At 42.6% G+C, this 279064-nt stretch overlaps 15 protein-coding genes across 34 annotated transcripts; 5 read left to right on the top strand and 10 right to left on the bottom strand.

The window, feature by feature from the left end:
* Nucleotides 1-2124: 2124 nt before the first annotated feature.
* SOD2 (superoxide dismutase 2) lies at nucleotides 2125-11616 on the bottom strand. 2 transcript variants are annotated; one of them, XM_082216865.1, is made up of 5 exons: nucleotides 11457-11616; nucleotides 9510-9712; nucleotides 5008-5124; nucleotides 3474-3653; nucleotides 2125-3254 (listed from the first exon to the last, which is right to left on the bottom strand). In XM_082216865.1, exons 1-5 carry the CDS (start codon nucleotides 11495-11497, stop codon nucleotides 3109-3111), a joined length of 687 nt encoding a protein of 228 aa, XP_082072991.1. In that variant the 5' UTR covers nucleotides 11498-11616; the 3' UTR covers nucleotides 2125-3108. The 2 variants fall into 2 exon arrangements, with proteins under 2 accessions (XP_082072991.1, XP_082072992.1); XM_082216866.1 differs by having other exon boundaries at nucleotides 9510-9703; nucleotides 11451-11591.
* A 4385-nt stretch (nucleotides 11617-16001) lies between these two features.
* On the bottom strand, nucleotides 16002-34727 carry WTAP (WT1 associated protein). The gene is made up of 8 exons (XM_082215307.1): nucleotides 34597-34727; nucleotides 29808-29845; nucleotides 29668-29723; nucleotides 29022-29080; nucleotides 26221-26348; nucleotides 24318-24496; nucleotides 19010-19164; nucleotides 16002-17192 (listed from the first exon to the last, which is right to left on the bottom strand). Exons 2-8 carry the CDS (start codon nucleotides 29835-29837, stop codon nucleotides 16606-16608), a joined length of 1194 nt encoding a protein of 397 aa, XP_082071433.1. The 5' UTR covers nucleotides 29838-29845; nucleotides 34597-34727; the 3' UTR covers nucleotides 16002-16605.
* Nucleotides 34728-43154: 8427 nt separating this feature from the next.
* ACAT2 (acetyl-CoA acetyltransferase 2) lies at nucleotides 43155-54492 on the top strand. Its single transcript, XM_082215308.1, has 9 exons — nucleotides 43155-43300; nucleotides 45817-45951; nucleotides 47710-47891; nucleotides 48603-48720; nucleotides 49064-49207; nucleotides 50186-50308; nucleotides 52075-52229; nucleotides 53301-53411; nucleotides 54261-54492. The coding sequence occupies exons 1-9, from the start codon at nucleotides 43246-43248 to the stop codon at nucleotides 54426-54428; spliced, it is 1191 nt and encodes a 396-aa protein (XP_082071434.1). The 5' UTR covers nucleotides 43155-43245; the 3' UTR covers nucleotides 54429-54492.
* A 358-nt stretch (nucleotides 54493-54850) lies between these two features.
* Nucleotides 54851-66974, bottom strand: TCP1 (t-complex 1). Its single transcript, XM_082215262.1, has 12 exons — nucleotides 66815-66974; nucleotides 64586-64671; nucleotides 63364-63492; nucleotides 60505-60602; nucleotides 59703-59813; nucleotides 59234-59415; nucleotides 58592-58718; nucleotides 57363-57538; nucleotides 57039-57162; nucleotides 56527-56719; nucleotides 56064-56227; nucleotides 54851-55236 (listed from the first exon to the last, which is right to left on the bottom strand). The coding sequence occupies exons 1-12, from the start codon at nucleotides 66882-66884 to the stop codon at nucleotides 55020-55022; spliced, it is 1677 nt and encodes a 558-aa protein (XP_082071388.1). The 5' UTR covers nucleotides 66885-66974; the 3' UTR covers nucleotides 54851-55019.
* A 1390-nt stretch (nucleotides 66975-68364) lies between these two features.
* On the top strand, nucleotides 68365-71230 carry MRPL18 (mitochondrial ribosomal protein L18). Its single transcript, XM_082215364.1, has 4 exons — nucleotides 68365-68570; nucleotides 69119-69305; nucleotides 69747-69981; nucleotides 71012-71230. Exons 1-4 carry the CDS (start codon nucleotides 68501-68503, stop codon nucleotides 71081-71083), a joined length of 564 nt encoding a protein of 187 aa, XP_082071490.1. The 5' UTR covers nucleotides 68365-68500; the 3' UTR covers nucleotides 71084-71230.
* A 1054-nt stretch (nucleotides 71231-72284) lies between these two features.
* On the top strand, nucleotides 72285-129058 carry PNLDC1 (PARN like ribonuclease domain containing exonuclease 1). Of its 5 annotated transcripts, XR_014217488.1 has the most exons (21): nucleotides 73860-74137; nucleotides 76045-76102; nucleotides 76210-76283; nucleotides 77136-77169; nucleotides 77287-77410; nucleotides 78044-78132; nucleotides 78222-78322; nucleotides 79386-79465; nucleotides 80578-80715; nucleotides 81085-81154; nucleotides 81344-81429; nucleotides 83208-83263; nucleotides 84383-84450; nucleotides 84989-85042; nucleotides 86416-86458; nucleotides 89567-89666; nucleotides 93184-93359; nucleotides 96830-96928; nucleotides 97443-97575; nucleotides 123294-123359; nucleotides 128955-129058. XR_014217488.1 is itself a non-coding variant. In XM_082215268.1 (19 exons), exons 2-19 carry the CDS (start codon nucleotides 76053-76055, stop codon nucleotides 97513-97515), a joined length of 1515 nt encoding a protein of 504 aa, XP_082071394.1. In that variant the 5' UTR covers nucleotides 72285-72539; nucleotides 76045-76052; the 3' UTR covers nucleotides 97516-97575. The 5 variants fall into 5 exon arrangements, 2 of the variants coding, with proteins under 2 accessions (XP_082071394.1, XP_082071393.1); XR_014217489.1 differs by lacking the exon at nucleotides 128955-129058 and having other exon boundaries at nucleotides 123294-124203; XR_014217490.1 differs by lacking the exons at nucleotides 123294-123359; nucleotides 128955-129058 and adding an exon at nucleotides 101259-101586.
* Nucleotides 97688-100139, bottom strand: LOC309528078 (mas-related G-protein coupled receptor member H-like). Its single transcript, XM_082215305.1, has one exon. The coding sequence runs from the start codon at nucleotides 99498-99500 to the stop codon at nucleotides 98286-98288; it is 1215 nt and encodes a 404-aa protein (XP_082071431.1). The 5' UTR covers nucleotides 99501-100139; the 3' UTR covers nucleotides 97688-98285.
* Nucleotides 106742-111320, bottom strand: LOC309528096 (mas-related G-protein coupled receptor member A8-like). Of its 4 annotated transcripts, none has more exons than XM_082215345.1 (3): nucleotides 111147-111318; nucleotides 109361-109583; nucleotides 106742-107825 (listed from the first exon to the last, which is right to left on the bottom strand). In XM_082215345.1, the coding sequence occupies exon 3, from the start codon at nucleotides 107810-107812 to the stop codon at nucleotides 106847-106849; it is 966 nt and encodes a 321-aa protein (XP_082071471.1). In that variant the 5' UTR covers nucleotides 107813-107825; nucleotides 109361-109583; nucleotides 111147-111318; the 3' UTR covers nucleotides 106742-106846. The 4 variants fall into 4 exon arrangements, with proteins under 4 accessions (XP_082071471.1, XP_082071470.1, XP_082071469.1 ...); XM_082215344.1 differs by having other exon boundaries at nucleotides 111178-111318; XM_082215343.1 differs by lacking the exon at nucleotides 109361-109583 and having other exon boundaries at nucleotides 111178-111320.
* LOC309528093 (proto-oncogene Mas-like) lies at nucleotides 112801-125086 on the bottom strand. Of its 2 annotated transcripts, XM_082215334.1 has the most exons (4): nucleotides 125019-125086; nucleotides 121140-121252; nucleotides 119313-119417; nucleotides 112801-113899 (listed from the first exon to the last, which is right to left on the bottom strand). In XM_082215334.1, the coding sequence occupies exon 4, from the start codon at nucleotides 113884-113886 to the stop codon at nucleotides 112915-112917; it is 972 nt and encodes a 323-aa protein (XP_082071460.1). In that variant the 5' UTR covers nucleotides 113887-113899; nucleotides 119313-119417; nucleotides 121140-121252; nucleotides 125019-125086; the 3' UTR covers nucleotides 112801-112914. The 2 variants fall into 2 exon arrangements, with proteins under 2 accessions (XP_082071460.1, XP_082071459.1); XM_082215333.1 differs by lacking the exons at nucleotides 121140-121252; nucleotides 125019-125086 and having other exon boundaries at nucleotides 119313-119452.
* On the bottom strand, nucleotides 128472-132649 carry LOC309528095 (proto-oncogene Mas-like). Of its 6 annotated transcripts, none has more exons than XM_082215338.1 (4): nucleotides 132537-132649; nucleotides 130829-130911; nucleotides 130085-130141; nucleotides 128472-129541 (listed from the first exon to the last, which is right to left on the bottom strand). In XM_082215338.1, exon 4 carries the CDS (start codon nucleotides 129508-129510, stop codon nucleotides 128545-128547), a length of 966 nt encoding a protein of 321 aa, XP_082071464.1. In that variant the 5' UTR covers nucleotides 129511-129541; nucleotides 130085-130141; nucleotides 130829-130911; nucleotides 132537-132649; the 3' UTR covers nucleotides 128472-128544. The 6 variants fall into 6 exon arrangements, with proteins under 6 accessions (XP_082071464.1, XP_082071467.1, XP_082071463.1 ...); XM_082215341.1 differs by having other exon boundaries at nucleotides 128472-129538; XM_082215337.1 differs by lacking the exon at nucleotides 130085-130141.
* A 3655-nt stretch (nucleotides 132650-136304) lies between these two features.
* On the bottom strand, nucleotides 136305-139510 carry LOC309528094 (proto-oncogene Mas-like). Of its 2 annotated transcripts, none has more exons than XM_082215335.1 (2): nucleotides 139383-139510; nucleotides 136305-137393 (listed from the first exon to the last, which is right to left on the bottom strand). In XM_082215335.1, exon 2 carries the CDS (start codon nucleotides 137354-137356, stop codon nucleotides 136385-136387), a length of 972 nt encoding a protein of 323 aa, XP_082071461.1. In that variant the 5' UTR covers nucleotides 137357-137393; nucleotides 139383-139510; the 3' UTR covers nucleotides 136305-136384. The 2 variants fall into 2 exon arrangements, with proteins under 2 accessions (XP_082071461.1, XP_082071462.1); XM_082215336.1 differs by lacking the exon at nucleotides 139383-139510 and adding an exon at nucleotides 139201-139342.
* Nucleotides 139511-142245: 2735 nt separating this feature from the next.
* Nucleotides 142246-201691, bottom strand: LOC309528087 (proto-oncogene Mas-like). 5 transcript variants are annotated; one of them, XM_082215320.1, is made up of 2 exons: nucleotides 148888-149861; nucleotides 142246-143663 (listed from the first exon to the last, which is right to left on the bottom strand). In XM_082215320.1, the coding sequence occupies exons 1-2, from the start codon at nucleotides 148902-148904 to the stop codon at nucleotides 142592-142594; spliced, it is 1089 nt and encodes a 362-aa protein (XP_082071446.1). In that variant the 5' UTR covers nucleotides 148905-149861; the 3' UTR covers nucleotides 142246-142591. The 5 variants fall into 5 exon arrangements, 3 of the variants coding, with proteins under 3 accessions (XP_082071446.1, XP_082071448.1, XP_082071447.1); XM_082215322.1 differs by lacking the exon at nucleotides 148888-149861 and adding an exon at nucleotides 200969-201691 and having other exon boundaries at nucleotides 142249-143663; XM_082215321.1 differs by lacking the exon at nucleotides 148888-149861 and adding an exon at nucleotides 152596-152968 and having other exon boundaries at nucleotides 142249-143663.
* Nucleotides 159802-225030, top strand: IGF2R (insulin like growth factor 2 receptor). The gene is made up of 48 exons (XM_082215154.1): nucleotides 159802-160130; nucleotides 166498-166628; nucleotides 170684-170808; nucleotides 171646-171744; nucleotides 172394-172526; nucleotides 174365-174485; nucleotides 176028-176145; nucleotides 176915-177077; nucleotides 178962-179136; nucleotides 179654-179757; nucleotides 180762-180923; nucleotides 181921-182061; nucleotides 182232-182378; nucleotides 183031-183168; nucleotides 184014-184155; nucleotides 185148-185325; nucleotides 185901-186016; nucleotides 186467-186620; nucleotides 187266-187442; nucleotides 188004-188105; nucleotides 189484-189585; nucleotides 189756-189921; nucleotides 191986-192156; nucleotides 193233-193376; nucleotides 194445-194623; nucleotides 196349-196436; nucleotides 196860-197078; nucleotides 198559-198692; nucleotides 199917-200014; nucleotides 200475-200611; nucleotides 202779-202969; nucleotides 203503-203629; nucleotides 204773-204898; nucleotides 205664-205935; nucleotides 207063-207281; nucleotides 209147-209296; nucleotides 210866-211027; nucleotides 212009-212216; nucleotides 213403-213549; nucleotides 214974-215208; nucleotides 216068-216204; nucleotides 216522-216639; nucleotides 219220-219366; nucleotides 219763-219947; nucleotides 220227-220413; nucleotides 220999-221151; nucleotides 222103-222172; nucleotides 223179-225030. The coding sequence occupies exons 1-48, from the start codon at nucleotides 159817-159819 to the stop codon at nucleotides 223575-223577; spliced, it is 7611 nt and encodes a 2536-aa protein (XP_082071280.1). The 5' UTR covers nucleotides 159802-159816; the 3' UTR covers nucleotides 223578-225030.
* A 3453-nt stretch (nucleotides 225031-228483) lies between these two features.
* On the top strand, nucleotides 228484-252103 carry LOC309528062 (solute carrier family 22 member 2-like). Its single transcript, XM_082215266.1, has 10 exons — nucleotides 228484-229257; nucleotides 231097-231200; nucleotides 233471-233625; nucleotides 234229-234397; nucleotides 240064-240178; nucleotides 240715-240836; nucleotides 241695-241909; nucleotides 249764-249872; nucleotides 250433-250545; nucleotides 251814-252103. The coding sequence occupies exons 1-10, from the start codon at nucleotides 228862-228864 to the stop codon at nucleotides 251936-251938; spliced, it is 1623 nt and encodes a 540-aa protein (XP_082071392.1). The 5' UTR covers nucleotides 228484-228861; the 3' UTR covers nucleotides 251939-252103.
* Nucleotides 252104-253308: 1205 nt separating this feature from the next.
* Nucleotides 253309-266680, bottom strand: LOC309528060 (solute carrier family 22 member 2-like). Its single transcript, XM_082215264.1, has 11 exons — nucleotides 266238-266680; nucleotides 265146-265249; nucleotides 264105-264259; nucleotides 261932-262100; nucleotides 261259-261373; nucleotides 260172-260278; nucleotides 259211-259425; nucleotides 257930-258038; nucleotides 257347-257459; nucleotides 256059-256158; nucleotides 253309-253984 (listed from the first exon to the last, which is right to left on the bottom strand). Exons 1-11 carry the CDS (start codon nucleotides 266652-266654, stop codon nucleotides 253918-253920), a joined length of 1671 nt encoding a protein of 556 aa, XP_082071390.1. The 5' UTR covers nucleotides 266655-266680; the 3' UTR covers nucleotides 253309-253917.
* Between the last annotated feature and the right edge of the window lie 12384 nt (nucleotides 266681-279064).

Genomic DNA, 279064 nt, shown 5'->3' with positions numbered 1-279064 from the left:
GTCCGGCTACAATCTTATTAGATTCTGTAAGCCAAACCCATTTTCTAAGTATGGTACTGCAGCAGCACCTGCTGGTAAAGTTAGAGAGTTACAGTTTGACATTTAATACTAGAAAGCTATGTTCTGGAGGTGGGGACTCTCTTCCAGGGAATATTCAGCATAGGGTGGGATGTTCCATTTGCCACCTCTGCCTCCTAGCAGATGGTGGCAGCAGAGACATCACCTTGCCAACAAAGGTCCGTATAGTTAAAAGTTACGGTTTTCGCAGTAGTGATGTATGGAAGTGAAAGCTGGACCATAAAGAAGGCTGATCGCTGAACAATTGATGCTTTTGAATTATGGTACTGGAGGAGACTCTTGAGAGTCCCATGGACTGCAAGATCAAACCTCTCCATTCTGAAGGAAATCAGCCCTGAGTGCTCCCTGGAAGGACAGATCCTGAAGCTGAGGCTCCAATACTTTGGCCACCTCATGAGAAGAGAAGACTCCCTGGAAAGGACCCTGATGTTGGGAAAGATTGAGGGCACAAGGAGAAGGGGACGACAGAGGATGATATATGTCAGGAGTGCTCTGATGGTGTTTCCTGCTTGGCAGGGGGTTGGACTCGATGGCCCTTGTGGTCTCTTCCAACTCTATGATTCTATGATTGGACAGTGTTCTCGAAGCTCCTAACATGAGTCTGACCAAACTGCGGGAGGCAGTGGAAGACAGGAGTGCCTGGCGTGCTCTGGTCCATGGGGTCACGAAGAGTTGGACGCGACTAAACAACAAGAAGACGACAAGATTGCCACTCAGTTACATGAACACCCTGATTAACTACTTGGGTAAAGGGCTACTTTTTTGTATTCACCCAGAATTGCAGCTTTATAGGCATAACAGCACAACATGGAAACCTCACATTTGATCTCCAGTCAACAGAACCCCCCTCCCTATTAAAGCCATACTTCTCTTGGGATCGCATGCAATGACATAAAATGAGGCCTGAATTTATATGCCAGGTATAATCACAGCACCAGTCAACTCCCTCCACTGCAAAGCCCTCGTAAAGCTGCAATCCCATTAAGTTACCTGTGAGTGAATATGCAGAGGACCGACTGCACAATAACATTAGAAATAAGGTGATTTTCTTTTCATGCTCAAGCTTTTGCAAGACAAATGGTTTTATGGAGAATCCATTGGGATTCAAAAATTCAGTCAATCCGAGTTAGATGTTGCAAATGGAGTTCTTCCAGTTATATCACATTTATTATGGGGAAAGAAAAGGCAGAGACTAGTATGAAGATGCACGCAGAGGGGAACCAGTGGCTGTGGCTTTCAGGGATGATTGCAGGACTAGCATAGGCTGCAGGTATACTGAAGAATTGGCTTCCTTGCTACTGTTGGGGAGGTAAGGAAAGGTCTGAGTCCACAGAAGTGGGAATTGTTAGTGTTCTTGTGGCCCAATATGACTTTGTAGGTGCTGCTCCCAAAGCATATCACAGCTAGACTGTCTTTAGTTGCAATAGGATGCAAGAGGCACAAGGGTCTCATGTGTTTCCATTTGGAGATTTGTTCATCTGTATCATCACTTCCATTGTAAGATGAAGATTTGGCCGTTGGCTCGAATTCTGTTTGACAGCTCATATATGCACTTGCCATAATTTGCTTAAATTAAACTCTAGTGTTTTCTTTATGCGAGGGTAGAATAATGCAGCTTCTAGGTAACCCATTCATAGAGCTCAATGTGTGTGGAAGAATGCATAAAGGCCCATGCAGCAGTCTCCTTTACAGGAACGAGTGAGGAAAAAATTGAGGCTTAGATGTAGAAGCTTAGATTAATAGGTGTGCTATTTTACAAGATCAACATTGAAGAGTAGAACTGGTGAAAACAAATCTGGTAAAATTTTAACACTACTAATTCCATTAAATTATAAACATTTAGCTTCTGATCTATCTTCAACCATCTACTTCTTCCTTCTCTAACCCCACATATTATCAGGAGGGGCATAAAGCAGGGGTGTAGTGTGGGGGTGCTGCTGGGAAGGAATAAAGATGTTTTTGTGGGTATTGTGGTATAATGAACACCTCAGACACATATTTAAGGCCCTTGTGGGGCCTTTAAACATATTAAATCATGTAGCAGAGTAACTTCATAGATTTTATTTTGAGAGCAAAGTTCAGATTTCCAATCAAATGCTGCAGTACAAAAAAGGAAAGCCAGTTACAGCAATATTAGAAAATAATTTCATTATCCGTTATTAATACATCCTACAGAAGTAGCAAACAATTGGATACTTTCCATTTGAAGACAAACACACATATATTAAACACACTTAACCACAAACCTGATATCCTATACATTTGGTGCAATGCATCTTTCCAGGGTATTTTTTTGTTTTCCCTTTTTCCACTTTCAGCAGGACAAAAATCATGAAAGCTAACCCACTGTTCTTAGCAGCTGACATGCATTAGGAGTCCTCACGTTGTAACAAACAAACATTTGCAAAATCGGCTGTTAGGAAGACTAAAACGAATTGCCTTTTACTCAAGGTTTTGGTAGGCTACAATATATGCAACAGCATTTAATCAATCACAGGGCAATATTCAATGGTGCCCATCCTCAAGACAAACAGATTTGCACTCCACATCAGGACTCCCCCTTTTGCACACCAACCTGATATTCTGTAGAGTGGCAACACCCCAGATGAGATTTGCAAGGGCTGCAAGTGGGAGAAGAGGAAGAGGAAGAGGAATTCTGCTCATAGTCTATAAAATGCTCTGAGAATGCTGTTATTTTGGACTTTCCCTCTGAATTACGTACACCTTGAAACTCACTCGAAAGAGTAAGCAGCAAATCACATGTTATCAAAAGGAACCAGTTGTAATCCCATACTGATGTTTTGTAAGGGATTGTATTCTTTCAGAACACTGGATAAAGGATTCCTGTTTTTGAAGAACAAGTGAGCAGTTTCACCAAATTAAGCAAACATTGAGCTAAGAACTTTCTTTTGATGAGCTTGAATATTTTAAGTGGTGGAGCAATTAGCAAACAAACTGCTAGAAGTTACTACAAAAATGATCAAGGAATAACAGTGTTCTTTCTTTAATGATCTTGTACAAGATTTTGCTCTACTTTTTGCAAGCTGCATATCTCGAAGATACGTTTTCCCAGTTTATCACGTTCCAAATAGCTTTGAGATAGTCAGGTCTAACATTTTTATACTGGAGATAATATGCATGCTCCCATACATCAATTCCTAGAAGGGGAACAAGACCTAGAAAAGAAGAGAAATATTTATTGTTATTTCCTGCACACAAGTAGGTTTTGATAAGAGGAAACAAGTAGATTTCTTATCCAATCAGCTATGCAAGGGAAAGCAGGGAGTCCTTCTTCCTTTGCTCTGGTGAGCAGAACTGCTAGTGTCTGCTTTCATCTACCACATAGCAAAAATTGTACTTTCAATTGTAGACAAGCTCCAGCTAGAGAAACTCACCTGTAGTCCCTTGAAGAGGATCCTGATTGGAACAGGCAGTCACCTGCAGACGACCCTGTTCTTTATTAAAACCGAGCCATCCCCATCCTGAGCCTTGGACTCCAACTGAAAGAGTTGTTAACTTCTCCTTGAAGTTTGCAAAGGAGCCAAAATCACGCTTAATAGCTTCCATTAGCTCCCCTTAATAAATGAAAATAATAATAACAATTCACACACAGAGCACATTTCATTAGCTTTCCATTTGATGTTCCAAAAAATCATTCATATTAATTCAGAAGTAAGGATAGGTACAGATGTAAATCTTACAATCAATAGAATGGAAGTCGGTTGCAGGATCACCAGTCCTTCATTTGCCAGTCTCAACCATAGGTAAGCAGTACCTCAGCACCAGCATTAACAGTTAACCCTAACTTGCTTCCCTCTTTACCAATCTCTGATAAACATTCTGAAGCTGTTTAACAGGGAACTCCAGTTAGTGATAACCAGTTAACATGGATGATGCTAGAATACTTCCTGTGGCTACAGGAAGGGTGGGAGGAAAGCAAGGGCTGACTGGTGGGAGTGTGTGATCCTACAGCCTGCTGATAACCTCTACCTAACATCACTACCCAGTATTACATCTAGATAGCTGTCTAGAGAACCAAGGGAACAGCAGATAACAGTGTGAAGCTCATGTGGGCAACAGCCTGTCCACAAGCTAAAGTGCAAACACCCATGCCATTTGGAAGAGGCTTAAGAGAGGACATGCCTACCATTACACTTTTCGAAGTGTTCTGCTTCCAAATGTCACATTTAGTGCCATAAGTAACACACAGCCATTCATGCATTACGTTCATTGTTTTACAGACTGTGGTTCATCTGGAGGAGACAAACTGCAAGCCTAGTTTGGATGACACACTAAAACAAACCATAATGTAGCTCACAGCAGCAGCCACAAACTGTTCTCTGGGAAGCTGCATGTTCTCACTAAGCCATGGTTTGCCTTAACGTTACATGCAAACTGAGCACTGTGTGCTTCAAACTTTTAAAAAAGCTTTTGATAAAGTGCCTTGTTGGCATTATATGCTGCTTGGAGGCTTCCCATAGTTATTAGGCTAACCACTGCTAAGACAGAATGCTGGACAATAAAAAAAAATAAAAATGTGAGGCAGCAGTATGGGAGAAGGCCTTTTCTGTGGTGACTCCCAATTTTTGAAATACCTTTTCATCTGAGGTGTGCCTGACCCCATCTCTGTATTCTTTTTCAAAGGGAGGAGGGTTATCAAGATGCAAGCTCTCTGCCCAGGTCTTTAGTGGAAGAGAATGCAATCTGATGTTCCCTACTGCTGTTGTTGACCTTGAATGCTATTTAAGATGTTTTCATTGTTGGCTTCATGATAAGCATTACACATTTTATTTGCTGTCTTACGCTGTCTATCACCTACACTGGAACACAGACTAAAGATGCTATAATAAATGAAACGTTAGCATTTGGTCTGATCGAGTGGGGCTTTTCAAATGTCCTGTGTAACATTAAAATGCTTTGATTACAAACCTTTTGGTTCTCCTCCACCATTAGGAGAAAGGTTTGTCCAGAAGATAGTGTGATTAATGTGACCTCCACCATTGAACTTCAGAGCTGGCTGAAGAGACACCTGAGCAGTCACATCACCTGCAAAGAACAGAGAATTAAGTGCAACATCTCCAGTAAGCCTTAGCAGAGAACATATTATTCCTTACCCCAGGAGGAGTCCACTTAGTTAAGAGTGTTAATTTGAATCAATGAATTGCAGCTTAGAAAAGAAAGTAAAAATACAAATAATGGATTAGGATCAAGACTGGCTGTTCCAGCAAAAGCTCCCAGATGGAGGAAAGAAGTGTATGAAGGAAATTTTCACTGATTCTTCTACTGTCTTCCCCCCTCTCAATTATCTTTCATGCTGTTTCAGAAAATTTCCACTTCTCCTGAGCAGTTGTTCAGGGGGTCACAGGGAGAAAGAGGAATTGACCAAACTTCCTCTGACATGAACAGAATTCTGCCTACCATAACTCTGGATATTTTAAAAGTTGTGCCTTAACATATACACTAGTCTATATAAATCCACAACCTTTATACATATTTTGTGAGTGTGAATGTGTGTGTACACACACACACACACACACACACACACACACACACCGTAAGCCAGGGTCCCAAAATTTTGGCTTGGTTGCATAGTCTGCCACTATTCAGTTGCCACCAGCCATTCCTCAAAGTCTCTTGGAACACATAGACCATGGGTAGGCAAACTAAGGCCCGGGGCCCAGATCCGGCCCAATCGCCTTCTAAATCTGGCCCGCAGATGGTCCGGGAATCAGCATGTTTTTACATGAGTAGAATGTGTCCTTTTATTTAAAATGCATCTCTGGGTTATTTGTGGGGCATAGGAATTATTTCATCCCCCCCCCCCAAAAAAAATATAGTCCCCCCCCCAAGGGCTGAGGGACAGTGGACCAGCCCCCTGCTGAAAAAGTTTGCTGACCCCTGACAGACAAATCAAGAGAGCAGGTCCATCTCCATTCATTTGCCTGGGGACTCTCAGGTAGTTTCTCCCTTTTTAAAGGAGGATATGGCAATACTAAAAATGCTTCTTCCTCCAGCCCAATTTATTTCCTTCTTTAGCATGTCCCCTTAAATGAGTTCATATTACAATAAAGATGTGAGGAATGGCAGCACTGACCCTTGAATTCCTTACATAAAACTGCTGAGTCCAAATTTCTACACCTACTCCCATAGCTGGGGAACAACACTTAAAAATACTCCTTAATTCAGGCAAACTGTGACATGTGCTTCCCAACAGAATGAATATGCTGTAGGCGATCCTCAAGTCCAACTATGCGGCATCATTATGCTCCCTTCCAAACGAGTTGAGAAATTTGTACTTTCTGTGCTCTGGAGCTTCTGCAAAAGCTACAACTCCTGTTCCCAAGTCTTGCTTGGATCCCTCCAGTGCTGCTGAGCCAGGGACATCAGACTAGCTCCAAGGGGCTACAGCTACCACTTCCCTGTCCCAGCTGTGAGAAAGGGGCAGAAGAGTTTAAAATGAGAATGAGTACTTCTAGGCAGTATGAAAGCAGACACAAGGGACGCCCTCTTTCATCTGCCTACCCCTCAAGCACAGTCCTAACAAAGAACTCTACAATTCCATAATTCCTGGCAACTGCTGCTGGTAGAGTCCCTTCTGTGCCATGAAGCCAGGATAGAGGAGAAGTCATGCAGGAGTGTTGAACAAGGGGGGGGGGGGGGAATAAGCCTCAGAAATTTCCCAAGCCAGGGGAACAAGCAAGGATGCAGCTAAACTAGTGCTTGACATTCCCAGTCCTTTTCTTGAATGTTAGATTAAGTAAAGTGTGCATGCAGAGAATAGTGACGGAGGGCAAAAAGCTCACTGAAGAAGACTGGATCTTCAGGGGAAGTTGTGCTGGCTTTACTGCACTGAGAAGCATAGATAAAAAGCCTACAGACAGGCTCACTACAATTAGCCAGGCCACATTTAGGCTCACTAGAGCTAGGGCAGCTAACATACAGGCATGTGTCTGATTAATATATAATCCATAAGTAAATCTGAACTGCTAAAGTTACAAATACTTGTTTAAAATACTTATACTCCATCCTAGCAGCTAATTTAAAATCTAAAGTAATAAACTTTAAAGCACTTTTAAATTACCAAGAAATCCCAATCAAATCATGTTAACAGCAGCCAGGAAAAAAAGTTTTCAGCTTCTTTAAAAAATACACACCCCAAAGGCACCCTGAGTAAGGTCCTATTCCTTGTTGTCACCTGTCTTATATTGGAAGATGGGGGCACTTCAGAGATGGTTTTAATACTGCTTTTTGCACTGAAGTATATTGGACATGTTTTTGAACTAATATTTACACAACAAAAATGTGTATGTACTTTATCAAGTGTAGGTTTCCTCTTTTTTAAAATTCAGAGTTTAAGATTCTGGAAACTGACAACTGTTTCATTTGATTTTTCAAAAGAGCCTTCCTGCATTACATTGCAACAGAATGCTCCTCTGATGGGAGAGCTGTTGTGCAACTCAACACAAACTGAGATTCAGTGTAACTTTAAATAACATCAGCTTTGCACCCACTGAGTGTAGATTTTCTGCTTCATGTAGTTTGAGTAGAATATTATTGTATGTTGGACTAGGTATCTATTGACAGCACTCAGAAAGTGCTCTTGGATACAGCCTAAAAAGAAAGGGAGTAAACGGCCCATTTGCTTATTTTGAAGCCACCAGCCAAAAGGCATCCCTGTCTCTGCTCAATCATTAACTCTCATAGCAACAGTTATTTTCCTCCGTTCTTTCTCTGTAAAGCTTGCGAGGAAAATTACAGAGAAAAACTGTGTAGAGCCCTGAAGTCGTATATATACACTGTAGAAAAAAATAAAAACTTGAATTGCCTTCTTGAATACTCCACAATGTTGTTTTGAAAATGTATTGAACAGTGCAATCCTATATATAATTCCACAGAAGTAAATCCCAGTGATTTCAATCAGCTTTACTCTCAAGTAAATAGGTACAGGATTGCAACCAATGTAACTTGACATCCAATAGTTTACAGCTCTATTGAAACCACATGGGCATTGCAGAGGGACAAGTGGTAACTCTGGATATGTACACCTCTGGTTGCGTATCCTTCGGGTTACGCATGCGGCAAACCCGGAGGTATTTTTCCAGGTTTTTCCTCGTGCACACACCCAGAAGTGCTCTACTGCGCCACACGCATGCGCAGAACAGGCACCTCCAGTTGTGAATTCCTCGGAATCCGACTGGAGCTCCAGAACGGATCCTGTGAGCAACCGGAGGTACCACTGTATTCAAATCTGAACACAACAAATAATCTCAAATGTCCAGCCCAAGATGGGCAATCCTACAGCTCCATTCTACTGCCTTTCAAAGCAACCTATTACATTGCTGAACTCATTCAGACAGCCACATATACAGCAAGTCAACATGTGTTGCAATTCTTCAGCGTTTGCCTCTCAGCAGCTTCCCCTTGTATCATAGGTGTTTTAGTGTGAGAATGTGACACTACAGCAGTTTGGAAGAAAAACCATTATTTATAACCTTATATATTTCTTGATCATTTCCCAGCCTTATGCCTCCTTATAAGGCTCTGAAATACTAACTGGACCCAGCAGAAATGCACCACATTTTAAAACAGCCTATAGCTCTTGAGTTTAAAATTAGTATCACAAAGTTCCATGGACTTCCCATTTAATCACATTAGTATTAATGCAAAACTCTGGAGATTTCATTAAAATCTCAACCTTTGATAAGAAATTACATTTTAAATGTAACTACAAGGTATAAACGTTGCTTTAGATACACCATAGTTTCAGCCACAAAGAACAATGCAATTCAGCCTTAACTCTAAAATTCAACAGAAAATAGATGGGAGGTACAAATTCTGAGCCTCATCTGCCTTTCTTGTGGCAACTACTAGTTGGACAAGATGACAGCTGTGATATAATGGTACTCCTAATGTACCAATAAAGATGACTAATAAGTTTTAGTACAGACATTTTTCTAGTTACAAGGCTTCAAATCTCATAACTATTAATTCTGAGATCCTACGCCAGGCGTCTAAAATGCTTTCTGGAGCTTAAGGTGTAAACTATGCCCCCCCCCCCCCCTGCACTGCAGCTGGCCACTTTATGAAAACATGGCCTGTGTCTCAAATAAGTAAAGTGGTACCTCGGGTTAAGAACTTAATTCATTCTGGAGGTCCGTTCTTAACCTGAAACTGTTCTTAACCTGAGGTACCACTTTAGCTAATGGGGCCTCCTGCTGCTGCCGCACTGCCGGAGCACGATTTCTGTTCTCATCCTGAGATAAAGTTCTTAAACTGAAGTACTATTTCTGGGTTAGTGGAGTCTGTAACCTGAAGCGTCTGTAACCTGAAGCATCTGTAACCCGAGGTACCACCGTACTAACTTTAGCACAAGAGCCAACATGTGGGCGCACACTGACAGACATGTAACACAGATATACAGTTACCCATACCTTTTGCCAAGGCCTCTTTGTATTTTTCTTCAGCAACATTCAGATTATTTACATACGCAGCATGGTGTTTACTGTGGTGAAGTTGCATAATTTCTGCACTTATATGGGGTTGCAGGGCCCCATAATCATAAGGCAGGTCAGGAAGAGTATGCTTTTGTCTAGATGCCAGACACCCAAGTGGTGCAATCAGTTTACTGCTATTTCTGGAAGAGAAGGAAACAAAAAAAAAAATATTGTAGGACTCTTATGTGGTTATATTATTTGACCAGCCAAATGCTTTATAATTAACTTATCCTCACAGCTATCTTCATCACCGCTAGCCCCACTTAACAGAACCGAGGCTGAAAGGGCCTTGAACTTAAGTATCCCACACGCAGACATCACAATATTACAATATCCTTGAACGCACTGGCTCTCAGTTACAACTTCTGTTATTCTAACATTGAGGAACACCAAATAGAAGCACCAATGGCAAATTGCTGAAATACATTTGGTGGGGTGGAGACTGAAGCAGAGAGAACATTTCATCAGCAACACCGCTGTGTTGACAAGAGAATCTGGCTAACTAGGTCACATAGTTCTTCTAGAGAGAACACAAGAATTTCTACTAAACAGCTTACCCCTTCAACATAAAGTATCACTGGGATCATATTTAAAACTCACTTCACTTGTTTGTCTTGTGGTGCAACTCTTTTTAACCTCTTCAGTACAGTATCTCTAACTGGAGATAACTGCATTGCCCTTTCACCAGATAAGGCTGCGTTTATACATAAATTAATTATAGAAGAACAAGAGTATGTAAACTCCCCACACAAAAAAAAGATTGGCAAATTAAGTTAATGGAATATGCAGAGTGGCCAAATTAACAGGCAGACCCAAAAATGAGGACAGTAACAAATTTTAAAATGAATGGGAAATCTTTATTGTATATATGTCAAAGCACTGTATACAAGTTGATACATCAGCAAGATTCTAAAGAACATCCGCAATATTATAATAATAGATAAAAAAAGATACGAATGGAGGGAAATATGACTAGGACATGCATGAATTAACAACGAAATAATGGAACCACAGAGAGGGGAGAGGGAAGTCAAGGGATTGTAGAAATCCCACATTTCACTATTGTATTGATTCTATAAACAGTATGTAAAATGATAGTTGATTTTAATTATTCTTTTTTCTTAATGATTGCTGTTGTAAGATGTTTTATATAATAAAAACTAATAAAACATATATATTTTTAAGAGTATGTAAACTCACCCTGCAAGTTATACAAAACCCCGAATAACAGGGAATCAGCTTCTTGGTCACACAGTCACTCCTAGAGCAGCTACGGGCTCTCATTTCACATCCCCAAAAGATGGGGGAAACGTTTTAATATTCTTTAACAAATCTAAATTACAAGCTGCCGCTGACAAACAGAACGGGCTTAAACGCTTAGCCCTTAATACGAAAGGTGTAAGACTTCAAACTTACCGGGAAACTATTTTTCCTAATCCCAGCTTCACTCCCCCAAAAAGTTTATGAGCATTCTGCAGTTCCCCACTCAATGTTAGCTTCACAACAACCCCGTGAGGTAGACCGAGAGTGTGCAACTTGCCCAAAGCAAGCAGCCCAGTGAGCTCCACGGCTGCAAAGGGAGCTTTGCCCGAGTCCTCGTGCAATAATAGCACCACATTAAGCGCATATTATGGGGAAGCCACTTTAATCCATTTGGCGGGCGAACTCCTGCATGAGCCGCAGATTCCTGGCTCGAAATGGGGTCCGCTTCCCCCTCGTTCCCCTGACTCCAGGGCGCCAAGTCTCGCCCTTCCCTTGTTCACCTCCCTCTTCTGTCCCGCCCGCTGCTCCGCCTCTCCTTTGCCCCGAGAGGGCCCACCACGCCGTGTCCTTGGCCAGAGGCAGCTCAAGGGCTTCCGGGCGACCCCGCCGCCGGACTCTCACCTGCAGCCGCCCGGGGAAACCAGCCGGCAGAGCAGCATCATGGAGACGCCGCTTGGAGCAGCAGCAGCAGGAGAAGCGCCAAAGGACACGGCCGCGCTCTGCGCCCCAGTAGCCCCGCTCGCCTCGCCGTCTGGCGGCCTCGTTCCGCGAAACGCCTGCGCGGCTCCTCCTCTCCCGGCTGCCGCTGCCTGGGGCGGGGAGACGCCTCTCCGCCCGCCAATAACGAAGAAGCGGCGGGCCGAGGCGCTGACGCGGGCGAGGCAAGGGCAACTTGGCCTCGGCGCGCTATGAAATAAAGCGGCCTTCGCGACAAGGCTGCGTCTGCTAGGCAGCTCTGGCCTTGACTCCTAAGGGGGCCGCCGGGAGAGCCTGCCTTCTTCGGACAGGCTTGCGAGCGGCGGGCCTCTTCCATGAGGAGCAGCGCGGGAATTTCCATAAAAGCGCCTTTGGATGTTGCGAAACCAAAGCAGAATGCATCTCCATGCAAAATTTGAATTCTCTTACTGCACATTTAAAACCACTACTTGGGCCGTGGAGAGGTGGTCTGCTCACGATTGACATGTCTCCACAGTCTCTTGTCAAATAGCTGACAAGAGCTGACTCGGTTAATGTCAGAAACCAAGGTGGTGGTAGTATTTCTATCCCCAATTCGCCTCTGTACTGGAACTCTTGCCTGTCCCATAGTGGCCTCCAGGGCTGCTTCTCCCTAAGGACACCTCTCCCCCCCTCCCCCTTTAGGGGCTCCTACTCCTTGCACAGCACCCTGCGGCTAATAATATCGTTTATAAGAATACAAACTACATAAGGACACGCCATGAATAACACCTCTAATACTTGTTGCAGTCAATTCTTCATCGCTGGCTGACAGAAAATGCAATGGTTTACCTTTTGTAACTTATTAATGGCTGGTTTTTTAAATGCAGAATTTGAACTAAATGTACTAATGCAGAGTGACAAACAGGATTACTGATCTATTTTAAATAGTAGGCAGGTGTCCCAACTACAAGATATAGACTGAGAGAGGGTCCCTTATCCTCCAGAAAAAGGACTGGTGGGAACATCCATACATGGACCTAGCCAAGGGGCGGCAGCTGCCCCATCAATAAAAATCATAAAATATATAGCTGAGGCTCTGCCCCACTAACAAAAATCCTGGCTACACCCATGCATCCATATAGAATTTACAACCTCAAGATTTTAGGGGAGAAATTCTAGTGAGTCATTCTAGAGTTCTTTGGGAAATACTATCCAAGGAAAAGAGAATAACCTCCAGAAAAATAACTTGGAGGAACCCAATTTCACCCTGATACTGTAGAGCTTTTACACTGACCTCTGGGGAGAAAGACAGCAAGAGACCATCCACTTTGGAATTAATGAGTTTTAAAATATACTTGATAGCCCATGCACTGACAGGGCAAAACAAGGCAGATTGTAGAACATAATAGCTGAAGAGCCATAGGGGAAAATGCATGTGCCGGACAGATGCCTTCTACAGGTATGCCAATATGAGAAGCCAAGATGGCGGAGAGTATAGAATGGTAAATTAGAACATAGTGTGCAATGTGCGTAAAAGAAACAGGAAGGATAGGAGACAAACCAGTGGGATACGATTATCTGAATACAAATTTAGCAAGGAAGAGCGTACTGAATGGTGTCACTGTATGTCAAGGTGGCCATAGGGTCACAACAAATTATAAATCTCAGACAAGGCAGACTCTCCTCACAAAATCACTTTAGGTGAGAATATCAAGTATTATTGCCATCCTGACCAAATTGTCTTGGATGATTATGGTGGAGTGTAAAATCAAGCAGGCACCCAACGTTGGCAGTGTGCTAATGGGCAACAACTCTCACATAAATCTAGTATGTTGTTCTGGTCACAACGAGGTAGATTCTAGATACCCTAAGGACTGTGACCTAGAACAGTTGGTCATGGAACCAAACAGGTGAAGTGACTCTGGACTTAAAGTGTCACCCAAGGCCTGGTACAAGGTATGTTCTTAAATCATTTGGAAACTGACCAGTGCTCTCAATTTCTACGTATAAAAATGGACAACTGCCAAGCAAGTCCAATGCAATCCCATTTGATTTCAAGAGGAAACTTTCCACAAAGATTGGTAAAAAGGAAGTTGAAAGTCACAAGAAGGTCAAATCTCTCCAGGCAGCTTGGGAGCTGTTCAAAAGCACACTAAGCCTAGCTGGTATAGCAGACATCAGGAAAGGCACCACCAAAGCCAAGAGGATCCCAGCATGGTTAACCAAGTCAAGAAGCTTTTAGAAGGCGGCTTCCTTCAGAAAATAAAAGCGTTGCCCATCTGAGAACACAGAGCTTTGATAAAGAAATGGAAGCAGACAATGGGGGATGCAGAAGAGAGATATGAGCAACACCTCCCTTTAAAGACTTAAGTCCAACAATAAGCACATTTTAAAATATACCAGAAGCTAGGCAGGCAATGGGACTGAGACTTATCAGGACTGGGGGGGGGGGGTTCCTCTACTGGCAGACCCCCTTTAATAGTTTCTCAGAAAGGAATCTGGATAGGCCAACAGGCCAATCCTACCTTGGGGGGGGGAGAAACTAGGCTGTCTAGATACCTTTTTATTAGCTTGTTAGGTCGTACTTGCTTGAGGAGGCTTTGATTTCAAGAGCACGTGCAGAGTGCCTTGCAGGGAAGAGACTTTGAGAAAGGGCAAAGCTTTACATTGTATCTGGTTGGATGGCTCCACGGAGACAAATTTATAGCCAGGAAAAGCCAACCCCCTTCCTTAGAATATATGTGAGCAACTGGAGAAAGAATATCCATTTCTGATCACGCAAGTGATCAGAAGTAGTCAGTCAGATTCATACTGAAGAGGCTGGTTCCACCTTAATGATTCTGGACTTCTATAACAAAAGAACTAGCTAGTTTAGAGGAAATATATATAAAAAATGTCCAGTAGCACCTTAAGACCAACTAAGTTTGTTCTTGGTATAAGCTTTCGTCCGCAGATCTGAAGAAGTGTGCATGCAGACGAAAGCTTATAGTGGTACCTCTGGATACGAATGGGATCCATTCCAGAGCCGAACGCAACCTGCGTCTGTGCGTGTCACGATTTGCCGGTTCTGTGCATGATATCATTTTGACTGTCTGCGCATGCGCGAGCGGCAAAACCTGGAAGTAATGCGTTCCGTTACTTCCAGGTCGCCTCGAGCGCAACCCGAAAACACTCAACCTGAAGCAACTTCAACCCAAGATATGACTGTACCAAGAACAAACTTAGTTGGTCTCTAAGGTGCTACTGGAAGACAGAAGTGCCTGGCGTGCTCTGGTCCATGGGGTCACGAAGAGTCGGACACGACTAAACAACTAAACAACAACAAGGTGCTACTGGACAATTTTTTTAGTTTAGAGGAGTTAGCCTACTACTAAAATAATACAAAAGATTTAAACTTGAGACGAAATTCAAGATACTTCTTCGCTTCCTCAAAGGTTCTGAATGCCAGGCACTCTAGGGGTTACTGTTGGTAGTTACCAAATTGACTGAAATAACCATTGCCAAGTATCAGTGACTGTATACAAACCTATTGTGCAACCACACTTTGAATACTGTGTACTTTTCATCACTCCATTTCAAAAAGCTTACGGTAGGGTTGTAAAATATGCATTAATTGGCAAATGAAATAAGAGGATTGAAGCAACATAGGAAGGAAAGTTTCATTTGGAGCTTTTTAGCTTAGCAAAAAGGGCATGGGGTGGGTGGAATTAACATGTATAGAGATAATAAATGGTGTGCACTAAGTGGATAGGGTGTTTTCTTTTTCATAATATCAGAATCCAGTGTCATCCACTGAAGGTGGATTTTGAAAGGGTTTAAGTTAAATGCTTCTGCAACACACAAATCATGAACGAGGTCTGGAAAAGCCATATGTAATTGCATGCCAATGTGTGGAAGATTGCACTAGGGTTTCAGAGTTTTTGCATTGGTACTGTGTCACATTGAAGCATAAAGGAGTTTGACATGTAGATGTGAGGCACCTTGGAAACAAAATCCTACCTCTCCCAATCATTTTCACAAAGCATAGCAAAAATTGTACTATGGCAGTGTTTGACATATCCATTCTAGTTAAATGCACTTAAAGAGGATGGTTGATGTTTAAACCAGCAATTCAGAATTCCAATTCTCCCACAGAAAATGTGTGCTTAGATGTCCTCCGTATCCCATGATAAGCACACCTATGGATTTCCACTATGGAAAATTTTCAGTCACTTCATTTAAGCACATTCCTGAGGCAACTATATTTTTTGTCAATACTTCATGACCACAGCAAAATGTACCACTTGCATTTTTTTAAAAAAGTTTCAGTGGCAAGAGCTGTACATTCACTATGAGAAAGGGGCCACATGCTGTATACTGATAAGAGCCATAAAGCTTAAATGAATTTCAAGTACATGCTTTTACCTATTACAATGAAGACTGCATATTATAATGAAGGGTTCTATATAAACTGAAGTAAAGAAAAGCCCAACAAGTCTGCACAAGACAAACACAGAAGGACTAAATAAATTACATTATTAAAAATCTTTATTTAGGTTTGGTCAGTACAGTTAAGATAATATTGGAGTCACAGAGCAATATGCATTAACAGGATACAACAGTTCTTAAACCGAGTAACTATGCACACAAAATTCTTAAACATTCGGTCACCTAAAGAGAACGCACAGATGCATGGTGGCAAAACTGGAACACAGACTACTACAGGACTCCTTCACCAAGTTCATTTTAGTTATAAAACTACTGTACTGGGCAAACTTGGCAGTCATTACCTCACAACTATTATGACAATTTGAGTGTTATAACAGTATGAGTAAAGAATGCCCTTACGCAGCACAAGTTCTAGATATACACAGATTTGTACAGACATCATTGTGTTATACCTGGAAATAAAACTCGTTTCAACTTCACATTAACTCAAAAATATCTTGAGCCTACACAAACATCCTTTTAGCAACATTCAATGTAATTGTTAAAATTTCAGAAGTGGCAGAGGTATCGAAGCAAAAAACCCACAAAGGCAGAATTGTGACATATATGCACTAATCTGAACAGTTCTGGACAGTTTCTTCTCCCAATTTAAACGACACTATATAAAAATGTTGCAGAAAAAAGGTTACAAAACTGAACCCTGTACATTGACATTTGAGTCCAAACCATTCTGAACATGACGAGACCCCGCAGTTCTGTTACCTTTCACACTGACTGTTTTCTCCTCTTGAGAATCGTGATTGGAGTCTGTGTCATTTGAATGGTGAGTTAGAGAATTCTCACTACCAGTGGGAGAGTCTACACTTTCGTACCCAGTACTGAGTTGATTTATATAGCTACCAGATCCTCTGCCAGTTCTATCTTCAGAATGGTTGGAAAGCTTATTACCATTGCTTGGTGAGGGTGGAAAGTCATCCTCTGTTCCACTGCCCTCTCTATAAAAACCAGGCCCAGCTGTCCTCTGATGAGACGAGCTGCCATTGCTTGGTCCATTTGCCATACGACTGCAGTCTTTGCTCATGGCTTCTCCCTGGTCTGCAGTTTCTGAAGTTGGAGTCCGGCTGCTACCTGGGGCTGAGGTTTGTGACTGCTGCTGCTGCTGATACTGAACCAACTGCTGGCGAGTCTCTTTCAGTTGTTGCTGCAGGACTAGAATGGTACTCTGCATACCTTCTACTTCCTCATCAAGTTGGATGATGAAATCATTCAGTTCTACATGAAGAAAAACACATTTGGAGCATACACTTAAAATAGCTCATTTATGTATCTTAAAACTGTCTCAAGCCACCTCAACTTAGTTAATAAAATATTCATATGTTGATGGCTTTGTGTACATATTTTTCCTAATCTATATAGCCAATACAGAGCTCCAAAAAAATAACTTCCACATCCATGCTAGGACAGCACAACCCAATGGGTAGCACACACTCATGGGCATATACAAAGAAAAAGAACTAGAGAAAAATACAGAGCAGAAGACATTTCATAGAATGTTTGTTTTAATCTCAATATGCCTACCAAAATGATTATAAACGAAGCAGCAAGTTCCTGCAAATCCAAATGCAAAGAATTTTGCACTAGGGCCCAAATGCATTATCAGGCAAAGATTCAAGGGGGAAAAACTATTGATTTGTTAAGATATCTGCAAAAGCTCCAAGGTTAAGGGATGGCAATCCCAACCTGCATGGTTACATGCGTCTTCCTTATAACTTCTGGGCATTTTGCCTTAAAACATTTACTCTTAGCATACATCACCACATTTATACATATTAATTTGCATGATCTTCTATGCTATCTTTGGAAGTGGGGAAAACTGGGGTTCCATGGCAAATAATGTTCTGTTTTTGCACCAGTAATGTTTCTGTACCATGATCCCTCATATAAAAACCTATGTAGTATATAATCACTAACTGTACATTTAAAAAACTTCACTCACAGTGTTCATACCATAGCTGTCAACTTTTCCCTTTTATAAAAGGCAATTCCCTTATTCCGAATAGGATTCCTCGCAAGAAAAGGGAAAAGTTGACAGCTATGGTTCATACATATTTGGCAATATGAATAAATGTAATATCAATATTCTCTTTGGAAGTTTCTGCTCATCACCAGCCTGATAGAATGATACTAACAAGTATGCCAACACAGGCAAACATTAGCAATAACAACTTCATTCCACAAACATACAATCGTGATTTTTTCGGTATTTTCTACTATTAGAAAATTTCAATACCCAGTCAAGTGCAATTTAATTTCTCTAGTGGCTACAATCCTACAACTTGCCCCCAAAACTATTTCCAATGAAGGGTTAAATCCGTGTAATCCCTACAGCAAAAGTTTCCGCTAGTTGTGATACAAAGTGCTAGCATTATACCAAAGCACCCCCATGTCTCTAACTCAATACATCTATCTACAACTGAAGGTAAAATTCGTAACAATAAATGAGATACTAATTTTAACTTTGTATGAACTTCTTCTGGAAATGTGCTGGTCAGAACTGGGCCAAAGCAAAATTTACAAAGCAAACTCTGTGATCCTGATAACTACTTTAGGTACCCATGTGCCTGTCTGCCACCCAAAGGGGCTTGGGTTGCTTTACTATGAAAAGCAGACCACCATGTTTTATCACATAATGCTGTTGTACTTTCCTCAATTTCAAATTAGTCTTCTGCTGTGCAGCAAAGAAGGCTTCTGTTTTAGAATAAAGTCCACAGCACCCTAGGAGGGCAAAGTATCAAACACACACATATGCAAGTAGTCACACATTACTATTTCCTAGTGGAATTCCTTCATATTCTAGTCAATCTGTTATTTCACATGTCACACTACATTTACCTTCATGAAAAACTAGCTTGATGTTTAATTTTTTGTGCTTCCATGGAATTTGATTAAATGAGCTTGAAATTATCCCTTTATTCATAATGTTTAAACATGCTCCACAGTGGAAACATAATACCCACATCATAACATTAACTGGTGAAGCCTACAGATAAAAGGCATTTTTTCTATTTTCTTTATAAAAAAACCCTTACCATCCTGACTGCTTTTAAGCTCCTCACTATATTTCTTCTGTAAAGCCAACTCTGCCTCAAGTTGTGCAATACGTCCTTGGGACAGCTGCCTTCCAAGCTCTTGATTCTCCTGGATAAGCATTCGACACTTCGCCATTAACTTTTTGCCTGTTTGGCTGTAAAGGAAAGAGCCATCTATCACAAAATGAAGACAATATTCTCTCATCTCCCTTTTTAAAAGTAGTTACTGAAGTGGTATTCCTGTATGTGTCACGCTACAGTATCTTACTGCCAGTTGTCATTGTACAAAGTCTCCCTATAGATACCAGAGGCTGATCCATCATCGTCTGCTGATCTTCTGGCCCTGTTCCGAGAAACTGAAAGGCAAGTTCTACAGTTGAACAATTTAAATGATCAAATGACTTTTGTTGTTCTTATACTCCAACTACAGCATGAAGCAATTTTCAAAAGAAAATGAACTTAGTTGTGCCTCTAAGGAAGGGGAGGTGGGAGAAGTAAAGCAGTGTTGGACATAATGGGTTGCATCCAACTAAGTCCTAATCAGAGTAGACCCACTGAAATTAAAGGGTTTAAGTTAATCATGGCCATTAATTTCAATGGGTCTACTTTGAGCAGGACTAGCACTGGCTAGAACCCAGTATAGTCAATGATCTGGCTTGCAAGCAATGAACAATCTCATTTTACCAATATACTGGAGGCTCTAGTCACGACTATATGCAAAATTGCATGACTCTAACATTATGTTGCATACTAATGCTTTACAAAAGGCAAACTTGCCATACCAAGAACGCAAATGAGCAGAAAAGAATCCAAAACCTTAGGAAAAAATGAAACAACCGCAGAGTACCAATAAAGGGGGGAGAGGTTTTAGTCATCCTTAGAGATCGAGTAAAATCAATGGGACTTAATAATACCCAACCTGTCCCATTTAAATGGGCTTGGATCCAATCCAAAGGACTGAGATATGATTCAGAAGGGGCTCATTGTGCTAGGTATGCTGCTCCTGTGATGAGCAATGCAACACATTGCAATGCAGTCTTACCATTTCTGGTAAGGCATCGTAGTGTGTAGGCTACTCTGCCAGAGCAGCACCATAGCCACGAGTCCACAGAGCTGTGGCCACTATGTGTAAGTGATCTGCAGGAGTTAAGCAGCACACTGCAGGGTGTTTAGCAAAATAAGTTACAATATACTTTCCACAAACAGAAGCAGCTAGATCATGCCACTGTCTTACATATTTTAGCATATAACTGATTAATGTGCATGATCTAATTTATAGAACTGTGACAGCTAGTTGCTTTCTTTCTGTGTGACTTCACACAAAAATTCACAAATAATATGCTATATATACACTTTTGTTTACATGTCCAGGATTTATGCAATCTTGTTTCAGTTCAGGAAAACCACTCAACATATACTAAAAGGCATTTCCATGTTTTGTCGAACTAAAACATGCAGCTCTATTTTACATGAAACACTGCAGTTTCAGACATCATGTGATAGCATATAGCAAAAGGATACACTGCTCAATGATATGAAGATGCTTTGCATGCAGAAGAGCCCATTCTGATAGAAGGGCTGGGGGGAAACTTCTACCTAAGATATTATAGACCTTAGTAATGCAAGGAAGATTCCAAAACTAAAGGAAACAAATACAGCTTCAAAATTTATATGAAACAAAATCATGGGGGCTTAAAAATTGCAGTTAATAGTTTCATGAACAAGGTAAGTTATGAAAATGTGACATATGATGCAAGAACAGTATTAGAACAAAATTTAGAACCTGACTGTGTCTGCACAATTTATTATCCTTTTAAAATATGTTGTTCTCCATAAAGGTTCCTGTCACTTACATTACCTATTTTTCTCTGGCTGGGACACATATTCTTGAAGCTTACCTATATGGATCTACTATAATCCCAGCAAGTTTACGTTAACATTTCATTTTCCTTAATATGTATTCCTTGCAAATCTGTATGCACCTACCCAAAAACTTTAAGCAGATATGTAACTGTTTCACCACCCAATTCTCAGTTTTTTTGCCTGTTCATACCGCAATCGTGGCTAAATAAAAGTTCAACGTTTGCAAGTGTTCTCTGCTATAATTCAAGACATAGAAGGGTACTTCACACAAGGCATTTTCCTACATAAACCTGTTCCACATAGGAAAACTAACCTTACAGCATAATGTGACATGTGCATGTGTTCTGAATACATGGAACCCACTGCTAATCACGCACGCTAAGTGTGCATGTGCTGAAGTGCATATCAGTATGCATCACATGTTATGGCATATACCTATTTTTTCTACATGGAAACAATGATCAATACAGAAAACAATTTGCATGAAGTGACCCTTGGTTATCACACAAAGCTGATGGCCAGGATCCAAAGAGCTGCTTTAAGTATACAAGAGGGGATTGAACAGGTCCTGATTTTTTAAAATTTTCTTTAATAACAGCCCTCATTAATTTCTGAAACTCTTCTCAGTTTCAAAATCATCCCTTGCATTATATGAGGCTTTAGTTCAAGAAAAAAAAGTCAAAACCCTCAAACTCTTTGAAGGATGGTTCTTTGGATCTTGGCCTGTGCCTTCAAGAATTTCAGCCATTTCAGAATATCCATGATGCATTCTTCATGTCCACCTCCAGCACAACATAATCTCTTTAAGAACCTACATAGGAATTTAAGTTGTTGCTTATGTTTTCATGTACACCAAACTACTGTCTCATATAAAAAATCAAGAAACTATTTCTGTCAAGAAAGAGATTATAAATGGGTGAGAATGGCAACAACAGTAACAAGCTAACAGAATTGCAGGATGCTGCTGCAGTGAAAACTACCACCTATTTAACAAATCAAATATTCTGGTAAAGTTTTAATTTTTAAGCATTTTCCTGTTAACTAGGAAGCCTCAATGATGCCACCCCCATAATTAGCATCACTATTGGATACTATGTGTGGTATCAGTGACAGTTAAAATATAGTATTCAGTGATTTCCCCTACTGTATCTGGAATCCTATGAACAAGGACAATGCAATACAATACTTAAAACACTGTTGAAACAGTCAGCTCTTGAGCACAGACAATGATCCACAAAAAGTGATGTGCAAATACAAGAACTGTTCCTTTGACCCTTCAGAACCACATTAATATGTAGAAGAGTGAACTAGTACTTTCAAGTATCAAGTCAAAAAGAAATTTTGGCAAAACATATGGAAGACAAATGATGAAAATATTTCTTGAAAGGGATAAATTAAGATCCCACCCCTTAGACCTTTAAAATGTGTAGCAAAGTCAATTGTAAGGCATATCAAATAAAACTTAAATGTTTAAAGGGACGTGGTTTCACAGTAAGTGGAAATATGTATATATCAAAGACCTGTTCAAGACTAAGATACTCATTTTTCTAAAAATCAAGCAAAAATTAGTTTTTCCAGATGTCTATTTGAAATGAAAACGAAGTAAGTTCATACTTAGGTTCATGTCACCTTAAGAACCCAAAAACATTTGAAGTCACCATCCTCTATCCAAACATGAATTGATTAAGCTGAAGTTCACAAATAATCTGTATGGCATCCCACAATTAAAACATACCTATGAGAAATGATTTTTGATTATACATTTAACAAGTTTTACAAAGTCAGTTGCAACATATTAAGACAGTTTTTGCTGTTTTCTCTGTTGGTCTTACCTCTGTTTTGATGCTAGACCTTTAAAAGATTTTCCATAGCATCACCCCAAGATGTCTGAAAGATGCAATTTGTTTTTGCTTCAAGGTTTTCTTTCGATGTAGACTCAATAATGGACAAAGGTTCATATACTACATTTCATATGCTGCAATAATTATCTAAAGCAGAGCTAAAAAGTACTTCTTAGAAGTATCTTTCATTTAACTCAACCAATACAGCATTGGGAATGCTGGAAGTGGAACATTAAAATATTTGTTCTTATATTTTACCTACTATGAAACAGTCCTTAATTTTCTTTCCGTTATTATATATTGACTATTATGGTTCAAATATATTCGGCAGTCTTTCCACTGTGACCTCAAGAATGCACACTAAACTGTCCCAGACTACCATTCCTGGAAATCACTTGGGACATGACGAGGCATCAAAAAGTATCAACTCTTCTGAACTGATGCCAACCAGTGGGATGCATGCAATTTGCTTCAACATCATCTCTCTTCCAGAGAACAGGACAAAATCAAGTAGCAGCCTGTTCTACATATTTATATTCATACTACATGAAAGCTTCCCATACAGTAGTACGAACACTAGTGTCCCCTGAACTATGCAGTACAACTATTTCAAGGCACATTTTATAGAAGGCTGCAGTACAAAAACTAGTTATACAGTGGAATGCAAATGCCCCAAACAAACTCTGAAAGTAACTACTACTGCAGCACCTTGTATAGCCTGCACATAGGGTCTCAGGATAAAAATTATGAATGGCACTTCTGCATGGATAAGGGCAGTAAAAGAATCACAACTAGTTTGGGGTTAGATATACTAGCTGAGATCCAGGACGTACACAACTGCTTCAACAAGGTTAGGAAGATGTAATTAAATTGCAACTATACGTACAGTACTAGATTTAGGAGTTCACATATTGCCAGCCATCCACAGAACAATTTGTTATTCAAAGCCATGAAAAGGTTCACTGAAGTCCTATGGAACCCAAATGCTAGGAAAAATCAACACTGACTGTGTGCGTGTTCTCACAGCTATTCAAAGCCGATTACCAAATGTGATTTAAACAAAATTCACCTCATTGAGTTTTGACCCAGCAGTTCAGTGAACAAGGAGGAAGTCCACAGTCTTATTGGCAAAACTGACTTAATCAGTCTCTAAGTCACTAGGTTTAGGGTTAAGAGCGAAGCATATTCCATTTTAATGTTTTACTCGAATTTGACATGATCAATTCATGATTTAAAATCTCTAGGTTCTCCAAACTGTCTGTAGACATAGTGTGCCACAGACTTTAGACTTCTGCTTCTCCCTCTATTTTCTTCAAACAGAACCACTTCGCAAATGTCTACATGTTCTAGAAAGGGCACTTTTCTGAGGTGGCCACTTCTTCAGAATAGTCCGACGCTGTCAGGCCTCTGAAGCAAAAGGGGGGAAAAGCTGAAACACAAGGTTCATCTGATAAGTTTTACATTAAGCATTACAAGCTGGACAGTATAAGAATGTGGCTTTTGGCTCAAAACGTCTGAGTCTTGGTGTGGAAACGAGTACGTGGTTGTCCCACCAAAGCATTCTCTGTCAGGGAAGTCTTGACTGGGGAGTATGTTTTGTTTACCTATCAGGTGTAAATTTCCAGGCACTCAGTTCATTTTGGGCTTGTTCCAGTTTGTCTTTAGTCTGTTCCAGTTCAGCTTTCATTTTTAGGAAAAACAAGTTGATGGCTGGGTCCACCATTGTTGATCTCAGTTGAGCAACACTTGGCTGCTGGACTTGCTTGAGGTACTGGATCTGAGTCTGCATAAAAGGAGGCAAAATGATTACATTGGCATTTATAAGCTTTCATGAGCCAACTTAACCCATTTCAGTCTGATACCCCCATACAATAAGGATCTCATAATTTAACATTTTCTTGAATACAACTGAACACCGAAACTGACAGGAATGCACAGAATTTGGATGCTTAGAATGGATGCAAAGAACAGGGCAATTTTGTGTTTGTTCCACCAGCATACTGGGTTCCTAGGATTTTTTTTTTTTTACCACCACTGTATCAACCTCCAGGAACTACTCCCAAAATTTAACCCATAGCACCTTCAGATCATCCACCGCAATCAAGCAGTATACACATTTTATAAAATAAATGAATCTACATATGCCTTTTATTTGTAATTTTACACTTTAAGCTCCTCTGCCAGAGCTATAAGTTGTTCTCAACTCAATTTTAAGTTGTACTAGTAGTAACTAGTAGGCTTACATCAAGTTCTCTCTTTAACATTGGCAGTAGTTTTCATCTTTGCATGCACTTCTGTAAAAAGGCAGGTAACATCAAAGAGACATTTGACTGGCCAATAAATATGTGGCTTTAATCCTTTTGGGGGGGTTGAATTTTTAAAACCATTCCCCCCCCCATCTTAGAGGAAATATGAACTTGCAGGACATATCTCTTCAAAATTCATTGTTATTTGAATGAATACTACATTAGAGAAAATTCTACTTAACACATTTTCTTCTGCCAATATTTATTACTCAATGAACACTGGTACTGTGATATCAGTTGGGAAGTTCTAAATCAGAGTAACTTTTGTCTTCTTCTAGAATCCCCATCTCAAAGTGCTTTAAAGGAGCTACATCAGTGCTAAGAACTACATAGCTTGGCAAAAAGTATGAAATACAGCTTGCAGAAAAGATGGCCAAAGCAACTGCTAGCCAATCTCTGATCTGAAAATATTTATGCAGTAAACTGCACAAAAAATAATGAACATAAATGTATCAACTCCCAAGCTATGGACTGATAAGTTTGAGATTCTGCAGCATAAATATGCATATAGCTAGAAATACCTCCCTAACCAGTGATATTTCCCTAAGCCAACCAATATCCTAGTCTTGTCTGCTAGAACTATTCACAAACTGGGAAGCCAAGCTATGCTTCTACATTTATACAGGTACAACTAAATTAAGTGAATTAAGTAAAATGACAAATGACTTGAAGGAAGTCATTCACAAGGAAAAATGCTGTTCCTCTTACTGTAGGTACAGAAGACAATAGTGAATACTGGGCCTGCTTCCTAAAATATCTTTGGGACTCCATTAACTCATTTTGGAAGTAGAGAGGACATATATAGATCAGAACAGCTGGGTCATCTTCGCCATACACCACCACAATTTGGCTACACAGAAGTTGTTTCAGCTACCCTATGCATCACAGCAGAATTAAATGTGCACAGCATTTTATTGTTGTTATTTTAAAAGTAGCTATGTTTTGCTTAGGTCTGCTATTGATCTAGGGTAGTTCTCAGTCACTTATAAAGATGAAGGCATCATGATTCATTAAAGTTTTCATTCTGCCAGGAATGTGGCCTTTTGACCAAAAAGACTCTGAAAAAACCACTCATGCAACAGGATAGTTGAAGCAAACACCACAGGATGTTAATAGTATTCCACATACAGGATGTTAAGCTAAAAATAAATATATCAACACAGACACCTTCATCTGCAACAAGTTGAAAAGCTTCACTTACAGTACACTCTTGCATCTCTTGTTCCTTAGTTGCCAGCCGCATCACTAGGATATTTTCTCTTCGAGCAGATTCTTGCTGTTGCTGCTTCAGCTTTTCTTCTGACTCTCTCAATCCAGTTACATCATTAGCTATTGTTGAATTGCAAAGCAAACAGCAAAGTTTTAGTGGGAGCCTATAAAGACCTTAAACCAAATTTTTGTCTAAGCAAAACAACTTGACCATCAAATTTGTTTGCTTCTGCTCCCCCATTGAATCAACTAAACCCACATACAAGAATTTAACGGGGAAAGGAATAGCTCCTCTACAGCAAGCAAAGCTGCACAAACACAGCAAAGATCAATTAGGAGATTCCTACCCTTTTTCTACCTTCCTTTTTCCTGTCAGCTGTCAACAAGAGGTAGGACCAGTAGTCTATAATAAGGGAACTCCCCCTCCCTTTCCTCTTCCCCTAATTCCTCCTCAAATTTGCTTCAGAGGGTTGCTGAAACTCCCTGAACAGATTTTGTGAGTGTATGAGGAGAGAAAGGGGAGGGTAAGTTCCAAAGCACAGCCAGAAGTCCCTTCACTAATGAAACTACTTCACGGAATGCCACCCTTCATTTCTATTTCTGGGGGCTACTTGTGAGAAGCAATGATTTATTTTTTAGGTGCCCAAGTTAGCCTACTCCTGCAACAAAATATTGTGCCATCTTAAAAAAATAACTCTCTCTCTCTATATATATAGGCAAAAGCTTTTATAGAGTTAAATTCATGAGACACCAACATAGCATGTTTTAACTATTAACCAAGGATATTAAGTTCATAGATTACATAACCTCCATAACAACTAGAAAGCTGAAAAGCAGTTGCCATGTTTAAAGGACTTAGAGGCACTTAAAGGGGATTAGACCATTACTGTGATTGCAGTGTCCCACAAAGAAAATTCATGCTGCGGATCTATTAACATCCACAGATGACAGAGACAGCACATTGAGGATAACAGAACTATAGTCTGATATTTAGCTTTGTCCTAAAACTGGTAAAAACTTTCTGCTGCCAGTACAAACACACCAATAATAACGGCTTGCAGTTTCCCAAGACCCCAACTGGGAGAAAAGAACTGAACTTTTCTACAAACTGCATTTTGTTTGAGATCAGTTAACAGGTTTATGTTAATTAAACTCATACTTGAGATAGCGCTCTCTTGGGTGTGTTTAGAAAAAAGCTTGCTTGTCACTCTAGAGGTATCGCATGGTAACCTGTACAACTATCCTTTGGTGCCTAATTGTTGTTCCCAGTATTAATCCCTAGGTGGACATGTAAAGGCAAGCTTCTCTTTCCAGAGGGACAATTTTGAGATTCAAATAGCTTAAAATAACCTGAACTCAAATCCCAAGGATACAGAGGAGTTCAACAACACTTAAATACCACTTTACACTGATGTTTTCTGACTGAATGGGTTTGTGTTAACAAATGAAACAAATCTGATTGCAAAGTAAAGATTAAAAAAAACCTATTGAGTAATTTTATCTGTATTTGTATAATGGGCTTAAGCAGGTACTGACAAAGAAACTGTGGCTCGCCAAGATTTTGTTGGACCCCAGTTCTCCTCAGCCTCAGGCAGCAGAACCAACAACCCTATGACGGGAAGCATACGACCATATCTGGAGTGGCACAGGTTTCCCATACCTGACATTACAGCAAGAACCCATTGTTTTGGCTTAAAGAATTCCACAAATGATCAGAAGGTGCATATACACAAAATATGATACACTGTATCGTTCATTCTATATTAATGCTTTTCAAGAACAGCATACCCCAACCTTGTGCCCTCCATGTTTTAAACTACTCCACCGCAACCAGCAGTCAATAACCAGGAATGATAGGATTGGAAGCCAAAAATATATGGACAGCACCAGCTGGGGAAGGCTGGTCTAAAACCATAGTTCTCAAACTGGTCTTTAGCTGTGACTGCAGAGGAGACCACAAAACATACATGATGGCTACAGGCAAGGTCACTGCACTGTGATTTTATGATAGCATTTCAGAAATCCTGCTTAAGCCTCCTGAAACAAAAGTAAGTATTTAATTATCAGATGCACCCACAGCACTTACAACAGTATCAGTTTGAGCAAGGGTTTCCATTTACTGCAGTTAACCAAACTACTGCAGACAGTAAGTGCCGGCTTAACGAAGATACCCAATGGGAAACCCAACACCAGTCCCACTCATAGATCTGCTGAATTCATTTAACTTTAGTTGAGGCACTTCTAACACACCAACAACTTCTGAAAAGACCACCAAAAACCTTTAACATTAATTTGAGCCAGCCACTTTCTCACCTCCTCCTATGGGTTACCTGGAATACTTTTGTACAAAAGGGATGGCAGGATAGGAGGATAGATTAGGAAGCTTACACCAGCTGCTGCTAGTTATGTGTATATTTTATTTACGTCTGGGTTTTGTTTCTTTGTTGGGTTTTTTTTAAAAACATAAACCACATTTAAGCTTAGTAAACACGGTTTACCAATGACTTAAAATGTGGCCTGTGACACACCAATTTGAACAATGTACATCAGAGATCGGTTACTAAAGCCTGAGTGACTGAACTGGTAATGCCATTAATATGTCTGAACTCTAGACAGATAAAAGTGAACCTTTGAAGGGAACTACAGTTCTAAATGGTTTGTGGATCAGCCTGACCAAGCTTAAAGGGCTGTTCAGATACTTTTTCTGAGCTGTACAGAAAATCCAACTGCTGCCTCTTAAAACAACTATTTTCTTTATTATCATTTCTATTTTGCAATTGAGTTTCCACTTACAGTTAAGGTCTGTATATTTGCCCTCCAGAGCTTGCACATATGCTTCATACTGCTTCCACCTAATGAGGAAGGAAAATGGTTTTTGAATCTTAAATGATTAAATTATGGCATGCTTGGTGCAAAGTGGGAGTACAGACAAGATCACACTTAAACACACAATAGGGTATTCATTAAATATTTTAAGCTCTTTCCAACCAAAAACAATGAGCTATAGACAATCTCACATCTAGCACCACCCTAAGCACCTTTCCATCCTTCATTTCTGCAGTTTTAAAACAAGTTTCTAGCCTCATATATGAAAGACATGGAGAGTTTATTTCTGTAACAAACCCAAGACTGCCAAGGTGCAGGCTCTTGGTCATACTCTTACATTCTTTCCTCTGGAATTCTCTATACAGTCTGAAAGTATATCGAATGACCTTTTTCCTTTTTGCATTCTAAGTGCAGAATTTCCAGCTACTTGCCTTTGGATAAACAATGTACTTTTTCTCCACAGCCAGTAGGAAAAGGTTTAGTGTTAATCTTTCTACCTCATTAAACTTAAAATTGCTTTTTAGTTCCCTGTTACCATAAAAATGGAAGTTATTCAAAATGAAGCAGTTAAGAGATGCATAGTTTTTAAGTATAAGGTAGCCTATCACTTTACCTTAAGATCAACTCCTCTCTAGGTAGAACCTTGAAGTCTGTATCACTGAGGCGAACCTGCAGAACAAAAATAATCAAGTTCAACTATTTCTTCATGCGATATTGAAAAATAAATACAAATGCTACAGCTTTCAAGCTTACCTTCTTCGGAAGTGGTTCTTCATTAGTCATTGTGAATTCTGCATAAAAGAAACAAGCACTATCATTATTTGGTCCTCTTACTACCATAGCCAGCATTTTTATGCCATCTGAAAATAATGATGCACTCCAACTGAAATGAGTCCACTGAACACAGCATTATGTACTTTCCAGAATTATGAAGAATTGGGCTCTAAGTATTAGATCCAGACTACCCCTGGGCAGACCACCACCCAAGAGATTCTCCCATTGGAGGAGGTGGGGAGCCAACTTCTCCAGTCCCTCCTGAAAAACTGGGTCAGAGGGTCCTTGGGAGATGGTGATGGCAGCTACAGGAATTCCTCTGCTGAAACTGTCTCCTCCTGCTTTTTCCAGCAAGAGTCTCTGCTGGATCTTGGGTTCTTTCTGTCCATGAAAGCAAATATATGGATCCAACCTACTATGTTGAGTGTAACTGTAACTACAGCTAGCAGAAAGCTCATTTCACAGCACAGAAAGGGTTTACATGCAAGTTACTGGTTTAAACATTTTTACAGCAGTACTAGGTACGTATCTGCTTATACATATCTGCTGCAAAGTTTGAGAAAATGATCTGAATTAAATCCTACTGAAATCCATGACTTTTTAATTTTTTAAAACGTGTACTCTACCTTATGACCCTGCTGGGTTTCTGAGTTTTGTCCAATTAACAAAACTATTATTTTGTATTCAAATACTTTTTCTGACATTTATAAGCTTTCCATATCTAATGCATGTTACTATGTCTCTATTGCCCAAAATCTTTGGAAATAATACTGATACCAATTATCTAGTCATCAGTTATTGTCTCATATCTTCACTGACACCCTGTTTCCAGCTATACCATGTCCTTGTTCCAAAGTTTTTCTGGCAAGACCTTTCCAGGAAAAGGCATGCAAAGGTATGGGAATTCAAATAAATGTAGGTACAAAAGCTTTAGCTAAATATTGGTTCATCACTTTTGAATTTATTCCTGCAATTAACTGGCACTATGCGTACCTCGGAGACAGTCAGGGAACCACTATGTTGTGCTGAATTTAAAATCTGAACTTCTTACTTGATGCTTAGCTTATTTTTTTAGTTGTTTTGTTAATAGTGTTTCATAGATGGTAATTATTTTACTGATGATTTGTAACTGTTTCATTGATTTGTTAAGTATTCTATAAGATTTATTCTGTATTTGTAATGTTCTATTATGTTATTTTTATGTATTGTTCGTATGCTGCTTTGGGATTCATTTGAATGAAAAGCAGCATAGAAATATAATCAATCAATATTTTGCAACTTTATTTGGGAATTATTCAATCATGAATGAGTCTTGCAACACCCAGATTAAAATGTTGATAATCCATATAGGATAAAATATTTTCCTTAAATTATTAGCAAAGAGCAGGTACTTCTAAAAGCAATCAATATGTTTTAAAATCCCCAAGTCTCCCTCAGCTAGACTCATCACAGTATTTATTTTAAAGTCTTAAGGGGCCATATCTCTGGGCAACCTTCTGAGGGCTACATGCCAATGGTGGCCAGGGCCTGAAGCAAAAGTGAGAGAAGGAATAAATATACATTTTGCCTTTGTACACTGGGCTAGCATCTGCACACTCACATACCTCTTGTTCTTTATTCAGGTAAGCAACAGGCATTATCAGACTTCAAGAATACATTCATGACAGTCAAAAACACTTGAGGAGAGTGCAAAGAAGGATACCTGAAGGAGCGTCTCCACCCCCATCGTTCTACCCGGACACTGAGGTCCAGGACCGAGGGCCTTCTGGTGGTTCCCTCACTGCGAGAAGCCAAGTTACAGGGAACCAGGCAGAGGGCCTTCTCGGTAGTGGCGCCTTCCCTGTGGAACACCCTCCCACCAGATGTCAAAGAGAACAACAACTACCAGGCTTTTAGAAGACATTTGAAGGCAGCCCTATTTCGGGAAGCTTTTAATGTTTGATGTATTATAGTATTTTAATATTCTTTTGGAAGCCACCCAGGGTTGGAAGCCCAGCCAGATGGGCGGGGTGTAAATAATAAATTATTATTATTATTATTATTATTATTATTATTATGTGGCCTATGGAGAGCTCTGATGGCCAAATAGAGGCCTAGAGAGCCACATTCATCTCCACACACACACACACACACACACACACGAGTGTCTCTATCCCTTCTACATAGGTAACTCACAAAACCAGTCTTTATTCATGGCTTCATATTATTGTGTAAAACTGATCAATTTAAGAACAAATTGTTGTTTCAGGATTTGTGAACTCAGACTTTGTATTAACACATCTGTGTTCAAGATGGCTATAAAAAGAAGTCATACCTATAACTCATATTAGCCAATGACTTTAGTGAAGTTGTACACCACCCTGTGATCCTCGATAAGTTCCATTTTTTTCTGTTGCAAGTAAGCATCAATCCCTCTTAAGTCATTGTAGTTGCAGTGTTCAGTGCACATACTCCACATTCGGAACATGATCAGATCTGTACTAGATACCCTTCCAAAAGTAACAAACCCCATATTCATACCCAAACAACCTCATGAATGCAAGGACATGTGAGCACAGTGGTGCCCCACAAGACGAATGCCTTGCAAGACGGAAAACTCGCTAGACGAAAGAGTTTTCCGTTTTGGAGGTGCTTCGCAAAACGAATCTCCTATGGGCTTGCTTTGCAAGACGAAAATGTCTTGCGAGTTCCTGCGGGTTTTTTCCCTCCCCCCCCCCTTTCTAAGCCGCTTATCAGCTGATCCGATCAGCAGATAAGCCACTAAAAGCCGCTAATAGCGCTAATCCATCAATGGGCTTGCTTCGCAAGACGAAAAAACCGCTAGACGAAGAGAATCACAGAACGGATTCTTTTCATCTTGCGAGGCACCACTGTATTATTATTTCCCCTGCTTTGCATACATTTTATTAACTATATTTGGTTAAATAACCAAATTAAACTGTTTCAACATCAAAATGTAAGTTAAATATAAAGGTATTTAATTGAAACACGTAAGTATGTCATCTTAACTTTTATGATTCTGTCAAGCCACACATGTAAAATCTTTTGTCAGTTTTCATAGTATTTAAGAAAATAGACAACTGTGCTGTCATGTAACTAGATTTTATTTTCAGTGTATTATGAAGAAACTCTCTCATCCCTGACCCACTTCTGATCTAAGCTAAGCATCCATCTCCAAGCAACAGAGCAATCCAGGCTGAAACAAATATGGTGGCACTTCTGAGGAAAGTGCTTGTCTGTGTAAGTGTTTCATGCACATCCTATTATGTATAAATGAATGCATTTACTTCCAGAGTCAACTCATTCACGTTTTAACTTTGTATACCAGTGAACTGTAGCCTGAGCAACTATAGCCTGTCATTAGTATGGTGCCTCTAAATGTGAATAGATCACTTTGCATGGTGGTTTTTACATGAGTGAACATCAAAAAACAGTTGCATAAGGAAACTCTTTACCCATGGGCAACACATATTTATTGGCTCTCAAATGAAAACCTCACTCTTGGTGAGTTGTGACAGGTATCAAATTTTTGGTTATGACAATCAATCCAGACATTGTAAGCTGCACCTGAAAATTACCTTGGGAAGGGGGCACCCAGTAGACTCCTTAGAATCTGACACATTGTGTAAAAGTCTCTTGTTCTCAAAGGTTATAAATTGGCTTGAACAGAAATATTTCCAGTAGTCAGCCTACAAAGTCTACATTGGAAATGCATTTGAGATGTTACAGCATATACTGTACTTGTTTTGTTCCCCAAAGAGCAACCAAACTCTCAATAAATTGATATCACTGAGCAAGTTTGCACCTTAGTCTTACAATTTGGCAAAGTATACTGCCAAACCCATATTTATTTTCAAACAGACTTTTGATTAGAAAGCAAGTGTAACCTACATTTGCTTGGAAAAGTTAACAAACAGGGTTGTTTTGTTTTTTAAAAATCGAATTATTGACTTTAAATTATTTATAAAATCGCTGTTTTAAGCAGCGGCAGTTCAAACCTGCTTTCTCTCTTGCACCAAGTAGTGATGCCTGCAATCTGAGGAACCCATTACTTTCTAGCGAGCCAAATAGAGCCTAAATAACCCATCCATGTGACTTGCAGTCCAATCCCATCCTTATTTACTTCGAAGCCCCATTTATTACAGTGGCGCGGACTCCAATGCAGAGGAGGAGTGCAGTCTAAAGCTTTATAACCTTTCATAGTCTGCGTGGGGAATGTCTCTCTGTGTGCATCTACATCTACGGCTGGCTTCCGATTCCCCCTCTATCCAAATGGCGCAGAAATAAAAAACCTGTCGCCAAGTCCTTTCAGGTCTTACGGATAAAAGGCCTCCTCGTAATTAAGAAATCATCTAAGGAGTATTTTAGAATCCCAGGGTATCCACGCTCCTGTCTACGAAGGACGATGCCTTTAGGAAGGCCGGTCCATAGTAAACAAGACAGGCGAGCAGAGGATGCCCGTCCCAAACAAGCTATCTGAAAAACGCTGGGGGGGGGGTGTGTGGAGGTTTTTTTGAGGGGGGTGACGACAGCCATGAGGAAATGCCCGTAACGGGTGCCCGTAACGCAGAAAAAGGCGCCGAGTTTAAGGCCCCCCCGCTTGAGTTACGTTAGTCCGGGAAGGCGCTCCCCGCCCCGCCCGTGGGATGGATGCCTCTTCTCGCTCAGGGCCGGCGAGCCTCGGGTCTCTCCGGGAGCCGTAGTAGCGGGGACTGCGGCGGGCGGATGCGGCCCGCGCGCGAGGAAGCGGAGAGAGGCCGCCACTCACCTCCCGCCCGTGGCGGCCCCGAGGCGTCGTCGCCGTCGTCGTCGTCTCCCGGTTGCAGCGGGTGCCTCCACGCCGGGGCTCGTGTCGCATCAATCAAGCGGGCCCAGCAGCACCTCTGCTTGGAGAAGGCCGCCGCCGCCAACACCGCCGTCGCCGCCGCGCCAGCAACACCACGCTCGCTTCCCGCCCCGCTCTTTATTTGCTGCTTCGCTGCGCTACAAAATGGCGCCGGACAGGGAAATGAGAGGAGCCGCCGCCTCGCCCCTTCCTTGCCTCCCGCCTGGTCCTAGCGAGAAGGCAGAGCCGCCCGCAGCGCCGAGCCAACCGCTGCCACTCACCCACGGCTCCTCCCCCTCCCTCGGCCGCGCGCTCCCTCGCGCCGCCTTATTCACACTTACCGGCCCAGCGAGCGAGCAACTGCCCCTGCAGCAGCGCTTTGCCTGGCGCCGGGACTACTTCCATCGCACGGCGCTACTGCCCCCCCCGCCTCCTTCCTTGGTTCGGTCTGCTTTTCTGTTCTCTCTGCGGAAAGAAGCCGCTGTTTGCGCGGAGAAGGGGGGGGGTGGGGTGAGACGTAAGTATTCGGCCAAAGTTAGCGGGGGACGACGACTGAATGCCCCGCTCCAGTCCCGCGTCTCTACGCAGTTGCAAAGCATGATGGGAGGAAGCAGGGTGGTAGTAGCGTCGGCGGAAGGATTCGGAATCGTATCGTCTCTAACCACCTGCAGGAGTGAGGCCGAGCGAGGCGGAAGGAGACTTGATGGTGCTTGATAAAGATAGTTGCATCGGACGCGGTGAAATTCCTACGCAGGGATTTCTTTTGAGTCCACAGGCTTATTTTCGGAAGGAGTGAAAATGGAGCAGTCGAGTCCGTTCCTATGCAGAATTTGGAAATCGGTGGCATTGAAGGGTCGTCTAACCGTGCACGCGATCGGCCTGTAATATTGGGTTAGAGTTACGAAGTGCACGTAACTCCCACTGAAATAAGTGGAATTGCAGAATTATGTTTGCATCCAGGATCTTGACAAGTTGTATCTTTTTAGCTGTACCCATGAGGTTAACTGGAAGGGAACCAGTAAAGTTGATTGGCATTAACTTTAGGACTGACAAATTTACAGTATTCAGAGGATTTGCGATTAATTTATGGAATTCACGGGCACAGGATATAGAATATCTTTTAAAGGGATTCTTCTCAAGTTAGCCACCATAGCTAAACAGTCCATAGCTGTCAACTTTCAAATTTGAAAATAATTGATCAGCAGCCTCAAAAATAAGGGACCAGCAGCCTCACCTGTCCCAGGGACAGTCTACGGGATATCGAACAATCTGGGATAGCAGTGGGAAACGGCACTGGAATAAGGGAATTTCTCGTAAAAAGGGGGAAGGTTGACAGCTATGAAACAGTCTTTGTGGTCAGAGGCAAAACTTGAGTGTTGAAACAAAAACAACAGGTGAAAGTTGTCACTTTTTCTAAAAAAAAACCAAAACATTTTAAACAAAGATAAACCAACTACATATAGAGAATCATCTATGAATACCCTACAGCACTTTGTCAAAGAGTATAACAAACACAAATTAATACATATTAGCCACCATCACTTGAATGGTTGTCCACAGCTAAAAAGTTATTGTATCAGCATCAGTGGTCTGCAGGGTTTATACAAAAGCAGGAAGGGAGGAGAAAAAATAATTAAAATATGTGCTTCATGCAAGCCAAACTCTGCTGTAGGCCATAGGCACCGTTCTGCTATATGCCTCATTCTTTGTATAATCTGCAAAGTCACCCCAGACTGCATAAAAATTACTATATTTCCCCATGCCTCTTGCTATCTTCAATTTTCATGTCAATTTCCCCAATAATGCTACCTGCCAGATCACCCTATACCACCAGTCCTGACAATGGTTGTCCTTGCCACGGTTAACAAATTGGTTCTAAGTTCTTTGTTTCTAATTTGTGGTATGTCCTGTACAGGTTAAGCAGAGCCAGTCCTGGGGTCATGGGTATTGTCTGCCTTGTGATCAAAGATATCTCTGCAAAAAAAATTGGTGGGGATCAAATTGGGATTTAGAAATTGAAGAAGAGGCATAATGCCAAGATTATGCACATTCTTATATTGCAGGGAGTTAGACTAGATAATCCTCAGGGTCCCTTATAAATCTATGATTATAGCAGCTGCTATAAGGGATGTCATCGTGTACTTTTGTTTCAGGTAGCAAAATGTCTTGGTCTAGCCTTGAGTTAGGGTTGGAAGGAAAAGTAAGTATTGCATATAATTCAGTTCCCTCCCAACCTTTCAGTTCTCTCTTATCTATCTCTTTTTTTAAGAACCTTAGCCTCAAAATTTTGAGAAATAAATTGTATTATTCTGGTGACATTTAAAGTGGGACAAATGTAACTTGTGAACAATGGCAATGGGCATTATGCAAAGAAATGTGAGAAGGAATTTATTAAAGTGTTTTATTGTAGTTTCAACCTTTGTAAAACAACAACAACCCTTTCTGTGTTTTCTTAGCAGTGTTGCCTCCAGCACGTTGGCAGGAGTAAAATAAATAAATAAAGTACACTCATCACTAGAGGGCAGATCTGCTATATTATGAACAGAAAAAGAACTCTGGAATTAACTAACTCCACAAACACATTTTTTTAAGGGGAAAAGTGTGCCTGTTCCCTATAGGGCTGGTAGAATTACCAGGGTTTACTTACCAGTAGCAATCCATGTTGTAATTCCGTGGAAATGTCTTGTTTTCCATGTGTAAATATTAGTACGTTGACATGGAAGCCCTCATCTAACACTAATAGTATTTCAAAGTATCTGGAATATACCTATGCATCATTCCTACAGTTTTTAAAATTTCATCATGGGGTTTCCATACTTGTATCTGCTAAGGATGGTGATGCAACAGGAAGAGCATCTTCACGTGTGTCTGTGGTGCTATTATTTAGTTAAACGACAAAGTGTAAACATCATCCTTATTTACTCAGAAGTGACCCTAAATCAATACGTTCAATGAGATTTACTCCCAGGTAAGGTACTTAGCATTGACACCTTAAACTGTTATGGATGATGCTAAGGTCCTCTGGAGATTGTAGCTCTACAGAAATATGAGGGAATTGTGTCTCGGGGGTCCTGGCACTACTCTGGCATTACAACTCCCAGGTTTTATTACAGGGATGAAGGAGGAGAGAATAGTTAAATTTACACTTTAAGCTGTAGGAGTACTCACAGAAACTATTACTTCACTATTCTCTTTTTTTAAAAAAAATCAGAAGGAAGGCTATATGTGGCAGTCGAAGAAAAGTGAAGATTGAAAACAGAGGAGACAAATTGAAATTGCAGAGTTTTGAGAAATTAAAAAACAAAGTGAGAGATTGGCTTCATTATTATCAGATAATGGAGGCATATAATTCGGACAAGAAAATTGGTTTCCAGGTGGAAAAATCAAAACTAGAAACAGAACTGTATGGAACTAGCAGAAATGACTGGCAGAATCCGAGACCAGGGAGAAGAGTCGGTGGAAGAAGATTGGAAGAAATTTAAAGATTACCTACAGAAATATTGTAAAATTAATGAATGTTAGAATGATGTTGGATAGAAATTAAGTGGTTTTCAGCTGTAATGCTTTAAGGGAATATGAAAAAAGGTTTATAAATAGGTAAAAATTTAATGCTATTATTTTTAAGATCAAGATTAGGATAATTAAAGAGGGTAAGGATTTGCTGATCCAACAGATGGAAGTGGAATACAAAAAAGGGAGGTATGAGGAGGTCCGGGAAACAAGCTAAAGGAAAATAAGTAATGGAAAATCTGTGTGATTTTTTAATTATTTTTATTTTGGTTTTTTTGTTATTTTGTTGTTGTTATACTTTAAAAAATCTTAATATCTTATTTAAAAAAATGAAAACAGTATCAAGGTGAGTCATGGTATGAACAACCTTTAACAGAACTAGGGCCAATAAGATGAGCTTGTTCAGAAATTTACTGACAAGCAGAGTTGCCTAAAGAGGTCACAAGTGGTCAACAATTGCAAAGGGAGAGACTCATAGGAGGTCCAGGGTCCAGGCAGTGGGCGACTGTTCATGAAGGCAGCCTCAAAACAAGGAATATTAATCCTGGAGGATATGTATCAAATTATATTAGATAATAGGTGGTCATAACTCATAAGATCAGGACACAAGAAAGGTGAAGCAGATGTCACAGCTGGAATTCATAGCTTTTAAAGCATTGGAGACTGGAGTAGTCTTAACATAGTGGCTGGGAACTCACAAGAAACAATGCCCCAGTGTAAATACGTAGTTACAGGAGTAACTACTGTGAAGGGGATTATAATTCAATCCAATCATATTGGATAATGTTTATGTCAGAGGTTCTCGGATAGTATTCTGTGAGCCACTGGTAGTCTATGAGCTCCATTCAGGTGGTCTGTGAAATTCAGCTTTATCATTGGTGGTGGGACCACAACTACCACACTGGAAAGCTGCTGCAGTAGTAGTAGTCCCACCAAATATAGTAAGTACACACTGTTTAATAGTGAAATCAAATGGGGAAATACCCCAATCTAGAACCATATTTTATTCACTAATTGTTTTAAGTTGATGCAAAATTTGTAGTCAGAACTGTTCTAATAAGTTGATGTATTTCAGTTTTCTAAACTGTTGCAGAATTGTTTGTGATACATAAGAACCATTAACACTTCTGACTTCTTAATAAATCTTCAAGTTCTTAAAAAGGCATGTGATGTGGAAAATGCAGCCACACATTATGTAACTATATTGTTTGTTCTGCATTTGGAAACCTCGTAAGATATCGTAACCAAATTTTACATGACGGTTCCTGAGATCAATAAGCAGGTTTGTGTCTATGTATGCATGTCATTTTAAATCAGTATGATGGACTGAAACTTCTAAAACTGCACTGATTTTTAGTGCATTAGTATTCCCAAGCAACACTGGGTTCAAGGTGCTAGTAATGTTTATATTGGTGGTAGTGGGGTGTTTTTAAAAAGTTGGAGGAGCAAAATAAAATCTCATTGTGACTACTATCCTGAATACACTTTTGAGTATCCCCTCAGACGTCAGCAGTTTTTATTGAAATAACACAGGATCGTTTTGACAAAAAGGCATTACGAAATGAACTACTGATATCCACACATACACCCCTGCAACTATTTGTTAATGTTTACTTAGTGCACCAAGAGTGGTAGATTCTTGGCTTCAAATTTTTGCTGGCATTCACCTTCAGAAGGACCTCTTGACTTTCATAGTTGCTGATTTACCAACTTTTCTAAACTCTCTATTATTTGATTACACTAGCTGTTCACCTTAATGTGACATTTGACCATCATTTGCAGTGATGACATAGGATGGTATCCAGCAAACTTGTTCCAGTCATGTAAGGACTTCCTCTTGTGCCCTTGTACCTCCCTCTCCTACCATCCAGCCCCCAATCTGTTTTAGGGGTTTCCCTAACCCTACAGAGCAGATTTGAGGGAGTGCACAAGGAGATGAGAGGGAGGGGAAGAGAACAACTTAAACAACCCATATTATATCTCTTTATTTTATACAGTACTTTAGAATATTCAGAGTACTTCACATAGAATATCAGTAATTTTACACTATCGCTGTAGGATCAATTATTATTATTCCCATATTGCACATAGGGGACTCAGGTGGAGAAACAGAAGTTTGCCTTGCGCCTACTTACTTAACAAACTGAATTTCACAAAGGAAAGGGAAGGTGGTATGGCTGCTATAAGCCTGCACTGCTTTACTGCTGTTTATCAGCATCTGTAACGTGAATACTCAAGAATAAGAAGTCTCCTTTGAAAAACAGAAGAGAAAGTGACAGAGCACCATTTGTCACCTACATCTGCTAGCTAGAACATATCATCAATGAACTATAGCCCATTTGGGACAAGGATGCTCTCCTGTCAGAGGCTTTGGGTAGCAGGCCTTTCCTTGCTTTCCTGGTCTAGGACCCTTGAAATATATATTTTCAGGACCATCTACTTACAGCAGCAGGCCAAATGGTAGTACCACCAGATCTGCTAGTGCATTAGCACACACATTTACGCAAACATCTCTTGCACACATGTTCACTGAAGGGCTAATTTAGCAGAATAAAAAAGTAGTATTCATGGATTCTTTACTGGAAATTATTATGTCCACATATGCACTTGTATTGGCTTTGATAACCTTACGCCATTTGGGAATTTAACACAGACCAATATTGGTATGCTTGCTGCTGCTTGTTATAATTGTAATATTTATTTTAAAATGACTAAAAGTTTAGAGCTGGCTTCATGCCAATACAAAATGATTCGCAAGTAATAATACAGTTTTGAAGCTTGAAACACCACTATAGAATAATGCTGTACACAAGCAAGGCCTGGACAATATACAGTGCCTGGAAAATATACTTAATTATACTTAATTACCATTGCAGAGATTGGGGTGAATAAGTGGAGAGTTATCAAATAGGAATTATGAGGCAGAGTCTTAAAGGCCCAACTTTGCAGAAATGGAAAAACCAGAAAAGGTTCCATGTCATGAAATAGAAAATTTTGGGAGATAAGAGGAAAGTTGGGATGCAGTATTTACCCATCTGGTAACAAGAAAAAGGGGAAAGGCAGGGTTCTTCACTGTAACTTAGAGGTTTACTACCACAAATGGACTAGTAGTTCACAATGGAGCTCAATGCGATTTGTCATGCATGTGATTGATCAGATCTTTTATAAGACAGAATTTAATATAGTTTTATTACATACTATGTAGTAATTCATGGTATTTATCTGGTTGGATACTCTTTAGTATTGCATCATATGTTCCAGGGTTGAATCCTGGCACTGAAAACAGGTTCCAGAGCCAAACTCTGTTTATGTGCTGAGTTTAAGGCACACTAGTTTGCATGCTCTTATGGGAACTTCTATTGGCAAATCAGATCAACAAGGAAGAAATTAATGGGAATATCATTATCTTGCACAATGACTTTCAGCAAAGCAGAAAAACAAATCTTCAGTGTACAATGTTTTTGGTGAATCCTGAAGATGCAGGTCTTTACCCTGGTCTAGGACCCTTGAAATATATATTTTCAGGACCAACACTGGTTTTTTTGCTATTGCATTTTTTAATTGTAAGCTTTTTAAGTGTTGTAAACTGTATTTTTAATTGTTGTAACCTGTCATAGGACCTTAGGGTGAAGGCTGGGTAATAAATTTAATAATTATTATAATTATAATGTTAAGAATGAGTCTGCATTTTAAAGCAAATTGGCTGATGATTTAGGTATTAAGAAATATGAAAGGAAAAGTTAAGAGTAGGCATGGCTCTTCTAGGTCTTGGTTGAGACTTTACTTTCTAGAGTTCTAGAGTTCATGTCTGATTTAATGTTAAGGTGTCTAGAACTTAAGGATTCTCCCTGGAAAAAGAAGCAGCTGGCTGTTTGACTTGTGCTGATAACATTGTTATAGTTGTTATGTTGTAAACAAGTAACAACAAATAATTACAACAAATATTCTTTAGATTAACAGCTTCCTTTTTATCCATGCAAGGGCACCTGAACTTTAGTTGCTGCAAATCTCTTTTGACCCTAACCCAATCTGAAATTACCATGCCTGTTGGGTTAGGGTTGCCAGCTGATGATAAATTTATGAGCCACGGTGATAACTGGTTTACAACTCTTAAAACTGGGGTCCTATGCATGGTTTTGGATCAGCACTGGGGGAGAGCAGTGCTCTTGTCCCCTTACAGAGGCAGAAATGCATCCTGTTGTGCCTTTTATAGTACAGAAATAAAATTACAGAGAAAGCTTCGCCTGTTGACACCCTGCCAGGTGCTTGCTTGTGGCCTGTTCTGTTTTAGCCCCTCCACCCCATCTGCAAAACAGAATACAAATGTGCACATTACACAAATCATATAGAGTTTTCCATGTGAATATGTGAAGCTGTGCTTTTCTAGGGAAGCGCTCCGAAAGCAAGCACGCACAAGCTGGGGACCCTATTGTGAGGACAAAATGTTCGTCTGATCTCCTTAAGGGGTGGGGGCAGGGAATAGGAACGATAATAAATCGATCATTTCGAATCGCTTCAGCGGGGAAACCCTGTGTTAACCTCCCATGGGCTCCTGGGAGGAAAGCTGAGGGAGTGATAACTGCAAGTCCTCAGATTCAGGTAGGTAGCCGTGTTGATCTGACGCAGTCGAAATATATATAATTTTTTTTTTTAAGTCCAGTAACAGCTTAGAGACCAACTAAGTTTGTTCTGGGCATAAGCTGTCGTGTGCATCTGAAGAAGTGTGCATGCACACGAAAGCTTATACACAGAACAAACTTAGTTGGTCTCTAAGGTGCTACTGGACAATTTTGCAAGTCCTCGGTGAAGCTTCCTGCACACTTGCATCCTCCATCTTTTCGGCACGGAGACGGCGTCACCTTCAAAGCCTCTCGCGAAGCGAAAACGCAACCTCCCGCCTCCCGCCTGTCACGTGACAGTACGCTCAGCCGAGCCCTCCGTGACTGAGGCGCTTGAGGGGGTGGGAGTAGCCCCGCGCAGCCAATGAGAACGCGCGTGGGATTTTAGGGCGGCGCGAGGCGGCTTAAGGGCCAGGCGTAAGGTGCAGCAGGACCAGCCGCCGAAGCAGGACCTGGAGGAGGCATGGATGCAAGCGGGGAAGGTGTTGTGCTCGTGGCTGCTGTCAGGACCCCGGTCGGTGAGTGGGAGGGCGCGCAAGGCCGGCTGCGGCGGATTTGGGCCTGGAAGGAATATTTTACCCATTGGAGAAGCTCCGCTTCCTTTCTGATCTTGATCATTGATGTAAACCTCCAAAATGTATTTTGCCTAGTTAAGTTTTTACCTCTATCTTCAGCCCATTTTATTTTATTTTATTTTATTTTATTTTATTTTATTTTATTTTATTATGGCTGATGCAAATAAAGATTCTTCTGATCTGATCTTTCTGATCGCGGCTGGAAAGCGAAGCAATCGCTCGGGCGTTGCTACTTCGCAGTGCCTCTCCAGTATCATTTTAGTGCCCCTTCAGTTGAGCTGTAGCCCATTTCTCGTGGAAGGGGAACTGCAGACTCGAAGGAAGGGTGTGGGCAGTTTCGATTGGCCAGCCCTTCGTGTGTTTTTTAAGAGAGGACGAAGAGTGCGAGAATCTGAAGATGAGCTGTCCTTTTAGATCCATTAGACGTCATCCCAAATCAACGTGCTTGTTGGCCCTAATCCAAAATTAAATAACATTTTTGTGATTGCAACTACATGAAAGGTGGGCGACTTGCAAATTTTGACTAAACTCTCCTCTGTTTTCATGAGGACTGCAAGCTTTTACAGTAATTTTCCCCAGATCGCCCAAACCTAACCGTGCAAACATGTCAACTTGGAAGCCAGCCAGCCGCGCTGAGTTCAATAGAACAGACAACCTAATCTTCATTTCGGAGTTTCTAATTTTCGTGCAGTACTTGTGGCGTAGAGCCGGTGGTAAATATTAACGTGGTCACTCCAGGCTCCGCCTCGCCCAGTGATTGGGTAGGAACTGTAGAGCCACCGGGCGGAGCAGCCCTGTGATTGCTTCGTGAGAGGCGCTGACGAATCGCGCTCTTCCTCCGGTTGGCCTGCGCCGGGTAGAACCATGAAAGCTCGGCTCGCTTCTGTTCTCTCATTAGATTAACAGAACCTAATGCTGCTCTTTAGCCAGTCCTCTGCAAAGAGATGGCTGCAACGTAGAAGCAGGGCCGGATTTACGGATAAACTAAACAAGCTCTAGCTTAGGGCCCCACTCTCTTGGGGGCCCCTAAACAATTTAAAGAAAAAAACCACCTGGATGTACATTTCCAAAATATAAGATAAAAAACAAAATAAAACCTACATACAGCAACAGTGTTTTGTGTTGTGTAGGTTCCTATGGTGTAAGTCATGGGCCCTGCCTGCTAGCCTGCTCCCTAAAATATCACTGGTTTACTCATTTCTTTACATAGGGTGCCTATGATATGAGTTAATTTGACAAAATACATATTTTGTTATGTGCAAATGGCTTTAGATACCTATTAGATCCATAAATTACTATATCGCATATGTTCAACACAAAAAACTGCGACAATTTGTTGTTGACAAAGGACAGCTGGACATATAAAGGGCCCCATTACCTTCAGTAGCTTAGGGTGCCATCAAACGTAAATCTGGCCTTGGGTAAAAGGATTTGGCTCTTGGGTCATGTGACAATGTCCTTGGAGGGGAGATCCAGGGTCGGCAACTCGCTTTGGGAGAAAGCTGCAATGCCAACTCCTGATCTCAAAAATGCAGCTCAAGTACCTCTGAACATGTGCAGAGTTGTTTTCAGCATTGATTACATGTGGCATGCCTTTATGAGGGGTGTGTTTCCTCTGTGTGTTACCGCAGGACAAAATAGATTATTGCCTCTACTTTAATGCAGCCTCTTATCTGCTTCGACAAGTTTACTCTTTTGTCTTCTATTTAAAAATCATCTTTCCCCACTCTTGATAGTCTATTTTTTATTCTCTATACTAACTCTTAATATTCACACTGGTTATTGCACAACTTAGCTTTAATACATCATCTTCTCTTTTTTTATTTGGCTTTTTTAACCCATTTTGCACAAAGCAAGTGTGAAGAGCGGCACAGGCAGTGTGTGTGTGCGTTATGGGGTATGTTGCATTGAGGAGAGAGTGCTTTCCTACCCCAAATTTAGATGATTTTGAGCATGAATGACTGAAACTGAAAGACAGCAAAATAGAAAACAAACCAAAGGAAGCCTTTATTTGCATAATGCTCAATCATGGGCATAACCAAGGGGTGGGTGGGAGGTCAGCTGCTGCCCCCCCCCCCCATGATCAACTAAAACAATAAAAATACTTAGCTGAAGTTCTGCCCCCCCCCCACAACATAAAGCCTGCCCCCAACAATAAGTCTGCTCCCACCAACATAAATCCTTCTTTATTGGGAGTAAGTCTCATTTAAATTAGTGAGACCAATTTTAAAGTCAGCATGGACAAGATTATGTTTCACTTATGCACAAAGATTTACTAGGAAACATAATTTGAGTCATATGTACAATTCCAGTTATGCAACACCCCACCCCATATTACCAGTACTTCATTTACATATGCCTTACTGGACCTGGATTCACAAACCTTTTTGTAAAGTACTTATTTTGTGGTTGAAAAAGGCCTGTCTGTAGTAAAACAACTTAACTTGCTTTTTATCTAGGCTCCTTCAATGGTGCCTTGTCTACTTTGCACGCCCATGAGCTGGCTTCTGTAGCCATAAAGGAAACCTTGAAGAGGGCAAAAATTGAACCTAAAGAAGTATCTGAGGTTATATTTGGACAAGTCTTGGCTGCAGGTATGTCTTAAGTGAACCAGTTTTCTCAGGTGCTGGTCTGGAATCTGTTTTGCCCTCTTCGCTAGGGCTTTTGTAATACGTAGACAAGATATGCATTTATACTATGAGTCATATTTTTTAATCTTCCTCTACTGTACAGCTCACCTTCTCTTCTCCTGTGTAAGTAGGGTTGCCAGCTTACAGCAAGTTGTCTTGTAACCTTTCATTGCCCCTGGCGGCCAGAGATGAAGCAACTGTGACTGCTCCTTCTCTGGTCCTGTCATCTGCCCTCTCTGTCACAACATATAGGACTCCCTATGTGCCACATCAGTCAGAACATGTGGTGGGCCATACGGCCAGAGAAGAGGCTTCATTGATAAGCCACAGCTCTCTCACCTCCGGCCCCACCGAGGGTATTCAAGCTACAACAGTTTGCTGGATTGCAACCCTACTTACCATTTTTATTCATCTCAGTGCTGGTATATCAAATTTCCTGAGAGCAAATACTTGGATTTTATTTGTGAGCAAATGGTAGCGAACATCCTCATTTACTCTAATTCATATAATTTAAATCTCAGAAGGGAATTCCGAAATAACCTTACCTCAGGTTGCATCATAACTCATGGGAAGTTGGTTTATAAGGGAGCAGTTGTCCTCTAAGGAATAATTGCTTAGTAGGAAGAGTTTCCCTTACCTTGAAAGGTCAACATCTGGAGTTTAAAAGCCTGTCACAGCACATCCCTACATGCTAACCAAGGGGTGGGGAGCCTTCTTCAGACTGAGGGCAGCAGTCCCTTCTGGGCAACCTTCCAGGGGACGCATGTCAGTGGAGAGGAGGAAAGAGCAGAGGGAAAAGTCGATGGAGCTGTTGAGGTGAATTTGCACAGTAGGCTACTTTCTCCACACTCGCACATCCCTCTCTATCCTCCACCCCATGAGCCAGATAAAGAGCTCTGAAAGGTTGTATTTTGCCCTTTGGCCTGAAGTTCCCTACCCTCCCTCATTATGCGAATGAATCTTATAAAAATGTTCCTTGCCCACTCCTGAGTTTCCGGTCCACAATAATCCTATTCACTCCCCCTGATACCTTGTCAATCCCTAATCCCGGTTCATACTTTCTTCCTAATCCCTCGCTTGCTGAGCCCCCCACAGTCTTCCCCCATCCAAGCTAACCTGAGATGGTCTTCCATGGTTAAGCGTCCTCTAGTAGACAGTTGGGAGGGGCTGAGGTGACATAGGGTGCCCTCATAACAATTCTAATTGGCAGAACTGTTGTGCAGGGTTGAAAAGTGGTCAGGAAGCAAGGAGGTTGCCCAAAAAGGTGCCCCAAAAAAAGAACATGGAAGACGGAGGGAAGGTGCAAAAGTTGTGTCAGTGGAATGTGGGAGTTCAAAACTAAATGAAGCGCATCTCATAGGAATGTTGTAATTTATCCTGAAGGCACAGAAGCCCCAAATCAGGTGTCAGGGAAGAGCAGAAAACACTCTTGACACCAGAAAATCCAGAACAGAGGTGACTTGAGCAACCCAAAGGCAGGTGTTGAAATGCAGAGTTAAGTGTAGGTTTTGGAAAGCAGTGTCTGGTTCTGCAAGCAAGAGCCAGCTATCCACTTAAGAACAAAACAGGATGCTTGAGAATATTGTAGCCAAATGGTGTTTCTGTGTCTTTTTTGCCTTTTCATATGGAAAGGAATGAGGGCCGAAAGTTGGTCAGGGGGAAGGAATGAGAGCAGTTGAGCCTGGTTGTCTGCATGCTGATGAATTCTTTCTATTTCTGCAGGTGCTGGTCAGAATCCTGCCCGACAAGCCAGTGTCGCTGCTGGGATTCCATATGAGATACCTGCTTGGAGCTGCCAGATGATATGCGGTTCAGGCCTGAAAGCCGTGTGCTTAGGCGCTCAGTCCATCATGATAGGAGATTCCAGTATTGTAGTGGCTGGAGGCATGGAAAGCATGAGCAAGGTGAGGCTTCTGCCCTCAGACTTAGTTGGTTTTTGCAGATTAGTGGTTTGGAACAATTCTCAGGGCAGAAAGATTTGGACTAGTTTAGAAAAGCCATTATTTGCATGGTGGAATCATTGTGACTGAAACAAGGCTGGGTCTAACAACATGCCCAAGCTGTAGAAATGGGGCGGCAGAGTGTGTGTGTAATTCAATGGTTCAGTTAAGTAAAGTTAGACTCTGGATTTAATTGACTTAATGGGAGCTCCCCTCTTTAGATGGCAAGCGTTTCACTTCAAATCACAGTCCTGCTGTGTTAGGAGCCTTCCTGCTCATTCCTCTCTCTTTGCCCTAAAGTCCTGACATCACCAGTGGTCCAACCCCATCCAGAACAGGTAGGATCCTTTTCTAGTCAACTACTTTGCCAACTGAGCATACCTTGGATGTCTCTGGATTGACCATTTGCCCATGTATGGCCTACTCAGATCATCAGTCCTCCAAGGGCTCTGGAAGAGGTATACCATGTTACCTCCTATGCGATTCTTTCAACTGGGGTTGCATCTTCCATAAGCAAACCTTGTACCGCGGCCCCTTCTGTAGACCTCATTTGTTTACAGAAATCGGAATAGCTGTGACATGGCGAGGGACTGGCCAGAAGAGACTTGATTTCCACCCACCTCCAAACAACGTCATTCTTAGAATTCTAAATGTGTCAAAATGATTTACTTGCAGGCGCCTCATGTCATTCATATGCGCAATGGGTTGAAGATGGGGGAAGCCTCCTTGCAGGACACTCTGATCTTGGATGGTTTGACAGATGCCTTCTACCACTACCACATGGGTATAACTGGTAAGCCATATGATTCTTCCAAATGGCATTGTCAAGTGGGTGGGGGAAGAGTCTAGTTCAATATTGGATATTATTTTTATTTATTAAATATTAGATGGACCATTTCAGCTTTCGCATTTCCTTCAGCAATAGCTTTAAACATTTATTTAAGCAACAGGCATACCTTTCCAACAAAATAGATTTGATCGTGTCATGAGTGAGTAAGCACTGAACGTTGGAGGCAGCAGATTCCCATAGTTCATTACTGAACTTTTGATGCAATTAAAGCTGTGCTGTGCATAAGGCAATGTGACTCTTGCTGCGTCATGATAATGAATATATACTCCCCAACTCCTGGTTTCAGCTGAAAATGTTGCCAAGCAGTGGCAGGTTAGTCGAGAGGAGCAAGATCAACTGGCTGTACAGTCACAGAACAAGGCTGAAAATGCCCAGAAGGCTGGCTATTTTGATAAAGAGATTGTTCCTGTTCCTGTGCCTTCTAGGAAAGGTGAGTATGCATTCGTAGCAACACCTGTTCTGGGTACAGGGCGTATGACTGGTTATCACGGTCTGTATCTGTTTCTGTGCTTCAGTTCTTTGTTATCAGGGATAATGATCTAACTCAGAGGTGGGTGGAGTCTGGCCCATAAGATTAGTAATTTACATTGTCACTGTGAGAAGTAAAGCTGAAATGATGGATGGTAACCATTTCACTGCTGTCAGGCTGCAAAGCAATTTTTCAGAGGTCTCCTGTTTGAAACGGTTCTGAGCCAACGTTTCCTGACCTTCTGAAACTTTGTCTTAAAGTCTAATTCATTTAACAGTAAGTAAAGAGTGAGAGACTAGGGCCCTGCGGGACTTGACATCTTTCCGCAGGGTCTCCAAGACAGAGCTGTTCCACCAGGCCTTTGGTTTGGGCTCAGTCTGACCCTTATGTTTCCCTCCCATTATGGTTTTGATTTATGGGCTACTTTTAAAATGAGGCTGCATTTTAAGTTGCATTTTAACTTGTATTTTAAATTGGGTCCCCCCCCCATTGTTTTATTGTAATTTTACTGGTGTTAGCTGCCCTGAGCCCAGCTCTGGCTGGGGAGGGCGGGGTATAAATAAAAAATTATTATTATTATTATTAAAAAGAGAGGTGGAACCTCAGAAGCCGAATGTTCCATGGGTTAACTCTAAGCAGTACTGTTGTTGTGTACCTTTGTACGTATTGGAAGTAGACCGGAGCCCTAGGCATTCTTCTGTGGGAACACAGAGTTGCTATGAGTTGTTGTGTGAGTGTGTCTCCCCATTGTACTGCAGTGGAGGGCTGGCTCTGCAAGCACAGAGCGGCTGCTTCCATAGAAGTGAATGGGAGAGGACAGGATGGGGGATGGGTTGGGGGCAGGGAGATGAATTTCCATTTGGATAGGTTACAGAGATCTTAGGTTCCATTTTAAATTCTACGTAGACAGTTCTTTCTGAAATACTTGCTGCCTTGCAGGTCCGGTTGAAGTGAGAGCAGATGAGCATCCTCGCCCTGGTACCAAGTTGGAAACGATGGCAAAGCTCAAGCCTTTTTTTATAACTGATGGAACAGGAACCGTGACCGCAGCAAATGCCTCAGGTTTGTTTAAGATGTTATAAACCATTTTTAATAGTGCATTTTAATTTTGTAACCCATCCCAGGACCCAAGGGTGAAGGGTGGGTAATTAAGGATCATAATGGATACCACTTAAATATAATTCTTAAAATGCATCTGCTTCAAGCAAGTTTTATTTAACTTCAGACAGATACAATTGGGAATACTTGGGGTAGGGGAAGGGAATGTATTTTCTCCAACCACAGCTTGGGGCATTGCAGTGGGGTGGGGGAGGGGGAGGTGGTTGTTAGGCCTTTCCTCAGTAGAGACTTAGGACTCTACTAGACTGGTAAAGAAAAAACAATTTATATGCATTGTATGTGTGAGAACATTGTGCCACCAGATGGTGACATGGAGTCCCGTTTTTCTCTACCTGTTTTCCCTGTTTAAATTTACAATGCTATAAACTGAAACGCTTCTTTGATGTGTCTAGATCCAGCCTTAAAGACCAGTACAAAGTACTGTTTGTAAAATACAGTTTGCCATGCAGAATCCCAAAAGCCTCTTTTAAAGTGTTGTGTTGTCCTTCAAAGTTGAAAGGCATGTTTCTGTCCCTAATGAACCCTCAAAGGGGAAAACTCAGTATGGACTGAGCACGCTCAGTGGGCATGAAATGCTGATGACAGATGACAGGAGAAATGGAAGCCCTGTAGGAATGAGATGGAAGTGTCTGGAATTCTGTGACATTTTCTTGCAGGTCCTACTTGTATATATTTAACCGGATCTCAAAGTGCTGTTGTGTATGTAGCCAATGCAGCAGCACCAAGCTGGGAACCCCCACCTTTGCGGAAGTACAAAGAAATGTATAAATCTTTAGGGGAAATCTGCAAGGGGAGAACCCTCAAAACTTCCCAGTGAGGAATAAGCATGCTCAGTGGCCGCAGGATGCTGATGGACTGGGGCTGGGGGGGGGGGTGAGAATGGAAAACTGGGATGGAGGGATAAGCTGGAATGTTTTGAATCCTGAACAGGGGAACTGAGCCATACCGCAACATTTTGTGGCAGGTTACACTTTTCAATATTCCATCCTTAAACAATTTGGTTCGCCTAGGGCTTGCCAATCGGAAGGTCAGCGGTTTGAATCCCTGCGATGGGGTGAGCTCCCGTTGTTCAATCCCAGCTCTTGCCAACCTAGCAGTTTGAAAGCACGTCAAAGTGCAAGTAGATAAATAGGTACCGCTCCGGCGGGAAGGTAAACGGCGTTTCCGTGCGCTGCTCTGGTTTCGCCAGAAGCGGCTTAGTCATGCTGGCCACATGACCCGGAAAAACTGTCTGCGAACAAACGTCGGCTCCCTCGGCCTGTAAAGCGAGATGAGCGCCATAACCCCAGAGTCGTTCGCGACTGGACTTAACTGTCAGGGGTCCTTTACCTTTACCTAATACTGGTAACTACAATTTTGAAGAAGATAAGTGTTCCTATCAACCACTTTGAAGTTATATTTGTATACAAGTCTCATTTGCCATTGCTTTCCAGTTGTGACATTTGGGGGGGAGATCTAGTAATGTTTGCGGGGAAATCTATCTGTTAAATTTGGCACACTAGGGTCATGGGGATAAGGATTTGGCCCACTGGCTAGAAATAGTTAATTCACACTCCTGTGCTAATAGGCAGCTGAAGGGCAGAGGGCAAAAGATTTCTACTGTGTAGTTCTATCTACTTTCAGGTTTCACTCTACCTGGAGAACGCTTTCAATGGCATGTTTTGAGTCTCAAGCCGTGTCCCCTCTCCCCCCCCCCCACTCCACCCCAGGTCTAAATGATGGTGCTGCAGCTGTAATTCTCATGAAGAAAGCTGAAGCCCTTAAACGAGGTCTTGCCCCTTTGGCACGGATTGTATCCTGGGCCCAAGCTGGTGTAGATCCTTCTGTCATGGGGATTGGGCCTGTCCCAGCCATAAAGAAAGCTGTAAGTAATAGATTGGGAACAGGGCGAACCTTTTCAGAATACAGTGGTACCTCGGGTTAAGTACTTAATTTGTTCCGGAGGTCCGTTCTTAACCTGAAGCACCACTTTAGCTAATGGGGCCTCCCGCTGCCGCCGGAGCACAATTTCTGTTCTCATCCTGAAGCAAAGTTCTTAATGAAATGATTTTTAGAATGTTTTATCATTATACTGTTGTTAGCCGCTCTGTGCCCGGCTTCGGCTGGGGAGGCCGGGATATAAATAGAATTGTATTATATTCTTATTATTAACCCGAGGTACTATTTCTGGGTTAGCCGAGTCTGTAACCTGAAGCGTATGTAACCTGAGGTACCACTGTAGCTGCTTAGTCCCGAGTAACAAATCTTGTATTAAACATACACTCTGCTGCCTCCCGAACCATATACTGTATTTTTCCGTATAAGACGCCCCATATATAAGATGCCTGCTGTTTTTGGGGACTCAGATTTAAGAAAATGGGGGAGGGGAGATGTATCTTTGCATAGAACGCCCTTTATTTTTTGACATTATTTTTTAGGGAAAAAACCTAGTCTTATATACAGAAAAAATATGGTAGTTTTTAAAATGTTTTGGACAGTGCCATTTTTCTAGAAAAAGTGCTGGAACTCACCATGAATGCCTCCCTTGTTCTCCTATAATGGCAATAGTGCCCACCTGAGAGGTGCCGGAACAGACTTCTGGCTGGAAAAAAAGCCTTGATTTTGGGAAATCTTCAGTTGATGCTAAATTTCTGTTTTCCAAGCAATGCACTCCTTTAGTTTCTATGAATAAATCTGAGACATTGGCACACAGTTTCTGTGAGACTCATGCAATTAATGAGCCTATGCGTAAAATTTTACATCTTCCATGTTAATGGGAAGGCTTCAAACAGTATTTTTAGAGTCAATAACCAACTGCCCATAGCATTACCCTATTTTCCTAATGTCTGGAATCTAGTTGGTTATATTCCGCTTCTAAAACCTGAAGGCACACAGACCAGCTTTGCTGCTAATTGCTTGAAGCCTCGATGTTAATTACTTGTTTGCCCTTCTGCAGCTGGAAAAAGCAGGTTGGACAGTGGATCAAGTGGACTTGTATGAAATCAATGAAGCCTTTGCTGCTCTAGGTTGTGCAGTAACAAAAGAGCTAAAACTGAACCCGGAAAAGGTACGTCCTGAAAGCTCAATACTGGAATCATCTAACCTTATCTGACAAAGGGAGAGATAATTAGGTGCAGCCTCTCTCAGATAAGGTGGAAGGCATTCAGAATAAATTTGCATATATTGGGGGGGTTGGTGAATATAGAAGGGCTCGTTTCATTTGCAGAAGGGGAGGATTTGGAGGGTGGAGAGCCTCCCACTGGAAGAAAAGTGTACACAGGTTTGGTGGGTGTTAAACTGTTGAGGGACGGGAGAGGGAAGGAGGAATTTACAAAAGCTTCCTTCCTCCAGTGCAGGAATGGGGAAACGCAGGCCCAGGGGCCAGATGCCCCTCTCCAGGCCTTTATCTGGTCCTTGAGACTGACCTTGCCAGGCCATACCACTCTCTCTGAAGAGTGATTTTGCCTGCCAGGAATGCATCCTTTACTACAATGATGCAACTCAATTGCATCAGAACTTTGTCACACCTCCATGCCCCCTCCTGGTAGCTCCACCAAATCTGTTGGCTACCAGCCATCGCTGTGTTGCTTTGAAGAAACTGGGGGTCACTCCCCTTGCAAATACAGTTTACCTCCCTCAACTCCCAGGGTTACAGCCATTTTTTTCTGGAATAAATGTTGCTTATCAACACAGCTTTTAAAGAGAATTCACACAGTATTGCTGCCGAACTATCACATTAGTGACTTTCTTCACCCTCACTGGTCCTCTGACTTTATTTTTTTAAAAAAACCATTACAGATAATCTCTCCAGTGAAGGCTGGTTAGAATGTCATTGAGGCATCTCCCTTCCTGCCCCTTTGTCTGCCTTGTTCTATGGTATACTTGAATTAACAGGAACACTTAATTTTTGTGGCAGGTGAACATTGAAGGTGGGGCTGTCGCCCTTGGCCATCCTCTTGGAGCATCTGGTTGTCGGATCCTTGTTACGCTTGTGCATGCACTGGAACGAACAGGTGGAAAACGGGGGGTTGCTGCTTTGTGTATAGGAGGAGGGATGGGCATAGCCATGTGTGTAGAAAGATAATGGAAGTGTTTCGGTAATTCTGTATTTTTTGCATGGCTTCTAATTAAAACTGAAACTGTCTTAACTGCCGCCTCTTCCTTCAATTACTGTGACCACGTCACTATCTCAGTTCCATCACTGCAAATGCTGTACCAACTTTGAATTACTAGTACTGTGTTGTATATAAACAAGTCATATATACTGAGATCCATATAGTCACAGGATAAATATGGCTTAAAATGGCCAATCCCTCTGCTGGCTGCTGCAGAGAGCACCTTAGTGGGCAGAATCAGTCTCTTGACTTCAGGAAAAGTTAAGCTGTTGCTTGCCCCACCCCAGCACAGAGCAGAAACCTTGGGTACTGCTACTTTGGCTGCACAGCATTCCTTGGTGTAGAGAACCAAAAGCATTGGATAGTGACTTCAGTTTAAGCCCTCAAAAGCTCTTAGCCACCTTGCATTTTATTGTGTGCTTAAATATCAGAACAAATATGAGGACACAGCCATTTTTTTAATTTTAAGTAATTAAGCAGAAGTGCAACAGCTTCATTAACACACTTGTACATACAAGACTACAAAGACTTTTACAGGAACAGTTGGAATAAAAATGCATTTAGTCTTCAATTGCTCCAGAATGAACTGCATCTTCATAGCATCCGCCTTTATCACCTTTACTTTCAGGGTGCAGCTTAATAACATCATCGATTCGAAGAATAGTAATTGCAGCTTCTGTTGCAAACTTCAGACTCTTTGTTTTAACCACAGTAGGCTCAAATACACCAGCCTGCTTGTTGTCACGTGGCTTTCCATTGATTAAGTCAAGACCAATCCTTTAAAAACAAAGTTAATTGTTTTAGACTGGTTTAATATTCCCAAATGAAGAGCTACGGTATTTTTCGCTCTATAGGATGCACTTTTTCCCCTTCAAAAATGAAGGGGAAATGTGTGTGCGTCCTATGGAGCGAAGACGCCATAGCCCCGCGACCCTCTCCTGGCTGGAGAGGTGATGCGTGGCTATGGCAGGAGCCTCTCCGCTGCTCCCTGACCTGCTCTTTGGGGCTGGTGGTGGGCTTCCCCCCGCCAGCCCCAAAGAGCAGGTCGAAAGGAACCTGAAGCCTGGAGAGCGGGAGGGGTCAGTGCACACCGACCCCTCTCGCTCTCCAGGCTTCCAAGGTAGCCGCCTGAACGTACCTTAAACAGCACCATGTTTTAGAGCGGGAAAACAAGAGGGGGATAGTTCTCCCCCTCTCTGTGCAGCGCCTCCTGCCGCTTCACTGAAGGGGCGCTGGGCAGAGAGGGGGAGATTTTTTTTTCTTGTTCTCCCCCCTCTAAAACAAAGTGCGTCCTATTGTCCGAAAAATACGGTAACTTTTAATCCCAATTTTGTAACATTTTTGATACAGCAAGAGCAAGTCAACATTTAGCTCCTGTGCTCTTCCTCAAACTTTTATCCATTTTTGTCAACCTTGTACCTGAAGTACACCACCAGAAAAACCTACCTTGGCAAAGCTGCCGTTACAGACACAGGGTTTAAGTCATTTTTTAAAGATGATTTGTATTGAGTGCTGGCATATTGAGACTAGAATTGAATGTTTGATAGCTATAGGTCATTGGGCTTGTGACAAATAATTCCACTTCTTTCTGCACTGACACTTACCATTTCAAGTTTTTGCGTTCTGGATTCACTTGAGCTTCATTGTGAAATGCCCTGAGTTTTGCGACAAGATCTATAGCATCTTGAGCAGCATTGACTGCTAAAGTGTTTGGAATAACCAGAAGTGATCTTGCAAATTCTGCAATAGCAAGCTGTTCACGTGATCCCTAATTAAAAAAGAATTATATATTAGCATTTCAGAACTGTAATGCAAGATAACAATGCCTTATTAGCAATAAATAGCCTATTGTGCTGAAAGTTAGTTGAAGTGATCCCATATAGGTATTCAGAATAAACCTATCCATTTTTAAAATCAATCTTACATTTTAAAATTCCCAATGCATCTTTCAACAATTATTAAGTGAATTATGGCTGCTCTCAACTGAAAAAAAAAAACTCCAAAGCTACAATAAAACAAAGTTCACAGGCAGAAGTGTTTCCAAACATTTATTAACTAGAAACTTACCATGCTGGTTGCATAATTTTCTAGGTAAATTGAAAGCGCTGCTTCAACTGCACCACCTCCTGGAACCACAGACTTTGACTCTAATACTCTTTTGACAACACAAAGAGCATCATGCAAGGATCGCTCCATTTCATCACACATGAAGTCATTTGCCCCTCGTAATATAATGGCGGCTGTAGTCCGTGCCTTAGTACTGTTTCAGAAAGACAAAGTGAAAGGTCCTTATTCCCGAGTTAGTTATAAAAAAAATTAATAGCTAATCTAACCAACCCTATTTAGGTATTTTTGAGTTACTCATTTTTCATTATGTAGTTAACAACTGAATTGTATCCAGGTTTATCAAGAAAATTCATGGTCTCAAACTAATTACAGAGGAGTGAAAATAATCTATCCCAAACATATAACTGCTCACACAATTTAAAAGGCATCATGGCAACTATCAAACAGGAAATTTCTAAAGATGTAGCAAAATATGCTGGTGCCAATACTTTATGCAAGAGAATAATTCTTACTTCTTGATTAAGATTAATTCATCATCACAAATTCTTTCTTGAACCACTTCTTCTGCTTGTCCCAACATTGATGCCTCAAAAGTTTCTTCACCTTCCAGATTTGCCAGGGTTGAACACAGAGTGGCTTATAAAAAACAACACACAAGCAAGGCCTTTAGTATGCTTCACAAAAGCCACTTTCATTATGCCAAACAACCTCACTCATATTTGGGTTTTTAAGGTCCAACAAGTGGCAGTAAGCAACGTGTTTCTATATATTTAACTTCACTAACAAGACTAGCAAGCTGTGGTATTAAGATTTAATGCTGAGATGTCTGTAGTTACCTCCAGAAGCCTTAGCGATGCGTTTAAGATCTCTTTTTAGAACTCTGCGTACTCCCATGGCACCAGCATCCGCAAAGTATTTCAGACACATATCATCAATTCCACCAGTAGTCAAAACGACATTTGCGCCTGTGGCCAAGATCTTATGAATTTTCTCTTTAGTGATGTCAGCCTCTCTGCATGAGAGAGTAGGCATGCATTAGTTAAACAGAAACAAACTCAAATATGAAATTAGTGGTCGAAAAGATAAAATGCTCCATAAAACTAGCTGTGACTTAATGTGTGATCTATCTTCCCAATTATATTAATATCCATTTCATATAAAATGCTTTCCAGACACGCATACAGGGCCTCTGCTAAAGATCTTTAAAGATCAAAAGTAGCATTTTGAAATGAGTTGGATGCCTGTGCAATTGACATGTAATCATAATGCCCGGTCCCATATAAAATCTTTGCAGATATATCTCAGATTAACTGTAGTTTCCAAACCATCTTCAAAGGCAGCTCTACATGCTATACAATTGCCCCATTTGAAGGTTACCAGAACATGCATCACAACTATCAGAGACTGGTAAATTAATAAAGTATACAACTTTTCCATCCAAACCCAGCTGTCTAGCAATAGACAGAAGCATAAGCCTGTGAGATAGATGAGTTAGTAAAGCTAACTCCTATGCTCTCAGGATTATCGGTTTAAGCCCCATATGAGACAAAAATATTCCTACATTGCAGGGGGTTGGACTAGATGACCGTTGTGGTCCTTCCCAACTCTACCATTCTATGATGCAAAGGTTGCTAGACCCCACAAAAAGATGGAGCTCCATCAGATGTAGCCCTACTGCAGCCTTTCTTTATAAGGTGCCCGCCAAGGTATTACTGGCACTAAATCTTCCATGCCTGAGCACTGGTCAGATAATAAAAGCTGTAGTCGAAACATCTGGAAGGCACTAGGTTGGAGAAGGCAGCTCTACTGCTTTCAGTTATGGCACACAATTACAAAGATTATGGAGCTCCTTATTCAGGTAGATAAGGAGGCAAACTTGTGGGAAGGTAAACTGATTTAATTGATTTCAAATTAGCCATGAACTTAGATTCACACACCAATACTTAATTAAAAGATTCCGTGTTTGCCCCTGGTTCTTTTTAAACATGTTTCACTATCTAAGACAAGCCTGAAACCTATATATACACACTATCATTTTAGTTCCAAGTGTCCCCCCACAGCATACCTCTGCCTAATCTGGTCCAGTTTTTCAGGATCTGTGACTACGACCTGAACACCAAGCTTCATTTTAGTCTTCTGTAAGCTGAAGTCAAGACATGCAATCTTTGCATTTACTATTCTCTTGGGCATACCTTTAAAAAGGAGAAAAAACATACCACACCCCCTAGGTTGTTTATTAAAATACAGTATTTCAAATTTATTTTTAAAAATCAAGTTAGGAATATTCTTTACAATGTGCTATTAGTAATTCTTGTAGCAAAGTTATTCACCAAAGACTCATTTTCTTGAAACCCACTCTGTTCATAAACCCTCTAGGCTAAATCAGTGTCTATCCATTCAAATCATGCATTATTGGTTGATACACTTTTACACCACAAATCTTCAGACATCTACTTAAAAGTGAGTCCCATTAAATTCAGAGGGCTTACTACCAGGTATGAGGGTGCAGAATTGCAGCCCGAGACAGAAGAGGACCAAATGTCTCCTACAGTTTATTTAGTATCATACTTTCATGTTAAACGGAAGTGTTAACTATATTTTATGCCATCTACTAATACTTTAGGATTCCTCAAAAAAAGAAAGTGCATGTGTGTCTTTGCTACTAACACAAAACTCTATTGCTTTGTTAATAAGAATGTGACCTTACTTTGGGAGCCCACAACACAGTTCAACGCATAGCCATTTACAAGAATGCTCTCTTTCTGACTGCGACCATGTGCCTTCAAAACATTAATGGAGTTGATGGGATAGTGTGCTTGCCCTTTTGAATCTGTGTATTTTACTGCAAGTGCAGCATCCACTACCATGTTGGCAAAGAAGTCACTGTCACTATAAGAGAACTGTTAAGGAGAATAGGAGCAGTTGAGCATCTGTTAAATTTACTGCACATCTCACATTAAAAAGACATTATAAATATTCAAGAGGGTTTCATAGCAGTGAAGACTAATGTCATTATACAGATGCAAGTTCTCTGGAAAGACATTCTTAAAGGAATGCCAATGATTTCAGGATTAGACCATGCCTTTATACCTCCCCCACCACATATCTAAGAAAAATTGCTATTTTTCTCTTAAAGGTAGCACTCAATACTTTGCTTCCACAAACTGAAAGGATACATTCCAATGATTTTGGAGGACATTGATGTTTTAGCTGCATTAATAAGGCAGTCCCTGCCCAGCTCATCTGAGTTAATAACAAGGTTCTCATTGATGTATCGAACTGCCTCCCTGTTGAATAAAAGCACATTTTTTACAAGGTAGTTATGATTTAATTTTAATACTCTCAATGCTTTGGCTACTTACAGAAATTGTAACATTATCAGTAATTTCATCTGTTTGAAAATGGAATAAAGGCTGAAAATGAGTTATTTCCTTCAATGGCCAGCCATCCTTCCAAGGATAGCTTATGAAAGAGTTTTAAAATACTATGCAACATATAAAACAACCAAGCTGAACCCAGCAAAGAATAAAACACAACCTGGATCAATGAGCTTAATCACAGCAACTTAGGACTGCCATCCTATGGTGGCTTAGAGGGTGTGTGAGGGTCATAGACAGAATGGATCTCCTACACCTGCAGAAGGAGGCTGATTATCTCAAATCTCCTTCTGTGGGTGCAACAACCTCTACCATACTTGCTGCTCCGACAGTGGTTAAAGACAAAAATGTGGTCCTGCAGGCTTGTGAAATGAAGAGGACATTTGAATCAGTCCTGGGTACACACATGCAGCTTAACACCAGTGCTCTTTCCCTACTTGCCACCCACCTTTCGTATGATGGCTGGGGCCGTTAAATGTGCTGTCAACTGAGGCACAATAACACACTGCCCTAAACTAAAAATCTTAAGATTCAATAAAACTTTAACAGGGAAGGTTGAAATTGCTCAGCAGTAGATTTCACCACTGAACAGTTTTCTTACTTGCAAGCGAGACGATATCCACTAATGACAGAAGTGGGATGAATTTTCTGTTTAACCAACTCATCTGCATTTTTCAAAAGTTCTGCAGCAATGATCACCTGTTAGACATAACAGAGACATGATTTAACAATATGCAAGCTATTCTGTGAAAAAATTACAGCATAGTCAAGGCATAAGCTTAATGAAAAAAGAATGACGGTCTTAATGTGATAAGTTCAGTGAAAAAATTACAGCATAGTCAAGGCATAAGCTTAATGAAAAAAGAATGACGGTCTTAATGTGATAAGTTCATTCTCTTTAGCAGATAGAAGGTATCATTTGCAGGTCACACTTCTTGCTGGCCCTGGAGGGACCATTAAATTAAATTTCACATCCTTTCTACTTTTTCCAGGATTCCACAGCTTAAGAGGATTTGGCGCTGGGCTGGCACAGTTGCCCTAGCTTATCCTGTCCACCATTGCAAACAGCAGCAGCTTTTGCTGTATGGGGCCCACTTCCTCTCATAGCCTGGGAGCTTAGTTCTCACCCAAGGTCCATGGCTGCAATGTCCTCTTCAAAAGATAAGCACTTGAGAATACCTAGTGTCTGTGTAAGGGACACATATCCTATCAGATGTCTGCTCCTTAAGAACCACATGTACGTGTCCAAAAACCTGACCCCCAACCAGCCCTGGCTAGGTGGAAGTGACACGGTAGAGAAGTTAGAAAGAAAAAGAAAAGCCTGTAGATTATGATGCAAGGATAAACATAGCTCAGTATATGCCTGTTGTCTTGTGGCAAGAAGGACCAGAAACTGGGTGAAGAAACAGAAGGCTCTTAATGCACAACAGCATCATTATTCATTTGCTTCCCCTCCGATTTTGACACAGTTCTAACACCCTATCAGTAAGAACCAATGAAGTCAGAAGTGGAACACGGGTTGTCCCAAAGGCATTTAAAGAGACTGACCTGGCTACAGAAATGGAATCCAAATATGGTCTAAGAATTGTATTTGTTGGTTCTGTTGCTGGGGCACACTTTAACAACTGCAGTGCTTTCCCAGGCAAATCTTCCAAAAAGGAAGTTGCTACTTTTGCTTGCTGGGAGATGGAGAAATGATGGCCCCATTTTGTTTCCTCGTAGGTGGTTACTTCTGGCTACTGCCAAAGCAGGCAGATAAAAACTAAGGTTTGTTCTCATGTTAATGTGAGAAGTTACTGAGTTCTTTGTATAATCACTGTGTGCACGAGGATGAAGAAAAAACGAATAAGCATCTTTCAGAGTACAGAAATGCCGGTCTGTCATTCAGAATAGCCAATGCAGTCCCAAAAACTTTATTCTTCTGCCTCAAGCTACTCCATCTTTTAATTGCACCACCCCCTTACATGAACTTGCAAGAAAGAATAATACTTCTGACAGTAAAGTGTAACAGGTGTGTTTTCTTTAAATCCAAACTATAAGCATGCCCAAAATTATTAATTAAGAGTATGTACTGCCATTTCATATAGGATGAATACATTGTCAATATTCTCCTTCAGACCTTTGGCAGTCATTTATTTATCCCATAAGCATAGCCACTTATTTTGCAATGCAAATAAGTGGTAGTCAAATGGGAAGACTTTCCCTCCAGCTGTAACAGTAAACACAAGTAGCCTTGTAAGTGGGTTCAGGAGCATAACCTGTTTAAAGATAATTCATGGGAGAAAGGGCCATATCTAATGCTGCAGCTCCTCTGGCACTAGGGTTGTCTGTGTGCGCAACTGGTCTTCCTCTTGTATCACTCTAGCCGGCTGTGTGCCCTCAAAATCAACTCTAGAGGATTGGAGGACCTTCCAGAATAGATGCCAGAGGCGCAAGAGGGGAGGAAGAAAGGAAACCCAAGTGTTACTGCACCAGTGGAACCTTGCTAGTGCAACATTAGATACAACCCAAGATCTTTTAGAGGAGCGTCTCCACCCCCATCGTTCAGCACCACTGACGTCCAGCTCCGAGGGTCTTCTGGCAGTTCCCTCACTGCAAAAAGTGAGGTTACAGGGAACCAGACAGAGGGCCTTCTCAGTAGTGGCACCTGCCCTGTGGAACACCCTCCCATCAGATGTCAAGGCAATAAACAACTATCTGACTTTTAGAAGACATCTGCAGGCAACCCTGTTTAGGGAAGTTTTTAATATTTGATGCTTTAGCACAGGGGTCAGCAACCTTTTTCAGCCATGGGCTTGTCCACCATCCCTCAGACCATGTGGTGGGCTGGACTATATTTTGAAAAAAATAAATGAACGAATTCCTATGCCCCACAAATAACCCAGAGATGCATTTTAAATAAAAGCACACATTCTACTCATGTAAAAACAAGCTGATTCCCGGACCATCTGTGGACCGGACTGAGAAGGCGATTGGGCCGCATCCAGCCCCCGGGCCTTAGGTTGCCTACCCCTGTTTTAGCATGTTTTTAATTTTCTGTTGGGAGCCGCCTAGAGTGGCTGGGGAAACCCAGAGTATAAATAATAAATTATTACGGTTCTGATTCAAACAAATTAAGCTGGAGTATGTAATTTTTAAACTGTTTGTCAAGTCTGTGTTAATTATGGTATTTTGGCTTGGCAGGTTGATTGAACATACTTCGTTTCAACAACAATAAATGAATAATCCTTTATGTGAAACAGGCTTTTATAAAATAGGCTAAGGAATATAGACATAGCAAGCCTAACATTAAGCGGTTGCAATATTTTTAAAACATCAATACAGCAGGTTTATTATGTATCTAAAATAAATCATATATATGCTGCTTAGATTTCAAAGCAGACCTGAGTGGGATAGCACAGAACAGTACTGTGCTCCCAGCCTTTTTCCAGTGCGCATGAATCTACAAACATACACATACCACAGAGGTGGTCCCATCTCCAACTTCTTTGTCTTGTAGCTCTGCCAGTTCACACAGAACTTTTGCCGCAGGATGCTCTACCTCCAGCAATTTCAGAATAGTTGCACCATCATTCGTAATGGTCACATCCTAACATTCCAGACACACAAATAAATAAATAAATGATTGTTACTTAACATTAATCATAATTATGAAATATAATAGGAAACATTATGCAAACAATCATAAAGAACTGCTTAAGGATCGCTAGGGATTTGCTCAGGGGTCCCTAGTTTTGGACTAACATTTCTAGCTGTCAGAAAATGTCAAGTTCCTCTGCCCAACATCAGCCAAGGAAGCCCCCCCCCCCCGATTTTCCTGAGGTAAGGACAGGCTGGGAGCACGTCACCTTTGGCTGACCCTCAACATACAGTATCAGCACTGAGCAGTCTGTTTTTTGCTGCAGCTTTTACCAAGCAGCAACCAAGCAAGACCCCACCTCATTTTTCTGCTTCAAAGAAGGAACAGTTGGTGAGCTTACTGGTTTGGTCCTGCACACTCTGGTCATACAGCTACCAAATAACCTCCAGCTTTCCTTTCAGTGTTGGAGCTGAGAAGAGGACAGGGATAACTATGAAGCTGTTGGGAAAATCACCACCCACCCCTTTCAGCTTCAAAGTGAGGATGGAGACTGGTTGCTTTTTACTCTCACTACGGTGAGCCAAAGTCCCACAAGTCTTAATTAATTGCCCATTAAAGGGACATTTTGCCCATATTTTGCAAGGCTGCTGAGAATGGATAACTGAATTAGCATGTATATTTACCCAATTCTGTTTTAAGCCAAACCCTTGTGACCAACAAGTTATGGAAATTATTTGAGTACAGTAATGACCATTCATAACATAAGAATATTTTTTCACAACTGAGAGCAGGGCAGTGGGGTGGGGGAAGTGAAGACAAGCTACAACAATTAACCATGATGTTGTTCACTGCTACTGCTCAAGCTGCACAGAAAAAGCACTTTGGTTCCTGAAATTAATTCTGATTGTGCAGATAAAATATAACTGATAGAATTCTACAGAATGGGGTATTAAGTGTGTGAAAATGGTCCAGATGCAATTTTTAACACTTTAAAAAACACGTTTAATTCAGGATAATTTTATAGACTTACTGAAAGACGTATCTTGGTTACACAGTGCACTTTTCTCTTAAAATTTACTCATAGAAAATAGTGTCTACTTACACCAATGTCATCCACCAGCATTTTATCCAAACCAACTGGGCCAAGAGAACTCTTCACAATATTGGCAATGGAAGCAGCAGCCATAACTGTTCAAAAAAAACCAGATACATTTTCCTCTCAAACAGTGCCAAGTGTTTTTCTTAAAACAATAGGTTATGTGATACAGATGCTGCCATATATACACTTATTTAAATCAAATCCTTTTAGAAAAGTAGTTAATTCTGGTTAAGAAAACCAAACTTACCACTTTGTTTAGTATTTAACTATAGTAATACTGTACCTCAATGTTATTTGTACATGGTTTGAATGGGGGAACAAGTGTTTTGCAGAGAACCTCTAAGATGAATCTGAGCCTCCACAAGTAGGCTCTGTTCACACAATCCATCCAGTTTTTCACAAGGAATGGACCACACAAGCAGTTTGTAATAGGCATTTTCTAGTTTAAGCCCAGATCCAGTATAACAGTTCCATGCACAGTGTGTCTAAATGTTCTCAGGTTCATGTGCACAGCTGAACCAGCCCAAAAGCAATGAAGTACATTCACTGTCATTGTAATGACATTGTAATGAGAGAGCCAGTGTGGTGTAGTGGTTAAGAGCAGTAGTCTCGTAATCTGGGGAACCGGGTTCGCGTCTCCGCTCCTCCACCTGCAGCTGCTGGGTGACCTTGGGCCAGTCACACTTCTCTGAAGTCTCTCAGCCCCACTCACCTCACAGAGTGTTTGTTGTGGGGGAGGAAGGGAAAGGAGAATGTTAGCCGCTTTGAGACTCCTTAAAGGGAGTGAAAGGCGGGATATCAAACCCAAACTCTTCTTCTTCTTCTTAATACTGTACTATGTTCTGCCATTTAATATAGGAGGAAGACAGTGTTCATTCTTCTCCTTCAGACTATGGCAGCATTTTCTTTATCCCATAAGCATAACCTCTTATTTGGTAATGCAAATAAGTGGCAGTAGAATGGGAAGGGTCCAACTCCTATCCGAGCAGATTCTAAATAAACTTGTACCTGAGCTTGGGGGAATAGCTATATATTTTAATTCAATAAATTAAATGCAGTTTATAATGTTACAAATATGCACAATAAGGCTCAAACATGTTTTTAAAAGCAATAGAACTTGTATGAAAGATTAAAATACAACCTCTCACCACAGATAAAACCAAATGCCAGCATAAACATATCTATGCAAGATCTCAATGGGGAAGGGGAAAGACAATGCTAATCAGGATTTTTAAGTTCCCCTCTACTTGTTACATCATCTACCACTACTTGGGATTTCATGTAAAATGAGAAAAACACAGCTAACCTTTAGCTTAAAACAAATCTATATTCACTATAGTCACCAGTGATTTTTAAAATAATAACCTATTCAGCAGTTTATGATCATAGCACTTCTTAAAAGAAAATGTAGTTTCAATGTTATTGTGCAAGATAACACTAGTACAGATTTTAAATGGCATTATTTTGAACTAATGGAATTAGGTCAACTGATCACAAGTTAAGCATTATACTCTGACAGAACTTTTAACCCATGGCGCCATGTGAAATTGAAAATTACATCCCAATTTAATGTTTTAATTGCAAATTAACATCATTAAAATTATTCTTTTTGTGGTTCTGCTTTGAAATTCCTGAAACATATTTTTTTTCAATCGGTTACATTTCCTACCAGAATAGGAGTGGGCTGCCGATATCATGGCATGGTTTCTCATAAATCCTCAATGCATCCAAATCGGGCTTAGCAATGTGGCCAACCAAAGAGACACGCTTCGGAAGCGAGCCCTGCCATATAAGGAAGCGAGCTGCGCCACCCCCCACCCCCACCCCCAGTCACTGAGCCGCCAATTCTTACGGAGGCTGACGGAAAAGGAGCGGCTCCATCGCACATGGAAAAAGCGAAATATTTCACGAACGCGGGACTCGAGGCGTGGCGAGAGGAAAAAAGACTTGAACAAGTGGCTCTCAGTTTGATCCTCCCGATAGATCCCTTCCCCTCTCTAAAGGCTCAGGAAAGTGACGCCTGTGGGGCAGCTCAACGTTCGCTGCCTTGGCCAAAGGCCGCCCGTTCTCTGCGCGCCCGTTAAGCGCAGGGAAGCCGGTTCCGCCTCACACGCGCGCCCGCCCCATCAGCCCCCGGCGCTAGCGGAGGCGAAGCTACCGTTGGCCTCCTGAGAGGGTTTCGGAAGACCCCGAGGAAATTAATGACCATTCCTTCTTTCGGTTTTATTTTACCGTTCTGCGTGCGGACATGCTCGCCGGTGCCCCGCTCTCCGAAAACCGCCAAAGGCCCGTCGAACGCCATCTTGACGAACAAAGAGAGCGAGGCGGCAACGCGCGTGCAGCACTGCAGACCTCGCGGCGCAAGGCTTCCTGGGTAAGCCCGCCCCTCAAGGCGGTGGTCGTTGGGAGGCTTGTAGCGTCGTCTTCGCCGGAAGGGCGTAAGAGATGAACCAATCAAAACGCGGGGCACCAGTTTGCTCAGGGCCTGTCTTTTGAGTTTTGGATCGTGATTGGACCTTGCGCCGCAAACGAGCGTTTCCTTCCTGTTGCGTAGCAACAAGTGAGGCGGTTATATGTGTTCTAGAAGATTCTAGAAAGTGGCCGGGATCCGGGGAGGCTCGCGTTAGGAGAATTGCCCAGGTTGACTAAGCGCCTTTGGAAAAGTCTCATCAGCTCCTTTCCCAACCATTTTGAAGCTACTTTAGCCAGAGACTCCCCGCAGCTTGTCATGTTGGGGGAAGCTAGTGATATCCCAATGAATTATTATATATATTTATTATTGTACAGTTCAGAAATTAATCTGATGAATTCATTCCGGCAAGCGCCCGCCCCCCCCCCCCCGCGGCATCCTTTCACAAACGACAGAAAAATCAGAGCCGTAGTGCGCAAGCGCACTTTGCATTGACAAAATCAAGCTACAGGGGGTTGGTGTCAAAATCGAAGACGTAAGAAAAAGCGCCGGACCGCTCCTCCTACGTAATAAAGGCTGCGCCGGATATAAGCGCACTGTTCTCTCTGTGAGCCTCGATCGACTCTACGGAAAAGATATACGAAAATGTAGAGGGAAATCCCATTGAAGAGGCGAATTCTGGGTTTTCAGTGGAAAAGCCGGTTTTAGCTGTGAAAGGGAGGAGGGGAGGTTTTCTGTGGCTCCTATACGGAACCCAAGTCCCCAAAAGACGTTCCTACTCTTTTACAGATCTTATTTCGTGTATTCCTCGCTCCGTTTCTAAGCATTTAAGGCATGCAAAGTCCAATGCCAGTATAGTCCATTCTTGTAGCTTGAGGGAACCAAGATTGAAATATCGCAGGTTAGAGATGAGTTTGCGAGACTGATTTAGATTCCCTTCCAAATCCTCCGTGCAAAACGCCGCTGGGTGTATAGCAGAGGTAAAACTGCATAAACTGCCCTCCTGCAAACTCCTCTTCCAACCCAAATTCTGCGTCAGTTGATTGCAGATGCCTTGCATTCCTTTTACATGCTGAAAGCGCTGCGCAGTTGCATGTCCAACAATAGATACAGTATAGGGAATATTTTATTTTTGCTGGCGGATCTCAGTTCCAATCCGGAAGAAGGAAGTATCTGAATATATCAAGTCTCTCATTTCGAAAACTACGGTCCCATCTACACTCTCGGAAAGCTGTGGGTCTGTGGACCCAACATCAATCCATTAACTCAAAACGCTGTTCGTTTATAGGACCTTTCTATGGAGGAAAGCGGGTGGATTTCCTTGAATTGACCAATCAGAAGTAGGGTTACAAACTTGTGGCAGTTCCTTGCCCCCGCCCCCGGGGCGGAAACGGATTTTCTCTCCTATGGTTTGCATATAGAGATAAGGGGTAGAGCTGAAGCTCCGAGCTTCCCTTTGTAAAAATGGTGCTGCCCTGTGCCCTATAGCGTGTTCTTCTCCCGGCGTGATGGCACTGAGGAGGTGGCGGCCTTTGCAGCTGAGGATCGTGGCTAGGGCATTCCCGGCAGCTGCTCAAGGTGCTGAGATTTGGATTTGAGTGGTAATATAGAATTCAGATGGAACCTGGGGAAGGAGCCCATTTAAGTGAACGGGAGCCTTTTCTAGTCTGATCTTTCATATATTTTCTGGGAAGCTAACTCTACTGACTTCGGTTGAAATTTATTTCAATCATATACAGTACTTACTAGGTTTGTGTTCGATGATCCGATCCTAATCATATATTCTCAGGAGTAAATCTCACTGAGAATCTGCTAACTTTTAGAACACCTGGGGTGTTCCGGGGAAAACTCAAGCACATCTTACTCTGAGGATCGATGCCCAACTTCCTGTTAGTAGAAACTTAATATGTACTTGTTGTAGTACTTGTTCCTTAACAAAGCTGCATGGCTTTCCCTCTCCCCCTTTTCTTTCAAAGGAGGAGCTACTGTGCAGTAAGCTTCTGCCTGGTTTTACAAATACCTTTGCTGAGGTCACATAATGCAAAGGTTTTGTTGACCTTGTACGCTGGAAATATTTCTGTGCACTGGGTTGTGTTAAACATTAGTTTTTCTTTATTCATCTGCAGGTATCAGATGTAGTTCTTCTATTCCCAGTTCCAGACCTTCTGCCAAAGATGAAGAGAATACAAGAGAAAATGAGATTGTTGCCCCTGACTTCGTTAACCGTAATCCACGTAACTTGGAACAGTTATCTCTAGCGCGGAAAGAGCGAGGCTGGAAAACCACATGGCCAAAACAAGAGTATTGGAATAGGTAGGTTATAAAAATGTAAAGCCTAGGAGAATTCTACAAACATCTGAAGAATATTTTGCTAAGAAACAATATTTTCTTGTTCAAAGCTTGTCTTTTGTCTCCTGATACATTTCTTCTAACCTGCAGAGAGCAATTGTGTTATCGTGTTTTCAGGCTCATGCTCAATGTTCTGAATCTCAGCCCTCTTCACAGTCATTCCTGTGAGCAGAGGATCTAAGCCTTGCTTCATATATGCTTTGTTGCAGTTTTTGAGTTTTGATTTGAGACTTAGAGAGAGGAAGAGGTGGTATTGTGTCAAAGTTGGCAGGGGGGAGTTCCAGGTATAAAGCATAAGGTTCTCTACTATAAATAGAATTCTTGGGAAACTTGCCATTGATACTATATCAGAATAATTGTTGAAGTAAAATGATGAAATGCTGTTTTTCGTGCCTTGCAATTCAGGTTACGACTTGAGCGAACACAGCATCATGTGGAGGCCTATGTTGTGCACTGCAGTGGTCGCATTGTGGTCTCTGCCTCCACTAGAGAGTGGGCCATAAAGAAGCACCTTTATAGTACTTCAGATGTCACAGCCTGTGAGAATGTGGGGCGTGTGCTAGCACAACGCTGTCTTGAAGCAGGAATCAACTTTGTGGACATTAGAGCTACAACTCCATGGGAAAGAAGTGGTGAGGCGGTAAGTAGATTACTTTGGAGTTTTAGGCGTCTGTTAACCTAGAAACTCCTCTTACATTTTAAGCCTTGTTTACAGAGCAATTAATTTCTAGCAATGGAGTGCTAAGTGGTTCAACTGATGGCAAGCAATCTCCCTTGGTGTACCGTTTCACAACGTGAAACATGTCTGTATAGTGTTGCTAAATGTCACTAACACTAAAATGAGAAATTAGCATTGTTCATGAGAGAATCTCTTGAAGGATTGGGATAATCAATGGGAAGGAAGAATGTGTGCCAGAAAGATCTTAATTTCACGTATAGGCTAATAGGGTCTGAACTGGGGGTGGTTGACCATGAAGCAGATCTTGGCGTCATAGGCGATAGCTCAATGAAAATGTCAACTCGGTATGTGGCAGATGTGAAAAAGGCATGAAAATTTCGTGCCAGGGATCCTTAGGAAAGAAAACAAAACAGCAAAGTCATAATTCTGTTCTTCAAATCTGTGGTTCAACGGCAGTTACAATACTGTGTAAAGTTCTTGTTGCTTCACCTCATAAAGGATATTATAGAGCTGCCAAAGGATAGGAAAAGGGCAGCTCCCCTATGATGAAAGGTTACAGCTTTGGGGGGGGGTTGTGCGAAGGGGGGAGGTTAAAGAAAAGTAAGGGGATACATGATTATGCATGGGGTGGAGAAAGCAGTTAGAGAGGGTCTTTTCCATCTCTCATTGTATTAGAACTTGGGGCTATCCAATAAATGTTGGAAGATTGAGGACAGTGAAGAGGAAGTACTTCACACAGTGAATACTGAACCTATGGCATTTGCCAATACAGGATGTAGTAATAGCCGCTGGCTTGGGTGGCTTTCAGAGCAGAATGGGGAAGTCAATGCTTTCAACAGGTATTAGCCATGATACCCTCAGAGGCACCTGGTTGGTCACTTTGATCTATCCAGTGGGATCTAAGAATTGCAACATTCTGTATGTTGAATATAATAACACAAATTATATACTAAAGGTTGTGATTTAATTGTTTTCTCTTTTTTAAAAAAAGGTCCAGAGATTCCAAAATGCTATGGCAGAGGGCGGTGTTGTACTGAAAGAACTGCAAAGAATTTATGAATAAGTTGAAATAAGAAGATGCTGTTAAATACTTTAGAAAAGCCTGCAATTCTGTATTTTTAGGGGAAACAAATACATTTTCTTCCTATGTTAGAGTGCTATTGAAACATTTTATGTTAAATAAAGATCTAATAAAATGATGTTGGTGGCAGTTGTTGGTGATTTTTTTTTAAAAAAAGTTTTATACAAATTGGGCTGCAGCTGAAACCTCTTAGAAATAATTTCAGAGCAGTATATTCCTGCTGCCTTTAACAGCTTCTTGGTCATTGGTCCTGATCTATGAAAACTGAAGCTTGATTAGGGCACTCTTGCTGCTTTTGTATCAAAACTACCCCCATATAAAAAAGATCAGAGAGAGATTAAACAAAACAGAAATTAATTACTGTGGTAACAGTGAAAAAAGTTATTGTTTGCTACTACTGCGTGTACAGTTTAGTATTTTGCAGCTATTCTTGCCACAAAACTATTCAGCAAGATGAATAGACTGGCCAATTTGGACTGTTTCAGCACAGGAATACGTAGTTGTGTTCAAGTAGTGCAAGTAGATAAATAGGTACCGCTACGGTGGGAAGGAAAACAGTGTTTCTGTGCGTTCTGGCACTCGTCACAGTGTCTTGTTGTGCCAGAAGTGGTCAATCATGTTAGCCACATGATGCGAAAAGTTGTGTGCAGACAAATGCCGGCTTTCTCGGCCTGAAGCAAGATAAGCGCTGCACCTCATAGTCTAGTTTGTCCAGGGGTCCTTTACCTAAACTAGTTATGTTGTGTTTGCTGTGATAAGCTTCATACGCGCTTTGACAAAATCTAATGGCTGCAATTTGTCTCTGGGACTACAATTTAAATATACCATGAGGGCCTGTGACAGCAGCGGTTCAGATTTGCCCTATTCATTTGCACTGGTTTCAGTCACCCTACTGCAAGGGTGCCCAAACTTTTTTCAAAGAGGGCCAGTGAACATGCGTGAGGGCCGACCAAAGTTGTTGAGATTTTTTTAGGATTTTAGACTTGGAACATGCCTGCCCTACTGTGACAGTAGCTTCTATATCACAATCAGGTAGGCCCCATGGTCACCCTTACAGCTGAAAGTTAATTGGGAGGCGTTAGGCTAACAATAGGTTTATGGTCAATCTCAGTTGCATTTAAACATGCCATTTGCCCTAATGAGCCTTGATCTTTGAATTATTAGCTTAATTTATTCTGCTCCTCAGTTTGTTAAGGTCAGAAAATCAAACTAGAATGGTTGATTTAACATCTAATTCTGTAACCAGGCCCATAGTCAGAAATGCTGTATTTAATTAAAGTTCGCACTGTTTATCTGTTATCCCAGATTCTGAACAACTGTGTCAGTTAACCAATACATCAGGCAACCTTTCTCACAGTATATTGGTGAGGTGTATTACCCAAACCAAAGTGTTTTGAGTCTGGAGATTAATGGTTACATTGCAATTTAATCTTTCAAAGTGAGTATTTGAAAGTTTACATGTGCTATGGTTTATTCCAGAGTACCACATACACAGGATTTTCCTGTTTTATTGGCAGTTCTGTTTACATAGGGGTAAGGCCCAATTTTTAAACAGTCCTGATTATATTTAGGATCAGGGCTTAAATACTTTCACAGTTTATTTATAAACACTTAAATAAACTTTTAAAAGCCCCCCCAAAACCCTTCACTTTTTAATATAGTATTGCTGCTGTCCATTTCCGCGAAGGATGACTCCTGTACATTTAGCCACCGTGTGACACAAGTCAGATGCCATTTCCCATATCAAGAGGTATGAGGGAAAGTTTCAGTTGCTTGATTTTCCAGATGACTATGCTGGTGTTAAACGTCACTGCAGCCCTAGTTGGGAAGAAAGTGGGTGTTCAAGGAAAAAGGGGTTTCATGGGAAATGATGAGTTAGGCACCCCATGGATTTTTGTTGGGTGGGACAGCTTTTTTAAGGAGATCCATTGTTCTCTGAAGAAACGTCTCCACCCCAATTGTTCAGCCTGGACACCAAGGTCTTCCTCCGAGAGTCTTTTGGCGGTTCCCTCACTGCGAGAAGTGAAGCTACAGAGGACTAGGCAGAGGGCCTTCTTGGTAGTGGCACCTGCCCTGTGAAATGCCCTCCTATCAAATGTCATGGAAATAAACAACTATTTGACTTTTAGAAGACATCTGAAGGCAGATTTACGGAAGTTTTAAATGTCTGATGCTTTACTGTATTTTAAATATTTTGTTGGAAGCCGCCCAGAGTGGCTGAGGAAACCCAGCCAGATGGGCAGGGTATAAATTATTTATTTATTTATTAAAAAATAGCAGGCAGGCATCAGGTTGAGGAAGGCTGTTATTGATTATTCTTTCCTGTTTAAAATATAGCATAGCTAATTTTCTCACTGCAGATGGCATCTGCTAATGTGAAGTAAATTGTTGCATGGACAACTATAAAAAACAGAAAACAGTCACAACACCAGCACATTTTGCCTATATAGCCCTACTGCATGGAAATATTTGATACCAAATGTTGGAAAACAATGAAATAGGCATAATTATCTTAGCCTAAGGTGTTGACGAGATAAAGAACTACTAAACGTTTAGAAGATATCTGAAGGCAGCCGATTAGGGAAGTTTTTAACGTTTGACGTTTTACTATGCTTTTATATGTGCTGTAAGCCGCCCAGAGTGGCTGGGAATAATAATAATAATAGTTGTTGAGCCTTTTGGGGGAAATCATGGGTAAAAACACCCCCAATGCAAGGAGCAAGCCTTCGGAGGGGGGGGGATCTGCTAGGGGCATAGTTTCTGTGGATACGGAGAGGGGGCAGCCCCTGAGTCGACCGCCTTTAAAAGCTCAAGGGAGGCGGAAGCCAAGGCTCGCATCCAATTAGCCTCGGCCATTCGAGTCGCTCCTCACCGTTTCCAGGCGGTGGGCGTGGCTTCCTCCCGGCTCTTCTTGCGGGGCGGGAGTAGCCTCGATTCGCACGTGTGTGCCTGGAAGCGGGATGGACGTGGGAGCCGGGGAGTTTGAGGAGAAGTTGCCGAAGCTGCAGGAGCTCATCCTCGGCTGCGACTTCGTCGGTGAGGGAGATGCTGGGGGTGGGGGGAAGCTATCCCTGCGAAGGCGGGGGGGGGGCATCTCCCAATGGCCCTCGGCTGGCCTTGGGCTTAGTTGATCGAGCTGCGGTAACGGCGAGGTCCAGGAGAAGGGAAGGGTCCCCTGGGTAGATCTGCCTCAGTCCAAGCCTCGACGTGCTTGCAGGGAAGCAAACCCCTCTGAACTCAATGGGAACCCGCTCACCCTCTCCAGGATTAGTATTTTAAAACTAATATAACGGCAATCGTTGCAAGCATACTGGGAATTTTAGTTCTGGAGGGAGAGCCAGTGGATCCCTCAGCAGAATGCTCACGGCTTGTGCCATGTTAAGTCCCCAGAATTCATTGGGGAAGGGGAAACCAAGGTCAGTGTTTTCAGATCTCTTCAACGCTGCCGGCTGCTTCAGAGTAGCAGGAGTGACTGGGGTGAGCTCTCAACTGTTCCTGATGGAGAGTTGAGAGGATAGGTGGCTTTAAAAACAAATACTGTAAATAAGCAAGCCCGCTCCTAGATCCCAAGTGAGGTGGATCACTCTGATCATTATGAACCTGGCAGCTTTGGAGGCGCCCTGGCACCTTGTCAGTCACTTTTCTTTCAGCTGCATGGGGTCATCTTGTTCAGAGTGTAAAATCTTTTATTTTTCTTAGTACTGTATTGAGGAGCTGAGGAGGTGCCGACTCTCTCCTTAAAGGTAAAGCTACCCTGGTCCAGTCGCGGATGACTCTGGGGTTGCGGCGCTCATCTCGCTTTATTGGCCGATGGAGCCGGCGTACAGCTTCTGGGTCATGTGGCCAGCATGACTAAGCCGCTTCTGGCGAACCAGAGTAGCACTCCCTCCCTGCTCTGGTCTAAATAACAAAACACACACACCAATATTTATGTACGGCTTCATCAAAAAGGTCTCAAAACGGTTTACATGAAGCAAAACAGAATACCTAATAAAATCAAACTTAAAAAACAACAAGTAGATGTACTGAAATTTATCAAAATATGAGTAAATCAACAGTTAAAAAACAAATATACATAATAAAACCACACAAATGCACATAAAAAAATTGCATGTCTGAATAGGATTTCATAAACAAAACGTTTTTAGTAGGAATCACAAACAGTACAAAAATGGCACCTACATAAATAAAAGGGCAGGGAATGCAGAGTGTAGGTTTGACTACTTTAAAAGAGTGGTCCCTATTTTAAAGAGGTATTATGTGGCGTTTGTTAAAGTCCCAGTTCTGCAGGTTGAAGAGGTTGGAGTAAGGTGATCCTTCAACAGTTCTCAAGCTGATGAGGGTTTTATATTTTAATAACACCTTGGACCATGTAACAAATCAGCAGCCAGTGTAGAGCTTTGAGGAGAGCTATAATATACTGACAAAATCTCACTCTTGTTGGCAGTCACAATGTAGAATTTTGCATTCACTGTAGTTTCTGAAGCAAGCACAAGGGAAGACCCACAGAAAGGGCATTGCAGTAAACTAGTCTTGAAAGGACCAGTAGCTTGTCCACAATAGTTCAGGTATCTGATTCCAGGACTGGCAAGAGGTTTTGTACCAGTCAAAGCTGAAAAAGGTGCTCCTGGCTACCTGGACCTCCAGTGACAAAACTGGGTCAGGAAAAGTAAATATTTGCAGCTGGTCCTTAGTGTTGTGCCATGACTAACAATCAAGGTAAATCTAAATTCCAAAGGTTTTATTGCTATAATAGCTACAGTTCTGATGAAACTTCTTAAAATCAACCAAATATAGGGACTGGTGTCTCATGCAAAGGATTTCAGAGCACTGATGGAACCGGCAGAATATAAAATTATTACAAAAAATGCTCACAGTGGGGAAGGCAAATAGTTTAGTTTGGTGCCCTTTGCTGTGTTCAATTTGTTCTTTGTATTTTGCAGGCCTTGACATGGAGTTCACAGGTTTGCATTCTACCTTTCCACCCAGTAATCAGCACAGGTAAGTTTGTCTAACCATACATATTTTCAGATGATGTGTACAGGAGTACTATAAAGGTGCATACACAACACGGAAGTATTTCATGATTTCCCCCCCTCCCCTCCCAGCCTCTTTGATTCACCTGCTGAGCGCTATCAAAAAGCCAGACAGAGCGTCCAGCAATTTACAGTGAGTCAGCTTGGTGAGTTCTTTTTGAGTTGTTAAAACTCAAATGTAAATCCTGTACATGCAGTATGAGTGAGAGACTGAGGGACATTAAGGATCCGGGTGGGAATGCTTGTGGTGGCTGTATTTTGGGTTCTAGTGGGAGACTGAAAGGGACTTAAGTCCAGATTACCTCTTCTCCCTCCTTGAGCAAGGCATGAAGCTGTTTCCAAAGGGCTTTTAAACAGACCAGCACTGTGCTTTGAAGTCATGATAATTGGGGCTGCAAAGCACAGCATCAATTAATGTTACCATGAAGTCATTCGACTGACAGGCAGAAAGCTCTGCCAAGTTTGGCCCACCAAGGGGTGAAGAGATAATAATGTAGCTTCTTGGCCAGAAAAGGTTCCCCAACTCTGTTTTAGAGGAACGCTCTGTTTCCTGCATTGTTTGTTCAGAGTTACCAGAACAGAGGTGTTTCTTTCTCTAGGTATTTTGGGAGGTTGTGGCTCTTCTAGGAAGTAGTCAAGATGGAATTATCTGATATCTGCTGTGCAAACATGATTCTTGCGGTAGTATGGGGGAGTGTAATAAATCTATGAACAATATAGCTACAAGTCCCTCATAAATAGCCTCTCTACAAACACCTAAGGTTCCTTGCAATGTCTGCCAGTATTTGGTGCTAAAATTAAGACGAATTTAGCTTTCCACCTGAAAGGTTGCTATTGTCATTTTCAGTAAATGACTAGATGGGTGGTATCCTTACTAATAGGCAAATGGTTCTAGCATAGCTTTAGCCGAGGAATAGAGAAGAACACACATTTGTGATCAAAATGTCACTGTGTGCAGGTGCCTGTTTTGTGTGATAACATTTTACATTTTCTTTCAGGTTTGTCAATATTTTCCAATGAAAAATCCAACAAGTACGTATAGTGTTTTCTTGTCAATGGTTATATTTACCTGGTGATCACGGGATAAAAATGCTGCCTTTTAGCCCTTCCCCAGCAGAAATCTTGTTAGTCATTCTGCTTTCTTTGCAGGTACGTGGCTCATTCCTATAACTTTTTTCTCCTTCCCATGACATTTGGCCAAATGGATTCTGAGGTCTGTTTCCAAACATCTAGCATTCAGTTCTTGTCTCACTATGGTTTTGACTACAACAAGGTATGTTTTCTGTTACAAATAGACTAAGCAAACAAAATGTGAATTTTTGGACTTGTTTTGCCATTTAAGCACTGTTACGTCTTCTACTTGCACAACAAGGTTTCCCTCTTCTCCCCATATACACTTCCCATTCCTCCTGAAATTAGGTCAGGCTGGGTGGGTTGGAAGACCCCCCCAGAACAGCATGTGTGGGAGGAGGGAGGGGTCATTCCATCTGGCAACTGGAGCTTTGTTGCACTTGAGAATTTTAAAATAAAAAAATTCCTTCCAGTAGCACCTTAAAGACCAACTAAGTTAGTTCTTGGTATGAGCTTTCGTGGGCATGCACACTTCTTCAGATACACTGAAACAGAAGTTGCCAGATCCTTCTATATAGTGAGAAGGTGGGGAGGAGTACTACTCAGAAGGGTGGTGGGAATGGGAGATTGGCAGATAGCTGAGATGAGCCTGTTGACTATCTGTAACTTGAGAATTTTAAAGCACTTGAATTTTTAAATTAATACTGGAGTACAGCCACTTACAGGATTGGTGTGGTCAAATGAGCAAAAGGGATAGTTCTGGCATCCATATTCCTTTAACACGGAAACTTTCTGAGGTGTAACTTTTATCCTCCCTCCTCTCCCACCCCCCAAGTTTCTTAAAGATGGAATCCCATACATGAATGAAGCACAAGAGAAGAAACTTCAGCAACAACTTTTGCCCGGGAGCTTGATGGTCCACAGGTAAAATTGATCTTGCGGAGTGTTCTGGTAAGTCCAGGTTCAAACTGGCTCACAAGTTTCAAACAGCTGCCTTGCTCTTCTATCTCCAGTGCCTTTGAAAAGGACAAGCTGAAAAAAGTGATTGATGAAGTAACTTCCTGGGTGTCATCAGCAGAAGTGAAAGATTCTATGGTTCTGCGTGATATATATGGTAGGGGGCCTAAGCTTAGGCACTTTTGATTACGTGTCCCACAGCCCTTGACTAAATTTGTTACTTGCTCTTTGCCCCACACCTTGAATTTTTGTATCTTTCCCTCTCACCCATTGGAGAAATAGAACATTTGTTTTGTTATTACTGTACCTGTTATTTGTGAATCTGAACATAAGGCTATGTACCATTTTTTAATTCTGGGGTGGTGGGGAAGCACTACTGCAAGACCTGGCACCGTCACTGATGCAGCTGAAAGAAAGAAAGAAAGAAAGAGAAAGTATAGGACACTTAACAGAAAATGGATATGAAAATAAATTGGACTTGATAGTATCCCTTGCAGGGGCAGTATCCTTTTCCTCTATACCCTCAACTCTCCTGAAGATAAAAGACCCTGATGTTGGGAAAGATGGAGGGCACAAGGAGAAGGGGACGACAGAGAATGAGATGGTTGGATGGTGTTCTTGAAGCTACTAGCATGAGTTTGATCAAACTGCGGGAGGCAGTGGAGGACAGAAGTGCCTGGCGTGCTCTGGATCATGGGGTCACGAAGAGTCGGACACGACTAAACAACAACAACAATACTACTCTCAACATGTTCCAGAAAAACATGGGATTGTAGGAGAACCACTGCAAAATGCAGGTGATGTGACTGCATACATTAGAGAACATCCAAAACCTTCTTTGCTTGCCATGGAAAACTAGCCTTGAGATGGAAGTTTAAGCAGGATTAGAACACTGCTCTCTGGAATGCTATCTTTCAACAGGTAAGGAGGGTTTAAAACATATGTGTTGAGAGTGGAATCTCACAATTCATCCTCTCCCTGCAAACTGCATTTTGAAATAGGACAGTGGTGAATTGAGAGATAAAAGCCGTCTGAATGCCTAATCCTGTGTGTGAGTGTGTCTTGCTGCTTGTAACACCTTAATTGGATATAGACTTGGACAGTAGTGAAATCAGTGCAGTCTTAAAATGCTGTACCAGTTTTCTAATTCAGTCATCTAAGTGTTAGTGAAGTACGATGAAGCTATATCATGCTATTCATGTTTTTGCTTCTTCTCATAGGCTTCCAAGTGTTTGAAATACAGCTGATTCTAAGACGAGCTATTCAAGATATTTGGACGATTCCTTTAGGAGGTCAAGAAGTGAGTTTCATATTGTTGTGTTTAAATTGGAACTGGTGCATTCATGGCATCCAAGTCCTAGGAATACTGACATCTTGTCTCTACCGTTGTGCAGGTTTCCATATATAGATCTTTGAGAATTCTTCTAAACTTTTGGCAGGAGTGTATAAAAACAATTTGGCTAGTATTTTTCCTGAGGTTATATCTTTCTAAATAAAGGTCTTTAGGTCACTGGAGGCAGAACGCAAAATTGGCTCTGTTATACTTTACTAGGCTGCCTCCCTGTTAGCCATTTATGGTGCATCTGTTCATTATTTGGACTCATTCCAATCTGGGTTCAGCCCTAGCAACAGAACTGAGTTGGCCTTGATCGCCCTAATGGATTACCTTTGCAGAGAGCGGGAGAGGGGGAGTGAGAACTTGATAGCTTGATCTGCTCTGAGGAATGAGAATTGGGGACAGTGTATTTCAGTGGTTCCAATCCTATCTTCAGGACCGAGTCCAAAGAGCAGCCTTGGGAAGAGTGCCTTTCATCCCCCTGATGACTATGCTATGGGGTGCCATAGGGAGTATTTTCTATCCAGTGCTATTTAATAACTATATGAAGGCATTGGGAGTAGACAAGAAGAGGTTTCCAACAGGGTGCTATCAGTTTACTGATGACACTCAGTTCAATTTCTCCATAACATCTGAATCAAGAGGGGCTGTGCAATCCCTGGGCCATTGCCTGGATGCAGTGGTGAAATAGATGAGGAATAACAAGCTAAGCTTGAATCCTGGCAAGACAGAGGCACTCTGAGTGAGTTGTACCTGCGTCTGAGAAATTGGTTAGTTGCCTGCTGTGGGATGGGTTTGCACTTGATCTGAAGCAGCAAGTTTGTGGTTTTGGGGTGCTTCTCAATCCAGCGTTGTCACTGAAAGCACAGGAAGCCTCAGTTGACCTACTGTGGCTGGTTTGACTGTTATGGCCATTCCTGGACCAAAGTACATTTATACAACAGTTATAATTGGCAGTCAGAGGCCAGGGTGGTGTGATGAAATCTCAGCAGTTTATACATGTGGGCTGATCCATAGGTGGTGCACAAAGCGCACATTTGCCGCCAACGTACGGTTTCTGTCCTGTCTTGCTTCAGGTGATGGTGAAGAAGATGAGTCCGCAGCATCGCTGGCAGCTGGAAAATACCTCTTACGATTCTTGTCGGAGAGAGCAAATTCTGTTCTCTGCAAGGGGTTTCACCAACCTTTTCCAGACATTAGTTAAAGCAAAGAAGGTAGATCCCACTTTCTTTAGGGTTTTTTTAAAATAAAAGAATAACAATTCAGATGTAAAGGCACAGTGGTAGAAAATTCAAAATAACTTTTGGAAAGCTTAACAGAATATGTATATCTATGTAAAGTTATACAGGTGATATCAATTAAAAGTGTACTGGCCTAGTAATAGTTGAATTTTTATATGTGAAATGACCAGAGCCATTGAAATTCAGCTGGTGATCTGTGATAAGCTCAATAAACTGATTCTCAATAGGCCTTTATTTTGTAAATTGCAATTGCTTTCTTAAAGGGCCTAGTATAAAACATGCTCCCATTAACCACTGTTCAGCAGTGCTGTGTTTTTGACAATCTTACCTTTCTCTCTGCAGCCGCTGGTGGGACACAATATGCTGATGGATCTTCTGCACCTGCATGAGAATTTTTACAAGCCCCTCCCTGGTAATGTCACTTCCAGCTTCAATCACAAAGAGACGTTTGTATCCTTCCCCCAGTAGGATCCTTGCTCCTGATCCTTACCTTTGCTTTAGGAACTGATCTATTTCTGGTTATTGGTCAAGCTATTGTCAGCAGCTTAGTTGTTCATTACCAAGCAAACATCGCCATCTTCTCTCTCATTTTTTTTTAAAGAAAACTACGATGAATTTAAAAAGAACATACATGCCCTGTTTCCTGTTGTCATGGACACAAAGTACATAGCAAAGGCCACCTGGAAGGTAATTCTCATTGCCTGCTGATGCTCAGGATTGCCTCTCCTCTTGCCCCTCTCTCACTGTGTCAATGCAAGGGTCCATGGCTCCGCAAATAAGCACATAGTTTGTATGCAGAATGTCCCAGGTTCAGTCCTCAGCAAAGGATCTTGGCTACAGCTAAGAAATGCCTTTTGCTTAAAACATTGGTGGGCCACTGCCGGTCAGAGTAGACAAGACTGGCCTAGAATAATTTAAAGCCTGGCAGTTCCATATGTTCAGAAAAGAGCAAGGAAACTCCAATTTTGTCTCCTTCATAAAGAGCAGTGACAACTTCTGTCTGTCGTCCACTATTTCTTCCCAGAAGCGGAGCAGTGATCTGCATTAGTGATACAGTGGTACCTTGGGTTACATATGCTTCAGGTGACAGACTCTGCTAACCCAGAAATAATACCTCAGGTTAAGAACTTTGCTTCAGGATGAGAACAGAAATCACGCAGCGGTGACACAGCAGCAGTGGGAGGCCCCATTAGCTAAAGTGGTGTCTCAGGTTAAGAACAGTTCCAGGTTAAGAATGGACCTCCGGAACGAATTAAGTACATAACAAGAGGTACCACTGTATTTGAGGGTTCTTAGTGCCATCCTGTTGTTGGGATTGTGACTCTTGTCTCTTGTAATGCCAGTGTTTTTCCCGCATGAAGGCAAAATGTGCGCTGCAGACAGGACAATTCAAAGTGTTGGTGTTGACCTGTAAAGCCCTAAACGGCCTAGGTCCTGTATACCTGAAGGAGCGTCTCCACCCCCATCGTTCAGCCCGGTCACTGAGGTCCAGCTCCAAGGGCCTTCTGGCAGTTCCCTCATTATGAGAAGTGAGGTTACAGGGAACCAGGCAGAGGGCCTTTTCGGTGGTGGCACCCGCCCTGTGGAGCACCCTCCCATCAGATGTCAAGGAAATAAACAACTATTTGACTTTTAGAAGACATCTGCAGGCAGCCCTGTTTAGGGAAGTTTTTAATGTTTGGTGTTTTATTGTGTTTTTAATATTCTGTTGGGAGCCGCCCAGAGTTGCTGGGGAAACCCAGCCAGATAGGCAGGAAATAAATTATTATTATTATTATTACTATTATTATTAGAGTTAAATTCCTGGCTGTGGTTGTAATTGTCACATTCAGCAGGGCTTTAGGGGAAGGGTGCATTATGGGACTTGGCAGGTTTTCTTTGATGTGGTTGGCATTCCCAAGCTTGTATACTTGGATGCCTTGGGGACAACATGATAAACTTAATGATTGGAGGTGGGAGGATGTGCTGAAACTGTATGTCCAAACAAGTGGAAACCTTGCCTTTTGAGTCAGTGTGTGAATGAGAAGGTGATAGGACAGCAGTTTCTAGTCTCGGGTTACGGCTTTAATGTTCTATTCCTAAGGGCATGTTGTATGTTACAATCCTGTTATGGCTGCTGCTAAGATTTCTACCTGTGCACATCCCAGTTACATGAAATAGCATACAGAACATTTCAAAGTAGCTGATTACTGATGAGACGCAGGTACCTCCAACTGACTGACCCACAGTGAACCTCTAGTTTCAGTTGTTCAGTAAATGTGCAGTAATCCTGTATCTTTATGAGGATAATGATGTTGGAGGGGTCAGGGCCTTAGAAGACAAACAATGGTATAGGAAGCTTCAAGAACAGACATGTTGCACTAGAGTGGTTGATGTCCTATGCACTGTCATCCATTGTTACTTTGTGAACCTCCAGCTCTTTCCATGTCACCAAAAAGCTTTTAAAAATTCTTCCTTTTAAACAGGAGTTCCAGTTTCCTCGAGCTGAAAATCTTTTGGAGCTTTATAAAGTTCTGAACGGGTGAGCCATTTTATTTGTGTGTGCGTGTGTCGCCATTGGATTTATCACTAAGTTAGCCTGCCTGAAAAAGAACTATAACAAATTGTTCCATAATTCACTCAGGATTTTTTTGGGGGGAGGGGTCATGCCCTGCAGATGTTGACCCCGTGATCAGTTTAGATTAGGGCATATGGTACTTTGTTCTTCTGTCAAATGTCTCTGAAGAAATTACACATTGTTTGCCCAGTAGTCCTATATCTTCTGAGTGAAGTGGCCCTCTTAGACTGCAGATCTCAGGGTAACATTAAGAGGCAGTGAATGGACAACTGGTCTGTAGAATTTAAGACCATGGGGAGCATAATTACAGATTGGGGAAGGGGCTTAACACCTGATAGAAAAATAAAATTGTTGCCTTCTTCCAGTTTTGAAAATATTTTGCATTGCACACCTAAGGTAAAGGGACCCCTGACCATTAGGTCCAGTTGTGACTGACTCTGGGGTTGCTGCGCTCATCTCGCTTTATTGGCCGAGGGAGCCGGCGTACAGCTTCCGGGTCATGTGGCCAACATGACTAATCAGCTTCTGGCGAACCGGAGTAGCGCACGGAAAAGCCGTTTACCTTCCCGCCGGAGCGGTACCTATTTATCTACTTGCACTTTGACATGCTTTCGAACTGCTAGGTTGGCCAGAGCAGGGACCGAGCAACAGGAGCTCACCCCGTCGCGGGGATTTGAACCACAACCTTCTGATCGGCAAGCCCTAGGCTCTGTGGTTTTAACCCACAGCGCCACCCACGTCCCTCGATTAACACCTATCTGTCCAAAATTGGTTTTTTAAAGAATTCGAACAACCCTTGCCTCTTCTAAAAGAAAAAGACAGCCCAGTGTTTCTATTTCACTGGAAAGGCAAGACAAGGAGGACATACAATAACTTTTATATAAATAGGCACAATGGCTATATTCTACTTCCACCGTTGGAAGTAATATACCTTTGAATACCAGTTGCTATTCCATTCAGGTTGTATTTGCGGGCTTCCCATGGGCATCTGGTTGGCCACTGATAGAAGGGGATGCTGGACTTGGGTCTGATCCAGCAGGGCTCTTCTTAAGAACTGAAAGCTTGACAATTGATACCTTTCAGCAGTGACATGAATCCCACAAACCAGCCTTGTCCAGAGATCTTTCATGCAAGCGACTGCCTCAGATACGGTATGTCTGGCTATGGAAACAAATTCTTGGCGTGTAGTCATTAACCTGAATAAGTACTACGACTGATACATTTTCAGTTGCTTTCATCACAGAGCAAAGTCACAAGGAGCTTTGAACAGGATTGTGATGCACATAGCTTTGCATTTCTACCCCTTGAAGCACACATGCACCAAACTGTTTGTTCTGCTCTTGTTCCCTACCTACTACTGCAGTCCACAACACTGGGAAAATAGATGCTTAAGGCATTCTGCAAGGCCAAAATCAGCAGTGAACCTCCGACAGGCTTTGCATGATACCACTTCTACTGCCAGACCAAACTCAAGTGGGATGTGATTGCAACTTAATGATGGGATCTGATGATATTGCTTCAGAATCCTTGTAGAGACTGCCATGCTCTAGATTCTTAGAGGTGGGAGGAAAACAGCAACATAAAACAAAGAGAAGCACGATAGGTTGTCTGTGGAAGTTGTTTTGGGTCAGATCATTATAGACTGTCTGGGGAGATGTTACCTTTTCTGTTTTGTTGGAAACCTTTCAGCTACAAAGGAGACTCCTCACGAGGCAGCCTATGATGCATTTCTCTGCGGATCAGGTATGGGTGTAATTTTTCGCGTCTAAAATACCCCTTTCTATCAGCATTGTGCTAGTTCAACATATGGGGCAGTCTGTCTACTTTGTTAATAAAGAAACTGTACAGCTGGATGGGTGGGGTAGAAATTATAAATTATTATTATTACTATAACCTCTTTTGGATATGAACATTTGTGACAGAGGGTTTCAGAGCAAAACTTCATGTTCTTCCTGAATGACCTAATTATTTGAATTTTAAAGTTTCTAACAATTTAGGCACTGTGCAGAGGTTTTTTTAAATAAATAAGCAGCCACTGCCTGCAAGCTTACAATCAAATGGATATGACACAAAAGAAATGGAGAAGGAAGAGAAAAGTAAGACAAAAAACTACCACGTATACATACATATCTAATATTGACCAGCTAGAATGGCCACTGGGGAGAAGTGGTCATTTCACTGAGAGAGGTTGTTTACCTCTCTCAATGGAATAGTAGTTTGTCCCAGCTGCCCCTGTGGAGTGTGCTTTGCAGCCTGTCCTCTCCCTCAGGTGCAGCCAAATATAATTGTGATCATAACTCCTATCCTGCTATTTCTCTTTTCATAGCAAAGGGTGGGTGGGGGGAATCAGCATGAGCAGAGCTGGAAAAGCTCTTTATGTGCAGTTTTTCCTTTTTGAAAGTTAGTAAAGGAATTTCTTGTAGATCCTATACCTCACTCAGCACATGAATGTTACGGAATATTTGAAGACTTCTATTTCCTTTTAGTAGTGATAAGTACTTAGAGTATAATATACAGTGATTTGTCCCCTTTATGGGGCCAAATCTAGCCAATGTGCTTTTCTCTTTGAAGCTCTACAAGGCAGTTTTCTTTGTTTCTGCTTTATTGGTTTTAAGCAGGCTTAGGTAGCTAGCAGTTATTCTTCCAGGAGGCGGTCACCTCAGTCCTTTATAGAGGCAAGTAGAAGCTGTAGGGATGCTGTTTACATAACCAGCCAGGAGTTATTGCTGCTTTTCCTTTCATGAAACTAAAGAGGTACCGTGCAAGGATTTCCACTTGCGCAATGGGACTCCCCCCCCCCCCATGTGTGCCCCTGCATCCCTCAAAATTGGTTAAGGAGAACCCTCAGAACAGTGCAAGGAGGAGGCATTATGGAGTGCTTGTGGAAACAGACTGGCTGGAAGAGTGGGACTCTGAATCCCCTCCTAAGTCTTTTTTTAGTAAAGTTTTGAAGGCCTGAAATATTGGTGTCTTATTTAATCAATTCTCAGAACAATCTAATTCCTATTTTTGAGCATCAAAAAACTTTTCTAGGAGTCTCCCCTCTCCACCCCAATTTTGCAGTCTTATCATTTATAAGTTGTTAGATGTAACAATGGAATTGTTTATTTTTCCAGTTCTTCTGAAAATAGCCCATTTGCATCTTGACAGAATTTCTTGGTAAGTAAATAGCTTGAATGTTTTCCACTTCTGAATAATCTTCCTCACTGTAGAATGACGGACTTAAAATTGGTTGAAGGTGGCCTAGAACCCTTCCTAGTTTCATGGGCAGCAGCACTTGCTTCCCTAAGAGCATTGTGTCGTCTTTCCTCCTTGGCATTGTGTTAAAACACACCTGAATGCCCCAGACCAGCAAACTGCGGAAACTTCTGCTTTTATAGAGCTGGGCACACTTGCTGATGATCAATTAAGCAAGGACATTTGATTAGCAGCCCCTGTCTGCTACTTAGCCTATTAATTCCTATGGAAGCAGTAAGGGTGTACTTAGTTTTTCTCCATTTTGGCTTTATTTTTGTTAAATAACTAATGACACAGTGTAATATGTTGTGTTGTTGTTCATCTGGGTTTGTATTTACCGAATTTGGGGTTGTATTTACCCAATAATGATTGCTACTATGTCCTGATATGTAAAACCACAGAATTCAATGAGGGTGCACTTTTTTTTTCTTATGACTGTATTTAGCAGTAGCTGCTTGGTGACAGGTTCTGAAAGGTGATTTTGATATTTATAGACAGGGCCTGTCAGCGACAGACCTTAGAAACTGTCATCAAGCACCCTTAAGAACCCCAAAGTAAATATCAGTATTCTCTTAATGTATAAAATATCCCTTCAATAGAAAAAAAAAACCATTTATCATACCAAGCTCCTTTAAAGACATTCTAAGGCAGGCCTCCTCAGTTTTGGCCCTCCAGATGTTTTTGTTAGCAGGACCAATGGTCAGAGATGGTGGGAATTGTAGTCTCAAAACATCTGGAGGGCCGAGGTTGAGGAAGCCTGGTCTAAGGGACCAGGTAGCAGTGGAAAGGGGTCAAATTGAGGAACTCTTTACTTTGGCATGGACTTCCATGAAATATAAAAATTAAAGAATTTATTGTATTTTATAACATTGGAATGTGTTGTGTGATGGTACTCTAGTTTCAATTTGCATTATTGGGCGGAGGGAATTGCTCTGAGGCAGGTAGTAGAAGAGACCTTACCCTTTTCTAAGAAAAAAAGCTATATATATATATATATATATATATTTGCTTTCGTAGATTTTCACGGGTACAGGAATGCAGGTTTTGGTGTCTTCGGGTGTCTTCCCGTGTAAGAGTCGGGGTGTCTGTGCGACGTTTCGACGAGGTCTCACTCGTCATCTTCAGGCTGGTGCTTTCGGCTTCTTGTTACTGGAACAGAGCAGAATCTGGTGTTTGAGTTCCTATAAATACTGTTGAGGGGTGTGGTGTATAGCCTCCAACGTTCTGGGCAGAGAGGAAGTTCCTAGATTAGTGTGCCTTTTCTTCTTTTGTTCCTTAATTACTTGAGGGATATCTTGGGTGATTTCATGAGTGATATTCTGAATACCACTGGGTGGGTCATTAAGTGTAGATTAGTTGCTAAAGCTTTCGTGTCGTGTTGACGACACCTTTGTAATTTGGCCACACGGGAAAGAAAAACTAGATAGCTTCCTCACACATCTCAACAGCCTACACCCCAAAATACAATTCACTATGGAAATAGAAGACAACAACCAACTCCCCTTTCTTGACGTCCTAATCTACAAAAAACCTGATGGCTCCCTAGGACACACTATCTACCGGAAAAAAACACACACCAACCGCTACTTACATGCACAATCACACCACCACCCTGCACAAATAAACTCCGTAGCCAAGACTCTCATCTCCAGAACCAAACGCCTGGCTGACAAAGACCACTTGACAACTGAGTTACAGAATCTCTCAAATGTGTTAATCGCCAATGGATACCAGAAAAACAGGGTTACGAAGCTAATCCAAAAAGAAACACCCCCCAAAAACCAAGACACAGAAGAAAACAATGGCATGGCCCTCCTTCCTTATATCAAGGGCACTACAGACAAAATCAGCAAAATCCTCCATAAACACAATATCAAAACAGCCTTCTGCACCAACCAAAAAATAGCCAATATCCTCAGAAACCCAAAAGACAAAATCCAGCTGGAAAACCAAGGGGTCTATGAAATACCCTGCAAAGTCTGCCCAGCCACGTACATTGGACAAACAAACAGACGAATAAATGCACGTATCGCAGAACACAAGAATGCCGTCAAAAAAGAAGAAAAAACTTCCTCTCTTTTCCAACACATGAAAGAAACAGGACACGAAATTAATTTTGCAGATTCCAAATTGCTCTTTAACATGGAACATCACCACAAGAGAATAATCATGGAAGCCATCGAGATAGAGAAACACCCTCACAACATGAACAAGCGTGACGACACGTCCCGCCTGCCAGACATCTGGAAATTAGCCCTCCCCACAAAAACCGACACCAGAACCAGAGGCACACAGAACGCCGTCACCAATCAACCACACCAGACCCAAACCCAGACCCTCTCCACAGACATATTACAGACTCCATCCAGTAGCCAAACTATAGTGGCACCTCCGGATGCTGCACCCCCCTGCAATCCCTACACAGATCTGGCTGGCACAAGGCACAAAACCACAGCTCGCCCCTATACACGAAGCCAAGCCAGAGCACAACTAAATGCAGCACAGCCATCTTCTCAGAAAAACTCTTCACAAGCTCAAGAGGTCAAGACACGAAAGCTTTAGCAACTAATCTACACTTAATGACCCACCCAGTGGTATTCAGAATATCACTCATGAAATCACCCAAGATATCCCTCAAGTAATTAAGGAACAAAAGAAGAAAAGGCACACTAATCTAGGAACTTCCTCTCTGCCCAGAACGTTGGAGGCTATACACCACACCCCTCAACAGTATTTATAGGAACTCAAACACCAGATTCTGCTCTGTTCCAGTAACAAGAAGCCGAAAGCACCAGCCTGAAGATGACGAGTGAGACCTCGTCGAAACGTCGCACAGACACCCCGACTCTTACACGGGAAGACACCCGAAGACACCAAAACCTGCATTCCTGTACCCGTGAAAATCTACGAAAGCATATATATATATATATGCAAGCAATCTTGGCATTCCTAAGTTCTTCTAGTATATCATTCCCCACAAAACTTTTTTTCTTTCTTTTTTTTACAATCCGCTGCTTTTCCTTATTTTAGTGATCCAACAAGGACTGTTCCCTCGTTTTCTCAGTACCTTGATGTATTGGCTGCATGTGTGAATCAAGTGAACATTATCCGAGCTGGTGTTCGGAAAATAGTGAGTATGAAATGTGAAAAGATTCCAGTTAGCCAGTTGCCAAGAGAAACTACTTGTGTAACATCCCCACAAGCTCAGATGGAATAGGACCAGGGAGCAGGAGCTCTTGTGAGCTCTGTCGTTTTGGAGATAGTTTTGTAGTTTGCATGGCTGAAGCCTGGAATGTTAGAGAATGGAAGATGAGGCAAAGAGTGATGCTGAAAGGTAGACCCTCCAGATGTGTTGCCTCCAGATGTACCTGACCAGTGGTGAGGAATAATGGGAGTCATCATCATCATCATCAAACCTTTTATTGGCATCACATACAAACATTCATAGTAAAACAATACAGAGTTACCACCTCCCCAATGTCACAGAACATTTGTCAAATGAAGAGAGGCAAAACAGTCTAACGTTACATCTCTAGGTCTCCAGGAAGATCAGATGTCTGCAATGTGTTTCTGCGACAAAAAAACAAAGATATTTAGCCACTAACTTGGTGAGCTGACCATTCCCCAGTAATAGAAAATGTATGACCTCCAACTCTGGTTTCCATTTGGGGATGCAGAGTTGATCTAGAAACTGCTGGCGGAGATCAGCATATAGTTTACATTTAAGAACCACATGAGTAAGAGTTTCCAGCAGGTGGTCTTCACATAATTTTTATATTTCATAATATAGTAGAACCATGCAGTTGCGTAAAGTGGATTTTCCCGGACTAAACCCTGCCTACTCTGGACCTAGGATGTTATTTTCATCAAGCCAAGTAGTTAGTTTATTTAGCAGATGTTTAGCGTACAATTTCCCGATGTTAGACAATAGACTTATTGGCCAATAGTTGCATGGCAGCTTTTTGTCACCCTTTTAAAAGATTGGAATAATTATAGATTGCTGCCATGAGTTAGGCATGATACCAGATCTATCTATCAAAGTGAATAGATCCGCTAGTATTGGAGCCTATCACACTGACTTGGCTTTGATCAATTCAGATGGAATAGCATCAAGGCTGGCATACTTTCCTGCTTTCATCTGATCAATAAAACCTGTAACTTTGGTAATGGAGACAGGGGGCCACTCATCCGCAAAAGTAAAAATGGCATGGTCCTGACTGTCAGGTGGAATACAGTCATCGAAGAAAACCGCCTTGAAATGCTCTGCCCATGACAAAGATGGAATCAATGTCAGTGAATCATCCTGTGTCTGTGGGGAGTCTGCTACAGCCTTCCAAAATGTCTTACGGTCTTTCATTAGGATGGCTGAGAGTAGCATATCCCAACATGCCTGATTATATCTTATCTGGCTAAGGTGGATAGTTGTCGGGATCTGGATGTGAGGGCGATCTGGCTGCGACATCTTTCACCCAATTGATCGCCAGGGTTCATTCGGCTGATCTGGCTGGCTAGGTGGGTGTCCCCTTCCTCCCTCACCGCTCCATGTGCGTCCCTCCCGAAACTGCGCACTCAGTGGAAGAGGATGACCATCCCAGATAGGAGTGTACTATTCTTCGGTCAAGGGTATACAATAGCTGCGCTCCCCTGCTGGAACCTCCAATAATGGGAGTCATAGTCAACATCTGGAGCGTACCATGCTAGCTACCCCTGTTGTATTGAATTTGATTCACTGAGAAAAGCAATTAGGAAATAAAGGATTTTACATGTATGTTACATGTGGGCACATGCAAGGACACAAAGTAAGCTCATTTTATTAAAGTGCCCCAAACTTTCCAGAAGCTGGACAGAACAGTATTTCTTCATAATGAGGAAAGAAAACACATGCCCATGTCATCTGACAGACAATACAAATATTCATAATTTTCACAACGATACACTGTTTATCCTGTTCATAATTCTTGATCTTAGAGCTGGGGTGAAAATTGTGTGACTGCATTGTTGTACATGGTGATGCAGACTTTGGTTCAAATATTCCTGGTGGATGCAGTTTTAGCATACTGAATATGTTTATGCACATTTTTATATAGGATTATAACAATATAGTTATTATTGCAGTTAATTTATTAATCACCTTCTAAACTAGTGTCTCAAGGCAACACACAAAAAGGAAGCTAAAGGCTAAAAAACAACAACAGGAATGTTTTTGCCTGGTACTTTCATTACATATTTTTAGGCGCCAGGACAAAAACCTTCCTCCTCTCTCAGGCCTTTTGCTAATTAAGCAATCTGTGGCTTTTTAAACAGTGGTGGGCCATGTATTGTTGTTTGTTGTTGTTGTTGTTGTTACAGATAGGTAGCCGTGTTGGTCTGCCATAGTCAAAATAAAAAAATTCCTTCCAGTAGCACCTTAAAGACCAACTAAGTTAGTTCTTGGTATGAGCTTTCGTGTGCATGCACACTTCTTCAGATACACTGAAACAGAAGTTGCCAGATCCTTCTATATAGTGAGAAGGTGGGGAGGGGTATTACTCAGAAGGGTGGTGGGAATGGGAGATTGGCAGATAGCTGAGATGAGCCTGTTGACGACTCTTAACGACTGCAATAGGTCTTACAGGAAAAGGCAAGGGGTGAGAAGGTGAAAAATGGCTTAGTCATGTATAATGAGATAAGAATCCAATGTCTTTGTTCAGACCAGGTCTCTCCATGGTTTTAAGTTTGGTAATGAGTTGCAATTCAGCAGCTTCTCTTTCCAGTCTATTTCTGAAATTCCTTTGTAGTAAAACATCTACTTTGATTTCTTGTATAGAATGTCCTGGGAGATTGAAGTGTTCTCCTACTGGTTTCTCTGTTTTGTGATTCTTGATGTCAGATTTATGTCCGTTTATTCTTTGGCGTAAGGTTTGGCCTGTTTGGCCAATATAGAGAGCTGCATACACAATGTTAGACGATGAGCAATTAAATAGTCCCGAGATGGTATGTGTGATGTTGTTGGGGCCAGTAATGGTGTTGTCTGGGTATATGTGGCAGCAAAGTTGGCATCTGGGTTTATTGCAGGCTCTGGTGCCAGTGTCCGTGTTAAGTCTGGTTGTAGTATTATTGTGGGTTAGGAGTTGTTTAAGGTTGGGTGGCTGTCTGTAGGCAATGAAAGGTCTTCCTCCCAGAGCTTCCTCCCAGAAGGAGGATGAAAGGTCTTCCTCCCAGATGCCAACTTTGCTGCCACATATACCCGGACAACACCATTACTGGCCCCAACAACATCACACATACCATCTCGGGACTATTCAATTGCTCATCGTCTAACATTGTGTATGCCATCAAATGCCAACAGTGTCCTTCAGCTCTCTATATTGGACAAACAGGGTGAGTGGACTTGCCCCTTCCACCCTCCCAGAGCCGTAACCCCAAACCACAAACAAATAACAAGAACTATTTTGGGGGTGTTCAATGTGACTGATTTTTTTAAAAAATAACCACCAAAACCTGATGTTAAGCATTAATGTTAAACCACCAATTCTTACCTACCACGGTGTTTGTGTGTGTTGTGTTTGGCATAGTTTATTGAAATGTTTTATAATACTTAGACCCTTTTGTGAATCTTCCTCTTGGTGCCTTCAGTAGCTGAAGGATTAACTTAATTCTTTCCTTAGAATTTTTCCGGTATGGATGACCCTATAAAGCTTCCACCACTCCTTATCATTAATGTGCGAGGATGGCCTGGGGTTGATGAAGTGCAGATCTATCGGGAGTTTAAAATCTTCTGCAGATTTGATGTGCGGCGGCTAAAGAGGAACCAGTTTCTCTTACTCTCCAATAATTTTAAAAAGTATGTGATCCAAAACCACCTTCTCCCTACCTTAGCAGTTGTTTTTCTGCCAGTTTTTTCTGATATATGTTGGACCAGACAGAGTCTCATTCCAAAACATCTGGATTCAGTTTTACTTTAGTGATCCTCATGCAGCTGGGGAAGTATATGCTTATACTCTGCTCAATAGCCACACCCATGTATGCTGCTGGGTATTTGAAATGCTTGCAAATCTAAGGGTGCAAGAAGGGGAAATCCAGTGTGCACGTATTTTCAAATTTAATGTAATTTCATGTGTGTGTGTGTGTGTGTGTGTGTGTGTGTATATATACCAGAAAAACAGGGTTACGAAGCTAATCCAAAAAGAAACACCCCCCAAAAACCAAGACACAGAAGAAAACAATGGCATGGCCCTCCTTCCTTATATCAAGGGCACTACAGACAAAATCAGCAAAATCCTCCATAAACACAATATCAAAACAGCCTTCTGCACCAACCAAAAAATAGCCAATATCCTCAGAAACCCAAAAGACAAAATCCAGCTGGAAAACCAAGGGGTCTATGAAATACCCTGCAAAGTCTGCCCAGCCACGTACATTGGACAAACAAACAGACGAATAAATGCACGTATCGCAGAACACAAGAATGCCGTCAAAAAAGAAGAAAAAACTTCCTCTCTTTTCCAACACATGAAAGAAACAGGACACGAAATTAATTTTGCAGATTCCAAATTGCTCTTTAACATGGAACATCACCACAAGAGAATAATCATGGAAGCCATCGAGATAGAGAAACACCCTCACAACATGAACAAGCGTGACGACACGTCCCGCCTGCCAGACATCTGGAAATTAGCCCTCCCCACAAAACCGACACCAGAACCAGAGGCACACAGAACGCCGTCACCAATCAACCACACCAGACCCAAACCCAGACCCTCTCCACAGACATATTACAGACTCCATCCAGTAGCCAAACTATAGTGGCACCTCCGGATGCTGCACCCCCCTGCAATCCCTACACAGATCTGGCTGGCACAAGGCACAAAACCACAGCTCGCCCCTATACACGAAGCCAAGCCAGAGCACAACTAAATGCAGCACAGCCATCTTCTCAGAAAAACTCTTCACAAGCTCAAGAGGTCAAGACACGAAAGCTTTAGCAACTAATCTACACTTAATGACCCACCCAGTGGTATTCAGAATATCACTCATGAAATCACCCAAGATATCCCTCAAGTAATTAAGGAACAAAAGAAGAAAAGGCACACTAATCTAGGAACTTCCTCTCTGCCCAGAACGTTGGAGGCTATACACCACACCCCTCAACAGTATTTATAGGAACTCAAACACCAGATTCTGCTCTGTTCCAGTAACAAGAAGCCGAAAGCACCAGCCTGAAGATGACGAGTGAGACCTCGTCGAAACGTCGCACAGACACCCCGACTCTTACACGGGAAGACACCCGAAGACACCAAAACCTGCATTCCTGTACCCGTGAAAATCTACGAAAGCATATATATATATATATATATATATTGCAGTTTTCAAGAATTTACAGATACAAATCTTACAATGTCATACTTCCAATACAAATACAAATCAAGCTTCCCTCTCTCCTTTTGTGGTTTCTTCTTTTATTGACATTTTTAAGACCACATTTTCCACTTTACTCCATTTCTTAATTATTCTATAATTAATACTTTTAACTGCTTGATTTAAGCTAACCCTACCAATGCACTTAGTTGCATACCACGATTTTTCAAATATTCCGTACTCCTTAATCATTCCCACCCCCCTGGTTTCTTAACACACCCGTTAATTTTGCCATTTTGGCATAATCCATCAAAATAATCAGCCACTCTTATTTGGTTGGAACAACATCCTCTTTCCACCTCTGGGCAAAGACCATTCTGGCTGTGGTTGTAGCATACATAAATAAGTTTCTACAGTCCTTTGGAATTTCTGTATTCACTATCCCTAAAAGAAAAGCTGCTGGTTTGTTTTTGTTTTACTAAAAGTTATTTTGAACATTGTCTTCAGTTCATTATACGTAGATCATTTCCCAGAAGGCTTTTGTTCGCTTACAGGACTACCACGTCTGATAAAAATTATTTTCCTTTTCTTTACATTTCCAACACAAATATCAGGAGATAAACACAATCTATACATCATTTTCATATATTTTTATTTCAAGTGTACATAACATGCTGTGAATTTTCAATCAACATTCCACAACGTATCCCATGCAGCCATTTCAATATTGTGACCAGTGTCTCTTGCCCATTGAATCATCACAGATTTCACCTGCTCTTCTTTTGTTTCCCGTTCTAACAACATTTTATACATTATCAGTATTTCCTAGTAGTGCTCTCTCAAATTGCTTAATGCAGTTTCTAGGACATCTTGGAGAGATTGCTAGTAAAGCAGAGAAAATAGAAACTTTTCTGCAGATTCTTTATTTTTTTTTACAAGATCAAAACATATATGTATTAGACTTTAAAAAGTATTTTTGTATTTGCACTCATGGGTTTTTGTAGGGCCATAGGTTGCCCGCCCTTCCTGTATTATTAAATGGCAGCAGACAGAGGAGTATTTGGTTGCTTCAAATTCAAGCAGCGCCTGAAGGAGGATATTCTCAGGGCTTGCTTGCTCTCAAGTGGGGGGGGGGCAGGATGGCACAGGAAAGGCGGACATTGCAAATTGCCCTAACCTGGGTTTGTACAGGGGTTGCTCTTGGGAGTGGCTGGGAGGTATTCTCTTTATTTTTTTTATTTAATTTCCCCCCCAAGTTGTAGAAGTGTATAAACAAAACCATCACATACCTCCTCTTTGGTTGTGGGCTCAAAAGTGGGAAGTGAAGGGCACTTTTTGTTTTTTTCTTTTCTTAATAATAATAATAAAATTTTATTTATATCCTGCCCTCCCCAGCCGAAGCTGGGCTCAGAGCGGCTAACAACAGTAAAAGTAACACAGTTTACATAAAATCACAATCAATTAATAGAAAGACATTCTAAAATCAATTCAGAATCAAATCAATTCAGAATCAAACTAATGGCAACCATTGGGCTAGAGTTCTGTGAGGATTACCAAAGGAGGGGGTCAGACTGTGCCTCGGCCAAAGGCCTGGTGGAACAGCTCTGTCTTGCAGGCCCTACGGAAAGATGTCAAGTCCCGCTGTAAATAGGGGGAGAAAGAGGGTGTGTAGGTAGATGGAGCCTGCCCTCCCTCATGGCAGACAGTCAACCTATGGCCTTGAGAGTTGCAAGAATAGGGATGAGTGACAGTGTGTTTAGGGTGTATTGTCCATAAATAAATGGCAGGTAGGTAGTCTCTCTTTTGGGAGGGAATTGTCCGGTGAAAACAGCAGTTGGGTCGACAGATTTACAGCTTCAAACAGCACCAGTTTGGGTCCAGAAGCTATTTTTTGGCTATCAGATCATTCTTCTTCTTTGTAGGTCAAAGTTGTACTTTTCTTAATTATTCTTACAGTGTCAGAATGGTTTTGAGAGAATATAAAAATCATCCCAACGTGCAGATTTCCCTATACCACCACTGGAGGCATTCTCCACAGGTGAATTTCATCCTTCAGTAAGTAAAGTTAACTTTATACATAATCTCATTTTTTATTATTATTAATAGAGGCCTTGATGAAACTTAGCTTTTTAAAGTCATATCTCCCCCCACCCACCCAAAAGTGAGGGAAGAGAGACTGAAAGAAATCCCTTCCTATTCTTGACAGTTTGCTGCAAAGCATGGATCTGGGTATAGTATAATACATGTAGCAACTCTATATCTGTACTCAGTTTTATTTTCAGTACTTTAGGAGGTGGGAGACCAAAGCTGAGGTGGTGATTAGGGGTGTCTGGAAATGGTATATTTTTTGGACTTTTTTTAAAAAAAGAACTGTTTTTATTGATGGTTTTGATATCTCTTGTGAAGCGCTTAAAGGTTTTACTACAATCAAACAGTATATAAATTTTGGTATAAAAATAGACATTAGAAGTCATGCTTGTGAAAGTGAATATAAAAACAGAGTCGGGGAGGGCTCGAAATGTTGATTGTCGTAGCTGATGTTCTCCTGGATATTCTTCTCTCTTTTTAGAATTTGTGGCGTTGTGACCTCTTGGTCTCTGCTGGCATTCTTCCTTGGAGGATCTGCAAATTATGCTTCGTAAGCAATCGTCTACTGGAAGCATTTTTATCTGCTGTGTGTCCTTTTCTTCCTCATCATCACTGTAAGCGATACTTACAATATATTAAAATCCATTGCATTTCTCTAGTAGTCCCAAACCTATGTGTGGTTCCTAATGTGGGAAGTGCGATGGAAGAGCAGGCCATTGTAAAGTAGCGGATAGGGAGGGGTATATTTCTGTATTAAGATTTTGCTAGAAGACAGTCCATCATTCTCTGTTCCCAGCTGCATCTCAATCTGAATAATTGTGGTCTTTCAGACAGTAGATACCTGCCCTTAAATTTTCTCCCTTCCCAGGTGCCTTTGATTCCATACTTTTCCTCCTTTCCTCTCCTCCACTCTGATTCTTTCTGGTTTTTGTATATATTGGCTACTCTCTGATCCTTCTTTTCTGTGGCTTTTGTTGAAGTTTATGTCGTGATTTGAGATTTCCGTCTCATTCTGTAGTCGCCCAATCACTGCAACACACTGCAAAGTTTTTTTTTGGTAAGGTTAACATTTTTTAACCTTCCACAGGTCTACCTCTGCTTCAACGTCCTTGTTCTTGACCCCTGACATATCGGAAATGGACAAGTAGCCTCTGGCTCAAATAAAAGATGCAGTTGACTCTGCTGTAGATCTTGGGTGGGTTAGACAGAAGTGACGAACAGCAAGATAAATCATCTGTAATTCATTTATTCTGGAGATTGGAATGCAAGTCAGCACTCCTCTTTATATGAGGAATGTTGTTTGGTTTCTGAGGTCAGGCTATTCTCAAGTCTCCTCTTGGTCTGCTTGTGTTGTTTGTTCTATGTTTGTTTCATAATTCAAAGCTCTCTCTACATAAATCTCTAAGGTTTCCCAGTCGTTTGGCCTGCTCCAGCATCCAATAGCAAAATATAAAAAAGGGTTGATGCTGCTGGTTATGGAATCAAATAACACAGAGAATGTAAACACTGGTATTTCTACTATATCATCATGCCAGTAGTCTATATATTCCAAAAGTCTAGCTGACGCATCAAAAATTAGAAACAGAATAACTGTCGCTGCAATCGTCTTGTCGAGCATTGTTTGTGTTTTCTCCTGCTTTTTGATAAAAATGGCCACAGTACAAAAGACCATGATGGGCACAAAAATCAGGAAGTCGGTGATAGCTTCAATTGTTTTTGCAATATCACAAGGGAAAGTGTCTTCATACATAAGTGCATAGAATCTTGGATAGCATGTAAATTCTTCTACAAAAGATATTATGCACGAGAAGGCCCACAGAATGGCAGACACAATAGCTGAGAAGTTCTCTGGTCTGTGATGTTGACACCAGACAGGGGAAAAAAGTGACAGATACCTTTCAGCACAGAGAGCTGTTAATATATAGAAACTAGAGTTGCGTCCAAGAATATATGTTATCTCTAGAAAACGTGAAGTGTGTTCATTGATAGGAGCTGGTTCTACAAATAATGCAAAATAACTCAATAGATAGAGAAGAACAACAAAATCAGCCATAGCCATATTCATGACATACACATTGAACTTATTCTTCTTGATCATACAGCGAAGAAACAAAATGACCATTCCATTTCCAACTAATCCCAAAATGCAGATTGGAATGCATATGATTATCATTGTTTCCTTCGTGTTGCCTTCATTGCTGACGTTCTCGTTCTCTGCATCAGCAGCATGGGCAGATAGATGGTTTTTCTGTTCCAGCATGAGATGATCAGTATGTTCAGTAACTCTTCTCAACTCTTGCCAACGTGAAACACATTTTGTGTGATTATTAGGTGCTGAAATACTGTAAAAGAGGAGGCAAAGTTTCAAGAGGATCTCCTGTCTGACAAAGACATTTGTGTTATAATATTCACTAGTATTTGCAGGGAATGATCTCCCTTCTCTGCTGCTTAATACTCGATTGTTCAGGGGCCTATAAACCTTCAATTTAGGGGACATGGGATATCGTTGAAGTCTACAAAATGTGATGTAGCCTTTCATTGCCTTCTATTGCTACAATAAGCCTTGGCTCTTTAGACACGTCTGATATCTCATAACTCTTGTTCCTGTCATCCAATGCAAGAGAGGCAGTGGATGTGGTAAACCAGTGTTTGGAGCCAGTTCAGGAACAAAACCAGGGACTCAGCTACATTAATAAAGAAACAACAATTTGAATGTGCTATAAACATGCAACACGAGATGGTGCGAGAGAGCAGGAAATTTATATATGTGTTTTTCCATTGTTGTTGTTATAAGGGTCTAATTTCTGACTTATTTATAGCATTTCCCCCCTCTGTGTAGATCCACCCCAGGTTGACAAACTGAAACTTAACATTGTAACTAACATTGTATTATTTCAGCAAGAGGGGTTTCAGATTCATGCAGCATTTTAAAATACCTCACAAATTATTTTAACTGCTCTGATGCATTTGTTAAGGAGAATGTAAGCTGAGTAGTTAATGCACATAACAATCAGGCTTCATGGAGAATGTACACATGATTTGCCCATGAAGAAGGAATTGTGCACATTTCCTAGTTGATATACATAATCTCCGCTAGGCCTTGGAAAAATCTGCCTATCACAATAGTGATATGCTTCACTTCCTTTGTCAAGCTCTGGATGTCATGCAGGGTTTTTCCACTAGACAACTATAAAATATGAATAATAATAATAATTAATAATAATAATAATAATAATAATAATAATAATAATAATAATAATAAAATATTATTTATACCCCACCCATCTGTCTGGGCTTCCCCAGTCATTCTGGGAGGCTTCCAAAAAAATCTTAAAATACTATAATACATCAAACAACAAAAGCTTCCCTAAACAAAAGCTTCCCTAAACGGGGAACTCCTTGGAACTCAAACTTCCATTTGTGGATCTTAGCAACATATACTGGTGTAGCTAATTCATCAGGGCAAACAAAACAGTTTCTGAGTCAAACTCAGGCAAGAAAGCCAATTAAAATGGATCCGTGTAATAGGTGTTTTCCTACAGAGGCTGGAACTGCGCAATGACAAGGCATTGCGACTTGGTGGTGGTGGTGGTTGCGGCCAGTCTCAGAGTCCGGGAAGAATTTCTTTAGTAGTGGTCTCAGAACCATTTATTTTAAGATTGTTGGAGCCACAGTCCCCCTGCTAGATGTAAGAAGAGAAGAGAGGCAGGAACTGAGCAGCCCTGTGGTAGGCTGGATCCATTCAGACACCTTGTTCACAGCTCAGGCTGGAACAGCTGGAACTGTACAGTGGCACACAACAGGACTTGACAGCACACTCAATACCTCTGTGAAGCGGTCTGCACAGGTTTTGTTATACAGACCACTGCTAAACATTTTGAGAGTGTGCAGAGTACACTTGATGAGAAGCTCTGCCTGTGTTTTGTCAAGTTCACATTGAGACTCCCCCCTCTCCCTTGCAAACCAACCATTTCATCGCCCTTGGCTCCCTAGCAAACTAGATGACCGATTGTGCCCTACAAGAATAGAAAGCCACTTGGAAGCTATCATACGGACACCCTTTTAACAGAGAGACCAGGGCACCTTCCTAACCTAGTGCCCTTCAGATGTTTTGGACTACAACTGCCATCTCTATTGCGCATGCTGGCTGGTGCTGATGGAAGCTGTAGTCCAAAATATTGGGAGAGCACCATGTTGTGGAAGCCTGAGCCACAGTATTTTAATGCATCTTTTTATATTATTTTAATACTATTGGTATTTATAATTCCATTTTAATGATTGCCTTTTCTGTTTGTAGCTTGTTCTGTTTTACCTGTGTATGCCGCCTTGAGTCCTGGACTGAGAAAAAAGTGGGACATAAATAAATATTATAATGGTGATGATAATGATGATAAGACAGGTGATTGAGGCATATTATTTGTGCTGGCTGCTTGTTCACAGGAAAAACAGATCAGTTCAGATATAGCCAGAATTATGAAACAGGCAAGTTCCCAGAATTCCTGCTAAATGAAGAGCTAATGAAAATCTAAAAAATCAAACTGAAGTGAATGACTGCAAGAAATAAAAATAAATGCTAGTATGATTCCAAGGTTCTTTTCAACTTTCTTTGGTTACATTTCCGCTCACTGTAGGAGTTGTGAAAGCATGACCCACCTCACTATGATGATGCGTTATGTATGTAACAAAGAGAATATGAGAATCCCATGACCTCATAGCAACTGTTAGCCATAGTCTGGTGATGTGCGCCATGGCATCATTCTGGATCCATTTCAACCTCACATCTGCTTTGGGTTTGACAGAGAACCTGACTTGATTGTCCAGGTAGATGACTGGTAGAAGACTAGTAGGCAATAACAGCACAGATGTCTCAAAATAGATGTGATACAACATTCCCTACTTATTAATAAATAAGTATCAGCATTCCGCAGTAGCTGAAGTTTTTGAACCATCTTGGGGGTCAGCCTCATGTAGAATGTGTTACATGCTTTACAATCTGAAAGTCATGAGGGCTGCAGCCCTAAACATATTTACTGGGGAGCAAACCCAGTTGAGCAGAACGAGACTTGCTTCCATATAAACATGACCAGGATTATATTGCAAATATGGATGGAAAGGTTTCTCTATTCCAGTAGTAGGTACAGTCAGTGTATCAGCCAAAGCTGATAGAGGTACCTCTGTTCCATAGCTATTACTTGGTGTTGCAGGACCCATGTTGTGATAGTGATCACTTTCCCCTATCTTCCATCCCAGACACCATGTCCCGGACTGATGACTGCCATAGTGTGCTGCTTCAGGGTCTAGGGCAGTGGCTCCCAACCTTTTTTTGGCCATGCCCACCTAAGCACCTCTAATATCCCAATGACATATAATTCTTATTATTCAAAAAGTGAACTCCTATTCACATGGAGGAAGCCTAAAAGGCCATTCACTGTTCATAACTCATTCTTGAATTGCCCCCCCCCCTTAAAAACCAAATTGCCCCCCTGTGGGGCGGGTGTGTGCCCCACGTTCGGAACCATGGGTCTAGGGACTTCGCCTCAATGTGTCTGATCACCATTTTATAAAGATGTGCACCCACCAAACAGCATGAATACAGGAGTATGAGAGAAACTAGTTGTGAGTTAATTAAATTTAAAAATTTAAAATTTAAAAAATTAATTTTAGGATCAATGAGGGAACTGATAGATCTAGCAGCACAAAGGATCAACTGTTGAATTAATTTGGACACAAGCAACTGAGCAAGCGGGGGAGGGGAAAACAACTAGCAATCAAATTTCCATTTCATTCAAGGGAGAGAACCAAGTACTGCGCCAAACGAACTACAATGCATTGGGGAAAACAGGATGACCACAAAAATCCTTTGCATCAAACACCAATCAACATCTGCAATTCTTGTACTCCACCCAATCCCAATCCCTGCTCAAGATAGAGGAAATTACAGTAGCCCGATGAATCAATTATAACTCTTCAGAATTTTTGTCGTTTGCAAAACATGTTGCTTAAACACTGTGCTGCTCAAAATTCAATGGCAACAGACTAAATTTGCTTAGAATGATTAAACACCCCCATAGCAACTGAGCAAGAATCCAACAAGCACCATAAATTCCTGAGATCTGTATTCACCAATGCAAACTGAAGCAGTCCTGACATCAGAACAGTCATGGCAAGCCTATGAGGTGAAAACCCTTTGATTATCCCCCATAAACATTCTTTTTCTTAGTTTTGCTTCGGGGCAGCCAGTGATGGTAGCCCGCGTTATGCTGCGAACAAACCAATCACCCTGCTATTCAGTCTCTGCCGAAACAGAAAAGGTGGTAGTAGGGTTATAAGCCAAGGCTGCCGGATGGCTACTTGCTCAACACAGAAAAAATAATAAGCTCAGGAAAAAAGGGGGGAGCTATAAACCCAGGCTCCTAGATGGCTAGTTGAGCAATGCTGAAAAAACCTAACCAAGCTCGTTCCAGGAAAATGCATCACATGACCACTCAGTTCACCTGAAGCACAATAGTGCTTGCAGTAGAGCTCCTCACCAAACCACATGGTGATGGATGGCACACGTGGACCAACACAAAATGGTCCCACTCGGATTCCTTCACAAGCCAACGCAAATCCACATGCAAACCTCAACTGGCATCCGGGAAGCACTCTGAAATCTGGGTGTGAATTTGACTTTGTGGCAATTTAGCTTGGAGCTGCTGGTTGCTGCCACTTGCTCTCCCCACTCCTCGGATGTTTCTCGCTGATCTTCAGCCTCTTCTGGCACTGTTGTCTTTGGCCTCTTACAGTGGCCCACACAGCTCCATTTGCAGCAAGATCTGACAAGGAACTATGTGCAAAGGAAGAGGCGGGCCTCATGTGAGGAGCAGACCCAAGTGAAGCTTGCTGTTCAGTTGGGTCCCGTCCACCACTGCATGAGCACCTGTCCCCAAACCGGCTCCCCATTGGCCAATTTGTCGGTAGGCTTGGATTCAAACTTCTTCCTGGTGAGTAGGTCCTTTTGGCCTCCCACCTGCCAGGAGCCCTCCACTACAGCAAGTCTGAATCAATCTCTTGTCAGATCTAAAGAAGGAGACAGATGGCCCACAACACTGCTGCACCTATTACAAGGTAAGTGGACTTACTGAATGACTACGTTGAGAAAGGTCACGCTCAGTTTTTGGTGGCTCAGCCACTTCTGCCCCCACTAATCTGTGGTGATGGACAGGCTAGATGCAGAGGAACAGTGGGAGGCACCAACTGAGGAACCCAAAGGGAAGAAGACTCTGATCCAGGGGATTCATTGTGGGATGAGGAAGAGTGGTCAGAGGGAGAAGACTGAGTGGAGGAGTTGTCAGAAACTGAAGAGATAACATGGTGTAGTGAGCAGGAAGGGTCTTATGTCAGAGAGCAATCCAGAATCAGAGGCAGAAGCAAAGGCTGGAGAGGAAGGGAGGGCGAGAGGCAGAGATGAGGCTGATTGCTGAAGAAGCCAGGTCTCCCCCTCCTTCTGTGACCAGCTTGCCTCCCCCTGGGTCACTAAGAACCAGAAGACGTATGAAGAGGGTGGAACAAAGACAAAGCATTGGAGTCTCAGATTGCTTGGGAAGGACCTGGGGAAGCTGGAGACGTTAATTAGACTTACTGGGAAGAGTTGCTATGGTCACTAGGCTTGGCCTCCTGAGCTTTTTTGTTTCTTGGAAGAGAGTTAACCATGTGACTTCCGGGTTGGTGCGATCAGCTAATGGCGGATTCCCTCCGAGCTCCGGAGGGAATCGGCTCGGTGGAAGAGGGGTCCTGCCGCGGCGGCGACACGGGGACCCTTAGAAACCACAGGTGCGGGTGCCTGTGGACTTGGTGACTCGGCGGGCACCATTTGCGTCCCCTCCGACCCGCAAAGAAGCCTTTTTAAAGGCTTCGGAGCGGGTGGCGGAGAGTGGCGTGGTGCTGTGAGTAGACCGCTTCTTCCACGGAGTGAAGCTGCAAGCCATGGCTGGAGAGCGCTGACTTCTTTCCTTGATCATTTGGACTCAAAATGTAACAACCCATGAGTAATACGGAATTTGGAATTAAAAATTCTTTTCAAGCGAATTCGGTACGACCGGGGGAGGTGCCAAAAGGAAGTCCGCCTCCCCCCCCCCCTTGCAGGCAATTTAAAGCAAGAATTAAACAACTAAGATCGAGAGACTGTCTTTCTCCCTTTGAGATAAAATTCTTAATTTCACGATTTGGACTTATAAATTTATCGCTGGAGGATTAGAACTGATCTTTAGAGCTGAAGTGTAAACCCCCCCCCGGACCTGGGAGTGACCCGTGAGGGAGCCTGTGAAGATATCTACAGAGTTTGACAGCTGTCAACTGAGCTGTCAAAGTCAGGAAATTCTGTTTTTGCTACTTGTGTCGGTTACTTTTGTTACATTGGACTGTAAGCTTTTAAAAATAGAGTGGTAATAACAACAAAATAACCTGATTGTTGGAGAAAGAACACTTAGTAACCAAAATCCCTCTAGAGGGGATTTGGGACATTACAATGGCTGCAGATGGAAAATTACAAGCAGAGTTGGATAGGGTGTTTGAGCTCCTGGGAAAGCTGCAAGAGCAGAGTCATGTTATGGCTACGAATCTCACAACTTTGAATTCTAAAATAAACAATTCTGCTGAAGTGGTGGACTTGACTCAAGAAGAATCTACAGCTGGAAAGCAAGATATATGTGCCGTTTTGGAGGAATGTGAAGGAGGAGCAGAAATGATGCAAGTAAAAAAGGACAACCAGAGGTCTGTTAGGTCAGAATACAAGGAAGGTAAAGTTCGGATGTCGAAAATTTGGTTTGAAATGGAGAATGAAGATTGGGGATTCTTCCCTACGGGGAGTCCGGAAGACTCATGGATTACAAATTTGACCAAGGTGAAAATTGGAAAGTTTGGGACATTTGGGATACTTGGACTTAGAAAGAATAAGAAGCAGGATCCGGACTCTTCCTTTGAATATGGAGGACTGGTTGGAAAAAACATAGACCCTACTGGGTCAAAGATGCTCCGAGATCGGATGTTCAACATAAAGGACAGTCAACAAAACCGGCTGAAAGGGACTGAGAGAGATTTAAAGGCCTCGGATGTGATAGATCCAGGCTGAGAACTGATAGATTGAAGGACAATTTTTTAGGGATCAAAACCGGGGGGGGGGGGGAGAGAACTTTAGAATCCAAAGGGTTATAATTATATGTTCTTATTTGTTAAGATTTTTTGTAAGTATTTTAATAATTGGGAATTTCGTGAAAGGGAATGTGGATCGATCTTAGAAAAAGGGGTTGATGTTGGGTATTAAAATGAAATTCAGAAGTTTGAAATTGGTTAACCTAAGATGAATTAAGTAAAATATTAATAAGGGATTAATTTGGGTACAAAGAACTTGCTGGGCTAAACTTTGAATGGGGATGCAAGAAGGGGAGGTGGGGGAAGTCCGGGAAAGTGGTTAAGAAAATAAGGTTTTAAAACTATATGTGTTATTTGTGTGTAATGTTGATATGTATGTTTATGTTTTTGTGTGTTTGTCTTAAAAAAAATAATGAGAAAATCCTAATAAAAATTTTATAAAAAAAGAGAGAGTTAACCATGTGAGTTATTGCTGTCCTGCTCCTGGCACCTGCCCTGACATCTGTCACCTCTGCTGTCTAGTTTTGACTATAGTCCTCTACTTTCAGCCCACCCGCTGCCTCTGCCTAGGTAGCCACCCAAAGGAGAGAGAGGCCCTAGTGCCATGCCTAGGTGGGTGTGTTAGAATCAATGTAAAGAACATCCTTAAAGTATTTGAAATAAATTTATTCTGAAACTTGGAAGGAACGTCGTTTTTCTCTCCATAAAACATACTTTTTTAAAAAAAAGAAATTACTTCTGAGGCCAAGGATATTGTCATGCCTGCTCCTGGTTCGCTGCTGTTGGCTCTGATGTGTCTTCAGTATCCTTTAAAGCCCTCTCAAGAAACATATAGAAGGGTTCAAAGCCTTTCTGCCTCTTCCAGTTTCCAACAATGAGGAATACAAAAGGAATGGTGCTGCAGGTACAAGAATCCAGTAACAGACTAATGCTAGTGAACATATAATAATCTATTGCACTTACCCAAAGTGAAATAATATTAACAAGTCTAACTGGGACAGTAAGCGAAAGAATAAGAATTGCTATGGCCACAATGGTTATGTCAAGTCTTACTCGATGCTTTTGCGGTGATCTTTGCATTCTGATCCAAATGGCAAAAGAGAAACAGAAAATGCAGGAGGAAAAAATAATGACCTCTATGATGAGTGCCAGCACGCTTGCAGTTCTACAGGTGTTATAAGCCCAAGTACTGACTGTTGCATAGCAGGAAAAATATTCCACCAGTGACTCTAGGCCAGAAACGAACCACAAAATCACACACATCATTACCGTGAAATGCTTGGTCCGGCGATGTTGCCACCAGACTGGGAAATAGACAATGAGGAATCTGTCAGCAGTGAGAAATGTTACGGTGTATATATTGGTGTCATATGCAAATATATGAAGTATCTCCATTAGATGTTGAATCACTAAAGATGTTTCCACTCCTGCGAGAAGAAAAGCAGCCACTTCAAGGTTGGAGAAGATTACAATAAGGTTTGCAAAGGTCACGCTCAAAAAATATGGGCCTAACTTCGGCTTGTTGATCTTGAAGCAGTAAAGGTACAAGACAATTGCATTAGCTGTTAATCCAACGATGCAGATGGGAATAGATACAGCCAGCACGTTTAATCTGTAGAAGTATGAAGTTTGCATGTATTTGACAGTATTCTTGCATGCATCAGTAGTGTGGGAAGACAAGGTGCTTGCCTTTGCCATCATGACATTATTGATCTTTTCCATTTTCCTTCTCAACCTGTGGAAATCAAATACAACTTGTAATTATTAAGGTGCTGATATTTATGTAACAGAGGTAGGAAATTTTGAAAAGGACCACCTGCCTGTCAATATTCTAGTTGCCTATGTTTCAGCTGAGAACAGCCCAGTTCTAATTTGTGATCTCGCTTGTCTGGCTGCTTTGTACTGGATTGTAAAAGAGGGGTATGAGCCTCCATTTGGAGGTACTGGTCTATGCTGGTCTATGACCGTAATAAAGATTTGGATTTGGATTTGGTACAGTGGTACCTTGGTTTAAGAACAGCCGTTTACGAACTATTCAGTTTACGAACTCCGCAAAATTGGAAGTAGTGTCCCAGTTTGCGAACGTTACCTTGGTTTACGAACAGAAGCTGAACGGTGGAAGGGCACCAGCGGCAGGAGGCCTCATTAGGAAAAGTGCACCTCGGTTTAAGAACGGCTTCCGTTTAAGAACGGACTTCTGGAATGGATTAAGTTCGTAAACAGAGGTACCACTGTAATGAGAATGTCTGGCTACAACAAAATCTGTTGTGGACTTCCACCCACTCTTTCTACAGAAAGGTCTAGCACAGGGGTCTGCAACCCGTGGCTCCGGAGCCGCATGTGGCTCTTTTACACCTTTGCCACGGCTCCAGGGCGGATACTAGCGAGGGGAGGAGGTGCATTGTGCGCCCCGACACTCCCCACTGTGGCGGGCGCTGTACTGGCTGTGATGTCGCATGGGGGCGGTGCAGGCGTTAGTCACACACCATCCCGACGTCACCTTCCCGCCTGCTGTCAGATCGTGGCTCCGGAGACATATTTGTTTTAAATGTCGCAATGGTTTTGCAGCTCCCAGTTTTTTTTTCCTTCGGAAATGGGTCCAAGTGGCTCTTTTTGTCTTAAAGGTTGCAGACCCCTGGTCTAGCACATATCATCCCCATGGATATTCCCTAGAACAGGGAGGGAGAGCACATGGCCTTCCAGATCTTGCTGAATTTCAACTCAAATCACCCCTAATCATTGGCCATGTTTGCTGGGGCTGATGGAAGCTGTGGTCAAACAAAATGCGAAGGCTTAAACATTCCCCATCCCTGTCTGGGAAGACCATGTCCTTCAGGTTTGTCTGTTGAAAGCACTAGTAGGCCAGCTAACAGGTGCTGATAGTGAGCCACTCCTTGCCAAAGAATTGTTGAGAGCACATTAAGGGCTCATTTCCACTTGCCCACACTTGATGTCACATATGACTTCAGGCATGGAGACGGTGGGCATGGTTGAGGGGAAATGACCTTGTGGGCCAAATTGGGAACTGTGACAGGGATAATAAGGCCCATGCGTCAGAGACCCCCCTGCTGCCTGGTATAAAGAATGCATTCTCATGGCACATAGTAATCGCTGTTGTGTATTATCCCCATCCCCAAAGGTAATGTAAAAAGATTAACACAAAGTGCTCAGAAGCTCAGCTCATTAATGCAGTGCAGCACTATTTCATGAGTAGTCTTGATTAAGAAGGAGAAATTAGACAGAAAAAGCTTGGATTTGTTTGATATTTACCTGTGTATGATATTACTGTGATTACTGCCTCAGATCTGGCCTTTACAAAATTTCAAGTGACTCATTTAACATAATTTTGAAGAGGATAGCCAGTTGTTCAACAAAGACTTTAGAAATTTAGAGGGGAATTTGGACTAGGTGCTTTGTTTTTCCTGAGATTCTTAATTCTTTTTTACTTCTTTCTTTGTAAATGGTTAATTCCAAGGCGGCTGAGTATATAGAACTGGAAAGAAATTCAAAAGTTGTGTTATTTCATAGCAATCTAGATTGCTGTTTGTATCCTGACTGCTGTAGGACTCTATAATCTAACATATTATAACAGTAGTTTTGATACTGACTTTTTTAGAATTCTTCAGAGTTTCAAATTGTGTTTGTGTTTCAAATGATAAATGCTGGATAGTGTACCATGGATGTTTTTTTATAACCTGTTTTGCTCTGGATATTCTGTTGGGAGGGGACTGATGTGTGCAATCATAGGTAGCAACTAACAGAGATATGGTTTCTGCACTATTGTAATCAAATTGAGAGAGAAAGAATACCATGATTTTGTTATTCTCGTAATGGTTCAAGAAACATTGGACTTCCTGCTTCAGTTCTCTGGACGTTAATCCATCCACAGATTCCAGCAGCTTCTGACATTCTGCATACCCATTGGATAGCAGATATTTTTCAAGAATCTAGTGTACAAATTTGGCCTCTGCTGGTCAATTGATCCCATATCCCAAGATAATCACAAAATATTGCTCAGACAAATCTTGTTCGGGCACAAGGTGGCACAATTGGATGGAATCTCAAAGTGAGGACACCACTTGTAGAATCCATCAGAGATGGTACTAAGGTCTAGTAACCCCACTGGACCAGGACATTTTCCAATTTCTGGAGTAGTTGCCTTCATGTAGCAGTTGGATGCATAGTCATTATTGTTGCTGCAGTAGAGGCCTGTTATGTGTCCATGTGACTACTATTCCTTTTCTGTTGTTAAGCTGTTGGGATCGGCAGGAACAACTGGCATTGAGGCCATGGAAGATTTGGTCGCATGGGATGATGGCTAGCACAGATACTTTTACATGAAACTTCCTCAACCTGGTGTCCCCAGATGTTGGTCTCCAACTTCAGATTGGCCCAGGAAACATGGCCAAAGGTTAGTGAAGGTGGGAGTTATGGTGAAACAACATTGGGAAGTCACCAAGGAAGGCTTCTCTAAAGGACATCTGAGTGATCCTGGCTTTACCTTCTCTCAGAACTGACTTACATCGTGGATTGGAATCAAAGTGGACTGAGGGAGCTCCACCCCACTAAACAATCTTAGCAAAGCACATAGCTATGATGGGTTTTTGCTTCAAGAGACTTATGACTTTCCCATTGTAATTTCAGAGAGAAGTGCTGATAGGCAAATGACTAACAGATATCAGTTTTTCTGCCTTTTTAAATCTTCCTCTCTTTGCCCCTCTGCCACTTCCACCAACAAAAAAGGGCAAAGTTGGAGGCATATTATTTGTGCAGTGATCTGCTTAACCAGGCATAGGCAAACTCGGCCCTCCTGAAGTTTTGGGACTATAACTCCCACCATCCCTAGCTTAACAGGACCAGTGGTCAGGGATGATGGGAATTGTAGTCTCAAAACATCTGGAGGGCCGAGTTTGCCTATGCCTGTGCTTAACTATCTGGTCAGTGACAGGATACTCAGGATAAATAGGCCACATAGAATCAGAATTAAGTCTGGCAAGTTAATTAGTTAGGTAATGATGGCAGTAACAAAAATGTAATGGTTACGAATCAAGCTCACAAAAGCAGCTGCAAGACAGAAAAGACAATACCGGTAGATGCACTCCAATGTTCATTTCAACCTTCTTTGATCATACTTCTGCTCTGTACAGAAAACATTCCTACAAAGTTGTGACTTGCTTCACTATTGTGAAGTGTAACAAACTGAATGTTGGAATGGATACAGAATGATATCACAGATGAGCTAATGCTCACCTTGGCTAACAATTGCTGTGAGGTCATGAGATTCCAACATTCAGTTTGTTACACAAGTGGCATTTCAAGCCAAAGAGCTGCTTGTGTTGCTTCTAAATCAATTTATATCAGCATGATACTACTTAAAAAACTTATACAAATCTATAGCAGGATTGCCACAGGTCCAGAATCTTCCGGACATAGCCATGCTGGTAGTGTAGATTTTGATGAATTTTATTAAAATAAGCTCAACAACTTTTGTGTCTGGATTTTCACTTTTTGAAACATGGCAATCCTAATCTATAGTGTGACTGCATTTGCAATACTGTGTACAATTCAGTCAGTTCACTTCAAAAAGGTTATTGTGGAATTGGTCACAGTTCAGGAACAGTTCAGAAAAGGGCAATGGAAGTGACCAAGGAGGTGGTGTGAGTTAATCTGTGAGTTAAAGCTGCAGCTGGATAAGGCTATTAATGGAGGATAAGGCTATTCATGGCTCCTAGCTACCTGCCTGTGTTCTCCCTTCACTGTTAAGAGACACTATGCCTCTGGCTACTAGCTGGAAACGAGTAGGGGAGAATGCTGTTGCGCTTATGCCTTAACTTGAAGGCTTCTCCCAGGCACCTGGCTGGCTTCCATGAGAAGGGGCCGAGATGGGGCGTGGGCCTGATTCAGAAGGCTCAATTTATGTCCTTACGTTTTTAACAGTCTCAAATATCTGAAGAGTAGTATTGCTAATTCTCCAAAATGAGCCTTTTCGTGAATATGGATGGACAACACACATTTACAGTGGAACTTCAGTTTTCGAACATCTCCGTTGTCAAACGTTTCGGCTTTTGAACGCCGAAAACCCAGAAGTAACTGCTTCGGTTTTTGAATGATTTTCAGAAGCCGAACATGCCACGTGGCTTCCATTTTGAGTTTCCCTGTTGTACTGAGGATTCCGTATTCAGTTTTCGAGTTTTGAATGTTTTGGAAGTCGAACGGTCTTCCAGAATGGATTACTTTCAAAAACCAAGGTTCCACTATACATGCAAATGTGTGTATAGATACAGGAGCAGAACTGATCATAGCATGGCAATGGAAGTGTTACGGTGAGCACTTGTACTTAAGATCTTATCCCTGCAGCAGTGATAACACCAAGAGGTCTCTTTCTTTCCTCTGGGCTTCCAGACTCCTCACTTTCAGCCTCTGTTGCCACTCCTAACATCTTTTTTGTATTGATTGCTTGCCCTTCTCAACTGTCTGATCGTCTTGTCCACACTTTTGCTCTCCCTTGAGGACCTTTACTAAATGACCACATTGAGAAATGGTGATCACTGTCAGTCTTTGGTGTCTCAGTCACCTTTGCCCTCTAGTTTTGACTATAGTCCTCTATTTTCAGGTCACCTGCTGCCTCTGCCTAGTTGGCCATCCAAAGGAGAAAGTAGCCCTAGTGCCACACCTAGGTGGGTGTATTAGAATCAATGTAAAGAACAACCTTAAAGTATTTGAAATAAATTTATTCTGAAACTTGGAAGGAATGTCATTTTTTCTCCATAAAACATGTACATTTTATTTTTTAAAAAAAATTACTTCTGAGGCCAAGGATATTGTCATGCCTGCTCCTGGTCCGCTGCTGTTGGCTCTGATGTGTCTTCAGTATCCTTTAAAGCCCTATCAAGAAACATACAGAAGGGTTCAAAGCCTTTCTGCCCCTTCCAGCTTCCAACAATGAGGAATACAAAAGGAATGCTGCTGCAGGTACAAGTATCCAGTAACAGAGCAGTGGTCGTCAACACATACCAGTTCATTGATTCCACCCAATATGAAATAGCATGAAGTACTCTAGTTGGGACACTGAGAATCAGAATCAGAATAGCTATGACTACAATGGTGATGTCAAGTCTTGCTAGAGGCTTTTGCTGTGGTCTTCGACTTCTGATCCAAATGGCCAAAGTGAAGAAGAACAAGCTGGGGGAAAAAACGATGGCTTCCATGATGACTTCCACTATATTTGCAGTTGTACAGATGGCAGTGTTAACATTAATGGTTTCATATCTTGGATAGCAGGAAAAATATGCCATAAGTGACTCCAGGCCAGAAACCATCCACAAAATCGCACACATTGAGACAGAGAAATCTTTGAACCGGTGATGTTGCCACCAGACTGGGAAATAGACAGTGAGAAACCTTTCAGCGGTGAGAGCTGTGAAGATATATAAGGTGGTATCATATGCAAAAATATGAAGCATCTCCATTACACGTTGGACTACTGTAGGGGTTTTCATGTCTCCGAGAAAAAAAGCAGCCACTTCAAGGTTGCACAAGATTATAATAAGATTTGCAAAGGTCACATTTAAAAAATATGGGCCTAACTTTGGCTTGTTGATCTTGCAGCAGTAAAGGTACAAGACAATTGCATTAGCTATTAATCCACCAATGCAGATGGGAACAGATATAATCAGCATATTTAAGCTGAAATAGTATGAAGCCTCCATGTATTTGACCATTTTCTTGGGTGCACCAGCAGTGTGGGAAGACAAGGTGTTTGCTTTTGCCATCATGACATTATCAATGTATTCCATTTTTCTTCTCAACCTATAGAAATCACATATAATTTGTAATTATTAAGGTATTGAGTTTTTCAGTATTCCACTTCCCAAAATCTGGCAGAGAATTGCCAGTTTTGAATTTATTTATGCTCTTCCTTGTTTGGCTGCTTGTAATAGGCAGATATCAGAATTCATCCCCCCCCCCCCAATGAGGAATGGTTGCAGCGTTCAGGACTTTTTAGTTTAGCAAAAATATGAGTAAGGAGTGACTTAAGTGACTCAGTTAATATAATTGGGGGGGGCAATTTTTTCAAGCAAAATCTTAGAAAATTCAGAGATGAATTCATATGAATGCTTAGTTTAAGTGGGACAAAGCACTATCCTATGGTAGAATACTCAAAGTAAGAATTTGAAAATAGCTGTTGCTGTTGCTGATTCCGCCTTCCCTTGTCAGAGACATGGCTCCTTCTTGCCTCCCTCCGTCCCCGGCAGCCGCCCCCTTCCCCGATCGGGAGAGCCATGCTAAGTCCGCCTCCTCTCTTTCATTAGCATCATGCAGACCTCTCCCCTGATGATCTCTCCCAGCAGCTCCATATAGATGTTAAAAAGCATGGGGAAGAGGATGGAACCCTGAGGGACCCCACAAGTGAGAGCCCAGGGGTCTGAACACTCATCCCCCATCACCACTTTCTGGATACAGCCCAGGAGAAAGGAGCAGAACCACTGTATAACAGTGCTCCCAGCTTCTCTAGATGGTCAGAAGGATGTTATGGTTGATGGTATCAAAGGCTGCTGAGAGATCCAGCAGAACTAGGAAACAGCTTTCACCTTTGTCCCTAGCCCACCGGAGATCATCAACCAGCGTGACCAAGGCAGTTTCAGTCCCATGATGAGGTCTGAATCCCGATTGGAAGGGATCCAAATGGTCTGCATCCTTCAGGCTTGCTTGGAGTTGTTCAGCAACCACCCGCCCAATCACCTTGCCCAAAAATGGAAGATTTGAGACTGGGCAATAGTTGGCCATATTAGCCGGGTCTAAAGATGTTTTTTTAAGAAGCGGTTTAATAACCGCCTCTTTTAGCATGGCTGGGAAGGCTCCCTCACAGAGGGAAGCTTTCACCACCCCACAGAGCCCATTGCCCAGCCCTTCCCAGCTCGCTTTTATTAGCCACGATGGGCAAGGATCATGGAGACAGGTGGTCGGTTTCACTTGTTGGGATACTGCCAGGGAGACAAAGTCCATCATGGCCCCCAAGCCGGCTGCCAGACGGTCCATCTATCTCCCATTGTCACGCAGTATCAGCAATTAGTGACATGAGTTTCCAGAAATAGCTTGCCACATTCCAGAGCTCATGCACACTCTATCAGCAGATAATTCACAGCAGAAGTTGCTCGCAGGAGAGCATTATTTACAAGTTTTATTCAGCGTTGATCAGAACAAAGAAAAACATGACTGCCTGCATCAGTGTCTCCAGACACAGAGAGAAAACAAAAGCAATAGAAAACATAAACATCCTGTGAACAGGAAATACGCAGACTCTGTGACTCTCAAAGCCTGCTCCCTTTTAAGGTGGAACAGAAATATCCTAACATCACTTGCCTAAGCAGCATGTTCACATCCTCAGAGGTAACAGATTGGAACTGATTCCATGCAACTTGACTAGACAGGACTCTAGCACTTCCCCACTCCGGCCCTGCTCCCATGGTGGAGTCTACCTCTTTCCGAAACTGAGAGACTTTATCTGCAAGAAACTTTGCAAAATCATTGCAGGAGACATTGGGGTCTTTTCTAGGCCCCGATGGCAAAGGTGGTTCTGTTAAATTGCGAGCCACCTGAAAGAGTCTCCTGCTGCTACTTTGCTACTTTCTGCATATGCAATAGAGGTGGTAAAGAAAGTCCTCTACGCCATCGTTATTGCCACTTGGTAGGCTCAACATTGAGCTCTAACCTGTTTCCAGTCCAATTCAGAATGAAGGGGGGGGGGATTTTAGACCGCGTAAGCCTGCAGGAGAGAGTGAAGAAAGTCAAATTACCACCGCTCTGAACCTGGAAACGGGCTGCTAGTAAGATGGAAGTTTTGGATATGCTCATTGAATAGATCGTTTGTTGACAGTAAGTTAAAGAAGAGAAATACATTGTTTCCATTGTCTCCTTCTGCGTTTAAAAAGGAGTAAAAGTAATTGAAAATTGAAGCTAACTTTATTGCTTGAACTGTGCTTAAAAGGATTGATACAAATAGAAATTGTTTCCCCCTAGAGGAAGCCTTTGAAATTGTTACATGAGCTGAGCTGGGGGAATTTCCAGCTGCAAGATAAGACTGTGAGAATCTGGGATTGACCTTGGACCGTTAAGAATGTTGACAGAAGAAGCCTTTGTGGTTGCATTATGTAAGATTAATGACTCACTGGAACAGCTCCATAAGAAGACGGATCTGATGATTATAAAAATTGATAACTTGGAACAAAAAGGGACTAATTTGGAACAAAAAGTGAATATTAATACAGAAACTATTCAGGAATCGATACAGGGATCTACTTTGACATGGCAAATTGAGGAGAAGGCGGGGGAGAAAGTTGTTGTTGTGGAACCTAAAGTAGCACAAGTGGAGAGGGAGAGAGCCCCAGCCTCACACATGCAATTTGATGACTATAAGTTGATGCCTTTTATGACTGAATTTAGAGAAAGTCAGACTTTGAGGATTGGAGCCCCGCTTGGACTGGAGAAGGAAAGTTGGATAGATCCCTTCACGCAGGGATTTATTGACCTTTGGGACCTGGACTTGGGTCAGGAGGAGACTGGAGTTGTGGGGACCGCCAGACTTGGAGGAACTTTGAAATATGACTGGAAATATGTTTTGAATTTTAGTTTTAACTATGGAGATTTGGCTGACTTGTCGAGAAGGAATAAAAACATTGCTAGGTGGGAATTTCCCTGAGATCTACTTTTCAGCATCAAAGGAAGGAAAATAAGAACAAGATCAGGAGAAGACAAAGCAAAGTGCATGTATAAATATGAAGAAGACCTGCAGAAGGGACTTGGAAAAGAGTTAAGAGCCTTGGACAGAAGATCACCAGGTTGATGGACTATATGGAATTGACGGAAATGACTGGCAGAATCCGAGACCAGGGAGAAGAGACGGTGGAAGAATATTGGAAAAAGTTTAAAATCTATATATGGAAATAATGTAAAATTAATGAGTGTTAGAAAAATGTTGGAAGGGCTTTAGTAGAAATACGGCTTTAGTAGAAATGTTTTAAGGAATTAAGCATAAATAAGTATTATAGTATTAATGGAAAATAAGGTTAAAATATGTTAAGATAATCATATGACAGAAAATAGAGAAAGATGGAAAGGATTTGCTGAAATAATAGAAATGGAATACAAAAAGGGAGGTGAGAGGAGGTCGATGAAACAAGGGAATGAAAGAGAGGATATTGAGATGGTATGATGTGTGTTTTTTGAATTGTTTTTGCTTTCGTTTTGTTTAATGTGCTAATATTGTGTTGTGTATTGTTTATATATTGTACTGTATTGTTTTTTTCTTTTTCTTCTTTTTTCTTCTTTCTTTTCTTTTCTCCTTTTTGTAAGGTTTAAAAAAACAAAACAGAATGAGTTTTCCGCCACCGGTGCTCTAGCCGTCTCAGCAATTGTTTCATCACCCTCAGCTCCAGGGAAAACCACGGGGCTGTCCGGGCTCCATGTAATCGGAGAGGGCGCTTCGGAGCCAAACAGTCAATAGCCCTGGTTAACTCCGCATTCCAGCGGACCACCAGGGAATCAGCTGAAAGGCCATCAACATGGGATAAAACATACCCTACATGCTCTGGAAACCATTTGAGTCCATTAAGTGGCGGGGGCGGACCATCTGAATCGGTCACACCTCCCTGCAGAGGGGAAGGGTCGTGGAGAAGTCCAGATGCACCAGGAAGTGATCTGACCATGGCACTTCTTTAGTTTTGCTTTTACTTAGTGTCAGATCACTAACATCCATAGAGGTGAACACCAGGTCCAAGGCATGTCCGCGGTTATGAGTTGGGCCAGACTTATTCAGGGACAGCCCCATGGAAGCCATGCTTTCCATGAAGTCCCGAGCGGCCCCTTGTAAGGTTGTGTCAGCATGGGTGTTAAAATCCCCTAGGACAACCAAACTAGGTGTCTCCAGGAGAACATCCGCCACAACCTGAAGCAAGTGTGGGCCCCGCTCCCTAATGCTAGGCCTTTTCCCATCCGGCCTAGGGATGGGACAGTTGCTTCCTCCACACTCACAGCAGCCGCAGTAAGGCATTTTAAGGTACAGTGCTACCTCGGGTTACATACGCTTCAGGTTACATACCCTTCAGGTTACAGACTCCGCTAACCCAGTAATATTACCTCAGGTTAAGAACTTTGCTTCAGGATGAGAACAGAAATTGTGCTCCGGTGGCGCAGTGGCAGCAGGAGGCCCCATTAGCTAAAGTGGTGCTTCAGGTTAAGAACAGTTTCAGGTTAAGTACGGACCTCCGGAATGAATTAAGTAGTTAACATGAGGTACCACTGTATATGACGGGACGCGGGTGGCGCTGTGGGTTAAAGCCTCAGCACCTAGGGCTTGCCGATCGAAAGGTCGGCAGTTCGAATCCCCGCGGCGGGGTGCGCTCCCGCTGCTCGGTCCCAGCGCCTGCCCACCTAGCAGTTCGAAAGCACCCCCGGGTGCAAGTAGATAAATAGGTACCGCTTACCAGCGGGAAGGTAAACGGCGTTCCGTGTGCTGCGCTGGCTCGCCAGATGCAGCTTTGTCACGCTGGCCACGTGACCCGGAAGTGTCTCCGGACAGCGCTGGCCCCCGGCCTATAGATGTGAGATGGGCGCACAAACCCCAGAGTCTGTCAAGACTGGCCCGTTCGGGCAGGGGTACCTTTACCTTTACCACTGTATATGTATTTTAAAATTAGCAACTGCTGACTTCAACGAAATGCTGAGCGGTTGCAAAAACAAGCTAACTCCACTTGGAGGCCTTTCATATATTGCCTGAGCAAAATGGATTCCAACAAAAATGCAGTTTAATAGGTCAATAATAAAAGTTTCGCCTTCACCCCTTCTCCCTCGTTAGCAGCAACTAGAATTTTAATTTTAATATTTTTGTTATGGGGAAAATAAAGTTTCAGTAGCATAACAGAACATAATCTCGTAACTTTTCCTTCAGGATTTTTTTTTTTTTTTGGCGATAACAGATATAAGATTTTCTGCCTTTTCTCATTGCCCCTCTGCCATTCCTACCCATCACAAAAGTACAAAGTCTAGGTATATATTATTTATGCAGTAAACTGCTTAAAGATCTGATCACTATTTCTCTTTGGAGAAATAGACCACATACAGTCAGAATTAATTCTGCAGGTTCCTACAAGGCCTGCTAAACAGCTAAACAGATAGATGATGAGGGGAACTAGCAGCAATGTGGGTGTTTAAAAATCAAACTCACGTAAGCAGTAGCAAGACAGAAGAGTCAGTACTAATGTGATTGTACTCCAATTTTCATTTCAAACTTCTTTGACCACGCTTCTGCATAATATGACCAGTTCCACTCCTATGAAGTGTGACTTATGTAACAAACTGAATACTAGAATCTCATGACCTCACAACTACTGTCAGGTGCGATATCACCTTGTACCTATATACATATAGCTTCAAATGAAGGGAAGGAGACTGCTTTGATTTCCCTGGTAGATGACGTGTACCTGGAGAGAGAGTATTTATTTATTTATTTATTTATATTTATTTATTTATCGAATTTATATACCGCCCTATACCTGGAGGTCTCAGGGCAGTTTACAGAACAGTTACCCCTTTTCATAGGCACCAATTCCTAGGAGCCAAGGCAGTTTGAGCCCCCCAAATGTGTATTTTGAGGGGGCCGGGGTGTTTGGCCCCACCCCGGCTCCTCACCACATTTCATAATGTCACACCAGCCACACACCCCCATCCACTGGAGAAGCCAGCGCCTCTGCCTCATTTGTTATCTCAGTCCTCTGGAGATCTTTTCATATCATCAGTCATCGTAAGCTCTTCAGCAGTCTGGACTGGTTCCGTTCCTGAATGGTGGAGAGATACCGGAAAGTGGGTCTGGAGCCACTCCTTGCATGGTTTCTAAAAAAGTTTTGAAGGCTTCCATTTCCACCAAGGGAAAGGAAACAACTTTCTTACGGTCCACATATTGCACATGGAAATTCTCTAACTGCTCAGCCACAGCTGAAGGCAGGCGAACGATGCATCGTGGAGCATTTGTCCTTAGCCCTAGCTCAGAGACCTAGTCAGGGTTACAAGCCCTGCCCAACTAAAAAGGCCACAATATTCTTTAAATTAAGGTCCAAAAGCCTGGGAGTGGGGGAGAAAGTCTTTGCCTGGAACCTAGAACTAGATAAGAATGGTTTCAGGTGTGCTTTCCCAGGCAGAGCATTTCCCATGCAGGGACCATCACTGAAAAAGGCCTGATATCTTCTTGCCACCTTCCAAACCTCCCATGGAAGGGGCATATGAGGAAGGGCTGCGTATAATGAGCTCTGGGAGCCTCTGGCAAGATCTTGGACAGCTTTGTGAAATCTTGTGAGAACTTCCAGGGCCTGCAAGAGAGTCTCCCAGAGCATGGTAAGCAAGGTTGAGAGCTTAAAAGCTCTCTCTGCGCCTGGTTTTCCCACCACAGAAGGAGCTTTTAAGTTCTCCACCTTGCTAACCAGATTCTGGGAAGCCTTCCTACAGGCTCTGGGGAGTGTGTGTGTGTGTGTGTGTGTGTACATTTTTATTTTCAATTACAATTCAATAATAGCCTCATTATAAGAATACCAATTTATAATACAATTATTATTACCAATTGTTCAAATACTGATAATTTAGATAATTTGGCTTGATAATTTGCTTTAATTCTGCATTCAAAATCTTATTAATGTCCATTACATTCTGCTCATAATAACAATCCCTTATACAACAACTGCAGTATTAATAACTTCTATTCATGTTGACACATTAAATGATTTATAAAACTGCAAGCGAGGAACTCAAACTATATCCTTGTTCTTCCTGTGTGTGGCAATTGTTCTGTCCATTGTGTTTCTTCCTGTCCTTGTAAGATGTTATGTCTCTCTTCTCCCCACCCACCCCCGTTTGTTGCTGTTATCTGTCATGCCTTGGACGGAGCTGATATCCCATTGTTGTTCCAGAAATTTCTCCATCGCTCCGTCCCGTGCTTCGTTGGTTTGCAACTTTAACAACAGCTGCAAAAGTCACTCTGTCCCAATAAATAACCTGTTCTCACCATTTTTCCTCTCAGCCTGGGAAGAAGAGTGGTCTGTCGAACTGCAGATGACTCAATAATGAACCTTATCAATTCCTTGGCAGTTTGCAGACTCCTTTCATCCTTCTGTCCAACTGAGGATATATGAGCAATTATACTTCCAATTAAATTAAATTCCAAGTCCTCTTATAAATAAATTCCAAGTCACTCCATAAATAATAAAGGGTGAGGAAGAGTCAGCTCTAAGTTTCCATTGTAAACCTTTTGCAAAATAGAACCTCCCTCCCTTTTTCCTTTTTTTAAATACACACAGTTCCATTTAATGTTATATTCCATATGTATAATCCAGTTTCTTCCATCCTTGCTTCTACAAATATAATGTGAACTAACATTCAGAGGAGGTTGTCAAATCATAAATGTAGAGAACGTTAAATAAATAAACTATAGGCTCCCCTCCCCACATCTTTTACACCTAATGAAGTCTTATCTCGAGTTCAAACCTTAAAGTCCTTGCAGTTGGTTTTGTTCCACAGTTTGTGATCTCTTCTAGCATGTTCCTGTACTTTAGTCCAATTAAGTTCTAATGAACAGGAGAACCTCTGCTTCTTAATGGCAGCATTGGAGGGTTTTCACCAGGCAAAGTGATTTTGCACTCAGCGCCTCCCTGCTCCCCGCATTTCATGTCAGAGCAAGAGCCAGGTACTGAGACAAACTGCGAGTGAAGCCCATTCCCCCCATCCCCGGGGGGGGGGGGATTTGCAAGGAGAATTACCCTCAATCATCCTTGTTTTTCCTTTGCCAATGATCTCCTGCTGTCATGGGGTCTGGTTCCATTAAGGCAGAGCGGAACTGGAAGCTGGCTCTGGGGAGATCTTGTGAGATCTCACAAGATCTTGAACGGCTCCATGAGATCTCACCAGAACCTTCGTGGGGAAGGCAAAGCCTGCTCGGCCCTCCAGCTTCAGAAAGGTTGGGGGTGCTCATGCAGGGATAATTCTGGGGTAGTTTCAACTATATACAATTTTAGTTTTATGTGCAACCCCCAGAACGCAACCCCCCCCCAATGTTGTGGGTCAACTGTACTGCCTAATATTTTGAAAATCTCTAAGTGGTGTCATGTCTGTCTGTCTGTCTGTCTGTCTGTCTATCTATCTATCTATCTATCTATCTATCTATCTATCTATCTAATATTAAAACAAAAACACAAACCTATAGCCAGTAAAGCAACAGTAAAAACACAAAAGTCATATAAAAGCAAGCATACAGAAATCCAGAAGTTTCAGGCACATAAAACAAATTGCATGAGTTGGGGAAAATATGTACATGCAGATGTTTATATGAACAGATCTGGCGGCAGCATGGTTAGCCTATGGGAGATACCATAGTGAGCTCTTGCACTTCAAAATGTTCCGTTCAGCAGTTGACAACACCAGGCTACTTCTCTAGCATTTGCTTCAAAGGTTTTTCTCAGAGATGTATGTACTGGATGCTGTTCTCAGTTATTCCAGATATACTTATATATCCACCAACACACTTCTTTTCTCTGGGCTTCCTGGCTTCTCGCTTTCCTCTTCTATTGCCCATCCACCTCATGAAGCTGTGATAGCTCAGTTGGTAGAGCATGAGACTCTTAATCTCATGGTTATGGGTTCAAGCCCCACGTTGAACAAAAGATTCTTGCATTGCAGGGGGTGGACTGTATGATCCTCGTGGTCCCTTCCAACTCTACAGTTCTCTGATTCTATCTGACCTCCTTTTCATAGTGGTTGTCTGCTTGCCTTTTTCCGCTGTTCAGTTACCTTGACTGCACTTTTGCTTCCTTTGTAGGATCCCTGCTTATTGACCACACTGAGAAATGTCAAACTCGGTGTTTGTTGGCTCAGTCACCTCCGCCCTCTGATTTTGACTCTCAGCCCACCAACTGGCTCTGCATAAGAAGCCATCTGGACTGGAGATTGCCCTAGTATAGGGCCTAGATGGGTGCATTAGAAATAATGAACACAACATCAAAACATTCATAATAAATTTATTCTGGAACTTGTGAAAGAATGTCCATGTTTTTCTATAATCATCTGATGCGGGGGTTGGGGGGGTTGGCTTCCGATGCCAGAGATATTTTCAGGCTTGCACCTCATCTGTTTTGGTTGACTCTGGCATGTTTTCTGTATCCTCCAGTGCTCCCTCAAGTAACATATGGAAGGACTTTAAGGCTTCCCACCTCTTCCAGCATCCAACAATAAGGTACACAATAGCAATGGCACTGCAGCAGATTGAATCCAGTAACACAGTAATGATTTTCAGTGTAGCCATATCTACTGAGAGTTTCCAAAATGAAAAAGTAAATGTAGCTCTGGTTGGGACATTGAAGATAAGAATCACTGTTGCTATGGCCACAATGGTAATGTCAAGTCTTTCTCGAGGCTTTTGCTGTAATCTTAGGGTTCTGATCCAAATGGCCAAAGAGAAAAACAACACGCTGGATGGGACAAGAACCACCTCAGTTATTAAGGATATTATAGTTGAAGTTCCACATTGAAATTCAAATTCCTTAGTGGTTATGAAGAATTTTGGGAAGCAGAAAAAAAAGTACAGAAGTGACAGATTGCAAGACAGCATCCATAAAATCACACACAGTATGACTGAGAAATACTCAGACCGGTGATGTTGCCACCAGACTGGGAAATAGACAGTGATGTACCTTTCAGCAGTGAGAGCTGTAAAGATGTATAAATTGGTATCATAGGCACATATATAGAGCATCTGGATTAGACGTTGAATTGGAGAAAATAGACGTACATTTATAGAATATAAAAAAGCAACTTCAGCACTGCAGAAGCTTGTCAGAATATTTGCAATAGTAAGATTTAGAAAATAGGGGGTTAAGTTAGTGTGTTTGATCTTGTAGCAGAAAAGCCAAAAGACAATTACATTCGCTATGAATGCAAAGATGCTGACTGGAGTAGTTGCAATAAAAATTGTTCCAAGCTCCTTGGGAAGTCTGAAGGGTTTCTTGGTTACACCAGCAGAGCTGGAAGACGATGTGCTTTCTTCTGGTGTCACATTATCAATATAAGCCATTACTTCTTTCAACCTGTCAAAATCAAACATAACTTACAGTTACTATTAAGGTACCTAGATTTTGTAATAGCCATAGGAAAACTTCAAATGATCACCTGTCAGGCAAGGATGTTCTTGTTATTAGATTCTACTCCCACAATTTTTGGCAACTGGAGGGAATTAAGTGAATGGGATAAGGATCTTACCAGTAACTGGCTGATGGGCATAGATGTCTAGGGACCTGTAGGTCAAGAGAGGCTTTCCCTCTGAATTTCTTTGCTCCCTTTGCCAGACTTGGACTGAGTAATACTCAAGCAAATGAGAATAAGAAGTCAATGCTTTTAGAGAGAGTAAAACAAAGAGTCTTGTTGCGCCTTAAAGATTTATATTGTGGCATAATTTAGATTTGATGAAGTCAACTCTAGACCATGAGAGTTTCTGCTATGATAAACCTGTTAGTTTTTAAGGCAGCACAAGACTCTTTATTATTTTTCCTGCAACAGCCTCTTATGACTAACCCTTTGCCATATTGGGGGAGGGGGAGAAAAATATTCACAGGCAAGTGGCTGTCTGAATTTCTGCCTTTTCTCTCCTCTTCCCCTTTTCATTCCTTTGCAACCATCACAAAATATGAAGGGTGGCCATATACTTTTATGCAGTGATCTGCTTCACAATTTTATCACTGAATGGATGTTGTTGGGAGAAGTAAGTAGAGGTACCCCAAATTATCTCTGGCAAGTTCCTATAAAGCCTGTTAAGCAGACTTGATGAGACTAACATGGATATAGATGTTGAGAATCACACTGACGTAAGCAGCTGCAAAGCAGAAAAGTCAATACTAACATAGTTGCACTCCAATTTTCGTTTCAACCTTCTTTTCTCATACATCTTCCTCTCACAGTAATAGAATTCTGCAAAGATGTGACCAAGTGCCACTATTATGAAGTGTTGCTTGTGTAACAACTGAATACAAGAATTTCATGACCTCATAGTGACTGTCAGCCACAATAGGATTAAACTCACATACTTCTCTGTACTTATTTAAATCTGGCTTCAGATCAAGGAAAGAGACTGCTTTGATTACCTTGGTATATGACCTGTACCTGGAGAGATAGGGTAGTGTGACTTGATTTATTATTTCAGTTCTCTTTCTGCCCTGCCATGCTAAATGACCAAGTTCGTTCCAATGCACGAAGGGTATTATGTGGCCCCTGTAGTGGTGCCAATTCCACCAATCAAAGCTGTCAAGTGGCACATGTAAGAAAAAGCGATCTTGTAGGTAAACTGATCCCAAATGATTAAATTATTAAGGGCTATGTATATGTATATATGGGACATAGGTGGCGCTGTGGGTTAAACCACAGAGCCTAGGGCTTGCCAATCAGAAGGTCGGCGGTTCGAATCCCCGCGACGGGGTGAGCTCCCGTTGCTTGGTCCCAGCTCCTGCCCACCTAGCAGTTCGAAAGCACGTCAAAGTGCAAGTAGATCATAGAATCATAGAATCATAGAGTTGGAAGAGACCACAAGGGCCATCGAGTCCAACCCCCTGCCAAGCAGGAAACACCATCAGAGCACTCCTGACATGGTTGTCAAGCCTCTGCTTAAAGACCTCCAAAGTAGGAGACTCCACCACACTCCTTGGCAGCAAATGCCACTGTCGAACAGCTCTTACTGTCAGGAAGTTCTTCCTAATGTTTAGGTGGAATCTTCTTTCTTGTAGTTTGGATCCATTGCTCCGTGTACGCTTGTCTGGAGCAGCAGAAAACAACCTTCCTCCTCTATGTGACATCCTTTTATATATTTGAACATGGCTATCATATCACCCCTTAACCTCCTCTTCTCCAGGCTAAACATGCCCAGCTCCCTTAGCCGTTCCTCATAAGGCATCGTTTCCAGGCCTTTGACCATTTTGGTTGCCCTCCTCTGGACACGTTCCAGTTTGTCAGTGTCCTTCTAAATAGATAAATAGGTACCACTCCGGTGGGAAGGTAAACGGTGTTTCCGTGTGCTGCTTTGGTTCGCCAGAAGCGGCTTAGTATGCTGGCCACATGACCTGGAAGCTGTATGCCGACTCCCTTGGCCAGTAAAGCGAGATGAGCGCTGCAACCCCAGAGTTATCCACGACTGGACCTAATGGTAAGGGGTCCCTTTACCAACGTATACCAACAGTAACCTGGACTGGTAGCAAATCGGCAAACAGTGCAGATCTCTGAGCACAGGTGTTATATGCTGACAAGGCCCTTTCCTGTCAGCAATCGTGCTGCAGCATTCTGCACTAGCTGCAGGTTCCAAATCAAGCACACGGGAAGACCCACATACAGAACATTGCAGTAATCCAGCCTTGAAGTAACCAATTCAAGAACTACTGTGACAAGGCTTTCCTGGTCCAGTAATAGCTGTCAAACCAGTCACAACTGGTCAAAGGTACTTCTAGCCACAGAGACTACCTGAGCCTCCAGTGACAGCTGGATCCAGAAGCAGCTCCTTCATGAGGAGTGCAACCCCATCCAGGGTAGGCAGCTGACCAGTTTTTGAGACACACCCACAGTGTCTCCATCTTGCCAGGATGCAAGCTCCGCTTGTTTTTCTCATCCATTTCACCAGTGTGCCCAGCCAAGTGGCTCAGGGATTGCACGGCCCCTCCTGATTCAGATGTTATGGAGAAATAGATCTGAGTGTCATCAGCAGACTGATGGCACCTTGCCCTAAAACTCCTCATGACCACCCCCAACAGCTTCATATAGATATTATATAGCACTGAAGAGAAAATAGTCCCCTGCAGCAGCCCATAACATAGCTGCCAGAGGGTCGAAAGGCCCTCTCTCAATGCTTCCCAATTTCTTTGACCAGCCATGCAGGATGACATATGTTCACTTGCTCCAGATCCAACGCATGCCTGAGACTTTCTACTGTAAATATAAGTAGTTTACCTGCATAGTTTTTACTGCTGCTGTAGCTGAGAACCAATTCAAGACTACCAATAAGTAAATCCTATTTTAAGCTTGCTTCCACCATCTGTTGTCTGATTTCTTTGTTAAGTGAGGTAAATGAAAAGGGGGAGCCAGCTTCAATTTTGCTGCTAAGAATGGGACTTTGTTCAGCCCACACATGTGGGCGCCTGGAGGGGTAAATTACAATTAATATATTCGTTCCTATCTATTAAAATCCATTCCACAATATACTGCTGAGGGATTGGGCTACAGAATAGTAAGCTGAGACCCAGTGCCATACATATCCCACACTGTCGGAAGTAGGTGATAAATCCCTCAGCTACTCTCCTCCCTCTGCCTCTTCACTGAGGGGGAACTCCACCAAACCAAACTTCCCCTCAACCTAGGTAGGGTAATATATTCACTATTTTAACCTTCATTTTTGTCTGGTCCTTATATTCCCTTGCAATGATATACCCCCGCTTGTGGTCTGGTGGTTCATCCTAGTATTCTTGGAAAGAAGGGTTCCTGAATTGCATACAGGGCCGGATTTAGGTTAGATGAGGCCCTAAGCTACTGAAGGGAACGGGGCCCTTTATAGGTCCAGCTGTCTTTTGTCAACAACAAATTGTCACTGTTTTTTTGTGTTGAATATATGCTATATGGTAATTTATAGACCTAATAGGCATCTAAAGCTATTTGCACATAACAAAATATGTATTTTATTAAAGTAACTTACATCATAGGAGCCTACACAACACAAAACACTGTTGTTGTATGTAGGTTTTATTTTATTTGTGATATATGAGAATGAAATGTACATCCAGTTTTTTCCCCCTTTAATTTTTTTGGGGGGACCTCAAGAGAGTGGGGCCCTAAGCTATAACTTGTTTAGCTTATATGTAAATCCGGCACTGACTGCATATCTTAAGCCTGGTCAACTTGGCACACAGAGCAAAGTTGTTGTTCAAGGCTCACTATTTAACTCCATTCCCTAACTGGGCTGTGGCATTTCGATACCTTTTAGATAGACACAATGCCTATCTAAAAGGCATGGTTACTGCTCAGTCCCAACTGTGTCTATTCAGAAGTCAGTCCTATTGAATTCAATGGGGCTTCCAGGTATGTCGAGTGAGGATTACAGGCCTAGTATTTATTTAGCAAAACAAAGTTGTCTGTATCACCAGGGTTACTCTCCAGTTTTCTTTTCCACCTTGTTTGATCATACTTCTGCATTTCGTAGAAGCTTAATCCTGCAAAGATACACCTCTTTGGTGATTTGAGGGCCCTGTTACCCCATCTGCATATGACTTTTCCATGGTCCCTAGGTGAGTATTGTAGCCTACAAGTAACAAACAGTAAAATGAACAAGTCATAATGTATTTATTCAGGAACCAGAAATGCCAGTCTATATTCTTTGACTTAGAAGCCTTTTCAGTTCACATTTGAGGCTCTGGATGCTTCTCAGTCTCCTCTTGGTCTTCTTGAGTTCTCTCTGCTTTGCCACTCAAAGCTCTCTCAAGAAACATATGGATGGGCTTCGCTCTCTTCCAACATCCAACAGCAAGATATATGAAAGGGTTGATGCTGCTCTTGATGGAATCAAACAACAGAGAAAGTAGAAATGGGACTGGTGCATCTAGTGTTTGGTACCAATATGCGATGGCATCAACAGTTCTAATTGTAAAAGAAAAGATAAGAAATACAACAGCTAAGATGGTGATGGTGATATCAAGTCTTGCTGGAGCGCTTTGCTTGGCTTCTCTTTGCATTTTGACACAAAGAGCTGCGGTAGAAAAAAGCATGATGGGTTGGAAAACCAGAAGAGTTATTGTAATTTCAAATATAGTTGCAGCTGTACAATCTGCGCTCTCTCCGTTGTGAGATGAAAGGAACCTTGGATAGCAGGAAATATAGGCCACTAGTGACACCAGGCAGGACAAGAGCCACAACACGGCACACACAATGATGGAGAGGTACTTTAGCCTGTGACGTTGATACCAGACTGGGAAGAAGACAGTGAGGTACCTTTCAGCAGTGAGAGCTGTTACCAAGTAGATGCTGGTATTGTATCCAAATAAATATATAAACTCCATTACATGTGAAAAGTAGAGATTGACATAAATTTGTGCCAAAAATGTGATAAAAACCATAATGTAGTAGATGTTTACAATAAGATCAGCAGCTGTCAAATTGAGAATATAAACTGAGAACCTAGTCCTCTTGATCCTGAAGCAAAGAAGCCAGAAGTCAACTCCATTCCCAATTAATCCCCAGATGCAAGTTGGAACAGATAAAATGATAATTGTTTCCAAGAAATATTGCTTCTTTGCCCAGTTCTCCAGTTGTGCATAAATTGTATTGATTGTAGCAGTATGGGAAGACAAAGCAATGGCATCTGTCATGGCCTTAATGTGTCCACCAATTCTTCACCTGCTATAAATCAAACACAATTTGCCATTAGTAAGATGTAGTGATAGAGGTAGAAAACATCCAAGAACACTTGACAGACAATATTCCAGTCCCATAAGCTTTGGTTCGTCGTTCAGTCGTCTTAGTTGTGCTCAACTCTCCGTGACCCCATGAACCAGAGCAGGCCTTGGAATTTCTTCTCAAAGCTTCTCCTTTTGTGCATGGAGTGTTCATGGCAAAATACTGGAGTGGGTTGCAAGTTCCTTCTCCAAAGCTTTGGTTAATAAAGGCTAAACTGGAATTTATTTTCCTCCCTAGGCTGCTTCCTGCTTCCTGCTGCTGTAGCTGAGAACCAATTCAAGACTACCAATAAGTAAATCCTACAGGGGCTTTCTGCATTCATTTAGATGACACGGGGGTGCTTTATCATTACACAATTTTCTGTTGCCTTTCGCTGCTTCTATGGTAAGCCCTAGCAGGTATTAACCATCCAGATACTCCCCCTAAAATATCACAACCTCCAGAAGATAATGCACCCCAGATCTACATGTTTGAAGGATTCTGTACCTGTTTTCTCAGTACAGACAGAAATTACAGTCAGTACTGGATTTTTCCAGAAGTCATCTGCAAAAGATGAATAGGAAACAGTCAAATTTGAGTTACAGGTAGGTAGCCGTGTTGGTCTGCCGTAGTTGAAACAAAATAAAAAAATTCCTTCCAGTAGCACCTTAGAGACCAACTAAGTTTGTTATTGGTATGAACTTTTGTGTGCATGCACACGAAAGCTCATACCAATAACAAACTTAGTTGGTTTCTAAGGTGCTACTGGAAGGAATTTTTTTATTTTGAGTCAAATTTGAATATGTTTCAGCTATACAACCCTTCTGCAAGGAAATGTTTTGTACCAAATATACTCATATGCAGAAAAGCATTCAAATAGTCAATATTGCTTTACATAGCAATGAGGCTTTATGGTGGTTCAGTTTCTATCAAGTACCAGTGCTCTGTCATCTAGCTGTTGCGGGTAAGAAAATACAGCCTACCTTGCACTGGAAACATATTGAGCAACTCGCAAGAACGAACTCATTTTAGAACAATCACACCCTCAGGTTTTTTTTAATGAAGTGAGTGACAGGGTATGCAATTTCCTCATAATTACACACACACACACACATACGTACATGATGCCATTTGGCTAACTCCCATGATCCAAACTTCAGTTTCATGCAGTTAATTCAGGATATCTAAATGTGCAAAATATCCCAGTTCAGACCATCATTCCTCTCTTAATAAGCTTAGGTGTGCACACACCTTTTGCTCATGCAGCTCTCCTCTCTTCAATGTGCAGCAGTCCAACCCAGGCATTTCCAGTTCAGCACAGCTTTCTGTTTCATCTGAAATGAGAGTTACCAGGTTTCAAAGAAGCCAGTCCTGAAAGTGCCTTAAGAGCCTTGGGCTCTGACACGCCTTTCAATTTGTGCAGCCAAGATGGGTTTACTAGTGACAGCAATTGGTTATAGGCTTTTCCTGCTAAGGGCCCCATATCTTGACTTCTGCCACCTCCGCAGCAATCTTTTGTGGCGCAGTCGGTTGTCTCAGGACTTTATCATCTCACAGTGCTGCATGTATAGACCAGGCCTTGTCCTCTGAACTACCTGCAAGGCCTGTATCAAGCAAACTCCGTCCCAGGGAGTCACTTGGCAAAGTGCATGCCTATTATGAAGAAGCCAGTTGAATGTGGTGAAAGCCCCACTAGTAGGATACAAGGCATTATCTGGTTCCTAGGCAAAGTTCTCAAACAGGACTAGCAGGTGTGGCGTTTGCCTCCTAGGTGGGTCATAAGGAAAGAGTTAAATGAGTGTGATGTGATTGGCCAGAGAGAAACTGATAGGAGGAGTTAGAGTCTGTCTTGTGTGGAAGTCAGTTGAGAGTTGGGAGTTGGTGAAGGAAGAGGGAGGATAAGTCTGTGGGTTGGTCGAGCTGTGTTGTGAGGGAGTGAGAGGAACTGTTAGGTGGAGTCAGATAGTTGGGATAATCAGTTTGAAGTTGTTAGGAACGTATAGGACAGTTAAGGAACTAAGATTAAGAAACTGACAAGAAAAATTAACTGAAACCTTAAACTTGTTCATGCTAAACAATAAACTTGATTATTTGTTAATGTTAACATTAACGGGTTGGTGGCAGCGAAGAGGCAATCACAGTGGTGGCACAGGGATCAATAGACCGTCAAACGTCCGGGGACCCTGTGTGATCGCCACAAAAGGCAAGAAAGAAGGCAACATTTTCAACTAGACGCAGTCATCCAAATAGAGTAGGCTGATCTGTTGATCCAGCAAAGATCTGGAACTCACTGAAGGTTTATAAAAGTGGCTGCCCAGACAGAGTGCTTAGCTCCTTGCCTGGGTAATTTTTCACATGTTGGCTCTGGAAATTTTAGGAGTACCTTGACTCTGTCACAAGTTCTGAAACGGAGTTGTTGGAATCTGAGGAATATGGTTGCAAGGGTTGTCCAGCAGCTCTTGTGGCACAAGGACTTCTGGTTGGAGGGGATCCTTCTTTGGGGTTTGAGCAGAAGCGAATTTTCTTTTCATCTGTGGAGTTCCCACTATGTTTCCAGATTGTGGGAGTTTGACTCCAAGGTAATGTAACACAATTGCATCTTCTGGAGAGAAGATGTCAGGGGCAGGTGTTGGATGGAAATGTAATTCCATCTGTACAATTGCTTTCTCCTCTGATGCTGCCACAACTGTACCCAGGCCTCACCACAGTACAAAAGGTGCATGTACAAAAGGTGTACAGTGATCTACTCAACACCATGGTTATGACTGAAGGTTCTTAGGAAGGAAAAAAAAATATCAAATTCAGTCTAGCAAATTCCCAGGACATTTGTTAAAGACATGTAATGATGTGACTAATGAAAATGATAAATAAAATATAAGCATAGTTAAAGCATTAAAAACATTTTAAAACACCAACAAGCATAACATAATGAGCTTCAAGATAAACAAATAAATGCTACCATTATAGTTAACCTCCAGTTGTCTTTTCAACTTTAGGGGTCCACTCTTTTACTCTTCTCAGGAGCTTACTACTGCAAAAGTATGAACCACAGCACTGTGGTGATGTGTTCCTATGTAATAAATGGAATGTAAGAATCTTATGACCTCACATCAACTGTTTTCTGGAGTGTGGAAACATCCACAATTTTATCACCCTCAGACATGGCTTTTTTGAGACTTGCAGAGGCCCAGGAGCAGAATTTCATTTGTGGGGCCCATGCTCTTCACTGTATTCTATGTCAGTGTAATTTCTCTTCCTCAACAGTTTAAAAATAATTTTATGATTTTTTAAAAAGCTGTAGTTTATTTCAGAAGAGGTAAGTTAGGGGGAAAACACACAAACAAAATTCAAACACACACATGGCTCTCTGCAGGGGGATAAACAGTTCCTACCAGATTTCCGGATTTCATTTTTTACTTATACCCCACCTATCTGACTGGGTTTCCCCAACCACTCTGGGCAGCTTCCATTATATATAAAAAGGTAATAAATGCAGGTAGGTAATAATGAAGACGGAGTCCAAAGAGAAAAGAAACTGATAACACTTTACTGAGGGAAACTTGACGAAAACAGTATATAATACAAGGAGAAATAAACAGAGACATCATCTTCTTCTGAATTCAAACTTTGTTCATAACAGGAAGACATATAAGTTCAAATACAGGGGGGAAACTATATCAGAAATGCACAATCAATTAGAGCATGGCAGTACATCAGTAAGCATCATGCCACCCAACCTGGTTGCTAAGCAGCACCTCCAAACACCTCCCTCTTGCCTAGTTGGCTTACTGAAAACAGAATTAATCCTTAGATTACAAACTGAATGACCCCTGTTGTTACATTTCTAACATGGAGAAGGTTAAAGCAGCCAGGGAAAGTACTGAGGGTTTCAGCAGTGAGTGGAAAGATGCTGTCTGTGCACCAGAGGCTTCACTGATAGGTTTTTAAAATAGTTCTGCTGTAATTATATTAGAATAGAAGTTGTTTCAAATCCAGTTCTATTGTTTCCTGGTTACTCTTTGATCCAAATCTCATGCCCATTGTCTCATATATGTATCCTGGTTCTGATCCAAGTTTAAACAAAGGCTATAGACTCTTGCAATTATGCCTTTATGCAAGATAAACAGAACTTCCCACTTGCTCTCCAATTTTGTATTAGTACCACTCCAGCCCAGTGGCGTAGCGTGGGTTGTCAGCGCCCGGGGCAAGGCAAGTAATTTGCGCCCCCTAACCCGTGGATTTGCGCACCCTAACCCTAACCCCCCAGATGTTGCGCCCGGTGCGGCCGGCCCCCCCTGCACCCCCCACGCTACGCCCCTGCTCCAGCCCATTCCCACAAAGTGGTTTAAAGGGACATAACTTATAGACAGTCTTGCAGGAATATGGGATATTATATACTGAGAAAACAGGGAAGCAACATTTGCTTCTTTGAAAAGTCAGACCACTTTCTCCACTCTTCATTCCTTACTGATTAAAGCAAGTACTTTCAAAGGGCAACACTTCAAAAATCAGCTCATTGCAAAAGGAATTGTCTTTTTTAGACTAAATACATTTCAAAGGAAGTAGAAAATAGGTTTAACTTGGTAATAATTGTAATGATAAAGTAAGAATGGGGTAAATATGCTTTCTTAATACATATATTTTAGAGTAGGAGTGTGGCACCTATGGCCCTCCAGATGTTGGGTAACAACTCCTATAATCCCTGATCATTGGCTGTGCTGACTGGGGCTGATGGGAGTTGGGAGTCCCACAACTTCTAGAATGCTACAGGCTACTCATTCTTGCCCTAGAGCAGTGGTTCTCAGAGGGTGTGGCAGGAGAAGATAGCAAGTGAGGCAGGAAAATTAAGGATGAGCAAAGAAGCATTTATGGTAAACATTCCAGTGTAGTATAGTATAGCATCCACATCTCTCTTCAAGAGCATTGGCTGTTCTTATACAGTTCTCCACAACATACTGTTGTGAACAGGGTTTTTTCAACTCTGACAAATATGAAAGATCACAAAAGAGAAAGGCTTATTTGTGTTAATGAGAGTTTGTTTCAAACTAGACCTAATATAAATCAGATTACCTAGAAAAAGCAAACCCACACCTTTCATTGAGTCTGTATACATGCTTAACGTACATATGTAAGGGGCTTGTTTAAAATTACATTTTGGCAATGAGTGATTCATGTTCTTATATAGCTGCATTGTTTTAAACTTTCTGGATGACCCACGGTCATATTATAAAGTAGTTGTGTTCTACAGTATGTTATAAATCGTATTACTGCTGGGAGTTGTTTCTTTTTGTTTTCCAAAGTATTTATTATTGATAAAACATCATTGCAGATGATACCCAGCTCTACCTCTCTTTCAAATCAGAACCAGTGAAGGCGGTGAAGGCCCTGTGTGAGTGCCTGGAGGCGGTTGGAGGATGGATGGCGGCTAATGGATTGAGGTTGAATCCTGACAAGACAGAAGTACTGTTCTTGGGTGACAGGGGGCGGGCTGGTGTGGAGGACTCCCTGGTCCTGAATGGGGTAACTGTGCCCCTGAAGGACCAGGTGCGTAGCCTGGGAGTCATTTTGGACTCACAGCTGTCCATGGAGGCGCAGGTCAATTCTGTATCCAGGGCAGCTGTCTACCAACTCCACCTGGTACGCAGGCTAAGACCCTACCTGCCCGCGGACTGTCTCGCCAGAGTGGTGCATGCTCTAGTTATCTCCCGCTTGGACTACTGCAATGCGCTCTACGTGGGGCTACCTTTGAAGGTGACTCGGAAACTACAGCTAATCCAGAATGCGGCAGCTAGACTGGTGACTGGGGGCGGCCGCCGAGACCACATAACACCGGTCTTGAAAGACCTACATTGGCTCCCAGTACGTTTCCGAGCACAATTCAAAGTGCTGGTGTTGACCTTTAAAGCCCTAAATGGCCTTGGCCCAGTATACCTGAAGGAGCGTCTCCACCCCCATCATTCTGCCCGGGCGCTGAGGTCCAGCGCTGAGGGCCTTCTGGCGGTTCCCTCATTGCGAGAAGCAAAGCTACAGGGAACCAGGCAGAGGGCCTTTTCGGTAGTGGCGCCCGCCCTGTGGAACGCCCTCCCATCAGATGTCAAAACGATAAACAACTACCTGACATTCAGAAGACATCTTAAGGCAGCCCTGTTCAGGGAAGTTTTTAATGTATGATATTTTAGTGTTTTTTTGGTTTTTGTGGAAGCCGCCCAGAGTGGCTGGGGAAGCCCAGCCAGATGGGCGGGGTACAAATAATAAATTATTATTATTATTATTATTATTATTATTATTATTATTATGTGCTGAAAGCAATTTTTTTTTTTTTTTTGAAAGAGGAAAAAGTTTGAGAACCACTGCCCCAGCAACAGTCCTTACTAGCTGGAGCTTATTTTCAATTTATATTTTATTGACCTTTAAGCTGCACTTTTACATTAACTCCTCTGTACAGATCTCTTATCTGGATCATCTGCAGACCGTCTGCCTCTGTATTCAAGATTCACTTCCTTTCTTCCAGACGCTTGTTGATGAACCACCTTGAGATGCAACCAGCTCACTTATGCCCCAGCAAGGCTCATGTACTCTTACACCTCTACTTTCCTCTGTCCTTTCCTCGCTTTCCTTATTCTCTATCACATGACAAGGCACAAATGGCTAAGGACCAGGAAGACTCCTAGGTGAGGAATCGGAATAGGAGCCTAGAGAATTATTAGAATTAAGGAAGAATCTAAAGTATCTGTAATACATTTATTCTGGAGCTAGTATTCCCACGTGTAGAATATTTTTGCAATATACCTCTACATATAATCCTTTCTATCTTAAGTCTGAGGCCCAGGTCACAGCCTTTCCTGTATTCATTGGAGCACTCTCAGTTCCTTCATCCAAGAAAGCTCTCTCAAGATATGTCTGGATGGGCTTGTCGCCAACCTCTCCTTTTGTTGTATATCCAACAAAAAGATACACAAAAGGGTTTCCACTGCTGTCTATGGAATCAAGAAAATGTAAGATTAAAAAGAGCACTGGTACATGTATGGTTGGAACCCAACGTGCCATGATATCAATGATCCTCACGGAAGCAGCAAACAGAATAAAGAGGAGAACTGTGGCCACAATGGTGATGTCCAGCTTTGCCGGAGGCGTTTGCTCTGTCCTCAGCATTCTGATCAGAAGGATCAAAGTGGAAAAGACCATGATGGGAAGACAAACCAGGAGGTTGAATATCACTCTGAACATTTTTGAAGGCTCACAACTTGTGTTCTTTTCGTTGACCGTGGACTCAAATTGTAGATAGCAGGCACAATACAACACCAGTGACATCAGGCCGGACAGACCCCATAAAACGGTGCACATAATTTCAGAGAGATACTTTGGCCGTCTAGCTTGATACCAAACTGGGAAAAAGACCATAAGGTATCTTTCAGCTGCGATAGCTGTAAGCAGATAGGTGCTGGCATTGAATCCAAATGAATGCACCAACTCTACTATGTGTAAATGGTATATGCTGATTGGAACAGATTTCAAAAATAAAAAGAAAGCTGTTACATAGTAGGAGAGTACAGTAAGATCAGCAACTGCCATATTCAGGAAATACACAGTGAAGTTAGTTTTCTGAATCTTGTTCCAAAGAAGCCAGAAGACAATTCCATTGCCAAGTAATCCTAAAGCACAAATTGGAATAGTTATTATCATAATTGTTCTTTGCATGGCGTAGCCAGTATCCAGTTGTCCTGCGGGGTTTTTGACTCCACCAATAGTGTGGAAAGACAAGGAGTATGACTCTGCCATCTTGGGACTGTTAATGTATGAAGCAATTCTCTTCAACCTGCCAAAAATCAAACACAAATTGTCATTATTATGGTGTTGTGAAGTAGTGATAGAGGTAGGAAACCGTCAAGGCAAGAATGTTTGTATTTCAATATTCCACTTGCCACTTTGGAATTTTCTCCCATGGCTTTCTTCTACATACTGGACTTTGTGTCTTTCTTTAGAGAGCACAGGCCTACAAAAACTGGTATGGCCTTTCATCAGTTTCTGCTGTAAAACCTTAGTATGCATAACTCATCCAAATGAAACAGCCTTGCACAACATGGTGACCTCCAAACATTTTGACTGCAATTTCCATCATCCCTGTCCACTGGCATGCTGGATGGGGCTCATGGAAGTTGTAATAAGGTGCACAGTCTGGGAGTCATTTTGGACTCACAGCAGTCCATAGAGGTGCAGGTTAATTCTGTGTCCAGGGCGGCTGTCTACCAGCACCATCTGGTTCGCAGGCTGAGACCCTACCTGCCCATGGACTATCTTGCCAGAGTGGTGCATGCTCTAGTTATCTCCCACTAGGACTACTGCAATGCACTCTACATGGGCCTGCCTTTGAAGGTGACCCGGAAACTATAACTAATCCAGAATGCGGCAGCCAGACTGGTGACGTGGAGCAGCTGTCTAGACCACATAACACCGGTCTTGAAAGACCTACATTGGCTCCCAGTACGTTTCCAAGCACAATTAAAAGTGTTGGTGTTGACCTGTAAAGCCCTAAACGGCCAAAAGTCTGGGCAAAGTCTCTAGCTATTGTGAAGTAATAGATGATTGAACTGAGGGGCCCGCTCATATTTGACTGTTAAGACTGGTGGTCTAGAAATCTGTGCGCCAGACTAGAAATGTGCCTTCTAAAGTATTTATCTCCCTATGCCAGTGAACTGGAATGACCGCTCCCCGCTTAAAATGGGGGGCGCCCTTTGCGTGGACGTGCGCAGCCCCTGGATCTGGAGCGGCTCCATCAGCATAGGCTTGGCTTTGCCTTCCCTCAGGTGGGATACCTGGAGGTCTCCGCCTACCTCAGTCAGTTGTCCAATCCCACCTGGGGGAAGTGTTGCCAAGGAGACCAGGCCAGGTAGGGGAGGGATTACCTGCCCACACAATAGAGGGAGGATCTTACCTGGGAATCCTCACTTGGCTCCAGAGCGTCTCCCACCCTACCCACCCCTCAGTTAATGTCTTATTTTGCAAGTTAACTTTTCTTCATAGGTTTTGCAGGTTAACTTTTCTTCACAGGTATGCGGGTGCTGCTACGTTAAGGTCGCTGTTAAAGGGCCAGAAAGGAATTTCCCTGCATTGGCAGGTTTTGCCTTTCCCGTAGCAAAACGTCACAACTTTGGCGGTATCAGGCCTTGGGCGGAATCCTTTAGTCCATCTTCCTCTTTGCGGTGGCAATACCAGGGTTCCCCGTTAAAGGGGTTTCTGAAGGGAGGCTTTGACCGTACGCCGAAAGGTCGTCATTGCTCTCCCCTGCAGCGGCGGCGTAACGGGGGCGGCTATCTCTGCTTGAACATATGTTCTCCAGAGTCGGCCCATCCCCCCACCCTGATGTTCCCTAGGTCCCCGGCTGGGGACTGGGGAGGGAGAACGCCCAATGCCTGAGCCAAGGTCTACCCACATTTGAAATTTAATAAAGTTGTGGCCAATTTAATCCCATAGCACGTTGTCTTGAGTCGTTATTCCACATGACGGGGGGGGACCACTCGGGATCTGTGGACTTCGCCTGTCCACGCAAATAAATTTTAACCTTATTTCTGCAGAGAAGGCTTTAGAGGCAAGTGACTGATGGAAATAAGACATCGTCACTTTACCTTTGTTTCCCTCATCCGTCCATTTCCACTCAAGGTACAGCAGTGATCTGTTTGACACTGTGCTCCTTAAAAATGCTCCTCTATGATGCCTTTTAAACAGACGCATGTGAGTAATGAAACTCTTGGCCTTTCTTTTAATAAAATTAGTAAGAGCAGTCGCAAGACAGAAATCTGAATACTACCGTGATCGTTCTCCAGTTTTCTTTTCAACTTCCTGTGTTCATGCTTCTGTCCTTCATAAAACTGTACTGCTGCAATTGTATGGCCCACCTCAGTATGATGATGGGCGCCCTATGTAACAAACAACATGAGATTTTCATGACCTCACAAAAACTGTTAGCTGCAGTATTGTGAAGATCACAATATCATTACACTGGATCCAGCTTCCTACTCCCGTTTCAGATGGAGACTTTCTTGATCAGCCTGGTAGATTATGATTATGATAATTATAGATAACCTGCTCTTGGGCAAAGATGGAGATACATCCCCCCTGGTCCTCTCAGCAACTTTGATCCCATCAGCATAGTTTCTTCTAGCAATCTCATTGTGGTTCTGCTGGCGGGAAGATACTTGAAAGTGGTGATAATAATTTTAATAATAAGTGGTTTCCAAAGCCACTCTGGGCGGCTTCCAACAAAATATTAAAAATATGGTACTATGCTACTGCTTTCCATGCTAGAACTCTCGTATGTGGCTTTATAAAGTTACAACCAGGGCTTTTTCTCAGTCAAAAGTCACTGGAACTCATTTCAGGCACCTCTCAGGTGGGTACCATTGCCATTATAAGAGAACAAGGGAGGCATTCATGGTGAGTCCTGGAACCTCTTTTTCTAGAAAAATAGCACTGGTTACAACTCTTAATATCTTCAACTGTTAATGCTTCTTAATATCTCTTTGATAATAATAAATAATGATAATATGAAGCCACAGGGTGATGCCATCCAGTGATTTCTAGCACCACATAATCAGCGGTGCCCCTTTCTAAAGACAAAGGAACTGGGTCACTGTTTTGTATGCTTTGGAAATCTCTTGAAATGACTACGAGGACAGTATTCAATTAAGAAAAATGCATTGAGTGGACACCTTCAGCTTGCACACAGGGACTTTCCTCTATATTTTCTACCATCCGTGTTCTGCAGTGTTCACAAATCTGATCCTGAAAGTTGGGGGGCGGGGACACCAGAACAAACTCAAGGTTTATAGGGGGAAAATGTTCAATTGTGCAGAGAGAGAGAAAACTTGCACTGGCAGAATGTTTGCCTTAGCACTAGGTTGAATACAACCTCTAGAACGCACCCTGTGTGTAATTGCCTTTTAGGACAGCTCAGAAATGTCAATTTGTTCTGAATGTAGCAGCCTGGCTTTACTATTTATTGTACTAGCTGTAAAATATCCTCTTTACACTGATTTTGTATTTACCTTGTTGGTCACCAATGTATTTCTAGGCCAAATACAATTCATTTTAACTTCCAGCGCCCCAGATGATCTCATACTAGATATAGAATAGAATACAATCTCTTCCCTGAACTCTTTGAGTTAGGATCTGCTTGAGAGCTGTTATTTCAACTACCGCTTCCACCTGGTGCATGATTAACAACTACCTGAAATACAGCTGTGGGTGTATTTTTTGGGGGTGGCACCTGTATACAGTGGTACCTCGGGTTAAGAACTTAATTCATTCTTGAGTTCTGTTCTTAACCTGAAACTGTTCCTAACCTGAGGTACCACTTTAGCTAATGGGGCCTCCGCTGCTGCCACATGATTTCTGTTCTCATCCTGAAGCAAAGTTCTTAACCTGAGGCATAGCTGTCAACTTACAGATTTGAAAATAAGGGGCCAGCAGCCAAAATAAGGGACCTGCAGCCTCACCTGTTCCAGGCACTCCAGTCTTCCTGTCCTCCTGCAGTCTGGTCAAACTCATGCTGGGTAGCTTCGAGAACACTGTCCAACCAACTTTGTAACCAGAGGTTCAACTGAATAGAATCTGAATCACATGCACCACAAGGCCTATGCAGCCTCAACTTAAGATGACTCCCCGGACTGATTTTGCACTGCAAAGTTTGCAGCAGCACGTGCAACAAAATGGCATCCAGCATTCAAAAACCCACTCAGCTTGCATTAACTAGCCACACACAAGGCATGCAAGCTCAACCCCCCAGCCAAGCAACACAGTTGGAGCCTCCCTCCTCCCTGGCTGGCAGGGAGGGAGGGAGAGGAGCTGCTTCCTTTGAAATTTAAGGGACATCATTTAAGGGACATTTAAGGGACATCCATCAATAAGGGACAGCAGCGGGACATGGCACTGGAATAAGGGACTGTCCCTTCAAATAAGGGACACTTGACAGCTATGACCTGAGGTACTATTTCTGGGTTAGCGGAAGCATCTGTAACCTGAAGCATCTGTAACCCGAGGTACCGCTGTAGCACTGTAGAATTTGCTCCCTAAGAAAATTTGTCGGTCGTGCTCTACTGTGAGGAAACAGGTTCAGAATGTTAAGAGGTCTGCGCTCTGCCAAGTGTTCTTATTGCTTTTGTTCAATATAGATTGACTCTAGACTTAGTCATGCTTCAAGAAGATGCAATGAAAACAATCGGACCAGTTACTCATGACAAACTTAAGTCTCATTGATTTCTTTGGGCAAGATTCAAAAAATACTTGCCTTAGTGCGAGTCAGCACAACTGGTCCTCTCCTCATGCCCCTCTGGTCTCTCTGAATCAGCTCTTTTGGGGGGGAAGGGTCAGGAGAACCCCTAGAATAGCACACAGGCAGAGGAAATGGTAGATGGTTCCACTGGAAAGCAGAAATGCTTGTGCTGTTGTAACGATCATATTAATGCAACATTAAATTTCATATGACTCTAAGCTTGATGGAGTATGTTTCCAGTCATGTGAAAACAGCATGCTGCTGAGATATTGGTTTGTATTTATATTCCATAACTTGTTTTTAATCAACTGTTTTATTTGAAGCTTTGATTGATGGAGGAATTTAGGACTGAGGAGAGCCTACCATCTCCAGAGCAGAAGGAGGGCTCTGGCATGAAATTTAAAGCCAGGTCCTGGTCATACTGTCATATGTAAATTGCCAAATTAAGTCAGAGTGAAGTCAGAAATGGAACAGATCTCTGTTGGGTTGGAAATCCTTTATTGAACACTGGCACAATAAGGTGCATTCATCAACAGACTGTTGTAAATATGCTCATATGTAACACAATACATTTGTAATAAGATTGGTTTAGATGTATGTTTAATGTATATAATGAAATACAAATTTTAAAAATAACTTCAGTCACATTACTCTAACAGCTTCTAGAGCAGAGATGGGGAACCTGGGGCCTCCCAAAGGCTGTTGGATTCCAACACTCATCAGCCCCCAGCCCACATGGGCAGTGTTCAGTGAACGTGTGTTTGTTGTGTCACCACCACTTCTGTCTCATCCTTCCAGGATCGATGAAACACAGCAGAGAATGTCTCCCGAGACCTTTGCTGTTTTCGTCTTCCAACAAGGAAGTACACAAAAGGATTAATACTGCCGTTGATTACACTGAGAATGCAAGAAATATTAAAGAAAGCCCAGTTTAGTTTTTTTCCTGGATGCCAGTATACGACAAAGGCTGAGATCCTGAGTGGCAATGCAAAGATGAGGAAGAGGACAACTGTGATAACAATGGTAAGGGAAAGCCGTGCTGAAGATCTTCGCCATACTTTGACCAACAGGCTCAGACTGCACAGGACTATTATTGGAATAAAAATCACAAAAATTGTGAGAAGGAATAGATTTGCTATGGCATGCTTTCTGTAACATGGTTCTTCACATGAAAAATAAGCTCCCCAGCAGGTGAAATATTCTACACCAGTCACCACACAGGAGAAGATCCATAGAAGAGCACATAATATGGCCGAGAGATGTTCTGGCCGATTACTATGGTACCAGAATGGGAAAAAAGCACCAAGACACCTCTCGATGCTAATGACTGTTAATAGGAAAAAACTGGTGTTGTAGCCAAAAAGAGCCAAGATATCAATTACAGGATATAGGTAGTTCTCAGAAGTGAGTTCCCCCCATATAATCACACTGAAAACAATGTATATCGTGTAAGAGATGAGTACTGTGAAATCTGCAATGGCCAGGTTCAGTATATATACGGTGTATGTATTCCGTTTGATTCCACAACAGAGAAACCGGAAAATGGCTCCGTTGCCGATTAGCCCCAAAATGAGGACAGGCATGGAAGCAAAGGTCACAATGGTGATGATGACTTCATCTCTGGCAGTGTCACTTCGTGTCTCATTAGCAGTATGATTAGAAAAGGACCTTGTCTCTGTAATCAGAGTGCTGTTGCACCCAGGTCCTGCTTGTGTTGGCATCTGGCTGGGCACTGTGAGAACACAATACCAAATTAAATGAGCCTTTGGGTTGGTTCTTGTCAGGACACTTCCCAAATGTTCAAGAATGCTGTCTTCCCTGTGGAAAAAATAATAACTCCATTATTAGGTTGCTCAGTATTAGATCTGCAGATGGGCATTTCCAAGTGTTCATATTAAGCAAAGAAAAGGCAAATGGGGATAGTATAAAGGTAAAGGTAAAGGTACCCCTGCCCGAACGGGCCAGTCTTGACAGACTGTGGGGTTTGTGCGCCCATCTCACATTTATTGGCCGGGGGCCAGCGCTGTCCGGGGACACTTCCGGGTCACGTGGCCAGCGTGACATCGCTGCTCTGGCGAGCCAGAGCCGCACACGGAACGCCGTTTACCTTCCCGCTGGTAAGCGGTACCTATTTATCTACTTGCACCCGGAGGTGCTTTCGAACTGCTAGGTGGGCAGGCGCTGGGACCGAACAGCGGGAGCGCACCCCGCCGCGGGGATTCGAACCGCCGACCTTTCGATCGGCAAGCCCTAGGCGTTGAGGCTTTAGCCCACAGCGCCACCCGCGTCCCAACCGGGGGGTTAGTATACAGAGTCCCTAAAGGTACGGAAGACAAAATTCCTCATCGATATAAGGCCAATTTAAGAGGCTTCACAAATGCTGCTTTGAAAGGAAGAGCCCATGACTCTGAGGAAGTGGTAGAACATATGTTTTACCTACAAAACGTCTCAGGTTCAGTTATTGGCACCTCCAGGCAGAGCTGGGGAAAGGAGTATGGCAACCCTCACAATATTTTACTTTAGTTCACTATGCAGAAGATAAATCAGGTGTATTTTTGGAATACAAAGGAAATGTCTGGCTTATCAACAATGAGTGATGTGGGGACAATATATTGAGAAAATTAAAAAATGAACCAGTGCCAGCCCGTGTCATTTGCTTGGTACAGAACACAAATGGTCCCAATCCACTCTCTGCCAGGACCAACACTTTAGCAAGCATTGTTGCACCATTCAGACTGGAATGCCTGACTCCATCTGCTTACTTTTATGGTGCCCTGAAACAGCTTGCTTCACCCTGCTGTATGGCAAGTCCAGCCCTGGAAACAGGTCTATTTAAGGTGAAGTGGGAGAGTTATCAATCAGGAATGAGGCAACATTTTACAAAGAACATTTTACAAAGAAGGCCTTCCAGATGTTGCAGGACTACAACTCCCATCATCATAACCACTGGTCACTCTAGCTCGGGCCATAAGTTGGCCAACCCTGGACTTTAAAAGAATGAAACCTTGTAAACAAAGATAAGATTGCTTGCACTTAATATGGATTTCACCGCTGCTGCCCTTCATGTTGGTTTCACGAGTATGAAAATCTATGATATCTTTTTGGGAAGTGGTTTGTCTGTCTTCCAGTTCCGTCATGGTTCAGCCTCCTTTTGCAATATCATTGTCAAACTTGGCACAAGGGTTCCTAAGGTGGGGGCAGTAGTCTTTGTTGACGTTTGGAGATTGAGTGCCATTTTGAATCAAGATGGGGGGTTGAAACGTGACTTTGGTGTGACCTCACCCATTTTTTTAGCAAAGGTTGGGCCACCTCTCAAGATTACCATCAACTATCTTGGCATGCGGTTTCCTGTGGTGAGTACTGCAGTATTTGTTGATGTTTGGATGCCGGAAGCCATTTTAAATCATCATCATAGAGTTTATTGCATTAGCCGTGTGGCCATAGCATAATATACATTAAGATAACAACATAAAATAGGGGTGGGGAGGTAAAGGTAGATATCGTCCTGGGCGATTACTTAAACAAAGGGGGGAAAAAAGAAAAAAAACTGCTGAGGCTGGAGGAGGACCGTTAAAGGGTCCTTCAGCTCCTCAGATATGTCCTAGCTCGATTGTCCTTGTACAATAAGGCTACTTGAAACTTCGTTCGGTTGTGCGGCGTATCGACTGCAGCTGTGGTGTTAAAGAAGAAGTTGGTGCCATTTTCCTCTTCATCACACTAAGCAGGAAGTTTGCTGTCATCTCGGTAATCCAACAATCAGAATCCTGCAGAAAGAGGGACACTATCCAAGGCTGGATTGGGAGATGAAGCTTATTCACGAGGGGAGTTAAAAACCGAGATCTTTCATCTGTCCAGTTGGGACAGAAGAGCATTACATGGTCCATAGTCTCCAGAGCCGTGTCATTACAAGAGCATGTTCTATTTGCAATGGGAACTCTGGAATAACGACCCGACAGAACTGCTGTAGGAAAACAGTTGAGACGGGCACAGGTAAAGGCCCTACGCTTAGCCTCCGAAGAAATTGTGAAGCAGTATAGAGGGATCCCTTCAGGGGGTGGAATAGCTAAATCAAGATGGTGGACCACAATGTGACTTTGGCATGACGTCATCCAATTTTTGGCATGACGGGTCCAAGCTCATACTCACAATCTGGGCAAACCCAGGGAAATCCTGATCTGGCTCCAACTAAATTTGGGGGCAGGGCTAATGTTTGATTGGGGTTTTGAAACCCTAATTGTGAGGAGGACAGGGGGGGAAGGAGACAATGCATTCCCCCTCCCTACTGACAGTTGCACTGTAGAGACCAGGAACTCAACAGCTGCTGAGTGCAATTCAGTGAAGAGTTCAACCCTCTTGGGGAACACCTTTGTGAAGTAGCACCCAGTTTGTTCCCTGCAGCATCTGGCTGGCAACTCTCAGAACAGGAAGCTGGCCCAGTTTGATTCAGCAGGGCTCTTCTTATGTTCTTACTTTCTAGAAATACAAAATACGTTATGTGCCACACGAAGTGATTCGTCTCTCCTCCCCCTGTAGTGGCCTTCTCCTCCCAATGGAAAACATATGTGTAGCTGGTATTTAAACCAAAGAAGGAAACAATTTTTTCAGCTGCTAATTCCGTGACTGATTACAAAACCTTATCTGAGAAATACTGCTCTATTCAATGTGAGAAATCTGTGACCCTGATCTGAACTCCAGAACTCCATGATTCCATGGGGATTCTCCCAGTCTCCTCTGTCTGCAAGGCACTTCTAGCACAAGACTGATCTCTAAATTTGGGAATTCAACAGAGGCAGCTAGGATTTTGCAGTGAGAGAGAGCGAGAGCGAAAGCGTGAGCGCTAGTATGAACCCTTTAGGGAGCATACCCAATATGGTCCTGAAACAGACAGACAGACAGACAGACAGACAGACAGACACACACACACAGCGCTGACCTTATTTCTTTGTGTGGAAAGAACAATATTCATAAGGGTCTCCTTCGTGTTTCCAAATTGAGGCTGCAAGGAATGCTACCCCTAACAGTACATTATCCATTATATCCACCCAACTTTCCTGAGAAGTTCCAGGAGTGCAGTCCTTACCAGGTTTGGATCGCCTTTGGAAGAAGGTCACTGGAAGCTAACTGATGTTTTGGAGTAACTACCTTTCTTTACAGATATACAAGTTAAGCAAAGGTGGAGGCCTAAGGGACATTACTCCAAGATGTTTACAGAGCCCAACCTCAGATCTTATTGTCTTCCTCAGATTATTATGAATTTGAAAAACTTTTCTGAAAATTATTTTCTGATGGGGTGTATGTGTCATAGCTCCACCTGCTGATCCCAATTCTAAATTAAGCTAAAGGCAGCTCCTCCAGCCTCCAGGACAACCAGCCTCATATAACCAACATGCTTAAGTCTAAGTAATGCTTGAAGGGGTTGAGACCATAGAATCAGCTGTCCTGCAAAGCTTAGCTCACCTTGAAAGGAATGAGATAACCAATCCTTTGTTCCCCTTCAGTCTACATAAGAAGGTCAGCATGTGAAGAGGCTAAGCTGGTCGCTCCTGCTTTGCCATATTGATCTCACAAACAATTTTTCAGTTCCTTTGCTAATCATTTAGGAACTTTCACCACTTTGGAACTAAATGGAGTTTTATTACCTCTCTGACTGATGTATGGAAAAACACATGAACCTGACCTTTGGAGAGTTTCTAAGTAAACCATTTTTAACTTACTAAACATGCGGTCTTTTCCTATGCTAGGGGAAGAGGGGACTATTTTGGAACTCGCTTGGGAAGATATATTTAAAGGTCTAACAGTCTATATTTCCATGCTTTGCTCTGCTCTGTTTTCTATCTCTACCTGAGGTTCTCTCACCAGAGTACTTGCTTCAAACTTGGTTCTTGGCATCCAGGGAATTCTCCCTTTATATATATTTCTTTTTCCTTGCACCAACACACATATACTTTCTTTTTTCCTTTGTTTAATGATATGCTCTTGTGCCAATTCTCTCTCCCCCCCCCACCATTGTGCGCAAGGGCGAAAGTAGAACTGGCTGGATCAGGCCAGTGGCCCATGTAGTCCAGCATCCTGTTCTCTCAGTGGCTCGGGAAAGCAGGATTTGAACACAAGAGCACTCTCCCCTCCTGTGGTTTGAAGCAGCTATGATTCTTGCACCAACAGCTATATCCATTGAGGGCCTCCCAATCCCTGTGCAACATCCTTTTCTCCCTTCCCTTCCTTTCTTGACTGCATTTTCTACTTTGTTCTGCTGCTAGTTTTTTATTGGATTCTATAACACGACAGAACACACAAATTCTGAAGCATCTTAATGGTGTTATGAATGTGTGGGTGCCAGACGCCCAAAGTACCTAGGTCCAGTAGGTGTTAGAATTTAATTAGGGCTCGGGATGTTAAAACTGGAATATAGCCAGTATTAGGCAGTGTGCTATTGACACGTCTAATCCTTTAAGTAAGTCAAATGTCAAATGCTAAGCCAGGCTAACTTCCTTATGAGGTGATAACTGGGGGGGGGGGGATGAGCCATTAAGAGGAAAAAGAATCAAAAGGTCTTGCCGTGAGGGGGTAAATTGTTGAGCTCCCTCTCTCTATTCAGAGTTAAACGATAAAGCCAAAGTTTGGCAAGGTTAGGGTTAGAAGCAATATGGTTTAGAGAAGGGAGTTGGGAGTTATAGGACAACATAAAATCCTATTTTAGGTCGCGCCTATGGAAGGAATACTCTCTTGGAGTGCTGATGCTGTGAACCTCTCCATTGTAGACTCAGGTTGTATATATGTGTGAGTAAACCATCTATCCTAAAGACACCACAGTCTCCGCTGTGGCTCATTCCTGAAAGGAAACATGAACTTTGGGTAAAGCACCAGGAACCCCCTGGAATCTTGTACCACTTGGAGATTGGGGGTGGCGTGAAGAGAAGCTGCCTCCTCACAAAGCAAGGCTTCACGATGGCCAGAAACCTCACACTTCTGCTGTGCCGATTGCTATGCATACCCACCAAATACTTAGTCACTGAATTCGAGCCATGGCCCCAAGCACACTTACCTGGGAGTAAGCCCCATTGGACTTAGTTATTTCTGAGTATACGTATATGGACTTAGGCTGCCAGTGTAGTCTGTTGGAATTTATCTGATGAACAGCAAAACAAATTGAGTACTGTAGAAGAAAGGGGGGGGGGGAGCCAGAGAGCCTCACCAGTTGTTTTACTTCACTGTACATCTTAGCAATACCAAAAAAGGAAGAGCATGTCAGTTCAGTTTTCTTCTATGCCCCTGGAGGACAAGGTTCTGCCAATCTGAAAGCAGTCACATTTCTCTTGTTCAAGTGGGCACATTATTTGGCAAACATGATCGATATCAGGGCCAACCTGCCCATGAGACCAGGTGAGGCAACTGCCGTGGGTGGCAGGATCCATGGGGCGGCAGATCTGACCTCTGCAGGCCCCATGACCACCTCTGCCACTTTCTCAGACGCAGCAGCACTTTGTCACCACTGTTAGGAAGCCTGTGCTGTGATGAGGTTCGTTATGGGGAGAAGGCGTGGGGTGACGCAGGTGCACTGAGGTTTTGGCCAGTACCGCAGCATAAGCAAGCCAAAGCTGCAAGGGATGAGAGCTGGCTGAAGCCCACCTCCTCCTCATCCCTCGCAGCAGCGGCTTGTATACACTCCAGTACTGGCCAGAGCCTCAATATGCTTGCGGAATCTCGCCTCCTCCCTGTGGCGAGACTCTGCAAAGGCTTTTCCTTGAGGAGAAGTGTTTGTGGAATCTTGCCCCCACTCCCCACCCCTGATTTATCTGTCTGCCTCTTCCTTTGCTACTCTGCTTGTGTTGCTTCTATCCTTGACAACCTTGGCTGCTTTTGTTTAGTTACTTGTTGGCCTCCGTCTGTCTCGAAATACAATGAATTTATTAAAATAGTAGTATCTTGGAGGATGTATTTGATTGGCTGAAATCCTGAACATGAGCAGTACAGCTAGGCAGATCAATAGAGGGTGTGTGTGGGAGAGGGAGAGGGAGAGAGAGAGAGAGAGAAAGAGAGAAGGGATTCTATATGGATGGAGTGCAAGTCTTATGTGAAGCAGGAATGTTGTGAATGGTCTCTAAGAGCAGGATCAGGTTGCCAACAAGGAAGAGACAGAAGCAGCCCACTAGGTGGGATGGAGTTGCTGTGCCAGGCAGGTGGGCTGCTGCTGCTGCTGCATGCTGGGAGGGAGAGGAGCAAGGTACAGGGAGGTTGGTGCAGTGTAAACACACCAGCAGGACCCAATTTTGGTGCTCCTGCCAGTGCATCGGCACCAATCTCTTTAATCATTTTATTTCAAAAAATGTATACACTGCTTGATTGTAGGGGAGAAAACTCATAGCGGTTTATGAAAAAGATAAAACAATGAAATTAATTACTAAAAAATGTTACCACAATAATTTGAAACAAAGAGAAAGTTAAAACCACAACAGAAAGTAAAATGCACGCAGACTTTCTAAATACCTGGGTGGGCTTGTCTAAACAAGAATGTTTTTATGAGGCCCCCAAAAGAATACAGTGAAGGTGCCTGCTTGATATAAACAGGCAGAGAGTTCCAAAGTGCATGTGCTGCCACATTAAATATTGAGTTCTGGCAAATGCGGAAGGGATATTATGTGGCACCTGTAATGGTGCCAATTCCACTGATTAAAGCAGTTGGCTGGGCACATAACAGTGTAAGGTTATTTCCTTGCTACCTCATCCCTCTCCCTCTCTCTCACTAAGCAACAGCTGCCCAGCTGCTGGGAAGAGAGCATAGAGGCTCCATGCCGCCCGGTGAAGTGCTTCTGGGAAGAGGATACAGTGTTGGATGTCTGTGAAAGGAGAACTGGCACTGGAAACGTATTCAAAGCAAAAAGCGCATCCATATTTTTTTTATATCTCCAACATTAGAGCAAAGGAAGCTGTGCTTTGCTGCTGATCCAGAGAACTGGGCCAAAACAAACAAGATGAACTTTAACAGGGAGAAATGTAAAGTATTGCACTTGGGCAAAAAAAATGAGAGGCACAAATACAAGATGGGTGACACCTGGCTTGAGAGCAGTACATGCGAAAAGGATCTAGGAGTCTTGGTTGACCACAAACTTGACATGAGCCAACAGTGTGAGGCGGCAGCTAAAAAAGCCAATGCAATTCTGGGCTGCATCAATAGGAGTATAGCATCTAGATCAAGGGAAGTAATAGTGCCACTGTATTCTGCTCTGGTCAGACCACACCTGGAGTACTGTATCCAGTTCTGGGCACCACAGTTCAAGAAGGACACTGACAAACTGGAACGTGTCCAGAGGAGGGCAACCAAAATGGTCAAAGGCCTGGAAACGATGCCTTATGAGGAACGGCTAAGGGAGCTGGGCATGTTTAGCCTGGAGAAGAGGAGGTTAAGGGGTGATATGATAGCCATGTTCAAATATATAAAAGGATGTCACATAGAGGAGGGAGAAAGGTTGTTTTCTGCTGCTCCAGAGAAGCGGACACGGAGCAATGGATCCAAACTACAAGAAAGAAGATTCCACCTAAACATTAGGAAGAACTTCCTGACAGTAAGAGCTGTTTGACAGTGGAATTTGCTGCCAAGGTGTGTGGTGGAGTCTCCTTCTTTGGAGGTCTTTAAGCAGAGGCTTGACAACCATATGTCAGGAGTGCTCTGATGGTGTTTCCTGCTTGGCAGGGGGTTGGACTCGATGGCCCTTGTAGTCTATTCCAACTCTATGATTCTATGATTCTACCTCAGTGTTGTCCACTCTGACTGGCAGTGGCATTCTAGGATTTCAGATGGGAGTCTTTCCTGGACATGCCTGATCGTGGACTTGTGGTCCTTTGCCTGCAAAATGTATGCTCTACCAACTAGGCTACTTAGCCACCAGTACAAATAATAATCAGGCACATTTGCAGATTCACCAGTCAGAAAATAACTGTTTTCATGCTGTTTAAGCCAGATGAAATTTTCTGAATCTGAAGAGCAGCTAGAAAGGCCAACTTTTAGAAAAGGAACGGGGCAGAGAAACCATTGTTTCTCATTTTGAAGCATCACCCCTTTCCTTATGCTGCCTTATAATATGCCTGGAGGCATATTAGTGCAATATATTAGTGCATATATCAGTGCAATCGTACACGTCTACTCAGAAGCCAGACCCTCAGTTCCTGGGGGAAACAGAAGTCAGGAGAAAGATGCAATCCTGAACGAAGTTTGTTCCCTAAATTCTAGATTAAATTCTATCAATCAAAGATAGGGCTTAACTTTTACTCAGAGTAGATCCATTGTAATTAACTCATATTATGACATTAGGTTAATTAATTTCAACGAGCCTACTCTAAGTAAAACTTTGTTGAAAACTACCTCATATATTACAGTGACTAACAAAACAGAGAGATTATAGACTTAAGCAAAAAAATGCTTCAGTTTCTGTCTTCTTCAACTGTTTGGATGTGAATCATAAATATTAAATTATATTATTACACAAAGATATTTACACACATGAATCTAATCAATACATTCCTGTTTTATATCAGACAAAAATATCAATATTAACCTTCTGTTTTACCTTATAATCAAAGAATAGAGAAGTAATCCATTTTAATTTCATATCTAACCTTCCAAAAATCAATAAAGATTGCCATGCTTCCTTAAATTCAGGTTTTAAAGATTGGGCAATTATCTAAATTAACTGAAAGGAGCAGATTGAATTGCTGTATAGTAACAAAATGCATGTATCTTATTAGCACTACTTACCAATCGCTATCCAGGGGACCGTTTCAAAATATTTCCTTCTAATCAGGAAGGGATTTGTGGTCTCCTAGAATTGTAACAGCTGGAAAATATATCTTGCTAGCAGGAGAAAGAAGATGTTACTTCTTTGCTCCCACGTTATTTGCTTTCAACTCAATCAAACGCTCTTGTTGGACTTCCATTCGTTTTATCAGCATTTGGCAGACTGAATTTGACTGTCCAACAAACACATGTAATTATCTGAGAATATGAGGATATGGAATTATATTTCCCCAAACCTAAGCCTATGACACATCTGGTCAGATGTTCATGCTGATCCTATCATGACAGGCTATGTCTATTAAATGTTTTCTGTACTCTCTTGGCAGAGGTTAGAAATGCTATACATACGAAACCTCAACAATTAGATATATTTTGGATTGGGAAGAATGCTGGTAACCTGGATAAAGTTTTGAGAGTTTAAATCTCAATAAAATTATTAGGAGTGTATTCAGATTGGCTTATTGTCCTATGATTGCCATATTTCAAAAAGTGAAAACCTGGACACAATAGTTGTTGAGCTCTTTGGCCAAAGTTGTTTACTTTTTTTGCATAATTACCAAAATTTGGAAAATCGTCAAAAAGTCAACATTTCTAATGTGGGCTGTCATATGCCTGGGTTCTCACATACATTTTTCCTGCTTTTTGAAAATTCTGCCTGGATGCCATTTTCGACGGATGAATCCTAGCTATGTCTGGGAAATTGAGGACGTATGGCAGCCCTAATTTTGCACATGATGTGCTACACTTGAGCAGTTGATACGGTCCTCAGCACCGCATCCCACAGAAATTCTCTGTAAAGGCCTTGTTAAGCTCCTCTGATAATTTCAACAGGGATGATTCTTGGCTGATTTAAAGTGTCTCCTCAAGGTTCTTCCTCCTTTTTCTAAGAATTGTGTCAGTTTTCTTGAGGTGTCTTTGGTGTAATTGTACAAATCCAGCATCCATTTGGTGAAAATAAGGAAAAGGCATAAGTCTGCCATTCTGGGAGGAGTGAGTATGTAAGTATGCATGTATGCATGCATGCCTAATATGTATAGGAAGATTGCAGATCCCAGAAGTGGTGTATGGATGCAACCAAGGACTTTAGGTTGATAGTTTAATGCTTAACTTTATCTTAAGGTGGCCATTTAGGCACTGCTAAAGAAGAAATATGTCACCAAAAAATGACGACAAAAGATGGTGCAGTTCTACCTAAATTTATGAATAATTGTTATAATCTAAGTAGAAGTGCTGCACATCTCACCATAGTGGGAAAGACTGTGAACAGGGGGTCTGTGCACATGTCGTTCACTGCTAACTGCTGATGGGCAACTTCAAGGCTTCTCTTTTTACGGTTCTTTACCTTTAAACCAGGCGTTCTTTCAACATTTGAGGAGTTACTTGGGAAATGGGAATTTCCCTTTTTTGCTTCATAATTTACAGTCCTTTCCTAACAGAAAGGGCTTGTTATTATTATCTCCTTGTATGTATGAATTTATCTTTTCCCCCATTTTGTTTTGCTTTTTGAACTCAAAAGCTCTGACCTAAACATACACAAGCCACATATTAACCCACGCCTGGATATTTAACAGGGCAACCTTAAACAGACCTACTAAGTCCCAGGGAGTAAACTTGCAGCCAAACAAAGCACTTGCTCCTGGAAGGCATTAGGACAGGGGTCAGCAAACTTTTTCAGCAGGGGGCCAATCCACTGTCCCTCAGACCTTGTGGGGGGCTGGACTATATTTTGAGGGGGGAAATGAACGAATTTCCATGCCCCACAAATAACCCAGAGATGCATTTTAAATAAAAGGACACATTCTACTCATGCAAAAACACGCTGATTCTTGGACTGACCGCGGGCCAGATTTAGAAGGCAATTGGGCCAGATCCGGGCCCCGGGCCTTAGTTTGCCTACCCATGCATTGTGAAAGTAACCCTCCACTGACCTCTGCTGGCCCCTCAGCAGCCCTGGCCAGCAGGAATCAGGAAAACATTGGATGCAGCAATCATTACTCTGACCCACTGCTCCTAGGGGTGGGGACTGTCCTGCTTGGGTGGATTTCCCTATTCATATATGTAGTCCTGAATGTAATCTAATGGTTACATGTACCATTCACAGGGTGGGTTAGGGATTCTAAAATAAAAGAATGCAATTTTGATCATGTTCCCTTGTCCATACTGAGAATCACTATGACAATATTTCAGAATTAGATCACACAAATTAAAATAAGATTTAGACAGCATAATACTGCCACCCACTGGAAACAGCAATAGTATACGATTCGGGCTTTATCATCACAGCACACGAGAGGGAACCTTTGCTCTGCAGAAAGAATATTGGCAAATGTTAAGATATGTAAGAACCTTCCTCATTTACTACTATCCTACTAATTGCATATCCAGGACATATTGGAGAGATAGTGTGAATCACCAGTGCATATTTAACTTGCTGCTCACACACCAGGCAAGAGGTGGATAATATTTATTCACAGGCAGCTACTGTACACTCATTGATACCCAGGCACCTAGCAGAGGGCAGGTGAGGGTGAAGCTGACGGTGAGAACAGGGCAGCCAGGTTACCTTCTTCCAAATTGGGATCACAGCAAGGGAGTTGTCCACCAACCCTAAGAAGGAAACTAGTAAGTCCAAATAGGGCTAAATTAGGATGTCAGTGGGCAGCTTGACTAGAAAGCAATAATGAGAGGCTTCATCTGAGGACTTGAACCAAAAGTGATCTCTGTGTAAGGAGTCCATAGAAACCCATTTCTTGAGGTCTAAAGGCAAGAATAGGATTCTGGAAAATGGACAGTAAGGTGCAACACATCTGGCTTGATATGTTTTTACCAAAAATACTGAAGAGAAAATCCAGGGACTAAACTGGATGTATTCCAGTACTAATTGTTCCCCATTGTGCCTGGAAACTGAATGGTACACAGCCCATCTAACCAAAGGAATTTTGGGAGGCTCCTTGTTGCTGAGCACTTGTCTGCACTACAGAAATTCATGATCCCCCAACACTTTGTGAGGATTGGCTCATGCAAACATGGCTAACATGGGAGAATGCCAAAGCCAGCTGTTACCCAGGTGTCTTCCTTCCTTAGGCAAAACACACAGGTTCTTTGGTAGAAGGGAAACAGGAATAGAGATCTATTCACGGTGATGGGGAGCCAGCCATTCTATATTTCCCCTTCCCAATGGCTCTTGGTGCAACCTGAAACCTACATGAAACAGCAAAGCCTCATCTTAAATTATTTCTAGATGTGGACACATGGCTTTACCACTAACCATTTGCACCCTTGCTTTTTTTTTTTTTTTTAAAAAAAAAAACCATCTACCCAGAAGAGTTCTAGAGAACCCAAAAGCTTGCACATTGTTGGCATCTTGGGTGGCTTAATGCAGGTATCAACTTAACACTGGATTCTGGAATTTTTTTATGGGCCACCATGGCTAACTTTACCTTTTTATGTCATTGATTTTTTTAAATAAACTGATGCCTTTGATTGGGGAGAGGGATTTTAACTATTTAAAAGACTGGAATGGATTTGTTTTATAGCCCAAATATTTACATTTTGTCCAATGTGCTTGCTCTTAGACAGTTGAACCTGCTGGTGACACAGGTCTACTTTATAAGCTCATTACAAGAGTGTACACAATAAAGATTATAAAGCACTCCTCAAATTAAGATTGCTCTCTTTTATTTACACAGACTTGGAAACAAACCCTAGTGAACTCTGCAGGGCTTATTTCTGAGTAAATATGGGTAGAATTAGGCTGCAAGCTGGTTTGCATGACACGGTAAGCCAAACTTTACAAATAAGCAGCCTTCTTCCTCCTCCAGTCTTTTTTACTCCACACCACACAGAGCTAAGGCAAGGTGTCATTCAAACTATGGCTCATGGTTAAACTCTGTAATCGTGAGTTATAAAGACGACATTGGAGGACCAGAGGATGAACACGATCCAAGTGTCATGAGAACCAGGCCTGCATGCCCAATATAAATAAGTAATCACAGATTAAGCAAAATGTATTCAATAAGCAAAAATAAAAGGTATATTTTGAAAACATATCTAGTAAACTCTGGGTGAAGCTTAGTCTCATGCCTTAATTGCCTTCGGAAACCCAACGAAGTTTTCCCAATGCCTCTTTTCTAAGAGTCATGGAAGATTTCTCTGAGCATAGGAAGAGTATGTACTTCTGAGAAGGTAAACGGTCCATCTCATCCATCATCCTGTTTTTATAGTGGCAAACCAGACACCTATATAAGTCCAAAAGCAGGACCCGAGTGCAGCAGCTGTCTCCACTTGTGAGCCCACGGAGGCTTTCCTCCATTCTAGTAGCCACCGCCCATGCTGAGTAAAACCGTTATTCTAATTTCTCCATGTAATAAAGAAGTTTCTAGGGGCCCTTTCACAGCCTCCAAAAAGAACCCCCGTGCCTTTGCTTCTTTGGGAATTAGGCACTTGTGGCTGCTTCACGCACGCATGTTCCTCACTGCCACGGCTGCCTTGCACGTGTGGACGAGCCACTGCACACCTAACGCATCGCGTGCACCGCGTTCCCGGCGGGAATCCTTCCGCCCACCCGGCAGCTGAGACGCGAGTCGGAAGTGCTGAGCCCCGGAGTCAAATCAAGTGAAGCGGGCGCGCGCGCGCACGTGTGAACCAGTTCTACGGTTCCTATCCGGGGGCTTCTTCTGGGCTTATCCATTCTTGGATGCAGCCGCCCGCCCAGGGGCGCCGACTTATAAAAAATATTGGGGGGGCCCATACCGGGGTCCTGCCGCTGGTTCGCTCGGGTAGCCGGGAGAACGCAGTTCGAGGTGGCGGTGTTGGGGAGAGACCCTCGCTCAGGGCGCCACTAGACTTGGCGGCCGGCGGCCTATCTGGGGGGTTTTGGAGCGTATTTCGGCGGAGCGATTGGGGAGGAGGGGGCTTGTTGCCGGATTCTTCAGCTGAGCCGGAGATCCGCTGCTGGGGGTCCCTGGGCCGAGTTGTGAGCACGGCCTGCTGAAGGGAGATCCAGCCGATTGCGCGACGGGGACGGCCGGGGCTCTCCGGCTAGGGCGCGCGGCTGGCTGGCTGGCGAGGGAGCAGGTGGGGAGGAGGCGGGGGTCCTCACTCTCTTAGGAAACGCACCCGCGTGCCCGATTGCCACGAAGTCCAAAGGGTGCGTGTGTGGAATTAAAAAGCAAAAACGAGATACGGGCAGGGCAGGCAAAGAGTTTTCTGCAAGAGGATGGAGGGCAGGTTGAAGAGAAAATCACTCAGGATGAGACAGTCAAATCAGCCATGATAAAATGGGCTCAGGATATTGGGTATAACATCATGTTTGAGGACTGGGAAAGGTTATGGACCACCGGAATGAAATTCACGGCATGTAATGCCTTGAAGGAAAATATTATGAAAATGATTTATAGGTGGTACATGACCCCAGTCAAGCTTGCAAAAATATATCACCTGTCTGATAATAAATGTTGGAAATGTAAGGAGGCTGAAGGGACATTCTTTCACCTCTGGTGGACTTTTCCAAAAGTGAAGGCCTTCTGGGAAATGATCTATAATGAGTTAAAAAAGGTATTTAAGTATACCTTTCCCAAGAAACCAGAGGCCTTCCTCTTGGGCATTGTTGGCCAGAAAGTGTTAAAGAAGGATAGAACTTTCTTTATGTATGCAACTACAGCAGCAAGAATACTTATCGCAAAATATTGAAAGACACAAGATTTGCCCACACTGGAAGAGTGGCAGACGCAATTGATGGACTACATGGAACTGGCTGAAATGACTGGCAGAATCCGAGATTTGGGAGAAGAAACAACGGAAGAGGACTGGAAAAAATTTAAGGACTATTTACAAAAACAATATAAGTTGTATGAATGTTAAAAATTTACACGATTCGGAAACTATAGCTTCAGCAATTAGATTTGGGAAACAGGAAATTATATTTTAAGTAAGAAAAGGTCAAAATCTAAGGTAATACTATGTTTAACTTAAGATATAAGTAACTGATGAAAAGTATGTTAAATTTAGAGGTATAGTATTTGAAAAGTACAAAATAAGGTACGAAACAAGGTAATAATTTGCTGATATCTTTATTATAAAGAATGCAGGGTAAGGGAGATGCGAGGAAGTCCAGTTAGTTATATAAAAAATGTGTTGAATGGTTGGTTTTCTTTTCTTCTTTTTCTTTTTTTTCTTTTTCTTGTTCTTTTACTTTTTTCTTCAGTGTATGTTTCTAACTTTGTATTTGAAAACTTAATAAAATATTTATAAAAAAAGAAGAAGAGAAAATCCTTTCGCTTTTCTGGGGCGCAGGGAAGTCTCAGAGCCGGAGGTTGGGGAAGGGACCCCCTTTGCTCTGCCCTCTTCTCCCGTCTTAGATTCGCATGGGGGTCCCCGCCCGAGCTTGCCTGGCCACCGGGCCACACAAGGGCCGCGCTCTACGCGGCGCACCTTGCTAGCCGCGCAGCTGTCCTCCGCGGCTGTGGAGGGGCCCTGCGCCGGTGCCCAGCCCCTCTGGGCGCCCGCTGCGCTGCCAATGACAAGCGGGCGACGTCGCGGGCGGGGAAGGCGTCGCTTTCTTTCCCGATCCTTCATCCTCCCAGTCTTCCAGCCCTTTTTTGGGTTGGAAGCTCGTCTCGTTCGCCCTTCTCCTTTCTTCACCCTGCGCGCAATTTTCCTCCCTCGTCTCCCTCCCCATTTCTCCTTCCTGACTGACTGACGGGCTCGGGTTCGGGCTTCGGCTCAGGCTCGGGCTTCGGCTCGGGCAGCCACAGCGTCGGCGGTGTTGGCGATCGGCGCGGGGGGATGGCCCTCCCGGGGGAGCCGGCGCTGCTCAATGGGGTTGCCAAGGAGACAGGCCGGCCGCCCCCCTCCCCCGGCCCGGCGCCCCCCGCCGCGCCGGTGCCCGTTATCGAGCTGGTGCGCGCCGGGCGCCCTATAAAAGCCGCGGACGCGCCCACCGCCGCCTGAGATTATTGGGGGGGCTGAGCCCCCCCAAACGAATTTTTGAGGGGGCTCGGGCCCCCTCAAGCCCCATGGAGTCGGCGCCTATGCGCCCGCGTGAGCTTCAGCCTGTGAGCGGCAGCCCCATCAGCGTATCAGCCTCGGCCGCTTCCTTCGCCCCTCACCGTCGGAAACCGGCCGCTCTTCACGCCCCGCCTCACATGACTGCCGCCACGTGACAGGCGCGGGGCGGGTCACATGAGCGGCTCTGGCGTGTGTTGGGGCGGGAGTCACATGACCCGCTTGCCTGTTCTCTCCCGTCTTCTCGACCATGTCAGCGGAGTAGCCCCGGAAGCTGCGCCGAGAGCCCCGAGCCCCGCCATGAGACGCGACCGCGCCTGGGCCCCGGCTGGGGGGCTTCGCCCGCTCCGGGTTTCCTCGCCTGGGGCTCGACCCGGGTTCTCTCTCGTCCTGCTGCTCCTCGCTATCGTCCTCCCGAGTCAGCAGGGAGGCAGCGCCGCCGCCGCCGGCGCCGCGGCCCAGGGCAGCTTCAGCTACCAGGAGCTGTGCCGGTGAGTGAGTGCCTGGCTCGCCTCCTCCGTCCCGGGGAGCTGCCCCTGGTGAACAGCTGGCAGGGGCCCAAGGGCGGCGCGCGGAACCGGAAAACTCGAGTTGCTGCTTCCCCTTTCCGTGCAGCACCTGGCGCGCAGGGGGAAACGCTTGGGCGTTCAGACAAGCGCTGCTTCGGCTTCCTCTTCTTTTGTATTTGTAACGGTTATGGGACATCTCGCATTTAGTCTTTAAAGTAGCCTTTTCGTACCTTCTAATTCCCCCCCCCACTCCCGCCCTTCTGTATTCCCTCGGTTGTATTAGGGAAATGTGCGTTTGTGTGTCTTGTAAAAGACGCCTTCTGTGTTAGTTCGCAGAGGACGCAACCGCTCCTAGTGCCATCCCGCCCATAGGTGGAACCGCTCGGGTTTGTTTCACACATGTTATCTGTGCAGGCAGTGGGGCTGGTTTGTAACTTCTAAAGTGATTTTATGCAAGGAGGAATGCTTTCTTCAAGGAATTTAGCTGGGGTGCCATCTGCTGTACTATTCAAGTCAGTACTGGGCTGGAGCAGTGTCCTTATTGCCTGGACGTGAGGGGCATCGCGTCCACAGCTTTCTGTCAACTGTTAAAACAGTCTTCATTCCTAGGCAGTTTTTGCCTGGATAGTAATTGAGGTTTTTCACAGCTGTGATGTATTGATTCAATTACACTTTGTCAAAACACATTTGCATAAAATTTCCCTTGGGAGAATGGCGTTGCGAAATGAACTTAATTGCCTATCTCAGACCTTCCTCTTAGTTAGGAAGTATAACTAGAGTTATTGCTTGTGTATTTAGCTTGTTCAGTGGATTGGATCCTGCACCATTAAAATAATTGCATATGGTATGCTTGGAACAATGCAAATCTAGTAATCAGAACAGGTTTTTCCTGCTGTTAACTTGAGAAGTTGTTAATTTAACCTTTGCCTGCTCTGCTGCCTTGTGATAGCCATCTCAAAAGTTCAGTATGTTTTGCTTTCTGTGGAAAGGAGGCTCAGCCCCCATCATGTTTTTATGCAAACATTTATGAATGTATGAAGCTGTTTTAGACAAAGTCTGATATGATACATTTAACTGAAGATAGTTTCTACTGATTACCATCAATTCTCCAGGATTTCAGATGGGCCCTTCTTGACTCTGCCTAGAGATGCCAGAAACTTTTTGTATGGAAAGCATTTACAGTATCACTGAACTATGTCTCCTTCATAGGCAACTCTGTAATTGGAGTAGCCTAGCATGCATAGATGTTTTGCGTTAGTATGCTGCATCTTGTTACTTTAAGCAAACTGTAAATAGCATTTATTCAAAATTCTTAAAGAATTATTTAGCACCTTTGGGTGTTCAAAATGCATTGCAAATGCGTTACATATCTCATTTTGTATTGCTATGGAAGAGAGGAACCCCTAAGTGGTGAGATATTCCAAGCCCAATGAGGTTAATGGCTAATTGAAACTTTCCCTCCAAGGAAACAATAAACTTTGGATGGGGAGAACACTGGAACTAATAAGGAACAGGGGAAGCTGCCTTATACTGAACCAGACTTTTGGTCCATGTATTCATTATTGTCCTCAATGACTGGAAGACATTCCAGAGTTTCATGCGGAAAATTATCAGTCCTACCTGAAGATGACAGGAATTGAACCTGTGACCTTCTGCATGTGAAGCAGATGCTCTACCATTGAGCTATGACCCTTCCCATCTTACGTCTCTCTAATTTTTTTTTACATTGATACAAGGCAAGTTTAGGCATGTCTTAATTAGCTGAGGTCGCTCTACAATCCCAGAAGATCGCTGCTGTAGCCCTATGAAGGCTGCCTCAGACCAACACAACTAAACTCTTTGCTTCCTTTTGTTTCATCTTTTCCATGCACTCCATCCTTAAATAGTATATTTTCGGATCCTATCGCTGCAGATGAATTGTCTGTTCAGAAGAATATTCTTTAATAAATCCCTGCCAGTATGGAAATTTCAGCAACTCTTGACTGTTTGCAAGTAACTGATTCTTTAGAGAATGGTTCGTCAGTATTTCCTGCCTTGCTATAAAAGATGGCCTTCCACAGCTGTAACAGTTATCCCCATATTGCAAATGGGGATCCACAGACAGAAGAATGCTTGAGTAAGGCCACCCATTAAGTTCATGGCAGAAGTGACATTTGAATTGGGGACTGCACTGATTTCTTGGCTTTGTCTTTTGGCCACTATGTTACACTACAATCTGTTTCTTCTGTTTTGTTGATTTTTGCGTTAAAGTGGAGAGAGGCTGCCATGTTGAATTGTAGATACATTTTCAAAGCAAAACAAGAAATTGGTTATACTTGGAGTACATTTATTCAGGACTAAGTTGGAAAAGCACTCTTTATGTGTGCAAAAATGCATTCCACATTGAATAAACACAAACAGTGGCTCATTGTGTGAATGAGGTGAGCTGTATACCTGCAGGATTTTACTGAAAAGGATTTTGCTTCATTTTTGCAATGAATAAAGCAATTCATTACTTTAGAGAATCTGTGTAGCATTCCAATGCAAGTGGGTTGGTCTCTCTCTGTGTATATTTATTAAACTGTTCGGTTGTGCTGTGCCAGCAATTCCAACCTTGCCATTGTATAAAGTAGAACATGGCAGGTAATTTTGGCATGTGCCTGCAGACTTGCAATTGAGCACAGAGCAGAAATTAACAAAAAGCCTGGTTGAGTCAAGATTAAAACTGACTTGGTGACGAACTGATGTGTCTTTATCAGTATCATTTGTTTTCGGGGGGGGGGGGGATATAGTGATGTTTACCAAAAACAAAACAGCAACAACAAAACAAATTGTTGAAACTTGGAAAATACAGAAATATTCTAAATTCAACACCACTGGTACCAGCACTTAACTTCACCTTAGTCAGTCTTCTGCGTGTCAGCTTGCAATTACAGCTTCATGATCTTTCATAACTGCCTACATAACTGACTATATTTTCTTGGTTAAAAAAATCTATATGGTATTTTGTTTGGATATGTCCTGTTCTTTCTTGTTTTCCTGCCAGCATTTTAAATATGCTCTCCCTTGGTAAATTTCAGTGTGGAGTCTTTGGGATTTTTCCAATTATACTCTAGTCTGAGGAAGCAATATTGAAATATTTAGAACATTGCTTCTTAAATGCAAGATGTGAACAATATACAAACTTTAGTGTAAAGCCACATTTTAAAATTTAATCTATATATGCTTCTGATAAATTTTAACTATCCATGATGTGTTGAAATCCAACACAGTGCAAATAGGCAGATTTACACCACTACTAACATTGCATTTCCAGAAGAGAGATCATACCCAAAATTATGGAGGGCAATCTACCATATTTTTCCATTTAGGATGGGTTGCAGCTTTTTGAAGGGGGAATATTTAGAAAGTTAAGCCCTGACCTCATGCTGTTCAATGGTGCTTTGCAATACTGTAGATTAAGGGGGAAAATCTCTCACTGTTAGATGCCTTCTTGAAGTAGATGCAGTTTGGGAGGGAGGACAGAAAAGCAATATCGGGCACCATTTGTTAGTTACAGAATTATTGTAATGACTAGCAGGAATTGAAAGATTTCAAGGAGAAGAGGAGTGAAATTTGTTGGTGTTACAGCAGAGGCCTTGCAGTTCTATGTGTCTCCTTGCCCTATAGCCTGATGGAATGGCTACTAGAGATGACAGTGGCAGGAGAAATCTGACAGAGCTGGTCTTATGGTAGAGTGGATGGAGAGTGACTGTTGTCCATACGTTATCACTATGTCTGTTCCAATGCCTAGTGCACTATTTTTGGACTTAATTCACATTTCTGCCTTCCCATAACTTCTCCCCTTACCTCCACACAGGCCCTCGTCTCCTGCACCCCATTTATTAATCTTTTGTAGCATCACCTAAAAGTCCCACATTACATATCTATTTAAACATTTCTAGGCTGTTGCTTGGGCAAGGCCCTCACAGGACATCTTACCTAAAACGACAATTTATTTTGGGTATAAAATGCCATCCATATTTCAGTTGAAATTATTTAAAATAGTAGTCTAACTAAAACAATAGACTATTATAATATATTAGCTGTAACAACTTAAAATGATTTCCAAAATCAGCACCATTTGTTGTGCTAATAGCCATCTGTCTCGGGAAACAATGGAGGAGTGTGCCTTTGGGGTGCAGTCACACCTTCTGCCGGTTAAGAAAAAACAATCTGAAATAAGTGAGTTTCAAAAGCTTGTACTGATTGGGCCATTTGTATATCACTTGGGTGAGAGTTCACAAACTGGGGGGGGGGGGGGGTTTGCTACTTGAAAGACCTTGTCTTGTGCCTGGGAGGGAGTTTCCACAAATGTGGGGCTGCAAATGGAAGGCTCCAGAGAAACAACCTTTTCAGTATCTTTGATTTTTAGAGATAGGACCTCTGGAGTTTATCTTGGAGTGCAGGCAGGTTTGTACCAGTGAAGGGGCTTCTTCTGATAACCTGACCACAAACCATTCAGTGGGTTCAAGTTCAGCATAGCCACTTTAAATGTGCTCAGGAGTGCAGCTGGCCCAATATCGGTGTTGTGTGCCTCACTAGCATCTGGGTAAATACTTTTCTTGGTACCAAGGATGGTGACCATTGTCACAATGTGAGACTGGGAACAAGACCTTGGCAGACTTGGTGACCCTGCTTGGCTACCCGGGCTAGCTAAGATCTGTGGGCCCATGGCAAAACAGTTAACAATTCAAGTTGCTTTTGTAATGAGCACAAGTCTCAGACTTGTTGATTTAAAAGTATTCTCTTCTGATGTTGTTTTAAGTACTTTGACCATCAGTTGACTGAATTGTTTTGGGTCAGTCAAATGCCCAGCCCTACAAGCAATGTTTCTCTGAGTCAGGTTGGCTCCCTTAGTGAGAAGTGGGCCATGACTACTGTAGAATTGCTTACAGCGTTAACTAGCCCGTACTTCCCTTTGTCTGCCTTTGTGTCAGGGGCATAAAAAATACATTCCATTTGACTAGAAGTCTCATGATTTGGGCCTGGAAACTGAAAGCTTTTTCTCACTGTTAACACCAACCTTTTTTTAAAGGCTTTTCTTTTGAATGTTTATTCCGTGTCAGATTGCATAAATGAAACTTGTGTGGTCCAAGTTCTTGTCTGATTAATTGAGTCATTTTAAACATGCCCTCAGCTGCAGGGGGCTTTCCATGGAGAAGCATCTCCCTTGACGTTAGTCAGGCCAATATAGTTAAGGCTCCTGAGATGAGAGCGCCTATGAATATTGTACGGGTGACAGCACTGGGAGAAATACATATGCTTCCAAGGGTGAATATGTTTGCTTGGAGGGTGAACAGGACCTGTTGTTCAATAAACACAAATGTGAAAATGGAAGTGTTAAGTGCCACTTCAGTTCTCAATAACAACTTGCTTTTAACTTCTGTAAGACACATTGAATCCTTTGTCTGATGTTTTCCACACAGGTACGGCGCCTGTGGCCCTCCAGATGTTGTTGCACTCCCAACACCCATCTGTCCCAGGCATCATGGCCAATGGTTAGGGATGATGGGAATTTAGTCCTCAAACATCTGTTTAGCTACTCCTGGTACATAGTTACTTAGAAGTTTGTTATTGAAATATTAACTGCAGCTGGAAGAGTGTCCCTCTGAACTAATGGCCAATCTTCTATGACATTCTGGCAAAGAGGCTGTAGCTTGGTGGTAGGTGGAGCATATATTTTGCATGCAAAAGTTCTCAGGTTTGATCCCTGGTGTCTCTAGGTAGGACTGAAATACTGAAGCTAGCTGGACCTCTATGGAAGGCAGTGTCTTACGTTCCTGAGCGTTAAATGCTAATTTCAGAAAAAATGCATCATCACCATCATATTATTATTATTATTATTATTATTATTATTATTATTATTATTATTATTAAATAACTTTGTATTCCACCCTTCATCTGAAGATCACAGGGCGCTTCACAACTTTTAGTTTGTTCCATGTTTTTGAGGTGACAATAGATGGCTTGCATGTGTTTAGTGAAATTTTATTTTGGTTAAATTGCTTCGGAATATAATCTGAAATGTGCCTTATCAAAAAGATGTTCGTTGTTGCATCTCCCTGCATTGCTGACAGTGTGCTGGAAAGCTCATTGGGGGAGGGGTGTGTGTTAAATATGAAGAAAAAGCTGGCTAGATTTAAGATGCTGATGAGTAGCCTGGGCTGAAACATGTATCTGAAGAAGTGTGCATGCACATGAAAGCTCATACCAATAACAAACGTAGTTGGTCTCCAAGGTGCTACTGGAAGGATTTTTTTTATTTTGTTGAAACATGTAGTTTGGCAGCACATATTCATTCTACCTCCCTCCCGCTCTTCTTTTTCAGTTATACGTGGGAAGCTGTTGATCCAGATAAAGTACACTACAAAATAAACCTCTGTGGTAGTTCCACAGGCTGTGGAGGGTCGAGTACCATTTGTGCATACGACATAAAAAGCAATGCCAGTTTCTCAGTAGGTAAGTCCAGAGGTTTGTCTGCTATATGGATGTTAAAATGTGAAACACCACACATTAAATTCTCTTGCGTGTGCCTGTGTTCAAGGTTTCTCTCCTTGTGCTGAAAGCTTCATGTTCTTGCTGGTGAGCTATATCACCTGCCCTTTGCAGCAGTTGACTTTTGGGGTGTGGTGTGCAAAGGGAGGAGAATGGCTTAAACTGATAAGGACTGCTTTAAAACGAATCTATCCTTTCTTTCCTGGCTTGTAATGCATGTGTATGTGGGTTGGCATCCTAAAGTTCAGTCTGGATCTGTTTTCAGCCAGCAATTTGAGGAGGCAGAAATAACTCAATCCGTTAAGGTTTGTGCACATGAAATCTTCCAGCGGCAGGCAGGGTATGTGGGCAAGGTTTTGTTTTGGGGGTGCTCTGGTCTCTCATCTGCTGCATAACCTGCGTGATGCTTGGAGCCATCTAGCTTTTCTCAACCCTTGTGATCTACCTTTCCTTGAGAATGAGGATTTGGTTTGCTCCTGTTATTCCTTCTACATGCCTTGGCTCCCTCCCCAAAATGGGTCCAGAGAGAGGGGTGTGACATGACCAGCTCAGCCTAGAAGCTCCATAAAATCCATCTCTCTGCCCTGAGCCTATTAAAGCGTTACACAAGCAGCACACACTATCTCTAAACTGCTGATTAGTGATGGTGTAGGGCCACATGTTCCCTGCCCTAGATAAAGATGTAAAAGTTCTAGAAAGCTTGAAGCTGTGGGTAAAAAGCTTTTTCTGTCCCTCTCTTCCTTGGAAAGAACCATAGGTTGATCTGCCTGCAGAACAGGCTTCTGCTTGTGCAACAAGACTTTGCCTTCATCACCTCCTCCATACTCCCACTTCGCCCTGAAAAATGCTCTTGGGATTGGGGGGCTACTTGCTTTAAAAGGAAATGAGTGGCACACCACCTCCAAGGTGGCTGTAAGGAAAACAAAATATAGAGACCCTCAACACTGAATTCCACTCCATGCTGAAAGAAGGGGAAAGGCAATCTTTTCTAACTTCCTTTCCCCGTATGCTGCCTGACTCGCTTCTCTGGAGGGTTGGTTGAGACACCAGAACACTGAAAAACTGAGGGGGTGGGGGCTGCAGGGAAAAGGGTTGAAAATGGATTCTCCCTTGTGTTCCTCCAGTGGGAACCTTTCCCCAGTAACTTCTGTGGATTGAAGCAGTACTTGAGCACCAGGTTGGGATCCAACCCAGTTACTCTTTTGTTTTTACTTACCCACACCCATCCTGAAATGACATGTAATTTTTTTTTGCATTTTGCAGTCATTTAAAAAATAGCCATACACTTTTATTAAATTATCATCCTCCAGCCTCTGGACTTCAATTTCAAATAGAACACATCCTATAGAACATTTCTAATTTTGCAATTAGGCCTCGAGAGCATATTAATTCTGGATGATTTCAAGGACTTTCCTTGGCAGCTGTTATAGAGGGTTAGACTTCTTACTTGTCAATGTAAGCTGAGTTCTGGAGCCAATATTTTGTTCTCGGGCATGGGGAAGAAGAGAACCATTGACCTTCATAGCCGCAGACTGTCTCTATCTCTTGCTCCTGACTGTGGAATAATGAAAGGAGTTGATTTCCTTTTAAGCAATATATAACTCCTAATAGTCCTGGCAAAGCCAGTCAAAAATTGAATCTATTTTCACTCTTTCTGAGTTGGCAAAAGTCCAAGCTGCAGCAGGGATGCTAGCTATGTTCTTCTGAGCATCTTCACTGACTTTGGACTTGGCCGTAGTCACAAGAGAACGAAAAAGACAAAAGGAGAGGGAATTTCATTGAAGGAACACAAGTATTTCTGGATGGTGGCACACTAAAGACTTCTTCAAAACTCCTTGGCAAATACATGGGTGTGCACTAAGATGGGGAAATGAGACACTGAGGAGAAATCATGCCTCCCATGATTTAAAGGTAAAGGTAAAGGTAAAGGTACCCCTGCCCGAACGGGCCAGTCTTGACAGACTCTGGGGTTTGTGCGCCCATCTCACATTTATTGGCCGGGGGCCAGCGCTGTCCGGGGACACTTCCGGGTCACGTGGCCAGCGTGACATCGCTGCTCTGGCGAGCCAGAGCCGCACACGGAACGCCGTTTACCTTCCCGCTGGTAAGCGGTACCTATTTATCTACTTGCACCCGGAGGTGCTTTCGAACTGCTAGGTGGGCAGGCGCTGGGACCGAACAGCGGGAGCGCACCCCGCCGCGGGGATTCGAGCCGCCGACCTTTCGATCGGCAAGCCCTAGGCGTTGAGGCTTTAGCCCACAGCGCCACCCGCGTCCCTTTGCTAAAACCATGATATAATTAAAAAATGGGGTGCTGCCCACAGACACTGTGATCCTAGTTTTATGGCATTAAACAGATGCATGGAGAAAAAGGCTGTCAGTGGCTACTAGCCATGAAAGCTATGCCCTGTCTCCATGGTCAGAGGCAGCATGTTTCTGCATATCTTTTGCAGGAAACCACGGGGTCCTCCTCCCGGATTTCTCACAGATATCTGGTTGGCAATGGTGAGAACAGGATGCTGGACTGGATGAGACATTTGCCTGACCCAGCAGGGTCTTCTATGCACTTACACAATACATGACCGCAGACTAAGAATGCATTGTAGTCAGATGACTGAAGACTCTATGCCTAGACCAACCTAGGGAAGACCTAGGCTTCAGTTTTTCATGGGGGGCTTGCTAGGCAGATACATTTTATTTAGCTGGGCCTCTGATTCATACGATGTGTTTCTCGATTGGGTTTAACGTGTGGGGAAGTCCGATATGCGGGGAAGTCCGATAGAAATCTGAAATAAGTTGTTGAAATGGCTGTGATTTTCTGTTTTTTCCTTCTTTTTATTTTTTATGTTCTTTCTTTTTTCTGTTTTATCTGTAATTTGGAAAAAAATGCAATAAAAATTATTATAAAAAAAAATAACGTGTGTGTGTGTGTGTGTGTTTATGGATGATTTTAAGAGCCTTCTTTTTGGGTTTTCCTTTTATTGCTTTTTGTTGTATTTGTTGCATTAGCTGGCTTGAGCACCTTTACTGGAAAGGTGCGATCTAGATAGGTGAGTGAATAGCTCCAGCTTCATGTTTTGGCTGTATGCCAAAATAAGAAAAAAAGAACAGAGGCCTACTTTGCACAGAGGCAGCGAAGCTGTATTGCATCAGACTGCAGGTGGAGGCTCACCTGACTGGATGCTCCTCATTATGAAAGCTAAACTTCCTCAACGCTAGAAAGATGAAATAGAGATAGATGTTTCCTTGATTTTTTTTAATGCTTCTTAAGTCACGAGCCAGCCTACTCATTCAAGGTCAAAACCCACATGTTTCTCCCTACAGAAAAGGACTAGATGAGGGGGTGCTCTTGTTCTGCTCTATATGGCTTCTATATGGCTTGGCTCCTAAGCAGGGCAAGACCCTTCCATGTACACAAATATCCCTGCAGAATTCTTCCCAGTTTTCCACCCCCTGCAGCCCCTTGTACCTCATCCAACACCGTTTGAAAAGGGTTCTCATTCCTTGGGAGCATCTTTGCTTTGGGTGCTGAGGGTTTTCGTGAGGGATGGCTCTAGGGCGTGGACAAGCTTGGAGTTCTGCTGGCTGCTCTTGGGTGGCCAAGAGATCAGAGGAATGAGAGTAGGTTAATGGGGCTTTCAGCAGTAGGTGTTGTTCAATCCATTCTTAACCTAAAGAGATTTCTCATGAAGGTGTTGTACTACTCCAAAACATGTTTAGCTCAATCTTTGCGCATAAAGGTAATCAAGACAAATGTGTTTTCTGTAAGTGAATATCAGGTGGGCTTTTAAAAAAACAACAACTACAATATGCCCTGTACTAAGCTTTTGAAATTATAGGCATTTACCCTCTGAATTACAGAAGATCTATTTCAAAGTATCAGTTCTGAATTGGTTAAAATTGGATTACAGAAGGCTTGTGTGGATTGGCAAATCCAATTTGGCCCAAGCTTCTATTAGTCTTACACAATATAAGGCAGGGGTATAAATATATTTTGACTTCGTTGTTGCTTTGTTTAGGGGATTCCTCGTTGATGAGAAGTTCTAAACTGCTCTTGGAGTTCAACACTACACAGACTTGTAGACAGCAAGGAACCGAGCACAAATTACAAAGCAACATTAATTTCTATTGTGGGAAGACTCTGGTCAGTATGGCATTATTGCCAAAAACCTTTCTAGTTTTAAAAATATATGCAAGGAATATTTTCCTCAATTTTTAATGTGTTTTTGAAAGCTAAGTTTTATTATTAAAACATTGAACATGATAACCAATACAAAAGTATAATTGATAAATCACAATAGGAAAATACAAACATGTTGAGAAATGCATTTTTTTATATTTTAAAGACTTAATGTCAATTCATATGCTTTATTTCTTTCAATATGGCATCTGTTACTTTTAATTTATAGATTCTTTCTGCTATAAAGCTACCTGTATATTGTGTTTCCTTGGCTCTTCTGGAGTGCATGGGCTTTGTTTAGAAGGGATACCCAAGCCAAATGTTTGTTTTTATCTCTCAGTAACTGTATAGTTAATCAGTTTATGCACACGGGTTGACTGTAAGATGTATTGTATTTTAGTTACACCTGTTTTCTCAGCCAACGTTAACTGACTGCCAGAGCAGCTTAAAATTAAGATCTATAAAAAGTTGGGCTACTGGGGCATGTTTTTCATGTATAATCGGGAAATAAAAGTGCATTTGAGAAGGCATCTGAGAACCCGAATTCTAATTAATTGTCCTGTTATTCCAAGTACCTTAGTTTGTAGTACACTGTGTGTATGTACTTTCATATTCCTGGCTTCATTCCATATCTGCCAACTTGCCAACGAAAAGTCATTCACCAATTAATTACCTGCTAGAGTGTTCTTGTTCTAGCTCTAGGTAATTGGTTTCTGTTACCTGTTTGAACGATTAAGCTTTCTGTTTTTGGCTGAATAATGAGTAACAGCACACTTTGTATTTTGTCAATTTCTTAATCAGGGTTCCCCAGAATTTGTGACTTCAACCAGTTGTGTGCACTACTTTGAATGGAAGACATATGTGGCCTGCAAGAAAGATTTGTTTAAACCAACTGAAGAGGTAATGCAAGTTCTAGGCTGGAGTGGGGAACCTTTTTGGCTCCACATGCCAGGTCCTGCTCAGGATCAGTCTCATGGGCCAAAGTTGAAAGGAGGGTGGTGATGCCACCTGTTAAAATCTCTTGCACAGGGTTACTGCTTGGGAACCACATGGGACCCACATCACAAGGAAAGTTGTCAACCTCATGCTCAATGCTAGGCAAGAGAGCATGTGGCAACGGCAAGAACGGGGAGAGGGCAGGCGAACACAGGGAGGTGGGCATGGTTGCTCCTCAGCCCTGTTGCTGGTTTCCCTAGTGAGCAAATCATAATGGCAGTAAAGAGCAGCCAGAGAGGGACAATGGAGCCTTGACTAGCCTAAGGTATACTTCTAAGCAGTCTAGCCCCAACCTGGTTCCACTGGTGAGCTATATAACCAGCACCTTGAATTAATGCACAATTCCATTGGCAGCAAGGCACTTACCCAACCGTTTCAGCAAAACTTGATGCAATATCTACATCAGCTATACATGTTGAAGCATGATTCTTCCATAGGCAGGTCTCCAATGGGAGCGTCTGTATTGGGATTCTTTCCTGAAATGTGTGAAATGGTCTCTGAAATGGTGTGATGCTTTCTCTTCTGCATGTCATTAGTGTGATTTAATTTCTAGGTGCCTTGTTACGTATTTGATGGAGACTTGAGGAAACGTGACTTGAACCCACTGATTAAAACTTCTGGAGGATACTTGGTAGAGGACTCGGATGATGACGTGGAGCTCTACATCAACGTCTGTAGAAACATAGGTCTGAACCTTGGCATACATTGTGTGTCTAATATGCTTGCTTTTTGTTTTTCATCTGAGTCACATTTTCGCCTTAGAAACTTGAAGCACACCTTCCTGTAAATAGTCTGATACATATTTTTAAAACAGGTTGAAACATGCTTAATTTCTTTTTGAAAATTATTTTGCTAGTCAGTACTTTGCAGTATCTGGTGACTCCTTGGGCCACTAAAATATTTTACTAGATGCATCATGATACTGTTTTACACAATCTTGTACTGACTATAATGACCTCCTCCTTCTTTTTTTGAGACTTGCTTTTGGGATACATTTTCCAAATGGGCCATTGCCGTGGTTATATAGATGGAATGAGATGCTGCTGCTTTTTTCCCTTAAGGTCAGAATTAAGAACAGAGATTCACCTCTGTTTTTCTGTCCCCACCACAGGCTTTCACATCTCTAATTGATTAAGAGCCCATTTTCTTTCCTAGCGGAATCTTGAATACATCTGAACGATCAAACCTCAGATGCGTTCGGAAAAGTGTATTACCTCAGCCCTTTCAAACATGAACCGAGATACGCCTGAGTAACCCTTTTCCAGCCTCCAGGTGTTAGAATCAAAGAATGGTAGAGTTGGGACGGACCATGAGGATTATCTAATCCAACCCCCTGCAATGCAGGAATCTTGTTGCCCCACGTGGCGCTCAAACCACTAAAATTCAGAGTCTCATGCTGTGCCGACTGAGCTTCCCCCCAAAAAAACAATTTTACAGTGGACTTCCTCAGTTTAAGAGACATAGAAAACAAATTCCCTGTGTTCAAACATTCCTAAATTCTCTGTTGCATTGTTTGCATCATTTTTTTTACAATGAAGATTTGTTAGGCCTTCCAGAGGAACAGTGGAACACAGGCAGCTGCCTTATATGAAGTCAGACCATTGTTCCACATAGCTCAGTATTGCTGACTTGGGCAGCAGCTCTCCAAGGTTTTGGGTTAGGAGTCTTTTCCAGCCATACCTGGAAGTGCTGGGAATTTGAATCTGGAGCCTTTTGTTATAAAAAAAGATGTTCTGCTACTGAACTACAGTCATTCCCAGATTTCCTCTTGTACATGATTGTTATAGGATCTGTAGTTCAAATGCTGTCAGTTTTCCAAGTTACTGTCCCGACATTTCCTCTCTAACACAGTGCTGAAGAAAACAAAGTAAGAGGTCATCTATGTGCTCAGCTTCTGATATTAGTAGATAATAGATCAATCATTAGTAGATGGATCAATACACCTTATTAGAACTGGCTTTGCCCATCTTAAGTTACTCATAAAAGCTTGCGAGTTTTAGGAAACAATGCCAAATAAGAATAATATGTGGAGTTGAGATTATTCCAAACTTTTAACACATCACTGGGGTAATACTAGTTTGTAAAGCTTACCCCTCTTAGGACAGTAACTCAAGAGTTACCAAAAGACTGTTCATATTCTCTGAAGTATCGTTTCTAGAGAGCCATTCAGCCAGGAACTGTTGTTGATATGCATGGTGCATGCAGGTATTTGGTAAATATTTTTTTTCCACTCTGGGTATCTTGAACAGAGTACCTTTTGCCATTCTAGAATGTTTCTGCAACTATAAAGATGTTAAGATAAGTATTGCCTACTCCTCCAGCTTAGTGGGTATTATATGTAAAGATAATCTTTGATTTCTGTAGCTTTGATTTTTCAGTCTGGCCCAGCAGTCTCCTCGTCCCATTTATTCTTATGCACTACATGGTCAAAATTAAGTTTACATTTAAATGGAAGACTTTGCCCTAACATCCTTCTGAAACCTTATTTATGGTCTTATTTCTTACATAAACATTGTATTGACAGGAAAATCCTCTGTTGAGGGCAAGGGTTGTCCAGAGGGAAGTTCAGCTTGCCTGTTGAAGGATGGTCATGCATTTGACCTGGGGCATCCTAAAGAACAACTCAAGCAGCTTGATAAAAACAGGTATGACTTCAGTCTTATGGTATTTTAAACCAGGGTGAGGAAACTGGGTCCCCTACAGTGCTTTTTGACACCCTTAAGTATGGCCAGCAATCAGGAATTATGAGAATTGTAGTCAGCAACGTTTGGAGGGCCACAAGTTCCCCATCTCTGCTTTAAAGTGGCTATCATTTGAATATCAATCTTAGTAAATGATTTCAAAAGTAGTCTACTGTAAAGTACAGGTTACCATTTAGCACTCAAATTATTTTGTTGCTGTTGGGAATACTGGTGTCTTAAGAGTTCCATTTAATGTATTTTCTTTAATCCGTAATTAATCTAGCCAGTTTTTGTTTCTGGAGCACGGTAAAGCTAACCACTTATAAAAGCATGATCTAGAAACTTTTTAGTATTTAAATTTTATTAGTCTTCTTAGTAATTTTGTGTCCTTCTCTGACTTTCACAAAAGAATTGCTGAAAGCATATTACAAATACAACAGCAGACATCTGTTTGTAAAAATAAATACTGTTACTCATTAAAAAAATCAAAAGTTGTTAAAACAAACCTGCATATAATTTTAAAAATGCAAAAAATAAAATAGGAGATCAACCAACAAAGCAACAATGATCCAGCCATTAAAACAAATTAAACGGTAAAAAGCACACAAAGAATGGCGTTTGCAATTCAATTCCTTTAGCAGCAGTGGAATCAACTATTTGGATGAAGGGAAATATGCTCATCTGCTGGTGGATTAAAAAGATAAAGGTAATTTCTTGAGACAGGAAATTCCACACATATGCCTCAGAAAGCAATTGCGCAGCAACAGCTGAGCTGGAAAAATGGAGATTCACATAAGGAGGTGGTCCTTCATGCATTTTGGTCCCAAGACATTTTGGGCTTTGTAGGTGCCAGAAACTTGTACAAAAATGAAAAATATTGTGATTTTTAAATGGATAGTATTATTTGTGAGTTTGGACCCCGTAAGCCAAAAATCGAATGAAATCACACCAAAGTCACCTTTTGGCCCACCATGTTGATTCAAAATGGCTTCCGGCATCCAAACATAAACAAAGATTATTTCCCTCACCTTGGGAACCCTCATGCTGAGTTTTGTGATGATATCTCAAGATACACCCAAATCTAGGGAGAACAGATGAACAAGCCACTTTCCAAAATACTTAGCCAGTACCTTGAATTGTAGTCTGAAATGGACTGGGAGCCAGTGTAGCTGATAAACTAAAAGTACAGTGGTACCTCGGGTTAAGAACTTAATTAGTTCTGGGGGTCCGTTCTTAACCTGAAACTGTTCTTAACCTGAAGCACCACTTTAGTTAATGGGGCCTCCCGTTGCCGCTGCGCCGCCAGAGCACGATTTCTGTTCTTATCCTAACCTGAGGTACTATTTCTTGGTTAGCGGAGTCTGTAACATGAAGCATATGTAACCTGAAGCGTATGTAAGCCGAGGTACCACTGTATAAGGTAGCTGTATTAAATCCCACTCTTGCTGTTTCTGCGTGTCTCACACGGTCTCCTCTCTCAAACTCCCCCCCCCCCCGTTTTTCCAGGCTTTCCCTGAGATACGAACGCAAAATTAGCAATGCAAATGAGAGGCCTGACTTCTGTGGTGACCATGATCCAGCAGTGACTGTTACTTTTGTGTGCCCAGAGGGGAGGAAAAAAGAGGTAACTGATACCTGGGGTTTCAAATCCTGTTGCTTGATGACAGAAACTGATGGACAAAATCCTGGGCCTAAAGTTGTTTATTAAGCAGAGGTTGGCTGGCCCTCTGTCACGGACAGTGTAGCAATGGATTTCCTGCATTGGCAGGAGGTTGGGTTCAATTACTTTTGAGCCAGCTTCCAACTCAGTTATTCTATATTTTCATTTAAAACATGTATACAGTGGCCTAAATGAACTAAATGATAGGTTAGCCTGTGAACATGCAAACTAGGGAAACTCTGGCTTGTTCTAAGCAAAAGTTAGTTAAAACTGGGATATTATTTATTTGTTCATTGCCTTTATCACTCAGCTTTTTCTCCAAGGAGCTCAAGGTGGCCTTCTCTCCCTCCTCATTTAATCCCCACAGTAACCCTGTGTGGTAGGTTAGGCCAAAGATCACCCACAGTCACTCTGCTTCATGGCGGAGGGGTGAGCTAAACCCTGATCTCCCAGGTCTTAGTCCAACACAAAGTGGTAGAAGTCTAGAAGCATCATGGGGTGCATTTCAGCAAAGCAGCTTCTCCTTCTCTTTCCTCCTTCCTCCACACAATAAAATTACAAGCTCTGTTGCTTGTCTTGTTGTGGATCTACTCCATACAGCACATCTTGTGTGTGCGAGTCTCTGTGTGTGCAAAATATGCCTTTTGAACTTTGTAGGGGGCTATAACTTGGAGCCAACCCAAGGGAGTTTCTTTTCACCTTTCTGGGCACACATCTTTTTCTTTTGTATTAGGTGACAAGTCCCAGACTCACTGCTCAAAGTAACTGCCAGTACGAGATTGAATGGGTTACAGAGTCTGCCTGTCACAGAGACTACCTAGAGAGTAACAACTGTGTCCTGACCAGCAAGCAGCATGGTATCTATGTGAATTTGACACCCCTCAAACAAATTCCAGGTAAGCACCCTCTTTTTTCCCCTAAGGGTGAAGCAGTGGCATCAATATAAACCAAGTTAGTGTTGGGAAACTGCCAGGGAGATATTGTCCATCATGGCCCCAAGCCGGCTGCCGGACATCCATCGATCTCCCGTAGACAGGCAGATCCAGCAGTTAGCGACACGAAGCCTCAGAGATAGATAGGCTCGTGTACACTCCTCTTTATCAGCAGAAACACAGGCAGAAAGCTTGCACCGCAGAAGAGCATATTTTACAGACTTTATTTAGCGTTGAACAGAACAAAGAAAAACATGACCGTTCTGTGTCAGCGTCTCTGACCAACTGAAATCGAAAGGAAACAGCAAGCATAAACATCCTGTGAACAGGACATGCGCAGACTCTGTAACTTACAAAGCCTGCTCCCTTTTAAGGTGGAACGGAAATATCCTAACATCTAGTAGCTATGGTAGAGGAAGAAGCATTGGTGCTAGTGTGTGGTATAGTCCTGTATAGGGTTACACCGCTTCTAAATTGGTCTGTGTTGAAAGTGTTCCTTATTGTAGGACTGTGCATAGCCTCCCCAACCCAGGGACCACGTGCTCTTCTCCCATGGCTCCCTGCTTGCTCCTCCCATAGTAGCAGCATCACCAGCTTTCTACAGCCCATGTGTAGCTGGTAGTAGTAGGCCCAGGGAGTTGCTGTGGTAATAGGATCCTTGGGAACAGGCTGTAAGGAGGCCAGGGTAGAGAGATGGAATTCTGCAAGGCACCTTTAGAAAATAGTATCCACCAACCTATGGGGTGCTGTTTTGCAAGCTGCTTTCCTGACGGGAAGAGCCTTGCAAAGGAGCACCTGCATCCCAGAGAATTGAAAATGTGCTGGGGAATCACCCCCTTCTCTACCCCTGGTTACGCTGGGTGGCTTGGGACTGTTTCAGCCTGACTTCACTTGTCCCAAGCCCAGATTCCCCTGAATCGGCCCGATGTGGCTGAATCCAGGACACAGCTGTAGTTTGTATAAATAGTTTGCTGCATGGGAAAAGTTAAACGTGGTTTGCCAAATTTTCTGGGAGCAACGACACATTTGGAAATCAAGCCAACATTTTGGTCACCCTACAAATACCCTTTTCCACAGAAGAAAATTGCTCACCCCCACCCCTGGCTGCCCGCAGCAAAACTCAGACCTAGAAAAACAACCCTCCCCCAAAATTTACAACTACCACAACAAAAACAAATAAGAATAAAAGTGGTTAAAAATAAATTTGAAGAGTCAGGGCCTTGGTGGGCACCAAGTATAGCTTTCTGAGAGTGTTGTGGTGCCCACGCACTCCATGTTGGGGACCCCAGAGCTAAACTGTTGAAGAGAAAACTAGGTTGTAAGTCCCTAATACCCAGCTTCTTAGCTCACGGTGGCTGGAGACTGTTTCTTCCCCCTCCAACCAGAGGTGATGCAGTTTTGGGTGGACTGTACCAACATGCCCGCATTAAGATTGCAAAACCTCAGAATTGGATACTGCTCACCAGATGTGGAAACCATGATTAGTGAGCTGTTGGCAGAGCCTCTGTCTAAATCTGACGGTGATGAAGAAGAGAGCTGTAGATTGTGTTGGCATCTGTAGTTGCAATCCTTAACTTGCATAAACCAAATGTGTGGTTTGTGTCACATTGTGGTTGAAAGTTTTTTGGCGTTTTTGCATGGGTTTCTGAAGCAGCTAATGGAAAGAGCTGAACAGCGATGCAGCTGTGAGTTTGTGGGGCATGAGGTGACAACACAAGCAGCTCACTAACAGGGCTGTAAACTGATTACACAAGTTCTGTGGCTGTAAATGTGTAGTTCTCTCTGTATAGCCACCTAAATACTTTTACCAAATATGTGCTTCAATCATCACCACCCTCCTTTCTTTAGCGTATGTCACACCTTACGTTGCTAAAGACAGAGAAGAGTATTCCTATTATCTGAATGTATGTGGCAAAGCAGCTGGAGGCTACTGCAGTGATGCCAATGCTTCGGCGTGCCAGGTCAAACATGCAGCTGTTCCTCAGCAGAAAGTGGCAGGAAGGTTTACCCACCAAACTCTCAGGTGAGTGCTTAATTAGAAAACAGTCTTTGAGGGTTAGTATTTGTTAGGAACTAAAGCACCTGTATGCAGTGTTGGTTCTTGGCAATTCTAGATTCATAGAATCTTAGAGTTGGAAGAGACCCTGAGGATCATCTAGTCCAACTCTCTGCCATACAGGAATATGCACCTGTTCAGGGCTAGAACCCGCAACCTTGGCGTTATCGCCACTATGCTCTAACCAACTAATTCAGAGTTTGTTGTGGAGGACAATCCTGTTGGACTCAGATTCTACTGTCTAGTTTCTGCTCTTAGTTTTGGAAGAGAAGGCCTTAACAAGGCAAAGATCTTTTAGACAGATGTAGAGCTAAAATGGATAACATTCCAAATTAGAAATCTGTTTGCCTCTTTTGAGTCGTGATACCCATCTAATGAACCTTTTTCTGGTTTCCATTGAGTGTGGGCCACTGGTGAGCTCTTTTTCTTCCTTAAATTAGATGAGCTATATTTGAACATTCACCCTTTTGGCTTTTGAAATCAGGTATGCTGATGGAGACCTCATTCTGACATACCCAGGAGGAGATCCTTGCAGCTCTGGATTTGAGCGAATGACTGTCATAAACTTTGAATGCAATCATACGGCAGGTAATGAATATGCTAGTTATCTATGGATCGCTTTGAGCAATATTCTGTGTCCTCCAATAATACTTGCAGCTGCCCCACCACAGCCCACTACTGCTTGAATGCTAATAGCTCCTTTTGCTCTGAAGTCTAAAAGTTATGCAAGCATTTAAGAAATGTGGGTAGGGAAGAGGATTTCTAATTAATGGAGGATTGGTATATAACTGGGTATTTGTTATGAGAGCAATAGAACGTTCATGTTCAGAGGTAGCATGTTCCTCAGAGTTCAGATATTGGGAGCAAAGCAGCAGATATTTTGCAGCAGAACCTGCTCGTGAGGTTCTTAGGTGTGCTGTTCTCAGTGGCTAACCAGGTGCCTAAGGGAAGCTTGCAGGTAAGACCAGAGTACAATATGCTCTCTCCACGCATGATTTCCCAGCATTTGGTATTCAGACATACTGACAAGAGAGGCTCTTTGAATTATCCAACACCATTCTTGCATTCTTACCCATCAGATGTTATAGTGCACAACCCTTAATTCTTCAGAGAATCTTAAAAACCCATAGATGGTTCTGTACCCAGTACTTTAATGTACACCCTAAGCTTGAGAAGTAAAACTTTTCAAGCTAGAATTACATACTCCCACATTAACCTGCCCAGTATTAGAGCATATCTGCCAACGTTTCCCGTTTTTTAAAGGGAAATTCCCTTATTCCGAATAGGATTCCTCGCAAGAAAAGGGAAAAATTGACAGCTATGCCTCTGGGTGCCCTCACTCTTTGTGGTGAGACAGTTAGCCAACAGGTTAGTGACGCATCTCCCCACATCATCTAATCCAGCACTAAATTGGGTGTTCCTGGGTTTTTAATAGTTTTTGGACTGGCTTTCAGCTGCTCCGGGTAAAGTGCCAGTGCTGTTGTTTTAATCATAAGTTATAAGGCACTATGAGAATATTTTAATGCTATAATTTGTGTAATTTATATTTTCCTTATCCTAATCTTCCTATATTTTTAATGAACTTCTCAAAGACAATGATGGCAAAGGAAGCCCAGTGTTTACAGGAGAAACAGATTGCTCATACTTCTTCACCTGGGAGACCAAATACGCATGTGTAGCAAAAGAAGATCTTCCTTGTATGGTTACAGACAAACGGAAACGATATGACTTGACACGATTGATTCGTCATTCTGGTATGGCAATTTTAAAAAAAAATCATTACGATATGCACTACATTTTAAAACTTTTGTTCATTTTGCCTTATCTCAGATGTCCAGTAATGTTTTAAACCTGAAAACAGTAAATAGAGGGCTATTTTAAGTGCTATCTTAAATGGCTTATACTCCTTCCAGGTGGTGACTGTGGGTGGTGAGAATTCTCTTTTTTCTCCTCCATTCCTGAACCCGCCCACCCCAGTTTGCTTAGCAAAGTCCCCCAACTCCCCAGAACAGATTTGGGGTACATGCATTGCTGGGGAGGGGGAGGGGAAGTCCCTCTGTGTGAACGGAAGTCTATACCACTGGCAGGTTAATACCGTAGGATGTTAGCCTGTTCAGTCACAGATCAGAGGCTGGTGACTTTCCAAATCAAAAGGAGTTTAGAGTTGGAGTTCAGAATTGTGGTATATCAGCAGAAAATGGCTTTGTATGTTCTGGCTGTTGGAACACAGCGAATGTGTTGGAATTCTTAAGCTATCGGGCAACTAGCAGAGATCCTGGAGCTAGAGCACTTATATAATATGCTCCTTGGCAGATTTGTCCTGCCATGAGGTAAACTAACCATATTTTGGGATTGTTGCAATTTTTTACTAAACTTCAAGAATCAGTGTGCATTACAGTAGTAAAAATCTGGGGTTATATCAGTTCCTAGGTTTCTCTGTGGAATTTTTCACTACAACTCCATTTAAACACACTCTTGGCCAGTGATATTGCCTGTCTTTGCAGGCACCCAAATGGGCTCAGAAGCACTGCAAAACCCCTAACCAGCTTACAAGGAACACTAATGCTTCTCGGACCTTTGTGGTTTCTAACTCTACATATTAGAAGTAATATGTGGTTTGACCTGCAGTTGAGTTTCTACATGGCCATTCATTGGTTGGACAGGGGATGGGGAACGATCTGTAATTTTAACACTACACATAATATGGTTTTTAGAGGAATGTTCATCTAAAATGCAATTTCTTAATTTTAGAGTTAGAGCAGAATTGGGAAGCTGTAGACGGTAACCCTGTGGAAACAGAAAAGAAACGTTTTTTCATAAACGTCTGTCACCAAGTACTTCAGAAAGGAGGGGCAGTGAACTGTTCAGAAGAGGCATCTGTTTGCTCAGTTGGTGAGTAACATCCTTGTATGAGCTCCCCACATTAAAAGAACCACATTCAACAGTTGAATACAATGCTGTATGTGCTATTTATAAAATAGTAATTCCTTCAAAGGACATACATTGATTTGCTCACTAAAACAAGTATCTGTATTTCTTGTTTGGTGTGTGGCTCTTTTTAGGTGAAGACAATAGCACAAAAAACCTAGGGACGTTTATGTCTGCTCCCACAAAAGTTGGAGAGAATATCCAGCTTTACTATTCGGGTGGCGATGAGTGTCGACCAAAAAAGACAATTGAAACAAAGATACTCCTCATATGCAAGCCAGGTGAGTACTCTGGCTTTTATTAAAGCCAAGGTCTGGGGATGCAGTCTCAAGCTGCAAACCTTCATGAAGGCAGTGGTGGTAAGGTCCATAAGTCAGGGACAGGCTACATTTTCAGCCTGAGGGTCACATTTCTTTGCTGGGCAACATTTGGAGGCAGCATGCCAGTGGTGAATGGGGCCAGAGGCAAAAGTGGCCAAAACAATAAATGTAAAATTGACCTTTGTATGGTAGGCTAGTTTCCACACACACACACACACACACACACACACACACACTCTCACACCACACTCTCTCTTCCTGTTCAGGCACACATTCCAGCAGGGCAAAAACACTAAAGGTGGGTATGGGGGAAGACCAGTGAGGGATGTTGGGCTGGGGTGTGGTTATGGGGAAGAATCTCAAGGGGCAGGAGGAGGACCTGGAGGGGTACATTTAGCCTTCTGGCCTGAGGTTCCCTGTGCCTGCTATACATGCAGATCTCCCATGGTACCTGCACCCTTTTTTAAATTGGGGAGGGGGTGTAAGGACATGCAAAAATGACTCTTCTGGCTTGCTTCAGTAACTAATCTGTGTATCTGATCAAGTACTGGTCTCTTGAAAAATGAAGTGTGTATTTGGTGGTTCAGTTTAATAATTATCTGTATCTTCCCAGGTGACCTGGAAAGTGCTCCTGTTTTGATTAGTTCTGGGTACGACGGGTGCCTGTATGAGTTCGAATGGCACACTGCTGCTGCCTGTGTCCTGTCTCAAACAAAAGGTGACCAGTGCAGAGTCTCTGACTCTCAAGCAGGTGAGTAACCTGTTGAAAATGGTAAAGCGGCAACCGGGGCATGGGATTTCGGTCTGTGTCACAATTTCCAGCTTCTAGTTCAACTCCCTCTTTTCATCTAGCATCACGTGTCTCAAAGTAGCAGGAATAGAGCTGTTTCCATCTCTTAAAAAAACAAAACAAATCTGAATCCTACAACTTCAGAATTCATTGCCTGTCGTGCTCTGCCAGAGGCCTTCTGGAAAGGATTTAATACTGGCTTTTGCCAGAAGTTTTGGTGTGGTTTTTTTTTCCATACAAAAAACTTAGTCTGTTTTTGTTGCTGGCCTAGATTTATATTTTACGATGGGTTGCCTCTATTGCTGAACTCCCAGAATCCTATTCATGAGAATTTTTGTTCTGTTTCTGTGTTTTATTGTAAGCTGCCTTGAAAGAGTTAAGTCAAATGTAGCATAAAGTTTAAGTAAAACAATCAAATGCTGTTGTATCTTATGTATTAAACATAATTTATCCTTTAAAAATAGTACATTTTGTTTTCTAGAACAGAAGGTATATGACAAGTTGCTGGTGCATATCCAGTGACAGAATCTTGAAAATGCAACATTACATTGGTATTTTCTTAAATCCAACTGCACTAGTGCAATGAAAATTGAAAACATGGTGTTTTGTGTCCTTAAGCATGCATACTGCCACAAGTGTAGTGGGGGTGGGGGGTGTATGCTTCGTGAAACTTGAGTGTTAGAATCATTTCTGGGCAACTGTTTTAAGGTAGCACATGGAGTCTATTAAATCATGTTTGCCCATCTTACCTCTCAGTCTTTAAAACTTTTGTGGTGAACAAATGATTTTCATTCATTTCTGCTTAGGGTTCTCTTTTGACTTATCACCTTTGATGCATCACACTTATTCAGCAAACACAAGTGACTATACTTTCTACATCAGTATTTGTGGCAGCGTGTCAAACCAGTTGTGTGCGTCACAGTCTGCGGCATGTCAAGTGAAGAAAAAGTAAGTGTTGTTTATGCCTTCTCCTGCTCTGTGTGTGTACTGAGGAACACAGGTGGCACTGTGGTCTAAACCACTGAGGCTCTTGGGCTTGCTGATCAGAAGGTCAGCAGTCTGAATCCCCGCGACGGGGTGAGCTCCCATTGCTCTGTCCCAGCTGCTGCCAACCTAGCAGTTCGAAAGCACACCAGTGCAAGTAGATACATAGGTACCGCTCCGGTGGGAAGGTAAACAACGTTTCTATGTACTCTGGTGTTCCTTTGCGCCAGAAGCAGTTTAGTCATGCTGGCCCCAGGACCCGGAAAGCTGGCTGTGGACAAACGCCGCAGGATGGTGTTTGGATGGGGATGCTTCTATGCAAGGAATACAAGTATAAAAGCTTTATTAGGCACACAGATTTACTTGATTCACATTCTGGAACCGGGTTCTCATATTTTAAGTCTGATCAACTGGAGTATAGCTATAGATAATATTTTACCTTAGAATGTGCATAAGTTAGTACTTCCCTTCAAACGTATAATCTCAATGGTATGCACATCATCTAGGTACTATTTGTATAGACGATAGCATGCCTATCAGTTGTTAATAAGAAATCATGCCTTAAGTTGTACCTGTGTCAACCAGAACGGATTTAGCCTGTTGTTGATTTTTGCTGGTGGGTTTTATGCTAGGTGGGAAATGGTTCCAAGAACCCAGTCCAATGAACTGCTGTTGCATAGCCTGTTGGAGTCTCCAGTACCATCATGAAGAATGTAGGCAATGGTCCAGTATGCAAACAGTAAATTGGCTTTGAGTAGAGAGCACTGGTGCAAATAGCAATAGGCATTCCTGCCTTCATACAGTGGACCAAAGATGAGCCGTAAGGTTGGACTGTCAGACACTGCATGTATCCTTTAGGGCATTATATTAGCTTTTGCAATTCAAACGCATTGGTACTTGGGTATTTGCATCCCTAAAGTAAACCTATATGAAGTTCTGTTAATGTATATTTTTAGTGGTAAGGACACATGGAGTCTGGGGTTGCCCAATTCTGAGCTCTCCTATTATGATGGAATGATTCAGTTGAACTATCGAAATGGCACACCGTACAACAACGAGAAGCACATGCAACGGTCTACCCATATTACCTTCCTGTGTGATCGTGGTGCAGGCGCAGGCTCACCTGAATATCAAGTGAGTGCCAGTTGTGGATAATTCTTGTGCATCACATCCTTAGTTAAGTCCCTAATAGTTTAACATAATGAGAAGTTAAACCCTCCTAAAGGGAGAGGGAAAGCTAGTTCAGAGGTATGACACACACTGCTTTTCTAGATCTTCCTTTATGGGATGATTAGTAGCATCAAGAGGATTGCTTAATATCTACAGATAGTTCTTGGAGACTTCCATAATACATTTTAGCCTTAAGGGTACTTGCACAGCTCTGCATTAAAAGTTTTCCAGTAAAGCAGTCATTTCAGTGGTCTTGTGCAGAGGGCTTGCATCCCTGTAGTGAGAAGGAGCTCTATACACAGGGGCAGGTATGAAAAGTGTGTGTTAGAGAACGTTGCCAGCTGATGTTGTACATTTGGATATATCAGCACAGATTTGAGTGGACTTTCTGACAGTAAAAGTTAAGCTTCCATGTGTGACAGCAGAATCATACCACTTTGAAATTAAAAATGGCAGCTTCAGCATAAAAAAGAGCTCTATTGTTACCTTTTGCAGTTTTAACTTCTTTGTTTTGTGTATATATGATTATGGTAATCTAGGCAGAAGACAACTTCACTTACAACTTTAGGTGGTATACTCAATATGCCTGCCCAGAAATACCCACAGAATGTGTTGTCACAGATCCACAAACCATGAAGCAATATGATCTTTCACGGTAAGCAAAACAAAATTTGGTGAATGTAAAGTCTGGGTGGAAATGCTCAGCTGGCAAGTTCTTCCTGACCAAAGCACAAAACATACATTTCATACTTAACATTGTCATGGATAAGATCAGCAATGTTGCTGCTGTGTTGCAAAATTTTTGAACAAATGGATCATAAAGAAGGAAAGAGGGAGTGGACATATTACTCACAAAGATTGTCCATTTGTAGTTATTGTTATAAAGTAATTGGTATTCCTGAATATGTGTGTGTGTATATATTCTTGCTTTCCTCATTTTGTGCTCTAAAACTGATCAGTATAATTCAGTTACTTTTTAGCATGTCGTTGCAATGAGATGAATGAATGAAGAAATTCTGCGTCATTGATAATAACTTGTTAAAAATAAGTTAAAATACAAATTGATGTATCCAAACTCAATATTTTTGTTTTGCACATTTTTCAGTTTATCATTGTCTGCAGACAGGGATAATTGGCAGGCAGTGGACAATTCTGAGCAGGGTCCACGCAAAATATACTACATAAATGTCTGCCGACCTTTGAACCCCATCTCAGGCTGTGACAGGCGGGCATCTGTCTGTGAAATGACGTACAGCAAGGTGAGCATTGTATCAGTAGAGTTCCTCTTCACTCTTTTATTTGGCCTGCCTTCTGCGCTTCCCTTTTGTATCTAATTTATTCCTGCAGGAAATCTCCAAGTCTTTAATTAACTTGAGCGCTTCCTAAACTTTAAAAGATTGACTTAGGATGCAGTCGAAGCCCCCATCTGCTGTGCTGGTGAGGGAGGATTGAATGGGGCAGAGGTCTCCCCTCACCCAGTCCAGGACAGCACGGGGCTCCTAGTTCTGACTGCATAAGTGCAGCTGGGTTGAATGTAGCCTGTTGGCTTCCCACCAGCAGGAGCCTGCACATAGCCCAGGGAGCAGGGAGATCCTGAGCTTGCCCTACAGCCTTCACTTGACAGCATTGGATCTGAGTTAGGCCCAATTGCTGTTTCAATTCCAGGTTTGGGGTAGAAAGGAGCAGGCTTTTGCTTCCGCCCAGATTCCACCCCAGGCCAGCATGGGCAGTGGATATAATGGTGGCCATACCGCACCACCACTCCTGCCACTGCCTAGTTAGATTTTGGATTTCTCTTGTCAGTCCAGCAGGTGCTCTTCATAGCATGGCTGCACATGTTCCCGAATTCATCATATACCGTAATTATTTTGCTTCAGAATGATGTTCTTTTTTTCTAATTTCAGAGTGGTTCGCTTGAGGTTTCCATCAGTAATGTGGGGATTGCCCAACAAGAACCTGTGGTTGAAGGCCCTGGCAAAATCCTCCTAAATTATACCGGTGGCTCTTTGTGCATCACGGCGGAGGGTAAGAGTGAGCCTTTCACAAGCCTTGTCCATCTCGTCTGCTCCAAGGCCACTCTCGTAAGTTTCCAGCTAGCTTGCTTCTCCTCTCAGTGTGGGGTCATAATGTTATCTGATTAGACCACCAATATGTAAGAGCACAGAGCATTTGTGGATAAAAACCCAAGTTTCCCTTGTATATCCTTTGTTATGAAATGCAGAATGATCTTATTAGTGCCCAATTGCTTAGCCATTTCAAAATGGCGTAAAAGCTACTCATCTATGCTGGCAATTGAAGCATGATTTTAAAGGCTGTCCAGTGCAACTGATAAAGAGTCGGTTTCATCCCCCCCCCCCCCGGGAAATTGCTATCCTTGTTTTAGGCAGTGACTTGCTGATTACCACTTTTTTCTTGGTGTATGTTGGATGGGGGAAAGGATAAATTATTCTTGGGGAAATTTTTAATGCTTTGCAATAAAATGATCACATTTGCTTTACAAGCAAAGAACCTGAAATCCTACCCTCCCAAATTACTGGACCAAAAATTTGCAGCACACTTGGAATGTATCTCTATGGTGCTCTTGAAGCCAGGCTGCTTGTATGCATTCCTTGCCATAACTTTCTGACAACTTGTATTTTCAGAGTAGTAGCCCAAGATTCATTGAGATGAAAGAATGTGTTGCAGTTTTCCTGTGGGAAACGGAAGCTGCTTGTCCAGTCACAACTGCAGCAGGGGATGCTCAGGTGAGTGGCAGAAAACACATGTGGACATTTCTGGGGTTTTTACCCATGTGCCATATGAATAGGTAAGCAGGCATCTTTACAACTCAGTGCTGCTCATGTCTGCTTGAAGCAAAGATGCATGAGCACCCCAAAGCTTAACCTAAGAACTATTGCATTCTTGTAAGCCCTTGAGTCAAGCACTTGAAAAAGCTCAAAGGTCTTTGTGAGCACTGGCTCAAGTTCTTACAAAAAACTACCCACCTCCCTTCACCTTGCCATTACCCTCAGCCCACCAGGGAGGAGGCCTTCAACTGGGGAAAGGTGCAGCAGAGGCTGCTTGAGATCTACGATAAGCAAATTTCTGATCGACTCAAAGCCTACTTGCAAAGGGTCTTAACAGGGGCTCTCCCTTCTTCTATTTCTCACGGCATCCTTGGGAGAAATGCAGGATACTAGCTTCTAAGTGTCCCTAAAGAAATGCAGGTTTAATTGGAAGCAAAACTGTTAAACCCAGTTCTTAAGCATCGTTGGGTAGCTTTTATTTGACCTCCCATGGTTGTAGTGAGAAGTGTGAGACATAGAAAGTACAGTCGTACCTTGGTTCTCAAACACCTTGTGAATGTTTTGGCACCCTAACGCCGCAAACCCAGAAGCGAGTGTTCCAGTTTGCGAACGTTTTTTGGAAGCCGAACCTCCGACGCAGCTTCTGCGGCTTCCAGTTGGGTGCAAGAAGCTCCCAACTTCTTTTACTTCTTTATTCTTTCTTTGTTCTTTTTTCCTTTTTTCTTTTATTATCTTTCATTTCACTGCTTTATTGTAAACAGCATTTTATAGAGGTATAAATAACTGTAAATATGAAAAGAGACAAAACTTTCTCTAATTGTTTTTCCTTGGTTAGATGTATTTTCTCTTTCTTTTGTATTTTCTTTTGTTGTGAATATGTATGCTTTTTTAATTTGTACTTAATAAAATTATTATTAAAAAAAAGAAGCTCCTGCAGCCAATCAGAAGTTGTGCCTTGGTTTTTGAACATTTTCAGAAGTCAGAACGGACTTCCGGAATGGATTCCGTTCAAGAACCAAGGTACAACTGTACAATTAAATGGAAGGTTAGCTGGGTGCGACTTAACAGGGCGCTGTTTCTGATGATAGAGCTGTAAAAGGAATTGGTATATGTGGGCACCATAATCCTCCTCGAAGTAAGTTCTGATCTTTTGCTTGATACCCATTGGTCTATAAAACTTGAGAAGAGCTTAAAATTGGTCTCTGAGGAGCTGTGTCTAACCAGTATGGAAGATGGCCTTCTTGACTTGGAAATCAAAAGGGCTACATGCATTTTGATGGTTCATATCTATCATATCTTATTCTCTCCTCTTGATAAATGGTTTTGTTTTCTACAGAGCTGCACTGTAAAAGATCCCAACAGTGACTTTGTGTTTAACCTGGAACCGTTGGCTTCAGAAAAAAAATACATAGCCATGGGAATTGGGAAGTCCTACATGGTAATGTTTCTTTTCTTTTCTTTTCTTTTCTTTTCTTTTCTTTTCTTTTCTTTTCTTTTCTTTTCCAAACACAATACTTCATGTCCTTTGAGTTCACGCCTTTTGTTTTTTGCTGCAAGTTAGTAATTCTATGGCATCTCAGATATTATATTATATGTTGAATCTCTTAGCTAAACATTTGTGGACCAGCAGAGGAATGTGCAGTTAACAGTAGCCTGCCAGCTGCTGACTCAATTGGTGGATGTGAAACAGAAGATCTGAAACACATTCGTTTGGTGAAACTGAACAAAACTCTTCAGCTGTCTACCGAAGGAGAACTGTCTCTTAAATACGCAGGTAAAGTTGCCTTGCTACCTGTTACAAAGAGCCATTTGCTTCCACCCTCCTTGCATGTAGGGGCAGCTGAGAGAGGTCCTTCATGCAACACAAGCACAGGTAGAGCTGTGGCTACTCAATTGGGTTTCCTAAATCAGGGCATGTAGATTTCCTGATGTATGATACCTTTAAGAGGGTAGAGCTAGACCTCTCACTTCAAGCAGTAATTTAGGCAAAGCAGCTAGACATTGGGTGAGCCTGTGTTCAAATCAGCTCTATCATCAATGCCAGGATTCTCATCAAAGATAGTTTCTTAAAGGAATCAAGATAATGATTTCAGCAAGGCATTTGCCTACCTTGATTTCAGCAAGGCATTTGACAAGGTGCCCCATGATATTCTTGTAAAGAAGCTGGTAAAATGTGGTCTTGACTATGCTACCACTCAGTGGATTTGTAACTGGCTGACTGACCGAACCCAAAGGGTGCTCATCAATGGTTCCTCTTCATCCTGGAGAAGAGTGACTAGTGGGGTGCCACAGGGTTCTGTCTTGGGCCCGGTCTTATTCAACATCTTTATCAACGACTTGGATGATGGACTCAAGGGCATCCTGATCAAATTTGCAGATGACACCAAACTGGGAGGGGTGGCTAACACCCCAGAGGACAGGATCACACTTCAAAACGACCTTGACAGATTAGAGAACTGGGCAAAAATAAACAAGATGAATTTTAACAGGGAGAAATGTAAAGTATTGCACTTGGGCAAAAAAAATGAGAGGCACAAATACAAGATGGGTGACACCTGGCTTGAGAGCAGTACATGTGAAAAGGATCTAGGAGTCTTGGTTGACCACAAACTTGACATGAGCCAACAGTGTGACGCGGCAGCTAAAAAAGCCAATGCAATTCTGGGCTGCATCAATAGGAGTATAGCATCTAGATCAAGGGAAGTAATAGTGCCACTGTATTCTGCTCTGGTCAGACCACACCTGGAGTACTGTGTCCAGTTCTGGGCACCACAATTCAAGAAGGACACTGACAAACTGGAACGGGTCCAGAGGAGGGCAACCAAAATGGTCAAAGGCCTGGAAACGATGCCTTGTGAGGAACGGCTAAGGGAGCTGGGCATGTTTAGCCTGGAGAAGAGGAGGTTAAGGGGTGATATGATAGCCATGTTCAAATATATAAAAGGATGTCACATAGAGGAGGGAGAAAGGTTGTTTTCTGCTGCTCCGGAGAAGCGGACACGGAGCAATGGATCCAAACTACAAGAAAGAAGATTCCACCTAAACATTAGGAAGAACTTCCTGACAGTAAGAGCTGTTCGACAGTGGAATTTGCTGCCAAGGAGTGTGGTGGAGTCTCCTACTTTGGAGGTCTTTAAGCAGAGGCTTGACAACCATATGTCAGGAGTGCTCTGATGGTGTTTCCTGCTTGGCAGGGGGTTGGACTCGATGGCCCTTGTGGTCTCTTCCAACTCTATGATTCTATGATTCTATGATTCTAATGGAGTAAGATCAGAAGCTGCATAAAACCAAGGGTAGCAATTTTACAGCAAATCTTTGACACAGCATATGTGTTTGCTGTCCCACCAGCATCTTCGCATTTCACACAGGGAGATGGAAGGGGCCCACTGAGGCTGAGGGAATAGGCAACATTCCCTTGGGCAATGGAGACCAAGCCGTGTCCAGGCTTCCCGTTTAGTGATGTGTTTGCAGGAGGGCTCTGACAAGGGCAAAGCAAGCACCCAGTCAAATAGGACCCTTGGGCTTACTAAACTGAATACACAGCCTAAAGGCAATGCTTGACATCTTCTTTAGTTCAGGAAAATAGGTTTAGGAGGTGTTAAGTGGGAAGGTTCTCTCTTTGGTTCCTGTCAGCTGGGTTTGTCACAGAGTGAAAACATCCCTTTGTGAATTCAAGCAAAGTGCAGCGACAGCATCAGCCTTCCCGTCAAACTGGTGAATTTTCAGTATACGCAAAATTCTGACAAAGGCAGATAGTTGGAGCTCTGACTCTTTTTTGGTCAAATAACTCATGTGGGTTTACTTTATACTTCTTGGTGTTTTTATTTCCGCTCCTTAGGAATCAATGACACTTTCACTGTGACCTTTATCTGCAATCAATCCTCCTACCCCGGACAACTCAGATTTGTGCATGAAGAGATTAACTCTGCACGTAGAATTTATAACACTTTCTTTGAGTTTCACACGGCCTTAGCCTGCCCACCTTCTCCAGTTGATTGTCAAGTTACTGGTAAGTAAATGAATGTAGGGAAATTCATTGGAAAGGTCACTCGAATCTGCTTCAGTGGTAGAGATGTCCTGCAGGTGGCATGTTTCCTTCCCTCTTCTCTCCAGCAAGTGCTATGACTTGTTTCCAACATGCTCATAGTTTCCTTTCCCCTTAGGATGCACATGCACTTTGGGTGGGTGGGAGACTGTTAAAGAACACAGAGTGTAGAGAAATCTGTATTCCACTTGCCACATACTACTCGCCCACAGAAACCATATTTAGTATTTCCCCCACAAAAGCTGATTTTACCTTTCCCTGGCTTAAAACTGGGCTGCTTTGAAAAGCATTTGCCTTAGAACACCTGAAGTGTTTGACTACCATTAACTCACTGAAAGTTAAGGCATTCCACTCTAAATGAAATCCGTTGGCTGTTCCAGCCAAAGGTTTTGTTTTTGTGCTTTATAGCATAGTGATTGTGACATTGAGTTGTCTCAATGGTTGCTTTGCCCTAGCACAGCAAACATAAAGAGGCAACCTCTATAAAAAATGCAGTGAAACTATTTTTCTGATCCAAAATGGAGTACCTGATGGGGGTTGATAGGAACCTTCCTCAGGGGCACTTGCCTAAAAGGGGGTTTCCGCCCTACTAAACCAACATCTCTCTTTAAAGAGTTGGGGGGGGGAATCTCTTCTCAGTAAGTGCCCTTGAAGAATGTTTATGGCAACACATGTTGAGCATTCAAGTTTTCAGTATGTTTTGGAGATGTTGAGTATTCTGTTTCTCCTCTCCTTTTTTATCTGCCTTGTGTAAACTGCCTTCTACCCTCCATTTTGGATTTTATGCTGGCAGAAGCTCTTCCACTCCCACAAGTCAAGGCATTCGGTTCTGGTCAGTCCCCTTCTCTGTGCCTCATTGTGATTTTAGCTGTTGAGCCTGTCTTTGCTTTTTACTTCTTGGATTTTACATGATCACACAGCATTTTGCTATCTTGGCTGCCTGACTTGGATTACTGTAATCCTTTAAACTGGAGTCAACTGAATATTGTAGACTTAGCTTAATTAAGCATTTTGTGGTTTCTGGCATTACTATTTTTCAGATTCAGCTGGTAATGAGTATGACCTGAGTGACTTAAGCACAGCAAGTGAGCCTTGGATTGCCCTGGATACATCAAAAGATGCAAAAGGAAGAACTTTCTTTCTAAGTGTTTGCAAGCGCCTTCCCCCCATACCAGGGTGCCCTGGTAAGCATTAGACTTGGTTTATGGGAACTGAGGGGCTGTCAGTGCAACAGGCTATATCCCACCACCTCAATTCCCCTTCTTCTTCTCTGACTTCCTCACTCCTGGCAGTCTCTGTCTGCTTCACCTCTTTGGATAGTTCTTCCTGATACTGCGCAGCAGAGCTGTCATAGCCCCTCTGGGTAGCTTCGGTGATACACTTGAATGCTTAGAGAAGCTTGACATTCAAATTATTCAGACATCCACGAGCCAACTCTAATAAAGGCAGTCCTTGCACTTTAACTTGCCACTGAGAGAGGGTTGGTGAAATCCAGGTGAACAGTTTCTGAGCCTTTTGATAGATGGGGAGATAGTCACTGCTACGTGTAGGGTGCTGTGGCATGTTATGGGGAAGCACGCTGGTGTGCAGGATGCATGCAATTTATCTTATTTTCCTGCTCGTGTTGGATTTAGCTTTGAATTTATATTTTGCTAGGGAAGAACAGTTGGAAATGACCTTTAGTTTCAGGAATCTTATGTGAAAATGCCACGCTGGTGAGCTTTATGGCCAGGACAAGCAACCTTAAGCTGTTAACAAAAAGGCAGAGATAGAGCTTTTACGGCAACTTATTTTTACTGAAAAGAAATTGATTACAAAGTAATGGTTTTTAATAACTTTGAGGGAAAATATTCCCATTTCAGTAACTCATTGACTTACACTGGGTTATATCCAGAGTTGACCTTCTTTGAGTAGTACCTGCTTCCATTCACAGAAGGGACTTTGATCCAGTAGAGACTCCCACTACAGTGATTGTGCCTGAAGTACAGGATTCCTGAACTCTTTGAGGGGCTTTAGGGGGAAAGAATCAGTTGCAGAGTCCCTTCTACTGATCTTCATGGGAGTATCCCATGGGTGGAGCTCCACTCACAGGATCCCCAAGTGCAATTGGTGGTCAGCCCAGGCACTGCTGTCTTCAATACTCTTAAAATGAAAACTGCTATGAATTACTTCTGCCCTTCTTTTAAAAGAGATCAATGCAAGTTTTTAGTGGGGTTTAAAAGCACATGTTTAAGTGTTCCTTTTGGCTGCAGGTGGTATAATTGGTTCTTGTGTGAAATACGCGGACAAAGGTCAGAGTCTTGGCATGATTCACATGCGTCCTCAGGCTGCCGCTGATGGGTCCCTTAGTATCGTGTACTCAAGTGGGGACACGTGCAAAGGTAACAGGCAGTACTCAACGCGGATCATCTTCCAGTGTGATCAAAGTATGGTAAGTTTTTTGGGTCTGTCTATTGATGCCGAATAGTCTGGATGTAAAAAAAAAACTTGACTTCCTTTAGCAACCTTGCAAGCTTATTGAAGGGCTTCCCTGCATAGCTGCAGTTCCCCCTTCCCATTGTGCCTGTGCAGCTCTGGAGCTGTGTTTACATGCACTGCCAGGGTCCTTCCCCCACTTCTAGCCTGAAAGGACCAGTAGCTCTTCAAGTGAGTGAGTGAGTGAGTACCACATGCAGAGCTGCCACATAGCTGCATCCTTTGCTGCCCAGATGGTCATTTTGAAGTGATTGCTTCTCATCCTGACAAACAAGGTGTGGCATAGGGACCCTTGTAACTTGCCACTAACATTTGATCATACAGTGGTACCTCGGGTTAAGTGCTTTATTTGTTCCGGAGGTCTGTTCTAAACCTGAAACTGTTCTTAACCTGAAGCACCACTTCTAATGGGGCCTCCCGCTGCCGCCACGCCACCGGAGCACGATTTCTGTTCTCATCCTGAAGCAAAGTTCTTAACCTGAAGCACTATTTCTGGGTTAGCGGAGTCTGTAAGCTGAAGTGTATGTAACCTGAGGTACCACTGTGTTCTCTTCTTTCTTTTCCCCCATCTGGAGAGAATTCAAATGCTTAGAACTAGCAACATTATTTTGTTATGAGATAGGAAGCAGCTGAGCTCTCCAGAGTAGCTAATCAAGCTTGCTTCTATTTGCAAAGCATATAGCAGCTTATTTACATAGTGGACTTCAAGGACCCTCATAAGATTGACATGGAATGTACATTTACTTGAGAAGCACACCTCAGTATTGCGAATGAGTTGCAGTATTCATTCTTGTGCTCCAGGTTCCTGAGCAAGCAACAACTCTCTCATTTTTTGTGACGTTCTGAACTTTCAAATCGTTATGGTGAATTAACATAGTCCCAGGTAGACCCCTCTGAAAGCTGTAAGTATGTGGGACACATGTACATGTGGTGCCATCATCTGGCTCCTCATATTCCAGCTAAGGCAGCCTTTCACTCCCCCAACTGCTACCTGCTCAAGAACCATCTTGCTCTGAGAAGAAGACAGATTTTGCTTTCAAAAGGGATTCTTCTCTCTCATGGCTTATGTCTGCTGTTCTACAATCTAGTGGTAATTTCTCCTTAAAACATTTCTGTGTAATCCGCTTTGTGTGGTACCACTGAAAAGATTGCATCAATATTGCAGTGCCTTGTGCCAAGTTCAAAAGTCTGCTGTTTCCACATGGAAGCAAGTACTTTCATTTCGTGCCAGCCACCTTGGTATTTTTTCTTAAAATGAAAGGTGGCATATAAATTCTTGTAACAATTAACAACAACAACAGCAACAACAGGTTACAACTTTCTACATGGAAATCCCTCTGTGTAGGCAAACAATATGTGATGCTTGAAGTGCCATGTTGAGTTCTTGCCTAAAGTTGTGCCAGCAGCTTGAAAAAGACCCTTCAGTGGCACTTCAGGCTTAATTAGGCAATATACTTTTGTCCAGGCTGATTTTCTGCATAACAGGTATATAAAATAACCCTGAACAGATCAGTGAATAGCAAGTATATAAGATTCACATGTTTTCTCACCACAAGGAATTTGGATCAGTTTGAGTCCTGGTTACATAACTTAATGGTGGGTGAATTTATATGCTGAATTTATATAAGGAGATAAACAGAACTTCATGTCTAAAGCTGACAACAAACTCCTTTTTACTTAGGGATCACCAGTGTTTCAACATGAAGACGACTGTGAGTTTGTGTTTCTTTGGAGAACAGTAGCAGCTTGTCCTGTTCACAGGGTTGAGGGTAAGTATTTGTAGTTAAATAAAATTATTTAACTAATGTGTCTAAATCTCTTGGCAAAAAAGTAGTACATAATTGGAATGCAAGAAGAAATAAGACAATTCAGATGGCCTTAAATTATCTATCTACTGAGATTCCAGATACATGGCACAGCTGATCTTAACTTGCAAAGCATTTTGAGTAGAAAATAAGAAAATCATATGTAGCTTTTGTTATGGAATGATTCTGCAAAAGTTTGCAAATGGACTCCTTTCTCATACAAAACAACTTTCCGAAAATAACTGCAATGTTCTGAAATGAACAGATGCACAAATTCATATGCAGAAAATGTTATCTCTGGTCCACCTTTGGACCAAGGCATTGACCTGGGAATAAGGCTTTGTGTGCATGTGAGTAACATTCCCCTGGGTTTGGTGTTCTTTTAAGGTGAGAACTGTCAAGTAAAAGATCCAAGGTATGGTCATATGTATGATCTGACACCGCTTCGTGGGAAGGATGTGAAAGTGAGCACTGAGGAATATGACTACTACTTCAGAGTCTGTGATGGATTAACAGCGGGGAAGTGCACAGAACCAGGAACAACTGCAGATGTTGTGTCGGCATGTCAAATTAAGAAACGAGACCCCAGCTTTAAAAAAATAGCAGGTAAGATGTCATTCTGGGATGTAGCGGCTTGGATTTACCAGGGGAAGTTTGCCTGGCTTCAGAGGGGAGGATGCATGAAACATCAAGGTGTACTTCCAGAGCAAATGTCCACCTTAAATAGTTTTATTTTAAAATCCACACATTTGTCTAGTATTTCTATCTAGTGGAAGGAATACCTCGTGACGTTCCTGAGATTTCCAGCTAAGTCATCATGTAGCTGTGATGGCTGTTGTAGGCTATTCCCACAGCTAATATTCACCTGTCTTCTGTGGTTAGTATTAGCATTTAACCTTGAAGCAGTGGCGTAGCGTGGGGGGTGCAGGGGGGGCCAGCCGCACCGGGCGCAACATCTGGGGGGGGGGCGCGCTCGCACTCTCAGCTCTCTGCCCCTACCTGGCTCACTCGCTCTCTCTCACTGCAGTGCTGGCTGTGCGAATCCGATCCGAGCCGCCGGATGGGGGGGTGCCAGGCGTGCTGTGCGGAGAGAGAGTGAGGGACTATCTGGGGGAGGGACAGTGCAGCGGCCGCCCAGCGCAGCGCTGAGCATGGGAGAGAACCACACCAGACCAGACCAGGCAGCAGCAAGAAGAAGCTGGCAGCGGCGGCAGGTTAGGGGTTAGGGGGCGCAAATTACTTGCCTTGCCCCGGGTTAGGGGGCGCAAATTACTTGCCTTGCCCCGGGTGCTGACAACCCATGCTACGCCACTGCCTTGAAGTACACAGTTGAGAACTAGTAAAATAACCTAGAACCCAGTTGAGTTTGGAGATGGCACCTCCCTCCACATACTTCCACCACAATTTCTGATCAGATGCACCACTGTGGGGTTATGTGCTCAGATTCTGTGTATGAACATGTGCACACTCAGGCGCTAGACATGCACATGTATGCATACTGTAACTAAACACACAGAGTGGGGTGTAAATAAAGTACATGTGTACGTACGCCTTTATTTTTATATGAATACATTTTATTATATAATATGTTTCGACTTCTATTTATGTTCTTGTTGGGCAGGCTGAAAACAAGTTAGGTATTGTGTATGCGCAGAGTGTTGAGTCATGTTGCCTGTAGAGCCCTTCTGGAGATGTCATTGCATTTCTGTAGTGTATTGAGTGGAAACTGGGTTGGATAGTGGGAACACTGGGAAGAGGAGATGGGAAAGGGCCAAGATCATATCCCAGGTCATGCTCAGGTCAGCATACCCCCCCACCCTCCCCAATTTCAACAAATCTGCAATCTTAACATCAGTGGGGGTGGAATTGCTATTAAAAAAACAACTAAATACTGAAATGGGATGAGTCTAAGCTTTTCTTTTTAGAGCTGTCGTTCCCTAGTGTGCTTTGCAAGCTGACTGTTGACAAAATAAGGCAGCATTGGGGGACCCACTGGGCCGAATTAACTTTAGTCTATATGGCTAATGTTTACAGTACAAAACTCCTATGCCTTCAGTTAGTATACTCTTTATAATTCACTGTTCAGGTTTGAAAACTACAAAGCTGACATACGAAAATGGATTAATCAAAATTAACTACACCAACGGGGAGACATGCCACAAGATATATCAGCGGTCAACAGCCATATTGTTCTATTGTGATCCTGAAAGTAATTCGCAGGTAAGCAGACTTGGGTGTTAATCTCAGATGTGATTGTCAAAACCCCTTATGTTACTCTTCCTGCAAAGCCATAAGCTCTAAGCACACATAGCTGTAACCTCATAGAGCCTGGGTGGGCAGACATCAGACTTGCAGGATCTGCATGGGCTATATATATATATATATATATATATATATATATATATATATATATATATATATAATTAATTAATATATAATTAACTGGAATCTAGAGATCCACCTTCCGGAGCCTGGTGAAAAAGAATAGTCTGAATAAAAATAGTCTGAACCTAGGAATTTTACTTTGCATGCCAGACTGGAGTGGAGACACAATACTTCTATGCACAAAAAACCCCCACTCTTTATCTCCTCCCTGCCCCGGCCCTGGCAAGCTTTCTTCATTTCAGCTGTATAATTTAGAGGAGGAAAAGGAGTCATTTTTGTGCTGGTATTTTTAAACAACTGGGAATCAGGAACTTACTGATCTACTGCGAATCATTGAGACATCTCCCAGATTTACGTTCTGCCCCTGCTGGCTATATGTGCAGTTGGAGATCAGGGTTGCACAGGCGTGCCCAGCCCCTGAGCCCACCTGATGGGCCCTACATGAACACTACATCCACCATGTAGCTTTGTGCATAGAGCTTGATATCTGCAAGTTCATTCCATAATTGCCATTGCCCTTCCCTCTCCACTGACTTTATGTGGCACCAATCATAATTGCGCAGGTAGGCCCTCATTCTGCTCTCATTCAGCTTATTTATATGCAGCATGTGAACCAGGTAAGCAGGGTGGGCTAAAAGTACTGAAAAACCAAATATCGTTAGGACAGCTAAATATGTTAGTAACAAAATTAGTTTGTTTTTAAAAAAGAAAAGGTAAAAACGGCTGAGCAAATAAATAAAGTGTGAAAGCAGCACATGCCAAGGCGATGAGCTTGAATCCATTATTTATGTTAGCCAAAATACTTCAAATTCACCCTTCTGATTAAAATCCATTTGGTCTTGTTTTAAATTTTTGTATGAATAGGACCACAGTGCATTTCCCCAGTATAAGATGTAGATGGTGCATTGGAGCAGAAGCTCCTTTTTGCAGATGGTTACTGTTTTGCATAATCCGTAGTCCAGACCTCGGATGGAGTAGGGTTGTCTGCTTTCAGCCCTACTGGTATTGTCGGCTTCTGTATGTAACGGGTTGTGGGGGGGTTTACCTTTCTTTTCTCAGCCAGTGTTTCTGAAGGAAATGGAGGATTGCACCTATTTGTTTGAGTGGCACACTCCTCTTGCCTGCCCACCTTCCAGGTCTATCGAGTGCTCCTATAAGTAAGTTGACTTCACCTGGCTGTCAAAACAATAAATTAATTTCCTCCCCATCCCTTCTTTAGGGCTTCCTGTCCCGTCTGTGTTAAATGGCGATGCCTAGGCCATTAAAGCAGCTATTCAGTGTGATTTTTTTTGGAGGGTGGGGGAGAACACTTGTTTCCTAGCCATCAGCAGAAACAACTAACAAGTGGGTGGTGGTGAGATGGTGGATGTCGAAAGACCATCTTGTTGTACAGATTCTCAGATACGGAACCCCTAGATACTTGAGAAGCTTTTGTGCGGCTAGAGTAGTTAACAGAAGAATGGCAGTCGTTCTGCTAGATAAGCTATGTGGCAGGACAGGAAAGTTTGCTTGGATTTTGATGGCACTTTTTGGCACTCCTTACGCTGTTGATGTGCTTCTCCGCAGGATGTCTCCTGTTAACTTTTTTGCTGTAAAACGTCCTTTGTTCTGTTGCAGAGACAGTACTGGCAACTCATACGATCTCTCCTCTCTGACACGGCATAAGGAGAACTGGGAAGCCATTTCAATGACTAACTCTACTCAAAAATACTACATCAACGTCTGTAAATCTTTGGTGCCACATCGAGGAGCGGGTAAGAACTGGAGAGACAGCGCAGGCTGCGTGTGCCCGCAGGCAGGAGTAGGGCCGAGTAGAGGGATTGAACTGCACAGGGGCAGGGTGGGAAAGAAAGAAGGAAGGCCACAGCTCTGTTGGGGACCACTTCACTGGAGCAAGGCATTTACGCAAACCCATGTGCTGTTAGAAGTGCATGGCCTTGACTGCCTGCTGGGTAAATGTTAGAAGGCGGAAAGCCACACCCACTGACATTTCAAGTTCTTCCCATTGCTGCTACCTAAACGTGTGTGTGGCAGTAGTGTTGGATCCTGTAGCAAAGTGACTGGAACCCCAAGATCCCTTAAGGAGAGGGGGAAGACTTATCCCCACTTACCTCACAGCTAAGCATCCTGTCTGTTGCCTTGACACCAGGTGAAAAGCATAGCAAAATTTGATGTTGCTTGCAAGATAAGCTGTATATTGGGAACTGGAGTGTTATGAGGAAGGCAATCCACCGTGCACCCGCTCCGTCTTGTTTCTCATATTGGGCTTCTCCATGTAGAGAGGGCAGGTGAATGCTGTCTTCACTCTTTTATGGCTGCAGCTGTGTTATGAAACCTGCTCTGTCCTATTTAAGGATAAGTGAAAGCTGTAAGCAGCCTGTAATCTGATTCTTCTCCTAGCATTCTCTGTTTGTGCAACAGTGTACCAGTTCTGCCTCATTGTCTTAAAAATTACCCTGGAGCAAGGGAGGAATGACCTACATAGCTTCCTTGAAACTGAGAACATTGGTGTCCAAAGAGTTGGATGTGGGAAAAGAGATTAAAAAGCACTGTTGTAACCCACTGTGAATGTGAACATAGGTTTTTTACATGGTAAAAGAGTAGTAAATGGAACAGCTCCTACCTGTGATTGTGAACACACTGTCCTTGATTCCTATTGCTCTTTGCAATGTTTTTCCCTAACCCTGGTATTTATTTTTGTATAGTCGTGGAATGTGTTCTATCTTGGGAATAACAGCAAACCAAGACATACTTGGGAATAGATCCATTTATTTCAATAGGTCTGCTCTGAATATGACTCGTGTTGCGTTAGGTTCATGTTACGTCTTTTTGGCTTGGAACACGACAAACCCGGAAGTGTATACTTCTGGGTTCGCCATGCATGTATGCACAGAAGCATTCTGCGCACTTCGCACATGCGCAGAAGCGGCACTCTACTTGCGGACTTTTCAGGGTGCGAATGGCACCCCGGAATGGATCAAGTCCGTAACTAGAGGTACCACTGTAATGTTGTATACCTCCCTGTTTAACTGAAGGTTAATATGATAAAGTATTTTTCCCTGGCACACCCCAAACATCTTACTATTAAGATGGCAGGTAATAACCTAAATACTCTAAATTTTATTACTAGACTTGCTGATTCTGAGTATATATAGAAATGACACATAGAGCTAATTATATGTGTTGTTTCTTTGCCCAGGAACTATGCCATCTCAATTTTGTGTGGGGAGGTATTTGACCCAGTGTGCCAAATCCTTGCTGGCACACCAGCAAGTTGTTTGTTGTTGTTGTTAACTAAATTTCTATAATGCCCTTCATCCGAGGATCACAGGGTGGTTTACAATATAAAAACACAAAAATATATAACATAGTAACACCCCCACACCCCCTTTTAAAGGCCATAGATAGTTTAATTAGCCAAAAGCCTGGGAGAAGAGGAACGTTTTTGCCTGGTGCCCAATGATATGTAATGAGGGTGCCAGATGAACTTTGCTGGGGAGAGCATTCCACCAATGGGGAGCCATCGCAGAAAAGGCTTGTTATCATGTTGCCTCCCTCCAGACCTCTCATGGAGGAGGCACACAAAGAAGAGCCTCAGATGGTCATCTCAGGGTGGTTCATTTTGGGAGAAGTGGTCCATGAGGTATTGTGGTCCTGAAAAATAATGTCGAAATAATTTCTGAAAAATAATATAGACTTTGCCCATTCAGAAGCCCCAACTTTTCCCTGAATTAAGTTGAAGTCGTGTACCCACCTCAGAAGCGTGTGCTTGAATCGACTCAAAAAGTTTTTTGGTAGCATTTCTTGAATATGTTATTTGTGCCAAAACACCATCACCCAGAGAATGTGGGGTAGGCTACCAGGCAACGCTAAACCCTTTTGTTTTCTCTTCCTCACCCTCTTTTCTGGTGCCAAACATAGATTTTTGTTCACCGGATTCTGCAGCTTGCCTAATGGATGGGTCCAAGTATATAAACTTGGGTGAGGTGTCTGAGGGAATCCAATGGCAAAATGGCATTTTTGTTATTAAATACATCAATGGTGAGAAGTGTCCAGACCAGATCAGGAAGAAGTCTACAATAATCCGCTTCAAGTGTGACGGAAATGCAGTTGTAAGTATGCCTAAGTAGGCTGGATTTTTTATGTCTCTCCTCGCCCACCCCACCCCATGTGAAGCACCTTTGCATAGGTTCCTGGGGGGTAATAATGTACCATAGGATTGGATTGGAATCTTAGATAGCATGCAGATGACAAATTTACCCCCAAATCTGCAGCTGTGGGTACTAAAACTCCTCCTTTACACTTGGCGGGACGAGGCAGTAATTGTGCTGCCCTGAGGAACTCGTCGCAGAGTAGTTCCCTGGAAAGGAAACAAACAGTGTGTGGTCCAGATTAATCTTGGGTGGTGATGAGGGTTCTATAACAGAAGCTTAAACTGATGGATGTCCAAGGGGATTTATACTTTTGTGTCTTTTGGCCACAATAACTTTGCTAAGACCTTCTGAAGGGAAGGTAGGCAGCTACCAGGGGTCAACATTCCTCCTGCCTTCCCCCAAAAGGGTAAAGTATGCTGCAAGAAATATTGCCAGTACCCCAGCGCAGAAGTTTTGCAGATGTTGACTTTTTTATATCCGTTTTTGTCCAGGATTCCAAGCCTGAACTTATAACAGCCATTGAGGATTGTGAATATACTTTTATATGGTTCACGGCTGCTGCGTGTCCTCTGAAAACCAACGTGCACAACAATTGCACAGTATCCAACCCTCTTACAGGTAAGCCTTTGACACACACATGGGCCTGGTCGGGGTAGCTGTAACCGGAATCAACCTCTAATCGTTCTTCCATGGGAGAGAGCAATAGTGGACTTAGGACTCTCAAATAACCATCTTGGGAGATCCCAGGCTAATTTGAAGGGAGCAGCCTCATACACCCTAGTGATAGTTACTTGTTCTTGCTCATGTCCATTGGTGGAACATAGAAAGCTGCCTTATACTGAGGCAGGCAGGCTGCCCATCCAGCTCAGTATTGTCAACACTGGCTGGCAGCAGCTCTCTAGGGTTTCAGATGGACTTTTCCCAGCCCCACCTGAATATGCTAAGGGTTATGCCTGGGATTGAGCCATGTAAAGCAAGAGCCCTTCCCTAACTCCTGGATCTTGCAGGTATATGTCATTCCTATTGTATCACAAGGAGTGCACCCATAAAATGCAAGCGGAAGGTTGCACTGGGGCTACAGTGCGATTGTACAGGATACAGCTATTCTGTGGAAGAAAAATGATGCCCAAATACCCACCGATAGGACAGAAGGTTATATGAAACAGAACACACAAATACTTCTGTGAGGGCAAACAACATAAGCTACCAATAATGTCACATTTATTTGTGGATTGGCTGTAATCGAAGGAGAGTGGTTGCTACCTCATTTTATGGGCCGCTTCACACGCAACACTGGGTAAACCTCCCTTTAGTGTGTATGCATGCACACACACAGCAAGGTGCCGCAACCAATCACATATCTCTGGTGCATGTACCTGTATGGGTCATGTGCCTGTTCGTATTCCTAAGTGTATGTCTAAGTACACAAGAGTGCTGCTTTATCAGATCAAAGGCCCATATGGTGCAGCATCCTGCTTGACCGTGCCCAGCTAGGGGCCCACAAGGATACCCAATAGCAGCATTCACCCAATTTGTGTTTCCCCACAACTGGTATTCTAATCCTAGAGGTAATACATAGTCAGAAGGACAATTTCCTCCATGAACTCCTCTAATCCCCTATGAAAGCAATCTGAGTTGATGGTCATCTTGTGATTTAAAGCATCACCAAGGTCTACTCCTTGGGTAAACAAAAATCTCAATTGCTCTCTGCAGGGAAGCTAAAAAGCTAAATTATCCTCTCCCCCCTCCCTTTTCTTGCAGGCCATCTCTTTGACCTTAATTCTTTAAAGAGGCAGGATGGTTATACTGTCCCTGATGACAGGAACCAGAGAATATTGCGACTGAGTGTGTGTGATGAAGCCAGAGGTCCATGTGGCAGCGGAGTTGGTAAGCCTGGACATATCAGCAATGTGTTCAGTGGAGCTCATGGAAGTTCTGTGGAGATCTCATGAAACTGTCCCTGTACTTATAACCAGGCTAAATCCAACCAGCAATTCTACTACTTTAATTGGAAATAGCTTTTACCCTGTACTGCTCTCCTTCCTGCCTACCCTGTGTACCAGTGCCACCTCTAATGTGACTGGCCGTCCATGCATATGGGTATAAGATTCTTGATCAGATTGCACACTTCATCTGGCATGTCAACTGGGATTTGGGCCTATACAGACTGGGATTTTGCGGGCACACTTGAATGGCTGTTGCCATTGTTGGTAGGATGGAAATGCTGGGTGCATAGAGGAGGAAGTGCAGGATCATGCCCTGCAGCATGTGGGAAGTGGCCCAGTGAATCATCTAATCTCACCTAATTAAAAATGCTAACATTGAATTCTATTATTTTCTTGCACAAACTAGATGTAGGTCACAGTTCTTCCCATTTTATAAATTGGGAACTGAGCTTGAGCGCAAGTGACTGTGTTAAGGCTGCCCAGTGAGTCAACGAACAATTTTAACCCAGTGTTCTAAGAACGAGTGCTTTTCACACCCTCCTTTTTCTGAGCGAAGTACTCAAAGTTCTCAACTACTTGGTGTAACTAATGTAATCCCTCTCAGTTCTGTTGAAATATAATAGCCCAGGGAGTGGATTGCGCAGCTGCTTAACTCAAGCTTCCTTCCGTCATAACCCACCCATTGCACTTCTAAACTTGTTAATAGGTGTCTGTGTCACTGGTGGCCATCAGCAACCAGTCAGTGCTGGAAGACTGACCAAAGCATTAACTTATGAAGATGGAGTTTTGAAACTTAGCTACAGCGGAGGAGAGTCCTGCCCTGCAAATCCTGACCTGAAGTATACAAGCTATTTCAGTTTTGTGTGCAGGCCTGATGCTGGGCCAGGTAGCCAGCCCTTCCTTGTCTCCTTCGATGAGGCGGCATGTGCCTATTATTTCTCTTGGCATACGGCTTTAGCTTGTGAAGAAGAGAGTCCGGTAAGTGAATTGGCAGTTTCATCAAGCTCCTGTTACCTAAAATGTCAAAGTAACAACAATGCCCGCAAGCAATATTTTTAAGTTGGAAAAGGCACAGGTTTAAATGCTCCAGTTTCAGATGTTGGTTTTGTGTGTTTTTGAGGAAGCAATACAAAATTCTCAGATCCATAAAATTTGTGGTATCTTGTTCTTTTTTGTTGAAGGGGGTAGCTGGTGGCTTTTTGATTTTGTTTTGTTTAGGAATAGATGTGTTCTGTTTAGGTAACAGTAGAACAGAGGCAGTATAATTGTGTTGCCAGATGAGAAGTTGAAAGTCCTGCCAAATAATGCAATTATTGCCAATAACTCTGGTACAGTGCAGGCATAATTCTACATTTGATTAAGGAAACAGTAGATATCCACAGGATATCTGGAACGGAATTCATATTAAACTTAACCAAATCAATAATGGTCAGTCACAACCCCCCTCCACCCCAGGCATGGAGGGCAGAGCAAATTTGGATGCAAGGGAGTAGGAAAGAGGGGGTGAAGGAGTTCACAGTCCCACAGTGCAGTTCCTTGACACTGGGTAGCATTATGTCAATTCCAGAGCTCCGTGTTGTGAGTAACAGTCAAGAGAAGCAGAATCCCAACGGTAGGTCAATGGAGACCTCTTTTTCCATTGCAATTAATATATCACTGTGTGGTGGACAACTTAGCAGTGCTCTCAAAGCATCAGCAACTGCTGTGAAGCAGCCTCTCAAGAATGGAGAGGCTAATCAGGGCCTTTGGCTGTTACTGCCTTGCCCAATAAATAAACTGCAAAGTTGATCTTCTTGTGCCTATGGCTCAGCCCAGGGACATGTGTCATTTCACTGGTGTTTGCTTTCAATCAAATGTATCTAGGACCAAGACAGAAGTGACCTCTGCTGGAGAAGTACAAAGAGACTGAAGGGGGATTCAGGGTGGGATGGGATCAGATTGAGCGCATGATCAAATGAACACATTGGCTTGCAGTGCAGTAGAGGAGGGGGGAGCACTAAGAAAAGAACAGACCCCGATAAATTAGATTTCGTTTTTGCTTGTTGACATTTGGGGAATAGTAGCTGCAAGTGCTGATTTGTGGAACTTCCTCCCACTGCAAACAGGTGGAATGCTCAGTTACAAATGGCAGCACAGTAATTGACCTCTCTCCTTTGATACATCGGACGGGCTCCTATGAGGCATTTGATGAGACGTTCGATGATTCCTCTGACCTTACTCCAGATTTCTATATAAATATTTGCCGCCCGTTGAATTCCATCAAAGATGTCAACTGCCCACCTGGAGCAGCTGTCTGCATGGTTCCTGTTACTGGTCCCCCTATAGTAAGTTATCCCTATGTATCAAACAATCCTCTTTAGCAAATATGTTAGTGTTTTCGTAATTCATAACCAGTATGTTGGCTTATGGTTAATTGAGGGTCGCCTCTCTCTGGACAAGTCACTGATTCTGCATGGTGACTATTGTTATAACTGCATGTGGTCTGAACCACTGAGGAAAGAGGGATGTCTTTGTACATTCTTCCTTCTCCCACCCTCACAATGGGGGGGGGCACTGTCTGGGGGGGGGGGCTGCTTACCAAATCATGGTCTGTATCCAAAGTGCATAACTTTCTACTTGTACTCAAGGCTTTGGGGCTATTTTTAAAGCGACAGATCCACACATCTCATGGCAAACCTATTTCAAGACGAAATACAGTGGTACCTCGGGTTACATACGCTTCAGGTTACATACGCTTCAGGTTACAGACTCCTCTAACTCAGAAATATTACCTTGGGTTAAGAACTTTGCTTCAGGATGAGAACAGAAATTGTGCTCTGGCGGCGCAGCGGCAGCGGGAGGCCCCATTAGCTAAAGTGGTGCTTCAGGTTAAGAACAGTTTCAGATTAAGAATGGACCTCTGGAACAAATTAAGTACTTAACCTGAGGTACCACTGTATGTGTTACAAAATCAATTTGTGATGTGGTCTGTGGGAGAGTGTGGTGTCTCCTTTCAAAGGAAAAAAATGCTATAAAAATTAGGAAAACGGGCAGCATTGAATTGTATTACAGCCCAAACAATGTGGTGATCTTATTTTGTGGAAAGTCTGAAATAAGATGTGGAAATGTTTTTATTTTGCCAGATTGTTTTATAATGATCAACTTTCTTTTGGATGCTGTCCTAAGGCTGCAGTTGAAATTCTGGCAGGGCCTAACAGAGTGGTGGGCCCACAGCCCTGCTGCTCACACCAACCAGGTGGGGTTGGTGGGGGCAAGCAAATATAGTGGGACCTCGGCAAGCTCAGTGCCTTCCTCTCCCACCAAGCCAACCTCTTGGGGCTTTGCATGGGCTGCTGCTAGTGGAGCACCTTCTGGTGGCGCTTCCTCCTGCTTGCCTGATCAGTGAGCAGAATGGGGAACTTTGTGCCTAAGGAGCAATGCTGGCATCACTCTGCAGGCTGTAGCCAGCAGAGACTGGCAGGGCCAGGTGCAGGGACATTAAAGGGCCAGGTGCAGGGACCTGCTCAACTCAAATCCCCCCCCCCCAGCCTGACACAAAGGAGCTTTGGATTCTAGGGCCATGTGCGGAAGCCTCAGAGAGTTGTACTAGTTCTGTTGCCTTTTTGCGGTACCAAAATGCAGACTTCTTGGTCCTAACTGTCTTTCTAAAGTTGCTTGTGCTCTTTGCAGAAAGATAGGACAACCATGAGTAATACATTAAATTAGCCACCTGGCCTCTCATATAAAGAGGGACACTCTTATAGCTGTTCTGTATGTCATGCGGGATGAGGTGGTGGAATTCTGGGCTGTTTCCCTTCAGGCTGCAGGTAGGGGAAGTGTGTTGTTGAATGGCCCACTGTTAAGTGAAAGCTCCATTTACTTAATAAATTGGTACATCTGTAAGAATGTTTAAATTAACTTCTCTGTGTTACTAGTTTTTTCAATGTGAGGCTGCCTTCAACAATCCAGTACCCTGCCTTTAATCTACCATCATTGTACAACCCAAGAACACTGCCGCCTTGTTCCACATTACTTGTGAAGCTGCTCTTGCAGTTTTCAGTGTTCATTGCCATTCCCCATGTGAAATGGAATCCTCTCTTGGTTTTTTGTGCATCTTGTCTTGGTGCTCGCTGGCACTACTGGAAAATCATGCCAGTGCTTCGTGTGAAAGTGTCACAACCAAGTTAATTTGTTGTGTTTTCTCGTTTAGGATATCGGTCGTATTACTGCGCCTCCCAAGCTCAACCCTGCAACACATGAAGTTTACATTGCTTTTAACAGTAGCACTCCTTGTCTGGAAGATAAAAGTCTCAAGTATTCTTCTCTCATTGTGTTCCATTGCAGCAGAGGGACAAATCTGGTAATGGTCATCTTATTTTGCGTACTGCCAAGCCTGAATCAAGGGTGGTGGTGGGGAAGAGAATAATCTTTGGGGGGAAAGGTCAAAAGTGAATTGAGTGAAGGATGATTAAATCTGTTCCAAATGCTAATTTGCAAAGTGCCACAAGAGCCCGTAGTGCATCTGCTGCAGAGATTTTCAAAGTGCAATACACTCATGTCCCACAGAAACTCAAAACTCAGTACTAACATCTTCCTTGATATGAGGCGAGAAATACTTATTTTGCTTCTGACCATCTTTGACCCTCAACTCACCCAAATAATACTTCTGATGAACTCTTAACCATAGAAGATGCTAGTTATTTCTAAACTCTATAACTAGGTCACCATTGCAGAGTTTGAATGTAGACTTGAATTCTGAAAACAGGAAGCTTATATAACATGTTGCTCTTCCAAAATCCAGGTGTCCAAAGCTTTTTGTAGTCCAATTTTTTGTTGAGCAATGGGCAATAGGAAGGGCATGAAAGTTTAGGGTGGGGGTTAAGGAATGGAGTAGCTGCTACTGGAGAAGGGCAGGGAGATGTGCAAGGCATTGCCAGTTTTCTTGGGATGTGGAAGGTATTGAGTATTTGCTAGATTTTCTTCACAAGATCTTGAATGGAAAGTTGGGATTCTTAGAATCCGTGTTTGTGGGGGGGGGGCTTAGAAGGTTCCATGCTTGCATATGAAGTACATGCAGTCAGAATACCTGACCTTTAATGTCTTATTTACATCTCTGTGTACGCTTGAAAATGTTGCAAGCCTTGGCAGATGTGTGCTGTTAGCTTCAAAGGCTGTTCCTGCTTTTTTAAAATGTCTTGATGATTCTAATGTGAATTTAATGAGGGATGCTGACAGCAAATTACGCAGACAGCAGGAACACTGTGTCCATAATGTTCTATCAAGCCCCGCATCACAGAGGTAAATTCTTCTGCTTAATGGGTCTAAGTCTGAGCATAAGTGCATGGCATGTTTCCACTTTAAAATAGATAGAAAATCAAACAGTTTAAAAAGTGATTCTCCGTGTAGACAGCACAAACCTTGGGGGAGAAAGGGCATTTGTATTCTGCCTCATTGGCACAAGAGTTTCTGCAGGATGAGATTTCTAGGCTACTCAGTTATCCTGTGAACCTTAATCACATGGGGGAGAGTTGATTTATCCACTCACTCCTGCAGAGTCCATCGCTGATGCCTCCCATATCACCTCTGGCTTCTTGCACTACCAGAGTACATGGGAAGCATCTGTTTGGGTTACATAAGAAGGGACCTCAGAAGTCAGAGCCATTGTCTAAAACACCATAAGGGGGTAGTGGTGGAGAGGAATAATGGTGGCAGAGCAGCTTTTTATTAGCTACCTACAACCTTACCCAGTACTTGTCCAGATGAAGAAATGAATATATTCCTTATAACAGACTGAATGCAATGGGATTAATTTCACTGGCAGCGTTTGCACATTATAGTGGCTTACCGTGAACACACAGCTGCCTCTGGCATGCGCAGGAGCCAAGCCTAAACAATTTTCTGTTTTCTCTTGTTTGTGTTTTGGTGACAGGGAAAGCCAAAAATGATAGGGCAGTCCACCTGCGAATACATATTCGAATGGAGCACTCCAGTTGTTTGCCCTGATAAAGTGGACATCTCGGGCTGCTCGGTGGCTGATGAGCAGCTGCACTACACTTTCAACCTATCCAGACTTTCTGCAAAGCCTTACCAGGTGATGTGCTGCAAACTTTAGGTGCTGTGGGCAATGAGGGAGCTGGATGCTTTGAACTGGAACCTTGTTTCTATCATGGTGGGGGGAAAGGGGTTGGTTCAAGCTTTGTGCTAAGCGATGGATCATAGCTCAGCGGCAGGGCATGTGTTTTACATGTGTCAGGTCCCAGGTTTAATCCTCAGCATCTCCAGCTCAGTTGCCATATGCCAGCTTTGGTTATTCCCCTTCCCCAAAAGTATCCAGTTGTTCTGCTGCGAACTCCACTGCATTTGTCACTTGATTTGCCCCCATCTCCTTTGGGGGAGGGGAGGTGTAACTTGCATCTATTCGGTTCTGAAGGCTTTTGAAAGTTCAAGCGATGGTGTTTCGTGGGGTGTTTCCCTAGGTGATCTCACAGTGTGGACTAATTATACAATTCTTCTAGAATGGAAACTCTGGTTGGAATATTCAGGGGTTTTTTCAGGGGAAGACCCAAAACTTTTTGTAAACAATGGTTACATGGAACAATAGGGTTATTTGGGGGAGACTGACTTAAGTTAGTATTTGAGTGGTTCCAGTAGTATTTATTTTTGAAGCATGCCTCTGTTGGTGGGGGACACATGTGGGAGAGGGCTGTTGCGTCCATGTCCTGATTTTTGGCTTCCCAAAGGCCTCTGGTTCACCAGCATGAGTTCAGGATGCTTGGCTAAGTGGACCTGTTGTTCTGATTCTGCAGGGCTCTTGTGCTCTTGAAGTTTTACTGCTTGTTGAAATTGAGACCACCATCTGTTTACAAGCAGCAGCCAAAGTAAACATTTCCCATGGCAGCCTTCACGGTGCTCCTTCTTGTTTTCTCTCTTAAGCAACTAGACAAACTAAGATGACAGTAACACTGTGCTCTGTTTCTGCTCCCAGTCTTCTGGACGTCAGCATATTGGAGACATGTTTAACATTTTTCATTTACTCTTATTTGCACTTTAACAATGGTGTTTGCCCATACAGATCTCTGCTGGGTCCAAGAATTACCACCTAGGGGTGTGTTCTGGTGCTGCTGGTGTGCCCCAAGGAAAGTGCAAAGATGCAGCAGTGTGCCTGGTCTCGGGCAACAGTGCCGTCTCCTTTGGCAACAGAAATGAAAGGAAAATGGACTACCGGCATCAAGATGAAGCTGTCATTTTGCAGTATACAGGTGGTGATGAGTGCCCTCCAGGTAAGGCCTTCTAAACTAGCAAGAGTCTTTACTTCTGAGAAGGCTTTTAAGCCCACACCCATGTGGTAGTTAGACTTGACCAGCTTCTAAGCCAAAGGGTAACTCAAAGCAACATTATTTCCGTAGCTCATTCACCCTCGCAGCAGCTCTCTGCAAGAAGGAGGTTCTCATTTTTGAGTGAGAGGTAACTTAGCCGAGGCTAAGCAGACTATAGTAGCCCTGGGTACTTTCCCATGGGAAATTTTGAAATGGAGCTTCTGCAAAAAGCGCAAAGTTGTGACCCTCCTGGGACAGCTTCCTGTTTCTTGTCTGATTTGTATCAATGCTAAGACAAGGAAGGTGGGCAAAACCCACCAGATCTGCATATCTTTCTAAGGCTGAAACTCTATTTGTGCCTGCTTGTTGTAGTCTTGAACCTCATATTTCTGGCAAATTCAAAATCATGTATAATAATAATAATTTATAATTTATACCCCGCCCATCTGAATGGGTTTCCCCTGCCACTCTGGGCATCTCCCAACAGAATATTAAAAACACGATAAAACATCAAACATTAAAAACTTCCCTAAACAGGGCTGCCTTCAAATGTCTTCTAAAAGTCAGATAGTTGTTTATTTCCTTGACATCTAATGGGAGGGCGTTCCACAGGGCGGGTGCCACTACCGAGAAGGCCCTCTGCCTGGTTCCCTGTAACTTGGCTTCTTGCAGTGAGGGAACCGCCAGAAGGCCCTTGGAGCTGGACCTCAGTGTCTGGGCTGAACAATGAGTGGTGATTGTTCCTTCCTCCATATGTGTGGATTAAACACGCACAGTTTATATTGGGAAAAATAATAATTGAAAGGAATTAGCATGACAGCTGTGAAATAATTGCAGTTTTGTCACAGTTAACAGCAGTCTCCCCCATGAAGTTAGCAGTCACAATTGCATAACTAGTCATTGTGGATCAATGGGTTATCTGATAAAGTTAATACCTGGGAGCAAATCCATTGAAATGAATGGACTTGTGTTCATCTTGCCAGTCAATGTCAGTGGGTCTACTCTGAGTAGCTAATATGGGATCCAAGCCATTGCCTTCAATTACGAGTGGCAGTGGCTACCAGTGTGCTTGTCTGCAGGAATTGCCTGCTTATGAAAGGTGCAGCCTGTGGCTCTCTCTGTGTGTATTGATATTTCCTTTCACTTGCAGTGACTGATCTGGACGAGCTTTGTGTCTTCCCTTTCCAATACAATGGTAAGACGTACGACACATGCGTTCAGGAGGGACGAGAGCGGCCATGGTGTGCCACTACAAATAACTTTGGAAGAGACAAAAAATGGGGTTTCTGTGTCAACGGTAAGCAAGCGTTGGAAAAATGCTCCTGCAGTTTGGGGCAGGTTCAGATGGAACAAGTTGGTAGCTAGGGGTAGAGCAGCAACCACAGGAAAGAAAAGCAACAAACACTGTGGTCTGCAGCCTGCACAGTACTTCTGCACACATTTTAGAAACTCTGCAAACAACCAGATGTTTTGCTCTGAGTTAGGGTGAATGCTGATAGTGAATATTTCTGTTAACCCATGGCCCTCTCCCAATCGACACCAGGAGTCATTTGCATAGAGCATTAGATTAGCCTATTGATGAATGACCAACTTGATTTTGAGTTGGAAAAGATATGCAGTGCTCATGCAATTTGCCCATGTGCAAGACAAGATGCGCAGTAAAGGTTGTCATAGAACAGGTCATCAGAGTTAGCACCTTTGTGTAGTGTCAGGGATGGACAGTAACAAATAGTGTGTGTTCCTCCCCGTAATCGTTTGTTTCAGGATGTACTGAAACATTTTTTGGAAATTTTATTCATCTATTTATTTCTATTAAATATCTATCCCGCCTTTCTTCCAAGGAGCTCAAGGTGACAAAAAGTTCTCCCCTCCCCTCCCCTCCTCCTCTTATCCTGTCAATAACTCTATGTGGTAGAGGTTAGGCTTAGAGATGGGGACTGGCCCAAGGTCACAGTTTCATGGCTGAGGGGTAGTTGAACCCTGGCCTGTCCGGATACTAGTCCAGCACTCTTTAACAACTACACCACACTGGTGCTCAAATTTTAATATGAGGCTGTAATCCAAAGCTTGCACGTTAACACCGCCAAAATCAGAAGGATTTACTTTGGAGAAGATGCATTTAGAATGAGAATATTAAAGTGAAATATACAATTTTTCTTTCAGAAAGATAGCATGTAGATCAAACAAAATTCACGATGCTGCTTTTGTGTTTCCCTCTCTGGTATCGCTAATGGTTGTCCTAGATTTCTTAATTCCACCACCCTCTTGCAGAGCGTCAGTGTTCAGCACTCAACCATTAATTTAGCCTAGCTTACCTCCATACTTACAGACCTGTAAATCACCTGTGATGAGTTTTATTTCCAGGTATCTGGGCAGGAAAGCTGTTGGCAATGGAGAGAATTAGTCTCCTCTCCAGCCACTAGAGTGCTACAAATGATCCCTCTTTGTGAACTAACAACTTTTGTAGGCTTACTTAGGGTTGCCTTGTTTTAGTTTTGGCCAAAGTTGTCAAGCTTTTTAAGGTTGTTGTTTTTTTGTTGTTTTTTGGGGTTTTTTTGCAAAACCTGGAGTATAATGGTGCCAGCTATGCTCCCTGTGCTTGCAAATATTTCTCAAATGCTACATGGTTGCAACCCGTGTACTGTGGTGGGACGGTGGTCAGAATTTGGGTGTGGATTTACAATTGCTTATGATGGTGAAACCTTTGCTTGTGTCTTGCAGGAAATGGCCGCCGGGAATCAACTATTATTTTCAAGTGTGATGACAACGCTGATGATGGGAGCCCTCAACTACTGAGTGAGACAAATGGCTGCGCAGTGACATTTGAATGGAAGACGCAAGTTGTGTGTCCGCCCAGGAAAATGGAGTGCAAGTTTATTCAGAAGCACAAAACTTACGATTTGAGAGTGCTTTCCTCCCTCACGGGATCTTGGATCTTTGCTGACAAGACCAGCTCGTGAGTCTCTTTTACAGTTCTAATGGAAACCATATTCCTAGTACATTTTTATTTGAAGGATAGGACAGCCACCTTACAAATGTTGGTGTTAACTTTTGAAGACAAGAGGCTGCCAGTGTCACACAGAAGCAGTTGGGACTGTGCTTAACTGGTTTTGCACTCTTGTGTCTTTTGATCTCATTTCTTTGAGAGTGCATGAGGAGTTTGTATCTTAAGGTAACAATGGGAAGGTATACCAGTAGAAAAGAGGCGCGGTGTTGCTACTTGGCAGTGCCCAGTGTCACTGGAATACTGGGCTTCCTATGATTCCAGAAGCTGCCAAACAGGAAAAGGTTCAGGACAGAACTATTGAGGTTTATAGAAGACTTAAAAGGTAACTAGTACAAGGGGAATGGAAAGGCTTGGTCCACTTAACGTAGAAGAAGAGATGAAGACATGAGATGGCGGTAGTCCCCAAATGATTAAAAGAGAAATGGAGAACACTACTGTGACACACAATACCAAAATTGTGAAAGATACTAGCAAATAGACCAATTACCGTATTTTCCCATGTATAAGACTAGATTTTCCCCTTTAAAAAATGTCAAAAATTAGGGGGCGTCTTATACTCTGGGCCACCCCACCCCCATTTTCTTAAATCTGAGTCCCCCCAAATAGGGGTCATCTTATACATGGGGGCACCTTATAGACAGGAAAAATACAGTAATTCAGTTTACACAATTTATGCAGGTTGCCGCATTCAGTTTTTCTTGGTGCAGAATTTAAATGTTTTAGCCTAAAGTACACATAGCTATGGTAAATATGCAGTCATATACTAGGCTGATCTATTACTTGTTTTCTTTTCCTCCTCCGTTTAAAGTTACTACATGAATCTCTGTCAAAGAGTCCACGAAGGACCCACAGGTTGCCCAGAACGAGCAAGTGTTTGCCGGAGAAGTCAGAACGGGGCTGTACAGGTTCTGGGATTAGTACATACTCAGCAACTAAATGTAACAGGTATGTACCTAAATACAGTGCATGTTTTTTTTGTTGTTTTTTTTTAAAAAAGGGCAACTGAAGTAAATATTTTAATGGAAAATGTGTCTGTTTACATTTATTACTCTAAACTGCTGAAATCTATATTATACTTAATAATCACATTGAAAGAAATGTCACTAATGTAAGGTCAAGATGGGGTGGGGGTGGCTGGCTGGCATGATTTTAAAATGTTAGTTCATTTTTGGTTGCAAAGCATTCGTTGTGTTTTTGTGTTGCTTCCAAAAAACACTGTATCTTGCATTTTAATTAACAAGAACGTGGTGTTTCTGTTTCAGATGATAGAATCCTTGTCAGTTACTCCAACGGCCATGAGTGTCCACAGAGGAACAAAAAAGCAACCACCGTGATAGAACTGAAATGTGGAAAAACAGTTGGCATGCCAAGGTTTAATAGGTAAAGTGTAAAGAGTAACTGGCTTCTGTAGTGTAGTTGAGGGCCTCTTGAATGTTACTGTGATTAATGGTTACACCTCAGATATGTTGGTAGTGCCTGCAGTGTTCCTTGAATTGACAGGGAGGGGAGAGAGACTTGCCACCTTTTTCCACCACACATTCATAAGATTGGGATCCAAGGCTAATTGGCACTGTGACCACATCCTCACTGTTATTCTGCTTCAACAGGCATAGCTTATCCTCAGAGAATCCTCAGAAATGTAGTTTGCTAAAGACGCAGAGAGTTGTTAGACGGCCCCTATTCCTCTCACAGACCTGCAGTTCCCAGTGTGGCTTATCAGTCACTCTTCCCTAGGAGCTCTGGGAACTGTGAGGAGAAGATGGGGGTCTCCTAACAGCTCTCAGCACCCTTGGCAAAATCCAGTTCCCAGGATTTTGGAGGCGGAGGCCGTGAATATTAAAGTAGCCTGTCTTAAAGGACTTGCAACTGGGTGGAGTTTTTGACCTTGGTATTTTCAGAGTGACCAGTAGCCTTAGCTGCAAGTTTTGCCACAAAACAGCATAAACGGAATAATATTTGTGCTTTTGGCATGAATAGAAGTTGAATTTGGTTGACCTGTAACAACCTGAGGAAGAAAGAAACGAAGCAGTATTTAGATACATAAATCCTGCAATGTTTGAATTACAGCATATTATCACTTAATCAGCTCATTCTGCATTACATCCCCTTTTCCTTTGTTCAAACACAACAGTGTCCCACAGGCATGAGTTGAAGTAAAAATGTAACTAAGTAACAGTGCCAGCTTTATGTTGGCTCAAGAGTCTTCTCCGGGCCTTGATATGTGGCACATTCTGTGTCTCTACATGGATTAGCGGGTGGTTCCTCTCCAGGTGTTAGTTTTTCTCCATTGAGTTCAGCCCTCTCCCACGCATCTTCCTTGGCGTACTTGGCAAGGCCTCTCTCTCACAATCACACTCTGCTCTGCCAGGGCTAAGAAACAGAGGCAGTTCTTGTTTACTTTTCCTGAGTCATTTTCTTCTTATTAAGGGTCCTGACACAAGCTAAAACTTGCCCCTTGGGCTCAGCAGACAGTTACTGCCTCAGGTTGTCTGTTAGCAACTTGGTGGGGATGGAATTTTAATTGTATAAGCAACACCACCAACCACTAGGAGGTGCTGTTCCATGTCATTAGTGCTTACCTAAGGCTCCATGTTTTCCTTGTTCTGTCTTGTCTGTCACGTAGTCTTGGAAATGTTCCTATAAAGAGCAGTTCTTTATTGGAGACTTCTGCTGCCAGTTTTACTGCCAGATCTCTAATAAAGCCTTCAGGCAAGAGGGAGTTGGGAACCTCCTTTTAGCAGCTCCCCATCAGCATTATTTAGATTTATGCACTCCTGGTGTCTGTGAGCTTTCCTGTATATCTTTACAAACTTCTTTCTGCAGTGCTGAGTGTCAGAAGCATTGTTCTTACTTGAATCTTGGGATACTATTATGCAATTTGGCCCCGCTGAATAGCTGAGGGCTGTAGAATGCATACATAAATATGACATGCCACTTATATTTCCAGATCCTCTTCGGAGCCTCCTTTTGCAAAGCTATTTCTCTTTTCTATCCCAGTTCTCTCTCTCTTTTTATTTCTAAAAGACAGTGTACATGCAACTGCATTCGCTCCCAGTCTTGATGCTGGTAATCTCTTTTTGTTCCTTCCTGGTCAAGTGTAATTTTATTCAACTCCGTGGTGTTGATGGTCTTAAAATGTGTGCGTTCTGTGTTTCAAGCTGGAAGATGTTTCTATGGGACACTGGCACTAGACTGAGGTGCAGCAGTTTTGTTCTTTTGTTGATAACCAAGTTTTTCTGGAAGAGTGTATGATGTCCATGCAGGGATTGTGGTAGGGAGGAACGGTGTCATGAGTTGCTGTCTACTGAAGAGAGTTATTATCAAGTGAGCAGCTGCTGGAGTCCAATGGTTCTCATACTTCTTGTGTGGATAGCTTAATTCCTGGGTCTCCTGGTGGGCTGCTTACCTATTTCCCTTTCACTTACATTATCAGAACCAATTCCATGTTACAAAAATCACAGGCCTTAGGCTGCTAAGAAGGGCCAGTTTAACTGGTGATTTTCTAGGGCAAAATTAGAGCACACCAGTGCTAATTAAGATAATCACAGACTCAGAGCTAGAGCCTTGTCAGCCTGAATGATAATCTGGTGCTGATCAAAATGGCCTCACTGTCGATCAGAGCAATTAAATCAAGTTTAGAGCCTAGAACAGGTATTTCCAGCTGTTCCACAACTTGCTTGTGAGCCACAGATTACTCTTTTAGATATTCTGCTGTAGAACATGTGGATGATAGGTGGATACAACTGGTGTGATTTCCAAGTTTAGATGTATTCATAGAAACGTGCTAAAGGGAGCATTTATAAACTTGAAATGAAACACTTGAATGTAGACAGTCACAGATATGCAGCAAATAACAAATAAGTCTTAGCTGTTCCCTCTGCATCACGTGGCCTCTACCATCATGTCATTTATGCTTATTGCTGGTAAACCTTTTCCTTGCTTCTCAATATTTCCTGTTAGGATTGATGAAGAAAACTGTGCCTACTACATCACATGGGAAACTCGGGCTGCTTGCGCTGTGAAACCCCAGGAAGTAACAATGAAGAATGGCACAATCATAAATCCAGTGACAGGGAAGAATTTCAGTCTAGGCAATATATATTACAAGTAAGTATACTCTCCTGATGTAAAAGAAGTGGTAGAAAAGGCAGGGGTACAAAAATTCCAGCCACTCAGTCACTGCTTCAGATGTTCTTGGAGGCAACCAAATAAGATTAGTGCATATTGTAGAGTAGTATCAAGTAACAACACAAGATAACACAATATACTTAGAAGAATAGCCTACTTGGAAGAGTCATGATAAGCTGGAGATGTGCTGTGCTGGTCTCCTTATTAAATGGAACTGAACTTGAAATATGAACTTGGATTAACAATCAAGTGAGAAGAGGTGCTTAAGCTGACTAATGCATACTGAATATTTTGTTTGTTTGTTTGTTTGTTTGTTAACTCTGATTATATTTGTTCCCTGTGTCTTTTAAAAACCATGAATCTACTCTGTTTCAGATTATACAATGCTTCCGGTGATATAAGAGCAAATGGTGACACCTACATTTATGAAATTCAGCTTTCTGCCATCACTGGTTCAAAGCACCATGAATGCTCTGGAGCCAACATATGTCAAGTTAAAACATCAGATACCCATTTTAGGAAAATTGGATCTTCTAACAAGGCTAAATATCATGTTCAGGGCAAGTACCTATTGCTTCTAATATTAACTTACTGGGTTACAGCAAACATGCTTAGCAATATGTCTTGGTAATGCAACATCTGTTGAGAAAAATTCATTAAGAACTGGAAAGCATAGATCAAACATTAGTTTAGCCCAATGAACTCCCTTATTTTTTTCCCCCTAATCCAAATAGCTGCAACAAATCTTTACACTGTCCTCTCTTTAAGGGGTCTAGAATATGAATAGGTAAATTGTAATTTCTTAGGAACTTTGAATCCTTCCTCTCTCTTTTTTGTAGATGGTGATTTGGATGTCGTGTTCTCCTCAGAGTCCCAATGTGGGAGAGACAAAACAAAATTTGCATCTTCAACCATTTTCTTCCACTGCAGCCAGCAGGCCAAGGAAGGCATCCCTCGATTCCTTCATGAGTCATCAGATTGCCAGTACTTGTTTACCTGGTACACCTCGGCAGTCTGTCCCTTGGTGTAAGTGAGAATACCGAAACCTGTCACTGTTTACCCTATGGGATAACATAGAGGGGTTGTACATTACTAAAAGCCATGTTGGAATCTTGTGTAACACCTAATAACCACACAGAGTGGCAGCCATAGTAATTCTGCAGTCATAGTTATGTGGGTTAGATAGCACCTACCTTTTTTAAAGGGGTGTCGTGATTGGCAAATGGATCCCACGTAAAGACAAATCTTGAGTCTCCCTAGTGTGTGTATATTAAAAACAGATTTAGAATCCACTGATTAAACTGCTTATTCTGGATGCCTCTAGCTTTTCCTAATATAACAGCTTATTTTTTAAAATTTAAGGCATTTGTGTACTGCTATTTATAAACATTCCAGGGTGGTACACAATACTAATGAAATCTAAAACAATAAAAGACTGAAACTCAATAAAGTAATAAAATAAAAATAAAACTAGTAAGCCTTGAAGTTCTTTAAAAATCACAGGCAGAATCCTGAATTGGGTTTGAAAGCAAAAAGAACACTCGTGTAAGAAGATAACCTTTTGGATACAGGCCCCTCCCTCTCAATACTGCTTCTTTTTATTGCCTGCAGAAGCTCCGAGCCAACAAACAACGAAACATTTGTAGAAGAAATTTATAAAGGCCTTTCAGGAAGAAGCCAAGCGGTTGGTGCCATACTGAGTTTGCTCCTTGTGGTCCTTACAGCATGCCTAGTTATCCTGTTACTTCATAAAAAGGAAAGACGGTAAGGAGGAGGGATGGATTGGGGTTCCAGTTCTGCAATAACGTCCTGGTCCTCACCCCCATGCAATTTTTTTGTGAGTGCCATGCATTCAGAACAACGGATTCGGTCTTTGCAAATCCACCCAGGGGCTATGTTGATCACTTCTAATCCATTGGCAGCACACAACCAGCAACAGGAGCACCAGGCTGCAGGTTTGATCCTCATAAGGGACAGCTGCATCTTCCTGCATTGCAGGTGGTTGGACTAGGTGACCCTCAGGCTTGCTTCCAACTCTGATTCTATGATCTCCGCTTTGGGATACTTCAACTCTCCTTAGGGAACCTTGTGTCCAGAAGCACCCATGGCTACATGCTTCATTGCTGAAACTCCTAAGCACTAGTACAATGGTCATTCTCCCATTCCTGCCTTCATGCTTTCTACTGTGACCAATCCACTCCCTCCCTCCCCCCTTCATCAAGTTGCCTTCCTCTATTCCCCAAGTTGCTCCTCAAAATTGACTTTTTCAGCAGACCACCAGGCTTCTCTTCCTCTCACCTGCCAACATCCTGTTAAATCCTTTAACAACTGAAGAGGGATGGTGTGCAGGGGAAGTATGCAAGGGGAAGTATGAAAGGGTTAGTGGGTGCTCTTGCTCTGAGCAAGCTCCTTCTAGTGCACCCTTCCACATAAAATATTGCATGTTTTCTTTTTAAGATGGCAGAAATGTGAGTTACCAGTGTGATGGGAAGACTGGGGAACCTATGGCCCTCCAGATGTTGCTGGACCTGTTGGCCCTGCTGGCTAGGGTTGATCCAAGTCCAACAATGGCTGGAAGGCCACAGGTTGCCCATCCCTTCTGTAGAAGCTGAGGTTGGGCTAAGCCAGCAGTTAATAATAGAAGTGAATGAAGTAGTGAATTTGTAAGTGGCATTTTACGCAAAGTATGTAATGTTAATGTTTGCTATTTTGTAGAGAGACCATGAAGCAAAAGATAGCCAACTGCTGTCGGAGAACATCTAATGTTTCCTATAAGTATACAAAGGTAATTGTTTCTCTGTGTGACTCAGAGGGTTTGCTCCATTTGACTATGAATTGTATGCATAGTTGCAAACTCTGCTTAAAATCATACTTGTTTCATGTAATCAGGGGCTACTTGTGATATAATATAAAGTAGATTTACTTAGCAATTGAAGTCCTATAGAATCTCTTTTTTAAAAAAAACTTGATTATTCATAACTTTCAGTTTTTGAGAGTCAGGGTTATCCCCTCCTGTCCTATTCCAGTTTTTGAAGAATCCTATGAAATAATTTCCATATGTCCAGGCTTCATATCTGATTGGTGTGGGGAATACTTAGAACATTGGGCTTTCTAATATAGCTGTGTTAAGGGATTTAAGCCAAATCTCTGAGAATTGAACTTATTTTTCAAGCTAAGTGCAGAAGCTTGGGACCAAGAAAAAAGCATATTGATACAATGAATAGATCCAGCTCCTTTTGGTGTACATAGATTTCCTAAATGATTTCCCATTCCCAATATGAACTTTAGACGACGTAGTTAATAGAAATCCATACGGGGCCTGGGGTGGAGGTGAGGGTGCACTTTGTGGCCAAGAAATAACACCAGGTTAAGTTTGTAGTAATTCCTTAAAAATTGTTGAATAGGAATTGTTTCAGCTATACTTTTATATGTATGTAAGAAGAAATTTGCAGATTGGAAAAGTAAAATGAAATAGTTGGTCATAAGATGATGCCTTGTTCAGTCAGACCTATGGTCCATGTAGCCAAGTATTATCTACTTGACGGGGAGCAGGATCCCAGACCAGAGGCCTTTCCCATCACTTGCTCCTAATATCCTCCCTTGGTTATTGCTCCTAATATCCTCCCTTGGTTATTTTTATAAACTGGAGGTGCCAGGTTGAATTCTCCATGGTTCTTTGCCGCTGAGCTTGTGATCCATTTCCAAGATGAGGTTTATCTTGGGATCCATAGAATGGTTGTGCGAAGACTTTAAAATTCTGTTTGTTAACTGCACCCTCTTGAACATGACAGATAAGCACTGAAGAACTGAACGAGAACGAAATGGAATGGCTCATGGAGGAGGTAGCTGCACCCAACCAGAAGTCAGGAAACGAAGGGCACGAAAACGGCCACATCACCAGCAAAGTAGTTAAGTCGGATGCTCTCACTTCTCTTCATGTGGATGATATGGACAGCGAGGATGAAGTCCTCACAATACCAGAAGTGAAGATCCATTCAGCAAGGGGTGTCCAGTCTAGTAGGCTTCCTCATGACAAGACCCTTAACCTCCCAAGCAGCGATAAGCCTGGCCTGCTCAATGGCAACAAGAATAGCAAAGGCAGCACCGCTTTTGGCCAACGGAAGCTACAGAACTCAGTGAAGACAGCTTCCTTTCATGATGACAGCGATGAGGACCTGTTGAACGTTTAACCTTCATTGTGCCTAATCAAAATTCCATGTGTGTGTGTACATATATATATACATAAAGGTGGGACAAACAAAATACTTCCAACCAAATACGAAGACTTTAGCTGCAGATGCCTTTTGCAAGGGAGTGTTTCAAAGGGAAGGTGGGAGGAGGAAAGAAGGGTCAATCCTAGTTGTTTACAATGGTCTGTTTAGTGATTACTGAATTTCTAGCATCCACCGGAATGAATTGTGGCAATTCTTCTCCTCAGCCAGGATTTGCACTCTCCCCGCTCTGTAGATTGTAGAGGCTTCATAAGGTTTCCAAAAGGTAGGCTCAGATCTGAACGAAGTCCCCTCACCTTCAAGACGAGACTTGCATTTTAACACTCTTATTTTTATTTATTGTTCTCGGTACTCAGGTTCATGAAAATAATAATAAGCAACTTGCTCTTCCTGCAGGCCAGGGTGTTTGTGTTACAGGTTCACCCCATCACATGAAATGGAGATGAGGGGTCCTCTGTATGTTTGCTGGGTTGTTTTGATGTACATTTTGGAGCTGGTCTGTTTAAACTTGCCTGTACATTTGATTTCCCGTATCCTAACTTAAAATGCGTTATGATTTGAAAAGTGTTTTTACTGGAAGGTACAAATCTTCATAGCTTTAGCCTTGAACAGTGGCTGTTCGTTGCATGTTGAGTCTCTTTTGGGGGGGTGGGGTTAGCCAATCACATTAAGTCATTCATCAGTATTTACAAAACTTTTGGTGAAATCACCCAGAGCTCTCCTTTAGCTTTGCTGTTTCTTTCGAAGAGCAGTAAGGAAGGCAGATGTTCACTGTTATAACTCCTCCTAATGTTGTCGTGATGAGAAGAACACTGTACCTCTTTTGAAATGCAATCCTGCTTCAGGGGCTGTAGAAGGCAGGGGGAACCCTGTCCCTTTTGGGAAATGGCCCTTCTGGAAGAGTCTCCTAACCCTACCATATGGAACTAATTTATTCCAAGCCAAGCTATGGAATTTCTAGAACATCAGCTTCACTGCCCTGGGAGATGTATGCCTGCTCAAAGCCACCGGCCAACAGAAGCCTTAATTGCACAGACACAAACTTGAATTTTGGCAGACACTGTGTGTGGACACTGAGAGGCAACAAATGTTTTTTGGGTAATATCACTGAACATCCAGGTCAGTTTTGCCTGCTGGAGCCACTGAAATTAAAGTGTTGTTGGCAACATTGAATGAAGATCTCCCTATAGCTATTGACATCTACTCTGTTTCTGACAGATCTCACGGGCAAAGAGCAAGTTTCTATGGACAATGCACCAGTATTTAACACTGGCTAGAAGCTCTTCCTTGTTTATACCTTTTCCTATTTACACTGGTTTGCTTAAGGTTGGCTTCCACTTAGGAATCTGATTTAATGTAACAAAAAGTGTTCAAATGATTTCAATAAAAGCTAAATTATGTTTCCCAGGAATCTATATAAGGTTAATTTTTCGTAATTTTAAATAACCTTTTAATGGGTCTCAGAACAGAGATGGAGATGTAGAGAACTTTTCTGTACAATTCTGAGTACACATTCTAAAGATCTGCCAGACTACTACCGCAGAAGCAGAATGAATTGTCAAAATCATTAGGAAGAGGGACAGTCCACTTCATTACTTTGAGTGGGCTTGGTTCACGTATTTGACCAGCTGGCCAGCCATGGGAGGCTGACTTCTAAGCACTGGAAACTGCAAGGGGCTCTGGATCACCACTGCATGGTAGAAGTTCCCTTGGTTTTCTCTTTGATGGGATGTATGTTTCCTGTTTCTGAGTTAGAAAATTTCAGTTCTGCTTCACAAAGGATTGGCCAGAATGCTTAGCTCAAGCTAACTTAAAGCCAAGGGTAGTCTGAACATCACTACTGGATGTCTCGGAGTGAACAAAATAGCCTAAAATTGGTGAGCTGGAATGACATTTCAGAAGAATATTGGGTGCTGGTATGTTTTTTTTTCTCAAAAGGAAAGTGCTATATGGTAGAACAACTTTCAGAACTGTACTTTATCCTCTCTTGGAGGCCCTTCTCTGAGCACTCTGCCTTTTCTGGTAGGCAGGTGGCAACCGGATGTCTGCTTGCTCTGGTGGCCCCCAAGTAACAGCACTCCATCACTTGTTTGCCTGTTCCTGTTGTTTAGACACCTGGAGAAGGCCATCCTATTCTATTATGTTTCAATTTCACCTTTTTTTCACCCCTTTTAACAGACCTTGTGTGATAGGTAAGGCAAGAGCGATGATCACTGGCTCAAGGTTACCCAGTGATCTTTCTGGCCAAGTGGGACTAACCACTACACACACTACCTTAGGCTTTAATCCAGATATGATTTGCCTTTTGTGGTATTTGCTCTTCCTTTTTAAAATGCTTCCATGTCTCTCCAAGCTGCTCTTCTAGACTTCTCCTACTTTTTCTTGGTCCACAAATCTGAAGACCACCCAGATGATTGGCAGTCTCTACTAGTCAAGAAGCTTTACAAAAGAGCATAACCATTTTTTTAGTTTCTGTTTCTCTCTCCACTGTGCCCTAAATCTGCTTCTTTTTTTTTGTCTTCTCTGTTATGTACACTTGCACACGTGTTTACCATGTGTAAAGAGAACTTCATTGAAATGTGCATCACGGTGTCAGTTCAGAGTTGCATACCTGTACAACAAGCATTACCTCCAATGATTACAAGCAGTCACAGGCATTTATCCCTAATACGCAAGTGGTTTAATAGGGTAATAACATAAAAAGTTAGTGCAAGCAAGGGAGTGGTACAGAACTGGACTCAAATTACACTGCTTTATCAGTACACAACATGGCTTCTGTGGTTACCAGCTCAGAATTGCTGACATGTTAGCAATGTATAGATTCAGATTGACCAGTACAGTCAAACTAATTGGCCCAGAGCTATCTGTATTCCTGAAAAACGATGGTAGTAATGGAATATAGGATCAATGAGGTTTGTATGAACTGCATACACTCAAAAAGCACACTGATAACTGAACGCAAGCCAAGATACCAGCATACAAGATTCCAACAGATGCTCTGTGGGGTAGGAATGCTTTTACTCACAGAACAAACAAACAGCCAACCAGAATATATTCCATTCTTTTTGTCACTACTGCTTCACTGCCTAGATGTTTCAAGTGGCCTTTTCCTGGCCAAGAATGACCAGGTTAACTTTCCTTCAATCTCTGTTTTCACAAATTTCCACTCCCCCTTGGGAATATGAACATGACATTTAACTTTATTAGGTCAACTAAAACAAACAAACAAAAAATATTACTCTAATATCTATTATGGAGGAAAGTGAAATACTTTTACTTCTGCCATGAAAGCCCATGGACTATTTTTTCAGACTTAAAATCTACCTGAGATGGGAAGATAGGCCAAAGGGGGCTGAGATGCAGCAATTTTTAGATCCTCAGAAAGAGGGTTTTGGGTACTTGGAGTTTCATTTTGTGTTGTACAACTCACAACACAAATTACAACTTGAAATAGGTAGCATCTCAAAAACAGGTTTTGGGGTTTTTTTAAAGCAAAAACTGATGTAAAGTGAGACTTGAGTTGTATGAACACCACTAATATCTATAAACACAAAATCTAAAAACATAGGAAGTAGCTGCCCTACCAGATCAGACCAGATATTTGTGAGAAGCCCTCATCCTGATATGGTCGCCTCCCTGCCCCCCAATTAGTACACAATTATCCTTGAAGATTCAATGTAAGACATGCAAACTGATGCATTTCCAGTGCTATTGCAGAAAAGTAACCCAGCAGAGTGTGGCTGTACAAGGAGCATCAAACAAAGAAAACAAGTGATGAGGTAGCAAACGGACTTTAAGAAAGCCAAATAGACTTCATGACACCGAGATAATAACATGCTGTGTAGATGGGTCTCCAGCAACACAGGCCAAACCAACTGAGCGATACATTAACTAGCTCTGAGCCTTTTTCTGCTTCAGTACTCCTGTTATTCACTGGACTTCAGTTTACATAGAACACCTTCACATTCTTAGGTTACCCATTTAAAAAAAGAAAGTCCTGGAATATAACATTCTTGGGACGAGGCCACTGATCTTCCACGAATGCTGTGGCCTTGAAGATGACGTGAATTGTCTTCATAGAGATCTATTGCCCTTCTGTAGCATGGGCATTGCAAGTGGAAAACCTATCTTCTGTGGTGATTGTCCCTATCAGATCTGTGATTCTCTGCATCATATAAATAAAGAGAACACAAGTTGGGGGTATGCAGGCCAAAGTAGACAGGATCTGGTTCCATGAATTTGTCTAATCCTCCTAAAGCTAGTCTTGCTATACTAGTTGCCATGAAGGCCATTTGTGCATTTACGCTCCATGAATTTAATGTATGTCCATAGGGAGGGAGGGACTGGCTATTCCCAGAATGGTTTGACAAATCAATCCCTCTTCCTAAGGAACGCTGAAAATTTTAACTCTGTGAAGGGAGTAGGAGTCTCCTAAAAACACTACATTTCCCAGGAATCGGGTTGGGGGTGGGGAATGACCCATGATTATTTACAGTGGTATCATAGTGCTTTTAATGAATGGTGTGAATGTGGCCTGGACTTACTAGAGGCATATTTAGCCATTGTCTCCTGCCCAGGATTCTCTTCAATGCACTTCTTAACTTGCCACCAAAGAAGGGAATAGCTGCTTTCTCCCATGAGAGAGGCCCACCTTCTAATGGCAGGGGCCCCTTGTGGACTGGAGTATCCTGAGGTGCGTTGCATCCACAGGACTTCCTACACCCACCTACAATGCTTTTGCGAGGGTATTGTCAACAACAGGGTGAAGTGGGGTAGCGTCTGAGGGACTGCAGGAAGCACACAATCTCTCTCTGTAAAAGCAGCTCCAATGTCCAAGGCTGGACAGATTTATCAGCCAGGGGTTTGTTTACCTCTGTCAAAAGGCTTTGTCACAAGTCAATGTTGTCTTTTGCACTGGTGACCTTCCACCTTTTATTTGCTTGTCTGCGACTAAATATGGCTAGCGACTTCACTTGAAGCAAAGTAGAGAAAAGGAGACCGCTGGATTTCTTTAAAGCAACCCATCTTTGTTGTGCTTCCCACTGCTTTTAACACTGAAGAATGCTAGCCTTCAAGTTTAGTTACCCTCCTCCCCCCATGAAGCTTATATAAAAGTTGACACAGATGGCTTAATAATTTATAAACTAATACTTTGACTTGGGGGTCAGGCGTCCTGTTGTTTAAGCATATTTCTGCTCGGCACAATTAGGAACAGTGTTGTGAATGACAGGCTTTGTACAAAATGCCAAACTTCGATGACATTCTAGAGCACATTGGGGAATTCGACCTGTTCCAGAAAAGAGCCTTTTTTCTCATTTGCTTCGTCTCTGTTGCCTTTGCCCCGATCTATGTGGGAGTCGTTTTCCTTGGCTTTATACCTGAGCACCGTTGCCTGAATCCTGGAGCTGCCGAGTTAAGCAGCAGATGTGGCTGGAGCCCCGAACAGGAGGTGAATTACACAGTTCCAAATGGAGAGACTTTCACCCGCCAATGCATGAGATACGATGTGGACTGGAATGCAACTGAGCTGAGCTGCACAGAACCATTGGAAGCCTTTTCCAGTAACAAGAACTTCTCTCTTACAACCTGCCAAGATGGCTGGGTCTATGATCCTTCAATATGGTCCATTGTGAGCGAGGTAAGGTCGTGGCTGTTGCCTTTCCCATGCTCTCTCTTAGTTTATTAGTACAGTCACCCCCAAGCTGATGACCTCCAGATGTTTTGGGCTACCACTCCCATCAAACCCAGCCAACGTGGCCAGTAGTGGGGGATGATAGGAGCTGTAGCTCAAAACATCTCAACGTCACCAGGGTGGGGTAGAATGCTCTGGTGAATAGCTCAAAACTGGGAAGACGAGGAGGAGGTGGTGGGGTATCACTGTGGTATGTACAGGTGGGCTTCAGGAAATACCAACAACATTCCATATAGACGGAAAGCAGTCATTTTACAACAGATTAGGTTGCATTAATGCTGCCAGCCCTCATGTCAGATTCTGATGCTTCATTTGGAAGCGAGTAGACATTGAAATCAATAGCATTCACTTTTGTTTCCCGAAAAATCCAGTACTTTTTTGTGATGGCCATCCTCTGTTTTTTTAAATTTAGAAATGTCAGCTTCAGGCAAATAATCATACAGCTTGGTTTACAGTTCGCATAAATGAGGCTGGCCTTCACCAGCCTCCGGATGTTTGGGACCCCCTTCTCAACCAGGACAGCCATGCCAGCCGGGGAAGATGAAAGGTGTAGTGCAAAATAACTTGAGGGCACAATATGAGTTTTAACTACATTGTGCAAAAATGTGGAACTGCTCAAAGCTAGCAAGGTTGTTGGCAAGATGAAGGTATATTGAGCAGTGATTGTGAAAGGAACAGGCATTTCTGCTGGGCTGTAAATCTCACTAGGCGGAGTTGCCACATTTCCACATGTAATGTCAAAGAAACAAATGGAAAAATCTGTGGTTTCCAATCTCTTAACTCCGTCACCAAAACTGAATGCCTCTGTAGATTTATGTGTCAATGAATTGTTAACATCAGAAACATATACCTAGAAAGCTCTTATCTGGAGGTTCACTACTTATGAACCACTTCCTTAATTTTTTTTTAAAAAGGTCACCCCTTGTAGGGACTGTGCCATTATATAATTTATTTACTAGGTGGCACTGGACTTGACCACACCTGAGTGTGGTCAGGAGTTTCCTGTTGCTGTTCTGTATTTGTTTAAGAGAGACAATAATGCTCTTGTAGCATTATCATGGCTGGTGTGTCTTTTTAACATGTTGTAACAGCTCAGGCCTCCAGGTCAGAATTCACAAGGTCATTGGTATACTGACCCATTCATTCAACATTGGATCAATTAAGAAAACTGGTATCCCCATAACAGCTTTTCTCCTGACAGAGATATGTGGAAAGAGGTCCAACATGTGACCCACTGTAACGTTGCCACTGTTTCAGTAAGCCACAATATAGGCATGTTAGACCAGGCAGAACTACATGCCTCTTAAAAGCCTGGATTCTGATGATCCACATTTGATAATTTTAAGTGAAAGCAGGCATGTGACCACACTCAGGATTTCATCTGCTGGAAAGGTGTTCCACAAAGCTAAGGTTCAGATCCCACAAAAGCTAAAAGTGAGCAAGACCTGTGAAATAAGTAAGGTAAAGAGAAGCAAGACAACTGGCATGTAGTGGTACTAAGGAAGGAACAGCAAACAGAAGCAATTTTTCAGGTTTTCACTATGTCCTGGGGGTCCAAGGTAACTGGGTCCAGGAAGTGGCTGGCAAAAACTAAGCAGCTTCTTTATATGGAGGAGGTTTGTTGGTGCTCATAGGACAGATTTTATTCATTCTGAGTTTTGAGCTTTCCTCACTACTCAATAAGGTTCAGGCCTTGCTTGACTCTTATCCAATGCCATCTGGTCATCCCTCCATTCTAGCACTTAAAACTGATTTGTAATTTTATTCCTAATTGTGTCCCCACAGTTTAATTTAGTATGCGAAGACTCCTGGAAGTTAGATGCATTTCAGTCATCTGTAAATGCTGGATATTTTCTTGGATCCATATGTGTTGGCTACATAGCAGACAGGTAGGTGCAGAATGATTAGGTGAAATTCAGGTAGCTAACATCAGGTCAGTTTTGCTGATACTATGCATGGATGGCAGAAAATCATTAAATAATAATTAAGAAATGTTTGTTAATTTAATATTATATGCCACTGTGCTACTGAATGTTTCTGTTTCCTGTTTGGTGTAAGCTTCTCAGGATTTGATAGTTTATTAGATCTGACACATACGGACTCCTTTGGGTACAGAATAATATTCCCATTAAGGCTTTTTGCAAAATCAAAGCTCCATATGACAACTTTCAGGTTATTATTTAAAAGTCAGGCAGTGGTACTACAGGGCGTGGATTAGAAGAAGAAGGTTTCAGCATGCACAGTTTTAAGAAAAAGAAGCAAGATGTTTTATCACTATTCCTAATAATGCCCAGCATAGCTGGTACTGTTCTATTACTTAAGTGGATTTTTTCACATAGCAAAATTGATACCTTCTCTCCTTTTCCCATCCACTGCCCAATTGCTGTTAAGTATACTGAATTGCCATAGGACAGATGGGGAATCAGTGGAATTGTTTAATATTATTTTAGTATGGTGGAATGAAACAATGGGCCGGGCCCTTCGCCTCCTTCTCCTTCCAGTATTCCTCTCTTAGCTCACTGCTTCCTCCTGCCACCAAGATGGAGAGTCTCATTCAGCATTATGTGAGCCTAAATTCCTCAGAAAAGAATTTTCTGAGGAAAACTGTTGAAGACCATCACCTCCCCTCAAGAATATTTGGCAAACTCCCTCCCCTCATTTTACCACCTACAAATAGCAAGAACATAACAAGCTGCCTTACTCCAAGTCAGACCTTTGGTCCTTCTAGCTCAGTATTGTCTACAAGCTGACTGGCAGTGACGCTTGAGGGTTTCAGGCAGGGGACACTCCCAGCCCTGCTTGAAGATGCTGGGGCCTGAACCCGGAATCTTCCGTATGCAAGGTAGACGCATTCCCACAGCACAGACGATTTTGAGAGGCCATTTTCACGCAGCCCAATTACAAAGTGTTTCCACTCAATCTTGTTTTGTTCTGCTTGTATGATATATTTTAATATTTTATACATTTTAAACAGCCGTAAGGAGTGTGCATACACTAGAATGGAGGGATAAAGGTAAAGGGACCATTGACCGTTAGGTCCAGTCGTGGACGACTCTGGGGTTGCGGCGCTCATCTCGCTTTACTGGCTGAGGGAGTTGGCGTACAGCTTCCGGGTCATGTGGCCAGCATGACTAAGTCAGAAATGGGCTAAAATAAATGGTCTGGAGTTAGGGGTGAGCAGTGAGATTGCCAAGTTTGTTGAGCATACTAAAGTGTTCAGAATTGGGTTTTTTAAACAACAGCAACAACAAAAACAACAACAGAGATTGCAAAGAGCTTCAAAAGGACCTCTCCACACTGAGGGAACAGGCAGTAAGGTGGCAGTAAGATGTAAACAGGTGTAAAGTGATTCATGTCATGGCAAAAAATATCTTAAGGTTGTAGTGGATAGCTAGATGAAGATGGGTTGATGCGCGGCAGCTGTGAAAAATGCAAATTCCACGCTAGGAATGTGGGGAGGAAATCCCCTGCCGATATCATAATCCTATTATACAAATCTACGGTGCTACCAAATTTGGAATACTGTGTTACCTCACATCAAAAAAGATATTGTAGAGCTGGAAATGGTTCAGAAAAAGGCGAGCAAAGTGATCAAGGAAATGGGCAAGTCCCCTATGAGGAAAGGTTGCGGCATTTGTGTGACATGATAGACATTTATGAAATTATGTATGCCATGGAGAAAGTGGACAGAATACTAGAACTCCTGGACATCCAGTGAAGCTGAATGTTGGAAGATTTAGAACAGATAAAAGAAAGTACATCTTCACACAGTGCATAGTTCAGCTATGGAACTCAAATCCACATGAGGTACTACTAGCCACCGACCCAGGTGGCTTTAAAGGAGGACTGGACAAATAAATGGAGGAGAAGGCTATTTAACGCTTCTAACCATGATAACTGTGCTCTTCCTCCATAGCTGGAGGCAGTAACGCTCCTGAAAACTATTTGCTGGAAACCACAAGAGTGCAGAGTGCTTGGGTCTTGCCTGAGGGGGCCCAGTGTGAGAATAGGATGCTGGACTAGATAGTTCATGGCTTGATCCAGCTGACTCATCTTATATTCCAATGTTCTTAATTCATTAATGAAAGCATGCTTTTGCATGTGTTTTTGAAAAAAAAAAATCCTTCTGTATCTTTTCTGTCACTCACCCTCAATTCAGGTTCGGACGTAAAACAAGTCTCTTAATTAACACCCTGGTCAATTCCATCGCAGGAGTTCTTGTGGCCTTGGCACCAAGCTACTTATGGTTGGTGATATTTCGCTTCATCCAAGGACTAATCAGCAAGGCCAGCTGGACAGCAGGCTACATTCTAAGTAAGTGTGACACCCTCACTGATGTAACTTCTTGCGGATGAAATAATCTGCCCAGTCACTGGATCAAAGCAGATGCTGTTGGACTGCAGCTCCATTGGTCATGCCGGTTGGGGTCATGCTGGGAAAAACATTCAGAGAGCCACAGGTTCTAAATCTGTGTGCATACACACTCACTCTCTTTGTCCTGGGCACAAAGGAGCTTCTGTATATTGAGTTTGCACAATGTGCAATAAGGGTCCTTGTGTATGAAACACAATCAATAATAAGACCCACAAAAATGAAAATATACTTGCATTATTGTTCATTATCCTGTTTGTATGTGTTTGTTCTTCAAAGCACATTGCTAATAATACATTCTACGGCCTTTTAAATCTGTTTGTTGGGGTTTGTTTTTGTTTTATTATGTATTTTGTCTTCTCGTTTTGTATTTTTATGTTGTGAACCAACCTGTGATCTTTGGATGAAGGGCAGTATACATATTTTAGTAGTAGTAGTAAGTGGAATGTAAGACCACTGGTCCATCTAGCTCAGTATTTTCTACAGGAATAAAGCTAGATTTCAGTTCAGAACTGTCTTTGTGAGATCAACTCATTTATTTTCCAGTCACAGAAATTGTTGGTCCAAGCTACAGGAGGGTTGTGGCTATTCTTTACCAAACAGCATTTGCTTTTGGCCTCCTCATCCTTGATGCTGTGGCTTATGTGATTCCTCACTGGAGATGGCTGCAACTTGCCATTACTCTGCCGTGTTTCCTTCTTTTGTTCTACTACTGGTAAGGTGCTGTTTGCTTACGTTCTGTCTTCTGATTCAGTGCCAGTACTTGCCATCTCTATAAAACCAGTTTTCAACATCCTAGGAGGAATTTAGGTATGCAGGTACCACATTTCAGCCATATCTTCCTCCCCCTGTCCCTGCTAAGCACATGAGTGTCAGTGTTTGTAAAAAGCAAAAAAAAGAAGGAAAGGGTTCTGACCTCCCTTTGTCTCCTCAGTCTCCTTGTCGGCACAAAAAGAGTCCACGAGAATAACCTTGCAGAGTTTTATTCTTAAAAGTCCTTGTGCAAAACACGACTGAATAACTATACACACCAGCACCAACCAACCCAAACACCAGCCCCAGCACAAACTAACATTTCTCACTTTATATATACAACCTGCTGCAGGCCGCTGAGTCATGCTGTCCCAGCTTTATTCGCATTAAAGAAACAGCGGCCATTTTAGCCGTGACACCCCTTCTGTTTCTTAAATGCGAAAAAGCCCAACAGAAACAATACATTACAACAATACATTATATACATAAACCCAGTTTTGTCATCAATTCATTATGACATGTTGCTGGCAAAGGCTTGGTAAACAAATCAGCAATATTATCTTGTGACTGACAATACTCCAGTTTGATTACCCCATTCTGTACACAATCTCTCACATTCGCATGACGGATAGCAATATGTTTTGATGCGGATTTCATTATTTCCGAGCCTGCTAATGCAATGCACGATTGGCTATCTTCATACACTTGGATAGGCAAATCTACTTTACAATCTAGATCTTTTAGTATCTGTATAAACCACATGATTTCATTGCATGCTAGCGACAGGCTCCCATATTCTGCCTCACAGGATGAGGTCGCAACAAATCCTTGTTTCTTTGACCTCCATCCAATTATGGAATTGGCAAACATCATAACCATTCCACTTGTAGATTTTCTGGTAGCTACACAGCTTCCCCAGTCCGCATCAACAAATACTTCTAGTTTTTCATCTTGTGTACTAGATATCTTTAAATGTACATTTAATATCCCCTTTAGATATCTGATAAGCCTTTTCAAAGCACACCAATCGGCAGTACTGGGTTTAGATACACGTTGGCTCAGAACATTTGTAGCACATGCAATGTCTGGCCTTGACCACTGGCTTAAATACAACAGTGATCCTATTTTTGAGTGATACAACTCAGGCTGATCAAATTCATCATCACACAGTGTCTTTGGGAAATCTGGTGTCATGGGAGTCTGAACTGGCTTGCAGTTTTCCATGCCAAACTGCTCTATTAAATGAAGAATTTTCTCTTTCTGACTCAATAGGAAGCTTCCATCAGCTTCCTGCCTTACTTCTACTCCCAAGTAATTGCTTACAGGCCCTAAGGCTTTAAGCTTAAACCTCTTTTCTAGTTGACTTGTGAGCTTCTGGATCTCATCTGTGGAACTCCCTGCCACAAGCAAGTCATCAACAAAGACTAAGAGCATTAGATATTTGTTGCCTGTCCCCTCGGTGTACAGGCATGGATCAGCCACACTCCTTTTAAAACCAATTTTTACAAGGGCTTCATTTAAACACTGGTTCCAACACCTTCCACTTTGTTTGAGACCGTAAACAGCCTTTCTCAAACGCCAGACTGCACCATTCTCCTCTTCAAACCCAGGGGGTTGTCTCATTAACACTTCATGGTCTAAATTTGCATGCAGATATGCAGCATCAACATCAAAATGGTGCACTGCTAGTTGTCTTACAGCAGCAATGGAAAGCATTAAACGAAAAGTTTCACTCTTTACCGTGGGAGAAAACACTTCATCATAACTCTCCCCTTTAATCTGAGTGAACCCTCTGGCTACTAATCTGGCTCGAAAACGTGGTTCCCCAGATGCAAGGGTTTTCCTTTTGTAAACCCACTTGCATGACACCACTCTGCCACCAGGTGGCGGCATTATGACCTCAAACACTTTGTTACGTTTAAAAGAGTCCATTTCTTCTTTCATAGCTTGTTCCCACAAAGCACGTTCCCCAGGGGGTAAGTCTAAGACTTCATTATAACTTTGTGGTTCCACACAACTCACATTGCATACTCTCACTCCTCCTAGGGTCAAACGCTGAGGAGGTACACCCTTGTTTGAACGCTGGGAGCGTCTAGGCACAACTACTTCTTCTTCCCCCCTTATCTCTGGCTCTTCTTCCTCGTCCTCTAGAGAAGTATTATCTATTGCCACATCTTTTGGGGAAATCTGTGCCTCCTCTTCATTCTGCTCCTGTGTTGCCAATGGCTGAGAAGAAGCCTCTTCTCTTACTTGCAGGGGCAGTAGGCAATCAGGGTTGGCATGGATCGCAGTCCATCTGTCCTGGTCAGCAAAGTCTGCACTTCGTGACAGAACCACGCGTCCTGGGCGTAAATTGAAACGCCACCCTTTGCCATAGGACTGGTATCCCACAAACCGCAGTTTCTGCGCTCTAGCGCCCCCTTTCTGATGCTGAGCTTTGGGAATGTTTACATGTGCCCAAGAACCCCAATTATGGAGCATTGTCCACTCTGGTTCTTTCCCAAACAACACACGATATGGAATATCTTTTATAGAGCTAGACCAGGTTCTATTAATCAAAAAGTTCGCGGTCAGAAAAGCCTCGCCCCACAGCCTATGGTTGTGGCCCAATCCTGAATCTACTAGCAGGCAGTCCTTTACTGACTGTATCACAGCCCCACGTCTTTCACACAGACCATTTTCAGCAGGGCTATAAGGGTTAGTCAAACGGTGAGTGATGCCCTTACGTCGCAACCATGCCCCAAATTGTTTGTTCAGAAATTCTCCGCCCCTATCTGTTTGCAGCTGCACAACAGGCCGAGCGAAGAGCTTTTCAGCTTGGGCAACCCATTCTCTGAATGTGGGGAAACACTCAGATTTCTGCTTTAACAAAAACAGCCAACTAAAACGTGATTTATCATCTATTACCAGAAAAGCATATCTGGCGCCCCCTTCAGTCTTCTGTGGAAAAGGGCCTATCACGTCACAATGGACAAGTTCTAAAACCTCTTTAGATACTCTGTCGCTTTTAGAAGCCACAGGCTTCCTCTTAGATTTGGCCATTTTACATACATTGCAATCTAGGAAACAGTTACAGCTATTTACTTTTAGGTTCTTGCACACCTTTTGCATTTCTGAAAGCACACGGAAATTGGCGTGACCCAGTTTTCTGTGCAGTTGATGTACACACCCCTTATGAACTGGCAAATTATCCTGAACCACCTGGGCTGCTTTAACAGGCTTGTCCTGCATTACATATAACCCATTTTCCAACTTTGCATGGCCACATACCTGAGTTCCATTCTTTATCAGACAGCCATCCTGCGTGAACTTAACACTATACCCTGCTTTAATCAAACAGCTTACAGACAGTAAACAATAGTCCAAACTGCTGACAAACAGAGTCTCTGGTAGAGTAGTGTTCAAGCACTGTAGGAAACATGTTCCCTGGCCATCAATCTTGCTTCTACGACCATCAGCAAGATAGATTGAGTCTTTTCCATCAGCTGGCTTCTCCAGGGTCCTAAAGTCCTCCCGACTGTTGCAGATAATCCTGCTGCTCCCAGAGTCCAGCAACCATGTTCCCCAAGGTATCTTTCTCTCCTCCCGAGAAAATGCAGACACAAACTGAGCAGAACGCGTGTTCTTCTTCCCTGAAGAGAACCCCTTCTGCTTACGTTTCTGTGTCGATTGCTGTCTCTGCTCCATGTCGTCTCCTGGAAGTCTTGCCCTGCAATGACGCTGGAGATGCCCGGGTTGGTTGCATCTATAGCACCTCCTCACCGCCATGGCCAAGTCCAAACCTTGGCGTTGCTCCATGGGCAGATTCTGCTGCTGGCCCCCTCGGCTGTAACTCCTCCGTTCTTGGAGTTCAGCCTGTCTATCTGACCTTCTTTCTGCTTCTTCGGTCAATCTGCCAACCACATACTCAAGGGTCAGATCTCGGGGACGCATACTCTCCATGCTGTTAATCACAGGCAACCAGCTTTCAGGCAAACTTGAAAGTATAATGTAGGTTTGGTCAGTCTCATCATAACGCTTACCTCTCTGTTGTAGTTGAAGAAACAGAGATTTCAGCGTTTGAAGATGAGTTGCCAAACTCTCACCTTCTTTCATAACAGTCCTGAACAGCCTTCTGGTCAGAGAAATGATAGTTCCAGCAGTTTCTCTGACATGCATTGCCCTTAATAAATTCCAGCACTCAAACGCTGTGCTGGCATTTGCTACATGCAATAACTGAGAGTTGCTCAAACACAGCATAATTTGGCCACGGGCCCTTTCATCTAGCCGTTTTTTCTCAGCAGAGTCCCGTCTCAAAACCTCAGTTTCAACACAGTCCCATAGTCCATCTCTCCTTAACAACTGCTGCATTTTAATTGACCAACTCAGCCAGTTGCTCTCTGAGAGAAGTTCAAAAGGGATGCCTCCCCCAATATTTACAACTTGGGAAGACTGGAAATCTGCCATCTCTGCTGGTGCTTGCTGAGCCCCTTCTGTGGGGCCTCCAGCAATCTCTCCGGACTCTCTCTTTAGAGTCCCACTAGATGGTCCTGGCTGGCACTCACCGGCTTCTAGCTGCTGCCTCTGTTGACCCTCAGGTCCCGCCTGGCTCTGCAACTGGTGTAGCCGCTCTGTGAGTCGCCTACTGTGGTCCTCTAGCAGTTCAAACTGTTCCAGTAGCCGACGCTGAGTGCTTTCCTGATCCTCAGATCCTAGCCGCTCCAGCGTCGCGGCAGACAGTTACAGCTTGCCACCAACTGCTCCAACGCACAGCCACTGGCTCCAGGCACCACCAGGACTCACCAGCTCCTTGCTGAAATGCTGTTAGTCGTTTTGCACTCTGCACATGCTCAGAAACACTGGGCCCATAACCTGTCAGTGTTTGTAAAAAGCAAAAAAAAAGAAGGAAAGGGTTCTGACCTCCCTTTGTCTCCTCAGTCTCCTTGTCGGCACAAAAAGAGTCCACGAGAATAACCTTGCAGAGTTTTATTCTTAAAAGTCCTTGTGCAAAACACGACTGAATAACTATACACACCAGCACCAACCAACCCAAACACCAGCCCCAGCACAAACTAACATTTCTCACTTTATATATACAACCTGCTGCAGGCCGCTGAGTCATGCTGACCCAGCTTTATTCGCATTAAAGAAACAGCGGCCATTTTAGCCGTGACAATGAGTTCATACTATCCATACATTCATTCATGGGCATATCTGCATGGATGAGTGCGCAGTTGCCTGGTGCTGATCATGCACTGCCGCAAAATAGCTTCCTTTGCATTCTATTATGGTGCATTGTTGGAGCCTGGCAATGTGTATCATAGCTGCCAACTTTCAGATTTGAAAATAAGGGATCAGCAGCCTCAAAAATAAGGGATCAGCAGTCTCACCTGTCCTGGGGACAGTCTATGGGATATCTAACAATCTGGGATAGTAGCGGGAAGAAGCGGGAAACGGCACCGGAATAAGGGAATTTCACGCAATAAAAGGGAAGGTTGACAGCTATGATGTGTATTGATACAAAAAGGACGAGCATCGAGGAGCAGTGAGGACTTGCATGGCTGAATTTCCTTTCATCTTGATTTTACCATGAGTCTTCCTGCAACAGCCTCATAAGGCTGATTTCTGGAACCCTGCTTTTTTTTGTAGGTGCCTGCCGGAATCTCCTAGGTGGCTGATCTCTCAAGGACAGAATGGCAGAGCTATGGAAATCATGGGTGATATTGCTAAAAAGAATGGGAAAGTCATGCCTGCCGGTTTTGAGGTGAATTTTATGCATACAAAGTAGTAGCTTCCATAGTATGCTGTTGTAACTATATGCTCCCTGGGAGGGCATCCTATGAGCCATTTACAGGAGCCAACTCCTAGGCCAAGGGGTCTTTGCCCCCCCCATTTGAGAGGTCTGCCTCCCCCCCAGTTGATGGGCATTGCCATTCAAATGGTGTGTGTGCACCACATCATGTGATCAATTATGTGGGGCGGGGCTTACCTACCCCACCATATTTTATTCAGGTTGGCATCCCTGGAGCCGTTGGTTAGGTCAAATCTATCCCTGTAATATTGGAGGCGGAATTCCAACATTGGGGAGGGAAATAGACTGCCACAGTTTACCACTCCAGCAGAACCAGCTCCTCTCATGCCCTGGCCAAAGCAACACACAAACTCTGACCTAGTAAGGGGAATAAGAGGCCATTGCAGGGGCATTCTGGGAAGCAATTTGTATCTGGGATCTCCCTGTTTAAACTGTAAAATGTCCCTGGTCCTTTACCCTTGGTTAATATTGCAACAGTTATCTTATAGAGTATAAACCTTGAAGAAGAAAAAGGAGAAAAAGAACAGAAAGAAAACCGAGGGCCTTCGTTGATGGATCTTGTGAGGACAACACAGATGAGAAAACACACTTTTATTTTGATGTATAACTGGTAAGAGACCCTTAACTTCATTATTAATTTCCTTGCTTGTTTAATACATGACTGCCCCCTGCACGCACATTCTTACTGAGCATCATTTTATTCATGACCTTTGTGTTTAAGGTTAAACATGCAACAGGGTATAACAATAAGCCTGAGGTCCACATGTCATTCATCAGCACACATGGGAACTCGGAATACAACCTGGATTCATGCAGTTAGGCCTTGCTTGCACAATCTGCCCATCTCTTTCTCGTAGTTAGTGAGGCCTACTTGTGTAGTCATTTTTACTTGAGTGTCCCAATTCATAGGCAGGATGGGAAGGGAAAGGGTGCCCAGGCCAGAGGCTTCCTCCTATAGCCTACCAATCTTCACACTGAACTATCCCATGTCAGGAGAAGTGATCTATTCCATTCCAAGCATGCCATGCACTCATCCTGTCTCAAATCTCACCTCCCATTCAGCCCAGTCTTTTGGATTTGTCAAAGTATATCCACTGATCCTGAGGCAAGGGAGAAAGAGAGTTGATAATAATCTAGAGCTAGAGCTTAATCAAAAGAGCCCAGAGGACTAACGGAAAGCAAAGTATCTTTACAGTATTTGTCCAATCCCAGTTTGCTTTTCCGATATTTGCCCCCAGTAGAAAGAAGGGAGAAGGATGAGAATGGGAAGAAGGGAAGAAAGATAAATTAATAGATAAAGCCTTGCTATGTGTATCAACTTCAAAGGTTAACAATACAGTTTGAGACCAAAATATCCTATATTGAGTGATAGTTCCTGGATATCTGTCTCAAATTTCTCAAAGGAACATGTCTCCTCTCAGACGAACACATTGTTTCACATTTAACACGGTGGTTCTTCTTTTCTTAGGTTCACAAGCGCTATCATGTACCAAGGACTCATCATACACCTGGGGATTTCTGGAGACAATGTTTACCTGGATTTTTTCTACTCGTCTCTAGTTGAATTTCCAGCAGCCCTCATACTCATCCTCACCACAGAGCGTATGGGCCGCCGCTATCCCTGGGCTACCGCAAACCTGGTGGCAGGAGCGGCTTGCCTTGTTGCAGCTTTCACCCCAGAAGGCAAGTTGGTCCTCTCCATTCATCCATTTCCCTGCCGGGTGAGAGAGGGGAGCCTTATTTAGTTCTGCCTGTCTGCTTCTCCTCTGTTGTGGGATATGTCTGCCCCTTCCAAGAAATCACTGAAGATTCCATATGTAAGGTGGTAATAAACGCTCAGTCAATATGGCCAACAGAAGCTGTTGCACCATGTCATTCAAGAAGTAACTAGGTATTCCTTCTAATATTGTACTACAAAGGATGCGGCAGTGGAACTTCGGGTTGCACTGCACATTCCCCACAGTCTTGCACAAGATGTTGAGCACCACTTGACTTTTGCACAGCAGTTATTTGTGAATTAGTTTATTGTTCAAAAACTGCACTCAGGACCATATGCAACACCACGCAGGATATTGGAGTGCATTCCATATTTATAATCCAATTTCTCCCATCCTCACTTATACAAAGATAATTTAAACTAACATTCAGAGGAGGAGGAGGAGGAAGAAGAAGAAGAAGAAGAAGAAGAAGAAGAAGAAGAAGAAGAAGAAGAGTAGTAGTAGTAGTAGTTTGGATTTGATATCCCGCTTTATCACTACCCGAAGGAGTCTCAAAGCGGCTAACATTCTTCTTTCCCTTCCTCCCCCACAACAAACACTCTGTGAGGTGAGTGGGGCTGAGAGACTTCAAAGAAGTGTGACTGGCCCAAGGTCACCCAGCAGCTGCATGTGGAGGAGCGGAGACGCGAACCCGGTTCCCCAGATTACGAGTCTACCGCTGTTAACCACTATACTACACTGGCTCTCGGGTTGCAGAATCATAAATGTAGAGAAGAAAACTTTAAATAAAGAAACCATAGGCTCCCCACCATCTTTTGCACTGAATGAAGTCTTATCTCAAATTCAAACCTTCAAGTCCTTGCAGTTGGCTTGTTCCACAGTTTGTGATCTCATCTCTTCTAGCGCGTGCCTGTACTTTAGTCCAATTAAGCTCTAATGAACAGGAGAACCTCTGCTTCTTAATGGCAGCGTTGGAGGTTTTTTGCCAGGCAAAGTGATTTTGCACTCAGTGCCTCCCTGCTCCCCGCATTCCATGCCAGAGTGAGATCCAAGTACCCAGATGAACTGTGAGTGAAGCTCGTTCTCTTTGTCCCTGGGGGGATGATTTCTAAGGATGATTTACCCTCAACCACCCTTGTTTTTCCTTTGCCTAAGATCTCCCGCTGTCGTGGGGGCTGCCCACCAGCAAAGCACTTCAAGAACTCACCACCAGCAAAGCACTACAAGAACTCAAAGAGCTGGTTGAGAAGATACAGTCATGCACACATTGCAATGGTGTCTTGAGGGCTGGAAATTGCTCTCCAGCTTTTGGAATAAGACAGCCATCAGAGAGTGGAGGCATCAGAGAAACAGTTAAAAGCACTTTGCAGATAGAATGAGGTGCTGGAGCTGCGAGTTGTCTGGATATGTATTTGATGTCTACTGAAACAGTCTATTTCCTTCCACTAGACACTCTTTGAATATTTGTATATAAAGCCAGTATCTCAAGGACAACCTTTTTTTTTTTTTATAAAATTTTTATTAGTTTTACAAAAGTTTTTATAACAAACAAACATAAAAGAAAGACAGACAAACAAACAAATATAATTTCAAAATGTCCTTTCATAGACTTCTTTCCTCGGACTTCCCCATACCTCCCCTTTCTGCATCCTCATGTCCAAATTTTTATAGCAACTTATAAATGTTTTTTCCCATCCTAATTCATCATAGTCCTTTCTTAATCTGATCTTATATTACTGCAACCCTTTCTCTCTGTAAAATCTCGACATTCTAAACTTCATCAAGTTTATAATAGTTCTTAAGATAAATCTTAAATTTCTTCCAATCTTCTTCCGCAGTCTCCTTTCCCTGGTCACGAATTCTGCTTGTCATTTCCGCCAATGTCATATAGTCAATCACTTTCATCTGCCATTCTTCCAAGGTGGGTAAATCTTGTGTCTTCCAATACTTTGCGATCAGTATTCTTGCTGCTGTTGTTGCATACATGAAAAAGGTTCTATCCTTTTTTGACACCAATTGGCCGACAATGCCCAAGAGAAAGGCCTCTGGTTTCTTAAGGAAGGTATATTTAAATACCTTTTTCATTTCATTATATATCATCTCCCAGAAAGCCTTAATCTTCGGGCATGTCCACCAAAGATGATAAAAAGTACCTTCAGTTTCCTTACATTTCCAACATTTGTTATCAGGCAAATGGTAAATTTTTGCTAGCTTAACTGGGGTCATGTACCACCTATAGACCATTTTCATCACATTTTCCTTTAAAGCACTACATGCCGTAAATTTAATACCAGTGTTCCACAACCTTTCCCAGTCAGCAGACATAATATTATGACCAATGTCCTGTGCCCACTTAATCATAACTGATTTAACTGTTTCGTCTTGTGTATTCCATTTCAACAGCAAGTTATACATTCTTGACAAATTCTTAGTATTGGGTTCTAACAATTCTGTCTCAAGTTTTGATTTTTCCATCTGGAAGCCAATTTTCCTGTCTTGTTTGAAAACCTCCATTATTTGATAATAGTGGAGCCAATCTTGTACTTTGGGTTTTAGTTTTTCATGGCTCTTTAATTTCAGTTTCTCTCCATCCTGTTCTAAGATCTCGCAATACTTTGGCCATCCGACCTCCATATTAACTTTCTTGTGGGCCTTAGCCTCTAAGGGTGACAACCATCTAGGGGTTTTGTTTTCCAACAGATCTTTATATCTCATCCAAACATTAAGCAACGCTTTCCTTACAATATGATTTTTAAAGGCACTATGCACTTTGATTTTGTCATACCATAAATATGCATGCCAGCCAAATGCATTATTGAAACCTTCTAAGTCCAAGATATCTGTATTCTCGAGGAGCATCCACTCTTTCAGCCAGCAGAATGCTGCTGCTTCATAGTACAATTTTAAGTCCGGCAGGGCAAATCCCCCTCTTTCTTTTGCATCTGTTAATATTTTATATTTTATTCTGGGCTTTTTGCCCTGCCAGACAAATTTCGCAATGTCTTTCTGCCACCTCTTGAAACAGTCCATCTTGTCAATAATCTGCAAAGTTTGAAATAAAAATAACATTCTAGGCAATACATTCATCTTAATCACTGCAATTCGGCCTAACATTGACAATCTCAAATTTGACCATATTTCTAGATCTTTTTTAATTTCTGACCAACATTTTTCATAATTGTCCTTATACAGATTCAAGTTTTTAGATGTTAAATTAACCCCTAGATATTTCACCTTCTTAACCACCGTCAGACCTGTCTCTTCTTGAAACTTATTCTTTTCCATATCTGTTAGGTTTTTCCCTAAGACTTTAGTTTTTTGTTTATTCAATTTAAATCCGGCTACCTGCCCAAATTGTTGGATTATTTCCAACACTCTTTTTGTACTAGTGTTTGGCTCCTGCAAGGTCAATACAAGGTCATCTGCGAACGCTCTTAACTTATAGTGTTTGGTTCCGACCTTTACACCTTTAACTTGCTGGTCATCTCTAATCATGTTCAGCAACACCTCCAGGACCGAAATAAAAAGCAATGGGGAAATTGGGCACCCCTGTCGTGTTCCTTTTTCTATCTTAAGATCCTCAGTTATTACATTGTTTACAATCAACTTAGCTTTTTGTTCGGAATATATTGCACCCATACCATTCTCAAATCCTTGTCCTACCCCCATCCCATGAAGATTCTTTTTCATAAAACTCCACGAAATATTGTCAAAGGCTTTCTCCGCATCCACAAATATCAAAACTGCTTTAGTATTTATGTTCACCTCTAACTTTTCCAGAATGTCTATTATGTTCCTAACATTGTCTGAGAGGTGTCTTTTTGGGAGAAAGCCTGCTTGGTCTCTGTGAATCTTCTCCATCAATACTCTTTTAAATCTTTTTGCTAAAATGTCTGCAAAAATTTTGTAATCCACATTCAATAACGAAATTGGGCGGTAGTTCTTCAGTTGAGTCTTTTCAGTCTCTGTCTTTGGTATGAGTGAGATATATGCTTCTTTCCACGATTCGGGTGCCTTTTTTCCCTCTAAAATCTCGTTACAAACTTCCTTTAACGGTTGTATCAGCCATTCCTTTAAAGATTTGTAATATCTGGAAGTCAGTCCGTCTGGCCCTGGAGATTTGCCCAATTGTATGTCCTGAATGGCACCCTCTATCTCTTGTTCTGTTATTCTCTGATTTAACTCCACCTTGCTCTGATGAGAGATTTTTTGTAATCCATATTTATTAAGGAATTTATCTATGTCCTCTTCATTTTGTAATCCTTGGGAATAAAGTTTTTTAAAATAACTCCCAAAACAATTTCTTATCTCGTTGGGTTTAGATATATTTTTTCCATCCACTTCTAGACTTGTGACTGTATTTAATTTCTGTCTTTTCTTAAGTTGCCATGCCAGAAGTTTACCACATTTGTCTGCCGACTCAAATGTCTTTTGTTTCATTTGCTTTATTTTCCATTCTATCTCTTGGTTCATCAATTCCATATATTGTGTTTGATACAACTTAATCTCCCTCAAAATCTCCTGGGACTTTGGTTTTGATCTTAATTTTTTCTCTCCTTCTTTTATCTTTTCCAAAATTTTTTCCTTTTTCTCATTCTGTTTTCTCTTCTTTATTGAATTTTGTTGAATCAAAAATCCTCGCATCACAGCTTTACTTGCGTCCCAGATCACTCTTTTTTCCACATCGCCCTTTAGATTGATTTCAAAATAGTCCTTTAGAGTTTTTTGGGCCTTCATGTGGATCTCTCTATCTCGAAATAGGGTGTCATTCATTCTCCATCTAAACTGACCAGTTGTTGTAAATTTCATTTCCATCTTCACGGCGTTATGGTCGGAACAGGTTTTTGGGCAGATTTCTACCTTCTTAATCTTCGGAGCCATTCCACTAGTAACCCATATTTGGTCGATTCTGGTCCAGGTCATCTTTGCATGGGAGAAAAAGGTTCCCTCTCTTTCAAGAGGGTTCCTTGTTCTCCAAATGTCTATTAAGTCCATATTTTCAGTCATTTCGAAGAAAGTCTTCGGGAGTCTCCCTTCTTTAGTAAGTGTCAGTCTTTGTGTCTTGTCCATGTTTGTAGAAACTACACCATTCATATCTCCCATGATTATCATATTGTATTCCAAATAGTCCGTCAAAGTTTCATGGAGTTTTTTGAAGAATTCTGCTTTACCTTCATTTGGCGCATAGATCCCAATTATCAAAAATTTTTCTCCTTGTACCTGAATCTCCACCGCTAAATATCTTCCTTGTTCATCTTTGAACATCATTTTTGGAGCCCACTTCTCTTTTACATAAATCACAACTCCTCTTTTTTTCACTTTGTCCGACGAAATAAATTCTTGTCCCAATTTTTTATTCATAAGCAGTCTCCTGTGTGCTCTAGTTATATGAGTTTCCTGTAAGCAAATCAAGTCCAATTGTTCTCTGTACAAAATATGGAATATTTGTCGTCTCTTCAAAGGACTGTTCATCCCATTACAATTCCAGCTAAGGAATTGCAGGGCCATCTTGTTATTTTTCTGGTATTCCTCCAACAGCTCCCAGTTGTTGTTCCTCCTCTGTTGGTGGTGGAAGGTTCTGTCCAAACGAAAGGTTCAGGATGTCTATTACACTCTTTTGCTCAACAATTGGGTCTACAGTTCCTTTCTGTAAGTCTTCTTGATTTCTTTGCAGGAACCTGTCTTTATCCTGTATCGTCTTTATTTTCACCTTCTTCCCCCTATAGTCAAAAGACAGTCCCTGTGGAAATTCCCACCTGAAGAGAATGGTGTTCTTCTTCAACAGGTAGACCAAATCCTTATAAGAAGCTCTCAAGTCCAAAATATGTTTAGGAATGTCTTTAAAGATCTGTATCGGTGAGTTCCCAATTTGTAAGGCCTTTTCAAAGTGCAGTCTTAGAATTTTGTCTCTTTCCTCCTTCGATCTCAAGGTAATCAGACAGTCTCTCGGCGCCTTTCTGTTCTGTCTTCTGCCCAGTCTAAATGCTGTTGTGATTTTAAATTCGTCTTCCTCTAGATCTTCCCAGGAATCAGCAAACTCTTTCGTTAAAAAGTCCGTAAGATTGTCTCCTTCGTCCTCTGGAATTGATCGTAATTTCAAATTCCTTTCTTTTCTTTGTAGTTCCCACAATGCCAGAGTTGCGTCGTGGTCATAGACCTTCCTGGCAATCGGTTCTAATTTTTCCTGGGTCTCTCCAGCAATAGTTCTGGCTTCCTCCGCAATTTGGCGTGTGGCAGAATTTTCTTGCGTAAGCCTGTTTATAGATTCTGTATTCAGGTCAAGTCTTGTTGTTAAATCTGTCAATTTCTGTGAATTCTCTGTCAACTTCTTGGTATTTTCTGCCGTCTGCTTTGTTAGATTCTCCAGAGACTGGTTTATCTTAAGAAGGGCTTGCGACACTGCATCCATGGAGACTGCTGTACCTTTTTCTTGTCCTGTTGTCACTGTAGGAGTTATGCCTGAGATCGAGCCTCTTTTCTTGTGTTGCTGTAGCTGTTGTTGATATTGCCTTGTCTTGGCTCTCGTGCTTATCTCGTCTGCTGGGCCACTCATATCCCAAGGTCGTTTCCCACGAGAGCCTTCTCCTCAAGGAAAATTCCACTGTCCCAAAGCGTAGCAACTTTTAATTTACCCTCTAGAGGGAGCAAATCAAGATGTCCGCAAACAAAGGCAAAGAGTATTTAAAAAGCAAATTTATCGGGAGGCTTCTATATGTATATTGCAACACTTTCCCAATAGATAAAGTCCCAGCCTTCCCTGATATATTGTGTCCACAAGGTCCCAAAACTTTGTATCAAATAAGCAATGAGACTTCCACTTTGTTACTTTCACAAGAGTCTCAAGTCAGTTCAGTGTTCCTTTGTTCTAATAGCAGTTTGTGCCAGGTTGAAGGCTGCAGAGAGTTCCCTTTCCTTTAAGTTGGTCATGCAGCTTATAAAGTCACTTATTCCTCCCCTCTGCCCTGCAAGCTAGAGGGGATAGTCAAAGTCCAAATGTCGGATTCAAGCAGTTAAAAACAATATCCCATACGGATGCAGCTCAGTAACTTTCGTTGCTTTAATTGTCATGCAGTCGGGGGAAGGCAGACTTCCTTAATTTTCGCCTTTCCCGTTTTCCGCCTAATTTCAAGTAGTTTTGGCACGAATAGAGGTTCAATCTTACTCACGGGTCTTTTTTGTCCAGATTATTCAGGAAGGGAATCGGCGCTCTCCACTAATGGCGACGCGGCTTCACCCTGCGGGCTGGGTAGCGATTCTCAGCACCGCGCTCCCCGTTGTCGTTCCGGAGCCTTTAAAAAGGCTCTTTCTGCGGTAAAGGGGGGCGCTTCAGGTGCCCACCGAATCTCCTTGTTCACAGGCTCCGTTCCTGTGATTTTAGGGGTCCCCCGCTTGCCGTAGCGGGTCAGACCCGAACTCGCAGAGCCGTCCTCTCTCCGGAGCTCGGAGAGGGAGCAGCCATTAGCGCTGGCGCCGAACCGGAAGTCTATCTCAAGGACAACCTAAGTCTTTAGTGTGCTCTCATCCATATCCAGAATACTGCAGCCACAAGCAGTGTCCAGGCAGCCCATGTCAGAAGTGTCGCTTTTGCTGATTTTCCTCAGAAATAGCTTTAAAATGTCCAACTTCTTTGTGAACAACTTTGGGCAAAAGAGCTCAACAACCATATATTAGCTCTGTCCTTGAAACTTCTTACTGCTAAGAAATCAGAGATTTATCTATCACTAGTACTCTGAGAAATGATAATCTGTTATGTCATCGGTATTAATTGCCTTCCTTCAATGAGCCTTTAGAGAATTATATATTACTCTTTCCTTTCCAGATATGCACTGGCTAAAGGTTATTACATCTTGCTTTGGCAGATTAGGAGTCACGATGGCATTTGAAATGGTTTGTTTTGTCAATACTGAATTGTACCCCACATTTCTCAGGTAGGTCTTTTGACGACCAAAGGAAAGGTGACTTCTGAAATTGCTTTATATAGATTAATGCACATTTACATTATCACAGATTTACAGGTATAAGACTCTCCTGTGCACTCTCACTGAAAAGAAAGGGGTTTTCACATGTTACATTCAACAAGTGTATAATCTGTGTACCAGTCCGCACAATAGTTGAGCTATACAAATCAACACAAATATACTCTTTTACTTTCATGTGTGTAGAAAGACAGCTTATACCAGTGTTCACATAATGTGTGAACATATCTCTGGATTTTTTTGCTTCAAGGGGAATTTGGAAACACCCAACACCCCAACATGGTGGTCCTAATAAATAAGACCTCTTAGAATTAAAGGTTTGTAACCAAGCAGTAACTATGGAAATATTTACCTTCCTATCTGCTCCAAAAAATGGTTGGAATGTAGGCATCTCTTTCTCTTCTGTAAGGAAAACCACAGTTGATAAGGATAAAGTTTTATGTTGGCTTTGAGGTCTGAATTCCTACACACACAAACTTATAATATAATGTGTGTTTTTTCTTTTGTATCAGAAACCTTGGTGTGATGGTCTGTTCTTCCATGTGTGACTTCGGTGGAATAATTTCCCCGTTTGTTGTCTATAGGCTATCAGAAATCTGGTCCGAGCTACCTCTTGTAGTTTTTAGTAAGTAATCCTCTATTTTGAGTTGCTTGAGTATGTTGTTCTTTTAATGAAAAATCAAAATATCTCTATTCCACTTTTCTACTTTAAAATCTTCCTAGGGAGACTTTCCACAAATAGGGTGCCACCTCTGCAAAGACCCAGCCACCTAACCCTTTGAAGACAATGCAAAGGAGAGGATGTCTGAAGCAAATCTTTAAAAATTGTGAAAGAAATATGCTAGTTATAAGTTGTTTAGCCTGTAAAGGTCAAAACGAACACATTGAATTGTGCCTAGAAACAGACTCATTGGTAACAAACTTCTGTTAACATGGATGAAATATGTTCAGACAGGCACATTTCAATAACAAATCTAGCTGTCATGTTTAGAACCAGCTGAAATTTCTGAGTAGCTTTTACAGCTCCCATATTAAAAACATTGCAGTACTGTAAGTTGATATTGCAATAGCATTTATGACTAGAGCATGGGTAGGCAAACTAAGACCCGGGGACCGGATCCGGCCCAATCGCCTTCTAAATCTGGCCCACAGACAGTGTGTTTTTAAATGAGTAGAATGTGCCCTTTTATTTAAAATGCACCTCTGGGTTATTTGTAGGGCATGCCTGGTGTTTTTACATGAGTAGAATGTGTGCTTTTATTTCAAATGCATCTCTAGGTTATTTGTGGGGAATAGGAATTCGTTCTTATTTATTTTTCAAAATATAGTCCGGCCCCCCACAAGGTCTGTGGACTGGTCCCCTGCTGAACAAGTTTGCTGACCCCTGGATTAGAGCAAGGCTGTCTCAGCACACCAGCAACCACAACTGACACATTAGCCTAAGTTGGTGGGAAAACTCTGGCCCAGTGGACATTAGCAGAGTGTCCAGTCCAAAGGCCATAAAGAAAACTGCACCCCTAAGCTGCAAACCTATTCTTTAAGGAGGACCACACCTCCAGCTAAAGTAGGCTGAATACAGTACCAACTACCAAGGAAACTGAGTCACAAAACAAGTCTCTCTCTCTTATCTGTATTGCACTCCAGTTTGCCTTTTTCTCATCCTGTCCATTATTAGTTATAACCATAAGTTCTGTTCAGCACTTCCTTGTCCTGTTTGTGAGTTCTTGATTTCCCCAATCTTCCTAAGCATGTTTACTTGGAAGTGAGTTGTGCTAAATTTAAGGGGGTGGTCTGCATATTGAACTGCCTTTGTGATTTACAGTGAGCTGGTTTTTTAAAATGTGCATTGCCATATGTTGGGTCTTAACTGCTTTTTATGTGTTTCATTGCCAGCTGCAGTTGGTTTGATTGCTGCTGGATCAGTGCTATTTCTGCCTGAGACCAAAGGGAGAACTTTGCCTGAGACCATCGAGGACGTAGAAAACTTTCATCGGCACCATGCTAAGCAGCTCAATTAATGACAAGCGAATGGAAAGTATTATTTGAAAATCAGTGTTCTTTCAGCTATAGTTTATAAAAGGCTCTGAGAATTAACCAGCTTGTCTAGGAAATAAAACCGTGAGGACTTTAACTGACTGTAATGTAAAGGTCATTATACTAAAAAAATAAATATATATATTTTTGTCCTGTGTGTGCATCTGTTAAATGGATGAGTATTGTAAAGGTAGCATATAGTGCACATTTTTAAAAAATAGTTCTTAGAAATGACCCTAATTCAAATTATGTTGTGATGATACAGTCTGATTGGTCATCTGTCTATCTATCTTCAAACTTGGATGAATATCTATTGTTCTGGGGGGCATTCTTTTTGCAGGATGATGGGCCATTAAGAGAACAAAGGAACGATCATGAGTCATTAAGAAAGCAAAGGAGAGGGGGCTCTGTGTGAGATGGCAAATAGGTGGGGTTCCCCCAACTTGCATATAGTGAGGACAAAAGCCAGAGTTTAGAGTTGAAAGTGTATGTAATGCGACCCAGCAGTAAAGTTACAGACTGGAAACCAGAGAGGCAGAGCACAATGTTTGATTTCTGCTTGAATCCAAGGCTGTGGCTATAGGAGAAGCAGGACCTTATTGGAGTGTTAATTGTGTGAGCCCCTCCATCATAGGCTCAGGTTGTATATATGTGTAAAGTAGCCATATATCATAAAAACCACTGTCTCCACAGTGGCTCATTCCCAAAGGAAACACGAATCCTGGATGAGTGTCTCAAATGCCTGGAATTTTGCACTGAGAAATTGGCATGAGAAAACAGCCTACATCATTAGATACCTGAAATGGATGGACAAGATGGGGACAAGGAGGGGTTTATGCATGCACATGGACACATGAGATGAGGCACACAGAACGCTTCATTAAGAACTGACCAAAATTAAGAACTTTGAGAATTTTCTTTGTCTTTCATCCTGATTTAAGTATTTGCCTAACTCCATAGTGAGGCTTAAAATACATTTAAATTGGGCCAGATTGCACTCAAAGTCTGTAGGTGAAGTGAACTAGATAGCCAGAATCAGAACATTTTTTATGGGGAGAATTGTTGCACAGTATTGGTCCTTCTAAATATTGAATGCAGTGCAAAATGATGTAAATGACTTCCCTTTTCTTTAGAAACTGTCTATTTCCTGATGCAATGAATTCTTCCCATTCATTTTTGTTTCCCAAACCACATACAGAATTTCATCATGTAGGGTTTGAGTCTATCCTTTGCTAGTATTTTTCTGGCTGTAAACTCTGTGAAAACAATGCTAAACTCTTAAGCAAGTTTTGTTCTCATAAACTGATTTCCACATCTCTTGTTACTCATTCAACCCTTTGAATACAAACTGTCAAACTTTGCCATAATGGACTTTGACAAGTCTTCTATTTATTTATCTTTTGTAGTCCTCCAAAGCCTGGTCCAATGTTTACTCCAAAGAAAGTCAAGTTCATTTAATGGGATTTACCTTCCACTAGTCCTATCTAGTAAAAGAATATGGTTGTAGGATTTGTGTGGCTGTGCTCTTACTTTATTATTAGCATAGCCCAGCCCAGTGTGGTGCAATCAAGGGAAGACCTAGGGCTTCTCCACACTTTAACTGGACCTGTAGTTTGGTCAGATTGTGTACTGATTAAGTCCCCTGGGAAAGGGTACCTATAGCCCTCCAGATGTTGCTGGACTATGACCACTATCACCCTTGATTATTGGCCATGCTGGCTTGGGCTGATGGGATTTGGAGTCCAACAACCTTTGGAAAATTAGTTTCCCCATCCCTGATCGATAGACTTCCCTCCAGTCTCGCAGAGTGTCAAAAACACACTGTAGTTGTGATAAGCAGCAAAGAATCAGAGGATAAAGAAAATTCAAAAAATTACGACAGCCTGTGTGCATGTGTTTGCTCTCTTGCTCCATTTTTCTTTAATGCCAAATCAAGCGAAAAGCATGCAGAAAATGGCTCTTCTTAATTGGTTGCCGCATCTGAGGTTTGAACATGGAGATAAATAATTTTTTCTTTTGGCCTTCCTTGCCTGTGGAAACAAAGCCGGAAGAGTAACATGAACAGGAAAAGAGAATCAGAAATTTAGTGTTCCATGATTTTTGGGTCTAAATTACACTAAATACATCTCTTCAAGCTGCAAAAACCTTTTATTAAATGTAAATAACAGCTGAAGGGGACTTCCAGTCAGGCGTGCGAATGCTGGAGTGAGGGAGAGTTTGAACCTGCTGTGATCACAAAAACCACCCCTCCAAAGCTGTGATTTGCAGCAAGTTTGAAGTTTCCTTTAGCTCCAATAAAAACTTCCCTCCTGGTGTGAACAGCAGCTTTTGGAGGGGTGCTTTTTCATTAGGGCTGCGGTTAGAGGTAAAGAGCTAAACTTCCCCTCCTCAATCTTGGAAGTCACAAGCCTCATTGCAGCTGGTGGGCCTTAACCTAACATCATTGCCTCCTCCTGGCACGCCTGCTAGTGAGGGCAGTAATCTGAGAAATGCATCTGTGAGCTGCCTTCCATTTAAAATCCCCTCCAATGGATGTTAATAGATCTTTGTAGGACACTTGCCCCCAGGGGCCTGCCCAAGGGTGCTGGGTGTTGCTACCAGCTCTATTAGCTGCCCTCACTCGCTGGATCATCACCTTGTCATGGTGAGTGGGCTTTCATGTTCCTATGACCCTTGTGAATGAAGCCGTCAGGAATCTCGTACTCCCAGCAGGGTCACTTTAAAGGGTCAATTTTTAAAAATGTAGTATAAACACCAACAATTGGGAAACACTAGCCTGCAAGAGCTCCAATTGGAGAACAGCCTTTACCAAAGGTGCCATGGGCTTTGAAGACACTCGAACTCAGGATGCAAGGGAGAAATGTGCTAAGAGGAAGGCACGCTTGGCAAATCCATGCTGTGATCAACTCCCACCCGGAAACCTATGTCCCCACTGTGGAAGGACATGTGGATCCAGAATTGGCCTCCACAGTCACTTACGGACTCATTGTTAAAACCATGTTTATGGAAGACAATCATACTTGGCTATGAGTGATCGCCAAAAATTAGCTGCCATAAAGGTAAAGGTAAAGGTACCCCTGCCCGAACGGGCCATTCTTGACAGACTCTGGGGTTTGTGCGCCCATCTCACATCTATTGGCCGGGGGCCAGCGCTGTCCGGAGACACTTCCGGGTCACGTGGCCAGCGTGACAAAGCTGCATCTGGCGAGCCAGCGCAGCACACGGAACGCCGTTTACCTTCCCGCTGGTAAGCGGTCCCTATTTATCTACTTGCACCCGGGGGTGCTTTCGAACTGCTAGGTTGGCAGGCGCTGGGACCGAACGACGGGAGCGCACCCCGCCGCGGGGATTCGAACTGCCGACCTTTCGATCGGCAAGCCCTAGGCGCTGAGGCTTTAACCCACAGCGCCACCCGCGTCCCATACCTATACTCAAAACCTTAGGAAGAAGCAGACATATGCAATATGATTGGCAGGAACAATGAAGCTTCCAGATTGGCCAGGCCTGGTATAAATATTAGGAGCCTAATTTTCTGCCTTTGTCTGACCAACAGGACACTATCACCCACATTATCACATTTCAGGCTCCAGCTGTGACCACCCCCCACCCCTGATTTCATTTGCCCCTATAATGGGAAATCACACTCTCCAAATCTAAATTTAGTTTTTGCTGGTTGCTCCTCTCCAACAATTCCTCCTGCTGGCCATATGTTGTTCCTTCTTCAGGCAAACAACATGAATGTGTGAAAAGGGCAGTGGGGTTCTGAGTGCAAGCTCCACTTCCAACTACTGAGCCCACACAGAAGACCTTCACAGGCTGAGTTTGAAGGCCTGGAGTGGGCTTCTTACCATGCTCTGCTGAATGCAGTTAGATTGAGACCTCTGCCTTATCAGCATTCTAAGCACCTTCCTTCAAAGTCATTGAGGAGTTCTGTTCAGAGCTCATCACACCTGGCTCAACACAGGAAGATCAAGGCAGCTCACCCTGTGTGGAACACATGCCCCCATGCACTCCCCCTTCCTTCCGGTGCTGCTGAATGCCCAGCTAGGGCTCTCATTCACTAAGAATGCCTTTCTCTATAAGATATGTTGTACAGGACCATACCTGTGCATATTTTCGGCATCTTCAATAGTCTCAGGTAAAGCTTTTCCTTTGGTTTCAGGTAAGAGCAGAACCAAGCCACCGTCAATGAGACCAATCACAGCTTCAGATACAAGGCACAAACAAAAGATCAGTTGAGACAGACCACCCTATGTGAAACGATACTAAGGCACTATAGCAATTTGTAAGTCGTGCCAATAAGATATTGCTGAACTGTATTAAAGGAAATGGCAGCATGTAGATGCAAGTTCTCGTCCTCTCCCCCACCTGCAGCCTATTTTATGAGTGATCTCATTTTTCTCCAGAATCCTCCTTAGATAGGAGAATCAGCTGCAGTTCATAGGAATTCACCACAGTGACAATATAGATTAAATGTATCACTTACATTTCAGAGTATCTCTGCATATTCACATCCTTTTTCAAATGTCCAGAGTGATTTCCTCTGAATTTGCTCTGAATGTACCATATCTGGGCATTTGAAAAAGGATGTGAGTATGCAGATAATGGAGAATAACATTACACAATAATTTGATAAAAATGAATTGTTTAGCAGAATAGCATGATGTGGATTGTTTTTGACAGCAGGAGTTAGGGTTTGTTTTATCGGGAGAGGACTATAGAAATGTAGCTGTAATGTCTTGCCAAGAAACCTCTGAGGTAAAGGAAGAAATCTAAGCCCAGCTGTCAGAAAAGCAAACATGCGTTCAAGTAGTATACAGGAGTTGGGTCACCAGGATCCTTTGGATATTTTGTTCAGTTATAGGAGCTGCCTGCAGGTTTACTGTCAGCTTCTATCTGATCATCTTCACCTTTAGGTACACCTACCTTAGCTAGGGATATTTGAGTATGAATTTGGAGAATAATGTGGAAAGAGCATGGAACAGACTTATGACTGCATGCATTCAAAAGTGGTATGGATGAGAGACTGATCTGCCCATGGCTACCTACAGTTGCAGATCCTTCCCCATAATGCCTCAGAGGCAGGACCTGTGGTCCTCCAGGTATTGCTGAACCACAACTACCAGCATCCTTGATCATTGACCAAGCTGGTTGGAAAACGGCATTGCAAAATTAAGAGAACTGTGTATTTCAATGGATGGCTGCACTGGTTTGCATATTGTTTCAGAAAGTGAAAATTAGCTAGGTTCTCATTTAAATTTGCTTTCTCTCCTATCCCTAACTGGGGCAGGTGAGAATTGCAGTTCAGTGACATCTGGAGAATCACAGCTCCCTGTCCGAGAATGAATAATCTACCCTCATTCAACATAAAAGAAGTAGTTCATATTCTTACCAAAGACAACAAGTGGAAGTTCATGCCAGACATCTGCCAGCCTATAGACAATGAATGGAGTTATGATCCCACCGATGTCACACATTGAAGAGCAGACAAGAACACCAAGATTCCTGTAAAAATAAATGTGGAAGCCATTATTTATATCACTGCAGAATCTAATATCACCCCTTTTGCCCAGTGCCCCAGAGATCCAGCCACTTGTGGAAACAAATGGAAAATAGAAATTAAAGCAGGTCAAACACTCTCATTAAAAGCTATTAAATTCACATTCCCTGCTAGCTCCTACTTCTTTATCATGTTCTCTTGAGGATTTTTAAAGAGTTGTTTTATTTCTGTTTGTACTTTTTTTTTACTTCATAACTGCAAGACAGGCATCTTGAGCATTTTTAAAAGAAAGATTGTCTACAAATGTGTTCATTAATAAATAAACTTTCACATTTTTCCACCAGCTTATGAAAAGCAACAGTTAATATCATTGCACCCACAGCCTAAGCAGAGAGCTCTACATTTGACTGTCAGCTGGTCCTTTTGACAAAGGGACATCAGCCCATCCTATAGTATCAGAAGATGGCTCACTCACCTGAGGAAAGTTGGGTATAGTTCTGCATTGACCAAGCAAATCATTTCATAGCACATTGTAATGCCCATCCTGCCTATGCAAGCGGCAGTCATTTTAAGCCAATAGAGATCTGAAAAGACATTGCACACACTGTTAAGAAGTTGAAAGCTTTGTGGCTCCTTAGGTTTTCTCTGCAAAATTGGTATTAAAAGTTACATCTTCTTAGAAATTGTATTTCATGGGGCAAATACTGCACACATTACTTTTGTGTTTGTAGCACCTGGTATTTGTCAGGAAGTAATGAATCAACATTCACAGGTACACAAACACAGAATTAGAAATGGAGTTTCCCTGTGTATTTGCAAGATGAAACCCTGAATGGATGTCGTTATGGAAAGACTAGCTCAATATGCAGCCAGCATTCTTGAGATTGGTGCAAACCAGTTAACAGAAATGACCGCCATAGGGTTTTCTTATCCGAACGTTGGATATATAGAAGTGAAGAGCACCTACACACAGGGTGAAGTCATACTTGATATAGATAACTTAGGGATAGAGATCCTGCAACCCTCCAGATATTGTTGGATCTATTCCTCGCTGAGTTGTAGTCCAGCAACCAGGGCCGACCCACCCATGAGGCAAGGTGAAGCAACTGCCTCAGGTGACAGAATCCGCAGGAGAAGCAGATCTGACCTTCAAGGAATACATTGTCCATTGGTGGTGGTGCTGCCACAGTGGCAGCAATAGCAGTGGAGAGCTCCCTGGAGGCCAGATCTGCTGCCTCCTCAGCAGCCCCCACCCAATGCCACCTCTACAGCGGCCTCTTGGCAAATAGGAGAAACTGCTGGTCTCCTCCTACCCTTGTTTCCAATGTGAATCTTTATTCCCTCCCCCATTTCCAATGTAGATATCCCCCCCCTTTTTCCTTAGCTCTTCACTCACCCCTTCTCCCCTGGTGGGGGAGTGACGCCATTTTGGAGTTCACCTCAGGTGCCAAAATGTTTTGGTTTGGCCTTGCCAGCAAAATCTGAAGGGTCACAGGTTCCCCGCCCTTGGGGCATCGATTCTGAGCGCACATATACATTCAGATGACTGGGATTTTCTGCTAGATTCGGTTACACTCAGGATGGGATAGAAGGAGCTCAACCCTTCCCCTGCCCGTCATTTTCCTTTCAGAACCCCCACCCCTCTCAAGCTGATATTTTCCCTGCAGGTCCAAGTTCCTGTATATTTTGCCCTATATGGAGAAAGCCAGAAAAAAGAGAGAACATATAGGTCCATTTCAGCACCCAACTTGCTCACCTTCAGGCACCAGGGCTGTAAGGAGACAGGCGGCTCCTGCTGCCAGATTTGCTGCAGCCCAGGGATGGCGGCGGCCAATGCGGTCAACTGTGAGTATGAGTATGAAGGCGGCTGGAAATTCAACAAGAGCAGAGTAAAAAAAGTCCAGGTAAATGTTGCCGCCACCAATTCCCATGTGCATGATGAGGCCCTGGTACAGCACAGAGCTTGTGAACCTAGACAAAAAACAGAAGCCAGGTGAAGCCAGGCTCTTTCCTGGGCTGGGGTTGTTTTTGTGTGTGCAGAAAGCCTACTTATAGTTCTAGCCAAATATGTAAAGGTAAAGGTAAAGGTAAAGGGACCCCTGACCATTAGGTCCAATCGTGGCCAACTCTGGGGTCGCGGCACTCATCTCATTTTATTGGCCAAGGGAACTGGCGTACAGCTTCCGGGTCATGTGGCCAGCATGACTAAGCCGCTTCTGGTGAACCAGAGCAGTGCACGGAAACGGCGTTTACCTTCCCGCTGGAGCGGTACCTATTTATCTACTTGCACTTTGACATGCTTTCAAACTGCTAGGTTGGCAGGAGCAGGGACCGAGCAACGGGAGCTCACCCCATCGCAGGGATTTGAACCGCCGACCTTCTGATCAGCAAGCCCTAGGCTCTGTGGTTTAACCCACAGCGCCACCTGCGTCCCTTAGCCAAATATGTAGGGCAGCTTAAAATTAAATATGGAGCCAAATTGGAGCTATGTAGGCAGCCCTGAGGAGGACTGGCAGAGTGGAAAGTGCTTGTGGACCAACCAATGATGCTTACTACAGAAGGGGAAATAAAGAGTTCCATTGAGTCTTTTAGGGCTCTCCGCTGTGAGTTGCATGTGGACAGGGGGGGAGAGGGGAGAGGGGAGAGGATTGTGCCCTAGAAATTTAATGATTTGGAGCAATTGCTTTAATACAAAGTTTTGCAAGGACTTTCCTTACCAAGAGTACATCAAGATGAGGGTGTGTTTCCTTATCTGCGGTGTTCTCACCAGGTCCAGAAATAGAGGGATTGGTTTGTCACCCATTTCTTCCTCAGACTGAAGATCCTAGAAGGGCAGACAAGCAATGTTTGTATCATTGGGGCATTGAGGAGGTCGCAGGAAAAGGGATCATAGACTTGTAGGGTTGGAAGGGATTCTGAGGGTCATCTAGTGCAAAGCAGGAAGGAATCTAAACAAAACGAATGGAGCTTGAAAGTTTCCAGTCATAGCTGCAGGGATTCTTGTAAAATGGGTGAAGGAGCTTTTAAAAGACACATGTGCAGCTTGATTTTAGATATAACCGTCAAACCACAGTGGGCTAGGAGGACAATTATTCTACAGGAAGCTCTAGTTCCCTGACTTATCAGGCAGCCATATTTGCAGCCCTATGCGGGTTCAGAGTGGGAGGCAACCAGTGTCTTTATTCTCTTCTGTGGCCCAATGGCATTTCATATCCTTTGGGCAGCCATGTAGGAGGGTGGGGTGGAACCAGCCACAGGGGAGCCAGTGATTGGACCTGTGAGTTTTTGTCTACTGTGTAACAACTTGTGATGGTGGGAGAGGTATTGGGCTGAATCTTTAGGAAGCAGGGACAGGGGACGGGTACTCTGCTCCATGCCATCAAGAGATCCCCTTTATGAGTCTTGGAGGGTGGCATATCCTGTCCAGAAGCCCAGTTAGGGGTTGACAGGCCATAGCACTCCCTACCAGTGGCTCAGTGCCATCCCAGCACCAGCCAACCCCATCTGTTGGTTGACAGCATATCAATCGGCACTCAGCCTAGTTGATTAACAGATCTATGCCCATGCCTTTTCTCCCATAATCAATAAAGTTGTGGCCTATTTTACTCCAATATCTGGCTCCACTGATCACCCCTCCCAGCTTCATTGCATGTGGGACCAGAATTGGCTTTGAAGTTTACAAACGCTTCCATGTTTGCCGTATTCTGGCTTGCCAAAATGGCCTCTGTTTGGATTTCTAACCCATATACAAACTGTGCATCGGCGTGCCTTATGTAACTTTGAAGGCAAAATGGGTCGGGTTACCTCCATAGAGGGAGGCAGCTTCTTCCGGTTTCCCTTGGCAATGCGTTTAATAATTTTCAGGGCTTTGTCATTTTCCCGTTGGGCTATCAGCCACCTTGGAGACTCTGGAAGGCACCTAGAACAGCAAGAAATGGGGTATTCCTAGATGGTAGCAAAATGCATGACACTGTAAAAACATTACTTGTAAAGAAAAAAGGGATAAGACCATATGGAAGTTGGCCTGAGTTGCATGAGACATTTGAAGTGAGGACTGTCACCTCCATGCCAAATATCCTACACTGTGAGTTCTCTTTTACATGGTAAAATGATGGATACCAGTCCCAGTCCCAGTGGCCAGTCAGATCAGGCACTGGTCAAGGGCCCAGGGGCTCAAAAACTCGCACTAACCCTACCCAGCTGAGTCAACATGCTCCAATGTATCATCCTTGCTTGGCTTGGTGGTGAACGTGAAGCAGTGGCTCTCTTGAATGGAAGAAGAGGAAGAAAAATACTGTGTTGGGAGCTGATATGTTTATATGTTGGGTGTCCATGTTGAGGAGTGGGGGCCCTCTGGCAGCACCATGCCAAAGGCCTCCTGGAATTGGACACCATCCCTGTTACATCTAGCTAAGCTTCCATGCTGGTATTATACAGATGCCTTGACTTTTTTGGCTGTAATGGAAATCTTTCTTACCAGTAATACAGCAAGAAGAAGAAGTTTGGCAAGGTAACTGCCAGTTGTAGCCATCTCCAGTGAGGAATTGCATAAGCGACAGCAGTAAGCACAAGGAGTCCAACGGTAAAGGCTACCTGGTAAACAATGCCGACGGTTCTTCTGTAGCTCAGGCCAACAAATTCTGTGACTTTTTAAGGGTGGAGAAACTTCATTAGCATAAGCAAATGGGTGTGGGAAATGATTTGAAGACAGCTTACACTAGATCTTCCATCTATTAAGCCACCTTGAACTTCATATATTTCAAATCTTAGTAGATTCCCACATCCCATCCCACCTCCCCACCCACCAGCCAGGGAAACTGTGGATCAACAACTCCCATCATCCTCAACCAACACAGCTGTTGTTGAGAGCCACTGTCATGTCTAGCTCTGACCTGGTACCAGATAGGGAGTCCTCAAAGGATGAACCAGACCTTAAGGTGCAGTATGAAGACCTTAAGGTGCAGGCAGGGTCCGTGGGAACCAGAGATGAGAGATGCGTGTCCCTTTAAATTTTCTCCACGAGGAGATCTTCCAAAAAAACTCTGGAGCTGTTAGAGGTGGCAGTGGACCCACCACCACCCAGTCCTTGAGAATGCCTGTGCCAAAAGCTCTGGGTTCAAGCCAAAAAGTAACAACATAGCATGCACCTACAGACCCAGGATGTCATGCAGCTTTTCTTCTGAGTAAGGGCTCTCCTCATGAGTAAGCAATCTCTGAACTGCCTGAACTACTAGAAGCTGTAGTGCGGGTGTGGTCTAGGAGGCTGTCAGGAACTGGCAAGACAGCAGAGAAGAGGAAGAGGAGGAACAGGATCCTGGCAAGAGGTGTAGCCAGGACTGGGACACACTGGGGTAAGCTAGGAATGGGAAAGAAGAGGTTGGTGTAGGAAATACTCATGGAGTAACAGAGGATGACGAGGGGATGGGGGTTGGTGCACAGGAACCAGAGCAGCAGGGCCCATCACCAGAGCCAGAGGGGCCCCTGTCTCCATGAACACAGCAGGCTCTGAGGCATAGGGAGCAGCAGGTGGGGTGCTCCAGGAGGCTGAGGCAGGCAAGGGCCAGCTCAGCCCAGCTCCCTAGCTGGCCAGGGGAGGCTTGCTAGTTCTGGGAGGTTTGTGGTTCCTCAGCTGGAATACGATTGGAAGAGGTGAGGATCACATGTTTCTTCAAGCCCAGATGCTGCAATCAACATGTAAAGTACAAAAGGGAGCTGATGTGAGGTGTCTTCTCAAGCGCCCATGTTGACAAACCTCAGCTGGGATGCTGAAGGACCTTGAACACAGGGATTGATCCTGCTGCCAGGTAGGCCAGGGGCTCAGGCCAGAGTATATAAGGACTCCCTCTTGAGTCTTCTAGTTGTTGGGGTTTTTTTGTTTTTGTTTTGATGAGGCTGGGTTGTGTGCCCTGCTGTATTCTACCTTGCCTCATCTTCTTGCGATGCTCTCCTTTTCTCTGGATCATGGTTTGGGCCTAGACTGATTCTCTGTACTTTTGATTTGTCTGGATTATGTTGTGCCTGTCACCCTGTCCTTGTTGCTGACTGAGAGAGCACCCACAGGAGCATGACAGCTGCTTGTAGATCTTTCAAAGCTAAGCTTCTACAGTGATTGGGAGCAGTGCTATTTTTCTAGAAAAGAGGTGCCAGAACTCATCACGAACACCTCCCTTGTTCTCTTAGAATGGCAATTCCAAGAACTGAGTTCCCATGGGTTCTGGATGGAAAAAAGCCTTGACTGGAAGTACATTTCTATTTAGAAATCAAAAGCATCCCATCGTTTGTTGATATCTTAGGACCCAAGACAATCCTCAGAGACTGATAATATTCTAAGGTTTCAACCTTATCAGTTCCATCAAATCACTGGAAATCAAAAGCATCCCATCGTTTGTTGATATCTTAGGACCCGAGACAACCCTGAGAGACTGATAATATTCTAAGGTTTCAACCTTATCAGTTCCATCAAATCACTGGAAATCCCTGTTGTTCCTAGGAGAAAAGTGAATGAGCATGAGATCTCTGGATTGGAGGCAGGAGGGAGTCTTTTCCAGCCCTATGTGGAGTTGCCAAGGATTGATCCTGGGACCTTCTGCATGCAAAGTTTAATCACTATTAGATTAATTCCCAGAAGAGACAACTGTAAGGAGCCTTACTCAGGATGTAGCCTGTTAGCCAACCCCCTTTGCTGACCAATCCTTGTATCAAGCGGAAAACCACCGTCCACGTGTAGCTAGGTGCAAAAGCCATGAGAACACCAGAAATGGAATTTATTAAAATGGTGATTAACAGGCACTGTTTACGCCCAAACCTGTGGAGAAAAATGACATTTGTCAATATTATACATATAAAGAGGGGAGAGGGACATGTGGAACTGCTTCACACTGCACCAGACCGCTGGTCCATGTAACTCTGAATTGTCTACTCTGATTCTGAGCAGCTCTCTAGGGCTGCAGACAAGGCTCTCTCCTAGCTCACATGGTGATTGAAGCGGGGGTCTTCTGCATGCAAAGATTATGTTCTGCTGTGGAGCTATAAAAATAAGCTAAATTACTATTGGACAAAACAAAAAAAAATTATTTTGTTCATTAACTGTACCTTTTATTTTAGGATTGAATAGATTATAGAATCATAGAGTTGGAAAGGACCACGAGGGTCATCTAGTCCAACCCCCTGCAATGCAGGAATCTTTTGCCCAATGTGGGGCAGAAGAGCCTCATGCTCTACCACCTGAGCTATCACTATAAACAATGCTTATGAAGCAGCTTTCCCACATCTTCACCAATTAACAATATTAACAAGTATGATTTTCTATAAAATCTGCAGCCCTGGTACCTCTTGGGATCAGAGTGCCACATAATTAACTTGTCTTGAAACTGCCGAGTTTGCATGTATTCTCTCTCCCCATTGAATTTAACAGGACTTGCTTCTAAACAGAAGAGTTAGGCTTGTGCTGTAAACCAGCTGTTAATGGTGTGTACATACAAGAGTTCAAGTTTCTTGGGCCATCACCAGACAAAATGAAGGGAGCCAATTCTCATATGCAGCTGAGGCCAGTAATCGGTTCAGATATTTCAGCCAGCTCATTGAAGTTCAGTAAAAACCATATTTTTCCAGCAAAGCTATGCTGCATTGTTATATAGCCTGTGGCTATACAACAATAAATACTCCAATTGTATATATAAAATTTGACCTACCTGTCTGCCATGTATCCAATGCTTATGGAACCAACAAAAAATCCCACATTCACACATGATTGAAACAAGTCCAGTTTCCAGGCATCTTCACACACCAGGTTGAACTAAAACAAAACACATCCAGGTCAGAGACAATGCAAAAATAAAATAAAATTCCATGCTTTGAGTGAGATTTCAAGATAACTGTAATTCCAAATCATTTGAAGAGCATCTCTCAGGACTATTTCATTCTAAAGTGTATGGACATTTCAACTACCACCCTCCAACATCCCCGTATACAAGCACTCTTAAGCAGAGTGGCTTTTTTGCGTAGGAGTTATGCCTGCTTATTTTAAAACATTTCCATGCCACCTTTATATCTTTGTCAGTATGCAAGGCAGTGAGCAAGCATCAAATGAAAGAACACCATTAAAAATAACAATTAAAAATCAGATACGCAAACCATTAACAAAGAGAAGCAAAAGGCTTTCAAAAAAATAGACTGGAGAACTTGGTTTCTAGTGAAATCAATGTCATGACATAATTTTTCACATTGAGTTCAACGGGACCTAAGTGCAACTAGCTTAAGCTTGGAACACACATAATGTTAACAGCAATGTTGAAATCAACCCTGAAAACAATCACCACTCGTGAGGGGCTTAAGAACTATCCACAGCAAGTAATATTAAATCGCCTACCAAATGAACAGGGCAGACTTTGCTTAGTGCCTATTTGGTAAATACCAGTGGTGCCAGCCACAACTGCCTTGGGGGAAAGAGTTTCACAGCTGGGAAGCATCTATAGAGGGGGATCATAGCTCAGCAGCAGAGCACATGCTTCTGCATTCAGAAAGTCCCAGCTTTGATCCTTGCCATTTCCAGGTAGGGCTGAGAGAGACTTCTGCTTGAGACTATGAAGATTAGCTGCCAGCCCAAGCAGACAATGCTGACACGGTAGAAGAAGACTCCTGTGTTCCAGAAGCCCTTCTCTCTAGCAGCTATTGAAGGACCTCCAAGGACTCTCTAAGCTGCCCAGCAGACTCCTACAGATCCTTCCAGGGTTCAGCTGTTAATGTTGGTATTGCCTTCTAGAAAACAGCTGCTTACTTCTTACCTCAGTCACGATGGATGATCCTGGGAAATCATAAAGCCAGCCATCTTGGCATGCAGTGAGAGGAATACTGCTTCTGTTCCTATAAGTAGTGGAAAAATCTAGTGGATTTATGCAGCTCAGCTCAGTTGCGTTCCAGTCGACATCATATCTCTTGCACTGGCTAGTGAAAGCATCCCCATGGGTCTCACCCTTTGGAAGGGTGTAATTCAGCTCTTCCTCAAGACTCCAGTTACAACGGTTTCTTAACTGGGCAACTCCAGGACTCCGGCAGTGGTGCTCTGGTATAAAACCCAGGAAAACAATACCAACATAGATGGGTGTGAAGGCAGCAGAGAGCAGACACAGCACAAAAAAGGCCCTTTTCTGGTACAAGTCAAACTCTCCAATGTGCTCTAAAATGTCATCTAAGGTTGGCATTCTTGCATTTGAGGCACCTCATTGAAAGTAACAATCTCATGTGTGCCTCTCAGCATTTTGTTGGCAGCAAAGCTGTTTAAAATAACAGCATGTAATCAGGCCAAAAGGCACAGGGGAGCAGCTATTTCACTTTGTAAATTGACAAACCATGCATTACAGTCTAATGGGCTATTTCACACCATATCTGAATTCTCTTTATGATGTGTCACACATTCTGTTGGCCGGTTGACTGATTATTCCATGTTATCCAACCTGGGAACATTATGTTCATTAAGAAAACTGCATCTTTACTGATCAGCTTTTAGAGGCCATGACAGCTAAACTATAATATTGTAATATAACCAATGCTTATTCAATCCAACCAAAATTCAGGGTTATTTCTCATTATCACTTCTATATGTGGTAGCCACTATTTTAGTCATCATGTATTGTCTCATTTAGCCATCAAGTCTATAGCACCCAAACCTTGTGTTGGGAACTAACTGGGGGGTACCAGTTAATCCTGAAGTCCCACATGCATGTAGAGCTACAAGAACAACAAAATGGCTGACTGCCTGAATTCAAAAAATGTGCAGGGCTTGACTCACTCTTTAGCCAAAACAGCCCCCAGCAGAGCTTAAAACCCAGTGTATGCAAAATGTTGGAAATATAAGTTATTATACAGTGGTACCTCTGGTTATGAACTTAATTCATTCCGGAGGTCCGTTCTTAACCTGAAACTGTTCTTAACCTGAGGTACCACTTTAGCTAATGGGGCCTCCCGCTGCTGCTGCACTGCCTTTGCACGATTTCTGTTCTCATCCTGAAGCAAAGTTCTTAACCTGAGGTACTATTTCTGGGTTAGCAGAGCTATAACCTGAAGCGTCTGTAACCTGAAGCGTCTGTAACCCGAGGTGCCACTGTATTTCTAATGAAAATAGGAAGCTGCTTCCAACCATCAAACCTGATACCATCAAAATGGTATCACCCCTTTTGGGTCTTGGGTTATATTCAGATGTGGATTTTGTTGTGTTAGTTTTTCCTGGTTACAATGCTCATGATTTTGTCTAGATTTCTGATGTTCCTTTTATGCTGCAGTACCTGTTGAGGCCGAGAGGGGGGTCTTGTCATGTGGGCAGTCCAGGATCTCCATACACACTGCCCAGGCTTGCTCCCAGGGGAAGTCACTACTAATGCAGTGGTTTAACTTCACCCCTGGAGGATGATGGGATGGAAGGAAAATAATAGTCATAAATAGGTAAATATGTTGTTGTGTTACTAACACCAAAGTGAATCTTGAATTCCATAGTCATGATTCAACAAGGTCCAATTGGACTCTTCGGTTTTTTATTTTTATAAGGCAAATGATCCCGAACCTTTGAAGTGGGATTGAACTAAGAATAATATGTAGAAGATGCAAAACAAACACAGATATAAAATATCAGATAGCCTTGCTAACTGCACTACAGCTTGTATTTCACCTGGCGATTTAAAAATGCTAAGATGTATTTAGAAAAGTTTAAAAACTGAAGAAGGACCTCTCTTCTTCCTTTTTTAAAACAAACAAATAAATAAAGATCTCCCAACATGAAGAAATGCTTCCTTGGGGCCACTTCTACTGCTGTATAATCAGTAACCTTGCGGTTTACAAAATGGCATAATCTCACACTTGTGGCAAAGTATGTCACGACACACGCAAAGTTCACATAAGGACTTTTGGACTATGAACTTCTGGCACTACAGCAGGTCAGTGGAAACTGCACACAGTATATCTGTGGATGAGCTGCTTCATTTCAAATTGTGAGCGGAGATTCAGATGCTTTACTGCATAAAATAAGCCCTGCACACACAAATGAGCAAATGTGGCTTTGATGCTGGGTAACCAAGAGATATTTGTGATCTTTACTGTGAGACATCTCAGTGAGCCCCCCAAAAATGTTTTCAAGCTCAAAACCGTCCTGAGACCTGCGGGTATAGGGCAGTATATAAATTCAAATAACAACAACAACTGCTTGGAACCTGGATAATGGAAATATTGCCTTTTTCCAGATCCGTAGGGATGGGGGAGAAATTTGATTCAATTCACATTGAAACGTGAATTGACCTAATTTGCACTTTCTGAAACAATATGTGAATGGAAACACAGTCATTCTTCAAAATTCACACACCTCTGAATTCTGGAACACACTTTTCCAGCCAAGTAATGAGCACAAGAATGGATATATTATGGCAAAGTGTGCATAAAAATGAATATATTTGGGGAAATAGTGTCTAGGCTACATACTCAGGTGCATGGTGCTTGTGGCCCAGTGAGGGTCCAACCAGAAATAAGAAGCAGGGGGTTGGTATTGGGTTGAACTAGGCCACAACTTTTATTGATTACAATTGTAAGTAGGTTTGGTCAAGGCATTGGGTATGTGTCTGGTATCAAGTACACCACCTGCTGATTGATAAGTAGGGTGGGGGTTGACCCTGTTGACCCTCACAGGGGGGTTGTCCTGTGACATGTACCAGGTGCTATGATCCCACCAGGGCCACCATTGGAAATGGTGCTATAGCCCATTGGTCCCTGTGTGGACTCCCGGACAGAAACACCCCTTCCTGGCCTCCTTTAATGGGGGTACCTGATCAGCTAAGGATCCAATCCAACATCTTATCCATCAAAGTTTTGACGTTTGCTATAAGGTAGGCAAAAACCTGCAGACCGGCCAATTTGTCTGACAGTTGTTATTGTAGGCCTACAAATGGTTAAAGCTGTTGTTGTTGTTTTTACCAAGTAGTAGTTTAGTTCTTTCCGGAAGTGCATCTCTAGCTCTTTTTTACAACAGTAGCAGACAGCTACAGGCAGCACACTGGAACCTTGGAGATGCAGAGCTGTAATCCATGAAGCCAGACCAGCAGTGGGGAAGAAAAAGAGATAAGATGTGAATGTGAGGGATGAAGACTTCATGAGAGGGCTAGCAGTAGAGACAACATAAGCAGGTGAGATGGCAGGGATCTGGAGTAGGAAGGAAGACTAGAAGCAGATATAGAGACAGGGGCCCAGAGCCAAGATCTCACAGGAATCAGGAATGTGGAGACCAAAGGCTGCGCCAGAGAGCAGTAGCCCAAGGTACAAAATGCTCAATGGCAAAAAGCACAACAGCCTCACTGACAGAATAGAATGCTGGCTGGGACTGATGGGAGTCAGAGTCCGACAACATCTGGAGGGCTGCAGGTTCCACATCCCTGTTACACCTGATTGACTTTGTAGTTTTTCCACTGAATGTAGCCTATGCTAGCTAGAATCACTGCACACCCATCAGCTCGAAAAATGAGAGTCCACAAGCCTAGACAGATACAACATATAACAATGGTATGTTCTGGGTTACTTTGAAATAGCAGAGAATTTTCTTCTCAGAAAATTAAATCTGATTTTAACGCAGAATCACCAATGAAGACTTATGAACTTCACCAGGAGACACATCTACCGGCAAGGAAACTGAAAGGAAAAAAAGAGTGTGCAGGTGAGCTTTCAAAGATTCATCAGTACCCATCTTTTCTTAGCTTGAGCAATAATCTGCAAAGAGACTTCTGTACTATGAGTAGGTGCCTGATTACTACTTCTGAAGGCTCACTTGAATAGCTTGCTGACATTGTTCCAACTATCTCGTTCCACCAGTGCAATGATTTTTGCTTGCACAATAAAACACCCCCACTCACTTCTCCCCGTGAGACCTCCTCCCCTCCCCATATCTGTTCCAGAGGGTTGGAGGAAATCCCCATAACAGGTTTAGAGGACATGCAGTGGGTGGAGAGGGAAGTTTCATTGCACAAGTGAGCATTCTTGCGCCTCTGGTATGAGATATTTGGATACCACCCAAAATTTGTTGGAAAGAAGCAAGTTTCAAACTATGTGATAAGTAACTCAGCAAATGGAAATATCATATAAAATCCTCTGTTGTCAACCTTGTCTCGTCTAATTTATTACCATCAGGGATGACCTAGGTTCAATTCAGATTTCACTGTGCCTGAACATGACCAAATCCTACCAGTTCTATCATTTTGGGGGCAGGAGATTATCGCTCTTTAGTGTTTCATTTTTAATAAACACACAGTGACAGATCTAAACACCCCCCAAACGTAAAAAATAAAACTTGATCTGCCTTTGAAGACATTTTGAACTTCCTTTTCATTAGTAAATCTTGTTTTGATCTAATTATCAAAGTCTGTACTAGTAGGCCCTTAAAAGCCATCCCGGGAGCTTTTTCTTTTCTTTTTAAAAGGGATTCAATTATGTGAAATTTTGTTTGTATTCACACAGTTCCTCTTTACAATTATGTTTAGCACAGTATGCAGCTCTTTACCAGCCATCCATCTAGTTTGATTCCCACTGAAGTCATAGCTACCGGTTGGTCTCTTGAGCAACGTGTTATGCAAACCCATCTGTGAACTTCGGGGGGACTTTTGTCCTTTCAGCTAAGAGTTTTGTGTAAGCTTGCCAAGAAGACTTGTTTGCAGCTACCTGAATCCAATTAGAATGTTCCCTTCCCCAGTTAGCTTAATTGGAAAGCAAGCATCAAGCCAAATCCTTCTTTTCAAAACTTGGTTTGCAGTGAAAAGGTATGTAGTTAGAGGGATGAGAAGGAAAAGATTTTCAATGCCACCTTTGAACATTTGCCTATACTTGGGTTTTTTGGGTGTTTGTTTGCAGCTTAATAATGTTGTCTCTCATTTTCAGTGACTTGGGAAGTGTTTTCACCATCCATCATTTGCCTTCTGGAATGTACCACTGTTCTGCTCTCAGCAAGAAATGGTGAGAAACTACAGCTTTTGCAGACAAATCAACACCCTTGCCCTGCAGCCACAAACACTTTCATTTCTAAGATTTATACCATCTTGCAGTGCCACACAAGCACACCTAAAAACTAGCCATATATTTAAATGATACATACTTCCTTGGCTCTGAGTTTCCTGTAGACTGAGCATAATTTTGAAGAGGAAAATGGGGTGTGTGGGTGTGTGTGTTAATCTACCACACACTCATTTTTAAGATGGGGAAAAGTGATATGTGCTTATACAAGAGGAAATTCACCTTTTGGTGGTTACTCTGGGGACAAAAAGTTTTGGTTTGGGGTTCTAAAATATCATCCAAAGTGTTGATGATTTCACTTTAGATTTAGATGAGTAAACATTGCCATTGCATTTGATAATTATCAGAACTATCCACACAACCGTTTGACTTTATCCTTCTTAGCATCTGCAAGATGTTTATTTCCTGAAAGAGGAACCACTTGACCCCTCCTTCAATCCATGGCTGCCCTGATGGCCTTAGCTCATATACAGAGAGCAACTGACCACTAGCGGCATGACAAACTCTGGGGAAAGTGGGCTTTGCACTCTTGTTCTCCAGATCCATTTCAGTGATCAAGCTGTCTTCCCACTGAGGAGACCCAGCCCCATCTGAAATGGATCTGCTTTGTCCTCTCTTAGTTCTGACTTTACAAGAGCCATACACTAGCACGAAAAAGGTGTTGGAGATAATTCAACAATTTGGCCAGGTAGCTGGATTTAAATTGAATAAACAAAAAACTAAAGTCTTAGGGAAAAACCTGACAGATATGGAGAAGAATAAGTTTCAAAAAGAGACGGGCTTGATGGTGGTTAAGAAGGTGAAATACCTAGGGGTTAATTTAACATCTAAAAATTTGAATTTATATAAGGACAATTATGAAAAATGTTGGTTAGAAATTAAAAAAGACTTAGAAATATGGTCAAATTTGAGATTATCAATGTTAGGCCGAATTGCAGTAATTAAGATGAATGTATTGCCTAGAATGTTATTTTTGTTTCAAACTTTGCAGATTATTGACAAGATGGACTGTTTCAAGAGGTGGCAGAAAGACATTGCGAAATTTGTCTGGCAGGGCAAAAAGCCCAGAATAAAATATAAAATATTAACAGATGCAAAAGAAAGAGGGGGATTTGCCCTGCCGGACTTAAAATTGTATTAGAATCATAGAATCATAGAATCGTAGAGTTGGAAGAGACCACAAGGGCCATCGAGTCCAACCCCCTGCCAAGCAGGAAACACCATCAGAGCACTCCTGACATATGGTTGTCAAGCCTCTGCTTAAAGACCTCCAACGAAGGAGACTCCACCACACTCCTTGGCAGCAAATTCCACTGTCGAACAGCTCTTACTGTCAGGAAGTTCTTCCTGACAGTATTATGAAGCAGCAGCATTCTGCTGGCTGAAAGAGTGGATGCTCCTCGAGAATACAGATATCTTGGATTTAGAAGGTTTCAATAATGCATTTGGCTGGCATGCATATCTATGGTATGACAAAATCAAAGTGCATAGTGCCTTTAAAAACCATATGGTAAGGAAAGCGTTGTTTAATGTTTGGATGAGATATAAAGATCTGTTGGAAAACAAAACCCCTAGATGGCTGTCACCCTTAGAGGCTAAGGCCCATAAGAAAGTCAATATGGAGGTCGGATGGCCAAAGTATTGTGAGATCTTAGAACAGGATGGAGAGAAACTGAAACTAAAGAGCCATGAAAAACTAAAACCCAAAGTACAAGATTGGCTCCACTATTATCAAATAATGGAGGTTTTCAAACAAGACAGGAAAATTGGCTTCCAGGTGGAAAAATCAAAACTTGAGACAGAATTGTTAGAACCCAATACTAAGAATCTGTCAAGAATGTATAACTTGCTGTTGAAATGGAATACACAAGATGAAACAGTTAAATCAGCTATGATTAAGTGGGCACAGGACATTGGTCATAATATTATGTCTGCTGACTGGGAAAGGTTGTGGAACACCGGAATTAAATTTACGGCATGTAGTGCCTTAAAGGAAAATGTGATGAAAATGGTATACAGGTGGTACATGACCCCAGTTAAGCTAGCAAAAATTTACCATTTGCCTGACAATAAATGCTGGAAATGTAAGGAAACTGAAGGTACTTTTTATCATCTTTGGTGGACATGCCCGAAGATTAAGGTCTTCTGGGAGATGATATATAATGAAATGAAAAAGGTATTTAAATATACCTTTCTTAAGAAACCAGAGGCCTTTCTCTTGGGCATTGTCGGCCAATTGGTGCAAAAAAAGGATAGAACTTTCTTTATGTACGCAACAACAGCAGCAAGAATATTGATCGCAAAGTATTGGAAGACACAAGATCTACCCACCGTGGAAGAATGGCAGATGAAAGTGATTGACTATATGACATTGGCGGAAATGACGAGCAGAATTCGAGACCAGGGAAAGGAGACTGCGGAAGAAGATTGGAAGAAATTCAAGATTTATCTTAAGGACTACTATAAACTTGATGAAGTTTAGAATGTCGAGATTCTATAGAGAGAAAGGGTTGCAGTAATATAAGATTAGAATAAGAAAGGACTATGACGAATTAGAGTTGGAAAAAACATTTATAAGTTGCTATAAAATTTGGACATGAGGATGCAGAAAGGGGAGGTATGGGGAAGTCCGAGGAAAGAAGTTTATGAAATGATATTATGAAATTATACTTGTTTGTTTGTTTGTTTTCTTTTTTGTGTTTGTCTGTTATAAAATTTTTTGTAAAACTAATAAAAAATATTATAAAAAAAAAAAAAATGAAATGGATCTGCTTTGGCAAGTGCAATTTCCCCTAAAGCAGGGGCAGGCCACATTGTTTTCTGTCAAGGACTGGTTAATCGGTTGAGGGCAGCTTAGCCCTCTCGGTGGGGCCAGAGCCTGAAGTTAGCAGGGTCAAAGCCAAAGGTGGGTGAGGCTTCCCCTTTTCTCTTTCTCTTTGCCGTTCATTTTTCTCAATTTCCCCTCCAGCTTTGCCACCATTTCCCCACATGAGATTAGGCCAAAAGCCATGTGAAATTGGGCTGAGGGCCACAGCTTGCCCACCTGTGCTCCAGAGCATCTCCCAGGCCCCTCAATCCCTGGAGTGTCCTGGCCTTGCTGGTCTTCCTCCTTTCAGCTCCTGCTTATATATCTGCCTTCTCTTAATGTGGAAGCAGGGAAAAGGAACAATAAGAACATTTGCAAGCCTTATCCTCTTCATCTTGGAGCTTGTGCTGTTTAGGCCCAGAGGAAAAAGCAAGCAAATGGGTTGTGGTCATGGGAAGGGCATATAACATGGAAGGTATCCATTGAGTGCATATTGCTCAAAAACCCCTCCCAAACCCAGAACCGGCAGATATTCGGTGTCCCCTCCTGTGTCCCAAACGCAGCTTTACGACTCGAGGCCTGCCTCCCATCTGTAGAAACTCAGAGCTGGCAAAGAACACTCAACTATTGGCTTCGCCTTAATCTAAATCCACCCGGTCTACTGTCTCTAGTAATGCAAGACCCTCATAAAAGCATGTGGTTCAAAACTGTGCATCAAAAACTCCTTACATGCGGTCTGCATTCGCAATCCTTACTACCAATGGGCCTTAGTAAAGCAAAGAGCCTAATAGGCCAGCGCCTGAAAGACATTGAACGGCAAAACAACCTGACTATCCTAAAGAAATTGTGTCCATGGTATACTTACTCTCCCCCTGCCCACTTTGACTTCCCAGCTTCATATTTGTCTAAATTAACCATCCCAAAATATAGACGCGCCTTTACATTAGCTAGATGGGATGTCCTTCCCTCTGCCGTACTCGAAGGTCGTTACCAAAAGACTCCATTTGGAAAACGACTCTGCCCATGCAGAGATGGTAACACGGAAACAGTGTCCCACGTCCTTCTATCCTGCCCCCTTTATAGAGACCTAAGGAATGAGATTATTACTCCACTCATCCTCCCCAACCCCGGCCGTCCACAAGACATTATACTGTTCTTTCTCTTATCTGATACGGACAGTCAGACAACAGAGAAGGTCGCAAGGTACATCGAGAGAGCTGTGAAATTAAGGGCCACCATCTGAGTGACAGACGTGTTCACCTGACGGACCTCCTTTTGTTTGTTTTTATCCCCTCTTTATGTTTATTTTATTTTATTTCTAATTCTTGTATAGCTGTGGCCTGTTGGCTTTGCTAATAAAGTTCTGATCTGACCCAGAACCGGCAACCGTGGTAGCTTGAGATATGCACCCCTAAATTCAACATCATGGAGTGATGGAGGGGCAGAAGGGCATTAGGGCATTTATGGATCCTGTTGCCTGGGGCAGTTGTCTCACCTTGCCTCATGTTTGGGCCAGTCCTGTCTGAGGTAAGCCCACAAGTAGGACAAGGGACCAAGTTACCCAAAGGACTGCCTTCTTCCATATAACCCTACCCAAGAATTGAGACCTTCCATAGAGACCCATGTGCCACAGGGCCTTTTGTGTAGCAGCCTCCTGCCTCTGAAAATCCCTTCCCTGGAAGACTGAATGGCCCCATTGCTGTTTGTGGTTAGGAGAGCAGTTAAAACTTTTATCTTTAATCAGACTTTTGAGGCCTCCTAGATATTTCAGCTTCTATTGTTTTCTTATTGTCTGCTGTCTTTTGTTTTGTTTTTACAAGCTTTCATTGTATGCCACTCTGATCTCCTTGGGGAGGAAGAACAGGATATACATGATACTAACTAAATAAATAGCTTTTGCACATTCTACAAAGGGTCCACAAAAGGAGAGAGTGCTTGCCTGCTTGGTCTTACACAACAGAATTTGTTATGTTTTATGATGTGTGTTGGGGGAGAGGAGATAAATCAAATGAATTTACGTAAAATAGTAAGCTCAGCGGCTTTTTTTGCTTGTGGAATTTCTCCCACAGAGCTGAAATCAGCATGACTGAGTGTTTTGAAAAAAGGAGGGCATAGGCTCAGGAAAAGGCATTCAGGGACAATTGAATGAGATTTATAGAGGGAGCACTAAATCCCTCACATATTCTCCATGTGCATTTTGAATGCACATTCAATGCACCCCTGACATATTGCTACCCATCAGTGAACATAAGAACAGCCTTCTGGATCAGGCCAGTGGCCCATCCTGTTCTCACTGTGGTCAACCAGATGCCTATGAGAAGCCTGTAGGCAGGATTTGAGCACTAGAGCACTGTCTCCTCCTGTGATTTCCAGCGCCTGAGATGTGTGCTATGCAGTCAGGATGCTTAAGGATAATTATGCTTATATAGAAAATGTGCCTCCTTTGCGAAGACCTTATACCTTCAGTTTCCAGCAAATAAAATCTACTAGTAATAGAGGAAGATACCCTGAAGATGGCTACATGTTCCAGCCAGGATCAGAGGCAACATTCCTCTGAATACCAGTTGCTTGGAAATAGCCACCGCAGCCACCGAGGTCTATTGCTTCATTTCCTGTTTGTGAGCTTCCGAGGGGAATCTGGATGGCCACTGTGAGAAACAAGATACTGGGCTACATAAACCTTAGGTATTATCTAGAAGAGCTCTTCTTATGTTCTTAGATGAACTTCATGACATCAACATGGAAGCACTGATGGATGTTGACTGATCTCTTCTGGAACTATTAGTTTGAGCTGTGTGTGTGTGTGTGTGTGTGTAGGGGGTTAGTCTGGATCAAGCTGTCCACTCTGTCTTGCTTCTCTTGTGGATTGCTATGTGAGTTCAAATGCCGACTGTGTTCTACCTGCCCTGTTGGAGACAGTATGCCTTTGAATACCAGTTGCTGGGACCTGAAAGTAAGGAGAGGGCTCTTGTACTCAAGGCCATGCTTGTGGGCTTCTCATGGGCTTCCAGTTGGCCATTGGGAGAACAGATGAGCCTTTGGCCTGATCCAATGCAGCTCTTATATTTTTATGTTTTAAGGCTATATCAGAACTGATCTCTCACCCTTTGTTTATGCTGCAACTCAAGTCAGCTTGATCTACATGAGGCATGCTTTTTGCATGAGTAATATGTTTCGAGAAACAGTATGTATGCTTTTGCTAATTCTGCCACATGAAAATATTATGTACCGAGCACAACCTCCAGGTGAAGGGCCATAGCTCAGTCGTACAGCACATGGCTTGCATGTATAAGCCCCTAGGTTCAAGCCATGGCTTCTCCAGGTATCTCTGGTTTCAATCCCGGACATCTCTAGATAGGGCTGGTAAAAGCTGTCTGCAACCTTGGAGAGATGCTGTCAGTTTCCAAGTGATGGGGACTACGTTTACATCAGAGTTTAGGATAGAGATGTATAGCCTGTTGTTCTCCAGTTGTCTGCCATCACCCCTGGCCTTTGGCCATCCTGTCTGAGACTGATGGGAGAACACCTGGAAGGCCTAAGCTTCTTTAACCCAGAGCTAAATGTACCAATAATATTACATGATACTTCTTGTGTTACACATTTGCCCTAAAATGTAAAAAAACCAGAGACTCTATGCTGGTGCCTTGAATAAGACTAATGTCTGTGCTTGGGAATGTGTACATTTTAAAACAATACAAACTATGCTGTGACATTTCAAGTCTCTGTGGCTTCTTGCTTTGTGTTAATCTAGTGGAAGTGTATTGGGAAGACATCTGGGATTTTCGTATTCAATGGAACTGTTAATGTTCATGGATCATCCCTTCCCATGGTCAGCAATGGGATCTGGATCATGACCTACAGGATTTGCTAGCATAAGAACTTGTATGAATCCTGTAATCTTTACGACAATATCTTAATCCCAATTTCTGGAAAACCCATTTATGAGAATTAAGGTTTACAGAAGGAATAACAAAGAATGAGAGCATTTCAGTATACCAATGGGAAGTGGGCGGAAACATCTGCTTTGGACAGAATAGCTACATCTAGATTAATTATCTGGGTTTTTACATGGTTTTTGCTCGCACCATTTTGACCCAATCAGTCAGATCCTTTTTATCATGTTCCATTTCCAGCATATGCTGTCCAGTTGAGCCACTTAACTCCAGCGCTGAACACAAATCTAAACAAGATTAATCAGTTATGCCTCAGAGAACATGTCCTTTTCTGGAATTGTAAACTGCAACTCTATCAGGAATGCAATGTAGTTGTCATTTATGTCCTCCAGATTATTAGAAGAAACTGCAATGTTGGGAATCATGTGGTAGGTCTATTCTCGTAGGGCTTTTACAGATTTAAAGTCAGGTTTCATTATTAATGCTAACACTCTGTAGCCCAACATCCTGAGCTGATGTGACGAATGCGGTGGCAGTCTTTTCTGAAGGAAATTGTCCACCCACAGTTTAGCCTTCCTTCCTGCAAAACAGTTAGAGTGGGAGGTTTTGAAAGTTAGTTGAGTGGAGTTGAGGGTTGAGAGTTGAGGTTTGGGAGTTGAAGAAGGAAGAGGGAGGACTAGGCAGTGGGTTGGTAGAGTTGTATTGTGAGAGAGTGAGAGGAATCGTCAGGTGGAGTCAAATAGATAGTGGGAATAATCAGTTTGGAGTTGTTAGGAACTAAGATTAAGAAACTGTCAAGAAAAACTAACTGAAACCATAAGCTTGTTCCTGCATTTAAAAATAAACTTGATTATTTGTTCATGTTAACAACTGACTGGAC

This window comes from Podarcis vaucheri, assembly GCF_965113315.1.
Source record: "Podarcis vaucheri genome assembly, chromosome: 3".
NCBI lineage: Eukaryota > Metazoa > Chordata > Lepidosauria > Squamata > Lacertidae > Podarcis > Podarcis vaucheri.
Note: the sequence above shows the minus strand (reverse complement) of the source record. Positions and strands in the feature narration are given on the sequence as shown.

Coding starts and splice junctions, on each gene's coding strand:
- SOD2 (XM_082216865.1), bottom strand. CDS start 11,497: ATGATGCTGCTCTGCCGGCTGGTTTCCCCGGGCGGCTGCAG. Junction 9,713..11,456: donor GTTTCCCCGGGCGGCTGCAG/GTGAGAGTCCGG, acceptor CTTCTCTTCCAG/AAATAGCAGTAAACTGATTG. Junction 5,125..9,509: donor CAAAGAGGCCTTGGCAAAAG/GTATGGGTAACT, acceptor TGTTCTTTGCAG/GTGATGTGACTGCTCAGGTG.
- WTAP (XM_082215307.1), bottom strand. CDS start 29,837: ATGACTAATGAAGAACCACTTCCGAAGAAG. Junction 26,349..29,021: donor CAAATATACAGACCTTAACT/GTAAGTGGAAAC, acceptor ATTCAACAATAG/CTAATGATGTAACTGGATTG. Junction 19,165..24,317: donor TGGAAATTTACACCTGATAG/GTAAACAAAACA, acceptor TTTCCTTTACAG/CCAAACAGGCAAAAAGTTAA.
- ACAT2 (XM_082215308.1), top strand. CDS start 43,246: ATGGATGCAAGCGGGGAAGGTGTTGTGCTCGTGGCTGCTGTCAGGACC. Junction 45,952..47,709: donor TGGACAAGTCTTGGCTGCAG/GTATGTCTTAAG, acceptor CTATTTCTGCAG/GTGCTGGTCAGAATCCTGCC. Junction 47,892..48,602: donor GCATGGAAAGCATGAGCAAG/GTGAGGCTTCTG, acceptor ATTTACTTGCAG/GCGCCTCATGTCATTCATAT.
- TCP1 (XM_082215262.1), bottom strand. CDS start 66,884: ATGGCGTTCGACGGGCCTTTGGCGGTTTTCGGAGAGCGGGGCACCGGC. Junction 64,672..66,814: donor GCATGTCCGCACGCAGAACG/GTAAAATAAAAC, acceptor TTTTTTGAACAG/TTATGGCTGCTGCTTCCATT. Junction 57,539..58,591: donor CTGGACCAGATTAGGCAGAG/GTATGCTGTGGG, acceptor TCTCTCATGCAG/AGAGGCTGACATCACTAAAG.
- MRPL18 (XM_082215364.1), top strand. CDS start 68,501: ATGGCACTGAGGAGGTGGCGGCCTTTGCAGCTGAGGATCGTGGCTAGG. Junction 69,306..69,746: donor AAACAAGAGTATTGGAATAG/GTAGGTTATAAA, acceptor CTTGCAATTCAG/GTTACGACTTGAGCGAACAC. Junction 69,982..71,011: donor GGGAAAGAAGTGGTGAGGCG/GTAAGTAGATTA, acceptor TTTTAAAAAAAG/GTCCAGAGATTCCAAAATGC.
- PNLDC1 (XM_082215267.1), top strand. CDS start 74,062: ATGGACGTGGGAGCCGGGGAGTTTGAGGAGAAGTTGCCGAAGCTGCAG. Junction 89,667..93,183: donor GAGCTGGTGTTCGGAAAATA/GTGAGTATGAAA, acceptor TTCTTTCCTTAG/AATTTTTCCGGTATGGATGA. Junction 93,360..96,829: donor CTCTCCAATAATTTTAAAAA/GTATGTGATCCA, acceptor TTATTCTTACAG/TGTCAGAATGGTTTTGAGAG.
- LOC309528078 (XM_082215305.1), bottom strand. CDS start 99,500: ATGAAAGGCTACATCACATTTTGTAGACTTCAACGATATCCCATGTCC.
- LOC309528096 (XM_082215343.1), bottom strand. CDS start 107,812: ATGGAAAAGATCAATAATGTCATGATGGCAAAGGCAAGCACCTTGTCT.
- LOC309528093 (XM_082215334.1), bottom strand. CDS start 113,886: ATGGAATACATTGATAATGTCATGATGGCAAAAGCAAACACCTTGTCT.
- LOC309528095 (XM_082215338.1), bottom strand. CDS start 129,510: ATGACAGATGCCATTGCTTTGTCTTCCCATACTGCTACAATCAATACA.
- LOC309528094 (XM_082215335.1), bottom strand. CDS start 137,356: ATGGCAGAGTCATACTCCTTGTCTTTCCACACTATTGGTGGAGTCAAA.
- IGF2R (XM_082215154.1), top strand. CDS start 159,817: ATGAGCGGCTCTGGCGTGTGTTGGGGCGGGAGTCACATGACCCGCTTG. Junction 186,621..187,265: donor GTGAAATGACGTACAGCAAG/GTGAGCATTGTA, acceptor TTCTAATTTCAG/AGTGGTTCGCTTGAGGTTTC. Junction 221,152..222,102: donor CTTCATAAAAAGGAAAGACG/GTAAGGAGGAGG, acceptor GCTATTTTGTAG/AGAGACCATGAAGCAAAAGA.
- LOC309528062 (XM_082215266.1), top strand. CDS start 228,862: ATGCCAAACTTCGATGACATTCTAGAGCACATTGGGGAATTCGACCTG. Junction 234,398..240,063: donor CTTCTTTTGTTCTACTACTG/GTAAGGTGCTGT, acceptor TTTTTTTTGTAG/GTGCCTGCCGGAATCTCCTA. Junction 240,179..240,714: donor TCATGCCTGCCGGTTTTGAG/GTGAATTTTATG, acceptor GTTATCTTATAG/AGTATAAACCTTGAAGAAGA.
- LOC309528060 (XM_082215264.1), bottom strand. CDS start 266,654: ATGCCAACCTTAGATGACATTTTAGAGCACATTGGAGAGTTTGACTTG. Junction 259,426..260,171: donor CTCATCTTGATGTACTCTTG/GTAAGGAAAGTC, acceptor TTTTTTGTCTAG/GTTCACAAGCTCTGTGCTGT. Junction 256,159..257,346: donor ACTTCCACTTGTTGTCTTTG/GTAAGAATATGA, acceptor TTGTATCTGAAG/CTGTGATTGGTCTCATTGAC.